Source organism: Lissotriton helveticus, chromosome 9 (genome assembly GCF_964261635.1).
Source record: "Lissotriton helveticus chromosome 9, aLisHel1.1, whole genome shotgun sequence".
Taxonomy (NCBI): domain Eukaryota; kingdom Metazoa; phylum Chordata; class Amphibia; order Caudata; family Salamandridae; genus Lissotriton; species Lissotriton helveticus.
Window position 1 is genome coordinate 669,991,999 of NC_136070.1, and position 288,358 is coordinate 670,280,356.

Here is a 288,358-nt window from a genome sequence, read left to right on the forward strand (position 1 = left end):
GGACGTCGAAACAGGAGTAAGGATATTCTATAGTCGGCTTTGTCGCAGGAAGAAAGAGGAAGCGCTGCAGGACTCGTTGTCAGTTAGGGAGCCAGGAGACGCGTGATTGGCTAGAGACTCTGTGTTCTGGAATATGTTGTTTATTCTAAAGACTATGAGACATGTAGTCTTCAGTGTTGTTCCTGTTTATTTTGAGATGGCTGCTGTTTAAATAAACGAGGAAAGAAAAGCCTAATCCTCGCCTCCGAGTCCTTATAGAATTTAAACTTTCTGTTACGAAAGCTAGGACATTTTTATTTTGTCAGTGTTAAGTCCTATATGTATGCCTATCTAACCTTTTAACATCCCTATTCTGCATGGGAAGTTCAGAAATCTTACCGAGTGTTTGCTCGTGCAGCCTTCCGTCGTCCCAGCGAGTACACTTTGACAGTTCCCCCCAGTGACTTAGCCTTTTTTATGGGAAGGAGCATGGCAATAAAAAGTGGACTAACCATGTAACATCTATGTTTCCATAGTGGCCATTTTGAAACTTTGTTGAAATTAGTTTAGAAAATAACAAGAAAGCAGACCCAGGTAAACTAACAACAAAAACTATCCACTGAATAACTGCAGCATAACCATTGACACTACAAGTAATGCATTATGCTCTGTTTGTCACTCCAGTTGCAGTAAATAGCTGCCTGCAGAAAGCACTGAATTCACCAATTCACCCAATAAATCTGTAAAAGTTTCAAAAGACAGTTTTTCCCCAAGCCCAACCACTTCCACTTTGGCCCTCATGCTGGTGCCATTACATGATCTTGTCTGACAAATTTAGTGTTAAGTATTCTGCAATGATCACAATAAAAAAGATTTTGTAGTTACTTATTTACTCTCTAACTTCTGCAATTGACATGCATCGAAATTATAAACTGCCAACAATCATGAAGGCCAATCTACATCCATCCCGTTTTGACAAGATTGCAAACAAACACTGGGTCTACCCAGTTCTTGGGATAAACCTAGGTATGTAGACTGTAACAAACAAGCATTAGCAAATAATTGGCAAAAAATATATAAAAAATGTGTCATGACACCAGACGCAGAGTGCAATGCATCATGACACTACTCATGCCAGCATCATTCAGTGAGCATGTGCTTGCACATCTGTTATGCATGCTCCTACTGAATGACACCTGCACCTTTTATAGTGATGTCCATTCTGGATCCACTTTGGTTCTCACTTAGTTTAGCATATTAGATGTTTTAGGCTCTTTCTGCTTGCACAGCCGCACATAATACTTTTGGTTTTAGTGACATTATTTTAGAAATATGTGGTGCATGTTCTTTTGTTATTCAGTGACTTCAAATCAGATCATCTTTATTTGGTATACAAAAAGTATAACCATAAAAGCATACATTCATATATATGTTAAAATCAATATAATCCATAAGGAATTAAAACAGCAAAGTAATTGTCATGGCGGAAAAATCTGTTAAAAATCAAAAAAACACAAATTAACTTATCATGTCATAACACAGTAATTTATATTACAGTTTTATCGACTGGTACAAAGAGAGCACCATAGAGATATATTTCAGACTAAACCCCAGCATAGGAGAACAGTGAAAGAGTTTAATGCAGTTGCAAGTATCTAAGGGAGAGTTTTTGCCCAGTACAGAAGATCCAGCTTGTATGTATGCTGTAGCTAGAGCACCATAGAGGTATATTTCAGACTAAACCCCAGCATAGGAGAACAAATGTGCAGTAAAAGAGCTTAATGCAGGGGGGCGTGGCTTGGACGGCGGTAGCAATGGCCGCTTAATCCGGAGCTCCGTAGTTCAGGGGAGCGACTGCAGCCTTCTTCCCGGTGTTCCCCGCACGCAGCCAAGCGGAAATCAGAGACCACGATGTACGGAGCCATGAAATACCCTCCGGTGTCCTGATCTGCGACCCTGGACCTCTGATTGTTGTCTTTTCTTAAATTTTCACCGGCCTGCGCTCCGGCTCCGAGAGGCTCACAAAATGGCGCCGCCCGGTCACGGAATCTCGGCCTGACGTCGCAGGCTGCTTTCAGCTCTCTCAGCCGCCGTACACCATCCACACGGCACGGAGTTGAGGCAGCACACCTTCTAATTCAATCGGACCCCCACTGAGGTGAGAGGACTTTAAATAAATGCCACCACAGACCGAGAATCGGCCCGACCTGCCTGACCTCAAAATGGCGGCGCCCTCGGAGCCTCGACATTGCCTTAACCACTGCTAATGGTGTAGTCCCTTACTCCATAGTGCGATCTTCTACCACCACAAGATCCCTCTGTGCTGCCCTACAAGGGGGAGAGAAGCCCTGTGTGCAACAAGAGCGCATTTAAGCACTGCAAGGGGTTCTCCACACCTCGGGGTTGCCACACACTGCCCGAGGAGCTGATCATCAAAGCCCCTGCTGTCTCCACACTACGAGGAGTGCTGCCCACATCCTGCGCTCCCAGCCACCCGTGGGTTGAGGTTTAGCCCTGCACCTCCTGCTCATCGCCACACAGTCAGTTACCTCTACCCTTCACCGGTCTATAACCAGGGGTGAGAGGTCCCTAACCGACATTTCCAGAGAGCAACGCGTGGCCCTTCCCTCCACTTCAACGTCCAGTGTACTGATCACTCTCTAACTGCGATCACCTGCCCTACCTGATCCTGTACAGGTGCTGATCACGTCTCGTTGCCTCTAAGCAGAGCTCTTTAATCTTCGTCTTCAACAGTATCTCCTCATCAAGTCCAGACACTGCTGACCTTCACAAGATAAACGGAGACCTGTAATTCCGGCTCATTTCAACTCGCTTGATCTACTCAAGCAGGGTGATAACTGCGACTGGAAACCCTACCAAGCTCTCCTGCCAAGCTTTTCTGCAATTCCTGTTGTTTCGGTCGCCTCTCTACTCTGCCATAATGTCTAACAGGGAAGATAGAAACATTATTAAGAAAGTAAAACTGGAACCGACGATCTCAGAATCGCCTATTAAAAACAAAGCAGACATGGCGGCCACGATGGACATGATCCGTAAGAAATTAGCGGACCTCCACAAGCTCTCTAAATTCACCAAAGCTAACACCGAATCCATGCAACTCGAATTGACAGCGATTAGGGCCGACATGAGCGCCCTGAACACGGGTCTAGGGGTAGCCGAACAGCGCATTAGTGACGTGGAGGATCTATCAAGACAATCAACGAAGAAAATCCAACGCCTAGAAGCTACAACTGACGCTCTTAGACGTCACAATACTGAGTTAGAAGATCGGAACAGAAGGGGGAACATTAGAATTTTTGGCGTACCGGAGAATTCTGAGAAAGATGCGGACTCTTGCGTTGCCTTCCTAGAGTCATGGATCCCCATGGTCACCAAAATAAACTTCCCTCATGGCCTCGAATTGGACAGGGCACACAGGATCCCCACTTTCGCTAGCAAACACACCAAAGGCCCTAGGCCACTGATTTGTAAGCCGCTCAGGTTCCAGCATGTTGAGATGATCCTTCAATACGCAAGGAAAAACCATTCCATACTATGGGAGGGCCAGAGAATCATCTTCACACAGGATTATTCGAAAGACATGGTGGAAGTACGCAAGGGGTTTCTAGACCTGCGCGACAAGCTCAGATCCAAAAACATCACCTTCTCCTTCGCAGGCCCCGCCAAATTCAAGATCTTGATTGACGGCCGTCCCAGATTCTTCACGGATCCCAAGGTCCTTGCACACCTACTCGAAGATCACACTGTACAAGGAATGGATCAATCTACCGGACTCTCCAATAAAAGGAAAACGGCTACTCCAACCTTTCATGATGCAGCCTCTCTGATCCACTGACTTCCTGCTCTGACAGAGTTAGGGTCTTGCTATCTACAGGCTCGAGATGTGCTCGGCGCTATGGACTTCTAGACAGAAGCAGCTAAATTCAAGAAGTGCGGCACCCTGCCTAAGTGTTCTCGTGTTCCTTAAGTTTGTAATCTAAGACTTGGGTTATTTGCCACTAAAGTTCTACATAGTCTATTCTGATTTCTTGCGCTGTACTTTTATCCATACGATGCCTCCACCGCAATCAGTCTGACTCTATGTACCCAGCCTTGTAGCTCATTTTAATCCTTGTTATTACCTTGACCTGGGTTACCTTCAACCCCTATATTTGTTTAGTTATCAAATAGAGCCAATGTGCCCACACAATAGGTTCCCAACCTAGCCACTCCTGCCGATTTTAACACTGGCTTAGATGGCTTATCGTTTGCTACTCTGGCTCTTACAGCGGGACTGCACTATCCCAAATTACTCCATCACTGGGAATGCTAATATGTTGTATTAAGGTTACTCCTGTTCTACCTAGCAAGGTACTGTCGTCGTACTCCCTACGTACGTATTGGGGAGGTGGGAGGGGGGAGAAGGGGGGTCATTGGGTGAAATCGGTTGGGAGGGAGATACAGAAAGTTAAGATGATCCAGAATTCAATAATTTCTAGCTAGGGTTTGTACTGTTGTATGCTTATGTTTGTTCTTTGCAGGTACAGCACTAACTTTTTCTCGACACACTCACCGTTGACCACATGCTGTAACCTGGTCCCTTTATTTAAAGTTGCATCTCCACACACTAAACTATGCAAGCTAGCCTTTCTGCACACAACAAGTGAAGGTCTACATTAACCACTCGACCCACGCGGGCAAACACGTTAACCCGCCAACCGAACACTTTTGTCACCAGATCAATCCTTAGCGAGTAAGACTCACAGTGATGTCTAGCGCCAAATCATTAGCTGACGACCTTAACGTCATCTCCCTGAATGTCAAAGGACTTAACCATCCGGTAAAAAGATGGAAAATGTTCGAATACCTCGCTAAAACAAAAGGGGATGTCATCTTACTCCAGGAGACTAAGTTATCAGAGGAGGACATGCGTTTCCTGAACGTACATTGGACATCGCACATACTGAGCTTCCCCGCGACACATAAAAAAGGAGGAGTTATCACTTTATTAGCGAAAAAAGCCAACTTAACTCTAGTCTCACACACACAAGACACTATGGGAAGACTACTGGTGACACACCTCCTAAGGGAAGATGACCCTATCCACGTGGTGAATGTCTACGGCCCCAATTCTGATGACCCCGAGTTCTGGGACTCCGTCTCTCGCTCGTTAGAACACATCCCACAAGACGACCTACTAATAGTGGGGGGCGACTTCAACCTCCCCCTGGACCCAATTTTAGACAGACAATCCAAATGCATGTTTCACTCCTTCCGATCGCACAAAGCCCTCTTACGCCTATGTGAGCGATACTGCCTGAAAGATTCCTGGCGCTTCCAAAACCCAGATGGTAGGGACTATACCTTCTTCTCTGCCCCACATAAGTCATATTCACTAATTGATTTAATCCTACTTTCAAGCTCCTACACACACCTGATAGAGGAAACTGAAATAGCCCCTAAATTAGTATCCGACCATGCCTGTATCCGCACCAAACTTGCTGGCTCCCGCTCAATTCTTCCCCCTAGGAGATGGAAATTTAACGAGGAAACCCTGTCCGATCCCTCTAACAAACTACTCATAGCTAGCGCCATTGAGGAATATCTGTTATTAAATGATGTTCAAGACACCTCACCTAATACCTTATGGGACGCACTGAAAGCTACGATCCGTGGGGTCATTATCAATATCAGAGCTAAAGCTAACAAAGCACTAAATAAGGATCTAGAGCTACTGGAACACCAGATCAGACTCCTAGAATCCCGCCATAAATCCAATCCCCTCGATTCCAAATCTCTAGATCTATTGACCCAAAAGAAATATGAGTACAACACCATCACTAGTAAGAGAGCGGGTGTATGGATCAATCGCTTCAACGCCCTGAAACTATGCGAGGGTAACAAAGCGGGCAAGCTCCTCGCTTCATATCTCAAACACAAACAGAGACTAACCACTATATCCTCGATAAAAGACTCCGCAAACAACACCCATACAAAACAACCCAACATTCTTGAGACATTCAAAACCTTCTACGAAGATCTATAAAAAAACTGTTAGATCTGGGTGTCTCTAATTGGCAGAGGTAAATACCTTAGTCCAAGTAGGGACCCTTGCTTCTAGTCAGGGTGAAGAAGTACACACAGTAGATAACCCCTGCTCACCCTCTAGGTAGCTTGGCTCGAGCAGACAGTCTTATCTCCAAGGCAATGTGTATAATAAATGCACTTAACACACACAATGATCCCCAATCCACCACAAACTGAGACCACACAGGTAAGTATATATAAAAAATATAACTTTATCTAGTTGCAGCAGTAAAAACCAACAGTACACGATAGTTACTTCTTTAGGAAAATGTTGCACTTAATCTTAATGGGTGCATTTGTGTTCAGGAAGCCAATGATAGCGCGGCTCCCGGGACAAGCCCTCAATGCTGCAGATGCCGGCAGCCAATCAGGACACGGCTTCGGTAATGACGCGGCGGCGCTAGGCCAATCCTAGCGCGGTGTTTGCTGAGGGGGCTCGTTCCTTTTGACCAATGGGAGCGCGGCGGCTTCGTTCTTCGGCCCCGCAGCTCCGACCAGGGACGGCAACCTTTGAAGGGTGTTTATGGCCCCAGGCAGCGGCGGTGAACAGGCGGCAGATGATTTGTGAGGGCGCAGGTCACAGCAAGACCGCCCTCACGGCCACACAACCTTTTTAGAGCAGAACTCACGAGGGGAGACACCACGGACCTCCGACCCTCGCTGAGTATGTGCCGATGAGCACACCGATCTCTGCCCACGCTCAGCTGTTGGTCATAAAGCACGCACCAGGCCAAAACAGCACGATCTTCACAGCATCTTGGAGTTTCCTTAGGAACCTTTTAACCCTGGGTTCCAGGAACAGGAGGCCAGCTCTTCTCAGGCCCTTGGAGATTCAGTTGAAGACACAGCACACAGCAAAGTCTTTTTAGTTCAAGTAAGCAGGGGCACAGCACACAGCAAAGTCCCTCTTCTCCTCAGCTTCAGTTGGTCAGCAGAACATCTCAGCCCTTAGAGCACACAGCAAGGCAATCTTCCTTTAGTTCTTCAGCAGTCCTTCTTCCAGCAGAGGTTCCTCTTGATTGTAGAATCTAATTTTCTGTTGTCAGGGGTCCTTCTCTTATACCCCTAAAAGTCTTTGAAGTCCTATGAAGTCTTTGTGCAAGTGGGCCCTGAGCCCGGTCTAAACCAGTTCTGGGTGTTGCTGGAGCACTGGGGCTTTCCTGGCTTCCTTCTTTCTTTCAGTATCAGGGACAGAGGTGACAGTCGCCCAGCGGGAGGTGGAGCCAGCATTGTGGTCAGGCAGGCACAGCCCTATTCACTCCCAGGTGCTATCTCCTCCCACTTCCCTGGCAGCAGATGCAGCCTTTCATCCACGGGCTGACTCAGACAACCTCCTGGGGGCTCTGCAGCCCCTGTCACCCTCAAACCAGACAGTCAATCCACAAGCAGGCCCAGGCACACAGAAAGGTTAGACAAGAGAACAGCCACTTTCTAAAAGTACTATTCTCAAACACAGAATTTAAAAACAACCCTTCTTAAAAAATGTGTTATTAAATTCTGAGTTCAGGGATATCAATCACTTATGTCCCATCTTGTTCCTATGAGAAGATAGGCTGGTATCCATTGGGACCAGCCTCCCCCATGTTATTCTATGGAGCAAGATAACCTTGCAGCAGTGAGCACACAAAATGGCTGCCGCTCACTACCAGAGCATGTGACCTGCACTAGTACATGCTCTACCTTACCCATACACTGCACCCTGCCCAGGGGGGTACCTTGAGCCTCTATAGGGGTGACTGATGTGCACAGACAGGGAAGGGTTAGGCCCAGCCAGTGGGGACACTGGCCAGGCGGACATGGCAGTCCACTGACTGCACACAGGCGCTGCCCTGGCAGGCCTGAGACACCATTTTAGGGCTACTCATGTGGGTGGCGCAATCTGCGCTTCAGGCCCACTAGTAGCATCTGTCATCACCAGCCCTGGCACACACAGTACACTTTACTAGGGACTTCATGGTGATACAAATATGCCAATCAGGTATACCCAATCAATATGACAATTTACATAGGGAGCACTTACACTCTGGCACTGATCAGCAGTGGCAGAGTGTCCAAAGCATCTAAACCAGCAAAAACGAAATCCAGCACAGCATCAAAAATACAGGAGGCAGAGGCAAAAAGATGGGGAAAACCATGCCAAGGATGTCAGGTCTAACACATGTCCCCTCCAGCTGAAAGTGGGGAGAACTACCCAACCTCTTGGGAGTCCTCATCACTAAGGCGGAAGAATCTGGACAGACCATCAGCATTGGTGTGTTCTGTACCAGGGCGGTGCTCCACCGTAAAGTCCATCCCCTGTAGGGAAATGGACCACCTCAACAGTTTTGGATTCTCACCCCTCATCTGCATTAACCATCTGAGGGACCTGTGGTCGGTCTGAACACGGAAGTGAGTCCCAAACAGGTAGGGCCTCAGCTTCTTCATAGCCCAGACCACAGCGAAAGCTTCTCTTTCAATTGCACTCCATCTCTGTTCCCTGGGGAGTAGCCTCCTAATAATGAAAGCCACTGGTTGGTCTCCGCCCTCATCGTTGATTTGTGAGAGTACTGCTCCCATGCCTTGCTCTGAAGTGTCAGTTTGCACAATGAACTCACTGGAAAAGTCAGGTGCTTTAAGCACCGGTGCTGTGCACATGGCAGTTTTGAGGGTGTCAAAAGCAGTTTGACAGGCCTCGGTCCAATTCACTTTCCTGGGCTGATTTCTAGATGTCAGCTCTGTCAAAGGGGCCACAATGGTGCCATAACCTTTGACAAACCGTCTGTAATACCCAGTGAGACCTAGAAAGGCTCTCACCTCAGTCTGAGTTTTGGGGGGTTCCCAAGCCAGAATGGTATCAATCTTTGCCTGTAGGGGCGCCACCTGGTCGCTCCCCACCTGGTGTCCCAAGTACACCACTGATCCCTGCCCTATCTGGCACTTACTGGCCTTGATAGTGAGGCCTGCCTTCTGTAGAGCCTTCAACACTTCACAGAGGTGTTGCAGGTGTTCCTCCCAAGTGGAGCTGAACACAGCAATGTCATCCAGGTATGCTGCGCTGAATTCCTCCAGCCCCGCTCATACCTGGTTGACCAGTCTCTGGAATGTGGCAGGGGCATTTTTCAACCCAAAGGGCATGACACGGAACTGGAAGTGCCCCTCTGGTGTTGAAAATGCTGACCTCTCCTTGGCCCCCTCAGTTAAGGCAATCTGCCAGTACCCTGAAGTCAAATCAAAGGTGCTGAGGTACTGGGCAGCTCCCAACCGATCCACCAGCTCATCAGCTCTGGGGATGGGGTGCGCGTCAGTCTTGATGACCGCATTGAGCCCACGGTAGTCCACGCAGAACCGAAGTTCTGGGGGGCCACCGGGGGTAGCAGCTTTCTTAGGCACTAAGACCACTGGGCTAGCCCAGGGGCTGCTGGAGGGCTCAATTACCCCTAGCGCTAACATCTTGGAAATTTCTTCCTTGATGCTAGCTCTGACCTTGTCAGCCACCCTGTAAAACTTCTGTTTCACAGGCAGACTATCTCCAGTGTCCACATCGTGGATGCACCAGTTGGTGACACCTGGGGTCAGGGAGAACAGGGGGGCGAACTGACCCAAGACCTTGCACCAGTCCTCCTGCTGCTCTGGGGTCAGGGTGGGTGAGAGTATCACACCATCCACTGACCCATCCTGCTCCTTGGTTGCCAGGAGGTCAGGGAGAGGATCACTATCCTCTTCCCCTCCAGCATCTGTAGCCAGGAGCCTAGTCACTTCAGACCTCTGAAAGTGGGGTTTGAGGCGGTTCACGTGCAACACTCTCAGGGGCTGCCTGGGAGTCTTCATGTTAACCAAGTGGGTAACCTCGCTCTTGCGCTCTACCACCTCATATGGCCCGGTCCACTTGTCACAGAGCGCACAAGGCTCCACCGGCGCCATCACCCACACTTTCTGACCAGGGTGGAACTCAACCAGAGAAGTGTTCTGGTCGTACCATCTCTTCATTTCCTCCTGGCTAGCCTCCAGGTTCTCTTGAGCGAGCTTCCTGAAGCGCTTGGTCTGGTTGCGAATGGCCAGCACATAGCTGAACACATCCTGAGGGGTTTTCCCACGAGGTTTTCCCACGAGATTTCTCCCACCCCTCCTTCACCAGAGTGAGAGGTCCTCTGACAGGGTGGTTATACAGTAACTCAAAGGGACTGAACCCTAAGGATTTCTGAGGCACCTCTCTGTAGGCAAACAACAGGCATGGTAACAAGACGTCCCACTTCCGCCGCATGGGCTCTTCTAGGCCCATAATCATGCCTTTGAGGGTGCGGTTGAATCTTTCAACCAACCCATTTCCTTGAGGATGGTAAGGAGTGGTGAACTTGTATGTCATCACACACTCCTCCCACAGAGACTTCATGTACCTAGAGATGAAGTTTGTACCCCGGTCGGAGACCACCTCTCTGGGGAACCCCACACGGGAAAAGATCCCCATTAAGGCACGGCCCACCAAGGGGGCTGTGACTGTCCTGAGAGGGACTGCTTTCGGGTACCAGGTGGCATGGTCCACCAAGACCAGGATAAACCTGTTGCCTAAGGCTGTCTTGGGGTCCAGGGGCCCCACGATGTCAATGCCCACCCGCTCAAAAGGGGTGCTCACCACAGGAAAGGGTTGGAGGGGTGCCACGCACTTCCTTCCGCTCTTGCCACTGGCCTGACAAGTTTGGCTAGACTTACAAAAGGTAGCGATGTGCTTCTTCATCTGGGGCCAGTAAAAATGGGTGACAAGCCTGTGATAGGTCTTGTCTTGCCCCAGATGTCCTGCGAGAGGCACGTCATGAGCCAGACCCAGTAGAAAGTCCCTGAAGCGCTCGGTTACCACCAGCACACGGGCTGCACTGGGCTCAGCAAACTTAGTCTAGGCCTGCTGCCTGGTCTGCAGCCTGCTGCCGCAAACCCATGAGAGAAGGGCACTCCTTCTGAGCCTGGCAGAATTCCTCCCTGGAGGGACCACCATCTTGCTGCCACTGGGACAGCTCAGGCAATTCCCCCAGTTCAGCCACCTGCTCCCCTGTAGGTTCCAGGGCATCCCCCTCAGGTTCTGCTTCCTCCTGGATCGTGGGAACGGTGGGGGCTGGTTTTCCACGCCCTCTACCCCTTCCTCTCTTGGCAGGTCCCTGGGCCATTGTTCCAGGCTCCAGTTCTGCTAATCCACCCCTACTGGCTGACATTGCACGTGTGGTCACACAGATCCACGCAGGCAAGCCCAACATTTCCAAATGAGTTCTGTGCTCCACATCCTTCCATGAAGAGCTCTCCAGGTCATTACCTAATAGACAGTCTACAGGCAAGGCATCACTGACAACAACTTCCAAAATACCAGAGACTCCTCCCCATTCAAAGGGAACACGTGCCAACTTGCAGAGGCGCACTGAACTGTCAGCTGCCACCACAGGACGGAGTACATTGGGAATGATCGGCTCTTCAGACAATCACTGACACCTGACAGATGTCACGCTGGCCCCTGTGTCTCTCAGAGCTTCTATCTCTTTTCCATTGATGGTCACCTTCTGCCCATATTTTTTAGTGTTAAGGGGCAGCAAGGTTTCCTGGGCCATCTCTAGGTCTCCTAAAGAGACAAGGGTCATCACTGCTAACCCCTCCTCCCCACTGGAAATCAAATCCCCTCCCAAATCTACACTGGCTAACCCCGGGGTTGGAGCACCAGTGGGTGCTGGAGGTTTTTTTGGACATTTGGGGGCAATGTGCCCCACCTCCCTACATGCATAGCAAGTAGGTGGGGACCTGTTGTCCTGCCTGCCCTTATGGGGCTGGGACTTCTTAGGCTTGGGGGTTTGAGACTCCTTCTCCTGGGAACTATTTTGGGGCCCTGTAGAAGACTCCTTTTGATTACCCTTGTCCCCCCCACTCTTCTGCTGTGGACCCTGTCCACCTTTGGCTGGGGTACTTACCACCCCCTTGTGGACCTTGGTGCGATTCCAGCGGTCCGCCTCCCTAGCAAGCTCACTGGGATCAGTTAACTTGCTGTCCAGAAGATGCTGGCGCAGCTCTGGAACACATAAACTACTCAAGTGCTCCCAACTAATCAAGTGACACAACCCCACATAATCAGTAACTTTGCTGCCCTTTATCCAACCTTCCAGTGCACGCGTGTACATACTCACACACTCCACCCAAGTACTAGAATCAAGCTTCTTGAAGTTCCTCTGGAGTGAGCCCATACCTGAGGCATAAAGCCTCCTTCATAGCGGGGTAGGATAAAGTACCTGCTTCTAAGGGTGCCAAGACATCCCTCCCAGAGGCCTCAAAATGCTTCCACAAACATGCCCCCCAACTCTTCTCAGGCACTTCATTCATCTTCAAGGCAAGCTCATACGATCTAAACCACGCATAAATATCCTCACCCCTCTGATAATTCTGTACCAGATCTTTTGGTATGTATACTTTACCCGCCTGTACTGGTTGTGCGCTGCCACCATTAGGACTGGACTCCACCTGTTTGGCTTTAATGTCCAGCTCCCTCATACTCAACTCATGAGCCAACTGGAGTTTCCTCTCCTCAAAAGCGAGAGCATTCCTCCCCTCCTCCGCCTTCTTTTCAGTTTCAAGGCGCAGTCTCCTCTCTTCTGCTTGGGCTTTGAGTTTAAAAAGCTCAATCTCATGGGCCCTAGCTCTCTGATTATCATCCAGCTCCTCTGGAGAAATAACCCTACTGGAGTGGTTGCTGCCAACCCGAGAAGCTGGCCTATTCACTGGCAAATCACTGTATACAAAAGCATTCTCCTGTGTGCCTCCCTCTCCAGTAACATCCTCTGAATCAACATGTTTAGCCTCCCACCAGGCCCTTAGAGCTTTCTGTAGCTCTTCCTTGTTTGCGCTGCCCTCGCTCCCAGCCCCGGCAGGTCCCAGCAGCTCTCCGCCCGCTCTCAGATCCTCGGGGAGCGGCAGGGAGCTAGCTCGGCGATCCGAGCAGGGACAGACAGGCCAGGGGCAGGGGGGCACTCACGGCGCTCCCTTGGCGAGGTCGGGTCAATCTTCCCCGGCTTCGGCATTGGAAACACGGCTCTCGCGAAGGTCCCGATGACGTGGACCAATCCGGTCGCGGCTCCCAGACAAGCCTCCACAGATGCCCGGGAGTCAGCCAATGATAGTGCGGCTCCCGGGACAAGCCCTCAATGCTGCAGATGCCGGCAGCCCATCAGGACCTGGTTTAGGTAATGACGCGGCGGCGCTAGGCCAATCCTAGCGTGGCGTTTGCTGAGGGGGCTCGTTCCTTTTGACCAATGGGAGCGTGGCGGCTTCGTTCTTCGGCCCCGCAGCTCCGACCAGGGACGGCAACCTTTGAAGGGTGTTTATGGCCCCGGGCAGCGGCGGTGAACAGGCGGCAGATGATTTTTGAGGGCGCAGGTCACAGCAAGACCGCCCTCACGGCCACACAACCTTTTTAGAGCAGAACTCACGAGGGGAGACACCACGGACCTCCGACCCTCGCTGAGTATGTGCCGATGAGCACACCGATCTCTGCCCACGCTCAGCAGTTGGTCATAAAGCACGCACCAGGCCAAAACAGCACGATCTCCACAGTGTCTTGGAGTTTCCTTAGGAACCTTTTCAAAGTCCCTCTTCTCCTCAGCTTCAGTTGGTCAGCAGAACAGGTCAGCCCTTAGAGCACACAGCAAGGCAATCTTCCTTTAGTTCTTCAGCAGTCCTTCTTCCAGCAGAGGTTCCTCTTGATTGTAGAATCTAATTTTCTGTTGTCAGGGGTCCTTCTCTTATACCCCTAAAAGTCTTTGAAGTCCTTTGAAGTATTTGTGCAAGTGGGCCCTGAGCCCGGTCTAAACCAGTTCTGGGTGTTGCTGGAGCACTGGGGCTTTCCTGGCTTCCTTCCTTCTTTCAGTATCAGGGACAGAGGTGACAGTCGCCCAGCGGGAGGTGGAGCCAGCATTGTGATCAGGCAGGCACAGCCCTATTCACTCCCAGGTGCTATCTCCTCCCACTTCCCTGGCAGCAGATGCAGCCTTTCATCCACGGGCTGACTCAGACAACCTCCTGGGACTCTGCAGCCCCTGTCACCCTCAAACCAGACAGTCAATCCACAAGCAGGCCCAGGCACACAGAAAGGTTAGACAAGAGAACAGCCACTTTCTAAAAGTACTATTCTCAAACACAGAATTTAAAAACAACCCTTCCTAAAAAATGTGTTATTAAATTCTGAGTTCAGGGATATCAATCACTTACGTCCCATCTTGTTCCTATGAGAAGATAGGCTGGTATCCATTGGGACCAGCCTCCCCCATGTTATTCTATGGAGCAAGATAACCTTGCAGCAGTGAGCACACAAAATGGCTGCCGCTCAGTACCAGAGCATGTGACCTGCACTAGTACATGCTCTACCTTACCCACACACTGCACCCTGCCCAGGGGGGTACCTTGAGCCTTCTATAGGGGTGACTGATGTGCACAGACAGGGAAGGGTTAGGCCCAGCCAGTGGGGACACTGGCCAGGCGGACATGGCAGTCCACTGACTGTACTCAGGCACTGCGCTGGCAGGCCTGAGACACCATTTTAGGGCTACTCATGTGGGTGGCGCAATCTGCGCTTCAGGCCCACTAGTAGCATCTGTCATCACCAGCCCTGGCACACACAGTGCACTTTACTAGGGCCTTCATGGTGATACAAATATGCCAATCCGGTATACCCAATCAATATGACAATTTACATAGGGAGCACTTACACTCTGGCACTGATCAGCAGTGGCAGAGTGTCCAAAGCATCTAAACCAGCAAAAACGAAATCCAGCACAGCATCAAAAATACAGGAGGCAGAGGCAGAGGCAAAAAGATGGGGGAAAACCACGCCAAGGGTGTCAGGTCTAACAAAAACGATAAAGTATTGGACACCACAGCCTGCACTGAATATCTTGAGTCCCTACATCTTCCAAAATTATCAGAATACGATAAATCTCATTTAGGGTCCCCCATCACGAGCGCTGAGATTACAGCGGCCATCAAAACACTAAAGAGCAATAAGGCCCCCGGGCCTGACGGCTTTTCCGCGGCCTTTTATAAAGCCTTCAGTAACCAACTCAAAAGAATTCCACAACAAACTGGACAAATTGATTTCCTCTTTCCTCTGGCAAGGCAAAAAAGCCAGGATTAGCCTAAAAAAGCTATGTTTGGATAAAAATCTAGGAGGCGTTAATCTGGCGGACTTTAAGCTATATCAAACCGCCTTTCTAGCCAGACAAGGTTCATATTGGTTAACGCCACAGTCGGACTACACCCCGGAGTGGATGACTGTGGAAAAATTCTCCTCCAAGGCCTTGACCCCGCCACCCTTCTCACCATTAAAATTAGCCCCAACCTAGGCTCTAGCCCCATCTTTAAAAACACCAAAACAGCCTTACTCCATGTGAGCAAACATCTGCCACATCAGTTCCGGAAATCAAGATGGGAATCGCTCTGGCAAAACAACACACTAACATATATGGGGAAACCACTACACCTCACCTCATGGATAGCCAAAGGGATACACTTTCCACACCAACTCTACGAGGGCTCGTCACCGCTCCCTTTTAGTGCATTACAAACCAGATATCAGCTCCAACGCATGGAATTCTATAACTTTCTACACATCAAAGTGGCACTCACAAAGGCAGACCTAAGTGATCGCGTCCCCTCCCTCCCCGACTTTCTCAGTACGCTCAACAGACTTGGCCATTAAGCTTCGAGAATCAATTAATCCGCCCACAAGATTCCTATTTCTATTTCTATTTCTATTTAGGGAGTTTTATAAAGCGCATGGTGACGCAACAACGGCGTGTCCCCGCGCTGAGGAGAACTTTTATTACTGGAACTTACAGAAGCGGCAGACCTACTGAGCGAATAGAGCAGTTTTAAGCTTAGCTCTAAAAATTGATTCAGATGGCTCCACCTTCCACCTTGACTGACTCCCTAAGAGTGTTCTGGGATTCCTATTCGTCCACACCAACTTCCGAAATAGAGTGGGCCAGAACTTGGGAATCCACCACACGTCACAAAATTAGCCCCACTTTGTCCCAAACTAAGTTCTGGCTCCTTCATAAAGCCTTCTGGACGCCTAAGAGGTTATTCCTACACAACATTAGGGAAGATGACATCTGCTGGAATTGCAAAGAAGGAAGTGGGGATCTCGAACACCTAATACTTACATGCCCATGTGTCACCACCTACTGGGACAGAATCTTTGATTTCGTCACCAAAGTCTTACATGTCTCACTACCGAGAGAATTCTCAACCCTCGTGTTGGGGTTCCCCAAAACCACCACACTCAATGACAACGACAAAGCCCTTCTTGACCTTCTACTGACGGCGGCGGTTAAGATCATATTAAACAATTGGAAGGACACTGCTAAAGCCTCCTTTCCCCACTGGCTCCATTGGGTCTCAAATCTCAGAGGAGCCAATAATTTAGCCCTTGCCTCTACCCCTTGGCACCCCCCACATAGGAAACTCTGGACTTCCCTGGATGAATACTTTGACTTACACAAACCACCATGACCACCTATTGCACTTGCGTTATTATGGCAAGGCTGCTTACGCTCATATATATCCTGTAGGCCTGCTTGCTGACTTACCTTCACACCAGTGAACTGTTGCAACGCTATTGTATTTTATTTCTTTGTATGATTTCTCACATGTCATTTATGTAATTTGTAATTTATTATGTAAATTTATGTATACCTTTACCGGTTCCTTTGAGCTCGCCTCCTTCATGTATTCTTATTTCCTTCATGTAATATTTACTTTGTACTTAAGATTGTTTTACATGCTGATCATCTCTTAAACTCCCAATAAAAAATTGTGAACTAAAAAAAAAAAAAGAGCTTCATGCAGTTGCAAGTATCTGAGGGAGAGTTTTTGCGCAGTACAGAAGTTACAGCTTGTCCCTATTGAGTAGCTCTGACTACAACGAATACGAAATGCAATTGTTTATTTCCCCACAAGCTATCTCAGACAGGTAGCAGCTAATAAAAATTTGAAGACTATCTGACAAATAAACTCTGTTTGGAGAAGCTGTTAGTAACACAGGGCTGATCTACAACTTGTAATATTCTCATGCCTCAATAAAGGAATCAAAAATTGTTTTCAAAGTCCAGTATATAGTTTACAGAAAAATAAAATGTGTAAAAGTGACTGAGCCATTAATGAATCACACGTACACAAGTCTAAGGGACTGATTACGAGTATGGTGGTCTTACAACCGCCAGACTCGCGGTGGCGCGGGGTTGGCAGTCCACCATTTTGCTGATTACAACTTACAAAGTCGAAACGGCGCTGGACCACTAGAACAGGCATTCCCTGGTGGTGGTGCAGCTGCGCCACAATACAACTGTCAGTAATCAGAATCAAGGCGCCTTTATGACAGGTGGAAGTAAGACAGTGTTTCGTCATTAGGAACAAATTACACAATTGCAACATTTTCCTATGTTCGTTTCCTGTCCTTATGGGTCTATGAACTACAACTCCCATGAAGCAATGGGGTTCTTGTAGTTCCAACACATTGACTCCTGGGCTTTAAAAAAGGACGTTGCATGTCGGCAAGCATGCGTAATTCCTAATCATTTAATCCTAGGCGCGGAACTGGGCAAGACATTATGGCCAGGGACTGCCGGAGGACCAGCTCCCCCCTTCCGTTAACAAACATTATTAAAAGGACATGAGAGGGATTTCTTTGGAGGCGGGGGTCGTACAACCCCCGGCCGTATTTATTAAAACATAAAAATAAATCAAAAAATGAAATAAACAATATTTACACAATTACGCAGAAAGCGTTCCATGACATTTGATTACAATTGATATATACAGATATCAGATGGCTAACCTAAACATAATTCTAGTACAAGGTATTTCCTATCCGAATCTAACGTATCATTATACAATAATTACTTTTCTGCGTATCCTATTTGGGCCTACGGCAAGTTAACTAACTAATGTCAGATCCTTATCACTTAAACCATGCCCTCCTGAAGGAGTGTGCATGCGCAGAGGGCCCGTTGACCGTGAGGGTACTTCCCCCCCCCGGTTACCCCCGTACGCTCTATTACCTCCATTAAAGGGGGCCCTTGCATCTCTGTGCTGTTTACTGGTGTCATTGTGCACGTGCGGGGTGGCCAAGCAGCCTAGAGAAAGCATGACTCCCCCCTCCCCCGTACCCATGTAGCCAACAGGCTGTAACTGCCCCTGGAGTTCTAGGAGAGACCACTTGTTCCTCCCCTTGGGCGACCCCATTCAAGAATGGCGGCGCCCTCTAAGGACCTTAAATTTACTGCTCACCAATCATGACCTTACCGCCTGACCAAGGAATAACAATAAATACAACGATTGATGACCTGTAAATGGGATAAAGTTCTAAGGAACAAAACATATTAATACAACACACTTGTCATCTATATACATTTGGAACAAACCTGTGAAAACCTTCATAAAACACAATACCAATCATCTGCTTCAGGGGATGGTGGGTGGGGAAAAAGAATTACAGCCTCCAAGAGGCCGGAGGGGCAGGCCGTGGAGCGCGGAGTCAAAGAGGCAGACTACCGCGTTCCCTGACCTTTTAACCCCTCACTTGCCAGGCCGGGTCTAACCGGCCTGGCCTTTGTTCCACAGTGACCCGGAAGTGATTCAATCACTTCCACCCGCGTATCTAGGGGGGGGCGAGGGGGGCGGACCGCCCCAGGCGGCACTATCCTGAGGGCGGCGGCCGCGCTGCACTGGCACGTTGCGGCGGCCTTTATAATTTATTTGGGAACACTCAGTGTCCCCAAATAAATTATAAAGGCCGCCGCAACATGCCAGTGCAGCGTGGCCGACGTTGGTTTAAATACAAGCACTGCGGCTGCGTACGTGACCTGCTGCTTTTCAAAAGCTCCAGCGCGTGACGTCTGAGCTGCCTACGATCTACAGAAATGAATCCCCTCAGCCCCGTGCCCCAGTGCCCCTCCCACCACTGATGTCGAAAGTCTGCAGCCACGGGAGCCTCGTGGCCTGGACACTTGAGAGAAGAACAAACACAGAGGCAAGTGAAGTTAGTTGATCTACTTCATTCAAAGGCTCAACTAGAGCCAACTTTCGGGGGAGTGGGGTTGCTGAGAAGAAATTTCGGGGGGGGGGGGTCTGAACCTTTAATCGGCAGAGTCGAGCAGCTGCAGGGGCTCTTAGAAGGGGTGAAACTACAGTAAGCCTCCATTAACATTCAAATGGGTCTTTTAAAGACCTGTGAAGCGCTGGGGTGCGGCTGTGAGCGGGCCCGGGATCTGTCTCATCCCGGGCTACCACACACGATGGGGTTGAGGGGGGAGGACTTGGGGGGGTGGGGGCTGCAGACCTGGGTGTTGCGCGCCTGGTGTTCTTGCTGGTTCATGTTCTCATGCTGAAAGAAGGAAAGGCCCTCTTACTGCTCTCAGAGTTACGCTTGTGTTTAGGTGCACTGAAAGCACAAGCACCTAATAAAAGTCCAGCTGCAACTCGCACTAGTGACATATTAATCACTTCTGTAGACTCCTCTGTGCAGCACTCTGCTCACATGACATTAGGACCGGACCGGCTGCCGGAGAATCGCGGTGACCGTGGGACATATTTACTTAGGGCACATTCTCAATATATTTAATTTAAAGCCGAGCGTGCATCTGCATGAACCTGTAGCTCACTGCTTGTGTCCTCGGTTACACTGAAATTAATGGTGCCTCTGCAGGCTGGGCAGTGAGGTCAGGTACAGTGGCTCTAGATAACTGATTTATATTATAGCAGCTGAGATCTTTTACTGCGTAACATGGTGACTTTTGGGAGCAAAGCTAAAGTCCTGCTTAAGATGACTGCTAAAATATATTAGCACCCTTCCATTTTGCTGCTTTACAACAATTTATAGAGCTTCTTAGAGTTTCTTGTTGCTCAAATGGGTCTAACTAGTGATATTTATATATTTACCTCGTCCTCATTGCTTGATTTTGCACGTGAGAAAGTGTCACTCATAGTTGTTGAAATGTCACTCATAATTACACCGAAATTATGAAAATGTCACACAAAGCAATCTGAAACCTTGGCAGCTATGAGGGGCTGATTTACAAGCGCATTGCACCTCTTTTGCGCCGCCGTTGCGTCACTTTTGTGATGCAGCAGCGGCGCAAAAGATGCACCATGGTGCGGGGTATTAACAACGTGACGCATCTGGGAGAAGCGTCACGCTGTAAAGCCCTGCGCCAGAAGGAGGCGTTCCATCGCAGGGGGTTCGTTCCTGCGCAGGAACACCTCCTAAAAGTGGCTGAGTGAAATCTACAAGATTTCACTTAGTCAATTTTAGGCCAATGCTGCGTCAAAACCCTGCGCCTGCTTGAAGCAGGCGTAAGGTTTGATGCAGTATTGTCCAGATAGGGCCCCCCAAAGCATTGCTGGAGCTGCGTCGCGCTTGCGACGCAACTCCAGCAATGCGCCGCTTTTACGGCACAGATGCGTGACGCATCTGTGCCGTTTTTGCCTCATGGTGCGCCGCATTGTAAATGCGGCGCATCATGGGTGGCGGAGCTGCGGCGCACAATTACTGGCGCATCCCTGCTGATTTGCAGGGATGCACCAATAATTGTAAATCTGCCCCTGAGATCCGAGGTCGCAAAAAAACTTTGGGGGTGAGGGGGCGGGGGTAGAGAATTCTCCACACCAATATTGTTCTGACCTCTCAAACTATGCTCCTCGGGATAAAGGAAGGCAGGAAGGGCTAGAGGGGGTGATTCGTTAATATATGTGGCCATGGCTGTTTTAGTATGTGCATCGCTTCAGCGATCCACAGCCTAATACGTTTCAGCAATGGCAGGGGGCTGATTTTGTCTATCCTGAATTTAGAAATCGCATTGTATGAGCACAAAGGAAGAAGGTCCAGGCAGAAGGGAAAAAGAATATGGGGGCCCCTGTTGGATTGGGTTTATGCTCTCTGGCTGGCCCCGGATCCTTGAGTAGGATGACCTGTTTTTGAGCCTAAATGCAGGCATGGTTTTGGCACTGTATGGATTTTTGTGCCTACACATGTAAGAGTACAGCACTTTATGATCAGATTAATTTTGATATTGGTTATATTATACGGGCAGGCTGCTTGAATCTTTTGCAGAGGTGTATATTAGACTCTATCGGGGATTGTGCTGATGTTTTGTTTGCATATTTTATTCATGTATGTAGTCTCAAAAGTCCATGCTTTGATAAACGAGTTCTAATGGCCCCTACAGTTTTTTAGTACAGTATCAATTTCGCTCAGATGCTTTTTGTAGTTTTATTTTTGCTTAGTGAGTCTTTTGTGTGCTGTTTGATAATTGATTACTTACTGATAATGATTCGATTCTTGCTGAATGTGCACCCTTTCTCTCAGTTTACTTATTGTATTGATAAAGTAAATGTTTAAAAGCTTTAATAAGCTTGGAAATATTGGGAAAAAAAATGAAAGGGGTATTTAATTGAAAAAGCAAGAGACCTACAAAGTCAAGGGAAAACAACTCAGGTTGGAGATGGTTCAAATAAAAAGTGGTAATGGAATGGATAATTAAAGGAGTGCTGAGGCAAATTGGACAAGGAATAAATTAGAGATTTAAGGGATACTCTACCAGGCACACATTTTACTTCAGCTTGTTCAAAGGTTTTAAACTGTTGATGTTGACGTGTGCATGGTGTGACTTGCTTGCTTTAAGGTTGACCATTGGATCGATATGTAAAGGATCCTGAGTGGGCCAGCTGGACAATTTGGTGCGGATTTGATTGAATTGAACTCTGGCTGTTAGTATGTTGGTGAAAATGTGGTTGAATGCCTATGACTGATTGCATGGTCTTAAATATATCCTTGACCCTAAATTTCGCAGTGGACTGGGCATGGTAAAATTATCTAGATGGCATGATGACACTGTCAGTAGTGATAGTAAATGGCACATCTCAGTTCTCTTGGAAGCATGCCAGCAACTCTAATGTATGATTTGGGATGTTTTATGTAACATGCTTTGTTTCATACAGATTTAGTCACCCCTCATAGCCAACTCCACAGCGTATCTTTATGAGGGATGCTCTCTGTAATGTACTTTGTGTTGTCTTTTGTTGACAAGTATGACGATATGTGATAGCCAGCTGTAAGGTATGTAGTTATGTTTCTGTCTCTGCACGCAATTGGCATGCTGCAGAATGTGATGAAAATGCAATGATTGTTGGCACCCCTACCACCACTCCCCGATGACGGTGGGTGAATCAGCTATGGTGCCTGACACCCCCGGATAGGTCCCGTTCACTTGAAGTGTCCTACTGTGCAGCAGGTGGGGTGGTGGGTAGTGGGAGGGGCATGTGGGATGGTTTCTACTGAGCTCTCATGGGGGGCTTGGGTGGAGTGAGAAGGCTTCCACTGCAGGACTGGTACTGCCCCAACTGCAGAACTCAAGTTAGTCTAGTGATCAGGTGCATTGGACTCACCTGTAGTATCCTGAAGGTGCTGCCAGGGGAATCGTGGTCAAACCCAGTGTGGTTGACTGGTCTGCAGACATTACTGAGGTCTTGGACGGGGCAGATAGGGGACAGGGGACAAGGGTCCTGCACAAGCTGTGATGTTATGAGTGAGATGTCACAAACAGGGTAGGTAGAACTGATGTTAGTTTTGGGTTTCCTTCTGCTTTTCCTTCAGCGGCGTAGCTAGGTGGGGGCGGTCCGCCTCAGGTGGCACTATTTTGGGGACGGGGGCTGTCTAGCCCTAGACCGTGTCATGTATGTGCATGTAACTTGCATGATCAAGGTAATTATTAGCGGCGATACTACGTGTCTCTCTGACCTCTTTCAGGTGCTCGCCGTCCTTTTCCCACAGCACCCCCCCAGGGGGGCGGCAATCTGAAGTATAGCCCCGGGCACCACAAGCCCTAGCTACGCCCCTGATCACTTCCGGGTCCCTAGGAGACCCAGGGTCCGATCGTTGTTGAGGCGTGCCCGACGCATCATGGTGACGTGATGGGGCGCGCCCCACCACAGAGAGCGGGGTGGGGGCTGGTGCTCCTGCCATACTTGCAGTGGGGCCGATGCCAGCCCCGCCTTTCTCTTTCCTGCGGCCCAGAGGATTTTCCTTCGTCCGGCTTTTGTGCCTTGTAGATTCAGGTACCACGTATCGTGGACGCTGAAGTTCGTTTTTTTTTCCCAGACCTCCCAAACACTGAGGAGGGTTCAGAGTTATTACTAGTGAGACGAAGGGTCTTATTAGCGCGTCATGTTCTTTCTCGGATGATCGAAGAGAGCGCCAGATAGCTACACGCTCTGTGCATTGGATCAAGGAAAAAGGCTTTTGAAGACCTTTCAGATGCTGCAACAATTTCACTGAATAGTGATGATTGCTATTGGGATAAGCATCATCCGTTTAATGGGTTCATGCTGAGTCACGGTAGGAGTAAGATTAGCAATACTCACCCCTATGCTGTTATGGTTATGTGGAAATAACCTGGAATTGTTTTCTTTTCTTTTGGTAATTGACATTTACCTTAAAGAATCAATAGTCTATTTGATTCTAAGGAGCATATATCATAAGGATTCCTACATTTTCTAAAAAAAATATTTAAACAATTGTTCAAAAGACAAAACGTTTGTTGGCTGTTGGTTTCTCAGAAGTGCAGTTTATTATTTATTTTGGATGCTTCTCAGTCAATATAGTTTCACCTTTCACTGGGGTATGTATAAAAGGTCATGAGTGGTTGGTTTCATTGTTTTATTGTCATGACATGATGTGGATGCTATAATACCTCTCTATTCTCAGGTTTTGAAGGAATGAGGAAAGTAGATTCGAAAGTTATTCACTGTGTGAAAGAAATGAGCTGTGCTTGATGAGAGAAGTCACAATTCCTGTTGGTAATTATTCTTTTCTTCTTTTCTAGTGTTATTCCTCTTTCCTCGCTGCTCCCTTCCTATTCCCTTTCCCCCGCTTGATCACCCTAACACTCTGATACTTTCAATATACAGAATTGGGGTTATCAAGAGGTGGACTGATTTGTGTGTCAATCGGATCCTGAGGAGTTCTCTTTCACGGACATGCGAGGAAGCCTGACAACAGTATGGCGCAGTCCTGCTCCGCATATTAAGAGTTTGTTCACCACTAGCAATTCATGCTGGGAGTCCCACCATGAAAAGGCTGGTAGTGGAAGAACAAAGGGGGGCCCTACAGTGCCCCCATGTGCCCCCCGCCATGGGGATTCATTAAGGGGGTGTACAACATGTGCCCCCCTGGCTATATCCCCACAACTTTCTAGCATGTCACTGTCCATGATATGCAGGAACTTTTTGCCGTTCACATTCCGGTGCCTGTTTTCCAGGCACCACCATGGGAAAGGCAAAAGACCGCCGACCGTATTAAGAGTGTGTTACACGAGTTCAACTCGTAATACGGCTGGTGGTCCTTGCGCGTGTTTGGAGGAGTGGAGGTGGCGTTTCGCCGGTGCCGCTGCACCAAACTCATAATCAGGCCCTAAATGTATGAGTCCTGGTGTGCAAAGTCAGGATAAAAATTAGCTATGCCAAATCTAAATCTAGTTAAATAAAATCTTTTTGAGTAGGAAAGGGGAGACATCAAATATGGTTCCATGTTTAAATTAGTAATAAGAGGTAGGATTTCCATTACCCGCTTCTTTTTCCCTAGCCTTTGATGGGCACATATGGCAAAAAAAATCATTTTTTAGTTGGTTTTTGGGGATGAAAGCCATTAGAATTGGGTTGTGATAACAGTCGTCTCTCCCCAACAGGGCAAAACGCTCCTTTGCATAAAAAAACGAAGGGAGGTTCTGTGCTTCATCTAAAGACTTACAAACATTGATTAAAGCCTGATTAAGCGCAATTTCTTTTTTAACCTATATTGATCTCCAGAGCATTAAGGGTAACCCTGGGCGCAGTTCTCGTAGTAGCACTACGCGTAGCTACGCAAAGTGCACTTCGCATTCCACGAGCGACGCGAACTGCGTAGTGCACTGTCCAAAATGCTGTTCGCAGTGATTGCACAGTGCCGGATGCTTGTCCGCACTGTTCAATCAGTGCAAACCGCATCTTGCACAGTGCAAGTGGTTGTTTTCTGCTGCGCAAGTAGATTTCTACTCAAGCGGCAGCTTTCTCAACGCGGACTGGTAGTTTCTCATCGCGAGCAGTCGCAAGCATACACGACCACTCGCAATGAGAAACCTGACCTCCCCGCGTTGAGAATCTCGCCGTGAGGTTTATTTTCCACGCTCGCGATCGGCAACTTGATGTTGCTGATCGCGAACGAGGAAAAAGTCTTGCCGTGATGGCATTTTGCTCGCTCGTGGTAGAAAACTTGCCGCTGAGGACCGCGAGCAAGCAAAAAATGACCGCTGCACAACGCTACACGTGTTTGTACTGTGCTACGTGCAATTCGCGTAGTGCGAAGTAGCGCAAACTTCACAAACTACGCAAGCGTAGCATAGTGCTTCGCCCAGGGTTAATTAAGGGTGCTATATTGACATGATCTATAAACGGTCAAAGTCCAAGATCTGCATGAGAGCGATACATGGGGAGGCTATTTGGGACAGACAAAAATCTTCTTAAAATGCTATTTTCGGTCATCTGAAGAGCATCCACATTACAGTAATCTCAAAACCCTGCTCCATGAGTCACCATGGCATGAAATAGAGTGGCAGATATATATCAGTAATGGCAGCTAGGGGTTTGTTGCCCAGCTTTCTCATAAATCTTAAAACCCCCTTGGAACGAGTCTTTGTTTCCTGGTCTAAATCAGATAAAGGCATGTACATTTATTATCAAAGAGGACAGCAAGGTATGAGAAGCAGGGCGCATATTACAGTTTCTCACCATTGATATATTTAGACTTTAGAGCAGTACTGGTCTTCCCTTTGACCATAACATGAGACTTACTGGTGTTTGTCTTTAAGCCCAAACCACTCATGACAAGATGGGACCTATTTAAAAGTTGTTGCAAGCTTATTCCGGTTCTTGCATTAAAACACAAACGTAAACATATAGTTGAAATAGGATACTCTGCACACCCTTATATTTAACAAAAAAGGCCAAGGTATAGGCCCAAAATGTTATGTGGTCAATACTTCATATGAACACTTTTTTTCCAAACAGATTCGAATGATCCAGATTTGCACGTTTCTCTAGAAAGCAGAGTCCACATCAATGTGTATCTTCAAAGGAATATTTATTTTGTTTTCTTATTGACGGTAGATCCAAAATAAACAGATTGCCAACACGTGTTTTGTCTTCCCTTAGACTTTGTCAAGGCTGTAATACAATATATATATATCGCTATTGTAATTACAGTACAAGATAAGTAGATTTCATACAAAGTTGCTTATCTGTGCTTATAAACGCTAAAATGGAGTCTATTTTACTTCCTTACAAGGACTGTAGTATGACACTGGTCTTGTTTGATCATCAGTGAAGATTCCAAAAAAGAATTTCATAAGGAAGGATGAAGAGGAATAAGCAAAGAAATTAGTCTTGCTAGTGAGTGTTTTTAGAAAAAGTCCAAAAGAATCACCAAGAAGGGGATAATCAAAAGTTCATAGAAGCACCTGAAAATAAGTGATGATAGATAGTTTGTGAAAAAAAACAACTCCATCGGTCTAATGTCACTTAATGTAACATCACTTACTCCCAAGGATGTTAGTAGTAACAAATGCACTGCTTGAAAAGAGTCCACCTACCATGCGGCAAAATAAATGTGGACAAAACGTGTGCCCAATTCCGTTGTCGGCATAACTCCTGAAAGAGTATTCTTCAATAGGACCGTATTCTGTATAAAAATAACGCAACATTTTTGCCAGCTTAAATCACCTGTTTGTAATATTACGATTAAAAGCCATCATTTTAGTTATAATGCCTTTAAAGAAGCACGATTGCTTGAGATAGTTCTGAATATTCACGACCAAATTTAACAAATGGTCGTTCGTAAATCATATTGTCTATTTGGTTCAGGTTTAGTACTACCATTGTAACCAATAATTCCGTTCCAATATTATTCCTAAAAAAACACTATTGCAAAAGAGAACATTTGTAAAGTGTTTGTCCATTGCATCTTATTTATGGTTACTCACATTTAAAAAACAAATTAGTAATCTTCGTACCCAGAATTGCAGTTAACACAACCTATAAGAAATAAGTGTATGAAATGATAACAACCATAAGGTCACTAATTCAACTTGAAGGTGGTTACAATGCAAAAATTAAGTTTTAACCACAAGAAAAGAGGCTTTCAATCTGAATGTTGAATTTGTGAACCCCATAAATTTAGCTGAAAACTCAGTGTGTTTTTCAATATATATATGTAATATCTCTATCTGGCTATAGCTAGATTTGATTACAGGGACCTTTTTGAACGGCGCAATTATGTTAGCTTATTTGTAACACCGATACTGAGAATAAGTTTAGATTTACTGGTAGACAATTTTACTTAACAGTTTTATAACGTCCATAAGGGCAATGTAACATACTTCACATTATCGAGGTTCCTAAGGACGATACCTCTGTCATTCAGATTGAAAGCCTCTTTTCTTGTGGTTAAAACTTAATTTTTGCATTGTAACCACCTTCAAGTTGAATCAGTGACCTTATGGTTGTTTCCATTTCATACACTTATTTCTTAGAGGTTGTGTTAACTGCAATTCTGGGTAGGAAGATTACTAACGTTCTTTCAAGTCAACAGATATATTTGACAATCCCCAACATTTTTTTTTAAATGTGAGTAACCATAAATAAGATGCAATGGACAAACACTTTACAAATGTTCCCTTTTGCAATAGTGTCTTTTTAGGAATAATATTGGAACAGAATTATTGGTTACAATGGTAGTACTAAACCTGAACCAAATAGACAATATGATTTACGAACGACCATTTGTTAAATTTGGTCGTGAATATTCAGAACTATCTCAAGCAATCGTGCTTCTTTAAAGGCATTATAACAAAAATGATGGCTTTTAATCATAATATTTCAAACAGGTGATTTAAGCTGGCAAAAATGTTAGGCTATTTTTATACAGAAATACGGTCCTATTGAAGAATACTCTTTCAGGAGTTGTGCCAACAACGTAATTGGGCACACGTTTTGTCCACATTTATTTCCCAGCATGGTAGGTGGACTCTTTCCAAGCAGTACATTTGTTACTACTAAAATCCTTTGGAGTAAGTGGTGTTACATTAAGTGACATTAGACCGATGGAGTTGTATTTGTTCACAAACTATCTATCATCACTTATTTTTGGGTGCTTCTATGAACTTTTGATTATCCCCTTCTTGGTGATTCTTTTGGACTTTTTCTAAAAACACTCACTAGCAAGAGTCATTTCTTTACTTATTCCTTTTCATCCTTCCTTATGAAATTCTTTTTTGGGATCTTCACTGATGATTAAACAAGATCAGTGTCATATGTACTACAGCCCTTGTAAGGAAGTAAAGATAGACTCCAAGTTAGCATGTATAAACACAGATAAACAACTTTGTATGAAATTTACATATCTTGTACTGTAATTACAATAGCGATATATATCTTGTATTACAGCCTTGACAAACACGTGTTGGCAATCTGTTTATTTTGGATCTACCATCAATAAGAAAATAAAAGAAATATTTCCTTTGAAGATACACATTGATGTGGACTCTGCTTTTCTAGAGAAACGTGCAAAATGTGGATCATTCGAATCTGTTTGGAAAAAAAGTGTTCATATGAAGTATTGACTACATAAAATTTTGGGCCTATATCTTGGCCTTTTTTGTTAAATATAATGGTGTGCAGTATATCTTATTTCAACTATAATTTTAGGTACACAATTTTATTGTTGTGTAAGTAGGCACTTTTGGGTAGTAGGTGTCAAAAGGATATAACTTGCACCCCAACGACAGTGAAATCTTAATGCCATTGAAATTGCTTCACACTTTGATTTGTTCTGTTTGAAAGTGGCCGTTAGATGTGCGAATACATCCCTGTCAAAGGGAACACTACTACATGTTTCTGTTACTACAAACGTAAATATACAGGACAACGAGTAGCTTCCTGGGGCCAACCTTTGGAACATCAACCTCTGCTCTTCTACATTGAGAAATTCTGCAACTATTCTTGGAATTTCATCTGCACTTTTCATACACGGACGTTTAGAATACATAACAATATGTTGTACTATTTTCTGCACGGTCAGCAACAGCTCCTCACATTTTAGACAAAACATGGTAGACAAGTTGCAGCTTTTCCAACACAGCAGTTTTATCATTTAAACTGAGTTTTGTCCCTTTTTGGGCATGGAGGAGAATTCCGACAGAGAGACCTATACTCGAACGAACGCACGCCAGGTATAGGATGTGATGCTAATCTCCGAGATCACTAACGTATTCTTTTACTTACACAGTAAGAACAGGCCTGGACAGATAGATAATTTGCCATGGTTGGATTGTTCATTGTAAACAGTCTGCTAGTAATGTTGATTACTTCGCTTAATTGTGTTTGTCCACTTTTGGCAGCACATCTTCATAATAGACTACAATAGGTTCCGTAAATGTATTGTAAACTTTCATTGTGTCTTTCCTTTGTTTACTAAGAGCATGCAAGAGTGAGATACGAAAGGCAATCATCTGTTTCCATGGTTCCCTTGGGGGCTAGAGGTTCGTGCTATAAGTTTACGAAAGTCACCTGTTACTTTGGGAAGGTTACGAGTTCTGGTGAAGCACTGTGAGCTAGTCCAGATTTGGGCTGCCAAGTACTGACATGGTGGACAGACACAGTCCTTACATTCTGACATCTTGTCACCCCAAGGCAAGGATTTTCTTACCAGCAGAATCCCTGCAACACTTTTTTAAAAGGCAGACACCACTTGCTGCAGTAAATAAAAAATAATTGAACGCAGCAAGCGGTACAACCCAGCAGCACATGGGAGCCACAGGCTGTCCAATAAATATAAAAAACTAAAACAGAATTTTAAGGACCTCAAGGGGTGGAGAGAAGCAACAGGGAATAAGGGGGAATAAAATAAAAATAAAGCTGGATTCGATACGGAGCTTGAAAACACGTTCACTCAGATAGACTGTTTAATGAAAAATAAAAAAGTAGGGCTACTTTCCTGGCGCAAGGGAGCAACCTTGATGTAAGTGTGACGAAAGGCGTCCTTTCCCCATGGTTGGACTCACGAAGCCTCATTTCGGTTTTTACCATATCTTACAGGCATATTACCATTTTGTTATTGAATGTATATGGATTTCTTTCTTTTTATTTTTTCTAGAGTACAGTACACTCATTATTGGAGTGGTATCAGAGAGTATTCCTTGGTCCTGAAGAAAAGCCTTGGGGTAGGGTTTGAAACATGTAGACCGCAGAAATTCAGGAACTTAAGTCCATGAGTTTCTCCTTTTTTTCTCCAATTTCTAATTATACCGGATAGAGGCACAAATAAAATGTTATTCCTACTAGCAAGGTATTTTTAGTTTTTGTTTTCCACGTATAATAAACCCCCCCACTGTGGTGGTTAGCCTCGGCAAGGCCTACCAGTGCTAGGGGTTCTCCCTTCTCTGCACAGAGTCCTCAGACCAATAGGAAGAAGTTGGCACAGAAACTGGAATAGAAAAGACAGAGTTTATTAAACCTCATGAGGTGGAACTACATTCACACAACACCCTTTGGTAGTGTAAGAGGTATCACACTGACTGGAAGGAGCTTGGTCCTTTTATACCCACACAGGGGCTGAAATGAAGGTGGTACAAAGTACAGAATGCTGGTTTCAAATACATATAAGGTCATACAGAGAGTGTGCTAGCAACAAGTGGGAGGAGCTCACAGGTAGCTAATTCTGGTAGACACATCCTGACAGTTACAGACTACAGCAGCTGCAAGCTCAACTGAGCATGTGCGAAGGTGGAAGATGCTAAATATATCTCGTCTCTAGGCAGATTTCAAGAGCAATTAACAGGAAGGTGGGACAAAGCACACGGCGAGCACATAGCAAACAAAATGGCTGACAGAAATACAAAACGGATTCCACAAAACGGACAAGATAGTCTCTAAATACAGGATGTCTTCTGCTAATGCTTAACCTAATTGCTGCCAAATTACAACAGACGACCCTTTCAGCATTAGCTGAAGACATTCATTTATCTGGGCTAATCTAGATACGCATCCTGTACATTGATGCTCATCATCTTAGTGATTTCTTTATTTAACTTTTGTTGTGCTTTTATTTCTGCAATATTTCTTTTGGCAGGTATACAAGCAGTGATACACATGGAGCAAAGCATAGGACCACATTGTATACAAGTACAGCTGTAAATAGTATCACCAGTAGTATACATAGAATAGTCAGTAGCTTCCAGCCCCAAGTAATAAAGAGTGTCCAGTTCGAAAATGTCTAAGTATGGGCGAAATTTGCGAATTCGCGTTCCGCAAATTCGCACGAAATCGAATTCGCAATCCGCAAAATCCGCGAATTCGTGCGAATTTGCAGATTTTTGGTTTTTTGCATGTTCGCGGGGTTTTTGCGTGTTCGCGGGGGGTTTTGCGTGTTCGCGGGGCTTTTTGTGTGTTCGCGGGCCGCTTGCATGGCGAAGTTACCCATGCAGTCATTTATGGGCACAGCACCCTCTGGTTCACCACTGCCACCCTCTGGTTCATCACTGCCACCCTCTGGGTCACCACTGCCACCCTCTGGTTCACCCCTGCCACCCTCTGGTTCACCACTGCCACCCTCTGGTTCAGCACTGCCACTCTCTGGTTCACCCCTGCCACCCTCTGGGTCAGCACTGTCACCCTCTGGTTCACCACTGCCACCCTCTGGTTCACGACTGCCACCCTCTGGTTCATCACAGCACCTCTGGTTCAACACTGCCACCCTCTGGTTAACCACTGTCACCCTCTGGTTCAGCACTGCCGCCCTCTGGTTCACCACTGCCACCCTCTGGTTCACCCCTGCCACCCTCTGGTTCACCACTGCCACCCTCTGGTTCAGCACTGTCACCCTCTGGTTCACCACTGCCACCCTCTGGTTCACGACTGCCACCATCTGGTTCATCACAGCACCTCTGGCTCACCACTGCCACCCTCTGGTTAACCACTGTCACCCTCTGGTTCAGCACTGCCACCCTCTGGTTCACCACTGCCATTCTTTGGTTCACCACTGCCACCCTCTGGTTCACCCATGCCACCCTCTGGTTCCCCACTGCCACCCTCTGGTTCACCCCTGCCACCCTCTGTTTCACCCCTGCCACCCTCTGGTTCACCACTGCCACCCTCTGGTTCAGCACTGCCACCCTCTGGTTCACCACTGCCATCCTCTGGTTCACCCCTGCCACCCTCTGGTTCACCCCTGCCACCCTCTGGTTCACCACTGCCACCCTCTGGTTCAGCACTGTCACCCTCTGGTTCACCACTGCCACCCTCTGGTTCACCCCTGCCACCCTCTGGTTCATCACTGTCACCCTCTGGTTCACCACTGCCACCCTCTGGTTCACGACTGTCACCCTCTGGTTCATCACAGCACCTCTGGTTCACCACTGCCACCCTCTGGTTAACCACTGTCACCCTCTGGTTCAGCACTGCCACCCTCTGGTTCACCACTACCACCCTCTGGTTCACCCCTGCCACCCTCTGGTTCACCACTACCACCCTCTGGTTCATCACAGCACCCTCTGGTTCACCACTGCCACCCTCTGGGTCACCCCTACCACCCTCTGGTTCAGCACTGTCACTCTCTGGTTCCCCACTGCCACCCTCTGGTTCACCCCTGCAACCCTCTGGTTCAGCACTGCCACCCTCTGGTTCAGCACTGTCACCCTCTGGTTCACCCCTGCCACCCTCTGGTTCACCCCTGCCACCCTCTGGTTCAGCACTGTCACCCTCTGGTTTACCCCTGCCACCATCTGGTTCATCACTGTCACCCTCTGGTTCATCACTGCCACCCTCTGGTTCACCACTGCCACCCTCTACCGAGACCTTTTGTAACGCAGCGGTAGCACAAAGGATGCGCCATTTGTGGAGAAGTGTGGCTCACTGGTTAGAGGAGGCAGACCTGGAAGCAGAGCTCAGCCTGGGACCAGGGTTCAATTCCCGGCTCGGTGGGTTCTTGAGTCCTAAAATGTCCATGGACTCGACAATTCTCGCTCTGGTGCCTACTCGATTCACGGGTTCACACTCTGCGACTCTGGGCAACAGCTTGCTTAATCTCCACAACGGCCCCTCGCGGCGGGATGCCTGGCTTTCACCTTGCGGATACCCTGCCGGGGTTATCTCACAGGGGAATACCAGGACGGGTTCCCTAAGCAAGCGCTTAGAAACCGCTCGGTGATTTGCGCTATATAAATTCCTGTACATTTACATTTGCATTTACATGGTGCTGGGTATTAACAACGTGACGCATCTCTCAGTGAGATGCGTCACGTTGTAAAGCCCTGCGCCATCAGGAGGCGTTCCGACTCAGCCTCCTAAAAGTGGCTGAGTGAAATCTACAAGATTTCACTCAGTCACTTTTAGGCCAATGCTGCGTCAAAACCCTGCGCCTGCTTGAAGCAGGCACAAGGCTTGATGCAGCATTGGGGAGATAGGGCCCCCCCAGAGCATTGCTGGAGCTGCGTCGCAAGCGCGACGCAGCTCCAGCAATGCGCTGCTTTTACGGCACAGATGCGTGACGCATCTGTGGCGGTTTTGCCACATGGTGCGCCGCAGGAGTAGTGTGGCTCACTGGTTAGAGGCGGCAGGCCTGAGAGCAGAAGTCAGCCTGGGACCAGGGTTCAATTCCCGACGCGGCAGGGTCGTGGACCTTGGTCAGCGGACTCGATAATTCTCGCTTCGGTGCTTACTCTAATCAGGGGTTCCACTCGGCAACTCTGGCCATTAGCTTGCCTAATCTCCACAACGGCCCCACCAATTCCGGGGATGCCTGGCTCCACCTTGGGGACTCCCAGCAAGGGACCATCCCACAGGGAAAGCCAGGACGGGTTCCCCAGAGTTATACAGCGCCGGGACGCCCCGTTGCTGGGGCAGCTGTGCGCTTTACAAGTATACTACATTTACATTTACATTTACATTTACATTTACATTTACATTTACATTGTAAATGCAGCGCACCATGGGTGGCGGAGCTGCGGCGCACAATAACTGGCGCATCCCTGGGGATGCGCCAGTTATTGTAAATCTGCCCCTATACATTTAGCCAACGAGGGAGCGCTTACTGATTAGACAGTAGAAAGTACTCCAGTTGAGTAGAGGTATTGCACAAAAAGGTGGCATTTTCGTGGACAAACATGCAGGGCGGGATTCATTCTGCCCCCTGTTAGACTGGTTTTTTTGTGCCCTTCTGCCCTCTGTTAGACTCGTTTTTCCCTTGTTTTTCTGCCCTTCTGCCCTTTGTTAGACTCGTTTTTCCCTTGTTTTTCTGCCCTTCTGCCCCCTGTTAGACTCGTTTTGTGTGCCCTTGTGCCCTCTGTTAGACTCATTTTTCCCTTGTTTTTCTGCCCTTCTGCCCTCTGTTATACTCGTTTTTTGTGCCATTCTGCCCTCTGTTATTCCCTTGTTTTTGTGCCCTTCTGCCCTCTCTTAGACTCGTTTTTTGTGCCATTCTGCCCTCTGTTAGACTCGTTTTTGTGCCTTTCTGCCCCGTTAGACTCGTTTTTTGTGCCCTTCTGCCCTCTGTTAGACTCTTTTTCCCTTGTTTTTCTGCCCTTCTGTCCTCTGTTAGACTGTTTTTTTCTGCCCTTCTGCCCTCTGTTAGACTAATTTTTCCCTAGTTTTTCTGCCCTTCTGCCCTTTGTTTGACTGCTTTTTGTGCCTTTCTGCCCTCTGCATCACCACATCATCACTCAGCGCTACCCCAGCATCACTCAGCTCCACCACAGCACCCCTCAGCACCACCACAGCATCACTCAGCACCACCACAGCATCACTCAACACCACCACAGCACCACTCAGCACCACCCCCGCATCACTCAGCACCATCCCAGTATCACTCAGCACCACCACAGCACCACTCAGCACCACGCAGCACCACCACAGCACCACTCAGCGCCACCCCAGCATCAATCTGCGCAACCATTCAACAACAACTGGTTCAAATATGTTCTCTCAATGTTTCAAACTTTATTACAAATGTCACAAAAAGATGTTAATATTTCACTTCTGTTCTTGGATTTTTGTCACAATAAAATACACTGAACATAATCTTCACAAAAGTTATTTACAAAAGTTTAAGCTATTGCCATTATAAATTAAAATCACTTTTATTTAAGTATTAATTATTTAAAAAAATTAAAAGCCATTGTAATTTGTAATATCAATACAGCTAAGTCACATAAATACAAAACATGCGAGACCTATTGCATTGCAAATGCTTGTTTGTACTTTATCATCTACGAGATCTTTGCAATGTTTCAAAAGAGAGAAAGAGAGAGAGATAGAGAGAGAGAGGGGGAGGGATAAAGAGAGTGAAAGAAAGAAAGAAAGAAAGAACGAAAGAAAGAAAGAAAGAAAAAAGAAAGAAAGAAAGAAAGAGAAAGAGAAAGAAAGAAAGAGAGAGACAGACAGAGAAAGAGCAAGTAAGTGAAAGTGAAAGGGAGAGAAAGGGAAAGAGAGGGAGAGAAAGAGAAAGAGAGAGTAAGAGAGAGAGGGGAGAGAAAGAAAGAAAGAAAGAAAGAAAGAAAGAAAGAAAGAAAGAAAGAAAGAAAGAAAGAAAGAAAGAAAGAAAGAAAGAAACAGGGAGAGAGAGAATGAGAGAGAAAGAAAGAGAGAGACAGCGAAAGAGCAAGAAAGTGAAAGAAAGTGAAAGAGAGGGAGAAAGGGAGAGAGAGAGAGAGGGAGAGAGAAGAGGAGAGAGGGACCGAGAGAGAGAAAGAGAGGGAGAGAGAAAGAGAGAACGAGAGAGAAAGAAAGAAAGAGACAGAGAAAGAGCAAGAAAGTAAAAGAGAGAGAGAAAGAGAGGGAGAGACATGGAAAGAGAGAGAGAAAGAGAGAAAGACACACAGAGAGGGAGAGAGAGAGAGGATGAGAGAGAGAAAGAGAAAGAGAGAGAGAAAGAGGGAGAGTGAGAGAAAGAAAGAGAGAGAAAGAGAGAGCGAGAAAGAGAGGATGTGAGAGAGAGAAAGAAAGAGAGGGAGATAGAGAGAAAGAGAGAGAGAACAACGGAGAAAGAAAGAGATAAGCAGAGAAAGAGGAAGAACTTGAAAGAGAGAGAGAAAGAGATAAATAGAGCAAGAAATGAGAGGGAGAGAGAGATAGATAGAGAGAAAGAGAGAGAGAGAAAGAGAGGGAGAGAGAGAACGAGAGAAAGAAAGAGAGGCCGGATCTCTGAAGGGCCAGATTCCTGAGTTGCCCCTACAGAACATACAGCTTTTTATTTTTAGTAAATGCATGTGAAAATTGTGCTGTAAAGGTCTCTTTTAGTTTAACCCCTCCTGACAACTCAAAATGGGTGTATTTGCCATCCTCTCCCTTCTTCCTGTTTTTTATATCTGTAAGTGCTTCCTGATGAGGTTTAATTCCTGGGACAGGTGCCTCGTTGCCTACTTGTAACTATTCTCTGACCCTGCTTCAAGGGTCAGAGCAGGGTCAGAGAATAGTTGCAAGTAGGCAACGAGGCACCAGGGTGCCCAAGTTGAAGTTAATTTCTTTGTAACCCTTTTGTAAAAGGTTACAAAGAAATTAGGTTCAACTTTTGCACCTGCTGCTGTAACCCTTGCTTGGCTGAAAATTCGTCCCCGCTGATTCGCGATTTCGCGAGATTCGCGGATCGCAGAAAATCCGCAAATTCGCCCGCGAAACGGATTTTACGCCCACCCTTAAAAATGTCCATGTACCAGTCTCTGTGTGAATTTCTGCAGCAATCTTATGCAGGTTTGAGATTTCATCATATACTGATGGTGAGTGATCAGGTATAAAAACACAACAACTGCTACCAATGATGCGACATGCACCACCTCGATCAGCCAAAATCACATTAAGCACCATTCGGTTCTGAAGAGCTACAATTCTTGCAAGTTGCAGCTCCTCTGTAATGTTCCTAAGTGCCATAGCTGTCTGATTGGTAACAGCTTCCACAACTCTAATCTATTTTCCTACTATTTAATGCAGCACCCACAAAGAAGAACAAACCTAAATTAAAATTGACACGTTGTTGCAAAGTGGTATCTGTCTGGTCAACTTCATTTGCACGTATTGTTCATTTATATCTATTCTTGGAAATGTCATTATACAACTTTAAATTCAGGTGATATGATGGAGGGGCCAAGAACACAGATGGTAACAAAAATGATATGTAACATACCCCGGACCACCCAACAGGCAATTGATAGTATCCTTTATTACCACTTACAAAATACAAATTATGCGAAGACGTAAAACTACTGTTATTAGCTCCTTCAATAATCAATGTCAAAACACATTCACTCTGTCCTACGGGAATTCTCCCAACACTACTTATACACAGTTCTGCTTTAGCTCTGGTCACAGAAATTACAAATGGTCCATTGTTTTTGATTGTCCTCATATTCGTGAAGACATATGGTGTCAAAATATTGTCCGATTGGTACTCTTCCCATTCCCATTTAGTCCCTTTAGCTTGAGGATAACCATCTTCATCTTGGTAGCATACTTTATTCAACCGAAAGATGATTCCACCTACTGAGGAATTTCCGAAAGCAACAAAAGGGCATACCAAGCTTGACATGAACCATTGTGGGAAAACGGTAGAGGAATAAAAGGTGTTCCTCCTTTCTTTTGGTGTGCAGGTATCATCCCACACACCCAACAGTTGGTAGTATTTGTGGCATTATTAATATGATGCAACATCTGGATAAAGGTATTATTTAAGTAGGATTGTTGATGCTTCTGCTCATGGTATGGAAGCGTAAAGTAGTGATGTTCCATTGGTACTGGAGTAGTTGCAACAAAAAGCTGTCGAGCAGGAGCCACTTTCTCAACAAACCAGCTGGCAGATGCATCAAGCAAAATACCTCCCGGTAAAACTTCGAATCGGTAAAACAGGCCGATACCGAAGGCAAAACCTGGAAATGCAATGCATCAACCCAAAACCCTTAAAAAATAAAGAATCGCTAAATACCTCCCGCGGTAAAATACCGAATCGCATAATAGTGAATCGGTAATACCGAGAAATAAACCAGCCTCCGGAAATACCGAATCGCTAATAAAGAATCGCAACGAAATGCATCAAAACTCGCAAATACCGAAAATGCTCAAAATCGCTATTTTGCATGAGCAAAATAAGGAGAATCACAAACTGGAGGTAAAGGTATTGGAAGGTAGTAAAAAAAAAAAATTCCAACACAGGTGCAGCCAATCAGAAACCCTTCAAATATGCCTCTGGAGACCCTGTAGGTCTTCCAAAATGGCTGCCCCCTACGTGCTTGTTAGGAGGAGGAGAATCAACGCCCTTGCACAGCACAGGAGGATGATCCAGGACAGAGTCTTCAGGGTGCGCATCACATTGCTGGCCCAGACAGAGGAACAGATCTATGACAAGTACAGGCTCAAAAGGGCCATGATCATGCACCTCATTGCCGACCTTGAACCACTACTGCAGTACCAGACCCGTAGGACCACGCCATCCCAGTCCATGTCCAGGTCCTATGCAGCCTGCACATGCTGACATCAGGAAGCTTCCAGGGGGTCATAGCAGAAGCTGGAGGCACTATCACGCTTCTTCCACAATTTCCTAGATGCCATGCTGACATTGATACATCACCATATCACCGTCCCCACAACCCCACAGCAGTTGAACCGCACCAAACAGGAGTTCTACCAGGTGGCACAATTCCCCCATGTGATAGGGCGCGTGGACTGCACCCATGTCCCCATCTGACCCCCCTCAGCCAACTAATACATCTATCGCAACCGGAAGTCATACCATTCCATCAACGTCCAGGTTGTGTGCAATGCCAAGCACATCATTACTAACCCTGGGCGTAGTGTGCGGAGTGGGGCTCCGCGGAGCTACGCGAAGTGGGCACAAAACTACGCCCACCCGCGCACTCTGTGTAGCCCCACTCCGTGCCGCCAGCCTCCCTCCCGCCCTCCCTAAATACTTAAATAAAAGGATAGAAAGCCTTTAAAAACACTTACCTTGTTCGCCGCGTCCCCCGGGGCTCCCTCTCGCCGTCCCTGGATTCGCGCCGCCATGTAGGATACTAATGCGCATGCGCGGGCGCCCGTGCATGCGCATTCCTCATGAGAAATGCGCATGCGCGGCCGCCCGCACATGCGCATTAGTATCCTACATGGCGGCGCAAATCCAGGGACGGCGAGAGGGAGCCCCGGGGGACGCGGCGAACAAGGTAAGTGTTTTTAAAGGCTTTCTCTCCTTTTATTTAAGTATTTAGGGAGGGCGGGAGGGAGGCGGGTGGCGGCCGGCTACGCACCGTCTGCGGAGCGCGCGTAGTGCCGCCTGGCTACGCCCGCTACGCAAAATGCGTAGAAGACGGCACTACGTGCACTACGTGCACTCCGTGCACGGAGCGTAGCTGGCCGCCCACCCTTAATCATTACGGACATCGTATTGCAATTCCCAGGAAGCACCCACGACGCATACATATTCAGACACAGTGGCATCCACAGGCGCCTGATCAACGGGGAATTTGGAGAGGGACACCTACTCGGTACATACAAATGCCTCCAAATGAACACCATCCTCACATATGTAAATGTATCCATGCAACTAACCCTTTGCTCCCCTCCCTGCAGGTGACAGCGCCTACGCCTTGTGTGATTATCTCCTCACTCCCTACCTCAACCCTGCAACACCTCAGGAGCAGCGCTACAACGCAGCACATATCAGTACCAGGAATGTGCTAGAGCGAACCTTTGGCATCCTCAAGAGTCGCTTCCGGATACTACACAAGACAGGAGGTGCCTTGCAGTATGACCCAGTTACCTGCTGCCGGATAATAGCAGTCTGCGCCATGCTGCACAACATTGCCACACAAAGGGGGATACCAATAGAGGTGGACGGAGAGGACGACTTACGGGCACAGCAACCCCCCCCCCAACACCAACAGGCACACATGCCAAATACAGCTGAGGGACAAAGGAGGCGGACATACATCACAAGACATCACTTCTGAGACAGGTATGAAAGAGCCAACACAACATGTTTATGTTTGCAATTGTTTAATGCGCATGAGTACCTGTCAGATGCATATGTATGAGACGCCAACATGACGCAGAATCAAATAAACGAATGAAAACATGTTCGTTGTCATCATGGGTGTAACATGTTGCTGTATAGTTGGCCCATGGTCACGTCACCATGGCCAGGGAGCCAATGGATCATGGCTATTTGCGCCTGCCCCGTACCCCCAGCCTCCTGTCCCGTGACTCGGCCACATCTCCGCAATGTGTTTCTGTGGCTGTGGTGCTGCGTGCACTGCGCCTCCTCTCGCTGGCCTCCGGCACATAGACGCTGCTCACGTTTGAGGCAGCCTCACTCCCCTCCTCCCCTCCCAAACTGCTGGCACTGAAAGTCCCAGACTGCAGATGCTCCACTGCAGTGGTCATTCTCTCCAGGGACTTTGCGACATCTCCGCAATAATGGTCCAAATCGACCTGCAGGGACACAGATCTGCGCGACAGCACAGCTGTGCTGTTGCACAGCTTAGTGATGGCTCTATTGGTGGCGTTAGTACGGACCATGTTCTGCCGATGCCTACGGCGCTCGCTCTGTTGGCCTGCAATTACAGCACGTGTGAGTTCCTGCAGGCACAGTTTGATGTCTCTGTTGCCCTCAGCAACGGCTGTGGTCATCTTGCGCATTGCGTCTGTCATGGTGCCAATTTTGTTTGTCAGTTTCGTAATGTTGATGTTAATAGCACCCATGTGTCTCCCCTGCAGGCGCTGGACACGCAGCATCCCTGTCTCCACCACTCCGTATCTGTGTGCTGGATCATCGGCTCTCACAACAGCTCTACCTAGGGGCCTGGCCCGCTGCCTGACTCGGACACGTCATGCTGCTTGGGTGGTTGGAGCAACGACTGTCTGTCGTGGGACAATTGTGTCAGCTGGCCTCTGCTCTGACTCCATCACCTGCAGGGAGGGGACATTTGCCCTGCGGCTCTGTGTAGTTGGCCGCGGTGGTGGTGGTGGCGGTGTTGTCCGCCGTGGTGGTGGTGGTGGTGATGTCCGCCGTGGTGGTGGTGGTGGTGATGTCCACCGTGGTGGTGGTGGTGGCGGTGATGGTGGTGATGGTGGTGTTGTGGGTTCAGGTCCCTGCGGGGTCTCAACATCTGTCACCACTGGTGTCTCTGAGATGACGAGGCGTCCGCTGTCATCTGAGTCGAGGGGTGATGCATCTGTATGTGAAACAGTGCATAGTTATTATTTTGCCATGATGTATCTGTGTTGCATAATTTCAACTACATAAAGGAGATTTTGCACTGACATATGGCCATGTGCAGCTCGTTTAATTTCTATTACATCAGGGGTCAGACATGCACTCATTCATGATATGACTACAACTCCCATGATGCACTACTCTGGTGAGGGGATATGCATTAGGCACAGCTACATATGCACTGTGATTGGCCTGGGGGGATGGGCATAGGTGGACAACACGCTGCATATCAGCGCTGGCATGCATCTTACCTTCTCCTCCTGCTGCTGCGCCGGATGTGTCTAATTGAGTGACCCCCACAACAGCTTCTGGCTCAATTGTAGCCTCAACGAGGTCCTCAAGGGCTGTGTTTGGAGTCACATTGGATGTTCCCCCTCCTGTGCCAGCTGCATCCCTCACCCTTTCGGCAATCCTCTCCTTTGCCCTCTTCCTGAGGTCATACCACCTCTTCTTTAAATCGCCTATGCTGCGGTGGGTGACTCCTACAGCATTGACTCTGTCTTTAATGCACAGCCACAATTTGCGCTTCTCTGCCTCTGGAACTTTTTGGGACTGCCTCCCAAAAAGCCTGTCGTGTTTGCTGCTCAGCCCCTCGATGAGCAGTTTGAGTTCCTTATCCGAAAACTTTTGTTTTCTCTTCCTGGGTGCCTCCTTGTTCTGGGGTGCATCCTTCTCCATCCTGTTAGTCTGCTCTGAGTTTGTTTTATGTTCTCACAGTCACAATCCTCAGCTCCTGTGCACTGCCTCCTCCTCTGAGCTCCTCAGGGCACTGAATGAAGCACGGGCTGTATTGCTTCCTGGTTGTGATGTCATCAGCCTGCTTCCGATGGGACTTTTCTTTTTTAGCGGATTCGCTATTACCGAAATCGCAAATAACGATTTGGTATTTGCTACTTCGGTATTTGCTAATCTTTGAATTGGTGTCTCGAAAACGTGTTTACCGGATATTTAACGATTTTTAGCGATTCGGTATTAAATACCGAATCTGTTGATGCATCGCGGTATGCGACTCCTTATTAGCGATTCCTTATTTTTCGCTAATAAGTACTTGTTTTACCGATTTTTGATGCATATACACACAGGTGATTATTACCATAACCACCAGGGCAGCAACAAACCCTACAGCACAAATGAGTATTTTGTTATTCATTTCAGAAACATTGATGATTGATCTTTCCAAAAACTTGTTGAAAACAATCGTTGGAGCTCTTCTCCCTGGGCAGCCGCTGATTCCTTCGCCGTGGGTCAAGACGGGTGTCACTACACTACGCAGGACTGGTCCCCCTCCTTGCCATATCGGCGTTCCGTTTCACTAACCCAAGGCGGTAGCTCAACCAGTCTTTTTCGGCAAAGCAGATTCTTTACTTGGTCTCAGTTGATATCGGGATTCTCCAGCGATCGTGTGGTCCGGGAAGACTCCTTCAGATTCGTCAGGTGAAATAGCTTGGTCTTTCTCCGTTTCCAGAATCTCTTGATGGTCGGTCAACACAGCAGGTTCCATCAAGGTAGGCGACACGCGATTGCAGTGTGTTAGATCTGTCGAAGACTTTTATCATAACCTGGTCACCAGGTCGGAGTTTGTGGGCCTCACCTGTAGATCTGTCAGGAAGAGCTTCTCAAACCTGTTGATGAATAGAGATCAAACTGTCGGTTAACTGTGCCAAATAATCATTCATCAGAACACAAGGTACATCATGTATGGGGCGTGGCTTAGGAACTCCCCAAATGTTCATCGGTCTCCCAAATACCACCTCATACGGTGTAAGGCCTGATCATGAGTGTGGCACCGATCTTATGGATAATAATGCCAAAGGTAGTGCATCTGGCCACTTTAGGGACGTGGAAGCCAGTATTTTTGCCAGCTTCAATTTTAAAGTAGCGTTATACCTTTCCACCAATCCTGCTGATTGCGGGTGGAAGACTGTATGGAATTTCTGTTTGATCCCTAACACTTTCAGGACATGCTCAACAACTTGCCCAATAAAATGAGGTCCGTTGTCACTCCGCAAAAGCTTACAAACACCATATCTAGGGAAAAACACCTTTAGAAGCACCTTTGCTGTGATGAGAGCAGTATTATCCTTTGTAGGGTATGCTTCTATCCGTTTGCTGAAGGCACATACCACCACTAGGACATATTTCAAATTATTGCAGCGTTCAAGTTGGATGTAATCCATCTGCAAAAGTTCAAAAGGTGCGGTTGGTGTAGCAAACCCTCCTGTAGGAGTCCGTGTCCCTTTTCCAGGATTATACTGCCAACAGATCAAACAGGACTGTACTACCCTTTTACTTGTGCTGGCAATTTCAGGATGCTCCCAAACTTGCGTAAGCAATTTAGTTATTGCTAGAGCTCCAACATGTGCCAGCCCATGTGGCATTTGAACCATAGGTTGTAAATAGGCTGCAGGCAGTTTCCATCTATCCATGTCTTTGTTGCGCCAACAACCCTCATCATCCAATATTCCTTCCTTAGCCCATTGCACAAGTTCTGCTACAGAAGCAGATCTCTGTATATCCAATACTTCTTCTCTAGCGTCATGCCAACGCTCAGCTTGTGATTTTACTACGAAGATGGATGTAGTGTTTCGCAGCATCGCAGTCTCACGAGCTACGCTATCTGCAAAGCCATTGCCTTGTCCTATTTTGTCAATGATTTTCGTGTGTGCGCTACACTTCTTAATAGCAACTTTCTTTGGGTATGTAAGTGCAGTCAAAAGATTATGTACTAATTCTCCGTGCATTATCTGCATCCCTTGGGATGTAAGAAAGCCTCTTTCCTTCCAGAGTAGGCCAAAATCATGAACCACTCCAAAAGCATAGCGGCTATCCGTGTAAATGTTCACACACAAGTCAGTGCTAAGTTCACACGCTCGTGTCAAAACTATTAGTTCAGCTGCTTGAGCCGACTTCTGAGGTATGCGAGCTGTTTCCACTACTGTCTCAAGCATGGCAATTGCATAAGCAGCTGAAGTCGTGACATCTGGTAACTTCAAACAGGACCCATCAACCCACAGTTCCCGATCTACATCTGGAAGGGGTGTATCTTGCAAATCGATGCAACCCTTTGTCTGTTCCTCAGTAAGTAATATACAATCGTGAGGCTCCTTTGACTGAGGCTGAGTCGCAGGATATGGCAACAAAGTGGCTGGGTTCAGTGTCGCACACCTCTTCAAGGTAATATGAGGTGCTAACAATGTCAATTCGTATCCTGTCAGACGAGCACTAGTTAAGTGTTGTGTCTTAGTCTAATTCAAAAGGGCATTTAATGCATGGGGTACTAGCACCAACAGTTTGTGTGACAAAACTATCCCTTTGCTCTGACGTATGGATACTGCTGTCGCTGCAACTGAACGGAAACATCCAGGCAACGCACAAGCAACAGGATCAAGAACTGCAGAAAAATATGCACAAGGGCGCTGCTTGTCAACGTGTGTCTTTACTAAAACTGACAATGCACACTCATCTTTCTCGTGTACATAGAGTGTAAAAGCTTTTGTGTAATCTGGTGTGCCTAACACAGGTGCAGAACAAAGAGCTTCTCTTAACTGACGAAAAGCGTTTTGGCATTCATCTGTCCATGGAAGGGGGATCGAAGTGTTTTTAGTCAAAAGCGCTAGCAGGGGTTTAGCAATGTGTGAAAAGCCCAATATCCATTGCCTAGAAAACGAAGTCAAACCAATGAATGCATGGACATCTTTCTGTGTGGAAGGTACTGGGGTGTCTAAAATTGCTTGAATGCGATCTGGTGTCAATGCACGGCCCTCCTTAGACAGAAGGTGACCTTTGTAGATTAACTTCGGCCTACAATATTGCAATTTCTTTTGTGATACTTTATGATGGTGTGTAGCAAGAAAAGAAAGCAAAGACAAAGTACATTTTTCACACTGCTCAGGCGTATCAGCTGCCAACAAGATGTCATCGACATATTGTATGAGAGCCACTCCTTCAGACAAAGTAAAGGAATCAAGTTGTCGTTTTAAGGCTTGACTATAAATACTTGGACTCTCAGTGTACCTTTGAGGAACTCTACAAAATCTGTATGATCGATTATTCAGAGTGAAACCAAACAAATATCGGCTATCAGGATGGATAGGAATCGAGAAGAAAGCATTCTTCAAATCGATTACAGAAAATGTAGTTCCTGTCAGAGGGACAAGGGTAACTAATGTCGTTATGTCAGAAACCACAGGGTACTGCGGTACTACAATCTTGTTGACTTCTCTTAAATCAATGATGAATCTATAAATCCTGGTATCAGTATCTTTTTTCAAAATGGGAAGAATCGGACTATTCCAAACATTGTAAGGAACTTCTTCCACAACCCACACTTTAATCAAATCATGAACAATGTGTGTAAGTGCTTCTTCTTCTTTAGAAATTTTATACTGAGGCAGTCGTGGCAAAGAAGCACCCTCCTTGACACTATAAGCACTGGCAGAATAACCATTTGCCCTACATCTGTGTCTGAAGTAGCCCACAAAGTACTAGGGCGTGAAGCTAAGGCAATGTCCTCTTTAACAATACAGGATCTCTCAATCACAGGGTAGTTGTTATTCAAAATAACCCGTACTCCTTCCGGAGAACATCGTATCGTAGCCCTGAAATATTTGAGTATATCAAGACCCACAATATTATCTGGTGTGTTTGGAGAGAGCAAAAACAGACATGGAGCAATAAACTTATCAACATGGAATGCAAGTGGTTGCGACAGTGGGCTAAGGGAAGGTGTTCCTTCGAAACCTATCGATGTAATCGTTAAGCTAGACAGGGAAGCCCTAGGAAACAGTTGTTTAGACAAGGCGCTACGAGTAGCTCCTGTATCAACCAGAAACTGATCAGTAGAACCCAAAACATGTGCTGTAACATAGGGACCACTCTGATCTACTGGAACTTCAACAGATTCCTTACCCCATCCTAGGCAATCCTATGCATAAGCAGAATCTTGAAAATCAGACGGCACATAGTCGGACATTTGATATTGGTTCCTTCTATCAAAAGTGCTAAACCCATCCTGCCCACGTGTATTAGCATCAAACCTAGCACGATCATTCATGCTTCCTCTAGGCCCTGAATATCCTGAGCGATTTCTCATTTGTCCCCGACCACGTGGACACCGCTGAGCATGCAGTACTGGACAATCAGAAAGCCAATGTCCAAATTTCTTGCAGTACGCACACTGATCAACAGACAAATTCGAACGAGTATAGGAAGGAAAGGACGAACCATAAGATCCACGTTCACCTCTATCATTACCTCTAGAAGGTGGGCCATAAGCTTGGGCCAACATAACCTTCGTTTTCAACTCTTTAGTCTTTTTATCCTCATTACTTTTATCTTCTAATTCTTGTCGTTCATAATACTGAGCCATAGTTAGGAGAGAAACCGGAAAAGAGGTAGCCCATGCACTCTCACTGGTCTTCAGGCGACTAGCTATTCCTGGCAAAAGGTTTGCGACATATTTATCAACAAACAGATGCCTACCCGTGTCATCTGTCAATGACTGGCCACTGAAATCGTGGAATGCCTCCTCAAAGCGTGTAAAGAAATTTGAAACCGATTCATCTGCCTTTTGCTTACACAATGCTAATACAGTCCAATCTATCTTTTTAGGGGGAATAATCATTTTTAACTTAACTAATATAGCTGTAGTTCTCCACATATCAGGCGGTAATATTAATCCAAAAAACAAATCAATATCAGGCAAAGTCATAGTACAAGAACTAATTGCATCCTCAACTTCCTCATAAAAGGCTGCTGGATTCTTTCGCGGATCAGGCAATGCATTTTTAAGGGCCATAACATCTGATCTATTCCAAGGAGTGTAAACCCAATTATAAATAAAATACCCTTTAGCATCTACAGAAGTCTTATCATCATTTGTATCCGTTCCCTTAGGAGGAACATATAAAGGCGCGGCTTCCCGCATAGGTTTCACATTAATTTTAATATTCTTATCTGTTTCAAGAGTAGAAGTTCGTGCCATGCTGACGTGGGATTTGTGTGCAGCTGCATCTGCTGCCTTTTTCTCCTCTCGCAAACGGGCTGCGTCAATACGCACTTTAACCACGCGTCTGATCGTGTCAGGCACCTGGGTAAAGACAAAAAGACTGTCACGTAATTGTTTACAATCAGCTGCTACATCATCGGGCTCCATTTCTACTGAATGTTTCCTAAATCGTTCAATAACCTCTGCAGCAAATACATCAGTAAAATATATCTGCTCCCTTTCCTGCCAACTTTTTATACTATCTAGAAGTTCAGAAGCAGTAGTAGTACTACGAACAGCTTTACGCGCAGAAGATCTAATGTTAGATGCACGCCCAGCAGATAACATTGAACGAGTTTCTCGAGCTTTGTCATGGTCTGTAAGAGAGTCCTCATCTGACTCATAAGGAGCAGTAGGAAGAGTATACGGAGGTGGACAACGATCTAATAAGAGAGAATGATCTTGGGGTTTATTAAGAATAGGATAAAGAGGTCTACAAACAGCGTATTGGCCATTTACCTGTAAATGACGCTCCCTATCTTCCCTCTCTTTAATTTCCCTATTTTTCATTTCCAATGCTTTCGCTTGAATACTCTTTCGCTGTTCTTTTTCAATCAAGGCTTGCTCACGCTTCATTCGCTCACGCACTTCTTTATCCCACATTCGCACACAGTCAAACATGTCTTGTCTAGCCTTTCGCTTAAACATTCATTGCTCCACATACTGAATCTTTCGTAAGTCAAATGAGCCATTCATAGGCCAACGCAACTCAGGATCTTTACGAGTGTATTTGTTCCATAACGTGCTGTACATTATGGAAGAAATACCATACTTAATATACATGTCCCTATTAGGCGTCCCCTCCGGGGGGGCTGGTTGTGCTTCGTCGAGTCTCAAATTGGTACCACTACAAAAGCAACATATCCTACAAAGTGTGCTGAAAACAGGCATGCCAAAAATAGTGCAAAATATGCAGTATTATACTTAATAGGTAAGGTACTCTTCGTACGTTGCACCGTTCAAACAAATAAAAATAGAGAAAAATCTCCTCGTTACCTGCCTATATGTATTGCAACACATATATATTTGTCAAACGAAATTCAATATTGGCCAATCATACAAACAAAGCCGCAGTAAGTGTTACTAAACTACTTTACCAGTCAAAGGCATCAAACCAACAGCAAGTGCCGCAGCGGCTCTTACCAGTCAAATGATTTCCAGGTTCCAACTGCCAAGTTCTCAAATCGACCAAATGGTCACTGCGCGGCGAATCAACAGAAGAGATCTCAGTCGAAGGCCGGCGCCACCTGGATGGTCAGATCAGAAAACAGGGAAAGATGAAAGGTCGTCACTATGAACAGGGGGAAAGGCTGGCCGGTTATTGGCTGCGCAACTGCATCAGAGAGAGGCCGCTATGGCAATTCCAGCTATCAAATCAAGTTGTGGTGATATACTTACTCGGCCGCAAGAAATTGTTGAAGAATTTGCCTCATTTTACAGATCTCTCTACTCCCCAAGCACTCATGTAGATACACTAGAGATGTCCAAATTTTTGGATGCGGTACATCTTCCGCGACTCTCAGATGATGGTAGAGCCCTACTTGAGGGTGTTATTACGAAGGAAGACATTTCTTCAGCTATAACTGCCTTGCCGTATCATAAAGCTCCGGGTGATGATGGTTTTCCTCCTGAATTTTTTAAGTGGAGTGGTCAGAGTATAATTGATACTTTACATGCCGAATTTGGGGAAGTTGCAGAGGAATCTTCTCTTGGATCTATTTCCAACAAGGCCATCATAGCTGTTTTGCCAAAACATGGTTAAGATCCTTTGTTATGCGGTAGTTACCGACCCATATCTCTCTTAAATTCTGATGTTAAGATCCTTGCTAGCATTCTCGCATCACGTCTTCGTAAGGTTATACCTTCTTTAATCCACAATTCACAAGTAGGTTTTGTTACCGGTCGTTCATCTCGGAATCATTTACGTACTCTCTCTCATGCTTTATGGTCAGCTAAACACTTTGCTGATGATGCCCTACTTCTTTCTCTGGATGCTGAAAAAGCATTTGATCACATTGAATGGGAGTACCTTTTTACTATAATGCAAAGGTTTGGATTAGGCAATCAATTTATAGCTAAAGTACGATTGCTTTATGACAGTCCATCAGCTCAAGTTAACTGCGGTGGTTTCCTTTCTACTCCATTTCCAATTAGACGAGGTACTCGTCAAGGTTGTCCACTTTCCCCTCTTCTTTTCCGTCTGGCAATGGAACCTCTGGCTGCTGCAATAAGTCAATCGGCTGCCGTGGTAGGCGTTCCTCTTCCAATTGGTCATTCTAAAATATATTTATATGCGGATGATATTCTTCTCACACTTACTGATCTTCCCCGTTCTCTTCCTGCTCTCCTTCGCATCATCAATGATTTCTCTTCCTTCTCCGGTTATAAGCTAAACTGGGATAAGAGTGAAGCATTACCCATGTCCATTGGTACTACAAAAGCTGCAATCTCTGGTTTTCCTTTTCATTGGCAACCATCCCGGCTTAAATATTTAGGGATATTGGTTAACAGAGGATTGGATAATATAGTTATGGACAATTTAACTCCTTTAATCACGCAAATACAAAGAGACTTTGATAAATGGAAGGCCCTAGGTTTATCCCTCTGGGGACGGGTTCAGGCGGTTAAGATGGTTACCCTACCGCGATTTCTTTATGTTCTAGGTATGCTCCCTCTAAACATTCCCTTAACTACTCTTCGGTTCATTGACTCGAAAATTAAACTTTTTATCTGGGGTACGGCTAAACCGCGTCTTACCTTGGCCAAATTAAAATCTCACCAAATTCAGGGGGGTTTGGGTCTTCCCTCTATCGAACATTACTCACTTGCTCTTCATCTTTCACAACTTTCCTTCTTTCTGCCTAAGTCTAAAGACATCCCTCAATGGGTCCCACTTGAACGCCACTTATTGGCTCCTGGTCTTGGTTTGTCCCTTTTATATGGTACGGGTTCCAGTCCTTCCGATCCTAAAAATCCTATCTTATCTGCAATGTATAAATCTTGGCAAAGAAGTCATCGTATACTTAAATCTAACTCGCGGCTTCATGTCAAAGCTCCTTTATGGTCAACTCGGCTATTCCTGTTCGTGGTCGCACTTAATCCTGGCCTCTGTGGCAGGAAGCTGGTGTTCACTCTCTAGAGCAACTGTTTCATGGTGACACTTTTAAATCTTTTTCCCAACTTAGTGAGGAATTCCACTTACCACCCACACAATCCTGTAAATATATTCAACTTCAACAAGCTATCACAAAACATTTAGGTTCCCCACCTGATTTGTTATCCGTATCTCCTATTTTGTCTTATCTGCATTTGTGGGGAAATCTTAAAGGTGTAACCTCTGGTCTTTATAAGACTTTCTTGCATCCTCTATTTTCGCAACCCCTCTCAAAAGCTCTTCAACTGAAATGGCAATCGCGCTTATCAATTACATATTCCAATACTCAATGGGATCAAATTATGGAAGGATTGCATAAGGGTGTCCGAGAAGCTCGCCTCAAATTTTGCATTTTTAAAATTACCCATGAATTGCACTGGTCCCCAGTTAAATTGCATCATGCTAAGTTGCTATCACATACTTTGTGTTGGAGATGTTCTGCTCCGGTTGTGATATTACGCACATTATTTGTGAATGTCCCCGTACTAGATCATTTTGGCTTTTTATAAGAAAGACTTTGATTAATACCATGTCATTACCTCTACCCTTTACTCCTGCAAATATTATTTTACATGATTTTCGTGGCCTTCCAAAGCTTTCTAAACCACAGACTCGTCTTCTTCATACTGCTTTGGCTACGGCCAAAATTTGTATATTACGTCATTTGAAATCTTCCTTGTCTCCTTCTCAGGAAGAATGGCTGGTGGCAATGGTACAAACAGCTTCTCATGAACGTATAATCTATAATTTACAGGATCAGGCTTCCATTTTTCTCCAAACATAGTCCCCATTCCTGGCAACCACGGTGGATAGTGATTCTGTCTCCACTCCTTCCTCTCCTCCGACTGCTATCCCTTCTTAATTCTATTCTTTTTATGGTCCCCTTTTCCTGTTACTCTGCTCTTCAACTCTTCTCATCTTTCTTGGTCCCATCTCCCTCACTATTTGTTTTTGTTACTCTGGGGTTCTTCTTTCGTTTCTTTTTCTTTTTCTTTCTTTCTTTTTCTTTTTCGTTCTCTCTCTTTTTTCCTTTCTTTCTTTTATATATTTTTTCTTTTCTTTTCTCTATTTTCTTCTCTTCTATTACAACTCTCCTCATATCTTCCTATTGTCATTGCTTTATGGATTACGGAATATTTGCTATCTTTGCTCCCTCTCATTTGTACTATGTTTCATTTATCAATATCTTATTATGCTCTCTCCTTGCATTGGTATGTGTATTTGTATTTTCATCTAAAACTTTTTAATAAAAAATTTCAATACAGAAAACAGGGAAAACGCCGTGGGTGCCAAGACTCGGGTCTCCTCAGGCAGTGATCGCGTCCAAAAGCGAGATTCCAATCCTTCGTCTCGACCAGTCCTTTGGGCATCCGAGTCACCAATGAGCCCCACATTGGAAGTGCCAATTTGTGGTGGTTAGCCTCAGCAAGGCCTACCAGTGCTTTCTCTGTACAGAGTCCTCAGACCAATAGGAAGAAGGTGGCACAGAAACTGGAATCGAAAAGACAGAGTTTATTAAACCTCATGAGGTGGAACTACATTCACACAACACCCTTCGGTAGTGTATGAGGTAGCACGCTGACTGGAAGGAGCTTGGTCCTTTTATACCCACACAGGGCTGAAATGAATGTGGTACAAAGTATACAGAATGCTGGTTTCAGATACATATAAGGTCATACAGAGAGTGTGCTAGCAACAAGTGGGAGGAGCTAACAGTTTGCTAATTCTGGTGGACACATCCTGACAGTTACAGACTACTGCAGCTGCAAGCTCAACTGAGCATGTGCGAAGGTGGAAGATGCTAAATATATCTCGTCTCTAGGCAGATTTCAAGAGCAGTTAACAGGAAGGTAGGACAGAGCACATGGCGAGCACATGGCAAACAAAATGGCTGACAGAAATACAAAATGGATTCCACAAAACGGACAAGATAGTCTCTAAATACAGGATGTCTTCTGCTAATGCTTAACCTAATTGCTGCCAAATTACAACACCGCTCCTTTTTTCCTTGCATAGACTACATCAATAAGTGCTTCCATGTAACCCATAGGTCATAGCATACCCCGCTCCTCAGCGGAATGGGAAGAACCCAATGATGAAGCATGCAACCAAGAGGAATCCCAGCTGGGTGAGGGCTATTTAAAGAAAACTGTCTGTTTTCTACTCAACATCTGAAGTGGAAAGATAGTCAAAGAAAATGCAAACCATATTTTTGACAGTGATCAATAAATGGATAACAAAAATTGAATAAAGCACTTGGCTTAGCCAATTCTGCCCTGGATCAAACATCACAAAAATAGAACTGGTTTTGTAGCATTTGAAAATAGTCTATTGAGGGGGGCAGAGATTTCCCACTAAAGATTCTGTGAGCTAATTAATACTGTGCCTATGAAAGGGTTGGGACAAGAAAAACATGCAAACTTTTTCTAATATGTTTTTGAACTGCCCACTGATGGTGTCAGGCAATGTTTCCATTGTGTTTAATTGAAAACTGTACATGGAGTACTAACTCTATGCAAATAGTGGTGAGCATGTTGATGATAACAAAATATTTCACCATAATTAGCAGAATTTAAATGCAAATCTTCCGTTTCGAATACTGTATAACATTCCACTTCAGAAAGCATGCTCTTAACAGTCTCTAAGTCCGATTTATAAGACATAGAACCAGTAGAAATTATTTCGTCCATGGCGACCTTAAATACAAGGAATTTGTAAAGTTTCTGTAAGACCAACAATATCAAATGGGACCTTATCCAAACAATCTAACTGAGACTGAAAATGCAGAAATGTTCACAAAAGACAGGTCTCTTTGCACTTTATGTGAAGAAGAATGAGGCTTCAGTACTTCAGCTACCAGTCCTGCAGCTGAGCATTCTGGAAGGTATTGTCCATTCAGAAGCAAAAAGAAAACTGTAACAAATCCAATCCAGATTAATAGGAAAAGAAGTAAAATGGAAATCCAAATATAGGACCATGAAAGAATCAGATTAGTCAATTCAGCTATAGAAAAAATGCACATACACCCTGAAGTGTAGTATGCAAAGAATCTGAAGAAAAATCATCAATATTGGCTGAGTAACCACAGGCAGTCTGTACATAAACCGGGACCTCACCTAGTAAGTGACAACTGGTAGACACCTCCAAAGCTGGTTGGTAATCAACATCTTCCTTGTTAGAAGTAACAGTATAAAACTCTAAATTCACATCTGATGTGCATCTTATATGCGCAGTAGTAACAGGAAGTAGTAAAAGCTCAGCAACTGAAGACCCCATCTGGGTAGAAACAATTTGTGTATTATTCAATGCTTGTAGAGGGATTTCCTGTATGGTAGTGAGAGGAAACAGATAACTACAAAAGAGCCCCCGTGGCCTATTGTGTAGGACTCGCCACATTGTGTAGCTTGATCACATCTACTGAAACAAAAAGTTTGTTTCTACAACCATCAAGCTGTGGCAAAAACACAGTTCTGGTACCTTGAATACCAAGGACTGGCACCAGTGTTCGGTATGTTGGGCTAAATTCTTTATTGTCGGTAATCTTCTCCCAAGCTAGATTCTTAACTTTCAGGAATCCAGCCATCAGTTACTGGTTGTGCCTTCACTTCATCAGTAGCAGAATATTTGGAAATTTCATTTGAGTGCTCATCTTAGAAGTCTTGCAGTCCCTGTAAGATAGCACAACATTCATTGATGTCAAAGGGCGTATCTGCCTCCACTGTGGCAGGGTTACCAAGATCTGAAATGTACATATGGATGCCAAAAGGGACTTCATACAGGGATTATTTAAAGCTCTCTGGACTCCATACAAGTGATGAGTTGAACTATGACTTAAACCAAATACTTTAGCTGTTAAGGACTGCTTTAACTCACGGTTCTTCCTTTCCACTATCGAATTTTCCCCAGAATGATAGGGGAAAGAATAATGCACAGCAACACCAAGGGTTTCCATGGTATCTCAGTATGCCTTAGAGGCAAATGCTGACCCCTGGTCCAGGTGGAATGATGCTACTGCATATGTCCCGATTAGGACCAGCAAATATTTAATAACAGTTCAAGTGTCTGCCGATTGCAGCCATGCCCATAGAAATGTAGAACATGAATCAACGGCCAATAGAATACATTTAAGTGCACCACCTAAAAGCAGAGGTCTGCAGTATTCCAATTAGACACATTGTAGAGGTTTGTTTGAAACTGAGAGAGGTGTCCGCGTTGGGCGAGCAGTGGTGTAACTTTTAATTTGCTGACACATGTCACAACTGAGGACATATTGTTTGGGCTGCTTGTACAGAGCATGCCACCAATAGCATTTCTGTAGTAAGGAGACTTTGGCCTACATGGGCAGACACTAATCCTGCATGCTCAAGAAGATCTATGATGTCCCTAGGGCATGTATCTGATGGATTACTACGTTGGTCCAAAAAATACTATGCATCCACCATAGGGCTTGCCTGTTTTTTTGGGTCAAACTCACAACCACAAAAGTATGAACTTACTCATATCAAAGGGGACTAACAATAAGGTATATAGATCAATGGTATTAGCAATTTGTAGACACACTACCTAAACACAATTCTAACAAAACAATAAGTGTACGAGTAAAAAATGTCTGTGGCAAGGGTGTGATTACAAGATTAAAACATATATGTTTATTCTTTTTCATACAATTCAGTTATTGTGCGATAACAATTATAGACATTTAAAAAAAACCAATACATATAAAAAATCAATACATATAAAAACATATATGTTAAAAACAAAGATTACCATCCATATGATTAAAATTGTTCAAGAGAACAAATGTCGACGCAGTGTTTCGGTGTTGATAATAGGCACCTTCTTCAGGACTGTTTCTCTATAAAGAGACACACAATTACCAATCAGACAACATTACAATTTAAAGTTTTATACAAATACCTAGACTTAACATATTCTGTCTATCTAGAAACATCTATAATTCCATTCATTTCTGTATATTCATTTTTATGTAAAAAACCATTGAACTAGTTGGCGTAATACATTTAGACATCTACAATTTACGCCCCTATATTTTAAGTTCATAGTGTGGTTGTATGTAGTTCCCTCCTCTATCACCTAGTCACAGAATCCTATGTTCAATTACTTGGAGAGACACAGTAACATAAAGTTGCTACGTCCCTTACCTTAGTTATCAATATTCTGTGTTTATTAGGAGATGCTTTGCAATATCGCGTCCTCATCTGAATATGCTCAGCTCAGAGTATAACCGCACCGATACGTCTACGTGGTATAGTGAGTTCAATTTCTAAATAGGATAATCAAGAAAGAAATTATTAACACTATGAAGGACCTTGCATCTTGATTCTAGATACTCTCTAATATAAAAAACGAATAACAACAGTACCTGTATACTTTTAAATTTAAAAAGTACACCGCCTTGGAGGAGCCACCGATCTAAGTTCAGGTGCTGGATATCTATGAAAGACACGATGTGAAAATAACTCCATATTCTGTAACACTGTATTTTGTCTTCATTATTTACGCACGGGCTGGTATCCACTCACCACCTATTTCCTGTCGCTTCAAAAAATCGCTGTAGCCGGGCCCGAAATGCTATTTACCACGGCGTTGTTAAAATCAAGGGTTGTCCTCAGGATTTAAAACGCGATCTGTAGTATGAGAAATTTATTTTAAAGGTATTATTTATACTTAGGGTTTTCATTGTATAAAGTGCACAAAAGCTTCATTCTCATATTTATAGCCTACTTGTAGTATGAGAAATTTATTTTAAACGTATTATTTATACCTAGTGTTTTCATTGTATAAAGTGCACAAAGGCTTCACTCTCATATTTATGGCCTACTTATTAAAATATAAATTTAGATAGCATTTACCCTGATAAATATTAATAGAGCTTAAAATAGCTCCCATTATTCCTCCTACACATTGCCATGAAGCTCAGTGTAGTGTCATATCAAGCCATTACAATAAAGAACACAACCATTCATTGGGTTTAGTGGCTGCAACCACACCCGCTAGAATAGCGCAAAGTTATACCTAAACATTAGTCACCATTTATCTGCCAAAGTACATGTGTTTCTGCCTGCTCTGTAGTGATACGTTAGGCATTTTCCACAAGCGCCATCACTGTTTGTTTATGGATTGCGAGAACAATTATTTAAAACAACCATTCCTAGGGCTTTAATTCTTTAATTTGTATCCATTGCCTAGCGCACTGGCTTCATATTTGCCGGCAACAGTCAGCATTGTTAATGCGTTACAGCCCTATTTTAATTTCACGGCATGTCCCATAATATAACAAAATAACATTAGAGTCCCTCTTACCAATTCGTATGTTGTCGGTCTCCCTGCTCCTCACAGGACAGCGTCTCTGGGTTTCTGTTACAATAAAAGCGAGTGTTCGCTCCATTCCTTATTTAAATAGTAAGACGAACGGGATTGGTCACTCCTTAACCCTCTTTTGATTGGTTCATGTCAATCACACGGCAAACCTTGATGTTGCCGTTTTTTGGGAAAGTTTTAAACAGGTCCTGATCTTCAATAAACTTTATCTCACATACACTGGTGAGCACGTTTAAAACGAACAGTCGCAATACTTAAAGCATTGCAATTTGTCCAAATGTTCGTAATAGTATGTGTGACGGCCGGTTCTCCAGACAATGCACACAAATGGCAATTTTATTACCATATTGTCATATTTAGTTTATAAATGCATATATAGAAAAAGTGATACCTCCACATGGACAGGGTGCAACTCGCTGTACCCGATAAGATAAACTTGCTGATAGTGTAAAAGGAACATGCAAAGCAAACAATCGCCATACTATAAGCATTACAATTAATCCAAATATGTATGATAGTCAATGTGGTGGCCGGATGTCCTGGCACTGCACACAAATGGTAGTTTTATTGCCATATTGTCGTCTTTAATTATACATGCATATATAAAACAAGCGATGTTCCATATCATATGTTTGCCTATAAATGGACAGGGTACCGCTCACTATCACTTCTTAGTTAAACCTGCTGATGGTAATAAGTTCAGTTATACAAAGACCATCTTTATTATGTAATAAGAAAGTGACTTGTCTTGCAGTTCTGTTCTTATATTGTGCTTTACTATATGTGCACAAAGTACAACGTTGCTTCTGTTCTCATGCACTTATCTAACTAGTGATACTAAAAGGGGGACAGATATCAGTCTACTATTCGTTCCAAATCTTCCCTGCTGTTAAGACCATTTCTAACACTGTTAAATCTTGACATATAATACTGTTCGCGTTTTTTCCTCTTTTGGGTAAGATCTCCACCACGGGCATTAATCATCACAGTCTCTAAGCAGCACCATTTAAAGTCACTAATTGTATGGTTAGCTGCCTTCCAATGGTCTGTCAGTGGTGCTCCTTTTTTGCAATTTCTGATTGCTGATTTGTGCTCGTTCATACGAATACCCACTTCACGAGATGTCTCACCTATATAGATAAGATCACATGGGCACCTAATTAAATTTTCTTTCTTTCTTTACTAATCCTGCATGAACAGCTCCGAATAATGTTATCCTGCGGTCCTGGTAGGGTATCACTCGATCACCCTCCCTGGCAACACAAGCAAAATGTATGTTTCAAGCACTCAATAGATAGGAATATTTTGCTGGATATTTCTTAGGTAATGAAGTGCCACTGTGTGAAGCAGTGACAGCAACCATAATGTCTTCATCCACCCTCGTGTGTGAATGAGTAATTGCAGCTCCAACAGCAGTCTGAACTGCCGCTTCATCAGCCAGTGAATTTCCTGCAACATGTATTCCTACACTCTGATGACTCAGTGTATGAATTACATGAGCCCTTGGCAAGCAATCTTAAAGATGGGCCACTTTTCCGCAAAAATATTTTATGCTTGATAGTATTTCCTTTAGAATTTCTGAAATCCATTTGGGTGCCGATAATGTAAGTTTCCATTAAAAGACTGGACACAGTAATACGAATCTCACATTATGAGTATAAGGAATTCAGGATCAGTATTTTCTAGTGCCAGAATTAAAGCTTTCAATTTAGCCAGCTGAGTGGTATAATCGCTGAAGGAGGCTGGAACTCACGATTTATCATGACACCGTATATCACTGCACTTCCAGCTGAGTATTGTTGTTTAGTGCCAAGTGAGGGCTGAGCTGAACCATCAGTATATATTATCTAATCTTACTGATCAAGAGGCAAAACTTCGCTGGGCACAGGGAATTCTCGTTCATATTGGAGAAATTCTTGTGTTTGCAAGGTGAGATCAAAGACAGTCAACATCAATAGCTAATATTAACGTGGTCCATTGTATACATCTTGGATATAAGTATTTTGCGTTAGGAACGCTTGCCTTCTTAATCTTCATAAGCTCTATATTGCCCTGGTGCTGAAGCTGAAGTGTAGGTGTGAACTTCCTGTGAAGTTGCATTGACTGCAGCAAAGTTAACCCAAGGACAAAATACCTTGCATTTATATGCTTTGTAGGCCTCAACCACAAAAGTTAAATCTCCACCCCTAACAGTGAGCCGTTCTGCCAGTAATAGTGCTGTTTAAGAAAGAGAGAGGAACCCCTTAGTACAGTCAAGGGAAATGAGGTTATCCAACCAGTGAAAGAATTTGTTCCCTTGAGAATAATTACAACAAAGACCCTCGCCCAAGTTTCTTATAGAAGAAGAGAGAGTAGAATATCATCTCTGCTGTCTTATGCCTAAAAATATACAATACAGGATTGTTTCCGAGAACCCTCCTAATATAGACATCTGAACAACAAGTGTGCCAATTCGTCGCCTCACAGAGAACAGCAACATCTCTTAGGATACAAATTAATAGGTAAGAAAGCCCCCTAGAAATCCTAGTAATTCAGATACAAGTCACCACAGGGAACTTAACCCAACACTGTACCCTAGGATGACAATGGGCACAGAATCAATGTTTAACCACGCTGCATAGAACAGGGATGAAGACCGTTGTATAGAATATATGTTGATAAATTGATGTAGCGATGGTAAGAATACGGGGTATAGCAGTTGATAGGACGACTGTAGAGATACAAATATACCTATATACTCTGTATAAGAAAATGTTGATGTGTCCCCTTAGAAAGAACACCGTCTATGATGCTTATTAATGATGTTTTATTTAGGAAATGAACAATGCTATATAGATTATATCGTTTATAAATGTATAATTGTATGTACATTTATTGTAGGGAAATTGTACAGACCCTTCATTTCGACAGACAACAAAAGAATGTCTTGATAAAGGTGGACTCCATTTACTCCAAACCACCGAAACGCGTCGACGCTATCGTTCAGTACAATTAAACATTGGTGTGCCGAATACCAAGGCCATTGGTCTATAATCCACTACTTTTAGATTTGGGGGTCTGTAGTTGGCACAGGTAGGTACTTGTGACAAATAGGGACCCTTGCCTCCAGACAGGGTAAGGGGGTACACTCCTAAAATAACCCCTGCTCACCCCCTTGGTAGCTTGGCACAGGCAGACAGGCTTATCTCAGAGGCATGTGTAAAGCCTTTGTGAACATATACAGTAATCAAGTGACAACACTACAGATGGACACCGCACAGGTTTTATATAAAAAAGAAGTCTTTTTTATATAGACTTATCACAAGACCACAAACAACAAAAATCCACAATACTGTACTCAAAATGGTAGAATTGGATTAGGTCTCTTTAGATCTTAAAATGCGACACTTTGAGTCAATGTACCTTAAGATGTGACATGCAGGGCAACAAAAGTGTTGCAGGAAAGGTGATGCGGTAGTCCCTGTCCCGCAAGGACGTTGATGCGTTGAAGATCGGGTGCAAAGAAACAAAGATGGGGTCTTCTTCTTGATACAGCGCGCTTCTCTGATGTTGCGAGATGTCTCGACTCGATGCGTCAGCTGCAGCGGAGACACCCTTGTTCAGAGATGCAACAACAGCGTCTTTGGCGGCAACACTCTTCTCCCTCGATGCGAGACGCTGCTGCTCGATGTGACAGCTGCAGCGGCGACACCCTTGTTCAGAGATGCGACAACAGCAGCTTCACGCTTCTCCGTGGTTGCGAGGCACTTCTGCGGGGCAATGCGTCAGCTACAGCGGCAACATCCTTTTTCAGAAATGCGACAGCAGAGGCTGCGATGGCGACACGCTTCTTTGGTGTTGCAAGATGTTTCTTGTGATGCGGTGCAATGTGTCAGCTACGACGGCAACACGCTTCTTCTTCATGAGTCGTGCTTCCAGCTCCGAACAACACCCAGCCCCTCAGAAGGCCCAAAACAGCAGCAGACACTTCAAAAGAACTCTTGGGGAGCTGGTGGTTGAAGTCTGTTGTCCCTGAGACTTCAGCAGGAGGCAAGCTCTTTTCTCAAGCCCTTGGAGATCCTTACAAGTTGATGAAAGTACACAAAGTTCCTTTCTCCTTTCTTTGGCAGTCAGGTAACCACTACAGGCCAATCCCCCAAGCAGCACTACAGCTTAGGGATAATCTCTCCTCAGTTTCTTCTGGTTCCACTCCTAAGCAGAGGTTTCTTCTTGTAGTCCAAAAGTGATCTAATTCTCTGGGGATTGGGACCCCTCTTTTATACCCAGTTTCTCTTTGTTCTCTGAAGACCGAGAGGCCTTTGCCTAGTCCCAACCAGTTCTGGTCAGTCCTGGAGCACTCTGTTGACATGGCTCCTTCTTTCCTTTCACAGTGCATGGCAGAGTCATCAGACACCCCACAGGAGGTGGAGCCAGCATTGTGGAGGAGAAGGCACAGCCCTGGAGCACTCTGTTGACATGACTCCTTCTTTCCTTTCACAGTGCAGGGCAAAGACATTAGACACACCATAGGAGGTAGAGCCAGCATTGTGGAGGGAAAACACAGCCCTATTCAGGTCCCAGGTGCAACTCCTCCCTCCCATCTAGATGCAGATCTCCCTATTCACCACTGGGCTGACTCACCTTGTCTCCTGGAATCCCCCAGCCCCTGCCCCGTCTCCTGGAATTCCCCAGCCCCTGTCACTCAAAGTCCAGACAAGGAATACACAACCCAGCAGAGGCAGGCTTGGAGAGTTAGACAAGAAAATGCCTACTTTCTAAAAGTGGTATTTTCAAACACAGAATGTTAAAATCAACTTCACTAAAAGATGTATTTTTCATTTTGAGTTCGGGCAAACTAAACTCGAATTTCTACCATGTTCCCTGAGTCAGTTAGGATTATAAAATTGAATAATCTAACTGCTCATTCTGGCCTATGGGAAATAGGTAGCCTTGCAATAGTGAAAAACGAAAATGGATGCAATTCACTATTAGGACATGTCACACACATCAGGGATTGTCCTACCTTATACTTACACTGCACCCTGCCTTTGGGCCTACCATAGGGTAGTTTGATATGAAGAAAAGGGAAGGTTTAGAGACTGGCAAGTGGGTGCACTTGCCCAGTCAACATGGCAGTACCAGACTGCACACAGTCTCTGCAATGGCAGACCTGAGACACACTTTTACAGGCTGCTTCTGAGGGTGGCACAACCAGTGCTGCAAGCCCACCAGCAACACTTGATTCACAAGCCCTGGGCACACGCAGTGCACTGTACTATGGTCAGACAAGTAACCCAAATAAGCCAATCATAGAGTCACTAATCCATATATCAATTTACAATAGGGAGAGCATATGCACTTTAGCACTGATCAGCAGTGGTAAAGTGCCCAGAGTCCTACAAACAACAAAAACAGGTCAGACAAAATACAGGAGGAAGGCAAAAAGTTCAGGGATGACCCTTCAAAAAGGGGCAAGTCCAACAACTACCAAACACTATCTGCCCCATTTTCTCGAACTTTCAGGTTCCTGCTTTCTGTTTGTGACTGCCACCTTTTTCTTTCTTCGTCTTTCTGGTCTGTGTGTTTTTCCCTATCTTTCACTTTGTAAATATCTGATACAGGAAAAATAAGTGTTGGTCCCCCCCTACCGGCAACCACCGGCTCAAATTAAGCACTGCAGTGTTGTCGCAAAGCCCCCGCTTTAGCGGTTATAGCGGGTGGGATTTTTAATGGCCTCTTCTGTCTGCAACTCAGCAGACAAAGGCTCATAATTATTGCTGGACTACAGCATCCATAGAAGAGCAGCAGAAGCGAGGAAAAACTATAGCTGGGTAAATAGAACAGGAAAGGAAAGAGAGGAGTATAGGAAGGGCGAAGAGAAAGAAGTATGGATGAATGATTATGTGGATGAATGAGTGGATGAAAGGATGAGTGAGTGATAGGTGGATGGACAGGTGAAAGGATGGTACAGTAAAGGGATGGGTAGATAGATGAGTGAGTGAATGGATAGATAGATGGATGGACAGGTGAAAGGATGGCAAAGGGAGAGATGGATGAGTGAATGGATAGGAGGATGGACAGGTGAAAGGATGGCAGAGTAAAGGGATTGATATGTGGATGGACAGGTGAATTGATGGATGAGTGAGTGAAAGGTCGGTGAATGGATGGCAGAGTGGATGGATGGATATCAAAGTGAAGGATCCTTGTCAGAGTTAATGGTTGGATGATAAAGTGAATGAATGGATGGTTGGGTAGCAGAGTGGATGGATTGATGGCTGAATGGCTGAGTGGATGGATGAGTTGATGAATGGATGGATGGCAGAGTGAATGGATGAAGGATGGATGAGTGGATGACAGAGTGGATGGATGGAACGGGTGGCAGAGTTGGTTGATGGATGGCAGAATGGATGAATGGATGGTTGGCAGAGTGGATGGATTGATAGATGCATGGCAGAGTGGATGGCAGAATTGATGGATGGATGGATGGATAGTTGGATCGATGGATGGACGGAAGGGACATGGAAGCAGTTCTATAGTGGGATTGGCTCACTTGCTTGTTGGCATGAGTGCTTTAGTTCAAAGCGGGCTATTTTAATTGTCTTGCTACTCCCTTGGAAAGGATAGCCATCTAGTAGCGGAACTGGACAATGCCAATCAAGAAACCTACGATCTATCCCGGCATCCCTATTTGACCAAGCTGCGTGATCTCAGACAATTACTTTATTTCATTGGCCTCTTTTTCCTTCCTTACATGTGAGAACACCTCGAATTGCATAATTTCAAGATATGCAATGTACAAAACTTGTATTGGGTTTAGTTTAGCACCCTAAAATATTGCTTCATCTATACCAACCAAGGCACCTTTTAGGGGACATCAGTTAACTTACTTAACTACACCTTCGGGTAAAGTCCGCGCTATATAAAAACGCATAAATAAATAAATTAATTAATTAATGTGGTATCGTGATTAGGGCATTGTGGGAGAGGGTGGTATTTTTAAATGTAATATTCAGAAACTATACCTGCTAATAAATTCCGGCCAGTGCATTGATACAATCTAAGGTGAAAAGCTTAAATATATAAATATTTTTTTGCGGAAGGACGTTTGTTGAATGATTTACAAGACAAATATTTTGATGGCTCAGCTCGTGCTCTGCCTGGTACAGCCATACTAGATCCTTGGCTCCGCTCTTACTCTCTTCCTACAAATTTGCCCACCTGTAGAAAGAACTTGCTGGAAGTATTAAGAGGGAAGGACCAATGGACAAGAGGGGGGTGTTAGCAAAACGGGAGGACCAAACGGAAGCAAGGTAACGCAAATTATAACAAAAACATATTACAAAGTGATATTTGCATGACATCCCATCACTACCCGAGCTAGGATGAGTGTTCATTAATTAAGGAATCGCATTGTTGCACACATTATGCAGAAGATTAATGACACGCACTTATCCATGATAGAGCGTCCTAGGAGGCAGACGCTTTCAGTATGGGCGGTATTCCCAACCAATTGCGAAGCTTGACTCTATAACTGTCTACACGCATGAACTGAGGCATTCCCGCGCTCTCCCTGAGGTGTGCCCAAATATTGACATGCTGCCACAGCCTGCTAATAACGCCAACATTGGAGGCAACATCTCTCGCCTCTGATTTAATTTTCTGTTGTCAAACGTTGATCTAAACTGTGAAAGGAACGGCGGTGAGCAGGGAATTTGAGGCAGCCGAGAGAGATAGGCACGCGCGTGGAAAAGGGGAGAAAAGCGGAAGAGGTGGAAGGTAGTGTTCGTCCATTAATATGCTACGTTTGAAAATGGGAATATTAAATTAGCACAGACTAGTTTACATGTTTTATAGACTTTTTTGTGTTAAGCAGCCATTTTGTGTTTAGCCATTTTGGATGTCGAGTCGACCTCTTTTAGTTTGACAGTGAGCCAATTCAAAGTTCCTATGTGAAGACGAAACATAGTCACAATAAATAAGCGATACAGTAACTCGGGAAATAGGTCCTGTGGTCCAAACTTTACCGCTTCAAAAAAAAAAATGTATTAATCAGCTCTTCATATTTAAAATAACTGGCTTTAGCTCTGGTGGCGCTTGGTGTGGCAGTCTTTATTATTACCCCCCCTCCCTTCCAGTGACGCCCTTCTCCACATATTCCCACCCTACCAGTTTCCCTCATCTCTCCATTGACCCTCACTCACATGTATTTCATTTGTTTTAGAACGCTACTCTTACCAGTGTAGGGTGTTAGAGCACTATGAAAATGAATGAAGCAATAAATGAATCACAAAATCAGGATTTACACCCTAGCAGCTTTTTGGGGTAGGCTTTACCAATCAGAATTAGTTTCTACCAAAACAAACCCTTTTTAGCAACATTGTGCTAACGAAAGACTACCAAGGCTGCTCGGGGGGCCACATAAGGGACCGTCAAACAGGGCGGCCGCCTTAGTGCCACAGGAAGGCACAGGAGTCAGCAGACTAGGCTCCCTGGGCTAGGGACAAGGGGATCTGCTTGCCGCGTCACTTCCGGCCGTTGGGGGGGGGGCAAGGGTACAAATGCCTTCCCCCGCCCACTGTGCAGCCTCTTGACTGCTGCACGTCTCTGTGTTAAGACGTGTCTGCTGGCTTGGTCCGGGAGCTGCAAGATATTGCGGTGAGTGTGGCCACTCTTGCCGCCCCACTGGGCGGGACACCAGGCTGACCTCGCCTGGCGGGGGTTTCTTTTTCCGGACCTTAGACGGCCTAATTTATCCCGAGGCATGGCGCTCTCCGCAAACGCTGAGTCCCCATGCCGTTGGGTCTGTCTCCTCCGGTTTAATGCGGGAGGAGTGGCGGCTAGTCAGCTCCTGCAGATCAGCGGCAAGATGGGTCTTTCCCCCCCTTTGGGGCAAAACAGTGTATCAGGGGTGCGCTAAACTAATTGGTATCCACAAAACAAAACTAGCGCCAGTTTAGCTGGGCAACTGCTGCTTGAGTGTTCACCCTTGTATGAGTGTTTCTCGTCGTGCTCTGTCCTGTGCCGGACTGCATCCAAATTGTTTAATTTACTTGCAGTCCTATGTAGCGCAGACTCGACCGAAGGCAGCAGAGGGCTTTAGAGCAAGAGCAGGACAACACGTGTACTGCGGTTAGTTATAATGATTTAGCACAGCTGCCAAGGCAGAACGCTATGTGTGACATGCTCCAATTTTCAGTGCAATAATTGTGACTTTTCAGCGACTAGGGGTGGCACTTCACCATTACAACAGGGGCACGCGTGATTGGTGCAGCCTGGTCCTCTTCAGTTTGTTCGCGAAAATGGTCCCACCCATTGTGGAGGGATGGCTTCTGGTGTAGGTGCAGTGACTCCGGAAGTGAATTTTGATTAGCTTGTTGCTAGCAGTGTGGTGCCGGGAAAAAGTCAGGTCATATTTGCTCCCATTTACCCATTGAGCACCTAGTTTTGATGGTCAGCATGCCGGAGTTCACTGTGGAGAGGCACGTGATGTGTGTTCATGAGTAGTATTGCAGTGCTTGGTGTAATGGCAAATGAAAGCAAACTCTTATTATGGTTTCTGGGGCGTTTATTATTTCTAGCGTTATTGTGTTGTCTGCAGGTAAAACGCTACCTGAGATTGGATGCAAAACAAAGTCTCTTCGTTTTCCAAGTAAAGAATGGATTAGCCTATTTGGAGTGATAGTAGGGGGTGTTGTGGCCAGTGTTTTGTGCGTTTGTGTATTCCAGTACAAGGTGTACTTCAGGCCACAGGCTTAGAATCATGCTAGTACTTTGATAGGGAGGGTAGATATAGTTTATTGGTGTCAGACCACTGACAGGAAACCACTAACCTGCCAAGATGGGTACAGGGGGAGCGAGGAATGATGCCAAGTAACCCTGTCCCCAATATGGAGCAGCCCTTGAGGATATGATTGTCACTCAACAGGTAACTCCATAACAGGGGAAAGGGAAAAAAGGGATAAAAGAAACAATAAAGGTGCAGCTGCGAAATCACACTCAGGGAGAAGGCACGTGGGCCTAGATCTCAGTCCAATCCTGGTACTCCAGCTGTCTAACCCTGTATTCCCTACAGTGAAACATAAACACAACATGCATGTATACCAACAACAGCCAGTATTTAGGGTACTGTTAGACCTGGCATCATTGGCATGAGTCTCTCCTCCCTTTTTTCTGTTTGCCTCCTCTGTTTACGATGTTTTTGCTGGTATATGCTTTGGGCACTGTGCCACTGCTGATCAGTGCCATAGTGCAAGTGCTCCCTATGTGAAATTGCTGTATTGATTGACTTCCATGTTTGGCTTATTTGGTTTACTATCAGTCCCTAGTAGAGTGCACCAGGAGTGCCAGGGCTTGTAAATACAAATGCTGCTAGTGGGCCTGCAGCACATGTTGTGCCACCCACAAGAGCGGCCTAGTAAAAGTATGTCTGAAGGTCTGCCATTGCCAGACCACGTGCAGTCTGACTGTCACGAGGACTGCGCAAGTACACCTACTTGCCAGTCCCTAAACCTTCCCTTAACTTCATGTTAGTCACCCCTATGGTAGGCCCACGGGCAGGGTGCATTGTAAGCATAAGGTAGGACAAGCCTGACAAGGTTGGCATGTCCTAATAGTGAATTACATCCATAGTCGTTTTTCACTATTGTAAGGTAGCCTGCTCTCCATCAGTTAGAATGGGCTGCCAGGATTATTAATGTTATAATCCTAGCGGGCTCGGGGAGCATGGTGCAATGTCGAGTTTGGTATCCCTGAACTCAGGGTTTAATAACGCATCCGTTTGTGTGGATGGTTTTTGGACTCTGTGTTTGAAAATAGCACTTTTAGAAAGTAGCTATTTTCTTGTCTAACTGTCTACCGGTCTCTGCTGGTTCTGGTGTGTGTGTGACAGGAGCTGGGTGGCTCCAGAGAGTCTGAATGAGTCAGTGTGGGATGAGTGGGGCATTTGCATTGAGAGTAGGGGAAGAGTAGCTCTTGATAGCCTGCCCTGCCTGATACAATGTTGGCTCCGCCCCCCTGCCAGGCGACTGATGACTCTGTGCTTGCCTGGGACTTTCCTGGCCCGCCTCCTGCCGGGCAGCTGATGGCCCTGCCCCTGCCAGTGACAATGCTGGCTCCGCTCCTGCTGAGCGGCTGAGGACTCTGCCCTGCCCAGTGAATAGGCCAGGTGCTCTGGCCTGGCAACACCCACAACAAACCCAGGATGGGGGGAAATTCCCCTGCATGGACAAAGGGATCAAAGCCAAAAAGGGGTATAAGAGAAGGACCCCTGAACCAAGAATTTAGATCACTTCTGACAAGGAAACCTGAGCCAAGGACAAGAAGCCTGCTGATCTAAGGACTGCCTACCCCTTCTGCCAAGAGTGCTGTTGTTGGGGGAATCCTGCATTGCTTCTTTATTTTTGCCAAGGAACCAGGAGAGAGGAACTTTGTGTGTACTCTCACTCTTTGCTGAGAAAATCTCCAAGGGCTGGAAGAGTGCCAGTCTCCTGTTGAAGTCACAGGGCTAAAGGACTTCATCTGCTTAAAGTGCTATTTGCTGGAGTTGTGAATCCAGCACCTCTGAAAGAATCCAGCAATCTCGACGCCGACGGACGCCGCCGAATCCAGCTCGACATCGTGAGTAACGGCTCCAGTGTCCCGCTTCCTCGACGCCGGCCGCCGGGCCCGATCGACGCCAGCAGCAACGCCAGTGAGTAGTGAGTTCGGCTCCAGCTCCAAGTGACCCCGTGTCTGCACCGCTGCTGATCGCATCGACTTCGAGCCCTCTCGACGCCGTGAGCGCTGCTCACTCTTGCAACATCGACATCGACGACGCCGTATCCTGCTTCATCCCGTGAGCGCTGCTCCCGCCTGACTTCGGTCGACGCCGCTGCAGATCGCCCCGACTCCGAGGCCCGATCGACGCCGAAGACGCGACGCCGGACATCTCGACGCCGCTGATCATCGAGTGCTTCACTTTTCCAAGGTACTGTGTTGTTGGGGTCTGTGCGACTCCGGGCTCGACGTAGCGCTCCTCGCGGTCGACGCCGAACCTTTGGATTAACTTTGCCTCGACGTCGTGTGACTCCCGTGTGGGTTACATTGTTGCCAAGAACTGTGTTTTAGAGAAGAAGAGTTGCTTTTGATACTAAAGACTTTGTGCTAAGAAGAAACCGTGCTTGAACTATTATTTTTCCTTCCAAGAGTATTTATTAAGACTGTGGTATATTTTTGTCGTTATTTGGTCTTGTGCTAAACCTTATATAAAAATACTTATTTTTATAATACTACTGTGTCGTGTCCATTTGTAGTGTATTCACTTTATTACTGTATGTGGTCATAAATGCTTAACGCACTGCCTCTGAGATAAGCCTGTCTGCTTTGCCAAGCTACCAAGGGGGTGAGCAGGGGTTATCTAAGTGTGTGATCTCCTTGCCCTGACTAGAAAAGGTGTGTCCCTATTTGTCAGAAGTGTATACCTCTGCCAACTAGAGACAGCCGCTTCTAACATTGGTGGGTCAGCGGTGGGATTTTGAACTTTGCATTTATGACCCATGTGCAGTGATTAGTGTGCGCTACATAGTGAAAGCAGACCATAGCGCAGCCACAATCTGTTTTGGTTGGATATTCTATTTTTGTTCTCCGCTTTTCCTGAAGCTTGATTTTTGAAACTGCCAGTTTTAACCATGAGTGATACCGGAGTCACTCCCCTTGTTGTTGTTGTGGAGGAATTTGATAGAGCCAAGATAGGGACATACGAAAAGAAGCAACTGCAATACTTTTGCAAGCAGTTTCAAGTTCCTACCAAAGGCATCTCCCGGAAAGGAGACTATTCCAAAGCATTGGAGGCCTGGTTAGAGGCCAGAGACCCCTCTGCCCCGGTGGTGGTACCGACAGAGGAAGGGGAGGAGGAAGTGCCCGTGACTGGGCCTGTATCCCCTCCTGGCAGCAGTGTTTCCTCCAAAGGTCTTTCCCCTGAAGAAAGAGAAGAAAGGGCGAAGGAGCGATCCTACAACGTGGAAATGGCCAAACTTAAGATAAATGGGCAGTTGGAGATAGAGAATGCAAGAGGCAGGAGAGAAGCTGATTTGGAGATCAAAAGATTAGAGTTTGAAAGAGAGAAGTTAGCTTTTGAGCGTGAGAGAATGGTGAGGGACATGGAGCTCAAAGCTAAGGAGTTAGAATTGAATCCCTCTGGTGGCAGCGTCCCATCTGTGCCTGCAGAAAGTAGGTTTTATTTTCCCAAAGATGTGATCAAAGATTTTCAGAAGAATGAGGATATTGGTCAGTGGTTTAAAGCATATGAGTTAGCATTGTTGGCCCACCGGGTCCCTGAGAAGGATTGGGGAGCGGGGTTGTGGGGTCGCTTTGTGAATGAGGGAAGAGATACCCTGTTAGACATGCCTGTTGAGAATAGGACGTCTTATGCTCATATGAAAGATGCTTTAATGTTAAGGTATGGCCTAACCCCAGAAAAGTACAGACAGGCCTTTAGAGAATGTAAGAAGTTGCCTGGTACCACGTGGGTGGAGTATGTGTCATATTTTTGCAGAGCCATGGATGGTTGGGTAAAGGGCAGCAAAGTGGAAAGTTATGATGCTCTTTATGATTTGTTTGCTTGGGAGCACTTGTCTAATAACTGTTTTCCAGAGCTGCGCCAGCACCTTATTGATAGCAAGATATCTAACCCTAGAAAACTTGCTGAAGAGGCGGACCGCTGGGTCAGTACCAGGGTCCACAAGGGTCCAGTGGGAGACTCAGCCAAAGGTGGGCAGGGTCCCCAGCAGAAGAGTGGGGGGGACAAGGGTAAACAGAAGGAGTCCCAGAAAGGGCCCCAAAGTAATCCCCAAGGGAACCAAGGGAAAGGTTCCCAGCCTCCCCCTGTGAAGAAATCAGAGGCCCCGCCAGGTAAACCTGGTCATAGGGGCCCCCTGACCTGCTTCGTTTGTAAGCAGGTAGGACACCGTTTTTATGACCCTCAGTGTCCCTTGAAGAAGTCTGGTGCACTACCCAGTGCACCACCCCGTCAGTTGGCTAGTGTAGCTCTGGGAGGGGAGGAGATGGTTGCCCATGGTGGGGAGGGTCCCGCGGAGATGTCCCTGGTCTCTCTAGGAGACATGGAATTGGTCCCTCCACCCCCTCTGCCTAGTAACACTAAGAAATATAGGCAGTGGGTGACCATTAATGGCCATAGAGTGGAAGCTCTCAGAGACACCGGAGCGAGTGTGACAGCTGTCAAGTGTCACTTGGTGTCCAGAGAGCAGGTTGTTCCCCACGCATTCTACCCTGTGATAGCTGCTGATAACTCCCAGAAAGAGTGTGAGGTAGCTCAAGTTTCCTTTGAATGGGGGGGAGTTTCAGGTACTCTTCAGGTTGCTGTGAGGCCCGCCATGCCTGTTGATTGTCTCCTGGGCAACGATTTAGAAGACTCCCCTTGGGCTAAGGTGGAGAGGGAGACACATTTGAAAATGTTGGGTGTGCCAGAGTGGGTGTGTGCAACCACTCGATCCATGACAGCAAGTAAGGGTGTTGATGGGGTTCTGGAGCCTGAAAATATGGCCCAGGACCCAGCTGTGAAGAGAAGAGGCAGGGGGCGCGGGAAACCGTCCCCCGTAGTTCCCGTGGTCCAGGAGGAGGCAGACCTCGAGGAGGATGCCCTGGAACCCACAGGTGAACAAGTTGCCGAACTGGGAGACCTGCCCGAGCTGACCCATTGGCAGCAGGATGGTGGTCCCTCCAGGGAGGAATTCTGTGCAGAACAGAAAGTGTGCCCTTCTCTTGTGGGTATGAGGCAGCAGGCCTCAGCCCAAACCTCAGGTGATCAGTCAGGGTCACATTTTGTGTACTGGGAGAACGACCTCCTGTATAGCGAGCCTAAGGCTGCTGAGCCTGGGTCAGCCCGTGTGCTGGTGGTACCCCAGCGCTTCAGAGCCTTCCTACTGGGTTTGGCTCATGACGTTCCTTTAGCTGGACATCTGGGGCAGGACAAGACCTATGACAGGCTTGTCACCCATTTCTATTGGCCTCAGATGCGAAGGGATGTAGACATCCAGTGCAAGACCTGTCAGACTTGCCAGGCAAGTGGGAAGAGCGGGCGGAAGCAGAAGGCTCCCCTCCAACCTTTTCCCGTGGTCAGTACCCCCTTTGACCGGGTGGGGATTGACATTGTTGGGCCACTGGACCCCAAGACAGCCCTGGGCAACAGGTTCATCCTGGTCTTGGTGGACCATGCCACACGGTACCCGGAAGCCATCCCTCTCAGAACAGTGACTGCCCCCGTGGTGGGACGGGCGCTGATGGGTGTTTTCTCCCGAATGGGGTTCCCCAGAGAGGTGGTGTCAGACCGGGGCACCAACTTCATTTCCAACTATATGAAGTCTCTGTGGAAGGAGTGTGGGGTAACTTATAAGTTCACCACTCCTTACCACCCTCAAGGTAATGGGTTGGTTGAAAGATTCAACCGTACCCTTAAAGGCATGATCATGGGTCTTGAAGAACCAATGAGGCGTAAATGGGACGTCCTCTTGCCATGCCTGTTGTTTGCTTACCGTGAGGTGCCACAGAAGTCTCTAGGGTTCAGCCCCTTTGAGCTTTTGTATGGTCACCCGGTAAGAGGACCTTTAAGTCTGGTCAAAGAAGGCTGGGAGCAATCTCCCAGGAAACCTCCCCAGGATGTATACAGTTACATGCTGGCCTTTAGGAACCAGACTAGGCGCTTCAGGGATCTTGCTCAGGCAAATCTGGAGGCCAGCCAGGAGGAGATGAAGCGGTGGTACGACCAGAGGGCCACTCTGGTAGAGCTTCAGCCTGGACAGAAAGTTTGGGTCATGTCCCCTGTGGAACCTTGTGCGCTCAAGGACAGGTGGACTGGACCATTCGAGGTTGTGGAGAAGAAGAGCGATGTCACCTACCTGGTGGATTTAAAGTCTCCCAGGAACCCCTTGCGGGTCCTGCATGTCAACCGTTTGAAGCCCCACTTAGAAAGGTCCGAAGTGGGCATGCTCCTAGCTACAGATGCTGGAATGGAGGAGGAGAGTGAGCCTCTTCCTGACCTCCTGTATGCAAAAGAGCAAGATGGGTCAGTGGATGGTGTTGTCCTCTCTGACACACTGACCCCTGAACAGCAGCAGGATTGTCGCCATTTGTTGGGGCAATTCCCTGATCTGTTTTCCTTGATTCCTGGTGTTACTAAGTGGTGTGTCCATGATGTAGACACCGGGGACAGCACTCCTGTCAAGCACAAGGCTTACAGAGTGACTGACAAGGTCAGAGCATACATCAAGGAGGAGGTCTCCAAGATGTTTGCCCTAGGGGTGGTTGAGTCCTCTAGCAGTCCTTGGGCCAGCCCCGTGGTCTTGGTTCCAAAGGCTGCAGCGCCTGGTGCTTCACCGGAACTTCGGTTCTGTGTGGATTACCGAGGACTCAATTCAGTCACCAAGACTGACGCGCACCCCATCCCCAGAGCTGATGAGCTCATCGATCGGTTAGGGGCTGCCCAGTACCTTAGTACGTTTGATCTAACGTCTGGGTACTGGCAGATCGCCTTGACCGATGGGGCAAAAGAGAGGTCAGCATTCTCCACACCAGATGGGCACTACCAGTTCCGGGTTATGCCCTTTGGGATGAAGAATGCCCCTGCCACCTTCCAGAGGTTGGTCAACCAGGTCTTGGCTGGACTGGAGGATTTCAGTGCCGCCTACCTGGACGACATCGCAGTGTTCAGCGCCAGCTGGGAAGAACACTTGTGCCACCTCCAGGAAGTGTTGTTGGCCCTGCGCAGAGCAGGCCTCACAATCAAGGCCAGTAAGTGCCAGATTGGGCAGGGTTCAGTGGTGTACTTGGGGCACCAAGTAGGGAGCGGCAAGGTGGCCCCCCTACAACCCAAGATTGATACCATCCTGGCATGGGCACCGCCCAAAACCCAGACTCAGGTGAGAGCCTTCCTGGGTCTCACGGGTTACTACAGGAGGTTTGTCAAGGATTATGGTAACATTGTGCACCCCTTGACTTCGCTGACTTCCAGGAAGCAGCCACGACTTGTGAACTGGACTGACGCCTGTCAGACGGCCTTTGACACCCTGAAAACTGCAATGTGCACAGCACCCATACTCCAGGCACCCGACTTTTCTAAAGAATTTGTTGTTCAGACGGACGCTTCAGAGCATGGCGTGGGGGCTGTTCTAGCTCAGGTGAATGAAGAGGGCCGAGACTTACCTGTAGCCTTCATCAGCAGGAGGTTACTTCCCAGGGAACAGAGGTGGAGTGCGATAGAAAGAGAAGCATTTGCTGTGGTCTGGGCACTGAAAAAGCTGAGACCCTACCTGTTTGGGACTCACTTCCGGGTGCAGACAGACCACAGGCCCCTCAGATGGTTGATGCAGATGAGGGGTGAGAATCCAAAGCGGTTGAGGTGGTCCATGTCCCTACAGGGGATGGACTTCACGGTGGAACACCGCCCTGGCACAGATCACGCCAATGCTGATGGTCTGTCCAGATTTTTCCGCCTTAGTGATGAGGACTCCCTAGGGTAAGGGTAGTTCTCCCCACATTTCAGCTGGAGGGGACACGTGTTAGACCTGGCATCATTGGCATGAGTCTCTCCTCCCTTTTTTCTGTTTGCCTCCTCTGTTTACGATGTTTTTGCTGGTATATGCTTTGGGCACTGTGCCACTGCTGATCAGTGCCATAGTGCAAGTGCTCCCTATGTGAAATTGCTGTATTGATTGACTTCCATGTTTGGCTTATTTGGTTTACTATCAGTCCCTAGTAGAGTGCACCAGGAGTGCCAGGGCTTGTAAATACAAATGCTGCTAGTGGGCCTGCAGCACATGTTGTGCCACCCACAAGAGCGGCCTAGTAAAAGTATGTCTGAAGGTCTGCCATTGCCAGACCACGTGCAGTCTGACTGTCACGAGGACTGCGCAAGTACACCTACTTGCCAGTCCCTAAACCTTCCCTTAACTTCATGTTAGTCACCCCTATGGTAGGCCCACGGGCAGGGTGCATTGTAAGCATAAGGTAGGACAAGCCTGACAAGGTTGGCATGTCCTAATAGTGAATTACATCCATAGTCGTTTTTCACTATTGTAAGGTAGCCTGCTCTCCATCAGTTAGAATGGGCTGCCAGGATTATTAATGTTATAATCCTAGCGGGCTCGGGGAGCATGGTGCAATGTCGAGTTTGGTATCCCTGAACTCAGGGTTTAATAACGCATCCGTTTGTGTGGATGGTTTTTGGACTCTGTGTTTGAAAATAGCACTTTTAGAAAGTAGCTATTTTCTTGTCTAACTGTCTACCGGTCTCTGCTGGTTCTGGTGTGTGTGTGACAGGAGCTGGGTGGCTCCAGAGAGTCTGAATGAGTCAGTGTGGGATGAGTGGGGCATTTGCATTGAGAGTAGGGGAAGAGTAGCTCTTGATAGCCTGCCCTGCCTGATACAATGTTGGCTCCGCCCCCCTGCCAGGCGACTGATGACTCTGTGCTTGCCTGGGACTTTCCTGGCCCGCCTCCTGCCGGGCAGCTGATGGCCCTGCCCCTGCCAGTGACAATGCTGGCTCCGCTCCTGCTGAGCGGCTGAGGACTCTGCCCTGCCCAGTGAATAGGCCAGGTGCTCTGGCCTGGCAACACCCACAACAAACCCAGGATGGGGGGAAATTCCCCTGCATGGACAAAGGGATCAAAGCCAAAAAGGGGTATAAGAGAAGGACCCCTGAACCAAGAATTTAGATCACTTCTGACAAGGAAACCTGAGCCAAGGACAAGAAGCCTGCTGATCTAAGGACTGCCTACCCCTTCTGCCAAGAGTGCTGTTGTTGGGGGAATCCTGCATTGCTTCTTTATTTTTGCCAAGGAACCAGGAGAGAGGAACTTTGTGTGTACTCTCACTCTTTGCTGAGAAAATCTCCAAGGGCTGGAAGAGTGCCAGTCTCCTGTTGAAGTCACAGGGCTAAAGGACTTCATCTGCTTAAAGTGCTATTTGCTGGAGTTGTGAATCCAGCACCTCTGAAAGAATCCAGCAATCTCGACGCCGACGGACGCCGCCGAATCCAGCTCGACATCGTGAGTAACGGCTCCAGTGTCCCGCTTCCTCGACGCCGGCCGCCGGGCCCGATCGACGCCAGCAGCAACGCCAGTGAGTAGTGAGTTCGGCTCCAGCTCCAAGTGACCCCGTGTCTGCACCGCTGCTGATCGCATCGACTTCGAGCCCTCTCGACGCCGTGAGCGCTGCTCACTCTTGCAACATCGACATCGACGACGCCGTATCCTGCTTCATCCCGTGAGCGCTGCTCCCGCCTGACTTCGGTCGACGCCGCTGCAGATCGCCCCGACTCCGAGGCCCGATCGACGCCGAAGACGCGACGCCGGACATCTCGACGCCGCTGATCATCGAGTGCTTCACTTTTCCAAGGTACTGTGTTGTTGGGGTCTGTGCGACTCCGGGCTCGACGTAGCGCTCCTCGCGGTCGACGCCGAACCTTTGGATTAACTTTGCCTCGACGTCGTGTGACTCCCGTGTGGGTTACATTGTTGCCAAGAACTGTGTTTTAGAGAAGAAGAGTTGCTTTTGATACTAAAGACTTTGTGCTAAGAAGAAACCGTGCTTGAACTATTATTTTTCCTTCCAAGAGTATTTATTAAGACTGTGGTATATTTTTGTCGTTATTTGGTCTTGTGCTAAACCTTATATAAAAATACTTATTTTTATAATACTACTGTGTCGTGTCCATTTGTAGTGTATTCACTTTATTACTGTATGTGGTCATAAATGCTTAACGCACTGCCTCTGAGATAAGCCTGTCTGCTTTGCCAAGCTACCAAGGGGGTGAGCAGGGGTTATCTAAGTGTGTGATCTCCTTGCCCTGACTAGAAAAGGTGTGTCCCTATTTGTCAGAAGTGTATACCTCTGCCAACTAGAGACAGCCGCTTCTAACAGGTACTAATATGTAAATTCTGAGGAAGCACTTACATTACAGTATAGCTGCACTCTACCCTAAGAAGATCACAAAAAAGGCCAGAGAGAAATAAAAACAAAAGTAAACAACTAGTTGTTGCAAGTGAAAAGTGTAGAGTGCGCGCCTTGTCCTGCAATCCCAACAGCTTCCTATAGAACACAAACGACAGGGTACTTAGCCTAGTGCAGGTTCTCTTCTCAGGGAAGGTGAGTTGTTAGTCCAGGCTTCTCCACGGCGTTGAAAGCGCTCCTGCGCGGTGTCTGGTATTCCCCCCCCAGCTGCAGGAAATATTTGCCAAATCAAAGATGCAATACGAGCCTTTCAAAACGTCTCCATAATGCATACAGTACTGCAGGCTCCTCCACGGCGTTGAAGGTGCTCTTGCGCGGTGTTCGGTATTTCCCCCCAGCTGGAGCAAATAAATGCTGGTTCAAAAGAAGCAATACAAGCCTTTCAAAACGGCCCCATAATGCCTACAGTATATCCGTCTGAATGCATCTCCTTTGATGCACTCAGAACGGATGAAAGGAAGTATAAGGCGGGATCCAAGCCTTTCAAGCGGCTTGCCGACGAGCGTCTGCTCGTAAAAAAACAGAATCTAAACAAAAGCCCAGCGAGCAAGGCGAGTTTCATGCACCTGGGTTGTGCTGTGTAATGGTCCTAAGACGCGCTCCAGTTCAGTACGATATCGCTCACAGAGAAATGCTGCAGAGTTCAATGCGTGCGAGCATGGCTCTGGGTGGATTCCCTTCTACCTGAAGGACAGGAGAGGAAACTCCATCGCAACGTGAAAGAATGCAGGTCAGGCTTCCAAGGAAAGGGGTGTGATGTGTCCCACAGGTTTATGGGAGACGTAGTTCTATCGGAAAGAGGCAATCACTCACACACATACACACACCTAATGTGTCCCCAACCGCTATCTACGCTTGGACGTGACAGAACCCCCTCTCATTGACTGGCGTCCCGACGGTCCGCCAGGCTTGAACGGAAACCGCACATGGAACCGTCGAAGTATCTCAGGGCAGTGCAATTTAGCCTTGGGTTCCCAGGAGCGGTCCTCCGGACCATACCCCTTCCAGTCGATGAGATAATGTACCCTCCCTCAAACAAGTTTGGAATCGAGTATACGCTTCACTTCGTATTCCTCGTCCCCATAAACATCTAGTGGCAGAGGCTTCGAATGCAGTCTGGTCTGGGGAAGGCAGGGTCGTCGCAGTGAAACATGGAAAACAGGGTCTATGAGACAAGAAGGGGGGAGTTTCAACTTCATGGCCACAGGGTTGATTATCTTGTCAACTAGATAGGGTCCTATGACTTTAGGTTTCAACCGGGTATTGCCTTTAAGTCTCAGATGCCTAGTATCTAGCCATACCCTATCCCCCACCCTGTAATATGGTTCTGGGGTACGTTTTTTGTCAGCATGGCTCTTGTCACGAGTCTGTGTTTTGCCTAACTGTGATTTAGCATCTTGTAAGACCTTGCGAAGATGTGCGTGGTGGTCGTGAATGGTAAGGTGTCTAGAATATGCAGGCCACTCGAAAAGTAACGTGTTCGGGTGGTAGCCTGTCAGGCAAAAGAACAGTGAACACCCTAAAGAGGAATATTCTGCGTTGTTGTATGCAAATTCAGCTGTCCAGAGGAGTATACTCCATTCTTCCTCGTGTTGTAGGGTAAAGCATCTGAGGTATTGTTCCAGTGTTTGGTTCAGCCTCTCCGTTTTGTCGTCTGTCTGTGGATGGTAGCTTGTCAAGAGACGACCGTCCACCTTCATGGTGTCACGCAGTGCCGTCCAGTATCATGAAGTAAACTGGGATCCTCTATCTGTAATGAACACTGCTGGTATTCCATGTGAACGCACGATATGCTGCAAAAACACCTGGGCCAATTCCACGGACGAGGGTCGTTTGGTCAGGGCAATAAAGTGTCCCATTTTGGTCAAATGATCAACAACAACCAGAATGCTGTTATGACCCAAACTTGGTGGCATATCCACAATGAAGTCCATGGACACCGTATGCCAGGGCATTGGAGGTATGGGAATGGGTCGCATCAATCCGTTTGGTTTCTTATGTTGTGCTTTCCCTTGGGTACAAATGGCACACTCAGAAACGTATTTAGTGGTGTCCGCCTGTAAGGTTGCCCACCAGAAATGCCTTTTCCTAGCCTGTACAGTCTTCTGTGTACCGAGATGGCCACCCAGTGTCGAGTCGTGAATCCAATGTGGAGCTTGTTGTTGCAAGGGACCCTCCGGTACATATAACCTATTGTCATGGTATAACATGTCGTTGAGGGTCGTACGGTCCTCAGGGTCGTCGTCAATCCAGGCCTGGATATTGGTTCCTTCTATTCGTCTTTTTACCTCACCCAAAAAGTCCTGGGTGGTCGTTGAGGCCAGGGTTGTGTCTGGGAAAGAGGCCTTGTGCAGTATCACAGGGGGTTCTTTCTTTTGCACTTGGTAGGTTTCAGGAGTGGAAGCTGGTCTTGATAAGTCATCGGCCTTCCCGTTTTGGGGTCCGGGTCGATACTTAATTATGACGTCGTAGTCCGAAAAGAATAGCGACCAGCGAAGTTGTCTAGGTGTCAGGGCTCTGGCGGTCTTAAGAAACAGCAGGTTTCGGTGATCCGTGTATATTTCCACGGTGTGCTTGGCCCCTAATAAATAACGTCTCCACTCTTCGCATGCTCTTTTTATCGCCAGCAATTCCTTGTCTGTGATACTATAGTTTACCTCACAAGATGTTAGCTTCTTAGAAAAATAGGCCACCGGATGGAGTTTCCCCGTGCTGGGATGTCGTTGGGAGAGTATTCCTCCAATGGCGTAATGGGATGCATCCGTCTCCACCACAAAGGGAAGAGTGGTATCTGGGTGCCTCAATACCGGAGCTTGTGTCAAACATTTTTTAAGACTCTGGAAGGCTTGTTCTGCTGAGTCGGTCCAACGGAACTTAGCTCCCTTCTTTAGTAAATGTGTCAAGGGTTGTATGATGTGGGAGAACTCTTTGATGAACCTTCGGTAAAAGTTTGCAAATCCTAGAAAGCTCTGTAGGGCCTTTGAAGTTGGAGGGTAATTTCCACTGTACGATGGCTTGTATCTTTTTGCTGTCCATACATTGGCCATTGCGTCCAATGATGTATCCTAGGAATTCCACTTTGGTGGCATGGAAAAGACACTTCTCCAACTTGGCATATAATGCAAATCGTTGGAGTCGTTCCAGAATCGCAGACACATGACGGACGTGTTCTTCTGCAGAAGCGGAGTAAATGAGAATGTCATCTATGTAGACAAGTTCAGTATCAAATGGGGTAACCCAGTATCCCTATGTACCTGGGCGATTATATCATTATTGTAAACAGTTGGTTCATTCGGGTGAACTGTATTTCTTTACTTATCTCATACTTATATGCAAAATTAAACATTTATTTGTTCACTGGAAACAATTGAAGTGAAGTTAATGCTGAAAAAGGAGAATCCAAACCATCCTTGCATTCATAAGATATTTTATAAATTGTACTCGTTTATAAATTCTTTCATATATAAACATTCTTGACGTAGAGAGGCTGAAAAAATGCTGTACAATTGTGAGCAAGTGGTGAAATTCGTGACAATTAGTGCTAAGTGTGATCAGCGCAGGGTGTAATATACAATATTTACAAGGGTAATTTGCAAGGTGGTGGACAGGGTAGAAGGGGAAGTGGCCAATGTTCATATAATCACTACTGTTATCTGTATACTGCGAGCGTCAGTATTCAATACAGAATCCTAAAGAAATACAGTTCACCCGAATTAACCAACTGTTTACAATAATAATCTATGTAGACAAAGCACGACACGTCCATCAGGCCTCTTAACAACTCATCCATGAAGTACTGTAAGGCGGCGGGTGCTTTGCACAGTCCAAAGGGCATGATCTGATATTCATATAAGCCAAATTTCGTCCGGAAGGTGTTCTTCCATTCGTTCGTCCCCACGTCGCACCCGCACGAGATGATACGTTCCCCTCAGGTCCAGTTTAGTGAAGTTTTTGGCCCCTTTCAATTGATCCAATAATACGGGAATCAAGGCTAGGGGGTACCTGTTCTTTATGGTCACCCTATTGATGTATTTATTTATTTATTTATTTAATGACACTTGTAGAGCGCGTACAATTACCCGTAGGCGTCTCGGCGCTAATATGCAATGATGTCTCTCCCTGATTGGTTTGTTCAGAAGCCTGGTTTACTGATTGAATAACCACGTTTTCAGTTTTTTTCTGAACTGAAGGAGTGAGGAACTTGTTTTTATGTGGTTTGGTAGGGTATTCCAAATTTTGCAGGCCGCGGTTGAAAAGCGGCGGTCACCCCAAGAAACTGTTCTGCTGCGTTGGACCACTAGTTGGTTAAGTGAGGTGGAGCGAAGCGTTCTGGGCGGATTGTAGGGAATTAGTTGCTCTTTAAGAAAGCGTGGTCCTTGGTCCTGCAGTGTTTTGTAAACTATGCACAATGATTTAAATTTTGCCCTGTTTTGAATGGTTAACCAGTGGTAACTTTTCAAAGTATCGGAGATGGGTGCGAATTTGGGTTTTTTGGACAGCACGCGTGCCGCTGCATTCTGCACGGTCTGTAGTTTTTTGGTAACTCTGTTTTGTGCATTAAGCAGAAGACCATTGCAGTAATCTAACGATGTTAGGACCAGAGAGGTGACTAACGTCTTAGCTGCTGAGTCTGGTAGATAAGGTGTGATTTTTCTTATCATTTTAAGCTTAAAATGGGCGTTAGCTGCCACCTTGTTTGCGTGGGCCATGAAGTTGAGCTGGTCATCGAATGTCCCTCCTAGGTTTCTGACCTTAACGGTGGGGCAAGGAGGGGTTCCTAGAGCCGATGGCCACCAGACTGCAGACCAGGCTGGCAAAAGATTGCCAAAGATAACCACCTCCGTTTTATCGGAGTTGAGCTTCAGGCAATTCCTTGCCATCCACTCACCGATGGCATTCATCCCTCTTTGGAATCTCTCTGCCACCTCCTGTCCATTACCCTTTATGGCCAACACCAGTTGGGTGTCATCGGCGTATGAGGTTAGGCCCATCCCATATGCTTTGATGACACTAGCAAGGTCCGACACATATATATTAAATAGTGTCGGACTTAGGGATGAGCCTTGGGGGACCCCACACGGTAATGACAAGCCAGCTGATTGAAAAAGGCCCAGTGTGACCGCCTGGGTTCTGTTGGCCAAGAAGGAAGCAAGTAGGTCCCTAGCAGTGAGCTGAATACCCATCCTTTCGACACGATCGACCAAGATCTTGTGGTCGACCGTGTCGAAGGCTACTGAGAGATCAAGAAGGACAAGCAGAGCTGTTCCTCCTTGATCGCGGATGACTCCTATGTCATCAGCTGATTTGATGAGAGCGGTTTCCGTACCATGGTGTTTACGGAAACCGAACTGAGTGTCATCCAGCAAGTTGTATCTTTCTATATATTCCGACAACTGCTGATTCATAGCCTTTTCAGTGACTTTAGCTAGAAAAGGGAGGCTCGCAATGGGGCGGTAGTTTTTTAATTCACCTTTATCTAGACCGGGCTTTTTGAGCAGGGGTTTGCTCAGGGTGTTTTTTAATGAGTCAGGGTAGGTTCCAGATGTCAGTATTGTGTTACAGACATGAGTTATGATAGGGATGACTGTGTCTAGCACAGTTGCGATCACAGAAGTTGGGCATGGATCCAAAGCTGATCCAGTCTTAATCGATTTTACTATGCCCTCAACTTGGTCAATGGTCAGGGGTTTAAAACTAGTCATGGTGTTTTTATGGGTGATCATGGGGGTGATAGCACTACTACTACCCAAGTCTGATTTGAAGACTTGGTAAATATCGTTTACCTTCGCAAAGAAGAACTTAGATAAGGCATCGCATAATGCTTGTGATGGGGGTGGATTAAGATCCGGGGTGTTTTCAGAAAGAGTTTTGGCGATGTTATATAGCTGTTTGCTAGAATTTTTAGCAGTCTCTATATGGAGTGTAAAAAAATGTTTTTTTGCTGCTACTATCATTGCTTTATAAGAAGCAAGAGCTTTTTTATATTTTTCCTTATTTTCGCTGTCGTAAGTTCTTCGCCAGTGCCTTTCCCTGTTCCTAGTTAATTGTTTTTGGATTTTTAGTTCTTTTGTATACCACTGAGCTTTAGGCAAATTTCTATTTCTTGAGAGGGATTTAGTAGGTGCCAGCTGAGTCGTGGCATCGCCCAACCATTTCTGGAATTGGTTGGTTGCAATGTTAGGGTCGGTGGATAGATCCGGGCTGGTGTTGTTTAGGAGCACCGTTAAGTCATTAGAGTTAATGTCTTTCCATGCTTTGAAAGTGCCAGTTTTCGAGTGAACAGCCTTTTTCCTCAGCGCGCCTTTGATGGTGAGGCTGCTGAGAATGACTGAGTGGTCTGTCCATGTCATGGGGAGAGCTGAGGTTATACAAAGACCTTCCACATTTGTAAAAATTCCATCCAGCGTGTGGCCTGCCTGATGGGTAGGGGTCATGACCAATTGTCTGAGGCCCATTATTTCTAAGTCTGATATAAGGGAATTAGTATCCCTATCACTGATTTGCTCCAAATAGAAGTTGAAGTCGCCCATAATTGTGGTGAAGTCTTCTGTGACTATGGACTCAGTGATATTACTTAGATTAGCTAGGAACGCAGATCTGGTCCCAGGGGGTCTATAAAGAAGTACTCCCTTGAAATTATACGTAGAAGACAATTTTATATTAAAATGCATAGCTTCACATGAGGTAATGGGAATAGGCGAGAAGCAGACCTCAAATTGGTCTCTTGCTATGATGGCTAGCCCACCTCCTTTCCCTTTGGGCCTATCCTGCCGATAGGCACTGTAGCCTGGAGGAACTGCCGTTACATAGTCGGGGGCGGATGCCTCATCGGACCATGTCTCTGTGATATAGAGAACATCTAAGTTAAGGTCGCTGATGAGGTCAGCTATTTCCTGGCAATGTTTACTGAGGGAGCGCGCGTTTATGAGTGCCATGGTCACGTGCGAATCTTTCTCTGACACTGAAGTTTTCGCAATGATAGTAGGGTTAACAAGCGCGGGCACAATGTTGCAATGTGGGCATTGTATTTGTTTCTCCAGAGGCATAAGGGATAAATCGTATTTGGTGCAGAGAGGGGCATAGGAAGGACAGATCTCCAACAGCGTACTGCGATTATACGTTATAGGAGGGCCAGGGGTTGTGGCCCTGGGCCCGGTCCCGGCGCGGACGGGCGCAGACGGGCTTGCCTTTGGCGCGCCCGCTGCGCCCGCCCGCTGCGCGGTCGGGCGATACTGTTGTTAATATACATCCTTTGGGCGGGACGGGAGGAGGGTGGGAGGGACGCAGAGCTATCAGGTCAGCCTTCCCAATAGAAGATGGCGGCCAAAATGCTGCAGAAAGCTTCCCTGCGCCTGGAAACAGCGGCGCCGTGGGAACAGATGATTTGGGGCCTCGGCGAAGTAATCTCGCCTTAGGGTAAGGGCGGAATATAAAAACGCACCTGTTAAAATATTTTACACGTTTTAAAAAACAAATTCGTAATCAATCGTTTTTCAGTGCTAATAAGTGCAAGGGAGCAGAGAGACCTCCGGCTTCCGCCTCAGAGGGAAAGAAACATCAGCAATTACTGGGGACGAGGAATAACGCCCATTAAATACCCTGGGAGGGCGGGAGGGACGCAGAGCTATCAGGTCAGCCTTCCCAATAGAAGATGGCGGCCAAAATGCTGCAGAAAGCTTCCCTGCGCCTGGAAACAGCGGCGCCGTGGGAACAGATGATTTGGGGCCTCGGCGAAGTAATCTCGCCTTAGGGTAAGGGCGGAATATAAAAACGCACCTGTTAAAATATTTTACACGTTTTAAAAAACAAATTCGTAATCAATCGTTTTTCAGTGCTAGTAAGTGCAAGGGAGCAGAGAGACCTCCGGCTTCCGCCTCAGAGGGAAAGAAACTTCAGCAATTACTGGGGACGAGGAATAACGCCCATTAAATACCCTGGGAGGGCGGGAGGGACGCAGAGCTATCAGGTCAGCCTTCCCAATAGAAGATGGCGGCCAAAATGCTGCAGAAAGCTTCCCTGCGCCTGGAAACAGCGGCGCCGTGGGAACAGATGATTTGGGGCCTCTGCGAAGTAATCTCGCCTTAGGGTAAGGGCGGAATATAAAAACGCACCTGTTAAAATATTTTACACGTTTTAAAAAACAAATTCGTAATCAATCGTTTTTCAGTGCTAATAAGTGCAAGGGAGCAGAGAGCCCTCCGGCTTCCGCCTCAGAGGGAAAGAAACATCAGCAATGTGCTTAAAGAGGTTTTCCAACTACAAGGTTCAGTGTGTGATCCCCAAAATGAGCCTATCAGATGTGAGTTTAGATTCAGGTTTGGTTGGTGAACTGGTCATGGTCTCAAACAATATTGTACTACGATCCCTTATCCATTGAGCTGTCAAAGTTCATGTGCCAAACAGAATCTAAGTAAATGAAAGCGAAACCAGCCGATACCCAAAAAAACTCATTTACAGTCCTCCTGGCCTTGGTGAGAAACCCACTTCTATCGTAAGGGGAAGCAGAGCCTGCGCCACAGCATCATACAATCTCTACTGCAAAGAATAGACCACCTCTACAAAGCCCGCAGCAAGCGTCCTCTCACCTCCCAACCTTATCTGCCGCAGTACTGGGCGCCGTCCCTGCCAACAGCCGCGGGGAAGAGGATGGAACTGGCCTCTTTCAAATGGCGCCGCTTACAGCGCAACAAACGCGGGGAGCAGGGCAGCAAAAACGGTACAGGGGAGAATGGCGCGGTACGGGGGAGCGTTTGAGCAACTTGAAGTGTCACCCAGCGCTGCCCAAACGACCAGCTGCCACCCGCGCACTGACACCGCCAGTAGCCGCTCTATAGTCTATACACATCCTTAAGCCGTCTTCCTTCTTTGGTATGAAGAAGAGCGGTGAAGAGGCTGAGGAGGATGAAAGGCGTATGAACCCGGTGGACATCAATTTGTCCACAAATTGCTGTAAATACATGGTTTCCGCCTCAGTGAGGGCATTCACTCGACTGCATGGAATAAGGGCTCCTGGTTCCAGGTCAATCACACAGTCGTAGTTCTGGTGTGGGGGCAATCTTCCTGCTTCTTGCTTGCTGAAGACGGAACAGAACTGTTTATATTCCTCAGGCAACGTGGAGGCACAACATAGGGTCTTGTTGCTAACTCCCATAGTAAGGAAACCTACAGGGTTTTCGACCAGTTCAGCGACTCCAACCTTGTCTTTGGTGCAATGTTCCTTACAGAAACTGGAGTTCATAGAGACTGTGCATGCTGCCCATTGCACCAAGGGATCATGGTACGTTAGCCAGGGCATCCCTAGTATGAGCTTGAAGTGGGGAGCGTCAATCAGGTCGAATTGGATATGCTCAAAGTGGTGCTTCCCTACTCGCATCAGGACTAGTTGAATATGGAAGTGTATCAATCGTGAGGTCAACGCGGAACCAACCACTGCCTTCACTGGTTCGGGTACATTCTTCTTAATGCAGGGGATGCCTATCTCCTGGGCGTACTGTTGGTCGATGAAATTGCCAGTAGCTCCACAAACCAATAGGGCGTGGACCACAATGTTTCTTCCAGAGGGCAATTCCAGGGAGACGCATAAGTTCATGTGGGCCACAGTGGTCTGTACTTTGTTAGTCACGGCTGAAGAGACCTCTTCCTCCCAGGGCCTCAAACAAGGGGTCTCAGTCTTGTTTGAGAACGTCAGTTTCCCGAGTCCTCTGTAGAGTAATCAACCACTGGTAGGTTCTGGACTACAGGGTTAATCTTGTTTCCGAGTCTAGATCGTGTCTTACATTCCTTGATGAAGTGTTCTGGTTTTCCACAGTACAAGCACAGCCTCTCCTTTCATCTTTTGTCTCGTTCCTCTGGACTCAAGGGTCCTCGTATTCCGCTGATTTGCATGGGTTCTGTTCCGTCGGTGACATGTGAGCGTTCTTCCAGAACCGGTTTGGGACGTGGAAGGTAGATTCTTGCTTCAGTTCGGCATCTGTCTCCTTTTCGCTCTTGGAGTCTATGATCCAACTGAACCGTAAGGTCAATTATCTCCTCGCAGGTGTCTGGCATGTGTACAACCTGTGCTAACACATCCTTCAGTTCTCCCTTTAGCCCTTGATAGAACATGGACGCCTGTTTGTCCACCGGCCAATTGGTTTCAATAAGGAGCCGGTTGAAGTTGGTTATGTAAGTGAGGAGATCTTGTGAGCCCTGTTTAAGGGTAAGGAATTCTCGGTCTAGGGACAGGTGGTGCGCCTTCCTGTCAAACAGCTTGCGCATTTCAATGCAGAAATCCAAGAAATTATACATGACTGGATCGTCTCTCTCTATCAAGGGAAGGGACCAACTAACAGCATTACCCCCTAAGTAGGACATGATAAATGCCGTCTTGGCCTGGTCATTGGGAAACACAGCAGGTTTGCACATGAAATGCAGCCTGTATTGACTTAGGAATATCCCAAACTTCTTCGGATCCCCAAAGAACCTTTCGGGTGGAGCTAAGGGCAGCTGCATCGGCTGTATCAAATGCACTGAGGGGCGTCCTGCGTTCTGGGCACCCCCACCTAAGGCTTGATTTGTGTGTGCAGAGTCAGTATGGTGGGCTGTCACGGGAGGTGGTAGAGTCCAGCCTCTAATGTAGGAGCCGCTTCCCCTACCCCCTTAGGGTTCTCTCAAGACAAACCAGCTATCTCCCATCTCATGGTGCCCATCTCGTTCCGTAATTCAAGGTTCTCCCCTCGGAAGGCATCTACCTCCATTCGTAAGGCGGTCAGCGTTTGTAATACTGACGTGAGTACCGTAGAGGTATCCATCGCTCAGGCTGTAGGTAACCGTGGGCTAGTCAATCTGTCAGACCACTGACAGGAAACCACTAACCTGCCAAGCCGGATACAGTGAGAGCGATGAATGATGCCAAGTAACCCTGTCCCCAATACGGAGCAGCCCTTAAGAATATGATTGTCACTCAACAGGTAACTCCATAACAGGGGAAAGGGAAAAAATGGATAAAATCCATACTAATATTATAAAGAGAGAGCCCAAACCTTTGAGGCGGGTAATCTCAGTAACCACAGCACCAATCACAACACCCAATAAGGCGTTGGAAAGGGCAGTTGCAGCAGAAGGACATAGGCTATTTAGATGGATAAAAAAATGTATTAAAAAAATTGCAAAAAACTGCATCATCCAGAAGTCCGAGGGCCAAAATAACATCAAACTGGAAATGATGTAATAATGTGACTCACTATATTGAAACTGAGAGCCTGGAGCCAAATTGATCGTGAACAAGGGATATGCTATCCCAAAACGCGTAGATTTGTGCCTGCCTGCTTGAGAAACTCCATGCTGTGAGGATTAAATAAAAAAGCACATAAGTGAAGACAAACGCGAGTTCGTCCCGTTTTTCTCCCAGCTGGGGGAATTGGTTGTGGATTTAAATGCGGCGCAGTTCTGCCGCGGGGATTTACGAACCGGCGAGAGAGCGCTGCAAATTCTGGCGAAAAGGAACCGAGGGGTATCAATGGCATTCGTTGCCCGAAACGCGTTGCAAGGTACATGGGAAGAAAAATAAGAAAATAAATAAGACTTGAATGCAGATGACCTGGAGTCCGTTTAGTCTGTTCGCCGAAAGGAGGTTCAGGAGTGGTTTTGTCTTCGCATATATATATATATATATATATATATATATATATATATATACATATATATATATCCATACTAATATTATAAAGAGAGAGCCCAAACCTTTGAGGTGGGTAATCTCAGTAACCACAGCACCAATCACAACACCCAATACAGCGTTGGAAAGGGCAGTTGCAGCAGAAGGACATAGGCTATGCAGATGGCCACCATATACATTTAAAAGGTAAAAGAACCGTGCCAGCAAAGTAGTTCCTTGTGGGCGTGTCTGCGTTCTGCTGTGGGCGTGTGCTGGGGGCGTGACAAATGCTGGGGGCGTGTTGTACATTCCGCCCTTCATGCCATATGAGTCGTAATTGCGCTGCATCAAGGGGCACGCTGGGGGCGTGACATGCTGGGGCCGTGACAAATGCTGTGGGCGTGTGTCCACGCTGTGGGTGTGTGTCTGCCCTTCATGCCATGTGAAGCGCCAATTATGCAAATGCGCCGCATCTAGGGGCACGCTGGGGTTGTGACAAACGCTGGGGGCGTGTGCTACATTCCGCACTTCATGCCATCTGGTTTGTACATTAATCAGATTGTCTGCTGTGGCCGTGTGCTGGGGGCGTCACAAAGGCATTCACCTCAAAGCGTGGTAAGTAACCATTCGCAAGACTCCCTTGGGGGACTGCCCGTTGTCTCACACATACGGGGGGTGCCGACTGCAGTGTGTGGCTTGGACTGGGTGCGTCTAAAAAGCACTCGGGCCGAAGAGCGTTGGTGTGGGTCATAAAAAAATAAGAACAGCGGGAAACAATCATTCAAGACTCACACAATTCTAATTGTTAGACGGTCGCCGCTGGCCCTCAAGCGGGGGCACACACGACTGAGCGTGTCTGTGGGGACAATTACTGCAGCCTCTCATGCGCGCTGTTACTGAACTATCACATTGAACCAAATTACACGTGCCTGCTAACATCAGCAGCGGCTGTAGCCGGGCTCAGGCGGCAGATCACTACACTAATTACATGCGCTTGCTAACATGAACCAGGGCTGCAGCTGGGCCTCAAGCGGGGGGACACGCGCCTGCTAACATGAACCAGGGCTGCAGCTGGGCCTCAAGCGGGGCAACACGCAAATGACAGTATCTGAATAAACACATTACACACATTCTATTTCATACCCGGACAACGTCGGGACGGGCTGCTAGTAAACAATAAAGGTGCAGCTGCGAAATCACACTCAGGGAGAAGGCACGTGGGCGTAGACCTCAGTCCAATCCGGGTACTCCAACTGTCTAACCCTGTATTCCCTGCAGTGAAACATAAACACAACATACATGTATACCAACAACAGCCAGTAGTTAAGGTACTAATATGTAAATTCCGAGGAAGCATTTACATTACAGTATAGCTGCACTCTACCATAAGAAGATCACAAAAAAGGTCAAAGAAATTTAAAAAAAAAAGGAAACAACTAGCTCTTGCAAGTGAAAAGTGTAGCGCTTGCGCCTTGTCCTGCAGTTCCAACAGCTTCCTATAGAACACAAACCACAGGGTACTTAGCTGAGTACAGGTTCTCTTCTCAGGGAAGGTGAGTTGTTAGTGCAGGCTTCTCCACGGCGTTGAAAGCGCTCCTGCGCGGTGTCTGGTATTTTCACCCCAGCTGGAGGAAATAATTGCCAAATCAAAAGATGCAATACGAGCCTTTCAAAACGGCTCCCTAATGCATACAGTACTGCAGGCTCCTCCACGGCGTTGAAACCGCTCCTCCGCGGTGTCCAGTATTTACCCCCAGCTGGAGGAAATAAGTGCTGGTTCAAAAGAAGCAATATGAGCCTTTCAAAACGGCTCCATAATGCCTAGTGTATCCACCTGAATGTGTCTCCTTTGATGCACTCGGAGCGGATGAAAGGAAGTATAAGGCGGGATCCGAGCCTTTCAAGCGGCTCGCCGACGGGCGTCTGCTCCTAAAAAAATAGAATCTAAACAAAATCCCAGCGAGCAAGGCGAGTTTCATGCACCTGGGTTGAGCTGTGTAACGGTACTAAGACGCGCTCCAGCGCGTTCAGTACGATATCGCTCACAGAGAAATGCTGCAGAGTTCAATGCGTGCGAGCTTGGCTCCGGGCGGATTCCCTTCTACGTGAAGGACAAGAAAGGAAACTCCATCGCGACATGAAAGAATGCAGGTCAGGCTTCCAAGGAAAGGCGTGATTGACAAGCACCGGGCATCCTATGGGTGGTGCTTAAGTATGCTTCCTGGTCACAAGCCATGTGATGGGTCCCACAGGTTTATGGGAGACGTAGTTATATCGGAAAGAGGCAATCACTCACAAACATACACATACCTAATGGGTCCCCAACCGCTATCAACGCTTGGACGTGACAATTGGTACCAGCTCAGTTTACATAGGATGGCAAAGGTTACAGCACAGTTACTCTGTTTCATCCAGAATGCAGGGTCGTCGTTTGCAGATAGGTGTAACGTGACTATTGCATAGCGGATTTCACGTTGTTACAAGGTTTCCCATGGATGCAAACAGTCCTGGTTTGCAATTATGAGATAGGCTAAAGGAGGGCTTTTACTAAGGGTGTCAGCAGTGGCCCACATGCAGCAGGTGCAGCACTGGAGCTACTCTGCGACAAAGTTGTGAGGGGGAATGGGAGACAGATTAACCTCTAGCAATTTCCGTTTAGACCTTGCACAGTCTCATGACTCAGTACTGTAGCAATTTTCAATTTCCCTCTAGGAAGCCATATCGGTTGCTTATTTGCCTAGGCAACTATCTTCCTTTGACAAAGGCAATATTAGGACTGGGGTGGGTCCAACGGCTATAGGTTGTTTAATTAGAGGGAAACTGGACAGATGAGCCAGTTTTGTGTGGCACACTAGGCTAGGGAAAGATTGCAGCTTTATGTGAACCCACGCCAATAGAGGCCCATCGCATAGGCCAGAATCACTGGGCCGGCGGGTGGCTTGACAACGTATGTTCTTCGTAGATACAACCAGGTACTCTGGACCAGAGTACCTGCACTGCTTGTTTTCCATCTTAGCATCGGGGATACCGGATAAAATTAGTAGAGCATGGCCGAGTGCCATGGCATACCAGACTGTTCAGGTACTATTATACTACCCACATGTGCCTATGCTCCTCCTTTACCGTACTCAGGACGGTTAGGAAAGTCAATTGTGGACCCGAAAAGACATTAATTGGTGGCATTTTGCCCACACCCAACCTAGCAGCTTCACACATGCACACATGAGGGTCCTTACTTTGTGTCAGTTAATGTAAGGCCCATGGCGAGGTGCACTGGTAATGTTTTGTTCCCTTCTGTAGTATTTATTGAATGGTTAAACAGGTACTAAGGTGGGGGTGCCTCTGGCAGTATTTTCATGCCTGAACGTACGTAGTGATGAAGTAATAGTGTCCCAAGTGGCACAAACTTGATATACTTTTGTAAAGGGAGCTTGTTAAAAGCTTCAGTTGGTCTAACAGTGCCAGGCTAAGGGGACGACTTGGACAAGAAACAATCTTGAGTGGTTACTCAACACTGGTGGTTAGAAGGGATGCTGTCAAGAGGGGAACTCAAACTAATTAGTCTTAAACACATGGTGGTGAGTAAATAGGTCTTGCAGGTCCCACTGGATGCCTGCCACCTGGCCACTGCAGGTAGCTGATGATGATCTCTAAGAGCTTAGTAGGGGTCATGGCAAAATAAACCTGGGCTGATTCACATCGGGGTGTGGTGGTCCCTACCTCATTTCACAGGATCACTCCCCGTTGGGTCTATCTAACGATCCTTACAAAGGGCTTTTAATTTTCAGCCTTTCTTGTCTCTGCCACACTGGGAGTAGGTTTGCCATGGACTTTAATTAGTGCTGCAATGGCTCTCTAATGATATAGTACAGCAGCTAGTTTTCCGGTGTGATTTGGACTATCATTAGCACCAGCAGCGGCTCACAGGGGTAGCAGTAAAGCTTCCTTGTATTTGTGGCTGGCAATGTCATCAAACTTTGCAGCCTGAAACTGAATAGGCAGAGACATACCTGTGATGGTGCAACGCGCACTCAGCAGCAGAGCTAGCTAAGTTTCAACATAATCCTGGTATACTGTCAGTGATAAACGTAAAGTTATGGGCTACACACAAATAGGCACTTTCTGTCAGCTGGGGCATGAGAGTGCCATTCCCAAAGGGGTGGGGGTTATTAATATTCGGGATTTATACCGCACATGGCTGCCTCACGATAGAATACGATATAGGTTTTAGCCTTAACCTACCCCTTATCACATATTGCACATTTGGATGGATTTAGTTCTATATGCACCCAAACCTTATAACTTTCTACCTCATACCAGTATGTCGTTATTATTGTGGATACACCGTTAACGTGTAACGTGCCTTTATGTGAAGCGCTCTGATACCCTTGGGTCTTGTTCGCGCTATACAAAACTTTATAATAAATAAATAAATAGATGAGGCGTCCCAGTGCAACCAGAAACCAGAAAATTAAATGAAAGTCTTGATAGTACTGAAATGGAGGGGATGGAGCACTAATACGGACAACTACGAGAGCAAATTTTGCAGTCATAGTTACGGTTAAATTGATTAAATTGATGGCATGTTACCAGTTGCTTCAGTGAAGCAAATTTTCCTTGGGAGTTGTCAGCAAACATTCGGACTGCAATTTTGGTGGTTAGCCGGTTGGCAGGCCTTTTAGATGTGTGTTTCTAGTGCAAGCATGTCCAAGTATGGGTTAAGGTGCCTGAAGTCTGTCGTGGGATACAAGTTCACAGGCATGTGGAGCGGCAGAACTGAAAGGGGCTTGGGTTCGACCTCTGGTCACAGGTTCAGATCCTGGTAGGTCCACTTAGCATTGCATCCCTCTGAGGTCGATGAAACTAGTACCATTGAGTTGAGTAACAATAACATGTGCAAATTCTCCCGCCCTATAACCTTGACTGGCAGCCATGCAGTTTGTGGGAGTTGTCATGCAATGAGTGTGCTATGGACCGAAATATTGGGGAAACCTCTGGGTTAGCCACAAATGGGGCTACAAAGTATTAAATATCACTTGGCATTCCCAGTATTCAAAAAAGGGCAGGTATTTATACTCATGGTTCCCCCCTGGTTCACACTGTCCTGTCTGCTCCCTGGTATACTAGCAGAAGTTAGGGAGGGCAAGGCGTTACCTAGGGTGGTGACTGACTGAATGCGATGGACATACTCCGACAAGTTCTATACACAGCTAACTGGGTGAAAGACAAAATGCGGGCTTATTAACTCTTACGTCCACCCGCATTGGCACTTCTTGTTGAGAGTGGCTTGTCAAAGGTTTTTGCTCTTCAGCCAGGCAATGTTAACATTGAACCAACACCAAACTATTGGTTTTAGGTCATCCTTGGCGCATAGGCATAATGGGGTGGGCAAGGCGGGTACCAAGGATACTGGGTCCCCCTTCGAGTTGCAGACTCAGCAGGACCGGCTAACGGGTGGGGCGATGGGAATCTAAAGGTATTTAAGGGGACAGCCGGCCGTAAGCCACCCTGGGAGGGGTGGTGTAATTGTGCAAGAGCTGGAACAGCTTCTGTAGAAGCAGCGGCCTAGGCAGGGGGGGGGGGGGGTTTGTCTCCCCTCTCACCACTGGGGTCTGACAGCTGGGAGGCAATGTTTTGACTTTCCAGGGTAGGAGGGTCCTGCTGCCACAATTGAATTCCCCCTGGTGTAAGATATGCATCCATCCCTGAACAGAGGGGTTTTGGTTTTATCAGTCTAAAGTCCACAGGGAGTTTAGAAAGGATGGGGGCACCTGTTTAGAAGGGGCATGCTGGCCTCCGGTCCTGTATGGGCTAGGACTTGTTTTGGCTGGACCTGGGAGAGGCCCGGTAATCAGCAGGATGTAGGTAAAGATGCCTACCTTGGTGGGGGCCCTGGTTGTGACGGTGGCCACCCCCAGAGCTGTGGAGGAGTTACAGGGCGGTCCAGACTCTTCAAGGGTACTATATGCAGCAGCGCAACACGGGTGCTAAGCCAAGGATACCCAGGGATGTCTTAGCATTTTCCCCTGGAAGAACGACAGCGCCCTGTTAGTCCTATGGGTGGTTGTGGGTCTGAGCAACCGGGGGCTGCCTGGAACGCTCCGCCCACCTTTTGGGGGGAATTAGTAAGAGCATGGACTGGCGGTCCACTGATGGGAGGGGTGGCCCCTCCCAAAATTGGTAACCACCGATTGGCGACGGCCACTGTGTAATTTGGCTCATCAGGCCGGCAGGCGGCATAGGGGCTGGCCAGCCTTTGGATTGCCCGTAAGGTAGCCCACCATGTTGGCATATTTGGTATGCAAATAAACCTGCAGCATTTTTCTCCTCTAACAAAGTGTCTTGTGGTTTATTTATGTATGTTGCTGTATGAGAACTGAGGAGTGTTGCCGATATTGGCACTATGGGGTAAAACATAACTTTATAAATCATTCCTTGCAATTTGGTTGCAGCTCTTTGATGACAGTCTATAATTCACTGTTCTATGTTAAAATTGTAACTTATGAACCACAGTTGATAAAACAAATCGGTTTGCCAAAAGCTGAAACCCACTGAGCTATCGACATAAAATAAAATTCAACTATCTGCATGGTACATTTTCTTTACAGCAGGCATATTAACCCTCTGCAGAACTTCATGATGAGTCAAAACTGCCACTAGACAAAACTTTGATCTCTCTCCAGCTGATACATTAATCACCAGGGTTATCGTGACATTTGTATTGCTGTCTGAAAGTTGCTGGACTTACAATTTGCAAGTTTAGGTTTATTACATAGTTATTAAAAACCAGTGCATAACAACCAAGCAGCAGCATTTTAAAACCATAAATATATGCATAGTAAGATAAAATATTTAAAATATTTGGCAACTTGTCAATAAACTTTCCCTAAATGTATTGTAAAGTGCTATAGTTGTTTAACCCAGCCAGTAATGCTCTTGGCTGAGTAGTTTTGTTTGATAGTATACTGTTATCAAAGTTCACACTGTCATTTTGTACCCCTTCCTAGTGCTGGGTCGATAGGAACCCATGCACAAAAAGCAAACAGCATTAAAACCATAGATATATAGAAATACAATTTGTATATAAAATGTTCCATAAAATGTTATGCAACTTATTCTAAGGCTTTTACTTAGTGCGAAGTGTTGTGCAGTAAAGTTGTATAAATCGACTATTAATGCTCCTGGCATGAAGGTTGGCTAGATAGTACATTGTTAACAATTCTCACTCTGCCATTGTGTTTCTCATACCTAGTGCAGGGTCGGTGATTGAAGCATGCTGATACTTTGTGACTCAGAATCTGCAGGGGGCAGTGCGTCCATGTATCTGTTCCATGGCTGGTGGCATTTTCTTTTCCACTAGCATGAGACATTTTACCAGCCTACAGATTAGCTGCAGCTCCTCAGGAACAAAACAGGAAATTGCTGCTTGACGCCGGGAACGGATCCCACTTTAGTTAAAAGGAGCCTTGAGCAGCCCATTCTTTCCTCCAGCAGCTCCTTACACCACTGGGGTCTGACAGCTGGGAGGCAATGTTTTGACTTTCCAGGGTAGGAGGGTCCTGCTGCCACAATTGAATTCCCCCTGGTGTAAGATATGCATCCATCCCTGAACAGAGGGGTTTTGGTTTTATCAGTCTAAAGTCCACAGGGAGTTTAGAAAGGATGGGGGCACCTGTTTAGAAGGGGCATGCTGGCCTCCGGTCCTGTATGGGCTAGGACTTGTTTTGGCTGGACCTGGGAGAGGCCCGGTAATCAGCAGGATGTAGGTGAAGATGCCTACCTTGGTGAGGGCCCTGGTTGTGACGGTGGCCACCCCCAGAGCTGTGGAGGAGTTACAGGGCGGTCCAGACTCTTCAAGGGTACTATATGCAGCAGCGCAACACGGGTGCTAAGCCAAGGATACCCAGGGATGTCTTAGCATTTTCCCCTGGAAGAACGACAGCGCCCTGTTAGTCCTATGGGTGGTTGTGGGTCTGAGCAACCGGGGGCTGCCTGGAACGCTCCGCCCACCTTTTGGGGGGAATGAGTAAGAGCATGGACTGGCGGTCCACTGATGGGAGGGGTGGCCCCTCCCAAAATTGGTAACCACCGATTGGCGACGGCCACTGTGTAATTTGGCTCATCAGGCCGGCAGGCGGCATAGGGGCTGGCCAGCCTTTGGATTGCCCGTAAGGTAGCCCACCATGTTGGCATATTTAGTATGCAAATAAACCTGCAGCATTTTTCTCCTCTAACAAAGTGTCTTGTGGTTTATTTATGTATGTTGCTGTATGAGAACTGAGGAGTGTTGCCGATATTGGCACTATGGGGTAAAACATAACTTTATAAATCATTCCTTGCAATTTGGTTGCAGCTCTTTGATGACAGTCTATAATTCACTGTTTTATGTTAAAATTGTAACTTATGAACCACAGTTGATAAAACAAATCGGTTTGCCAAAAGCTGAAACCCACTGAGCTATCAACATAAAATAAAATTCAACTATCTGCATGGTACATTTTCTTTACAGCAGGCATATTAACCCTCTGCAGAACTTCATGATGAGTCAAAACTGCCACTAGACAAAACTTTGATCTCTCTCCAGCTGATACATTAATCACCAGGGTTATCGTGACATTTGTATTGCTGTCTGAAAGTTGCTGGACTTACAATTTGAAAGTTTAGGTTTATTACATAGTTATTAAAAACCAGTGCATAACAACCAAGCAGCAGCATTTTAAAACCATAAATATATGCATAGTAAGATAAAATATTTAAAATATTTGGCAACTTGTCAATAAACGTTCCCTAAATGTATTGTAAAGTGCTATAGTTGTTTAACCCAGCCAGTATGCTCTTGGCTGAGTAGTTTTGTTTGATAGTATACTGTTATCAAAGTTCACACTGTCATTTTGTACCCCTTCCTAGTGCTGGGTCGATAGGAACCCATGCACAAAAAGCAAACAGCATTAAAACCATAGATATATAGAAATACAATTTGTATATAAATTGTTCCATAAAATGTTATGCAACTTATTCTAAGGCTTTTACTTAGTGCGAAGTGTTGTGCAGTAAAGTTGTATAAATCGACTATTAATGCTCCTGGCATGAAGGTTGGCTAGATAGTACATTGTTAACAATTCTCACTCTGCCATTGTGTTTCTCATACCTAGTGCGGGGTCGGTGATTGAAGCATGCTGATACTTTGTGACTCAGAATCTGCAGGGGGCAGTGCGTCCATGTATCTGTTCCATGGCTGGTGGCATTTTCTTTTCCACTAGCATGAGACATTTTACCAGCCTACAGATTAGCTGCAGCTCCTCAGGAACAAAACAGGAAATTGCTGCTTGACGCCGGGAACGGATCCCACTTTAGTTAAAAGGAGCCTTGAGCAGCCCATTCTTTCCTCCAGCAGCTCCTTACACCACTGGGGTCTGACAGCTGGGAGGCAATGTTTTGACTTTCCAGGGTAGGAGGGTCCTGCTGCCACAATTGAATTCCCCCTGGTGTAAGATATGCATCCATCCCTGAACAGAGGGGTTTTGGTTTTATCAGTCTAAAGTCCACAGGGAGTTTAGAAAGGATGGGGGCACCTGTTTAGAAGGGGCATGCTGGCCCCGGTCCTGTATGGGCTAGGACTTGTTTTGGCTGGACCTGGGAGAGGCCCGGTAATCAGCAGGATGTAGGTAAAGATGCCTACCTTGGTGGGGGCCCTGGTTGTGACGGTGGCCACCCCCAGAGCTGTGGAGGAGTTACAGGGCGGTCCAGACTCTTCAAGGGTACTATATGCAGCAGCGCAACACGGGTGCTAAGCCAAGGATACCCAGGGATGTCGTAGCATTTTCCCCTGGAAGAACGACAGCGCCCTGTTAGTCCTATGGGTGGTTGTGGGTCTGAGCAACCGGGGGCTGCCTGGAACGCTCCGCCCACCTTTTGGGGGGAATGAGTAAGAGCATGGACTGGCGGTCCACTGATGGGAGGGGTGGCCCCTCCCAAAATTGGTAACCACCGATTGGCGACGGCCACTGTGTAATTTGGCTCATCAGGCCGGCAGGCGGCATAGGGGCTGGCCAGCCTTTGGATTGCCCGTAAGGTAGCCCACCATGTTGGCATATTTGGTATGCAAATAAACCTCCAGCATTTTTCTCCTCTAACAAAGTGTCTTGTGGTTTATTTATGTATGTTGCTGTATGAGAACTGAGGAGTGTTGCCGATATTGGCACTATGGGGTAAAACATAACTTTATAAATCATTCCTTGCAATTTGGTTGCAGCTCTTTGATGACAGTCTATAATTCACTGTTCTATGTTAAAATTGTAACTTATGAACCACAGTTGATAAAACAAATCGGTTTGCCAAAAGCTGAAACCCACTGAGCTATCGACATAAAATAAAATTCAACTATCTGCATGGTACATTTTCTTTACAGCAGGCATATTAACCCTCTGCAGAACTTCATGATGAGTCAAAACTGCCACTAGACAAAACTTTGATCTCTCTCCAGCTGATACATTAATCACCAGGGTTATCGTGACATTTGTATTGCTGTCTGAAAGTTGCTGGACTTACAATTTGCAAGTTTAGGTTTATTACATAGTTATTAAAAACCAGTGCATAACAACCAAGCAGCAGCATTTTAAAACCATAAATATATGCATAGTAAGATAAAATATTTAAAATATTTGGCAACTTGTCAATAAACTTTCCCTAAATGTATTGTAAAGTGCTATAGTTGTTTAACCCAGCCAGTAATGCTCTTGGCTGAGTAGTTTTGTTTGATAGTATACTGTTATCAAAGTTCACACTGTCATTTTGTACCCCTTCCTAGTGCTGGGTCGATAGGAACCCATGCACAAAAAGCAAACAGCATTAAAACCATAGATATATAGAAATACAATTTGTATATAAAATGTTCCATAAAATGTTATGCAACTTATTCTAAGGCTTTTACTTAGTGCGAAGTGTTGTGCAGTAAAGTTGTATAAATCGACTATTAATGCTCCTGGCATGAAGGTTGGCTAGATAGTACATTGTTAACAATTCTCACTCTGCCATTGTGTTTCTCATACCTAGTGCGGGGTCGGTGATTGAAGCATGCTGATACTTTGTGACTCAGAATCTGCAGGGGGCAGTGCGTCCATGTATCTGTTCCATGGCTGGTGGCATTTTCTTTTCCACTAGCATGAGACATTTTACCAGCCTACAGATTAGCTGCAGCTCCTCAGGAACAAAACAGGAAATTGCTGCTTGACGCCGGGAACGGATCCCACTTTAGTTAAAAGGAGCCTTGAGCAGCCCATTCTTTCCTCCAGCAGCTCCTTACATGTACATAGAAGGTGCATGAAGTCTTCTTTTCCATTGCAGCATAAGCTTCAGGAAGTGTGTGCTGAGTCCCTCAACCAAGGTGGAAGATTCAAGGCCCATCGGAGTGACCCCAGGCGGTGCCAAGGAATTTTGTTTTAGTAGATCTATGGTAACCCTGGTTAAAATATTTCTGTAGTTATTTAAGGTCATCCATGTGTGAGCTTTAGCTGAGAAAAAGACCTTGTCCGTCACAAGTGAAAGTTGTTTTATTGTTTTCCATTTCATTTTTTTGCAGCCTGTATGGTGCATGTGTACGTTCCAGAGAGGAAACAGCCCATTTATTGACAGGGACTCCTGGAGGTAGCTTGTAGCAGGCGATGTATCTCTCTTTAGTAATTCATTCCATAATAGTTGGTTTAAGGTGTTTGGTGTGGCATTACGGATCTTATTCCAGCAGATAATGTAAGCTCCATGCCTGGCCAAGGATAGTTCTAATAGGCCGAACTCCAGCCGAATCTGAGCTGGTGAGCTGTCAATTTAGGAGGCTGAACATGATTCTGTATGCTTTAACTAGGGTGCTGTCCAGTATTTTGGCCTCTCTGCCTCACATGGATTTGCTGCTATAGGTGATTGTTGGAAGAATTTTGACTTGTGCAAGCCTGAGAAAGGGACTTCAAGTGGGCCCCATCAGTTTTGATTTAAGACTTTTTATTGTTACTGCAATCACCAGTCCTTTTCTTTTGATTACTTCTTTCTCTCTGGCAAAGAGATCTTTTTTGTCGATAACGATGCCCAGGAACTTATATTCTTCTGCTGATTGTATTTGTACCAGGACCAAATCATCAGCATACAGGAAATGGGTTAAGGTCTTTCCTTCCAGCATTGGCACATGGGAGTTGCTGATGTTGAGTTCCTGCGTCAAGTTGGCCTAAGATAGATTAAATAAGGTGGGAGCGAGCACACACCTCTGCTTCAGACCTTTGGTTGTTGGTACTTGTCTGGAAAGGTGTGTGCCTGCTCCTACTTTCACCTGTACCCATGTGTCCGAGTGGAGAAGTATCAACATGTTTAGTAGAGGTTGGGAAATTTCCCAGTGGGGCAGCTTACCCCAAAGCCTTGCCCGATCAACAGCGTCAAAGGCTGTACTGAAGTCGATGAAGCAAAGGTGTAACAGGCGATTAGAGGCCTTTGCTGCATCTATAAGTAATGAGCAGACCAAGATGTTTGTTGACGTGCCCGACGGTTTGCAGAATCCTGTCTGGTTAAATGAAATTACTGCGTTCTCCATTGCCCCGTTGTGAATTCTGCTAGCACAGTACCTGCAAAATATTTTGCCTCATTGTCGATTAAGGCACCCAAATGGTAGTTTTGTGATAAAGACTTATCTCAGTTTTTGTGGATTGGAGAGATCGTTGAGCCTTTCCATGATGCTAGAGTTATGCCGAGTGATCTAACTTCCTGGATGAGAGGGCGAAGGATTTCTAACCAGCCATCTGCCCTGTGTTTGAAAACGCTGGTGGAAGGCCATTCGGACCCGGGCCTCTTCCTTCCTTCCTTTTGCTTTTTGTTGCCTTATCAGGTGTATACTGAAACCATGGCTTCATACTCCTGTGTGTCCACTACGTCCGGCATGGGTATGTTGTTGTCCTTCTTTAGGATATCTCCTGTGGTGAAGTACTCCACCGTTTTCCTCGATGTCTGGTTTGGTGGTTGAAGTGGTCACTTAGTACACAGATCTCCTCCGTAATGTGAGATGCAATTCCTCCATGGTGCGGGCGCATTATCCTATTAAACATTCCCAAGAAGCGTGCACTGTCATTGCGGTTGATATCATGCAGTAACTTTGCCCAAAATTTGACCCCCCACGCTCTGTTAATGCCCACTTCAGATTTTTGCATGAGGATCTTTGTTGTCGAAGGAGTGTGCAGAGGATTGTTCTCCCTGGGCTGTATCGCAAAGATCCTAGGCCTAGATGTAGGTAATTTAATTTTACCACTTCTTAAATACCGAATTTTACCGATTCGGTATTTAAGAAGTGGTAAAATAGAGGGGGGTGGGGGATGTAGGTATTACAGAATCGGTAAATACCGAATCGTTAAGATTCGGTATTTACCAATTCTGTAAATTCTGATTCGGTAATGCCCATTGATTCCTATGGGCATTGAAGCCCATAGGTATCAATGGGCATTACCGAATCGGTATTTACCGATTCGGTAAATACCGATTCCAGCAAGGGTGCAGGGGGTGTCACTTTGACACCCTGTAGCACCCCAAATACAGGCATGTGTGCCATGTGGCACACAGACATGCCCTAAAGGCATGTCTGTCTGTCACATGGCATAGGTGTGCATGCACACATGTGCATGCACACCTGGATTCGGTATTTTACCACCCAATTGGATTGGGTGGTAAAATACCGAATCTGAAAGGCCTTTGGGACTCAGAAGAGTCCCACCTACATCTAGAAGTTACCGAATCGGTAAAAATACAGATTCGTTATTTTACCGATTCAGTAAAATTGGCCCCCTACATCCCAATAACCCATTTACCGGTCGGTAACGGCCAAAATCGGCCGTTACCGGCCGGTAAATGGCCACCTACATCTGGCCCTTAGAGTGCTATTTATGGCTCTTTTAATTTGCTTTCATTGTATTTGTTGGCCAGTCATGATCCTGCTTCCTTTGGTGAAGTCCTGATGGGGGGTTGTTTTCGGTGATTAGCAGAAAAGCATTCCCATCTGATTATGTGACTGTTTGATGCTACTGTATGTGCTTGTACCAAGTCCATTGCTGATGCTGGCAGGCTCTCTATATTTGCTCCCAGAAATGTGAATCTCTTAAAGTTGATCATGTAAATGGAGTCCAGGGCCTCTTCCAGATGGTAAAATGAGGTGTGGTTGCTAATAGGTATATTTCTTGTAGTCAGTGGTCGCTGTCACCCTTGTCTCCTAAGCGAAATGCCGTGATGGAGTTGAACAGCGGGAGGCTGACGAAGGAGTAATCCAACGTTGAGTAAGATAAGGAAGAGTAGAAGGTGGCCACCGGAGGGCAATCCTCTGGGAATCTTCCGGTAAGTGCCCTGAGGTTGAGGTGCTCTAGACCGTTCAGTAGGTTTTGCTGTTCATTTTCCCATGGGAGTTCCCACTTTGTGCTGGTATGTTACAGTATAGGGATTGACTCTGCACTTCATCCTCCAGTGACATACCTAGGAGGTGGTGGTTCAGATCCCCCGAGAGGATGACGTTTGGTGTGCCTGACTTACTTATGTACTTTAGTAATTGGTTGATTAAGTGTTCAGGGTCTTTTACTTTGCGTTTTGGGTAGATGTAGGTGTTGACTATTACTGCTTTGTCCTGGGATCCCATGAGGGAGAGGGCAGTCTTGACCGCAATGGTGGCCTTTGAGGCAGGATTCACTAACTTTGCTGAAGTTATGAAAGTTTTGGATACTTAGATTGCCAGTCCTCCTGGTAGGTGGCTAAATCTTTCTCACTTTACTGCTGGTGTTGCGAAGTACAATATCTCCTGCAGGTGGACCGGGTCTACGTGCCATGTTTCTTGCTAAATTATTATGTCGAAGACTGGGTAAAGCAGGACCTCTAGATCAGACTTTTTGCTTGCCAGTCCATTGACGTTCCATGAGCAAAGGCGGAGGGTGGTTTTATTGCCCGTGATGGCTAAGCCCTCCTGTTGAGTTTGTCATTGTGTGCCCAGTAGGCCATTTATAGTTCTCGAGATCTGCCTAGGATTAGGGTACGTGTTTCGTGGTCCAGGTGCTGTTCTGGTCCTGCTTTGTTGTTGGTCGCTTGGTGAAGGCCACCTTTGTGGTGACTGCTCCAGAGCCCCGACAAGCCCTGACTGGGTATGCCTGATCGGGCTAACTGCTGTGATGCCATGGCTGGGACTGAGCATAGGGGAAGGATATCCTGGGTTTTGGTGAGGGGCAATGCTTATTTCCCAGACTTTAAAGATGCAACGTTCAGCTTGTACTTTTTGAGCGATTGTTGTTGTACTCTAGGTAGCCTTGGTGACTTTAATCTCGGGAGGAGCTAAAGGTCTATAAACTCTATTGAGAACAGATCAGTAGAAGTTAACTCCGGTAGGTTTGGGATGGCTGATTATTACTTCTGGATATTTCTTCTGTTCAGCACCTCATGGTTCCCTTTGGAGATGTACTCAGGTTTGAAGAGTATGATATTTGTATCAGGCTGCATGTTTTGAGAAGGCTGTGTTAAGATCGGTCCTCTGACATGCTGGATAACTGGTCCTTGTCCATCAAGCTATGTTTGCTTCTGCTATTTAAGGTTTGCAGGGCTAGCTATCATGGGTTCTGAGACATTTCCTAGCCGGCCTGAGGGTGCCTGCTCAGAGGGGAGCATCTCCTCTGGTGTGTAGACTTGGGCTGGGACCAACCAGCTGCTCCTTGTGGGTTTGCCCATAACTGGGTCTTGAGCATAGGTGGTAATGCTTGTAGGGGACGAGCCCTTGGTGCTTGTCAGTACCCATCTGATCCTTTGCCTGATTCTCCTGCTGCCCAATGCCTCTGGCATTCGCTCTCTCTGTCGTGATCGAAGGCTTTGCCCGGACTAGGCTTGGATAGATTGGGGCTGAGGGGGTGACCGGAGTCAGGGGCCCAATGGTGTCTCCTGGTACTCAATGTAGATGACTCCTGTTTCTGTTTGAAGTTCCTAAGTGTTGTGACTGCCCTGGTGCCTGAGGTGCTTGCGCTTCTGGCATTGTGGTGAGGAGACATGCCTCCAGGCCGGGTGGAACTGTTCAGTACTTGTAGTTCCTGATTGTTATTGCTTGGGTAGCAGGGCGGAGTCTTTGCTTGATCTCGTTGTTGCCCAAAGATGGGATAAAAGACTGTTTGGTTTGTAAGTGCTTTCTGGTCCTTGCTTTTCCTTGTTTGCTGATGTTGTTGCTTTGTGTTGGGTATTACGATTTTAATGTTGCCGCTGGTGCCGGAGGGGCTTCCTTGGGTGTTCCTTTGTGGTCTGTAATGGTAGGGGGGGCCCTGTTTCCTCCGGCTGGTGGTTTTAGCACTGCTACTAATTGTTTGCTCTGTTGGTCAGTCCCAGTTCTAATTCTGGTTCTGTGTGGGTGCTCCTTACTGGTAATGGTGTATTGCAAGTGGCTGTGGGGTTTTTCATTAGATCGTTGAATACAGCTGCAGCTTTAACCCATTTGCACATCACACACTATGTTACAGAAGAAAATGCCCAAATTCACTGACAATGAGTTGAAAGTGATGGTAGATGAGGTACTCAGAGTGTAACCACATTTGTTTGGAAGCCTGGTCCAATAGATACCATAAACCTAAAACTCAAATGTGGGCAAGGATAGTCAACAAGGTCAATGCAGTAGGGACCATCCCGCACTCCCAGAAGGAGATCAGGAAGCGGTAGAATGACCTCAAGAGCAAAGTGAAAGTAAGGAACAACAAGAACCTTAAGCTGGGTCAGATGACTGGTGGTGGGCCTCACATTCCACTATGAACATTCACCAAATAGGAGGAGAAGGTGCTTGCCACACTGCATCCAGAGAGTATCGCAGGATTACCCAGGGGAATGGAGGCTGGTAAGTACCAACATATGTCTCCCATTGCACTGCTATGTACTGTGTTGCACAACTACACAAAAAACACAGTTGATGGACAGAATGTAGAACAATGTCATACATTCACCCCAGTACAAGGATCTGGGTCTAAATCCATCGTTTTTTTGCAGTGACACCTCCTAGGCCCAAATGCATGCATGTGCACCACACTCTCCCCAACACATGTCTCACAGATCCAACATTCACTCCTTCTGATTCACCCCAAAGGTAGCTAGCAATATTACCATGGGGGCATGTGGACAGGCAGCCAGCACTACAACTCCCACCAGGTACCCCAGTCCCAAATCTGACCAGGATGTAACACACCACGCCACTCCCACAACCATGTGTCAGCCATTGCATTGTCCCATCAAACGTACAGGTAGGTATCCATCTTAACAGGGAGGATTGTTTGTGGGTGGAAAGCCTGCACTACAACTTCCACCATACCCCCTTGTCCTAAAGCCCAACAGGATGGAGCACCCCCCACACCCACAACCATGTGGCAGCCATTGCATTTCACTCATCAAACTAACAGGTAGGTAGCCATCTTAACAGGGAGGGGTGTTTGTGAGTGGGAACCCTGCACTACAACTCCCACCAGGCCACCTGTCCCAAAGCTCAGCAGGATGGAGCACTCTCCACACCCACAACCATGTGGCAGCCATTGCATTGCTCACCTTCACCTAAAAGGTAGGTAACCATCTCAACAGGGAGGGGTGTTCGTGGGTGGGAAGACTGCACTATAACTTCCACCAGAACCCCTGTCCCAAAGCTCAGAAGGATGGAGCACTCCCCACACCCACAGCCATGTAGCAGCCATTGCATTTCACTCATCAAACTAACAGGTAGGTAGCCATCTTAACAGGGAGGGTTGTTTATGGGTGGGAAGCCTGCACTATAACTCCCACCAGGCCCCCTGTCCCAAAGCTCAGCATGATGGAGCACTCCCAACACCCACAACCATGTGGCAGCCATTGCATTGCTCACCTTCACCTAACAGGTAGGTAGCCATCTTAACAGGGAGGGGTGTTTGTGGGTGGGACGCCTGCACTGCAACTCCCACCAGGCCCCTGTCCCAAAGCTCAGCAGGATGGAGCACTCTCCACACCCACAACCATGTGGCAGCCATTGCATTGCTCACCTTCACCTAAAAGGTAGGTAACCATCTCAACAGGGAGGGGTGTTCATGGGTGGGAAGACTGCACTATAACTCCCACCAGAACCCCTGTCCCAAAGCTCAGAAGGATGGAGCACTCCCCACACCCACAGCCATGTAGAAGCCATTGCATTTCACTCATCAAACTAACAGGTAGGTAGCCATCTTAACAGGGAGGGTTGTTTATGGGTGGGAAGCCTGCACTATAACTCCCACCAGGCCCCCTGTCCCAAAGCTCAGCAGGATGGAGCACTCCCAACACCCACAACCATGTGGCAGCCATTGCATTGCTCACCTTCACCTAACAGGTAGGTAGCCATCTTAACAGGGAGGGGTGTTTGTGGGTGGGACACCTGCACTGCAACTCCCACCAGGCCCCCTGTCCCAAAGCTCAGCAGGATGGAGCACTCCCGACACCCACAACCATGTGTCAGCCATTGCATTGCTCACCTTCACCTAACAGGTAGGTAGCCATCCTAACAGGGAGGGGTGTTTGTGGGTGGGAAGCCTGCATTACAACTCCCACCAGGCCCCTTGTTCCAAAGCTCAGCAGGATGGAGCACTCCCCATATTTACAACCATGTGTCAGTCATTGCAATTGCTCACCTTCACCTAATAGGTAGGTAGCCATCTTAACAGGGAGTGGTATTTGTGGGTGGGAAGCCTGCACTTTAACTCCCACCAGTCCCCCTGCCCCGAAGCTCAACAGAATGGAGCACTCCCCACACCCACAACCATGTGTCAGCCATTGCATTGCTCACCTTCACCTAACAGGTAGGTAGCCATCTTAACAGGGAGGCATGTTTGTGGGTGGGTAGACTGCACTACAACTTCCACCAGGCCCCTGTCCCAAAGCTCAGCAGGATGGTACACCCCCCACTCAAAACCACGTGGCAGCAATTCCCCTCAGCTGTTTCACAGAACAGGTAGGGAGAAAGTGCATGCACCATGCCATTCCTCTAAAAAACATGGAGCCATATGACCACACCAGCCCTCCCATGTCATCCAACTTGGCACAGATCCAATAGCCACTTCCAGTGTGCAGACAGAAACGCATATGTAACTGTCACAGAAATTTAAGTTTGACTCACCAGATCACATGTTGAGGAAATTCAGGGCTCAGTCATGCACAGCACTGAATGCTTTGTGTAAGTGACATGGGGGCAGAGCATCAAGGCCCATATGAACACAAAACATTCATGGTCAGTTGTAAAAAGAAAGTAAAGTACATGGTATGACAAAGGTATGCATAAGATTACAATGGCTAGTTCATGCTCAGATGTAACATCTTCCATGCAGATAAACAAAAAAGAATGTTTACATAAAGTTGTTGTGCTGCTTGTCGTTAGATGACGACATGTCTTTGTAATCACACAATCTGTACGTGGAACATGGTATCTATTGACATGTCACACCATGGACAAGTAATGTATGTACCTCAGCATCATTTCATGATGCTCAGTATCTTGCAGCCATACCAAGTGATTGCAATGTAAACTGTGTGGTGTATCACATGTGACATCCAAACATCTAATACCAAGCTTGTGGGGTGCTCTTCAATGATCATTTCACCTCTGTCCAACAGGAGATCAACAATTGACTGTGCAGATGACAACACCGACCTGCAGAGCCAGTCTCCCCCCCCCAGAACATGGACTCTCAGATGCAGACTCCCTAAGTTTATCAGATGCGGAGCCCCAACCTGGCCCATCAGGACTGCCAGGGCGCAGCACGTCCCAGGCCCGCACTGTCGCCACCACCTCAGCAACAACAGCCACGCTGACTCCTGCTGCAACGACCTGTGCGGCCTCAACCACCACCACCAGTGCTTTCTGCAACACTCTCCCTGCCTCAGAGGATACCAACACCACCCCACAATCTAAAGATGGCAGGGAGAGTCTGCGGGTGCGTTGAGTGGCAACGCCACAGGTCCAGGACAGCAGGGCAGGTGGGAGGGCAACTGGGGGAAAAAATCGATAGGACACTGGGGCCAAAGCCCTGGCCAACATCACCAGAGTCCTTGGGGCAAATTAACAAACCCAGGGACACATGGGCAAGGTTCTGGAAGAAGTGTGTGAGCTCCGCCTGCTGCTGAGGTCCATGGACACATGTATGGGCCAAATCGTAGACCTCATGGGCCAGCTTGTGGGTGTTGTGAGGCTCAGTCATGCGGGCCAAAGGACAGCTCAACTTCCCTCCAGTGGCCTGTAGGATGATAATACCACCACCTCAGCTGCTGCCACAGAGAGGGGTGAGCTGGAACAGGATGACTCCTCAGACACCTCTGAGCCCGCAGTAGAGGCACCCCCTGGAAGCGCAAAAGGGGCTGTCCGTGAAACACTAGGGGAGGATCACTTGGCAAAGCACCATCCAAATGCAAGTCATGGAGCCAGCCATGATCGCACCTCACTTCACCTTGACATTAACTTTGTTGATCATCCTTACCCACACCGCCATGTTGATGGCAGGTGTCTGTTGGACTGTGTTACCACATTAATGTAGTGACTACTCGGTTGTCTCGTTTATCATCACTAACAACTCATTGATTCACTTTGCACTATTTTCTGAAACATCACTTGTCTGTCTCAAACACTCTTTGTAAAAAAACACTCATTACACACCTATGTTTTTGTGTCAGCTCCATGTTTATCACAGGATGTACAGTGTTGACTCTGATTCCAATGTACCAGAAGCTCTGATTGTTTTGAGGCATTGAGAGGCTGAAGGGACCTAGAAAGACACAAGAAAACAACATTTACTTGTCAGGTGATGGCATCACAGCCAGTACACAAAACTAGTCATCAAGGTACTCAAACCAGCACACATCACAATGAGAAACAATATCAACATAGACATCCTGTGGCTCGTCATGACTACACTGTGCCACAAACATCAGCCATCAGCACAGATCCAACAACAGGCAGCAGTCAAAGAGCTCCTCTAGGCCTTTTCACTACCTTCAAAGACAGTATACCTGGCACAGTTATACAATGACACTCATACTCAAGGGAAGTAGCGGTTGATGAGCTGTTGACGCAGGTCGACACCTTCCTCCTCTCCACTATCCTTGTCACTGGACATGTATGGGTTTGTGGGGGGGGGCATCTGCTGCTCATCATCGTCCAGGAGCAGGGGGATCTCTTTGCACAAGGCCAGGTTGTGGAACATGCAGCATGCAACTACGATCTGACACACCTTTTGGGGAGAGTAGAGTAGTGCACCTCCGCTCTTCTCCAGACACCGGAATCTAGACTTCAGGAGACCAAAAGCACGCTCCACCACACGACGTGTCCTGCATGGGCATCATTGTAGCAGACTTCACCCGGGGTCCTGGGATTACTCAGTGGGCTCAGCAACCAAGGCAGGTTAGGATATGCAGAGTCACCTAGGTGTGAGATACTCAGACCAATTTTGCAATATAACTGTGGCTGAGGACAACATATCACACATACAGCATGCTACTTGACTCTGCGTATACACCCACAATCCACGCACTCACCGGATGTAGATTTGCCATCAGCTGTGGTACGATGCTGTTACACAGTATCTAGGAGTCATGTGCTGATCTTGGAAATTTGGCACAGACATGGGAGATTTTTAACCCTGGGTGGAACACTACGCTACGCTCACGGAGTGTGCATAGTTTGCGCAACTACGCATTACATGAATTGCACGTAGCACAGGGCAAAAACTCATAGCATAGCGGACTTTTTTTTGCTCGCTCGCGGTCCTCAACATCAAGTTGGTGACTGTGAGCGTGCAAAATCACCATCCCCGCAAGACTTTTTCCTCATTCGCGATCAGCAACATCAAGTTGCCGATCGCGAGCGTGGAAAATAAACCTCCCGGAGAGATTCTCAAAGCGGGGAGGTCACGTTTCTCATTGGGAGTTGTCGCGTATGCTTGCGATCGCTCGCGATGAGAAACTACCAGTTTGCGTGGAGAAAGCTGCTGCCCGAGAGCAAATCTACTCAAGCGGCAGAAAACGACCGCTTGCACTGTGCAAGATGCCGTTTGCAATGATTGCACAGTGCGGACAAGCATCGTGCACTGTGCAATCAGTGCGAACAGCATTTTTCCTCCCGCTCTACGCAGTTCGCGTAGCTACGCTTAGCTTGCGTAGTACGAAGTTCACTTCGGGTAGCTACGCGTACTGCTACTACGCGAACTATGCCCAGGGTTAGAGATTATCATATCCGCTTGACATACCACTTGCACATTAATGGAATGGAAATGCTTCCTGTTACTGTAGATGTGCTCACATGCCTGTGGTGGAACATGCATGTGTGCAGTCAATGGCACCAACAACATTAGGTATGTGGGCAAGGTCATAAAAATCACCCTTCACAGCTGCCAATTCATGTCTCCTGGGGAAATGGATGTAGCTGTCCTTGTAGGTCATAATAGCGGACAGGACATCATGTAGCACCATGCTGAACATTGGTTGAGACATCCCACCTGCGCTGGACACGTGTACTGGAACGAACCAGTTGCAAAAAAATGCAGGGCCGCCATCACTTTACATGTTGGTGTCAAAGCAGTCAGATAGGTTCTGTTAGGCCTCAGATGGGGCTCCAACTGACCATATAGGTCTTGAAGGGTAGGTCGATCCAAACTGAATTTACGTATGATGTCCTCATCCTCCATATCCGCAAGCAATGTGAATGGATGATGCACATTGGCCGCCTCCTACATAAGATAAAGGGGACACATGTAAATTCAATTCCCCTATGAGATGTGTCCAACATCTTACGTTTTGACTGACACAGCACCAGCAATGACTGGTCTGAAACTACAGCTTACAGCCCACGTCACATGTAGAGACACCTTGATCTAAAATAGTTGTAGACGTGTCCAGTAAATCAAATCAAATCAAATGAGACTTTATTTCGGTTAGTATTTCAAACCATAAAAAGTACATACATTGATTACATTTTCAAATTACGCATCAATACATTATTAAAAAAAAACATTATACACAGATATCATTAAAAATCATCATGATCATTAGGATCATAGGTCTAAGCAAGTTCTTATTCTCAGTGCAAGTTTTAAAAACGACAAAATATGGAGTACACAATCCTTGTGCAAGAGCTGCAAATAAATAAGGGCAGGTCTAATTTGTTTAAAATCCAGTGTTCTCAGCAAATCAACAAGAAAGTAGCGTCTAGGATAATCATAAAACCTGCATAAAAATATAAAATGTAGCATATCCTGAGGAGACCTCCCGTCGCAGCCACAGGGAGCTACACGTGTCCAGTATGTACATAGTGAGTACCCCCCAAAACTATGTGAATGCCAAATAGTACATTCCAATATCTTGTGTCACCAGCCCTGAGAGTAGTTGACACAGCACATGTCTGAAACAGCAACACTGCTGGCTTCTACGTAGCCGCTGTACCTGCCACACCTTGTTGCGTGATTCTGACAGGGCACCCATTACCAACACAAGGAGCACAGTGTGTGCATAAAGATCAAGTATGAACATGAGTTCAGCAATCTACACAGTGAAATAGGCACACTATGTTGCCAGTCCATCATTATTGTGGGTTGCTTAGCCATCTCACACATTAACATGTGTACATATTTGAGAGTCCATCACACAACAGATCTGTGTACATGCACAACTACATCATAAGTGGCATGTGAGGGAGTACATGCCAATGCATGTAATCCTGTGCACTGACATGCCATGTATAGTCATCAGTGAGTTAAATGTCACACTAGCATTGAATTACACTATCTGGTGGTATGATTCATAGTATGTGTCTACTGTTCAATGCTGAGAACTGGCCATTGCCATTGCCACAGCATGATGTGTCCATAGGTGCCATAAGCGTGCACCGCCAGTGCAATCATGGCTATTGGCACCAATATTTAAAGATGCCAATTCACGGTAGCGACCACCTGGCCCCTGCGGTGTGAGACTGCCAATGCCTATGTCCTTTCAGCCGATGGGAACCGCAATGGCAGTAGTGAAATACACATTTGAACATCGCGGTAGGCGTGCACCGCCAACGAAATCACTGCCATTGGCACCAATTTAAAGATGCCAATTTGCAGTAGCGACCGCCTTGCCCCTGCGGTGTGACACCCCCAATGAACATGCCCTTTCAGCCAATGGGAACCGCAATCGCAGTATTGAAAAACACATTTGAACATCAGAGTAGGCGTGCACCGCCACCGCAATCACGGCCATTGGCACCAATTTAAAGATGCCAATTCACGGTAGCGACCGCCTGGCCAATGTGGTGTGACACTGCCAATGCCCATGCCCTTTCAGTCAATGGGAACCGCGATCGTGGTAGTGAAATACGCATTTGAACATCGTGGTAGGCGTGCTTCGCTACCATGGGGCCGGTCATTGGATACAAATGAAAGATGCACAATTGTGGTAGAGACCGCCTGGGCCCTGTGGTGTGACACCGCCAATGCCAAGGCCCTTTCAGCCAATGGGAACCGCGATCGCTGTAGTGAAATACACTTTTGAAAATCGCGGTAGGCGTGCACCGCCACCGCGGGGCCAGTCATTGGTCACATTTGAAAAAAGCTGACCTGGAACACCAATTGCAGCAGCTGAGTACCACTCAAACAACCCCAGGGGGCCATATAGTTGTCGATGTATGCCTGACTTGGAAATTGTGAGAACTACACATTTGACACTAATGTGCAACGGTCGTTGTGCTTCAAAGAACAACATGGTGGACATCAGTAGCTCATGGTCATTGTAAAAGGACATTTTGGTGTCAGTATCTGTGTTATCCCCTTAAAGTGACTCCATATGTGACTGAGACAATATTTTGAGATGTGCATCTATCTCACCTACAGGCACGTAGGTATGCTTACGGAGATCAGTATGTTAGGTTACAAGGAGGCATGAGCCAGCTATTTGGCTGTGTGAATGTCACATAGGTCATTAATGTCAACAATGCATGTTTCCATGCATCTTCTGAGTTTTGCATTAAGGTTGCACATGCAGACTGCACAGGGTGGTGTGCAACATGGGGTATCAGATTCTAGTTTTGTGCTTTGCTTGCATATGATGTTTGTGAGTATGGTACTATACTGAACCTACGTTTCTGTCTGTTGCAGCATCTACCAAGGGCACAGAAGGACAGCGGATGGATACCAGTGGTGAAGCTTCTGGCACGACTGCTACACATGAGCTCACTGACACTGATGTGACCAGCACCTCGGAGGGGGACAAGAGTGCCCTTAAAGAATCATGCCCAGAAACACCAACCTCAACATCATCTGACTCCAGCGGGGACACTTCGATGTTGGCGGGCACAGGCAGTGAGAATGCTGCCTCTTCTTCCACCACACACCATCCAATGCCCACCCTCCCAGCTACTACCACTAGTGCTGTCTGTGCCAGTGACACTAGGAAGGGTAGAGTGTCCTTCCCCCAAGCACCGCTGCCCTTGTTTCCCCTTTTACCTTCAGTGTTGAGGCGGTGGAGCTTTTGTGCCAGCTGTATGTGGGTCAGAGTACTCTCCTGAATGCCTTCCAGGATCATGACAAGAAGTTGGCACAGGTAGTTGCCTTCATGGAGGGCATTCATTCTGACGTGGGTGGGCTACACAGAACTGTCCAGTCTTTGTCCTCCACAGTGACAGCAGCCATTCAGCTGTCACAGGCTCAATGTCCAGCTACAGTCCCCTCACCAACCACCCTGCCAGTGGCAGCACCTGACGAGAGTAACCACACACCACAGCCCTCAGTCGCCAAGTACTCCACACGCAGCACACAAGAGCAGCACTCCAAGCGGCCCAGAGCACAGACGCCATCCCCAAAACAAAAAACAGGCACACAGGAGCGCAAAGGCAAAAGCCCTTCACATGAGACTCAGGGGCATCAGGCCAAGAAGCAGGCCTCAAGCTCACATTCATCCAAATCACCCCATCCAAGGACACTCTCATCCCCACAACTGCTCCCAAAGACAAACAAACAGTTGCCCTGCCTGCTGTGAAGCTGGTGCCTACAAAGAGTCAGCACAAAAAGCTCTCTAAGGCAGATTCACCCAAAAGCTCAACTCCTACCCACACTCCAGTGAAGCTGGGACAGGAGAGCAATGTGGGGGGTTCACCTGGCCAACTGGGGATGGAGGCAAAAAGGCAAGGCCACCCCAAACGTACCACCAGATCCAGAAAATTCCCATAGGGAGAGCCACCTGCACCTGAGACACCTTTGGTGGAGAGTGAGGCTGTTGTGCCCGCCCCTCTTCCCTCTCCTACCAAGACAATTCTTGCCTATCGAATCCCCAACAAGTGGAGAGGCAGCCCTCCACATTCACCCTCACACACTGTGTCTCACGGCAGTATGTCTCCCCCTCCTTGTGCCACCACGTCACCTGGTTCAAGCAGCCCTCTGGCTCACACAGCCACTGATGCCTCTACCTCAGCTGGTCCTTTCTCTCCCAGGTCCAGTCCGACAACTGGCCCTGACAATCAGCCACCTCCCAGTTCAACTGACAGCCAAGTCTGATGCAAAGTCCCCCTCCCAAACCCATCTCTCCCACAGCAGTGCCTGTACTGCCCATTGGTATCCCCGAAGCTGTGGTCATTCCCATGGCAGTGTACTGTGTTACTCCTTCCTTGTGCAGTTTCTCAGGCACACATGCACACACTTTGAACTATGGACTGGCCAATGGCCTTGCTGTTTACAACCGTTGATGCCTATCTGTGTATTATGTAATAAAGACAGTTACTCCTGTTGTCTGCTTTGTCAATGTCCTTGCTAAATAAAAGGTTTTATGTATGGGTATGGTTTAATGGGACACATGCTCTGTATGCCACGTTAACATTGCCAATTGCTTGTTTTACTTTTTCAGAGTTTGCCAGAGGTGACAAGCACTTTAGTTCTTCTTGACTGAAGCTTGAGGGTGCAATGATGGGTGTTTGTGATGATTTACTCTTCTCCTAATCATTCTATGGTCAGGTTTGCTAAATTGTACACATGTCATGTTAGGATGCAATACAAGAACAGAGGTGAATTATATCCATAGGACTACTTAAGGGCTGGCCAGGGTCCATCATATCTGTCTGATTGTTCATGATGTGTGAGCAGCAATGTTGATGTGTAGTCATCTTGTGTAGGCCTGTCTTCCTAGTCCCATGGGTATATTTGAATATGTGAACTTGAGTGCTCATACAATGCGAATAGACTGTCATTGTCAATAATGTTGATGTGTGTGTGCCCCTGTAATGCCAAATGCACACATGTATGATCCAGGTAATGAGTGCCTGTTTGTTTTAAATGTCTGCCATGTGCTTCAGGTTGTGGGCACATGTAAGAGTTGTAGGTTGGGCACTGTGCAATGTGTTGGTATATCCTTGCCCTCCTGGGGGACACCTACTTGTTGTTCCTGCCAGTTGTGAGTATGCAGAGTGTTTGACTGCCAAGTCTGTGTTGTGTTTTGTTGATCAGTCATGTGTCTTGCATTGCTGTCACTCGACCCATATTTGGCTCCAGTATGGTATGTGGTATGTGGAGTCATGCCATCTCCTATGTGCTTATGATGCCTACACATTGTGAGTGACTCCTCTATGTGTTTATGTACTGTACACTTATCACCTGTCCACTACAGAAGTATACACCACTTCAACCTCATGTCTTCCACCACATGGCTTGCCAGTGTGTGAGCCTCCCCACCACTTCATGGTGTGACACTATCCTGTGTGAGGCTGATCTGTGTACAGGACCAATGTGCACTCAGGACAGTTTCACAATTAGTTATGTGTTATTTTCTTCTCCTATTTTGCAGTCATGGTTGCTCATGTGCAGGGCGTATGTTTGAGCAGCACAGTCCTCTAGTCATGTTTTCATCTGGGTTTCCCTGAGTTCATCTTTGGGTGATGGGTAAGCTGTATGTGTGTTTCCTGAGGTACTGTTACCCTTCCTGAGTGTAATGTTCTCTGTGTGCTGTGGGGATTTGTGTTGTGGGAGTTCATGGTGTGGCACTCAGATATGTGTGCTACTGGTTTGGTTACTGTGGACACACTGCTTGGTGTGCATGCAGTGCTGTCGGTGTATGTTGCCATGTACTTGCCTGGTGTGCATCCTCCTGATGTCTAGCAGAGTTTGCAATGTGATGGATTGGTATGTGCGTTTGTTGTGTTTTAGTTGTGGATGTATGCAGTGTTTGGTTGGCCTGAGTTGGCTCTTTCTACTGACAGAAGCTATGTGTGTAATGTCCTATTTGCATGGCATTGTGTGTGCATAGTTTGTGCATTGTGATCCATTCAGATGTGTGTTGCAAGTGTAGTGTGCATTACTTGTGTGTCTGTCACATGCAGCAAGGTGGATTCTTATTCATGTGCTTCTTTTGAGTGCACAATGATGGTTGGTCCTCCTATTTTTTGGCCTGTCACTTGTCAGGGTTGTACATGTGCATGCTTGCGGTACACTATGACACCATGTTCACTGGTTGACTGGTGTTGTGTCTCTGTCAGCTAATTTGTCCCATTGATCCCAGTTAGTGTTCATGATTGTCTTTTGATGATGCAATTCTTGTTTGTTATGGGGTATGGTGTGTGTGCATTGGTCCAGAGTGACAGAGTTGTGTATTCCTGTTCTGTCTAGGGTCACATTGCCTTTCCACTGTTTGGCTGCACATGTCTGGCCTTGTTGGACGTCTGTGAATGTTGTTTGTGTGCTTTGTGTTTGGCTATTGTTTTTGTGTCAGCATTGGTTCAGGCATCCCTGAGTGTGAGTGTGATATTTGTGGATGCACCACAGGGAGTGTGATTGGTTGTCACTGAACTCACAGGACATCATTTGCAACATTATGTGTGTTTCTCACAGGCGTTAAGTGTTGGAGGTGTGAGGTGGGTGAGGAGGAGTATGTGTGAAGGTGCTACTTGTGTTTGACAGTCAGGGAGTGTGATAATGAGCCATTCCTGTTGAGCTGATGACTTGCACATGTCAAGTAAGTGGCTGGTCACTGTATGACTTCAGATACTTCCTATCATTCCTGTGCCTATGCATGGCTTGCCTTGATGTATCCCTGAGTTGTTGCACAAAGGTCACTTTGGATTAATTTCACTCACTGTGCCGCTCATGTCTGATTTGATGGCCTAAGGGTGGTGTGATATGTTCCTTCTCTTGCATGTGATGTACACATGCTATGTTGCTATCTCCATGGTTTCCCAGCACTGTCTACTTCACTTTTGGCTGGCCCACTTATTGTCCTCCATTGCTGCTGAACCATGGTATGAGTATGTGGCTGGGTGTTAGTGTGGGATGTTTCTGAGTGACTTGCAGGCAGTGTGAACAGTACAGTGGATGTTCATATAGAGTGTGAGTCTTCATTTTGTAATTATACTCAGTTTGCTTCACATGAGTGGACTGTTTGTGTGAGGCGGAGGGTTGCCCAGCCCCTGAGCTTCTGTGCAGAGTGTTCCTCTTCACCCCCACCTTCTCAGTCTATCTTCCTTGTCCTTTGATGTGTGAGGTGCGAGGTCTGGCTACACCAGGCAAGTTAATTGTGCAGGGGGGGCACAGGAAGAGCACACAGCATGTTTCCAAATGGGTGTGGGAAGCGTAGTATGGGAAGGGTGAAGGTGGAGCCCAGTGAATCTTGGAAGACTGCCTATGCCTGGCGCAAGCCCTGCCTACTTCATTGTGCGCAGGTTTTCCCGGGTCTTCACCGCTGCGGTGACATAACCGGGAGATTGCAGTGATTTCACGGTTGATGGGTGACCCGGATGTGGAGGGGTGAGTTTCTGACAGGTGGGACATGTTTGGCTACACTGGGGGGTATGTTCCTGTCCCCACCAGGGTGTCTGATGTGGACAGGATCCATATGTAAGCACAGGAGTTGTGTACTGTGGTTGTGTGCGGAGTTGTGTATTTGCGTACCTGGGGCGTTGTCCGCGACAGTGCATTATTTGCCGGTATTGGATGAGGTACAGCAGCGGAATAGCTTGAAGAGCTGGTTCCATTGAGGTCAGGACTGGGTGGAGGGGACCGGGAGTCTGGTTTCGCTCTCCGCATATGTGCTTCTGCCATCTCCGTGTGGGTGGATTCTCCGCACCATGTGATGAGCTGTTTGTGGCATCGTGATTTGTACGTCGGACGGGACGTCATTCCGTAGGGCGGTGGGTATCTATTGGCTCCCTCCGCCGCAGTGGCAGGCGCAAATTTCTGGCAGTTCACGTAATTCCGCAGCAGATGGAAAATGGCCTATGTTTGCCCATTGTAATATGGCGGACGCGAGGACCGCTGCTGGAGTGCAAAAAAGGACATTTTCCGCCAGCACCGCGGTTGTGCCTCCGCCCACCATCCTAATGAGCCCCTAAGTTCTTCCTGAATGAGAACACCCACCTTCCCTTCTATTAATGACTACTGTATGTTGCACAGAACATTAGATCCCATAAGGCAGCAATGAGATATTTGATGACACTAGGCAAACCTTTTTAATGTTATAATGTTGCCCTATTTATTTTGAAATCGATCAGTGTGAGGAAAAGTATCTTGCAATAGTGCAACAAATGAATTTCTATAATCATTATTGTATGCATTGTATCCAAACGTTTTTAACTGTTTTAAATGTGTTATATTGTTTGTACTTTTATGGCTGTTTTTGATAGCTGAAATAAGTTTTACAAAACAAAACAACTATTAATCATTTTTGAATGTCTTAGAAAAACTTTACTGTGATGTGCAATTTGCAAATGTATGTTAGTGATAATAGAGCCTAGTAACACCTTCATTTGACTCTATGAAAAATACTTTTCCTCATAATGGTGAATTATCTTTAAGCCACACATTACCTCCTCGTCCTGTCTCCCCGTCCCATTCCTGATGAAGTGAGCAGCTAGTCTGCTCTACAGAACCCCTACCTACCTGAGCTGTTGGCACTTCCCCCTAGGATGATGTCACCATCACGTGACTACAAAAGGGGGAAGTGCCGGAAGAAACATCCTGTTTTTTAATTTCTGCAGTCTACGACCGCGTTCCTGGCTGTGCTGTTGGAGTCTTCCTGTGGTCTGGTAAGTCTCCATGCTGTTTTCTTTTGTTTTTACGGCGGCCTGCTCTAGCGGCCGCCTGTGCTTTGTGCGCTGCCGTTTCGCCCGCGCTGGCTCCGTTTTGGGGCTTCTTTGTTTCACGCGGCTCGCATTAGCGGCCGTCTCTGTTTTGGGGGCACTATTTTACACGCGGCTCGCGTTGGCGGCCGTTTCTGTTGTTTGTGCTTGCTGGTGCTCACCTGGCTTGGGTTGGCCTGCTCTAGCGGCCGTTCCTGGGCATTCTCCGGTCCGTTTTTCACCCTGCTCTAGCGGGCAAGGGCTTTTCTAAGGAGTTTGGTGTCCTGCATCCTTTAGGGAGCGATTTTGGCGGCTGGCTGGGCTTCTTATACCGGCCCAGTTTTTTTCTCCTCCCACAGGTGTTCGGGTCCTCGGCTATATCTGGGGTCCTTGTTGGGATGTTTTTTGTCCTTGTTTTTGCCTGTTGGAAGTGTTGTTTGGACTTTTTGCTTCCGCCATGGATTCGGATGCTTCTTCTTCTGCGACCCCTCTGGATGCCCTGCGCCTCATTATTAACGAGGCTGTGGCTGCTGCTTTCCTGGCTAGGGACGCGGCAGGGCCTCCTCCCAAGGTGCCTCGTGTTTCTTTGGATGCGCAGGCTGATCCTGTGGAGGACTTTGGTCCTGATGAGCATGAGGGTGTCCGTGGTCGTTTTGTTCAGGGTGCTGAGCTCGCTGAACTGTTTGCCCATGTGAGGTCCAACTTGGGGTTTTCTCCTCCTGCGGATGCTGTTGTTGAGGATGACTTTTTTACGCAGTATGTCCAGCCTGCTCCGGATTCTTTGCCTTTGCATAGTGCTGTGCGCAATGTGCTGTCTCACGAATGGAAGGAGGTGGACAAGTCTTCTTTTCCTCGTTTCCTGTCCAGACGTTACCCTCTTGAGGGTTTTACTGATGAGTTCCCTCAGGCTGTGAAAGTGGACAATTTAATGGCTGGCCTTTCTTCTCAGGGTTTGGTTGTTTCTGAGGACGCCCTTCCCGCGGACGCTGTGGATAAGCGTGTTGAAGGGGCGGTGAAGCGTTCCTATGAAGCTTCTAATTTCTCTGTCCGGGTGACTGCGCATTCCAACTATATGGTTCAGTCGCTCCTTAAGGACTTCCAGTCTCTGTCTGTTCTGCTGAATGACAGCGAGGATGCCACGCCTCTTCTGTCTTTGATGGAGTTGCAGGTGCGTTACCTGTCGGACATTTCCTTCGACAATTTGGGGGCGGCGGCCACTGCTTCTGGTGCGTCCATTGCTGCCCGTTGTCATATTTGGATGCGTTCCTGGAAGGCGGACTCTTCCCAGAAGTCGGTTCTCCTTAAGTTGCCTTTTGAGGGTTCGAAGGTGTTCAGTCCTCAGCTGGAGGGCATGGTCAAGCAGTCGGCGGAGAACCGCAAGCTGGTGGCCCCGGTCCGTCCTCCTTCTCGGGGGCGTGGATTTGGTTATCGTCGCGCTTTTGGGCCTCCTGCTCGTGGCGCTTCTCAGCCCTTTCGTGGCAGGGGTCGTGGCCGGGGGGCCCCTGGTAGTGCCAAGCCCCGGGCCGCTGCCGCCGCCCCTGCTTCCTCCTCTTCTCAATGACTGTCTGCCCTTGCTGGTTGGTGGTCGCCTCCAGTCCTTCCGCGCCCAGTGGTTGTCGGTTCCGGATGCCTGGGCGGTTTGGACTGTTTCGGACGGTTGCCGGATCGAGTTTTCCTCTCCTCCTCCTCCGGGTTTTGTTCAGACTCCCCTGCCGCGTCTTCCTTTGCGAAGAGATGCTTTGTTGGCAGGTGTGCAGCTCCTGTTGGCGAAGCGGGCTATTGTGGAGGTTCCTCCGCTGGAGAGGGGCCAGGGTTGCTATTCAATTCCCTTTCTGGTCTCCAAGAAGGACACTTCGGATCTTCATCCTGTTTTGGATCTGAAGCGGGTCAATCGCTTCGTTGTCCATCGTCCGTTCAAGATGGTGACGCTCCAGTCCATCCTGCCTCTGGTCCTGCCGGGGGGTTTCCTGGCGTCCCTGGATCTCATGGATGCCTATCTTCACGTTCCTGTACATCCGGAAGACCAGCGTTTTCTCCGATTTGCTGTGGGGACCCTTCACTATCAGTTCCGGGCGCTCCCTTTCGGCCTTTCCTCGGCGCCCAGGGTGTTCACCAAGCTCTTGGCCCCTCTGGTGGGTATCCTTCATTCCAGGGGTCTTCTGGTTTTTCCATACCTGGATGACTGGTTGATTGTCTCTCCTTCTTTTTCACAGGCTCTGTCGGATGTGGACCAGGTGTGTCTTCTGCTGGGGTCCTTTGGGCTCCTTATCAACCACAGGAAGTCCTCCCTGGTGCCCTCCCAGTCCCTGAAGTTCCTGGGGGCTCTCTTCCGCATGGACTTGGACATGGTTTTTCTCTTGCAGGAGCGCCAGTTGACTTTGTTTCGTCACCTATCCTGGCTTCTGTCCCAGTCCCGGGTGTCTGCCCGTCTCTGGCTGCGGAGTCAGGGGGAGATGGCTTCCACTCTGCATCTCCTTCCTTGGTCCAGGCTCCATCTGTACCCCCTGTTGCATCATGTCCTGTCGCACTGGGATCCTGCCTTCTTGGACTACGAGACTCTGATCCTTGTCACTCCGGGGATTCGGGCGGATCTCCAGTGGTGGTTGTCCCCTCTCTCTCTTTCCCGGGGGTTCGATCTCCTTCCTCCTCAGTCCGTGGTCGTTTTGTCCACGGATGCCAGTGCTCTGGGGTGGGGTGCCGTTCTGGGTGCCTCCAAGGCTCAGGGTCGGTGGTCCAGCTTCGAGTCCCTCCAGTCGTCGAACTGGAAGGAGTTGAGGGCGGTTTGGTTGGCTCTTCTTTGGTTGGCTCCTCTCCTTCGGGGTCAGGCGGTCTCTGTGCAGACCGACAATCAGGTGGTTCGTGCTTATGTGAATAACCAGGGGGGCATGTGACGTGCCCTGTTTCTCCTTTCCCGGAAGATCGGCCTGTGGGCCGAGTCGAATCTTTTGTCTTTGACGGCGGTCTATCTTCCGGGGACGGAGAATGGGCCTGCGGACTCTTTGAGCCGGGTGTTCCCGTCCTCGGTGTCCATCTGTCTGTCCCCGGATCTGTTCGATCTGATTGTCCTCCGGTTCGGCCTTCCTTGGCTGGATCTTTTTGCCTCGGAGGAGTCTGCCCTTCTTCCTCGGTTTTGCAGCATCGTTCCCTCTCCATTGGCGTGGGCCACCGATGCTTTCTCGGTTCCTTGGTCGAGGGGTCTGCTGTTTGCCTTCCCTCCATTTGCCTTAATTCCGAGGGTCCTCCGGAAGATTCGTTGGGATCGGGCGGAGGTTCTCCTGGTTGTTCCGGAATGGTCTCGGCGGTCTTGGTACCCCCTTCTGCTGGCCTTTTCTGTTCGACCTCATTGGAGGTTTCCCCTGTGTCCCTCCCCTCTGAGGGTTCCTCTTCTCGGCCTTGCCTCCCTGCGTCGCCTCCGGCTGGGAGTTTGGCACTTGAGAGGTTGAGTTTGCTGGATCAGGGTTGCTCGGTGGAGGTTGCCCATTGTCTTCAGCTTTCTCGGCGTCCTTCCACTTTGAAATCGTATGCCCGGCACTGGAAGAGTTTCTCTTCTTGGTGCCTTGGGAAGGGTCTCTCTTCTGCCTCCTGTGAGGCTGTGAGGGTATTGGACTTCCTGCGGGATAGTTTCCTCCTGGGTCTTGCTGTTTCTTCCCTGAGGGCTCAGTGGGCTGCCATTCTTGCTTTTCGGGGTTCCTCCGTTGCCTCTGTCTCCCCATTGGTGGCTCGCCTTCTGCGGAGTTTCTTGCTTCAGCGTCCTGTCTCCCGTTCTCCTGTGCCTCCTTGGGATCTTCCCCTGGTTCTGCGGGCTTTGACGGGTCCTCCTTTCGAGCCTTTAGACTCTGTGGCCCTGAAGTTCCTTTCTGCGAAGGTTATTTTCCTGGTGGCCATTACTTCTGGCCGGCGAGTTGGTGAGATTGGGGCACTGATGGCTTCCCCGCCCTTCTTGCGCTTTTGCGAGGATAAGGTGATTCTCCGCCCGAGTCAGTTCTTTCTCCCTAAGGTGGTGTCTTCCTTTCACTGTCTGGAGGATATTGTTCTCCCTGTGTTTTTTCCGGCTCCTGCCTCTCCTGAAGAGGTGCTCCTCCATTCTTTGGATGTGCTGAGGGCTCTCCGCATCTACTTGGAGCGTACGGCTGGTTTTCGTGCAGTGGATTCCCTGTTCGTCACCTATGGCCTGTCGGGTATGGGGCTTCGCCCTTCTCTGTCCACCTTGTCTCGTTGGGTCAAGGGCGCTGTGGTTTCTGCTTACGATTCTGCCCACTGTCCCCTGCCTTCTTCTGTTCAGGGTCGGTTGACTCGGAGTGTTTCTTCCTCCTGGGCCATGTTCAAGGGGGCCTCGTTGAGGGACATTTGCAATGCTGCCACATGGGCTTCTCCCCACACTTTTGTTGCCCATTATCGTCTGGAGTTGGGGATGGCGGCCTCTGCTGCTTTTGGGGCTTCTGTCCTGTCTGCTGTACATGATTTGTGATCTGTACTTCTTTTTGTGGATTAAAATGGACCTGTTTCTTGCATTATTCTGGTCTGTTTTTTTCTTACAATCACCGTGTGCTTGGGTATGGGCTCACTTCATCAGGAATGGGACGGGGAGACAGGACGAGGTGGTAATGCCCGGTTACTCACCGGTAATACTCATTACTCCGAGTCCTGGTCTCCCCGTCCCATTCCTGAGCCCTTCCCTCCCTCCCTGGTTTGGGGTGTCTGTGGGTGATTGTATGTGTTTCATTCTGTTGTCTTTGGTATTTCAGGATGTTTCTTCCGGCACTTCCCCCTTTTGTAGTCACGTGATGGTGACATCATCCTAGGGGGAAGTGCCAACAGCTCAGCTAGGTAGGGGTTCTGTAGAGCAGACTAGCTGCTCACTTCATCAGGAATGGGACGGGGAGACCAGGACTCGGAGTAATGAGTATTACTGGTGAGTAACCGGGCATTCCTAGCAACACTACACCATCACCTAATAGCTAATTGGCCAACAGGTACAAAGGTCAATTCATTACAAAGAGCCCACAAAAAGGAATATTGAGGAAGACCAAGATTTCCTCATAACTGTAGTATCCTCGATTTGTCATACTGACCAAATATCATTGCTATAAAAGAGTTGTGACACTAGTTTCTTGGCGTAGGCTTTGAGCTTCTTAGGACGTAAGCTTAGCCAACCATATTCTTTTTTTTGTATTTTGCTTTTATTTAAACATATATATATGAACAAACATACAGAAGAACACCAATAAACGAATTACAGCAAAGGTAACATAAAGTAGCTTTTTTCTTGTCAGAGCACCAATAAATTTGCAAAAATGAAAATTTAAACAGGGCAAAAACAGACAGCGGCAAACACACACCATATACAAATAGGGGGTTTCAAAACATCGATAATTATTATTAAATTCATCCTAAAATCGAGGCTTACTCTTCTACCTTAATCCCTCCACCCAATCTTTGAGTAGGCTCCATATCTTTAGCCCTTTAGCTCTTCTTTTCCGTCCCTTTTGTTCGTAAAGTGCTTTTTCCAAGTTAAAAATATGTAAAAGCCGAGCTTTCCATTTCCCAAAGATTGGAAATAGAGGATCTAGCCATGCTGAGGCTATACATAATCTAAGCACAGACATAGCTATAAATACAAACTCCCTACTAGAGTCATCTTGAGCAGTTACCCCTAATAACATAAGCTGAGGAGTCAGCTGAACTTCTCTTTTTAAAACATATTGCAAAAAGCCTGAGACCTCGTCTCTTAATATATCTAGATTAGAGCATGTAGAAAAAATGTGGGTCATATCCGCTCCATGTCTATTACACCTAAAGCATTGGGCCCCTTCCGTTCCACCCCATTTAACAATTTTTGCCGGGGTGATATATAGATCATAAAGAGTGTTAAAATGTGCATAGAACAGCGTTTGCCATTTCTATTGATTTACGAAAACACGAGTCTATGACATCCACCCTGGCCTGCCATTTCAAAGAGTGCTTTTCAATATCATCTGTTACCCCCTCCAGCAGTATACTATACACCGATGAAATTGACGAGCCAGATATACCAGTGAGGATTTCCAGCAGTGGAGTCGCTGAAAACCCCAATATCCCACCCGCTTTCTTGAGAAGGAAATCCCTTATCTGTAAGAACTTAAAAAAATCTTGACGATTAATATTAAACCTAGCCATAATTATATCAAAAGAGGCGATATGTTCCCCAGCCAATAGATCGCCTATCCTAAAAACCCCTGCTTTCCCCCACCTCTGTAGATACTCGTCTGCCAATGTCGCCGGTATCTGATTATTGTCCATTAATGGGGTATATCTGCTAACTCTGCCAAGCCCTATTTTCTTTCTGATCCACGCCCAGTTTCTACATGCTGCTATAAGAGTCTTTAAATCAGTCTTTTTGAAATAATTGGGCTCATATATTTTCAACAAACAGCCATTAGCTTGTGGACCAATCAAGTTTTTAAATATAGAGGGCTCATAGTTGGAGTCGGTATCCCTATTTTCCGTAATACCGAATAAAGGCCGATAGTATTTTAGAGATGCTGCTAAATAATATAATTTAAAATTTGGTAAGCCAAGACCACCCCTTTCCCTAGGAAGATATAAAAATATATTCGATCTGCGTGTCCGCTTATAAGACCATATAAATCTGGCAACCTCCCTTTCAATCTGCCTAAACCATGCATTATGTATTTCTAAAGGAATTGTGCGAAAGATATATAACAGTTTAGACAGAATCATCATCTTAATCAGATTACATCTGCCGATTATGGATAGCTTTAAATTGTCCCAGCGGCACATATCGTTCTTAATTTTACCAATTATGGGGGTAAGATTTATCTCTATAATATCTTCGACCTTAGCTCTTACTCGTATACCCAGATATGTAGACTCTTCCACAATCCTGGTATCTACAGCAGAGATATGCCTATTGACTAAAATATGGGTTTTTGCCGAATTAAGTTGAGAGCCAGAAAATGGCCCAAAGTGCTCAGCCAGTGTCTCGACTTCAATCATTGCACACCCCAGCTCGGAGGTGATAATGGCCACGTCATCGGCATAGGCCAATAATTTTGTGTCTCTACCATGTAGGCTAAGCGGGGAGATATTCACAGAAGCCCCGAGACGCCTAAGAAAGGGGTCCATATATATCGCAAACAACAAGGGGAAGATGGACATCCCTGTCTTGTGCCCCTAGAAATCACAAAAGGCTCTGACTCTCCTCCCATAATCTGTATCCGAGCTGTGGGTTTATTATACAAAGCCTGTATAGCCGTAATGAATCCTGAGCCAAGGCCGCTAGCTTCCAGACACCTCCACAGATAGCTCCATGACACGCGGTCGAACACCTTTTCGCCATCTAAAAAGGCCGCCACCATGGGTTTCTTAAGGACGTCTGCCTCATCGAATAGTGAAATAAGCTGCCTAATATGATCGTCCATCCCCCTACCCTGAATAAAGCCATGCTGACATACTGAAACTAACTGCTGCATAACCGTATTCAATTGTGATGCAAACATCTTTTAATATAATTTTACGTCACTATTTAACAATGTTATTGGTCTCTAAGACCCCATGTTCAAAGAATCCGTCCCTTTCTTTAAAAAGATAACAATATTAGCGATCTCCCATGAGGCCAGAGGACTAGCCCCCACCCTAACTTCTTTAAACACATCCAACATCTCCTGGACGACCTCCTTGCCAAAAACTTTTTAAAACTCAAGCTGTATAGCGTCTGTGCCAAGTGGCCTTACCAGATGGAAGGTCATGCAGTGCCCCCTGAAGCTCTTCCTGAGAAATTTCAGTGCCCAGAAAAAGAGCCTCCACCTGTGATAGCCTCGCCTTAGGTGGAAAGTCAGACTCATAAGTGATGTCATCTTCAGCAGGTGGAACTGCTGCAGTGTAAAGTACCCCATAATATTCTTTGAAGGCTTCTCTAATCTCAGTGGCATCAGACAAGATATCCCCATGCATATTCCTAATTTGTTTTATTTGCCCCGCCGATGTCTGTTGCCTGGACCTGACTGCCAATAGTCGACCTACTGTCTCACTATATTCGTAGCACTGTTGTTTTTTAGCGAGGTACTTGCCAGCCATTTTGTCTACATAAAAATCATTTAAGGCAGCTTTAGTCACCATAATTGAGTCTGAAATTATAGAAATTCAGTCTCCAATGAGCTAGTTTCTGATAGTAACATTTAATTTGTTCAGTACTTTTCTTTTGTTTATTAAGGCTTTATCTCAAGGTCTCCCCTTTAACTGACGCTTTGAAGGCATCCCATACCATTCCTGGGGATGCGCTATCTTTGTTGAACCTTAAGAATTCGCAGATCCACCCTCTCATATAGTTTATGTACTCCTGGTCAGAAAGAGGTGCTCTTTCAAAAGTCAATTTTGTCTGTGTCCTCGTTAGACCCGCTAGAGAAAAGTCATACACTACCGAGTTGTGGTCCGACATTACCCTAGGAAATAATTATATTCAAGCATCCTTCAAAAGAGACGGTGAGAACAAGAAATAATCCAACATAGCGAATTTCTGGTGGGGAGGGCCGAGTAATATGTATATCCCGGCTCAGTGCCCCTTAGGTTAGGCCATGCGTCAATCAGACCTACATCTCTTAATAAATCTTTCAGTGCCATGCAGATTTGAGGCTTGCGAGTTGTGCTTACTGCCCCGACTACCCCCCTGGATCCATTCACATTTAGATCCCCATACACTAAATAGGGGGAGGGTCAAGAAGGGAGCTCAATGGATACGTGGGTCAGTACTGAAGGATCATCTAAGATGGGAGCATATACTGAGCATAGAGTAAATACCCCAGCCCCACACTTGATTTTCATAATTATCCACCTTCCATGATTTTCTACAATCTTTCTCTCACAAATATTTTTTTTATCTCTAGACAAAACTGCAACTCCCTTAGTCCTGACATCCTGAGTCGTAGGCGCAATCATCTTAAGCCCTAGAGTATCGAGTATTTTAAAATCTTTACAAGCTATGTGCGTCTCTTGTAAACACACCAGATCCGCCTGTAGAACTTTAAGGTCTTCTTGTATACTTTTTCTTTTACTCCCATCGTTGAGGCCGCAGATATTTATAGTGGCAATGTGAATATTAGCCATTATTCATTCAAAACATTTCTTTGAAGAATCCCAGCCAAATTAAACAAAGACTTCGGGCACAACAGCACACGATGTCTATCATATTTCTAAAAGAGCCCTGAATACTTATTCTGGCAGATTCAACATTTTTACCCATCAAACACACACAAAAATTCAAATTAGAAAATATAGCCTCATTCAACTGTAGTTTGTTCTCAACTCTGACACAAAAAAAAACACTGACACCCCCACAACCCCCTGCCCCTCCCACCTCCTCCCTTCCCCAAGCCCGAGCCCACACCGTGAAAGCTAACAGACCTCCCAGGTCTGAGTGATAGAAAAAGCAAACAGCCCCATGACACCGCCTCCCCCCACACAGAAAAAAAGAAAACCATAACCAAACTAAGGAGGGAAAGCCTGGAGGGACACTACATGAAACCGGGGCTATTCATAACCATTCTTATTCTTTTCGTTTCTCCCCATGAACCTGCTCAAGATACTCCCTAGCTTGAATTTTGGAAGTAAAAAATCTAACAGCCCCTTTAACAATCGTTTTAAGCCTCGCTGGGGCCAGTAGGTGCGCCACAAACCCTGCATCATGAAACAGTTTTATTAGTTGTCGCAAACGCCACCTCCGCTCCACGGTTATATGACAGAAGTCACGGGGTACAAAGAAAGAGACATCCTTAAACTGCCTTCTGGCCTAGGGCGAGCTTTTTCAAAAATGGACTGCCTAAGTGCAAAGTTGCCAAAAAATACCAGAATTGCCCTAGGCTGACTGGTATCTCTATTCGACACCTTCTGATGAACAAAGGGGAATCTATGAACCCTCTGGATTTCTCGCTCACAATCCCACCCACTGAGCTCTGGAAAGGATTCCTTAAAGAGACTCCTTGATTTCCAAAACTCTGAGATTATTTCTGCGTTGACGGTTCTCTATGTCCTCCAGTTTCCACATTACATCCGATAGTTGGGCTTCATCAGTCTTTGTCTGCTCCTTCACCACCTCCAAGTCCTTCTTAGCTGCCACAGTTCTAACTTCCATAGCGTCCAGCCTTTCACAAATTTCTCCACGTGCGACCTACTTTCCGGATAGCTCCCTCCAATTTTTTTGTGCCTTGTCTAGTCTTTTTCCCATCGGCTCTGGTTTCTGCACGATGCTCCTTAATGGTCTCCAAAATAGGACTCGCCCATGATTTTTCCTTTGGGGCAGAACAGCTGAGATGTTCCGACAGGGAGGGATCCGCAAAAACTGAAGCTGATCCTAAAGGGGTGGCAATTCCAGTATCTGAGTAGTCCCATTTCAGACCAGAGGCCCCACTATTCTTTTTCTTCCTTATTTCTTTAGGCCCCTTCAAGCCTTTTGAGGTCCTCATGATTTTTTATGTTCCCTTCGAGCTGTATTGGGGGGCTTCCAATGTGCTTGACCCCGAGGTTGTCTCAATGTGGTTAGAATCACTGTATTCCATGTTGGAATCCGAAGTCCCTGAATGGGAATCTTCTGTCAGCGAAAATAATGTATCCGCCCCATCCAAGATAGCTTCTGAAATGATCTCTGTAGAAGGTGGCTTATTTATGTCCCTGTCAATGCCCTGACCTGGAAGTAAACATGATGCCTCAGGTGGAGGGATAGATAGCTCATTAGTTGGGGGCAGGGCAGCCGATTTCTTCACCTGTGATAGTGATTGCTCCGCAGCCCTAGCCACACAGGATAAATCCGGATTAGCTTCATAAGCCACAAACATTCCTTGTGTCTCTTGTGAGACCTAGGTCTCCTTATTACCTTGGGGAGTACTCTCTAGCCCAACAATGGTGACTGTGTCCCCGTTCCTGTCCATTTCTTTAGATATTAGATTAACCACCTCAGCCTCAGCCTCCACATTTGTAAGTCCTTCTCTAGTTTTAAAGAGTGCAGTTATAGCCAGCTGGGTTGGTGTGGACGTGGAAACAGAATTATTTACTTCATGAGCGATCCCTGTTTCATCCGGAGCTTTTGAAACACTACCATTTTTGCTGGCTGCCTGGTTTTTTTCCTGCAGCAGTCTCCGTTTGACCGTCCCTGTGTCCTGTGTTTTTTTCCCGGGTACGGCTCTCTGGAGGTTTACCCAAGCTAGTATCTATATTTGGGGGCGAATGCTCTTGCCTATATTGAGCAGCATTAGACGCTGCTGCCGCTTTCTGCTCTTTCTGCTCCTTCTGTAGTCTGGTAAATTTAGGAGGCATTTTACTAGCAGTGAACAGCCAGCTGCTGCCAAATACCCTTCGTGCTCTTTTAACTACTCCACCACCAGCAGCAGAGACCAATCCAACCCACAGGTGCGGAGCGCAGCGCAAAAGTTCACCCCATTCCTTGGGCGGTAGAGCCCTAGCAGCCACCTTGCCTTGTGCCGCTCCTGCCCCTATCTCCTGAGATCCGCTGTGTCTTCCCACTGCTGCTGCACAGAACCGCAAATTCCAAGCCGGTAGGATAGTGTGCACCTGGTGCAAGCGTCCTTGGACCCCTGATCGCCAGGAGGGGCGCCCCGGGCGGCACCGTGTCCAAATCAGCACCCTACCGACGTCGTCAGGCTCCACTCGAGACTGCAACAGGTAGGCAGGAGCCTCGAGACTCTCCAGGCCTCCCCTGCACCACTTCATGTGGGACTCGGGGGAAGGCTCCACCGTGGAGCTCTCAGCTGTTGCTTTCTCTTTAGCCGTCAACCATATTCTTAATTGAACTTACTTAAGCTTGCCATAGTTAGTATCATTTCTGCTCACTAGATACTAAATGGGAACTCAGGGGTAACAAAAGAATAGTTAAGCAACCTAAATATTTCTGCATGCTTACGCTCTCCAAATAAGTCCAGAGGTGACCTAACCATATTTGGGCCTTAAACACATTTTGACTTGTTTTTCTCGTGTTTGTCTACTGTATATTTTAAATCCCCTTTGCTGGGTAAACTTTTCAAAGTTATATAGCTGGGCCTATAAAGTATACAAGGAAAATTACAGAAAGACAGTATTGTCAGAACATTCACAGCAGAATAATTTGTGTCAATTGTCTTGGGCTGTTACATAGATTTTGTAACTAAGAAAGCATCAACACACCAGTAAGCACATCATATTTAGAGGGATCAAAGACAGCCTTTTTTGTCCTATTCCTAACTAAGGTTTTTCTACCTAGACTTTCCTTCTTCAAAGTCCTTTACACATGTGTTTCAGTATTTAATAAGGCAATGGAATTCGACAATTTGGAAGGATACCTAATTTGTGCAAGGTTTCCGCCAATGCTGTCAAAAGCATTGTATTGAAGGCATTGCTTATACCAGGGTTCTCCAATATCTGCCTTGGAGGGCCAGCTCCCTGCCAGATGTTTAAGATAACTACATTTATCTAAATGTGGATATTCTAAAAGTCTGGCATGGATCCCGCCCTCCAGGGCTGGCATTGAAGAACCCTGGCTTAGATCCATGAGACAAATATGGTACTTAACCTTTATAAGTATTAGCAATGGTAATGAATTAAATATATTTTAAAAAATAATTATGTATTAGAAACCTTAGCTTAAAATCCCATTTCATAAGAACAATGTGATTTGAAACAGTTATCCAGTTCGTCATCTCATTTAGCTTCTCCCTTGCAAATAGTATACTGGTGTTGGTACTTCTAAAGGACATTATTGATAGAAATATTGCTAGCTTCCTCAACTTTCTTGCATAGAGGAATACGTAAACTGTTGAGCAAACTTTATTCATTTTTATACCTATTGCAAATACTGTTGCTACAACAGTCCACCACCAAGCTGTATTGGCCTGTAACATCAAATTTGGCAGGCCATTTGGTCTTGGAGGACCCATTGATTTTAAAGATTTTAGCACATTTCAAATTCCTTTTTGAAACCAGAATCCCAAAATTAGATAAATACACAACCCCAGATTTCTTTTTTTTTAGCAAAATACTTCAGTTTTTTTCTGATGTAATTTTTCACTATGTTCCCAGTATGTCCCTAGTCAACTAAGCGATTGTTAAAAAATTAAATATTTCACCATGGTCACATTCATTATAAAATCAGTTCCATTTGATGTACCCTTTATAATGGAATTGGAACAATCTCCCCTAATTTCTACAGCACACAGCACTAACTAAAAAACTGTATATTTCTCAAAGACATAAAGGAACTCCAAGAAAAGCTAACAATACATTTATTTTTTCCTGGTACATGGTCTCTAAATTAGTTTCAAGGAGCCTACCTCTTTTAAGATAGGTATCACTAAAGAAAGGTTATAACTTCTCTTGCCTCAACAACTCAATATACAATAATTATTAAAGAACTTGATAGAGTGCAGAAAGGTCTAGATACTGGTAAAACTTCAACTGCCTACAGTACAAGATCACAAATAAGACCAGATAAACTGCGAATTTGTGCCCTGCATGGATTTCATACATTGGGAAAACAATATTGTGACGATGCAGAAAATAAAGTAGCCTCTGTAATTGAAATGAATCTTATTGCTCAGCAATCCAAATATCCTTTTTCACATCACATGAAATGCACAGTGAAAATAACCTCAAAGGAGCTCTTTTCAAATAGATCAAACATCACCTGAAAACAAATCTTATTTATATTAATTAATATGTCTCCCCACTTATCCGTAAGACTAACTTAATTATGTTACTATTTTGGAATGTGGAAGGATTAAGATCTAAGGGGGTCATTAGGATGGCGGAAGGACCGCCACCGCTGGCCCGGCGGTGGCGGTCCTTCCGCCATCACTAAGCATTTTACCTACCGCCCAATTAGGATGGCGGTGGTTACCGCGGCGGACGCAAAGTTCATCCGCCGCTTCACCGCCAAAGGCAATCGCCCTGATTGCCTGGCGGAGGGTGCAGGGCGCCTAAAATGGTTGAGGTGCCTAGCAGGCACCGTCCACCAGATTTTGACGTGGGTAAATAAAGGCCTATCCATGGCGGCGATGTCACCATGAAAAGGCTGGCGGAGATTGGGTTTGGGGGGCCGCTGCGGGCACCCCTTGTTGGGGGGGTGTTGCTGCACTGGGCATTTCCCTGCACTGCGTGGCAGGTACCATGTGGTGCTGCCAGGCAGAACAGGGAAATGCATTGCATGCCGTTTTCACATTGCGAATGGTGCTGCAGCCTGCAGCACCAACTGCAATGTTGAAGGCCCTGGATGCGCCCACCAGTATGGTGGGCGCATCCTAATATGTGTGGTGGAACTGCCGCACATCTGGGGGGCGGTCCCAACACCGCAACGATGGCGGGTGGACTGATGTCTGCCCGCCATCATAATGAGCCCCTAAGTCTTGGAATCCTTGCTGGCGTCTGTTTATTGAGCAATTCTACATATGCCTTTTTTAGGAAGCATGGGAAACATCACCCATATATAAACCAGGTTACTTAACTACAGTATGGAAGAAATACCATCCTTAGTGGGCTCCCATCTGAAGGGTTAGCTATTTAGTTCGAGGTATTGTTAGCTATAACATTTTAATTATATGATATAAGCTCACCAGACATATTAGGGCTCCTTAGCTCCTCTGCCAGGATGCCCAATTATGAAGATCTTTAAGATGTATAATCATAGCACTAAGGGGGATGAATATTTAAAAATTCTTAATATTTTGGACGAATACTTGGACCAGGACATTGCCAGCTTTCATTTATAATTTGCAGACAATTGTCATATGACCTTCTAACCCCAGAAGACAATGCATGTGTTATAATAAATGAAGAAGGCCTACTCATGTCAATAAAAGCACCAGCAGAAAGACGTGTGCAGATGTACGTGTTAAAGGTGAAATACAGGCCTTAGCTGTCTTTGGTAGCAGAGTTAAAAAGAAGAGCACAGCTGGAGTCCGGACCCGGGTGGGGGGAAGTAAGTAGATAAAAACTTTAGTAGAATAGAGGAATATAACTAGGCACAGTAGAAATGAAAGGTTACAAACCTGCATTGCAAGAATGCATATCTGAGAAAATATGTCGATAAGGCTGCACAGGGGCGCTGGATAGCTGGGAGGTTACGCTTTGACAAGCAGCATATGTGTAGGGAGTAGAGCATTGTTGAGCTTCAAAAGTACGAAATAATTCAAGGACACCAGTAGTGTAGTTGTGGTGTGGAATAATAACTAATGATAACAGGCGCACCTGAGTCACATTTAGTAAACATGTTACTAGTTTTTCCAGAAGCATAACCTTTTGATATTAATGTTCTGCCTTACCAGATGGTAAATTATTATTCAAATGTATGATGTATTCATGGTTAAAAGTGTATAAAAGAAACTGGCTGCTAATTGTAAGTTGAAGCTCAGATTCCGCTGACTGACATTACGCATGCATGCTTGCTTTTTAAATAAACTCTGTACCATATTGCCAACAGAAGTCGTGTAATCTTTTTCTTTGTCAGGCAACATTTGGCAGCGCCAACCAACCAGTAGTTCATCTCAACTTGTCCAGACTGTGCCCAGGGGGGCTGCTGTCTGCTGTTGACTTAATAAATACTGTGCAAATATCAGGTAAGCAGACGCCGAGTCTTACACTAAAGATCTGCCTCTTCGAAAGACGAGCAGGTAAGATCCCAGGTTGCCATCAAAATGGCGATGGAGAAATCGAACTTCGAACATTTACCTTTTAGAATTGCATGATTTTGTAGCAATCATAGTATAGAAATTCATGCATGGGGTATTTCTTTTTCTTTGTTCGAATTAAACAATATGTTTTTAGAAACACAATGTGGTGATTCCCGGTACACACAGAAAGTCTAGCTAGGGTGAATTCCCCTTTGAAATAGAAGGGAAAAGATGCTACTTTAGGGAGTGATCTAGCAGGCAGTAGTCCATTACCCAGGAGACAAGGTGCTGGAAAAGACACTTCGGAGTGATCTAGCAGACTGTAGTGTATTGCCCAGGAGACAAAATCCTGGAAGAGACACTCCTTCTGGAGTGATATGGCAGGTACTAGTGCATTACCCAGGAGACAAGCTTCTGGAAGAGACATTTCCTTTGGAAAATTATCTAGCAAGTACGAGTGTTTTACCCAAAAGGACACATCTGGAAGGAACATTCCTTTGGGAGTGCTAGTAGGTATCCCAGTTAGACCCAGAGAGTCAGTGTATAAATAGGGAGACATGATTGGGTAACAGGGGTGTGAAGTGTTACATGGTAAAGAGACAGTGCTTGATTGGCGTGGCAAACTTTTCTCTAAATAAGTCAGACGCCCAGCTCCCAAGTTCCCAGATTTAAGATATATTGATGGTGTCTTTAAAGTAGAATGACCAAGGCTGAGTTGGTGAGTCTGACAGATAGGTAAAGGGATAGCGAATCACTGGTGTCAATTGACTTTGCACTGAACACTGCCAGACTCTTGGTTGCAAATCCAAAAAGTGCATTGACGTGTATGTAGATATCCCTGAATGAATAAGGAAGATAATATAAAGAGTGCAGTACTGTATAATCCAAGTGGCAAATCAGAGATAAGTGGCAGGGTTCTCCGCAGGTTGTGATACACTCTGATATAAGCGAGGAAGATAGGCAGGAAGATCTTTCCAATATTTTTGGTATTTCAGTACAGACCCCTAAGGTGTCCTGGAAGTTGAGAAACATTATCTCAGATAAAAAAACACAGAGAACCAGAATACAATGGCCTAAGACCAGCCTAAAGATTGATAATATTCCCTGTGAGCGAAACTGATAATTTACTGTGGCAGGTAACAGATGAGATTGAATTAGAATTTATATTTTATGGGCCCATGGAGAACCCCCGTGTCCATGTAATACTTCTCGAATTCATATATTAGCAGTCATCCATCATATTAGAATTGAATTTGAATTTAAAACATTTGTAGAGCGCGACATACACCCTGCGGCTTCTTGGCGCTGTATATACAAGGTTCGGCAAGCGGAGCTGTGACAGACTGGTCCTAACAGTAGCATAAAGAACAATTTTACAGGGAAAATGCTAGTTTAAACAAAAAAGTTTTCAGGTCTTTACGAAAGGAAGGATAATGGGAGGCAAAACGTAAATGGTCGGGGAGGGAATTCCAAAAAGTGGGAGCCAGAGTTGAGAAATTGGCACCTCCCCACTTCTTACGTTTGAAGCGCGGAATTTGAAGGAGAGATTTGGACGATGATCGGAGCTCTCTGGCAGGAACGTATTCACTGATCAGAGAGGAAATAAAAGCGGGAGCAGACCCCTGGCGAGCCTGGAAGATCATGCAACCAGTTTTAAAAAGGGAACGCTCCTTGACAGGAAGCCAATGAAGCTCTCTAAGGAGGGGTGTGGAGTGATGAGAGCGCGAAAGACCATACACCAATCGTGCCGCTTGGTTCTGAACCAACTGGAGCTTCCGCAGGCTGTACGCAGGAATGCCGTTGTAAAGGGCATTGGCGTAATCCAGCCGTGAAATCACCAGAGCGGACATGATCAGTTTAAGTGCCAGAGGGGAAAAGAAACGGGAGACAGTGCGAATAGTACGGAGAGTGAGAAAACAGGAGGAGACAACAGAACTAATTTGTGAGTGTAAGGTGAGTTGGTTATTCACCCTAACACCCAGGGTCTTAACTGTGGAGGAGGGAGTGGGGGAAGGACCAAACGAGGGGGGCCAAAAAAGAGAGTTCCAGGGACTGGAAGAACCACCTGTGAGAACCAACTCGGTTTTGTCCGGGTTCAATTTGAGATGGTTGTGGTTCATCCAGTCCCTGATGAAAATCATAATAGACTGGAAATTAGAAATAGAGTGGGGAGAAGAGGTGAGGTTGAAAATGAGCTGGAGGTCATCCGCATAGTTATATACGGTGACCTCCAGTTGCTGAAGAGCAAAGATTAAAGGAGAGATATATAGATTAAAGAGTAAAGGAGAAAGTGAAGAGCCCTGGGGAACACCACAAGTGACATGAAGTGGGGTAGCCGTGAAATCCCCCAACCGAACCGCCTGGGTGCGGTCCCTCAGGAAGGATGATAACCAGACCAGGGCTAAGCCCTCGATTCCCGCCGCTCTGACACGTGAAAGCAAGATGGTATGGTCCACCGTGTCAAAAGCGGCGGAGAGATCGAGGAGCACCAGCGCCTGATGTTTATTCTGGTCCAAGCCTTCCCTGAGGTTGTCCAGGACCGACACCACAACGGATTCGGTAGAGTGCCTAGGGCGGAAGCCGGCCTGACGAGCCGCCAAGCCTCCATTTACCTCTACATGGGTGCTGAGTGCCGAGGTGACATGGCGCTCAAGCACCTTCCCCAAATAAGGCAGTAGGGAAATGGGGCGGTAGTTGGCTGGAGTGGACGGGTCAGCGCCGGACTTCTTTAAAATGGGCACTATTATGGCTGATTTAAGTGCAGGGATCACGACTCCCTGGGTAAGAGAGCTATTGAGGAAGGTGATCGGGGGCTGGGGGCATGCAGAGTAAATCTGTTGCAGGACTCGAGCCGGACAGATGTCTGTCGGAGAGCCAGATTTAACTTTGGGCAGTATCTCTAAAAAAACTTCTTTGGTAAAGGGAGGAATTGAGGTGAGACGGGACTGAGCAATAGGGGAACAAGGGTCAACAAAATGAGGAGAGGGAGGGGGGATGTTTGCCTTAATAGTTGCGATCTTATCCAGAAAATAGGAATTTAGTTGATCACACAGGGCCTGGGTAGGAGAGGATTGGGGTGAGGTCCTAACCGAGTAGGCTAAATCGTTGACTATGGTAAAAATCTCCCTAGGTTTATTTTCCGCTGAGTGAATTTTTGTAGAAAAATATGTAGTTTTGGTGGCTAAAATGGATTTTTTATACTTTGTTAACAGTGAAGAGTATTGGATTTTCAGTAGGGGACAGTAGTTTTTTCTCCACTGCCTCTCGGCTTGTCGTACGGCCAATTTTTGTTCCTTTAAGTCTTCACTGAACCAATTATTGGAGTCCTTAAGTCGTCGAGTTGAAATACGGCGTAGTGGGGCGACCGAGTCACAATTTTCAGCAAGCCAGATATTAATAGCAGTGGCTTGTGAATTGGAAGAAAGGCCTAAAAGATTGGGAGAGGAATTCATGAGCAGGGAGGTCAGTGAGGGAAAATCAACCCGATTCCAATTCCGCGCCCAGGTGTTTTTGGCAAGCGGAACCTTAGTGGCGGGGTTGAGAAGGAGAGAGAAGGAAATAAGGTCATGGTCAGACCAAAGGCAGGGGGATACACACACAGGGGATACAGAGAGGTTGAGGGACCAAACCTGGTCTAAGGTGTGACCATGGGAATGGGTAGGGACGAATATATGTGGGACGAAGTTCAAGGACTGAAGAGATTCAGTGAATTGTTTAGAGGCCCTTCTTGATGCATTACTCACAGATTTTTATGATTCAGGAGTTTGTAATTTGAATGGGAGCCCACATCCTTGAGTGCTGCAAATAGTTGTTTATATTCATGATAATATTGTAACATGTATTGCGTCTTCTTAGACCCCCCCATAAATGCACCCGATCCAGATATAGCTATGGATGAAATGTTACACAGACTTGCGATAAATGTGCTTGATGTTCATTACTTTGGTCTCACAGTAGCTTATGTGAAGTCAGGTACCACTGCATATAACCAATACGTATTTACAATTTCTATAGGTTAGTGATATTCATAGAACTCATACATATCAGTGAACAAGATAGGTCCAAATACAGCATAAGACAGTGAGCTCATGAACAAGGGACTACAAGTGACACTTTTATTACACATAGGAAACACGCACACATCCTTAGGGGACCATGGAGGCCCCTCTGAAACACATGATAAAGTATTTTCCTTTAGACAAGAAGAAGATACAAAAGTATTGTAAATAATGGCACAAACGCACCAAGGGCCATGCCCAGCCATGACCCAAGGAAGGAACATTTAACCAAGACATATTTGAATACATATTTACTTACATTCTCTCTAAGTATATTAGAAAGAAAATAGAGAATAGGGCAGCCACCTTGTCATTATCGTGGGTATTCTGCAATATAAAAGGAAATGTGAAACCATCAGCACAGAAGAGGCAAAGTTCCCAGAGAAGCATCTCATAGAAGCCCCCACCCTATGGTGGGGGCTTCTCTGGGGACTGTGCCTCTTCTTAGGCTGGTATAAGGAACACAGGAGTAAAACCCATAAACCACGTTGGGATGGGTATGGAGTATAAAGAACAACAATTCCCAACAGGTCCCAGTTTAAGGCAGTTCAATAATATATGCAATGAGCATTATATAAACGAGAAACAAGGAGGCTCATATGGTTTAAAGGTTTGTTATTCACCAATTCAAAGGAGGGTGTTTCACATGGAAAAACAGTTAGACAGCACTGTACAGGGAGAATCATGTGACAACCCGAAGGCACTTGGTGAGTAGTGATATTTACAGTTGGTGAGAGGTGAAGATGCAAGTGCTGAACGTGAACAGCGTGAGCGGCGCAAAGTGACAATGAAATAATACAATAATGGCTCCGCAGGATTAAGTTATAGTCACTGAAATCATGGAACAAACAATTTTACAGGAGCCAAAAACGTTAGTTGCGCCTTAGGATTGCGCTGTGGTGTCGACGGCGTTTCGATCCCCTTGAGTCGGGATCCTCATCAGGACAGGGTTGTCGAGTTATGAGCAGTGCTGTGGGGAGAAAGAGCGAATCAAACAGGGAAAGGGGGAAGGTGGCATGAACGGCAATGCAAGGGGGGGCGGTGGGGGTGAGAGGAGCTAGGCGGGGTGGTAGGTATGGGACAGGTCGTGAAGGAGGAAGGGAGGAGCGGCGGAGACGGGGGCCAAGCATGCAAGCAGGCGATGTGAATGATGTAGGGGTGGACCTGGATAGTGCCCGTGAAAGAGGATAAGGATGTGGGACCAAGTGGATAGGTGATGCAGTGAGTAAATAGTTACGCATCAAGGTAGGTAAGAAATCGAGTGTTTCGGATGAGTAAGGCGTGACTAGTGAAGTGAAAGCCGGACGAACGCTGGCACAAAGGTAAAGGTGTGGCCAAAGGGGGTAAATATGAGGATATAACAATGGATATTTACTGTGGTAAGGGTAAGAGGGTCCGGGAGTGGGGACAGTTGAGGTATAGTACTAAGACCTACTTGTGCAGGAGACGGTAATTGCGTCATCTCTGGAACCCATGGCGGGAGCAGCGGATGCGGCGTCTAGAAAAGCGTGACATGGACCGTTAATAACCGCATGGGAATGATCCAGCAAAAGGCTGCTATCTAAACAGAATTTACCTGCTGTGGTTTGGCGTAGCCTAGGGCAGTTTCAGCGTGGCAGCGCCTGAGTGAAGAAAAGCCGCTGGTTAGGAGTAATAGAATTAATCAAATTGCTGCTGGCGGGGCGAGAAAGTAAACACATGCAAAAAAGCTGCCGCCCGGAGGAAGCAGTGGCTGGCGCACTATCCAGCTCCATGGTGCACAATACCTGAATAAATCAAGGCGGCCGGCGGCGATGAGGGCTCTGGCAGTGCGGGCGGCTGGCGTAGACTTAAAGCAGATCCGAGAACCCGGAAGGGTTCTGAGATAGTATATACACTGTGATAGGGTAGTGGCCGGCGTGGAGGGCGTGTAAGGAGCGAAGGGGGCGGAACAAGTGCCGTGTCTAAGAGTTGCCGGGGCAACGGGGTAAACAGGAAGAACTTACACTGAAAAAGGCACGTAGTTGGCAAAGGGAATTGGAAGCTTCGCCGAGGTCAGTGCACATATCACAATCGGACAATGATAATGCAAACAGTTAGTACATAGGCATGGAAAACATGGTTAAAACACAGGAATGTTCGACATTTGTCAAAACAGTCGAACCAGTCAATAAGTTACCATGTTTAAATTTAAGGGGGGAATGAGCATGTAATGTTAACATCACAACACAGTGGAATACAAGGTTCATGTGTGAAAGCGACAACAGACAACGGTGACTCAGCATGTGACATATAAGACCGTGGTATCAAGTAATTGGGATTTAGAGGGGATGAAGTTCCCAAACCATGGTCAATTAAATAGGGGCAAGGTCATACAAAGGGGATGCTCAGGAGCAGGGTATGGTTGCAGGTAAGGGACGATGACTAAAAGCAAAGGGAATGGTAAGGGGGACGATAGCCAAAGTGTCCAACAACCAAGAGGGTGCATGATGATCATGGTGTTAGACGGTGACGGTACTGTTCCACTCATCAAGAGTATTGAGGCCATGGTTAACAGAGTCAACGCGTGAAATCCATTTGCATTCTGCTTTGTTAAGTAGATTGGCCATGCTACCCCCTCTGATTGGCAGTGTGGGTTTCTCAATGACCAACCATCTCAGGTCTGTGTCAAAATGTTGTTTTTCCAAGAAGTGTGCGACCAAGGGGGCCGTCAGTACTTTGCAGTTAATTCGGATTTTATGCTGGATGATCCGCTGCTTAACCATTTGAGTTGTCTGGCCGATGTAAAAGAGATCACACGGGTAGTGGATCGCATAGATCACAATGTGAGTCTTGCAGTTGGAGTGGTGATTCAGTTTATATGTGCGGCCGTTGTTAGTGAATACTTTTGTGTTGATGGTGAGGTCGCACATACTGCAGGATTGACATTTGTAGTGGTCCATCACGGGGTCCAGGCCCCAGGCGGCTGTGATGGTGTGTTTGTCCGTGGGTTGGTCGGGCCAAGTGATGGCATGTACAAGGTGATTGGCGATGTTATTGCCCCGTTGATAGGAGAACAAGGGGGGTTCCTGAAACTGTTCTTGGGTTTGTAAAAGTGGCCAATTTTTCTTGATTATTTTACTAATCTTGTTGCTGTCAGGGCTGAATGTGGAAACAAACGGGATTCTGGACAGCGTTTGTTTGTTGTTCGGGGTCAGTAAGTCTTCACGGTGGTTGTACCAGGCACGTTTCTTGGCCCTTGTCACTAGGCGTCGTGGGTAACCTCTGTTGATAAGCTTGGTAACCAACACGTCAGCTTCCCTGAAGTAGTCTTTGCGCCATTTGCAATTGCGGCGGATTCGCAAGAATTGGCCGTATGGAAGTCCGTCACGCAAGCCTCTGGGATGGTAGCTGGAATAGTGTAACAAGGTATTCCGCTTCGTGGGTTTGCGGTAGAGGGATGTACCAAGAGCGCCATCTTCTGCATGGATTATGACATCCAGGAAGGGTAAGTCATTGGTCTTGTAATTGCTAGTGAATTTAAGGTGTTCTTGTGCGTTGTTGAGCCAATCGACAAAGGGTAGAAGGGTGTCTGGAGAGCCATTCAAGATAAGGAGAATGTCATCTATGTACCGTCGCCACAGATCAATCTGTGGGCTGTACGGGTTGATGGGGTTGAGGATAAGTGATTTTTCCATGTTGTGGATAAACAGAATGGCAAAATTGGGGGCGAAGCAAGCGCCCATTGAGACTCCCTTTATTTGTAGGTAGGACGTATCTTTATACAGAAAGTAGTTGTTTTGCAGTGCAATGCGAAGTAGGTCCATGATGAATTCAGTTGGGATCTTGGTGGGTAGGGGTCTTGAAAGCAGGAGGTTCTTGATTACTTCGAGACCTTCTTGATGAGTAATGTTGGTGTAGAGTGACTCGATATCTAGGCTGGCTAACAGCTGAGTGGTCATGTCAAAAGCCTTATCCTCTATGGTGTTAATGAGGTCCATGGTGTCTCGTATAAAGGTGTCGGTGGTTGGCACAAATTCCTTGATGATAGCATCTATGTACTTCCCCAGTGGTTCCAGTAAAGACCCGCAACCAGAGACTATGGGTCGTCCCGGTGGATTTGTAGAGTCCTTATGTATTTTAGGGAGGACGTAAAGGACCGGTGTCCTGGGGTGAGGGTTGTTCAGGTATTCAAATTCCTTTTTGGTGAGGATGTCACGGTCCCTAGCCATGGTCGTAGTAGATAGAATCTTTTCTCTAATGTCGTTCAGAGGGTCTCTGGAGAGAGGGCGGTAATGTTCCGCATTGGATAGTTGGCGTTTAATCTCCTGGTCGTACTTGGTATTGTTTAGGACGACGATCCCGCCGCCCTTATCCGCGGGCTTAATGATGATCTCACTGTTGTTTTGAAGGGAGTTGAGAGCATGTTTTTTGATAAGGGGAAGGTTATAAGGGATGAACCGTGGTGTAGTTTTGAGGTCCATCACTTCTTTCATCACCAGCCGTTCAAAAGATATTATTTCAGGTGTCATGAGATTAGAAGGGGGATTAAAGGTGGACGGACGTCGAAAGGGAGAGATCTGGAATGGCATAGACTCTGGTCTATCAGCAAAAAAGTGCTTGAGACGAATTCTCCTGAAGAATTTTAAGAGATTCGATTGTAACTCCAGGAAGTTAGTTCGTACGGTGGGTACGAAAGTGAGCCCCCGAGATAGAAGTCTGGTTTCTTCGGTGGTCAAAGTATGATTGGAAAGGTTGAAGATGGGGATGGTCATTTCGCTTCCCAAAGTGGCTGGCGCGTTGGGTACTGGGGTGGGCCCCATTGGTAGTAGCGGTTCCGGGTTTGGCGCTCGCCTGGTACCTGCGGTTGGTATTGTCTGGGCCTGGCTGGACGATTCTGTGGCGGAGGTTGGCCGCGGCCCGAGCTAAAAAACCAGGAAGAAGAAGAGGTTGAGGTCTGGATGTGGAGGCGGACGAACCGGTGTCTGAGTCGTCACCAGAGGTGTTGGAGGAATCAGAGAAGGTCACCCGCTGATTGTTGCGGTATCGTCCCCAATTGCGTGTTCTGGGGGGATTTTGTGGGGTATTGAAGAATTCCTCGTTTAGGTAGGGGTATGTAATTTCAACTTTGTAATTTTTAATGTCCCTTTGTATCTTATTGACTTTTTTGTTGACTTCAAAAGTATTGAATTGGAGATAGTTGAGTTGATTTTGTCTAACAGACTCTCACCCCCCGCGCCCCACTTGCATTGCCGTTCATGCCACCTTCCCCCTTTCCCTGTTTGATTCGCTCTTTCTCCCCACAGCACTGCTCATAACTCGACAACCCTGTCCTGATGAGGATCCCGACTCACTTTGACCACCGAAGAAACCACACTTCTATCTCGGGGGCTCACTTTCGTACCCACCGTACGAACTAACTTCCTGGAGTTACAATCGAATCTCTTAAAATTCTTCAGGAGAATTCGTCTCAAGCACTTTTTTGCTGATAGACCAGAGTCTATGCCATTCCAGATCTCTCCCTTTCGACGTCCGTCCACCTTCAATCCCCCTTCTAATCTCATGACACCTGAAATATTATCTTTTGAACGGCTGGTGATGAAAGAAGTGATGGACCTCAAAACTACACCACGGTTCATCCCTTATAACCTTCCCCTTATCGAAAAACATGCTCTCAACTCCCTTCAAAGCAACAGTGAGATCATCATTAAGCCCGCGGATAAGGGCGGCGGGATCGTCGTCCTAAACAATACCAAGTACGACCAGGAGATTAAACGCCAACTATCCAATGCGGAACATTACCGCCCTCTCTCCAGAGACCCTCTGAACGACATTAGAGAAAAGATTCTATCTACTACGACCATGGCTAGGGACCGTGACATCCTCACCAAAAAGGAATTTGAATACCTGAACAACCCTCACCCCAGGACACCGGTCCTTTACGTCCTCCCTAAAATACATAAGGACTCTACCAATCCACCGGGATGACCCATAGTCTCTGGGTGCGGGTCTATACTGGAACCACTGGGGAAGTACATAGATGCTATCATCAAGGAATTTGTGCCAACCACCGACACCTTTATACGAGACACCATGGACCTCATTAACACCATAGAGGATAAGGCTTTTGACATGACCCCTCAGCTGTTATCCAGCCTAGATATCGAGTCACTCTACACCAACATTCCTCATCAAGAAGGTCTCAAAGTAATCAAGAACCTCCTGCTATTAAGACCCCTACCCACCAAGATCCCAACTGAATTCATCATGGACCTACTTCGCATTGCACTGCAAAACAACTACTTTCTGTATAAAGATACGTTCTACCTACAAATAAAGGGAGTCTCAATGGGCGCTTGCTTCGCCCCCAATTTTGCCATTCTGTTTGTCCACAACATGGAAAAATCACTTATCCTCAACCCCATCAACCCGTACCGCCCACAGATTGATCTGTGGCGACGGTACATAGATGACATTCTCCTTATCTGGAATGGCTCTCCAGACACCCTTCTACCCTTTGTCTATTGGCTCAACAATGCACAAGAACACCTTAAATTCACTAGCAATTACAAGACCAATGACTTACCCTTCCTGGATGTCATAATCCATGCAGAAGATGGCGCACTTGGTACATCCCTCTACAGCAAACCCACGGAGCGGAATACCTTGTTACACTATTCCAGCTACCATCCCAGAGGCCTGCGTGACGGACTTCCATACGACCAATTCTTGCGGATCCGCCGCAATTGCAAATGGCGCAAAGACTACTTCAGGGACGCTGACGTATTGGTTACCAAGCTTATCAACAGAGGTTACCCACGACGCCTACTGACAAGAGCCAAGAAACGTGCCTGGTACAACCACCGTGAAGACTTACTGACCCCGAACAACAAAAAAACGCTGTCCAGAATCCTGTTTGTTTCCACATTCAGCCCTGACAGCAACAAGATTAGTCAAATAATCAAGAAAAATTGGCCACTTTTACGAACCCAAGAACAGTTTCGGGAACCCCCCTTGTTCTCCTATCAACGGGGCAATAACATCGCCAATCACCTTGTACATGCCATCACTTGCCCCGACCATCCCACGGACAAACACACCATCACAGCCGCCTGGGGCCTGGACCCCGTGATGGGCCACTACAAATGTCAATCCTGCAGTGTGTGCGACCTCACCATCAACACAAAAGTATTCACTTACAACGGCCGCACACATAAACTGAATCACCACTCCAACTGCAAGACTCACAATGTGATCTATGCGATCCACTGCCCATGTGATCTCTTTTACATCGGCCAGACAACTCAAATGGTTAAGCAGCGGATCATCCAGCATAAAAGCCGAATTAACTGCAAAGTACTGACGGCCCCCTTGGTCGCACACTTCTTGGAAAAACAACATCTTGACACAGACCTGAGATGGTTGGTCATTGGGAAACCCACACTGCCAATCGGAGTGGGTAGCATGGCCAATCTACTTAACAGAGCAGAATGCAAATGGATTTCACGCGTTGACTCTGTTACCCATGGCCTCAATACTCTTGATGAGTGGAACAGTACCGTCACCGTCTAACACCATGATCCTCATGCACCCTCTTGGTTGTTGGACACTTTGGCTATCGTCCCCCTTACCATTCCCTTTGCTTTTAGCCATCGTCCCTTACCTGCAACCATACCCTGCTCCTGAGCATCCCCTTTGTATGACCTTGCCCATATTTAATTGACCATGGTTTGGGAACTTCATCCCCTCTAAATCCCAATTACTTGATACCATGGTCTTATATGTCACATGCTGAGTCACCGTTGTCTGTTGTCGCTATCACACATGAACCTTGTATTCCACTGTGTTGTGATGTTAACATTACATGCTCATTCTCCCCTTAAATTTAAACATGTTAACTTATTGACTGGTTCGACTGTTTTGACGAATGTCGAACATTCCTGTGTTTTAACCATGTTTTCCATGCCTATGTACTAACTGTTTACATTATCATTGTCCGATTGTGATATGTGCACTGACCTCGGCAAAGCTTCCAATTCCCTTTGCCAACTACGTGCCATTTTCAGTGTAAGTTCTTCCTGTTTACCCCGGCAACTCTTAGACACGGCACTTGTTCCGCCCCCTTCGCTCCTTACACGCCCTCCACGCCGGCCACTACCCTATCACAGTGTATATACTATCTCAGAACCCTTCCGGGTTCTCGGAGCTGCTTTAAGTCTACGCCAGCCGCCCGCACTGCCAGAGCCCTCATCGCCGCCGGCCGCCTTGATTTATTCAGGTATTGTGCACCATGGAGCTGGATAGTGCGCCAGCCACTGCTTCCTGCGGGCGGCAGCTTTTTTGCATGTGTTTACTTTCTTGCCCCGCCAGCAGCAATTTCATTAATTCTATTACTCCTAACCAGCGGCTTTTCTTCACTCAGGCGCTGCCACGCTGAAACGGCCCTAGGCTACGCCAAACCACAGCAGGTAAAATCTGTTTAGATAGCAGCCTTTTGCTTGATCATTCCCATGCGGTTATTGATGGTCAATGTCACGCTTTTCTAGACGGCGCATCCGCTGCTCCCGCCACGGGTTCCAGAGACGACGCAATTACCGTCTCCTGCACAAGTAGGTCTTAGTACTATACCTCAACTGTCCCCACTCACGGACCCTCTTACCCTTACCACAGTAAATATCCGTTGTTATATCCTCATATTTACGCCCTTTTGCCACACCTTTAACTTTGTGCCAGCGTTCGTCCGGCTTTCACTTCACTAGTCACGCCTTACTCATCCGAAACACTCGATTTCTTACCTACCTTGATGCGTAACTATTTACTCACTGCATCACCTATCCACTTGGTCCCACATCCTTATCCTTTTTCACGGGCACTATCCAGGTCCACCCCTACATCATTCACATCGCCTGCATGCATGCTTGGCCCCCGTCTCCGCCGCTCCTCCCTTCCTCCTTCACGACCTGTCCCATACCTACCACCCCGCCTAGCTCCTCTCACCCCCCCCCCCCGCCCCCCCTTGCATTGCCGTTCATGCCACCTTCCCCCTTTCCCTGTTTGATTCGCTCTTTCTCCCCACAGCACTGCTCATAACTCGACAACCCTGTCCTGATGAGGATCCTGACTCAAGGGGATCGAAACGCCGTCGACCAGCCGTGACCAGCTGGACTCGCTCCTCGACGGTCGCTCCCTGCCTCACTTCCCTACCTACCTACCTACCTCACTACCCTACCTCCTGCTCACCCCTCCTGCTGATTTCAGACAGTGTTTCATCACGCTGCGCCAGACATCGCCTGCAGTTCCAGCGCCTCGATGCTGTATTGGCGCCCATTGCCTGTCCTGTGAAAGCGCCTGGTATCGTTTAGCCAAATTTATTACTTTGTAAATTGCGCTGCATTGAATTTTATGGTGTATGGTATTTGCGCTGCATTTATTTAAGTTTATTTGTCCCCTTGATTGTGTTCGTGCCCAGTTTCAGTTTCCCTTCCTCCATTTGTTGTGCTCGTGGCCCGTGGCTCCTCCCCGCCTCCCAGCGGCCCCTCCCACGCCCCTCCCCCTCCACTCTCCATTTAATGACAGATGTCCCAACGCGCAGCGTCCACGCGCTGCGGCCGCGCCGAAGGTGCGCCAAAGGTAAGCCCGTCTACGCCCGTCCGCGCCTGGACCGCGCCCAGCGCCCATCCCCCTGCTCTATGCCGCTCCCAACCCCCCAGAGTCACTTATGATGCCGCTACTCTCCTCGCCCTCAACTCCGGACGCACCCCACTTTGCTGCGAAGCTACCCCAGGACGTACCCACGGCCCATTCTCCTGCCTCTCCTGTAAGTTCAACTGCGTCAGGACCCTCACCAAACACACTTCCTCCACACACAGCTCCGAACCCAACGAATTGAAATGCATCCTACTGAACACCCGCTCGGTCCACAGACATGCAACCGAACTCTGGGACCTAATCGACACTGCGTCACCTGACATCGCCTTCCTTACTGAAACATGGATGAATGCATCTTCTGCCCCCGACATTGCCATAGCCATACCGGACACTTACAAGATCATTCGAAAAGACCGCACCAATAAAAAAACTGGAGGAGGCATCGCCATCGTCCATAGAAACACCATCCAAATTACAACCAGCTCTGACGCAAATCTTGCAACCGCCGAACACCTCCACTTTCAGATCCACACCGACCCCAGGACCACACTTAGAGGAACACTCATTTACAGGCCCCCAGGCACCCGATCTCAATTCAGTGACGACATCACTGACTTCGTCAGCCCGCACGCCCTCGCCTCCGAGAACTACATTCTTCTAGGAGACCTCAACTACCACCTTGACAACATTCACGACAACAACACCACCACCCTTCTGGACAACCTGTCCAATCTCGGACTCAAACAACTTGTTGACACCCCCACTCACATAGCCGGACACACGCTTGACCCTATCTTCACCTCCAGCAAGCACATCTCCTTCGATCATACTACAGCCCTCCACTGGACGGATCACAGCTGTGTTCACTTCAGCTACAAAACAACCCTGACCCACAACCGTCTACAACCCATTCCCCGAAGAAAATGGAACAAAATCTCCACCGAACAACTCCACACATCACTCAGCCAAAACATTCCCACCCTGGCAACGGACCCAGACCTAGCGGCCACCAACCTCAGGCAATGGATTACCCACAGTGCGGACGAACTAGCACCCCTGAAAAAACACCAGTCGAAATCTTCCAGCAATAAAGCTCCCTGGTTCAATGATGACCTTAAAAAATCCAAGAAGACATGCCGCACCCTGGAGAAGAATTGGAGAAAAGAACCAACTTCAGACAACATGGACTCCCTCAAGACAGCCACCCGCAAACACCACCAACTGATCCGATCCGCCAAGAAATCAGCACTTAAGAACCGGCTCGACAACAATTCTCATAACAGCAAGGAACTCTTCAATATCGTCAAAGAATTCACCAACCCCTCCGCAGCATCCAACGACATCACTAACTCCCAAGACCTCTGCGATGCGCTATCCTCCTTCTTCTACAACAAAATTGCCGACATCCACAACAGCTTCAAGAATACTCCCAATGACCAACTCACCCCACCCACTTCAGATCCCACCCCTCCAACTAACTACCTCAACTCCTGGAACCCAATCACCATTGAAGACACCATTCGCCTCATGAACTCAATCCACTCTGGCTCACCTTCTGACCCCTGCCCCCACTTCATCTTCAACAAAGCTGACTCCATCATCGCTCCACAACTCCGCGATGTCATCAACTGCTCCTTCGACTCCGCCACCTTTCCAGAAATATGGAAACACGCCGAACTCAGCGCCCTTCTGAAAAAACCAACAGCAGACCCCGCAGATCTGAAAAACTACCGACCCATTTCCCTACTCCCTTTCCCGGCCAAAGTCATCGAGAAAGCCGTCAATAGCCAACTAGCAGCATTCCTTGAATCCAACAACTCCCTGGATCCCTCACAGAACAGCTTTCGAGCCAAACACAGCACCGAAACCGCCCTCATTGCGGCGACCGACGACATCCGAGCACTCCTGGACAACGGTGAAACAGTGGCCCTCATTCTACTCGACCTCTCCGCCGCCTTCGACACTGTCTGTCACAACACCCTCATACAACGCCTCAACAACATCGGCATACAAGGAAAAGCCTTGGACTGGATCATCTCATTCCTAGCCGGGAGAACACAGAGAGTCCGACTCCCCCCCCAATCTACTCAGAGCCCACCGAAGTCATCTGTGGCGTACCTCAAGGCTCCTCACTCAGTCCCACCCTCTTCAACGTCTACATGAGTCCCCTCGCCTCCATCGCACGTCAACACAACCTCAACATCATCTCCTACGCCGACGACACCCAGCTAATCCTTTCCCTCACCAAAGACCCCAACACCGCCAAAAACAACCTTCACGAAGGTATGAAAGAAGTAGCCGAATGGATGAAACAGAGCCGCTTAAAACTCAACTCAGACAAGACGGAGGTGCTCATCCTAGGATCCTCCCCCTCAGCTTGGGACGACTCCTGGTGGCCTTCCGCTTTGGGATCTGCGCCCACACCCACAGACCATGCACGTAACCTTGGCTTCATTCTAGACTCCTCCCTCTCAATGTCCAGACAAGTCAACGCCGTATCATCCTCCTGCTTCAACGTCCTTCGCATTCTCAAAAAGATCTTCCGCTGGATCCCCCTCGAAACAAGAAAGACTGTCACCCATGCACTGGTCACGAGTCGACTGGACTATGGCAACACACTCTATGCCGGAATTACAACAAAATTGCAGAAAAAACTCCAGCGCATCCAAAACGCATCAGCGAGACTCATATTAGACATCCCGCGCCAAGAGCACATCACCGGTCACTTAAAAAACCTCCACTGGCTTCCCGTCAACAAAAGAATTACTTTCCGCCTTCTTACCCACGCACACAAATCCCTTTATAATCTAGGACCCGAATGCCTCAACACCCGACTGTCCTTCTACTATCCCACCCGCCAACTAAGATCATCCAATCAAGCCCTCGCCGCAGTCCCGCGCATCCGAAAAACCACCATGGGTGGCAGATCCTTCTCCTTCCTGGCTGCCAAGACATGGAACTCACTCCCCACCCACCTCCGCCTTACTCAGAATCACATCTCCTTCAGAAAAGAACTGAAAACATGGCTATTCGATAAAAAGTAAACCCCTCCCTCCAGCGCCTTGAGACCCTCTGGGTGAGTAGTGCGCTTTATAAATACCTGAACTTGACCTTGAACTTGACACCACAGCGCAATCCTAAGGCGCAACTAATGTTTTTGGCTCCTGTAAAATTGTTTGTTCCATGATTTCAGTGACTATAACTTAATCCTGCGGAGCCATTATTGTATTATTTCATTGTCACTTTGCGCCGCTCACGCTGTTCACGTTCAGCACTTGCACTGTAAATATCACTACTCACCAACTGTAAATATCACTACTCACCAAGTGCCTTCGGGTTGTCACATGATTCTCCCTGTACAGTGCTGTCTAACTGTTTTTCCATGTGAAACACCCTCCTTTGAATTGGTGAATAACAAACCTTTAAACCATATGAGCCTCCTTGTTTCTCGTTTATATAATGCTCATTGCATATATTATTGAACTGCCTTAAACTGGGACCTGTTGGGAATTGTTGTTCTTTATATCTTCTTAGGCTGGGAGACACCTCCACGGAGACTTTGAGAGAGGCAATTGAGGAAAGGATAATAGAGGAAGAAGGATGGGAAAGCAACATAGAGATGCCACAATATCATAAACCCTCAAATGAAGTATAAGACGTAGGGGGCACAGAGGAAGATGAGGCTTGGGAAGACAGGCCTAACAGGAATGCAAATGATCAGGAAACTAACCAAAGACCATATAATTTCCATCTGCGTCATTCGCTGGGTCATTTATGGTAGTAAGAGACACCCCAGTAATGTAGAAGAAGCCAATTATAAAAAATAGAATACAAGGAGGGCAGGTATTATTGTGAAATCTTTTCAGATGAATTGGCAAAAGGAACTAAAAAGTAGGGGAAAAAGCATTGGCCCTGAGAAGGGTCTTTTCAACCTATAGACTTAGCAACTGCTGAAGATTGTTTACAGCAGGGACAGGGCAACCCAGATTGGAATTATTCCTATATGCAAGACTGCCTCGTGGTTTGGGAGCAGTATGGTATGCTGTAGACAAACCAACTGAAGTGTTCCGAAGTAATGGACCAGATCCTAGGTTAGGCCCAAGACCCGTAAATACTTTACTAATAAATCTGTTACCCCTCTTTTTCAAGGGTAGGTGACTGCCCACATACGTTCTATGGCCGCAAATGGATAAAGAGAATTTAAAGAGAGCAGTATCTCCGCTGCCTGAGGGAGTGGGAAAAGGATAGGATACTTTGAGAAACACCCTGCTGGAGTGAACCTCGCCTTGGGTGATGTTAAAAGCTTGTTAAGTTCTCTGGTGGAAGACAAAGTAAATACAGTTTTTTCATGGACGGATTCCCTCAAAAAAACATTGAGAAATAAACAGTTTGATGGGTCCGTGTTTAACAATGTTTGTCAACATGTTTGGGACGTGTTTCAGCAAATATGCCTAGACTGACCAGACATTGAAGCTCTTACGGCAGATAGCACAAAACTGAGTAAAGACATTGTAGAATTCATCACCTGAATGGAAGAACGATGGGCACAGGAAGTAACTGGGGAAAAACAGGAGAAAATGTAATAGTATTTTATAATGTCCTACATGGTGCCTGCCCATGGATATACAAACACGCTCATATGGAGTATTCGGAATAGAGGCTGAACCATGGCCAGAAAGGACAAGGAAATGGCAGAGCAAGCAGAGAGGGCCACAGCTAGGATGGAGCAACAGAAACTTTGAAAAATCAACTACAGAAGGGGCACTCGTAGCATCACCACCAATGGCTGTCACAATTCGGGCACCAGGATGGCAGACAGTAAGTAACTTGGGAAAGAGTTGAGGAGGTGTTTCATGAATCCAAGAGCCAGTGCAGGGAAAAAAGAAGGAGGATAGAGGGTAGGACAACAGTGTTATCATTGTGGCAATATGGGTCATTTTGCAAGGGAATGTAGAGCAGAAAAGAACAAATAAGTGCAGGGATGGTTCGCTCCACAGGGGCAGATGGGGCTACTACAGATGCAATGGGCTCCCCAATAATTCCTGCAGGTCCCTCAAGCTCAGTGGACAGCACAACAGTGGCAAATGTCACAGAGTTAGCCCTCGGTTGTTAGAAGTACTACAGGAGGTCCCACAAAGGCCAGTTGGGAGGATTAACAGTGAAATGAGGTAATCCTTTTTTCTGCACAACCCCAAATCCCAAATGTCTGGAGGGACATTAACCAACAATTATACACAATGAAGGAGCAAAAAGGCAACCATTATCTGAATAATCCGATTGGTAATCCACAGATCAGATAAGGAACTCACTGTGATGTTAGACAAAGAAGGTCATCCCAATAGTTTTTTAATCAACATTGGGGCCACTAAAGCTTGTACGGAGGAAGGAACACTACCACTTTCTCACAAGTCAATGGACACATAAGGGTTTTCTGGGATTGTCAGGAGGGTGACACCTGACAGAGCAGAGTATTAGAAATTAGCCCAAGTCCACCACCACAAAACAAATGCAGTAGTTCCTAGGACTCTGCAATTGTGTGAGACAGTGGGCATTTGACTATGCCACCCTGACTGCTCCACTTTTAGCTGCTTCTAAAAGAGTCCCATACCAATGGGAACAACATAAACTGGACTGATGAAAGAGATACAGCATTTCGGTAGCTGAAGAATGCAATTACAAATGCTTCAGTGCAAGGTACACCTGACTACTGTAAACCATTCTACCTCTTTTGTCATTTCAATGGAATGACAATTACATCCGTACTGACTCAAAACACATCCATGGGACACAAACCAATTGCCTACTACAGTGGGCTGCTAGAGCCCATCATGGAAGGTCACTACCCATGTGAGCAAGAATTGGCTACACCAGCATTTGCAGTCTAGAAAAGCACCACAATAGTGATGGGATCGCTTTGAACGCTGTTTGTAGAGCATGAAGTATTTGCTATTTTATAAAGAAGCAATAGTACTGTTACAACTCGGAGGGCATCTGGGTACGAAGTAATAGTTTCAGTGTCATATTTAGAAGTGGTTCGCTGTCATACAGTAAATCCAGCAAAATTATTTGCACACCCAGTTGCTGACGATGAACATGTACATGACTGTGCTGATTTTACAAAAATGCTTAAACTTAGGGTCGCTGGATTATAGGAACTGTGGTGTCTAGTAGTTGGCTATATAGGGTCTGTAGTGGGGCGGGGTCATCTACGTTTGAGTGATAATATCCTGACAAAATATAGATTTTGCCAAACATTTTAACCTTGGCTATAATCCATCTTCCCTTCAGATCTGTAATTGCCTCCACTAATATTGCCTTGGCTGTTTAAGAAAACATTCAAATAGTCACTGTCTTAACACAACACGTCTGGTTAGTAAAGACATAAGTGTCGAACCATTTTTGCATCTTCATAATCTTGTGCCACTATGCCCTGAATATGTTAGTTTCTTGAACATTTATTTCACTATTCACCACTTCAAAATCTTCCAGGATCTTTTGCCCTCTGTTTGTAACTCTAAGGCCATTCACATTCCATATTAAGATATTAACTGCAAGGTCCCTCCCCCTAGCAAGGGCTCTATTTGTCGTAGCCCTTATTATCTTCCAAATCACCCTAGAACCCAGGGGCCTATTAGCAACAAATAGCGATAAATATCGCTAAATGCGCTTAGCGCTTTTTTTTATCGCCGCCTATCGCCGGATATTATCGCAGAGATAACGTGCTATTAGCAATGTTTATCTCTAAAGCGATGAAATATCCAGCAATAGCGGCTCAATACATGAATATCGCTGGAAATCCAGCAATATTCAGGCATTATCGCTAATGGGGACTTAACCTGAATATCCACCTCCCATTGGATATACAGGTTAAGTCATGGTCTAAGCAGGCGTTAGGTCTGGCGATATTCGCGCTTAGCGGAAATGTTTTAATCGCTTCGCCTGCCTTGCTTTTAGGCGATAGCTGTGTTAGCGACTGCTTTCAGTTGCTAACAGGATGGGTACTCCCACTTTGCATGTCATTAGCGATAAATATCGCTGACATGCAAAGCGGGCCCCAAACCTGTAGCTATCGCCTATAAGCTGTCGCTAACTGCTGTTAGCTACAGCTTGCTAATAGGGCGATAAAAATATCGCCGCTTTAGCGGGAAAAAGTCCCGCTAAAGCGGTGATATCACCCTTGCTAATATGCCACCCAGCTCCTCCTAAAATTTCACACAATGGACAATTCTTTTTATTCTTTTTTTCCCATATGCTCCCTCACCTAGTGCAAAACTAACAAACACAGATTCCAGTGAACCCCCTCACCTCCCTCCCACCCTCCCCTGGAGAACCCTCCCTGTCTTCTTTGAGCAGATCATAGATTGCCCTTTTCGAGAACCCGTCTCTCTAGGCATCCATTTTTAAACTTTTTTTTGTTGTTGCGCTTTGATTTGATTTATAAGATTTCCCATCTCCTTAGCGTCTCTTATATTATACATTTGATTTCTCTCCAAGACCTTTAGAGAAGCTGTGACACATACCTGGTCTGTCGCCTCCAGGGCCCTAAGTCCCTGTATGTATTGCCCCAGTTCCCATTGCCTATCTTGTGTAGCTCTTAATGTTTCCAAACGAATTCGTAATGACCGCTCCCTTTTGGTGTAGGCACCAGCTTTGAGTGCCTCATTTAAAATATTTTCTTTTAGGGCATAAGTCTTGAATTGACTAAAATTTTTGTGCGTTTTTCCTCATTTTTCCTTTTTTAAAAGGGTCTCGATGTACCCTTTCTATGTCTTCTTCTAGCACTGTTTCCTCTAAATAGGGGATAGATTCGTTCAATAACTTAATCACAAAGCTCTTAACATTTTTACCTTCCATTCCACCTGAACATTTAAGATCCCAATATTATTCCTTCTTGCGTTATTTTCTAAGGTCTCAATTTTGTCTCTTAGGTCCTTCTCATTGATTTTTGCAGTCTGTATTTCGTCCTGGCTAGCTTCTACTTCTCTATCAAGTTCATCTAGGGAGGTTACTACCACTGATACCTGATCCTTTAAAGTGTTAATTTTTCCTTCAAGTGTCTCGCACTTCCCATGTAGTTTTTCTTGATGCTTCTCAGATTTAGCAAAGTTTACCCTCATCTCTGCGATTAAGGTTTCAATCAATTTCCCCACTACTGGGTGCTCTGTTTGTCTTTGTGACTGAGGTTGTTGTGCCTCATCTTGCAGTTCTCATTGTGGTGCTTCTGGCTGTAGTGGTAGTGCAGCCTCTGGTTTCACCAAAGCTAGAATTTGAAATTTGTTACTAGCGACAACCCGTCCTCCTGTCGAAATTTCATAATTTTTATGCATGTCTGCGCCAGTCGTTGTGTTAGTTCTGTGCTCTTTCTGCAAGCCCCTGACAGGTGTGTTTGAAAAATCCTGTTCAATCAATCAATCAATCATAACATTTGTAAAGCGCACTACTCACCCGGAAGGGTCTCAAGGCGCTTGGGGGGAGGGGTCTGCTATTGCTCGAACAGCCAGGTCTTGAGTTGTCTCCTGAAGGCGAGATGGTCCTGGGTCAGCCGAAGGTGGATGGGGAGGGAGTTCCATGTCTTGGCCGCCAGGTAGGAGAAGGATCTGCCTCCAGCGTTGGCTCTTCGGATGCGTGGTACGGCGGCGAGGGCGAGGCTAGTAGAACGTAGCTGGCGGGTGGGCGTGTAGAAGGTCAGGCGGTCGTTGAGGTACTTGGGGCCCAGGTCGTGGAGAGACTTGTGTGCGTGGGTGAGGAGCCTGAACGTGATCCTCTTGCTGACGGGGAGCCAGTGCAGGTCCCTCAGGTGGCCGGAGATGTGGCTGCGTCGGGGGATGTCCAGGATGAGTCGGGCGGAGGCGTTCTGGATGCGTTGGAGTCTTTTCTGTAGCTTGGCTGTGGTTCCGGCGTAGAGGGTGTTTCCGTAGTCCAGTCGGCTGGTGACGAGTGCCTGGGTGACCGTCTTCCTGGTTTCGGTCGGGATCCAGCGGAAGATCTTGCGGAGCATGCGTAGGGTGTTGAAGCACGATGAGGAGACGGCGTTGACTTGTCTGGTCATCGAGAGGGAGGGGTCCAGGATGAAGCCCAGGTTGCGTGCGTGGTCTGTTGGCTTGGGAGTGGTGCCCAGGGCGGGGGGCCACCAGGAGTCGTCCCAGGCGGAGGGCGATGATCCCAGGATGAGGACTTCCGTCTTGTCTGAGTTCAGTTTCAGGCGGCTGTTCTTCATCCATTCGGCGACGTCTTTCATCCCTTCGTGTAGGCTAGTTCTGGCGGTGTCGGGGTCTCTGGTGAGGGAGAGGATCAGCTGTGTGTCGTCGGCGTAGGAGATGATGTTGAGGTTGTGCTGGCGTGCGATGGCTGCAAGAGGTCTCATGTAGACGTTGAAGAAGGTGGGGCTGAGTGATGATCCTTGCGGGACGCCACAGATGACTTCGGTGGCCTCGGATCGGAACGGGGGGAGGCGGACTCTCTGTGTTCTTCCGGCGAGGAACGAGGTGATCCACTCCAGTGCCTTGTAAATGTAAATGTAAATGTAAATGTACAGGAATTTATATAGCGCAAAATCACCAAGCGGTTTCTAAGCGCTTGCTTAGGGAACCCGTCCTGGTATTCCCCTGTGAGATAACCCCGGCAGGGTATCTGCAAGGTGAAAGCCAGGCATCCCGCCGCGAGGGGCCGTTGTGGAGATTAAGCAAGCTATTGCCCAGAGTCGCAGAGTGTGAACCCGTGAATCGAGTAGGCACCGGAGCGAGAATTGTCGAGTCCATGGACATTTTTTTAGGACTCAAGACCCCGCCGAGCCGGGAATTGAACCCTGGTCCCGGGCTGACCTCTGCTTCCAGGTCCGCCTCCTCTAACCAGTGAGCCACACTTCTCCACCGCCTTCTCTTGGATACTGATGTTGCTTAGGCGTTGAACTAGGGTGCGGTGGCAGACAGTGTCGAACGCTGCAGAGAGGTCCAGGAGGATGAGTGCCTCTGTTTCCCCGTTGTCGAGCAGGGCTCGGGTGTCGTCGGTGGCTGCGATGAGGGCGGTCTCGGTGCTGTGGTTGGCTCTGAAACCGGACTGCGATGGGTAGAGGGATCCGTTCGTCTCGAGGAAGGCGGCAAGCTGTCTGTTGATGGTCTTCTCGATGACTTTGGCAGGAAAAGGGAGGAGCGAGATGGGGCGGAAGTTCTTGAGGTCGGTGGGGTCCGCTGTTGGTTTCTTCAGTAGGGCGCTGAGCTCGGCATGCTTCCAGCTCTCCGGGAAGGTGGCGGTGTTGAAGGAGGTGTTGATGATGTTCCGGAGTTGGGGTGCGATGGTGGATTCGGCCTTGTTGAAGACGTGGTGGGGGCAGGGGTCAGTTGGAGATCCGGAGTGGATGGTGCTCATCGTGCGGGCTATGTCTTCTGTGGTCACCGTGGTCCAGGTGCGGAGGGTGGCGGTGGGGGGCGTTGGTTCAACGGTAGGGTGCGTGGATGGTGCGTCGAAGCTGTTGTGGATGTCGGCGATCTTGCGGTGGAAGAACGAGGCGAGAGAGTCGCAGAGATCTTGTGAAGGAGTGATGTCGTTGTTGCCTGTGCTGGGGTTGGAGAACTCCTTGACGATGTTGAAGAGTTCCTTGCTGTCGTGGGCGTTGTTGTCCAGTCGTTCCTTCAGAGATTTCTTCTTGGTGGTGCGGATAAGCTGGTGGTGCTTGCGGGTGGCGTGTTTGAGGGCGGTTATGTTGTCTGTGGTCTGGTCGCGGAGCCAGGCTTTCTCGAGGGTGCGGCAGTTCTTCTTGGAGTCCTTGAGTTCGTCGGTGAACCAGGAGGCCTTCTTGCTTCTGGGTCTGCTGGGAGGGTTCTTTAGTGGTGCGAGGTCGTCGGCGCAGGCGGTCAGCCACTGCGTGAAGTTGCGGGCTGCTTCGTTGGGGTCCGTTGTGCTGGCGGGTGGGTTCTGGCTGAGGGAGGTGGTGAGCTGCCCGGCGGTGATCTTGCTCCAGCTCCTGTGAGGAACCTGTTGCGGGTGGTGGTGGGTCGTGGTTCTTCTGAAGCTGAAGTGGACGCAGCTGTGGTCGGTCCAGTGGAGTCCGGTGGCGTGGCTGAAGGTGATGTGCTTGCTGGAAGAGAAGACGGGATCAAGCGTGTGGCCGGTGTAGTGGGTGGGGGTGTTGACCAGTTGCTTGAGTCCGAGGTTGGCGAGGTTGTCCAGCAAGGCAGCCGTGCTGCGGTCCTTGTTGTTCTCCAGGTGGAAGTTGAGGTCCCCTAGGAGGATGTAGTCAGCGGAGGGGAGGCCGTGCGGGCTGATGAAGTCCGTGATGTCGTCGCTGAATTGTGTGCGTGGTCCCGGGGGTCTGTAGACGAGGGTGCCTCTGAGCGTCGTCTTTGGGTCGGCACATATCTGGAAATGGAGGTGCTCTGCGGCGGAGAAGGTGTCGTTGGAGTCGGTCGTGATGCGGATTGTGTTCTTGTGTACGATGGCGATGCCTCCACCGGTCTGGTTGATGCGGTCCCTCCGGGTGAACTTGTATCCGTCTGGGATGGCGATGGCGATGTCGGGTGCAGAGGAGGCGTTCATCCAGGTTTCCGTGAGGAAGGCGACGTCTGGTGAAGTTGTGTCGAGCAGGTTCCAGAGTTCGATGGCGTGTCTGTGGATGGAGCGGGTGTTGAGCAGGATGCACTTGAGGTGGGTCTTGCTGTTGCTTGGCTTGGCGGGTGCGGTGCAGGTTCGGAGGCAGGTGAACTTGCATGCCTTGCAGGTGAAGGGTCCGTGGAAGCGTGTCGGGGTGGCCCAGCAGCAGGCGGGGTTCTGGCCGGCATTGAGTGCGATGAGGGTGGTGGCGTTGTAGGTCTGTCGGGTGGTCTCGCATCGGCGGTGGCCAGGGGTCCTGGCACTGGGCACGGTCCAGGCACAGATGTGTGCAGGCGGGCTTGCCTTTGGCGCGCCTTCGGCGCACAATCGGCGCGCCCTCTGCACGTTCGCGTGGGCGTCATAAGTGAGGAGCCGGGAGGGAGGAGCAGCTGGGTGGCGGCGAATGGGCAGGAGGGGGGCGGGGCCGCAGGGAGTCAGCGGCGGGAAAAAGAGGTCAGAGGGCGGCTCAGCGGCGGCTGGGTCGTCCGAGGAGCGAGGAAAAACGGAGGCAAAAAGAGGAAAATCAAACGAAGGGCAAAAAAACACAAGGCAAGGCAAGGCGAGCAAAACGAGGCAGAAGCAGTGGTGTGTGGGGGCGACCTCGCCTGGTTACAGGCTCGGCGGTCGCTGTTTGGGTTGGACTTTGAAAAAAGAACCCAGGGAGGGTGTAATCTTAACTTTTTTTCCTGCTTGATTGCCTTGTACTGGTATAGAGGGTATTTCGAAGATCTGACTTGGCCACTTCTGTTTTCCCAAATGGTTATTAATTACAGGCACAATAACAGGGCTTCTGCATGTATTTTCTTGTGCAATATTACCCGCAGTAAATTCCTATTTCACAAACAGTGACTAATCCCCATTTACAGGTATAGTCCTGGTCTAATTCTTGTGAGGACGTGTGTTTTCTACCCTTTTTTCTTCAGCAATGGTTGACAGGGCTGTAGGGGCCTGTATGTTTTTCCTACCTCCTCCCTGGCCGCTTACCGGATTCATACACGTATTGCTGGCTTTTGCAACCCCCCCTCCACAGAGCTCCTGGTGTCAGGCTTGTAAATTTCACAGCTGCCTGCAGGACCCCAGAAGGAGACCTGGGCGGCAACTCACCGGCCCAACTCCAGATCTGTTGCTGCCTTCACCCACACACAACTGCCGTGACTACGCAGCCAGAGGAACTCTCTCGAAGTCCTAGCCACTCGATTCCAATCCTGCATGGGGTGTGCCTGTTTTGGTAAGTTCTCAACCCAATTATAGGTTACAGGTATGTATTTGTCTACTCATCCTATTGAAACCCTGGAGAAAGCGTGCATACGGATTTTTTGCGAGTCTGCCTAGAGAGTTCGGGAGCTCCCGACCAGACCTATTTGCCGGCCACCATATAATCCTGTGCAGAGACATTAACTTGCTAACAGATCCTAAAGAGAATACGTTTCCCTCCTGGAAAACATCCAACGTACCTAAAATGAGGATGTGGTTGAAAAGATATATGGAACACCTGGGGTTGGTGGATGTTTTGAAAAGTAAAGGGAATAAGGAGTGGATAAAGGATTAAGCTAAAATGTTTAAAGGTGGAGCATATACCTGCTCACTTGTCTGATCACTTGGAAGTCTGCATGACAATAATAACGGAAAAAACTCACGCAACTCCTAGGTGGACGTTAGATTGCACTATTCTTTTAGAGCAGCAGGCTGTGGATAAGCTGAAGTTGGAGACAGAGGAATATTTTTTAATAAATAAAATTGGAGCCCTTACTCAGACAGATTGGGATGCATATAAGGGACATTGACTAGTCTGGCTGCCTTTAAAAACAGGAATGCTAAAATCAAATTCAAGCAATTAGAAGCTAAAATCCAAGAGCTGCATAGGGAACTGGAGCATGTTGAAATAATGCAAGAGAAAGTAGAGGAAGTAAAAGAGAAGAAGAAAGACCTGGTGAATATCTTAGAGGCTTAAGTTAGAAGCAAATGGGAAGCAAGTAAGCTTCCTCATTACAAATATGGGGAAGAAAGCGGGAAACTCTTGGCCTGGAAGCTAAAGACTGAGCAAAATAGAAATAAGATTTGGGCTATTCGAAGGGAGTACCAACTTAATATTAAGACAGATGATCTAGAGATTGAGGAAACCTTCACTAACTTCTTCCAAAAAGCTTACTCAGAGGACGTAGAGGTCTCAAAAGAGCAAATTAATTGTTATTTGAAGAATTTAGATATCCCAATCCTACAACATGAATATAGAGACAAACTTAATTGTGGAATAACAGTGCAGGGAGTGATAGATGTGATAAAGAAACTAAAAAAAGGGAAAGCAGCCGGTCTAGACGCACTTCCAAACGAGTTCTATATGTCCCTAAAGGAAGTACGGGCCCCTATTCTAACTAACATGCTGAATGCAGTCTTTCTAGAGTGACAAAATTTACTAAAATCATGGAATGAAGCAACCATAAGTGTAAGGATGAAACCAGGGAAGGATTAGAAGTGCTGTGAGTCATACACATCAATATTGCTATTAAACAGCGATTATAAAATATATACTCAGATACTGGCTAGATGGCTGGGAAAGGTGATAGGTCACTTGCTACATGGGTACCAGAAAGGTTTTATTAGAGGAAGACAATTGCACAAACTGACCCTCAAACTGATTAGGGCAAAAGATGTAGCCACTCATGAAAAAATGCCCCTGTCAGGGTTCACTTTTGACGCAACTAAAGCTTTTGATAGGGTTAATTGGCTTTTTCTGCATAAAGTCATTAATCATTATAAACTAGGCGAGGAATTCTCAAAGGCAGTGAAGTCCATGTATTAAAAAACAATCACTAAGATACTGGTAAATGGTAACCTCACAGAGGAGATACACATTTTAAAGAGGCCCCCCGTCAAGGATGCACACTATTACTGTTGCTTTTCATTATATATATTGAACCCCTAGCCAATGTAATTAGAGCTACTAGAGAGATCATTCACTTCCATTTCCAGGGATGACAGAAAAAAGTGGCTCTGTACTCAGATGATTTAATGATTTTCACAAGTAACTTAATTGTTCATTCCCAAGTATAACAGACATCTTGGAAATATTTGGTGAAGTATCAGGATATCAAGTTAATCAACAAAAAACTGAAATTATGGAGTGAACTCCCCTAACTAGAATCCCCTAGTAAAGGACAAGATAAGGTACTTAGGAGTTTTGATGTAGAAAGACATTAATCCGTTAGCTCAAGCAAATTTTAACATGAGGATGACGGAGACGAGTAAACTATTAAAAATGTCGAGTGGTTTACCACTATCATTCGTGGGGAGATCTAATGCTCTAAAAATTACAAAACTACCAAACTTTACTTACATCTTTAGTACCATACCTCTAGAATTCCGGATTGGCTGAAAAAACTGTAAAGAGTGCTGAACAGTTTTATCTGGGCCTTAAGAGGAGCGAGAATATCATGGTAGAAGCTAGGAAGGAAAAAAGAACGAGGGGAAATTGCTGGTCGGAATTTTTATCAATACTATCAGGCATTCCAGTTTAAAAATGGTAGGCCATTACTTATGAAACACCCTGCTTATGCACCATATCAACAAGCAATGATAGAAGGAAGTTTCTTTCTTTATAAGTTTGGTCACCCTAAATACCTGATGATCTAAATGAAGATAATCTGCTTGTAATTGAGGTATCAATTTAGGAGAACTTTCAAAAAAACCAAAGTACAGTACTTACGCCCCAATATGGGACTGAACAGGAACTCTACAATGCCTGAGAGATAAACAATCAATTTGATATAAGAACCCTATGGGTGGTACCTTCTTGTCTCAGAGTGGTGCCATACTTAGGAGTGCTCAAGGTTCCTCTGCAGAGGACGAGATTAGGTGTGATACGCAGCTCACACTCAGTAACCTTGATCACGCTTGAGCGCGGCACCTCTGCACTATCTCAGAGGGCACCATGATTTACAGTCTTAGGTTGGACAGCCAACACAAGACAAGTAGGTACAACTCATAGGGCACTTGTATCAACACAATTGTGGGGTTGGAAGATTCACCCATCATTTTTGTCCCGAAGAAGCGCCACGGATCCTTTTGACCTACAGTGACATGAAACATGTTGACCAGTGTTTGACCCTAATTGCGGGCATGAGTGACAAGTCACTACGGTACTTTAGTACCCCATTATTAGCACTAACCTATAAAGGTTTTTAAATCTGACGGGAATCAAGATATTAAAAGTTTCAGTGATGTCCCTAACCAGTTTTAATTCACATCACAGCACACCCAACACCACCCCGCATAGACTTATGGAAATTATGGAGTGAACTCCCCTAACTAGAATCCCCTAGTAAAGGACAAGATAAGGTACTTAGGAGTTTTGATGTTGAAAGTCATTAATGAGATAGCTCAAGCAAATTTTAACATGAGGATGACGGAGACGAGTAAACTATTAAAAGTGTGGAGTGGTTTACCACTATCATTCGTGGGGAGATCTAATGCTCTAAAAATTACAAAACTACAAAACTTTACTTACATCTTTAGTACCATACCTCTAGAATTCAAATCGGATTGGCTGAAAAAACTGTAAAGAGTGCTCAACAGTTTTATCTGGGCCTTAAGAGGAGCGAGAATATCATGGGATAAGCTAGGAAGGAAAAAAGAACAAGGGGAAATTGCTGGTCGGAATTTTTATCAATACTATCAGGCATTCCAGTTTAAAAATGGTAGGCCATTACTTATGAAACACCCTGCTTATGCACCATATCAACAAGCAATGATAGAAGGAAGTTTATTTCTTTATAAGTTTGGTCACCCTAAATACCTGATGATCTGAATGAAGATAATCTGCTTGTAATTGTGGTATCAAATTAGGAGAGCTTTAAAAAAAAACAAAGTACAGTACCTACGCCCCAATATGGGACTGAACAGGAATTCTACAATGCCTGAGAGATAAACGATCAATTTGATATAAGAACCCTATGGGTGGTACCTTCTTGTCTCAGAGTGGTGCCATACTTGGGAGTGCTCAAGGTTCCTCTGCAGAGGACGAGATTAGGTGTGATGCGCAGCTCACACTCAGTAACCTTGATCACGCTTGAGCGCGGCACCTCTGCACTATCTCAGAGGGCACCATGATTTACAGTCTTAGGTTGGACAGCCAACACAAGACAAGTAGGTACAACTCATAGGGCACTTGTATCAACATAATTGTGGGGTAGGAAGATTCACCCATCATTTTTGTCCTGAAGAAGCGCCTCGGATCCTTTTGACCTACAGTGACATGAAACATGTTGACCAGTGTTTGACCCTAATTGCGGGCATGAGTGACAAGTCACTACGGTACTTTAGTACCCCATTATTAGCACTAACCTAGAAAGGTTTTTAAATCTGATGGGGAATCAAGATATTAAAAGTTTCAGTGATGTCCCTAACCAGTTTTAATTCACATCACAGCACACCCAACACCACCCCGCATAGACTTTTATTGTACTCATCACACGGCAATAAAAATAAAAGATCTCCACCAAAGTGACCCTTCCGGGGACCAGTAGGGCATTGTAGTGCCGGGTGAAGGGGAGCAACCGCCCTATGATAAAGCATGACATCCCTCTGGATGTTTGAGGACAACATGAAATAGTCTTCTTGACTGCCACTCTTAAATGTGTCTCACCTTGATTAAACCTCCTCTTGTTCTCCTTTCCTAACTAGGAACAGTGACCTCAAGTTTTTGCCTTTATCTTAAGCCACGAGCACTGGACCTCCTTCCATCTCCTAGTCCCCTCTCTTATCTTTTGACAGAGTGTGCTGATTTTACACCAGACAAAGTAAGGTGGGAGAGGACCTCATCCTAGGAAGTGTGTTGCTTTTTGTTGATGGGTCTTCTTTCATAGATAAGGAGTCTGTGGTAAGACATTCATGAGTAGCAGTTGTAAGGGGTGAACGGGGATTATCTGATACATTACAAATTATCAGCCAGATTTCACTACGTTCTCACTTTTCAGCACAGACGGCCGAATTAATGGCCATTATTGAAGCATTGCAGCTAGCTGAGGGACTAAAGGTCACTATTTATTTATTTTCAGCCTACGTCACTACCACTGTACATTCCAGCATTCACAGATGGGAAAGGAGGATATTTCTTAAATCTGATAGATTTCCTGTGATGCGTAAAGATTTATTGGCACAATTAAGACAAGCTTTGACACTTCCATCTAAAGTTGCAGTGTTAAAGTGCTCAATGCACACCTATCAGCAAGGCCTTATCTCCAGAGCTAAAGCTCTTGCCGATTGGGCAGCAATTAAGTAGCTAAAGCATCCACAAATTATAGTCAATGTGATGAACATATATTAGATATGATGACAAGCAGGCAACAGGACGCTACAGAATTTTCACCCCCATATAACAAGACAACTAAATTACATTTGCTTGAATTGCAGGAACAAGTATTACCTCATGAAACATGTTCTATTTATAGGCAAGAAAGTACAAGCAAGCCAATAATGCAACAAGCTCTGTTGTATAGAGCAACTACACCTTCCAGCACACACTGCAAAAGAGTATCTTCTTGCTACATTACAGGCAGATTGATTTATTTTACAACTATCTGAATGATCACTATGTACATTGCAGAATGTCCTACATGTCAACAGTATAGCCCCAAGTTGACCTTAAAGGTGGTCACCTAAACAATACTACGCCCAACAGGTCCATTAAAAAATGTATACTTAGGTTTTGTCGACATGATAGAAAGCTGTAGCAATTTCAGGCATCTTATAGTAGCTGTTTGTCTATTCTCACAATGGATTGAGGCTGGACCTTGTGCACATAATGTTGATAAAGTAGCAGTTTTCTGATAAGAGAGCTGATACCAAGACGGTGCATGGCAGAAGTGATTCGCTCTGAAAATGGACCTCATTTTGTCAATGAAGTCTTTCTACACATTTGCACCACCTTAGGAATAAAACATATACTAACATCTGTTTATCACCTCCAAATTAATGGAATAGTGGAGCGCCTGAATGGTCTCCTTAGGAATAAAATAAGCAAACTATGTGATACTCTGCAAAAGAAATAATTGTACTGCCTGTCACTGGTTTTGCATGCACTCAGAAATCAACTAGGAAGCGATCACCATTTAACACCACATCAAATAGTGACAGGACGTCCCATTCCCACACCTTTAATGATAACGAGGCAAAAGATGCCCATACGACAACTGAAGATTTAGAGGATGAAATGAGTTGTTATTTGCTCGACTTCATGAAATCTGTCAAGCTCTTCTCTAAACAGATATTGCGAATGGAGAAGACTACCTCAGCCTAGCAGACCAGTCTGATACCCGTTGGCAAGAACGTTTATGTGTGGAATTTCATCTGGCAATGAAAGGATCCCAAATACCAGAGTCCCTTCTCAGTAACAATGAGTACTACCACTGCAGTAAAGGTGGATGGCAGGACACCAGGGATCCACATGAAAGATGTAGGACTTGTTCCCGTCTTGCCTAAAGCACTTCTACAGACAGATCAAGAGAGGGAAGCGAGGCACAAGAGTAGCAATGTCTCCCTTCAAAGCAGAAGTGGAGTATTTTTTCAACTCTACTAGCGGACAGTTATGTATTGATGCTTTAGTTTTATTCTTATGTCTTTTAATGCTGGCAGCTACTTTGAAATGGTATTTTACTTCATGTATGGGATTATGTAATAATTTTACACGCTTTCAGCGAGCAGTATCTGAACCCAAATATATATCTCATGGTAATCATGCTCACTTATTTGATACTATGTGGTACGAACACACGACAGAGATAGGTATGCAGACTGCTAATACTTCTAGTTTTGTTTGCCCTTCGATTCTACACACCACTGACTCCGATAGGTTACACACGTCCAAGAAGATACTGCCAAATATTACCATGTGTCTGTTACATCTTTGCCTATGTAGAATATGAGCGCAGATGCAACCACTACAGGCCAGACAGGAAACATTCCTAGTATACATCACATAATATCAGAATGAGTTAATAGATGTAATGAATGTCCTAACAGACCGCAAGGTGTTAGTAATGAAGCTAGATGCATAGGCCCATACAGGGATTATAAGGTACAATGGTGAAACTTGGAAAGCTAAGATATTGCAGCAGAGATTTCTAGGGGTATCCTACACTTTTCTGCAAGAATTATTATGAAACACCCAGGCCTCACGATTGTCACGAAAGGCCATATTTCCGAGTAAATGGGTCAGTAGACATTCATTGTCCTTGGCACCATGGAGCAACATGTGGGTGCAGGGCCCTATTTCTATGGAAGGGAAACCAGTCTGATAATAAAATACAACAGAAGTGTCAGGCAGTGTGGGATGAGAATATATCTAGACTAACTTGAGTAGAAATCCTACAACTCTTTGAGCAGCTAGAAAACTCATTCTTTTTTCTTTGTGTTTCAAGGAAAATGGAACAGTCCCTGTAGGGAAGAACATCAATTGCATTGTCACAGCATACAACCCTGACATGCAATGGGGCAACTCCAGCCTGATGGATTTCTACTGGAGATGTTTGAGTGACTATATGCAGCTTCCTTCAGGATGGCAAGGACTGTTCTCACCGTGCACACTTCCTCACTGGTGATTCCAGGTACTGATAATTCCGAAGTGCATGACCATCCCATAAGGTGTCCAAACAACCTTGCTACACCATCGTTCGAGGAAGAGAGCTGCAGAGCATTATTGTACTACAGCCCTAGAGGAGCACAGGCTGCTTAACGATGTAAAAATCTTCCTCCTATTGTTAGTTCAAGCAAAAGCAACTGCACGTTGGCTCTAGATAACCCGTTGGGAAGTAATGAAGGCCATCAACACCACTGAAAGCGGCTTCAATGCAATCAAAGAAGAACTTCGAGCCAAGAGAGTAATGATTATGCAGCACAGATATGTTTTAGACTTAATGACAGCTCTGGAAGGAGGCGTATGTTCCAATATTCAACCAGCTGTTGCACATATATACCAGTCAATGATGTTCACCAAAGCTATGAAAGCTCTACATACCTTACATAAGAAGATGGTGGACAAGGGAGGTTCTCCCATTGAATGGCTTGCAAGGTGGGTCACGGGTACCATCCTGGATGTCAGGACTATTTAAGGCCCTGTTGCCTGTTGTTGTGATATTGCTCGTGATAATCTGTCTCGTGCAGATAGTGATAGGATATTGTAAAAGGGTTAGTCAGAAGTTAGGGGGAATGTTCATTGCTTGATTAGTCAATAAAGTGCAGGATGTCGAGAAGAATGTATACACAGTAATGACTCTAGGTGAAAGGGAAAGTGAGAAAGTCTGTTGAAAAATCAACTAAAGGGGGACATTTTAAAAATTAATGTAGAAACTGAAGAAGGCCTACTCATGTCAATGAAAGCACCCACAAAAAAAACATGTACAGATGTATGTGTTAAAGGAGAAATACAGGCCTAAGCTGTCTTTGGTGGCAGAATAAAAAAAGGAGCACAGATGGAGTCTGGACCCGGGGGGAGGGAAGTAGATAAGAGCTTTAGTAGAAAAGAGGAATAATATGCGGCACAGTAGAAATGGAAGGTCACAGGCCCGCGTTGCAAGAATATGTTTCTGAGAAAATATTCAGAAAAGGCAGAACAGAGGCGCATAATAGGTGGGAGGCTAGGCTTTGCCAAGCAGTATTGTTAGGCTTCAGGCAAGAGGCAAATCAAGGACACCGATAGTGTAGTGGTGATGTAAAGCGTAACTAATAATAACATGGGCACCTGAGTCACATTTAGTAAACACATGATTAGCTGTTTTTGCAGAAGTATAACCTAGTGATAATACTGTTGTGCTTGAACAGAAATTTATTTAATATTGAAATGTGTGACGTATTCATGGTTAAAGTGTATAAACGAAACTGTCTACCCATTGTAAGGTGAAGCTCAGGTTCCAGTTTCACGGAGCTGAGTGACCTTCCGCACAGGCGCTTGCTATTTAAATACATACTGTACTATATTGCCAACAGAAGTTGTGTCATCTTTTTCTTTCGTCAGGTAACCCATTTTGATGAAATAAGAGGATAAGGAATGGGATATAGCTGAATTAAGAGCTTTCTTCCTAAATAAGATCTCTCTGGTCGCATCACAATTGGCCTATCTCACTCTTTCACGTGTGTTTTTGCTTGTAATGGCTACTTATGGGCTACAGCCCTGTAATGGCTGCTCATTTTCAGAGTCATAGGTCAGTCGGGTGATTTCACTTTTGCTTCCTGCAAAGTTCTAAGGTATGTGTTCTAGGGCCTAGCTAGACTTTGGAAGTCATCTGAAAGCTAGCAGGTTTATTAATCTCCGGGTGATATTTGCAGACATATTGAGCTGCCATGCTACCTGACACTTGTAATCTTAGCAAAATGACAATAAGTGAAGACCAAGCAGTTTAATAATATTTACACAAAACAAGATGTACGATAATCATAAAGGTTATTGAATGTAATCTAAGTATTCACTCACTTTTATTATTTATTGTGGGAAACCCTGCAATCGATCGTATCTGCCACAGTTATCTCAAGACTAGACTATGGCAATGCCTTATATCTTGGCCTGTCGCAGAAGCTGTTGAGGAAGCTGCAGGTGGTACAGAACGACGCAGCAAGGCTGATCTACTCCGTGCCCAGAAATTCGCACGCAACCCCTCTGCTCCAGAAGCTGCACTGGCTACCTGTGAAATTCAGAGTTCAGTTTAAGTGTCTCTGTGTGGCCCATAAAGCACTCTTTGGGAAAGCCCCAGAGTACATTAGGCAACGTCTGAAGAGATATGTTCCTGGTAGATCCCTGCGCTCAGGTAAAACTTCCAATCTGATCCAACCCAGATTTAAACTAAAAACCAGAGGGGGCAGGGCCCTGTCCGTGATTCTCCCACAACTGTGGAATGAGCTTCCGGCCACTCTGAAGGAAGAATCACAGCTACTACCCTTCAGGAAAAAACTGAAAACTCACCTATTCAGAAAGGCAATGACTCCGGCTTAATTGGGGGACAGCTGAAGGCTCGGGGTAACAGGTATGCTATGTTCTTCTGTTAAGCGCTTAGAGACCGGCGGTGATAGGCGCTATACAAATAATCTATAACATAACATAACAAAAACCTCTTTAAACACACATTTAAAATGATACAATGATGGCATTTAAACATTATCAAATATACATACAAAACTATTACAACGGGTATAAAGGATTCACATAACCATAAATACATTACACCGAACGACCACATACAAATTCATTCCATATAGCTTGCTTTCTAAAAATCCTTGTTAAAAACCACCCAAAAATTGATGAAACATATAAGATTATGAGCCCCTCACTCAAATATATCATACAGCCAAGGCAAACAAATTTTAAAAGTAGAAATTTGGTCAACAAATGTATCGTTCGCACTCATGCACAATACCTGCACATTTAATGAAGAGCACAGAGTCCCACAGTCTTTACATTGTATCCTAGGAGTTGCATACTACATGGTCCAAAACTGAGATCTTCCTCACAATAAAAACTTCACTAGGGCATCTGATAATGTTGCCTAATACCATGGATACCCAAATACTTTCTACATAACTTGTGCCTCACCCTTGAAGCATTGTACAAATATTTAGTCACTGCACACACAAGTCATTCAGTATTGCCAGTTTTTAAAATCTTCAGTGCTACCTCAATATTCTGCATGCCTAGATTCTCGCAGATGAGTAGTAGCCAAGATCTCCTAATACCGACAAAACTGGACAAAAATACATGAAGTGGGTAACCGACTCACATGAAGAAGTACAGGTTTGGCAAAATGATGATGCTTGCATCACTGGGCACCACTTACCTTGGAATGTTCAGGTAAAATACTGTACATCAATTTTTAAAATATTGTTCTTGCTTCAGGGAGCTTGATCTTGCCAAAAATAATTTCAAAGCTCAGCGTGCACTTTATGTCAAAATATATTTCTGTCAAACTTCCTGCCCGTGAAGCCATATAAATGTACAGCCAATACTTTGGTTTTAGTCGTTCGCTAACTTCTTTCTCTAAGTCTCATGAGGGACCATATATATAGATATATATATATATATATATATCTATATATATAGTCCCTCACTTTATATATTATAGTTAGGCTCATGTTTCACTCGCACAAAGTTGATTAAATTCAGCAGTTATAGTTAGCTGAGCTAACTATACCTTATTCCCCCGCAATGAACAGCTTATGACCTCACACATTACATCACTCATGATACGCTCAGTAACATCACTCATGACATCTCAAATGATGTCACTGATGACATCATCCACAGAATCAGTCACACATACCCATTTACACCCCAGTGCAACATCCCATACACCCACTCTCACACAACCACTCACATACTCCTTCACAGGCCCACACAATCGCTCACACACCCACTCACTAATCTATTGACCCACTTACACATCAACTCACCCATACATCCAATAAAGCAATCAGTAACTCACATGTATAGCCACTCATGCATCTACTCACTGACCAATACAGCCACCCACACATCTAGTCATACAGACATACAAACACTTACACAATCAATCATACACCCATACAGCCACTCACACACTGAATCCAGGTTCTGCCCGTGCTGGTAAGAGCGGTCGGGCCGGGTTGGGGGGATTCAACAGACGACCATGAGAGAAAATTCAATACATAGTTTTCCCTGATTGTCGTCTGTTGAAATCCCCCCTACCCAGCCCCACTGCTCTTACCTGCATGGGCTACTGCTGACTAAATTGCTTATCCATATAGCTACTCATACACCTACTCGCTCACCCATACAGTCACTCACACACCACTCACACCCATACAGTTAAACACCCATTCACTTACTTATACATGTACTAATACATGCACTCACCTATACAGTGACTGACACAAGCACCTACTTTCTCATACAACCGCTCTCACACTCACTTACTCACCCATTCAGCCACTCACATACCCACTTACCCATAAACCCACTTGCACACCCTTTTATGCAGACATACACATACTCATTTACCGTCTGTCACACATACATATACTTATATACCTGTTCAGTCACAATTTCAGCCGCTCATGTACCATCTCATTCACCATTTACAGCTACTGACATTCCGCCCACTCAGCCATACAGCCACTCATTCACCCTTACAGCCATTTACACACCCACTCACTTACTCATCCATAGAGATAAAGCGACAAAGCCACTCATTACTAATATATTTAAAGACTCTCACTCACCCATACAAAAACGACACACCAACGCACTCATGTATACAGTCTGCCACATATCCACTCAGTCAGTCAGTCAAGATTTGCTTTATTTGGTTAAAATTTAAAACCATCAAAGCGCAGTACAAAATTTCATTGGATAAAAGATACATTACATACAACTATAGAATGTAAATAACACGTTACGAATAACATATTTTGTAATTAATGCAAAGACCATATGAATCGCATAACACCATCATGAGAAAATACTTGGAGTCCAAATAAATAATTAAAAACATTTATCACCCGTTGAGCATTCCTTGTAAAATCCCCTAATTCATTGGTTAAATATCACAACATTAATTTCCCTCTTCCAAAAAGTCACTATAAAGACAAAGGTGGGGAATAGATGCCACAGTCTCTACACATATTTCTTCGTCTAATAGCCCCCGTGATGTAACTAGCTACCCCAAAGCACACCAACGGGGACCCCAGGCATTGCAAATATGTCAGGGCTAGCCTAACTTGCTCAAAATTACAGCCCTTTAACAGTGGCAATATAAATTTCTTACGTAATAAAATGTAGAAATCGAAGAAAAAGACCACGTGTAAAGCATTCTGCTCTGAAAAATTATCACAAGGGCAGGGCCCCAAAGACCCCTCCTTAGAAAAACCTTTTGGGAAAGATAATAGCCATGGGAGCATGTTATACGTGAATCTTGTCAATATAAACAAATGGTATGGCTTGTTTATATAGGTCAAGTATGGCTGGATTTCTCTTCCTGAACTCAGCATTACAAAACTCCTGACTGAGGGTTTGACCAATTCCTCTTCTTCCTTCATTAACATTGCCCTTTTAAGAAACTGGGATTTTATGGCTTTAATAGCCGCCTTACTTAGAGCCCTAGGATTTGAGAACAAATCAGGGCTGCCCAGAATATCCATTTGGGTTTTAATGTATCGTAACCATGGAATGTCAAGGGCTCTGTCTAGGGACATACAGTCTTGGATTATCAGTTGGTTTAGGTTAGGCGATTGCTGCTCCCAGATTCTTAGCCAGCCTAATATTGGGGCCACAGCAATTTAGTCTAAAATATAGCCAACACCCACATCCTCATGTATATTAAAAGTAGCTGCAGATGTTGGGAGCGACAACAGCTTCCGTAAAAAGATGTTTTCTGCTACTTGAATTTCACTAGCATCTGTGTAGCCCCAGACCTCACTCCCATATAATGCCATTGGGACACACTTAGCATTATATATTTTCATATCCACTCATTGTTTTATACACCACTTACAAACCCACTAAGTCACCCATACAGACACTCCCATAGCCATGTATCTTAGTATATATGCTTGACACCCAGTTTATTTTAGGAAATAGTTACAATTACTAGGTGATGCTATCAGTGATGTCATTTCAGATGTTATAAGGGATGCCATGAGGGATGTCACTAACTATGTCATGAGTCATGTCATATGTGATGTCATAAGCAGTGAATTGCTGGGGCGTAAGTTATAGTTACCCCAGCTCACTATAATTGCTACATTTCTCAGATTTTGTACAAGTGTAATGTCAGCCTAACTATAACGTCCTTGTAACCTTTGGCTTTTTTCAGTGAATTTTGAATGTTTTTTTTCAGTTTTCATTTATTCTATTACCTAACTATAACGTCCTTGTAACCTTTGTTCTTTTTTAGGATTATGCTGCTGCCCTGCACAAGCTATTTTTAAAACAAACTGACTATTTTAAGGAATTGTGCTATTGTATTGAATATGATGTATTTTAAAAAATGTACTTCTTCAACTTGGTTACTTCCTGCTTAGACGCCCCCAGGGGCATCCAATCACAGAGGGCGGGAGGAGGAGTTAAGGCTGCAACCAACTATTTAATGCCAGTGGCAGCGCGGGAGCGCAGCAGACGCGTGCAGCGGGCGCGCAAAGACAATCCTGTCTGTGATGGTCCCGACCAGGGGCCAGCTACTATGCTCAACTTTTAACTTACACCGCGTCAGAACTAAAGGTGTTACATTCTGAAAACTACCCTTTCAATCCCCCCATTGGCCTTAGGCTGATCATGAAAACTAGGGTTTCCTTTCCAAAACTTGATCATTCCCCCTACGAAGCAGGAAACCCCCGGAGACAGGATAAATATAGACCATTGGTACTAACAATCAGATATCTAAACACACGCTCTCTGGCAAAAATAACCTAGATATATTTCACCTAATGGACTCAACTAAGCCAGATGTCCTTTTATTAACCGAAACTTGTCTCTCACAGGAGCCCACCCCCAATATTTTGGCTGCCCTCCCCAACAACTACTACATCTTCCAGGCAAATCACCCAGCTGGAAAAATTGGTAGAAGGGTAACTTCCATAATACGGCAGGAATTGAAATTCACCACACTAACCATGTTAGACAAAACCTCTGTAGATAACCTAGTTATTAAATTGGACTTGGTCATGGCGTGCTTAATTTGTGTACTGCAATATAGGGCCCTTCAGAACATGCCCCTTTCCCCCCAAACATTGGGTGAGCAGGAAGCCCATTTAATAATCAACCATGCAAAAATGTTGTTGATTGGCGATTTCAACTATTGAGCCAATGATGCATTGGGCGGTCCCCACTCCGCAGAGTTGACCGATCTACTTAATGGGTTGAACTGTACTCAAAATGTATCATCTCCCACACACATCAAAGGACACACACTTGATCAGTCTGGACATCCAATGTTGCAGTGTCCGCACTGACAGTGTTCCCTTGCACATGGTCTGATCACTTCTTAATAAAGTTTGCAATCATCAACATAATAACAGACAAACCCCAGTCAAAGGAGGGTTCATGGCAAGGAATTGGAATAGCATCAAAATAAATGCCTTTTGTAGTTCACTGGCGAACTCAGTCCCCATTAATCAGCCTTCCATTAACCAAAGAAAGGAAAGCATCTCAGCTTGGTTAACAGTAGCTAGCAACATACATGCCTCCCTCAGGACAAGAAAATCAGCCAGGCGTCATTTGGCTCAGAGATGGTTCTCTATAGATCTAAAAACTCAAAAACTAGCCCTGTGCCAAAGTGAAAGGAAATGGAGATGTAACTCTACTTCCCTGACAAAAAAGGGACCTATCTAGTTCAACTTAAGGAATACAAAAAATCCATTCTAACAACCAGGCCACTTATTTCTCTTCAAAGATCCTGAGCTTCACTTATCGATCAAGGAAATATTCACAATTGTCAATGAACTGTCCAACCCTGACAGATTCACAATAAAACCCATACTTTCCCAAGCGCTTTGCAATTCCCTGAATACCTTCTTTATTGACAAAATTATCACGATTAAAGCCAGTATTCCTGCCAGCCGTGCCTTTGAGTCACTACCATCGATGCAGAGAAACCCCTGTTCCCTTCATCAATTTCCGGCAATAGGTAGAGAAGCGTTTCTGGACCTTCTGGCCAAAGTTAAATCTGGATCCCCTACTGATAGCTGTCCACCTCATATCTAAAAAGAAGCTTTTTCTGTATGCCCTGAGCCTGCCCTCTCTCTTCTGAACGAGTCATTGACACAGGGTTGTGTACCTAGACCTTTAAAAAAAGCGATCATAGTCCCCCTTCTAGAAATCCCTAGGGCCGACCCCATGACCCCGATTACCTACCACCCTATCTCCTTGCTTTCCTACCTAGCCAAGGTACTGGAATCACACGTGGCAAAATGCCTATGCTACTTCATTGAACAGTCTGAATACCTTGATCCCCACCAAGCAGGGTTTCACCCTTCCCATTCAACGGAGGCAGTAATACTGACCGTGCCAGACAAGTTTTGGAAGGAAGCTAATAAGGGCCCTTCCCAGGCCCTGGTGCTGTTGGATCTTTCTGCAGCATTTGACACGGTTGACCATGGCATCTTAGTGGACCGTGTCAGGGATGCAGGACTTCAGGGCTCGGCTCTCAGCTGGATTTCGTTTTTCCTGGAAGACTGTTCCCAGTCTGTTTGCCTATCCCACTTTACCACGCCTAATATGAAATCAAATCAATGTGCAGAGTACCACAGGGATCCTCATTATCCCTGCACTTGTCCAACCTGTACCTACTCCCATTGATCCTGTCCTTGAGAGAAAGAAAGGTGAGCACATTTAACTATGCAGACGACCTGCAATTAATATTCACCATTGATAACACGCCCGACTCCATGTCGTAATTCCAAGCCACCATGCGACACATCCATAATTGGATGAACTGCAACCACTTGAAATTAAACCCGGACAAGAACAAACTGATCCTGACAGGGGGCACTCAGAATCTGTGAAGCTCACACTTCTGGCCAGCCCAGGTAGGTTCTCCCCCTACCCCATCCCCCTCAGCTAAGAATCTCGGGATCACAATCAATTGTGACCTTACCATGAAATCTCAGATAGGATCAATAGTCTCTACCTGTTTCTTTCAGCTGTGGAAGATAAGGAAGATCAGCAGACTTTTTACTAGGAAAGCGCTGGTGCAGGCTGTTCTAGCCATGGTCATGTCCCACATAGACTATGCCAACTCCTTATACTTTGGCCTACTGTCATATCTATCTAAAAGACTGCAACATGGCTCCCTTCTTATGAGGAAGCTACACTGGCTCCTCATACCACATCACTATGCCTTCAAAGTCGGTTGCCTGATTTTTAAACCCTTGCATGGCACCAGCCCAAAATTTGGCTCCAGTCTCATTCAGAGACATATACTCACCGGCAACCTGTGCTCAGCCCACGTGAACCTGTTGGTCACACTATCGTACGAACTGAAGCGACTAGGCGGCTGCAAATTTGTGGTGCTGGTTCCTCGATTCTGGAACACCATTCCCCTTGATAATAGATCCTGTACTAACCTCCTGAAATTCAGGAGTCTTCTTAAGGCATGGCTGTTCACTCAGGCATACAAACAACTCACCAGGACTCAGGCCATACCTAGACACACCGCCAAGAAAACAATCGGTGTATGTACGCTCCTCAAATTATTTTAATATATATTACCTACTGGCGGTCGCCAGTAGGTAGTTATAGTTAGGACCTATTTTCGATAGGAAATCTGCAACATTCTGTTCCCAATAACTTTGGCGCCGATTGACGAATCTTTGCGAATTTTTCAAAACTTACGGTCAGCTCCGGTCCGCTCCTATCCTGAAAGTCTCGGCATGATTCGTGTAGCGAGGGCCGAGAAAAAACTGCTGAACGGAATTACTCCAAATTTGGCAAAGAGATAGTCTTCAGTTCAGATTCGTGCCTTCTGTTTAAATGGTGTCAATCTGTTCAGTAGTTACTGAGAAAACTACAGTTAAACGTACATATATATATCTATGGCCGCGGTGGATCCGCGCACCCAGAGCGCACCCTCCCGATCATAAGCTAAATGCTAATTGACTGTCAAGTGGTTGTCAACATTCAAAACCAGGAACTGCTGGCAGCCATTTTGTGCCTTGGTAGAAGCGAGGCTGAAGAAGTCTGTGGAATAAGTGTGCAAAACGTATAGTGCAGGGTAGAAATACCCTGACCTTCTAGACCTGCTTAGGGGGTCCCAGAAGGACTCTCAGGCCCCCCCAATTTTTTTTTTTTTTTTAATCGCAAATTTTTAAACGCAAAGTGCGCGCAGGGTGCGCGGATCCTGCCTTAAAAAAAATAGACCGGAGCTTGTTTTATAATTAGCCCCCGGGGGGGCTAAATCCCGGGGACAAAATTATGCAATTTAAAGGGGGCCCAGAGGGGCGCCCCAGCCCCGGGGACAGCCACCCCCTGGGCTATAAAATAAATTGTTGGGAGGGGCTCAAAAGCCCCTCCCAGTATAATTTGTGGGGGGCTCAACGGCCCCCCCAAGCGCCGGGGACCACCACCCCCCGGGGCTTTATGTATTGTGGGAGGGGGGCTGCATGGCCCCCCTCCTGGAGCCCTCGAGGGGCTCTGGGGACCGCCACCCCCCAGGGCCGGCTCCTGCAGTGTCCTGGGGTGCCCACCCCCAGGACACTGCTGTTTGCTATGAGAGGGCGGGAGTCTCCCGCCCTTCCATAGCATATAGGTTTGGATTTTGAAAGAGAGAACAGGGAAACCTGCTCTCTCTTTCAAAATCTAAACCATATTGCTTTTCCACACGGAGAGCTGCATGTTAGCAGCTCCCCATGTGTGAAAGCAATGCTGGCTCCCTTAGGAAACGGGGGGACGGCTGGGACCGTGGGGGCTTTGGGGCTCCCCCCACGGTCCCCAACGTTACATAAAAGCCCCGGGGGATGGGGTCCCCGGGGATAATAGTAATTAGTGATAGGGGCCTTTTTTTACGGTAAAATTAGGAGTCGCGCACCCAGCGCGGTGCTCAGTGCGGCCCCCTGGTGTGCACGCGTTGGATGCATGGCTTCTAACCCATAGGGTGCGCGACCCCAGGGCGCGTGGTGCACGACTTGTACGCGTTGGGTGCACAACTCTAACGTGTTGGGTGCACTACTCCAAGCAAAAAAATATATATATTTTTCAGATATACATCAAGCTTATGTGTTTAGTTCTTAGGTGGCTCTAAAAAGAGCCCTTGTGTTTATTGAGAGATTTTAGTACCTACAAGTAAGTAGCTATGCAGAGTCCAAAGTTCAAGAGGAAGACTCTGTTTCCCTCATCTGTAAAATGTACACCATCTCTCCTATAGATGCCATGCATATTGAAACGCAGATTGTTGTGGTAAATGGACCCCATTCTATAGTCTCGGAGAAACAGATTTATTCACGTTTCCTAGCTTTCTCAATCTATGGACAAAATTGATTTGACCAGTTCCATTTCTGCCTTTGGCATATGTTAGAATAGACAAAGGCAGTTTGGGGGAAAAGTGACATCAATTCTCCAAAGGTGTCTTTCATAAGCATTACCAGACCTACCCCAGTCAAAGTGCCTAGGTCATTGCCACCACAGTGCACAATTATGAGGTCAGGGTGTTGGAGATGCAAAAATGATTTAACAAATGGCATCAATTGGTGCCACTTTAACCCTCTTTGTCCAATCCATTTGGCAAAGCTAGTTCTCTGTCAATGGCTTTGTTTTCTGCATACCTTTGGCTCCAGAAAATATAGCTGTGTCCTACAATCCACACTCTAAGCATCTTGAAGGGAGACCTGGATGCACTCAGATGGTCTCTGTATGTGAAATGGCAGTTTCAGAAGTAAGATTTTTCTAAAATGGTGGATAAGATGCACTTTTGAAAAAAGTTAAGAAATGATTGGTTGTTTGATATCATTCTAGCCTGAAACGTAGGTTGCATGTTTTTGTTTTTTAAAAGCATGTTTCTTATTGGTTAAGAAAAAGTATTTGAAAGGAACAGTACATAGGATACGCTGATATTTTGAAAAGTCAAGCACACTTGCTGTTTGGATTAGCAACATTGTGTCCTGAACTTGTGACCTATGTGTTGAGTTAAGTGTTCCATGAACTGTTTCTATGGTAACAGGCAGTGAGCAGATTGGGGGTAGGGTTCAAATGTATGTCACTTGGAAAGGGCTGAAATGTGTAACCAATAGAAATGTGGGTTAGCTATTGAAATAATGTGGGAAGCAATGTGATTTGATATTTACATGTATATGTGTGCAGTGGATGTATGTTCTGGTTCTACACAATTTACGCAGAATATCCAACAAGATGCTCAGGAATTTCAAATGTATATGCTTACTATATTGGAAAATGAAGGCATTGAAATAGAAAATCTTTTTGGCCTTTATTATAAATGCGAACAAATGGGAACAAATGGGAACATTATTGTGAAAATTGTATGTTTACATGTAGCACTAACATAGACACTGAATGAATTATATATTTGACATTACCAGACTGTAAATCAGTGTCTTTCAATAAACTAGCAAATCAAAACATGGAGTGTAGCCAATGCAAATCAGAAATGTTATCATCATTATTTATACAAAGATACGGACAATATATAATTTTAATGATGCAACGTTGTACAGCTGATGGAAGAAAATTGGACACTTTAATAAAACATTTTGTAGCAGGTAAACTATCAATATCAGGAAGGACTTTTGTAGCAGTAGCAATAATTTTCCATGACATCCGGACATTACACTGCCTATTTAAAATGTGATAAAGGCTGGAAATATTGTAATGATGCTCAGTTGGTTTTTAATCAACGTTTGCCAAGCAAATTACCAAATTCCTACCTAATATTTTGAAACCCAAAGTTTTAGGAACCTAATTCAGCCTCTGAGGAATTTATTATTATGATTTAATACGATTACTATTGGACAATTTAAATAAAAAGGATTGCAATAATACCATTTGACTTCAAGGAAAGGTGTATCTTTGAATTGTGGACTTTTTCTTGCACATTGTCTCAGCGTATATTTTTAAACAACAACATATACAGTGTTTATAAATTTAACTTAGAACATTTTCTTAGAATTCAGCATTTTATATATGTGTGATTTGTATTATATGGTATGTTATTGAGAGTGTAGTCTTGTTTTTTTCTTCAACAATCTTATTGATTGTTTTTTTTTTGCCCGCTGTTATGTGATGAGTACGATTGAAATCACTGTTTCTAGTGAAATTCAATATATTCTGAGAACAGCAAAAAAGGCAAAAAAATTAATTTGTCAAATGTTAAAATTATGCTGTGTTGTAAAAAATATATTATTATATATTATAACTGTATTTTTTATTCTCTTTAACAGATCCTAATTCTAAAATATGAAATTTTCAACAATTTAGATTATAAAAACAACTGCAAAAAATGTGTAGTGTTTTTTATTTCTATTGCTGTCAAGGTAAGTATAACTAAGTATTAAAATGCACAATAGCCTGTCTTTGCACACAGGTGAAGAAAGGGGTTATCAACAGAGTAGATATGTGTGGAAAGATGCTTTGTGGGCATTTTAAGTTACAGGATAAACTTAACATAAATACTGAGTGTCACTGTGGGCCAACTAACCCACCAGATATGTGCAGAAAGTGCCAGAGAGTTGCATTGCAGAAAGGTATAAAATAGGACACGGCTTCAGAGCACCTCTCTGCAACGCATCTGTGTGGAATTTGTTAGAGAGACATGGTTGGCTAGTAGGGCCGAGGGACTTTCAGGATTAAAAGAGACAAAATTCCTTAACTTAAAACACGTCAGAGAGTACGTTTGCACATGTCACCTCAGGCCCCATCCCTTCTCTTCACTAATCTATAAAAGTGTCCTATCAGTGCCAAAACGGAAGTACTTATAAATGTATCTTGTTTTCTGTTTGCAGTACTGAAATTATTGTACTTATTACTCGTATAGTTAAGGATTGGCCTAACCATTAATCCTAGTACAAATTAATGTTTTTATATACTATGCAAACAGATCTGGAAGAAGCTACAAAGTATTAATACAGTCTTGAAAACACCCAGCTTATACCTATGTAGTTTTGGAATCTCACAGTCACCCCGACTCAATATCGCCTCTGTTTATACTGATTATGTTTAAAATTACTCTTGCCCCCTTCCTCCCCCAAGCCTCCTCTGGTGTAGGGTTCTTCAGCGCTGGGATACCCCAGGGTGACTACGCGCTCTATAACATTTTTTAATAATAATAATAATAATAATAGGATATTGTGTGACCTGAAAAAAAAAGATTTGATTGGTTCATACCATTTCCCATTGTACCCATTGAAGGAACGCAACCATTTCAATCATTCTTCTTTGAGTATCTTTGCAGACATAAGTCTGTGCTTACCTCCTATCAATCTCATGCAATTTTTCAATGAAACAACTAGCAATATGTTCTTATTGTAACAGTCTGCCAATACCTAAGCACTTATGGGGCAAATTTAGAAGCATCCGGTGCTAACAATATGTCACTTCTTGTAACATAGTGATAGCGCAAGACACTCTTTCATATTTACAAAGAGAGGAAAAGGTACTCTGTGTACCTATTTTTCTCCATGTAAATTCGACCTCATCATACAAACCACTTTGCGTTGAAAGGGCGTTCTATAGGTATTGCTGTGCGTGTTTGTACAGAACACTCATAGAACAAGACACACCTCCAGATTCATCATAAATCATAAATCCGGACATGTGTGTGAATGCTGCACCATCTTCCTGTGTCCGAAACGCCGTCGACCTATCTAGCACCTAATACAAAACCTGATTACTATGTAATGTAATGGTGCTTCTTTTACAAATTCGGTACAACTGAATTGAAAACAGAAAACGTTTTTTCGCCTTAAAAGCCCTTCTTCGCTTTCTATATCTACCTTCTATATCAGATCTGTCAGTGCTGGGCACAGGCTTGTGTACCACACTAGGTGATTTGTGGAAGGTATTCTCTGTGTTTGAACTAAGTGTTTATTGAGTAAACTTGGAAGACCTCTGTCCGGCTGGACATGTCGCTCATAATATAGATTGACTCTGTCTATATTTATTTTTGTACGCATTTTTGTTTGCATGGGACCACTGTTGCAAAAACGAAGTATGTTCCCCGAGGTCCCCTGCTGACTGAATTGGGGCCCCTTGTTGTTGTTAACATGTTCCAATGTTAAAGCTTAAGTTTTACACGCTTTCCCATGGTAAATGCATGTTTTAAAATGGCGCCTGCATTACATTACCCTAAGGACTATATGTAGTATCACAGTCCTCTGTTTATGTTTATGTTTATTTGAGACCAAGGAATGGCTCGTTTTTGTGTGTGTAGGCCCTGTATCACAGCGGTAGCTCATTCACTCCCCATCAGTGAGCAAGGACGTCAAGTCCGAAACGCGTCTGATGGCTTGTACCACGATTAAATAAAAACTTTGGAAATTTGAAGACTGACTCTGGCGTATTTTTGCAGTCTGCATACCTGTCAGTGCACTGAAGCACATCGAAGACAAGTTGGATGGTTTATATATATGTTTTTAGACATAAAATTTTTTTGCGGTAGTCGCACACCCACCACGTCCAACACGAATATAGCATCACGCGGAAACCGCGCGAGCGTCGCATAACGTAATACGTACACGTCGCGTATGCACCAGAAGACGCGTACCAGTCGCATAGCATTCAGGTAGGAAAAGTCATACCAGTCGCACACCCTACGCAGATCCTAAACAACAATCCTAAAATGGCGGCTAGGTTCTGCGCAGTGATCGTGAAGGGTGCGCTTTGGGTGCGCGACTCCAAAAAAAAAAAAAAAAAATAACATAAATATATTTGAAATAATAAAAATAAATATATTCTTAAAAAATATATTTTTAAAAAGTATGTGTAATTTAATTTAAAAAATAAGATATCTAAAAATAAATAGATTCAAAAAATGTAGTAAATGAATATAAAAATATATATATATTTAAAAATTATCATTTGAAAAACCTTTGAAATTCACTGAAAAAACCATGGGTTTGAGGCCTGTTATAGTTAGGAATTATCATTTAAAAAACCTTTAAAATTCACTGAAAAAACCATAGGTTTCAGACATGTTATAGTTAGGGATTAGCATTTAAAAAACCTTAGAAATTCACTAAAAAAAAACATAGGTTTTAGGGGTGTTATAGTTAGCTGGACATTTCACTCGTACAAAACCATTGAAATTCCTCTATTATAGTTAGTTGTACTAACTATAACTCGCGCGCCTCAATCCACTGCTGATGATGTCACATATTACATCATTCATGACATGGTCAGTGACATCATTGATGACATCTCAAATGACATCACTGATGACATCACGGATGACATCATCCACGTGAAAATGAGATACACCTCATCACACACTAGTATAACCTTTCATCACTCACTATAAAATATAAACTACCATTTTTTAAACCACTCACACACCAACACAAGTTTCTAAAAACCCACTCACTAATTTGTACATCTACACACATATCTAAACACTTACCTATACATTCACTCATATATGCTGACAAAGATCGATAGAACAATATTAAATATACTTGTACACCTATATCTATTTCCAATTATAAACTTTATTTCAGCCGTAAAAGACCATAAAAGTCACATAATAGCACATCACAAAAATAAAATTGCATTAAAAATAGCTCTCATAAAAATGTAAAAAGGAATTATTTACAAATTGCATCGACTAACAGAGGCTCATTACATTAGAAAAAGAGGTATAAAAAGATTGATTGCACAAATACAATTGGTTTTTCAGCAACTTTTTGCGCCTTTTCCACTTGGAGAGAAGAACGCGAAAGACGGCAAATACCACGAAAGTTTTGTTTCAGTTTTTAAAATTCGATAAGAAGCAATACATTGAGTGAACCCCATGTTTTTGCAGAGTGGTATGAGCCAATATTTTCTTAATGATCTGTACCCAGGGCAAAATTATAGTACTTGTATCACTGACTCAGGGGGACCATTACATGCTGGGCATATATTTATAGCGGGGTTTGCCCAGTTCTTTGTAAAATCAAATAGAGGAAGGGTACCCCGCCTAAATTGTATAAATAGCTTCCTCGCCAGTGCAGGTTGGATTTCATCCATATAGGGTTTAAAAATGTATTGGTCTTTACAATTTTAAAAATCTATTGTAAGTTGACCAAGAGTGTTGTTTTCTTGCATGACCCTAAGGCTGTACTGTCTATAGGATTTCACCAGCTCAAGACGGGAGATCTGCGTACAATAAACCTCTAGACTACAATTTTGGCACAAAGATCTTTAATATAGGCAAGCCAAGGAAATGTCATTACCCCAGTTAGCTCCAGGATCGAGGAAAGCTCAGACCTAAATGAAGCTAACTCAGGGGTCAGCTAAATTCTACGCCAGAAAGTCAATGGGTGTGTCCCGCTTCTTCAGAGATGGGTCTAATGCCCACATCAAGACGGAGAGGAAAGAGGGGAGTGCTTGGCGGAAGATTTAGCAGATGTCTCATAAACTTATACTCAGCTAGAGTCAGGCCCTTCATAGGAAAATGACCCCAAAGCTCTGCCCCATATAGTGCAGAATTTCTTACCTGCACTTTATATATCTCTGTGGCAGGGCCAGGGGCCATAAAACTTAAGGACTTGGCAACTTTCATAATACCACCAGACAACTGGACCAGCCTTAGAACCGCCTTGACCATTTGGGGTCCCCAGGAAAAAGACTCGGAGAGAGTGACCTCAAGATAGTCAAAGAGCGACACCTTTTCTAGCGGGATGCCGTTTAGAGTAGGATTGGAGCGAGATGATTTCACTGGATTAAACACCATAAACTTTGTCTTGGTTGTGTTTCTTTCCAGGCCCCTGTTTACGCAGAATAGGGTAAAACTATCTAGGATTAACTGTATCCCTATTGGGGACTTAGATAGCAACAAGGTGTCGTACGCAAACAACAATGCTGGCACCTTCCTTTGATCTAATTTCAGGGCATCACTATACTCAACCTGGCTTAGTTGGGAGACCAGGGCGTTGACATAGAGGAAAAACAGGGTAGGAGCTAGAACACAGCCCTGCCTTACCCCCCTGGCAACCGGGAAATGTGATGTCAATTCCCCTGATTTCCCAAATCTAACCTGGGCAAAATTCCCAGAATGTAGGCGAATGATCATAGCTAATAGTTCTGGGGATATTCCCAGTTCACCAAGAACTGCCCACAACTTGGCTCTGGGTACCATATCAAAGGCTGATTTTAAATCGACAAATATCAAATAGAGGCTGCCACCCTCCATTGATACTGTCTTCCAATAAAGAAGTTGGAGCCTAAGAAGTTGGTCGATGGTCGATACGCTTTTCCTAAAACCATCCCAGTAGTCACTCAGTATGTCATGATCTTCCATCCACATGTGTAGACGATCGAGTAAAATTCTCGAGAACAACTTCTGAGTAACATCAATCAGGCTGATTGGCCTATAGTTTATGGGCAGTAAAGGTGAGACCTTTTTCCTATTCACAGGGGGTTTAGAGACGGGGTTAAAAAATGTGTTACAGTCTACCGTTAGTTCGGCGTGGGTTGTTTCAACCACGTTCATATCCCAGGTGGTAGGAAGTCGGTTTACCTCTTCCACGACCTTCTCAAAAAAAGGAATAATTAAAATGTATAAAGCTGCCATTTTTCCCGGGACTAGCCTGACCGATTCCCACCTTATCCTTCTTTTGTTATTAGCCAAGACTAGATTGGTACAAGCATTGGGAAGACTCATCGTTGGCATTTGATGGTCCGGAATCTGAAATTCCAAGACTAAAGCATTGTGGTCACTGTTGTGTCTCGAGAGGACCATAAAGTCAACTACCCACTGCCAGGCACTGATTTCCACCAAAATATAATCCAAAAGGGAAAACTGTACAGATCCATTAAAAGTGGACTTCCCTGGTTGGTCGGACTTGGTGCGGCCATTACATGCCCTTAAGGAGTGCAATAGCATGGCCTTGTTTATCTGCATCACCAATGGGGACCACGCCTTTACCTGCTTAATCTGTGGGTTGGGAATTAACCAAAATCTGTCCTCGTCGCTGGGGACTGTGTCTAAGGGGTTAACAAGGGGTTCGAATTGGCAATTAAAATCGCCTCTGATCACCTTCCTTGCATCCTTGCGTAGGGATTGTAGGATTGCAGACAGATCATCAATTACAGAGGATTCTTTCGAGGCACTTACAGGGCGTGAATACATGTTAATAACCACAATTTTAAAATTAGAAATTAAAGTTGGCTTAACTCCCTGGATATCATCTGACGGTGTGGTCACTACCTCCATCTGAAAATCCAGATGGGTTGCAACCCAGAGAGACAAGCTCCCTGAGGGTCTGCCCCTATTACTTCTGTGTGCAGGTACATTATACGTGGCATAACCCTGGCTCACAATATCATCTATTGCCCAGGTTTCCTGGAACAGGCAAAGGTCAAATTGGGATATAAACTTTACCGAATCTGGGTTCTGTAACTTACTTTTAATACCTGCCACGTTCCAGGATAATACCTCTATATTAGGGCCCCTGGAAGAGCAATCACTGGGGTTACTAGGGAGCCCATTTCTAGAGGACTGGGTTAACTACCGATTATTTGCCAAATGTGTGCCTGCTTCTACCATTGATGGAGGAGTAGTGACTAATGGTGGCAGAAAATTTGTATTGCATTCTGTTATTCTGTGCGAGTTAGAGGCAGTGATCTCCATAGGGAATGAATCCTCTATCTTCATGGTTGGGTAAGGAAACGTGCTCGCCAGTCAGTCACAGAGCCACTACCCAGCAATTGCATCCTATTCTCTTCACTAGATAGGGCGTGGAGGGGCTTGGCCCTGTTCAGTCTCTTCGTCCTAGGAAGGTGACTATTATAAAAGTAGTCTAGAGTTAGGGGGACTATCTTGAAGCTCCTACATTGGGGAGAGTAGAAGTTTGCTAACAATATAGGTAGGATTTTGGTGTTTGAAAAGTTAACAATGACACAGTCCCCTTTAAAATGTTTTCCTGGCTGCCCATCCATTCCACCCTCCATGCCATAATTAGTTCATTTGCCATGAACGGACAATTCCTTTCAGTAGCACTTGTATTAGAAGAGATACAGTTCAGGCATTTGTCCAGGAGATCGGTCGTAGATTCCATTTGATCAGGTCGGAGCCAAGGGACATTGGCCAGGACCAGAGCCAAAGGAGCAGCAGCAGGCGGGAGATGAAAACTTGATCGGGCAAAGGTATTAAAGGTTATAGACATTATATATCTTATTATTTCCGGCTGGGTACACCCTCCATGGCCCGATATACGTGGCACTGCTGCATTGTTTAGGGCCTCCCTTACGTAAGTACTGGGGCTATGTAACACAGGAGCTGGAATAACTGGGAGGGAAGGTGGTGCTGGTTTAGTCGTGATAGTTGATGGAACAGACACAGGCTGCAAAGGTTGAATAGTTCAGCACCTGCAGCTAGTTGGACAGACTGTAGCGGAGCTGAGTTTACATGCAATGCTGGACTGGAACCCTGAACAGGAGCAAGACGAAGCTGTGACTCAAGCTCGTTCAATCTACTTTCAATAGTTGATAGTTTTTCTATAATTGGCAGCATAATGGAATCCATTTGTAACAACAGAACGTCCCAGACTGAGGCCTGGTCAATAACTGGAGGAACTGGGAGAGCGGAAGAAGCAAATGTTAACGTTGGCTGACATAGCTTAGGGGCCTTGGAGCCCGATTTTTTTGTGGGACCCTTTGGTTTAGTGACACATACAGGTTTCTTGCCTCTAGTGCTCCTTAGCTTGGATGAAGGAAGATGTTTCTCTGGAAATACATCCGCACCAGATGGTCATAAACTGTAGCCCTGTTGTCTCTCTCTGTAGAAGAGCATTGGGTGGGAGGGGTAGGTTCATTTTGGACGAAAACTCGAGGAATACCCGGAGACTCATTAATAAGGTTTGGAGAAGAGACCGTTGCAAAAGGAAGTGAAAGTCTACCCGGAAGACCCCCAGGTTCCAATGAAAGCTGTCGATTGGTCATTTCTATTTCATGGGCAAGAATGTTAGTAGCCCTGGTCAGAAAATAATCAAGAGTTGCGCCCACGGCAGCACCTCCTAGCTCCTTAAGACCTCTCCTTTTAGCCATTGCCAGGGGATAATAATAATCAAAAATAGATACCTTATTCTGCGGAAAACTAAAGAGGGTGGGCCCAGCCCGGCCTCCTCCAGGCGATGACGTGCAAGGACGGGCCCGCCCTTGGCCCAGGCTTTGCCCGGGCATGCCTGCGTGCGTCCCGCGCTACGGGAGCCCAACGGTGGCTTTAAAGCACCTTCTGGTGCTGGTGGATGACGAGCCTGTAAAGCGCCCCAGGGACTCTGGGAACTGGAATCCCGGGCTCAAAGTACAGCTTTGCAGTCTCCAACGGGCTGGTTGCGGGCAAAGGAGCAGTCTGGCGTCAAGGCAGAGTGCGAAAATGGGACCCGCGCTGCGGGAGCCAAACGATGGCTTTAAAGCGCCTCCTGGGGCTGGTGGATGATGAGCCTGTAAAGCGCCCCGGGGACTCTGGGAACTGGAGTCCCGGGCGCAAGGTACAGTGTTGCAGTCCCCCACGGACTGGTTGCGGGCAAAGGAGCAGTCTGGCATTAAGGCAGAGGGCGAAAACGGGATCTATATCAACATTACACAGCAGGGCATATCCTACTCACTTATGCAGTCATGCTACTCACTTATGCAAACCATTTATCATACATACATTTACTCAGCTACACACTTAAATAAACATAACTTTATTTATTGGTATAGAAAGTAACTCATACTTAGTGAGCTATAAAATCACTATTATAAGTATACTGTTTTCCATACAGTTATGCAGATAACCACTGATTCTAATATATGCTTATTTATATACACCAACTATCACATAAAGTGCCTTTTATATTTCAACATTCTTGGACGTGTATCATTAAGAAATATATTTACTCTTCACCACACCCATAGAGAGATTCACTCACCCAAACAACTGTTTCCACGTGCAGTCTTAACATCATATACCTACTAAAACAACTATTTGCACATCTTTGGACAGTCACACACCTTCCACCCAATCACAAACACATTCACTCTCTCATAGATATACTCACTTAACTAATTAAAAACCAATATTCACATAGGTAGTAACCAACTTACGCGGTAGTTTACAGAACCATAGAGAAAGTGATACGTATATTCAGACAGTTTAATCACTATGCCATATGTTCAGTTACACACTTTACATTAGACACCTACAAAGTCAATCATAGTGGTACTTAATTCTCCATTCACACACTTATACATCCACTGAGTCTTCAATGCAGATTGCTATATATATAATACTTATTTAAATATGGAAGCAAACCACATTCACTGGATGATGTCATCCATGGTGTCATCAGTGATGTCATTTAAGATGTCATCAGTGATGTTATCATGTCATGAATGATGTAATATGTGACATCATCAGCAGTGGATTGCGGGCGCGCGAGTTATAGTTAGTACAACTAACTGTAACAGAGGAATTTCAATGGTTTTGTACGAGTGAAATGTCCAGCTAACTATAACACCCCTAAAACCTATGTTTTTTCAGTGAATTTCTAAGGTATTTTAAATGCTAATCCCTAACTATACCATGTCTAAATCCTATGGTTTTTTCAGTCAAAATATATACATATATATATATTTCGAGAGGCACTCGAAAAACAACACGGAGCTCCAAGCTTCAACTCCTTTATTACAGGTACGGAGGATAACACCCAGCCGATTTCTTCCACAGAGGCGGGGACTGGACTGTGTTTTACCCTCGTCACTGGCAGCCTCTGAGGAAGAAATGAATTTTCGAAACGCGTCAGGCATCAGTGACAAAGGCTGTGAAAGAAATCGGCTGGGTGTTATCCTCCATACCTGGAATAAAGGAGTTGAAGCTTGGAGCTCCGTGTTGTTTTTCGAGTGCCTCTCAATTGGTGGGACCAAGCAGGAGCTTCGATTTTTGGTGGCAGCCCAGCCACCAAGAGAGCACTACCTCAAAACCAAAGGGGGCCACGGGGAACTAGAGCAACGATCCCCTTCATGTGGAGAGACAACATTATAGGATTTAGGAGGAGCCCGCCCGCCGAGACCCATCTGTGGGTTTTAAATGTATCGGCAGTGGAATTCAAACACTACAAAGGGATCGCACTTCCCACCGTGACTCCAACTCCCAGAAGTACTTGCGCAGCATCATAATGAACAGCCCATCCAGGGCGCGCAATCACATGTACTTAAGAGGCGGGGACTGGACTGTGTTTTACCCTCGTCACTGGCAGCCTCTGAGGAAGAAATGAATTTTCGAAACGCGTCAGGCATCAGTGACAAAGGCTGTGAAAGAAATCGGCTGGGTGTTACCCTCCATACCTGGAATAAAGGAGTTGAAGCTTGGAGCTCCGTGTTGTTTTTCGAGTGCCTCTCAATTGGTGGGACCAAGCAGGAGCTTCGATTTTTGGTGGCAGCCCAGCCAGCGAGAGAGCACTACCTCAGAACCAAAGGGGGCCACGGGGAACTAGAGCAACGATCCCCTTCATGTGGAGAGACAACATTATAGGATTTAGGAGGAGCCCGCCGGCCGAGACCCATCTGTGGGTTTTAAATGTGTCAGCCATGGAATTCAAACACTACAAAGGGATCGCACTTCCCACCGGGACTCCAACTCCCAGAAGTACTTGCGCAGCATCATAATGAACAGCCCATCCAGGGCGCGCAGTCACATGTACTTAAGAGGCGGGGACTGGACTGTGTTTTACCCTCGTCACTGGCAGCCTCTGAGGAAGAAATGAATTTTCGAAACGCGTCAGGCATCAGTGACAAAGGCTGTGAAAGAAATCGGCTGGGTGTTATCCTCCATACCTGGAATAAAGGAGTTGAAGCTTGGAGCTCCGTGTTGTTTTTCGAGTGCCTCTCAATTGGTGGGACCAAGCAGGAGATTACATTTTTGGTGGCAGCCCAGCCACCGAGAGAGCACTACCTCAGAACCAAAGGGGGCCACGGGGAACTAGAGCAACGATCCCCTTCATGTGGAAAGACAACATTATAGGATTTAGGAGGAGCCCGCCCGCCAAGACCCATCTGTGGGTTTTAAATGTGTCAGCAGTGGAATTCAAACACTACAAAGGGATCGCACTTCCCACCGGGACTCTAACTCCCAGAAGTACTTGCGCAGCATCATAATGAACAGCCCATCCAGGGCGCGCAATCACATGTACTTAAGAGGCTGGGACTGGACTGTGTTTTACCCTCGTCACTGGCAGCCTCTGAGGAAGAAATGAATTTTCGAAACGCATCAGGCATCAGTGACAAAGCCTGTGAAAGAAATCGGCTGGGTGTTATCCTCCATACCTGGAATAAAGGAGTTGAAGCTTGGAGCTCTGTGTTGTTTTTCGAGTGCCCCTCAATTGGTGGGACCAAGCAGGAGCTTCGATTTTTGGTGGCAGCCCAGCCACCGAGAGAGCACTACCTCAGAACCAAAGGGGGCCACGAGGAACTAGAGCAACGATCCCCTTCATGTGGAGAGACAACATTATAGGATTTAGGAGGAGCCCGCCCGCCGAGACCCATCTGTGGGTTTTAAATGTGTCAGCAGTGGAATTCAAACACTACAAAGGGATCGCACTTCCCACCGGGACTCCAACTCCCAGAAGTACTTGCGCAGCATCATAATGAACAGCCCATCCAGGGCGCGCAATCACATGTACTTAAGAGGCTCGGACTGGACTGTGTTTTACCCTCGTCACTGGCAGCCTCTGAGGAAGCAATTAATTTTTGAAACGCGTAAGGCATCAGTGACAAAGGCTGTGAAAGAAATCGGCTGGGTGTTATCCTCCAAACCTGGAATAAAGGAGTTGAAGCTTGGAGCTCCGTGTTGTTTTTCGAGTGCCTCTCAATTGGTGGGACCAAGCAGGAGCTTCGATATATATATGAGCAGATCTAGAGTGTCGCTGGTGCTGAGAGTGCTCTAACAGGAGCTGCTTTCCACCTAAACTTGAGAACTACCCAGAGTTCTCTCCTTCTTTTTATATATATATGTATATCGCAGCAAGGTACCTCTGTTGCTAGAAGTGTTTCGAAGAATGCACTCACTCTGGGTCCATTAATCCAATTGTTTATTTTTTTGTGTAAAACGGCAATATTTATATATATGTATAATGCACCACCCTCCTGAGCGTCCAACTAATCCTGTAGGCTTTTATTAGCATTAATTACATTTCTTTGTCCTAAATAGAATTAGACAGGAGTTTTCAATATCTTCAGAAAATGCTACAAGCTGATCGCCCTCCCAAGCATCTGTCATTGTAGCACAAGCACATTCAATTTTTTATAACACTGACACTTTATGCCACTCATATCTGAACACCATAATATATTGTATAGTGAATCAGGGGCCTTTATTGGGTTGTAATTAAGCCAGGGGTCCTTCATTGAATATTCCTATGCTGCTAATATCCTGTGATTTCAGTGTCTTTTAATGACAGATGCTCCACAGAAGTATATACCTTCCACATCAATCTACAAGTGGTAAATAATGCCACACTGATCCTCATTATAATTAAAATCAGTCAGAGATGTACATCTGTTCAGATGTATAGGGCCTTCCTGTGTCTTCTCTGTCTGTTACTGTGAAATGCCAGTCTCCCAAACACTAATGAATCTCTCAGTAGGTGGACACCCTAATTTGGGCAGCCGTTGCGCTTTACAAACCCTCATTCGTTAGTTTGTTTTAACAGTCCTTTTTGTGTGTGAGGTTGCTTAGTCCAGCTCATTTTGTAGTGTAGTTCCTATATTCCCAATAGGCTCTGCGCATTGGAATAATATATCCTATAGATTTGATGTAGGACTTATGTCAGTAGGTCTCTATCGAATATACTAAAATTGTGAGTGCGAGCTAGCTCAGAGGTCACTAGGAACTTTCTCAAATTCACAAGAAGGGATTAGTTTCCGACGCCCGCATAAACATGACAACTTTGTTTCCCTAGGACTGGAAAATATCTACAAAGATTTAGAAACAATAGATAAGTATTTCACTCAGTCAATCGTGCATGCTTCGTTTATACAGAGTTGCAAAAAAATAGTGAGACAGGCATTTTCAATAAAAGGTTTATTGAACAGTCTTATTTCTCATGAAAGAGAGATGAACTGGTACAATCGTTAGATAGAATGCAAAGTAGAATGCGTACAGCAAGAATAGTATTATGAAATAATACTGTAATAGCATTGTATGGTTTTTAAACCCTATAAAAATACATACATAAATAACACAGGCTAAAATACTCAACTGGTGCTTCTAAAATATGCCTACCCCAATGTACCTAACCGAAGCCTAGTACGAGGGAAGAAGTAAGTATGGTCTTTTAGATAAGTTTAGTTTTTGCCAAGAATCTACCAAAGGTTTCTCTAGGTTCTAATCAGCTCCATACCTTAGAATGAAGGAGGTTTAGTATCTCTGTCTCGGGACTCGATTTCCCAACACCCCACAAGGGGAGTCAGAAACACTGGAGCTGGATTTCTCAGCAGAGGAGGGCAGCTTCCTGATCAGTGCGTCAGCTGGAGAGTCGGCTTCCTTCGGCACTTGCTGTACCGAGCTGCGTCGGGCAGGTAGGTCGTCGAACTGCTCCGAACCACCGTGCTTTGCCATAGAAAGTGAAGGTATATTTATATCTTGAAGGTGTTTAGGAATGCCATGTTTGACGTAAAGTCGAGTATATCAACTTCATGAATGAACCCCTAAGGAATAGATGTTCATTGTAAAACTAACTGAGTTCTTGGAGAAATCAATATTCAAGCAAGGGGAACTCCCTAACGACTTAAGTTGGTTTTTAAAGAAATCGTTGTAACGTTTGGTGAACGGATGGAAGTAGCCATGCCTGTATTTGGGTTGCATGGGCTATGCCTAAATAAGGGCTTGATTTCTATGCCTATATAAGGGCAACGTGAATTGTACCTATATAAGGGCATGAATCTGGAAAATTAATTCGGAATCTAAAACGCCACACAACACCCACTCCACTTTCTTATGTACGACTTCTACTAAGTTCTACACACGTTAAATATATCTAAACATGATGTGTTAAAACCCACCCAAAATACATAAAAATGCACTGGTACTGGTTGTACACAAAAGAGCATTGGTACTGTACGCATTTAAGCAATGTTTAATTCTAAGCCTATATGTTGTCATCTGAATGCTAAATGAATGAACCATGAAAATATACATTTATGAAATGGCTCGTAAATACAGAAGAAAAAAGGCCGATACCATTTCATGTCAGAATACATAAAACTGTTTGTATATGTGGACAAGGTCAAATATTGTCTCAAGAAGTTTTCAAAGAATTCTTGTTCTCTATGAATAGTTCTACTTTAAGCAGATTACTTTGTGCCAAAAAAGAAAAATACAAATTTGTTTTGAAAAATGAAGGTCGAATTCAGAGTCTCTCAGAACACTGTGTGCCAAATCAAAAGTCAGTGTTAGGGAGAAAACATCAAATCATCTAAGTCTGTAAAGAATTTGTCTACCATTGTAGGTGAAAGTTGGATTACCTTGTTAAAAGATTAACAGCACATAGATGATAAGCATCGCCTTCAGCATTGGTCGCATTCGCAATGTTCGAATTGGATGATACCTGTGTGCCTGAAGTTTGCTCTCATACCTCACCGTCAGCATTTTGCGTCTGTGAGATCTCAATGAATGCCGTCATCAGAATTGGTAGCTGCTGGGGACAACACTGCGCATGGGCCTTTACCCGGTCCAGCAAAGTATCAACATCCGTTGGCATGACTGATGAGAGTGTGAGACATAAGTTTAACATGCATTCTTCTCCGCATAGCAGGCAGCGTAGAACAGGTAAAATGTAATCTTGTCAGATTGGTCTGAATGACAGAAACCATGTGGTATTTAATTCTCTTAAACAAGGTAATCCCAAAATTTGGACGATGCGCTCACAACACTTCATCGCCAGTATAGTTGTATCCATGGAGAACTGGGTGTCGCTGGAAAATTGGCTTGCCATATCGTATCAGGAGTAGCAAAAATAGTATCCCTGCAGCGAGTCCCAAAATGTGAGGCAGTCCGCCAAATACTGAGTGCACGAAGTTTGGGAAATTCCTAGGACTGCTTCAAAAGGTGCTAACAGTCCAGAAAATACTGTGTTAAATATTTGTACAATACCACTCCTATCAGACATGTTTAAGATACGACTTAACATTTCTGAGAAATGTACAGGGCAGTTTGTAGTTAATAGGGCATGTATCTCTGCAGAAGGCCTTGCAATTTGCAGATCATAGGTTTCTTTGGCCGAGGTCAGAGGCACAGTTTTTTGCAAAAGAATGGCTTTCATTCTGCTTAAAGTACCAATTCATATAAAAGAGATGTTCAGTGAAGGCCATAACGGCGACTCCCGGCCTGTCTTGATTATTGGAAACAATACTTGCATACAGCAAGTGACCCTGGCTGACACAGTTACTAGATAGGTTAAACCTGGCAACATGCCACAGCAGCTGTGATCGTTCAACATGAGGTAACTTCCATTGGAAAGTTGTCCAAAAATTGGATCAATCACCACAGCTGGTGAACCTTGCAGGTGGCAGGATAAGTTGGTAGAGGAACCATCGCAGGCCCCGTGAAAATTAATACCCTGACAAAGGAGAGAACCGCTTAGTGCGTTTTCACAGTTTTTACCACTAAGAAACAGTTCTCTTCCCCCACTCCAACTTCTGTGTGTGTACGGTAATTCCCAGGATGTCTTGATGAATTCAATACCCAACCTTTCATATGTGCCTGCTGGTATATATTTTAGGCAATACTGAAAATGGAAAATTGTAACAGGCAGAGTGATTGTTCCATGTATAATCCATTCAGTGGCTGGTTTTTCAGCGACTGTAAATGGGAATCGTTCCAGTTTTTCAATGCTGAGCACCGTATAGTCTGCTCCCTTCTGTGCCAGTTTGATCTGTTTATCAGTGAGATTGAATTCTGAAAACAGTGACGTAGTATTGATTAAACGAAGGTTTTGCAACGTCCAGACAAATAGCATGATAGAACGTATTTGCAACTGACCATGTTGCAGCATGACCAAGTCCTGTTCCATGATGTCTATGGCAGAAGATACTATGTTGTCCAAAGATTATATCCTGGACGACAGAGTCGTTAATCCATTGTCAACTACAGAGAGAGTTTTCTCTAAATGAATACGATCAATTTCTCGTATTCATTCTGCAATCTCTCCTTTGCTTAATATTCCATGCTTCATTATAAGCAGCATAGATACCGGCATATATAAAACATTTATGACGCGGTTTTCTTGGTCCTAGCAAGATTTCCCTAAGATCAGCGCCATCTTTAAGTAAAGATAAGTGTTGTTTTAAATATTTGAGTGTAGATCTATTTAACCACTCAAGGCACAGTTTCCCTACACTATTTGTTGTTACTATTCCTGGATGCTGTCTTTGAACACATCTTGGGTCTGGCCTAGTGAATGTGAAACCCTGTTTTTGTTCAGGAATCTATCTTGACAGTTGTTTGTGTCTGTGGGCCAGACCAACCATTTTTTCCAATCTGGATCTTTTCTGTTGTGAAGCAAAATAGTATGTATGTCAACCCCCCCCCTCTGAAGTGTTACTGCTATGAGGGGATGTATGATGGCACATCGCAAACTGTAACACCGCATGACTTCACATCGCATTTTTTAGATCACATGTCCCTTCACCTCGCAAGTAATTGCAAGGCATCCAATCGCGTCGCATCCCAATTGCAAAGCATGTAAAACACATTCACACCGCATACAAACACCCCGTATGGTTCTAAATCACATTTTTTACCCCAGTGCGCATTCCCCCTGATCCTAAGGCCTAAACTACACACTACGACCCCCTAAAGCCTCAAAGTGCATCATTAATGACCCTTAACCCTAAGCCCTAACTCTAAACCTTAAAACACTACCGCATACGCCCCTTAACCCTAAGCCCTAATCCTAATGCCTAAAACAGTACCAGATCCTACCCTTAACCCTAAGCCCTAAAAGCCCTAGCCTGAATGTATAAAACACACCCATATCAAACCCTAAGCCCTAAAAGCCCTAACCCAAATGTCTAAAACAGTACCATATCCGACCCTTAACCCTAAACCCTAAAAGCCCTAACCCTAAAAGCTAAAACACGACCATATCCAACCCTAAGCCCTAAAGGCCCAACCCCCTAAAACACAACCATATACTACTATTAACCCTAATCCCTAAAGCCTAACCCCCCCACTCCAATACAGTCCCCACCAAATACCTAAAAGCCTAAAACACCTCGGGTACATCCGTCGTCCTTACCTGTCTCTCGTGGTTCCAGCGTTGTCTCCCGTGTCCGTTGTAAGCGCTAAGTATGGGCGAAATCGCGGTCCGCGAAATCGTGCAAAAGTGAATTCGCGATCCGCATAATTCGCGAATTCGTGCGAAATTCGAATTTTTGTTTTTTTGCGTGTTCGCGGGGATTTTTGCGTGTTCGCGGGTGTTTTTGCGTGTTCGCGGGCCGCTTGCATGGCGAATTACCCATGCGGTTGTGTATGGGCACAGCACCCTCTGGTTCATCACTGCCACCCTCTGGTTCATCACTGCCACCCTCTGGTTCATCACAGCACCCTCTGGTTCACCAACGCCACCCTCTGGTTCACCACTGACACCCTCTGGTTCACCACTGCCACCCTCTGGTTCATCACTGCCACCCTCTGGTTCACCCTTGCCACCCTCAGGTTCAGCACTCACTACTGCCACCCTCTGGTTCATCACAGCACCCTCTGGTTCACCCCTGCTGCCACCCTCTGGTTCAGCACTCACCACTGCCACCCTCTGGTTCATCACAGCATCCTCTGGTTCACCACTGCCACCCTTGGTTCACGACTGCCACCCTCTAGTTCACCACTGTCACCCTCTGGTTCACCACTGCCACCCTCTGGTTCATCACAGCACCCTCTGGTTCACCACTGACACCCTCTGGTTCACCCCTGCCACTCTCAGGTTCAGCATCAGCACTCACCACTGCCACCGTCTGGTTCATCACAGCACCCTCTGGTTCACCCCTGCTGCCACCCTCTGGTACAGCACTCACCACTGCCACCCTCTGGTTCATCACAGCACCCTCTGGTTCATCACTGCCACCCTCTGGTTCATTACTGCCACCCTCTGGTTCACCACTGCCACCCTCTGGTTTATCACCGCCACCCTCAGGTTCAGCACTCACTACTGCCACCCTCTGGTTCATCACAGCACCCTCTGGTTCACCACTGACACCCTCTGGTTCACCCCTGCCACCCTCAGGTTCAGCACTCACTACTGCCACCCTCTGGTTCATCACAGCACCCTCTGGTTCACCCCTGCTGCCACCCTCTGGTTCAGCACTCACCACTGCCACCCTCTGGTTCATCACAGTACCCTCTGGTACAGCACTGTCACCCTCTGGTTCACCACTGCCACCCTCTGGTTTACGACTGCCACCCTCTGGTTCATCACAGCACCTCTGGTTCACCCCTGCCACCCTCTGGTTCACCACTGCCACCCTCTGGTTCACCCCTGCCACCCCCTGGTTCACCACTGCCACCCTCTGGTTCATCACAGCACCCTCTGGTTCACCCTGCCATCCTCTGGTACAGCACTGTCACCTATAAAAAAGGAAGACATTCCTATCCCCACCTGCATGTACTGCTTAAAGTACTGCGAGTCTGTATCATCTCATGGCCTGTGTCTGTATTTCTTGGGTGAAAGCTGAGTGAGCTGCCATTATGGCGGCTACCACAAGTTCACGTACCAGTAATTTCTTTTGCAAAACAAGAGAAAAAAAGTAAAAAAGGCCTTTTTTTAGTACTCTCTGACTATGTATGTAGTAGTGAGTTCACCTATAGTGCTGCTAGTGGAATTCCTGAAACTCACAGTGTCACAGGCTTACAAAGACGGCGGAAAGATACATGCCAAAATGTTATACTGTGTTTGCTACTTGCTGGTGTTACTGAGTGTCAACCTTCCGTTGAATTATTTTGACTTTATGTTAAAGACTATTGGCTACAGTATTTTTCTTTCTTTCTTCATAGATGCTACTCCCAAAAAGCTCACCCGTAAGGAGATGGCTGTCCGGGCCAGGGCCCGTAAGCTGGAGGCTATTTGTGCCGAGTATCGGCGGTTGTGGGCTCAGGAGCATGAGGAGACATCAACATCTACATCCTCCTCCACTGCCCCCGGGTCCACCAGCCAGAAGCCTCCAGCCAAACGGAGCCGTGGGCCGACAGCCTCCCGCCGCCGCCGCACAGCAGCAACAACATCAGCGCCCCCCCCCCCCCCAGATCCTGGATCGTTTGTGTGCGCCGACTACGCAAAAGAGTGGACTACCTGGAGCGGTTGGCCGAAAAACATCAGCGCCAGCTCCGGGACCTCTGCAAAGAGCAGCACGACATGAAGCAACAGCTTGCCAAACTACGCCACCGGAGGAAGTGACTGTCCCTTGCCCCTTTTTTAAAGACTGTTGGGGGGGTGGGAATTTGGTGTTTGGGAAAGGGGACTTTTGGACTTTTGGACATTGGTTGGGGTTAGGTAGGGGGGTGAGTTGGGTTAATTTATTTCATTTTTTGACTACCAAAATATATTTCTTAATAATTATTTTTCATACCAAAACACAGTATACCCGTTCATATTATTTTGTGTGTTGTGTGGGGGTGGGCGGTGGTTACTGGACGGTTGGTTTCTTCCAACTTACCAGCATGAATGAAACATCTAGGCCTGAAATGTACCAAAGTGCCAGTAACCGAGTTAGTGAATTCAGTAGCCCTACTAGTACTTTACTAGTAGTACTGGCAATCTCTGCTCTCCTCCCAGTTCTAGCCCATTATTCTACCTCTCCAAAATGCTTATCTTACCCGTGATTCGTGTTTGAGAATCGGGGTAGACCCAGGGCTGGCTGCATTGCAAATGGTGATTAAGGTTGGTTGTTGACTTGAATCCTCGACGGATGCAATATCATTGTTGTGCTGGTAGCAGTAGTGGTACACACTTGCAGTATCACCATATGAAAAAAACAGGAAATTAAACATTGAGTGGCCTGAGCGTTGCATTAGAAACAGTACAATAGATAGTACGGTACAGAACAGTGCCCTAAATTGTAGCCTAAGCAGTGCCAACGTAAGGTAAGCATTAAGCATTAGATTGTTCATGTCATGTAGGAGGAGGATGGTCTTATCAATCCACGATGGCGCACATGAACTTCTGGTTGCTTTGACCTTATCCTCCTCAGCAAGTGTATGGAATTTATTGTTGTTGTCAGTCAGACCTCAATGAAATACCACACAGCCCGGGGGAAGAGGGTTAGGGTTTGAAAATTGGATGGGAATGGGGGTTTTTGGGAAAGTTTGGTAGAGAGGAAAAAAAACACAGCATGGACAGTCAAAAACAAATAAAGAGAAACTAATCTTTGGATTTGAAGATATTGATAAATCTTTAAAGGGACATAAAGGAAGTGCACTACTGCATGCCAGAAGTTGTTTACTAACTGGATGGTTAGGTTACTGAAAAGTAGTACTACTACTTACTGCAACTTACTAGTAACTACGAAGGAGCAAGTTGACAGTACAGGGCTGCAGTCATTACGCAATTTCACTTGACTCTCTGCCCTCAGAGAATAAACACTTAGAACATTAAATTAGTGTTAAACATAGCAAAGACGTATCAAATAGCTGGAGGGATGAATTTGAAGCAGAGATCAAACAAACGCACAGAGTCACACTCGTAGAAGTAAGTTCAAGTTCACAAGAATATCATTTAAAAGATAAGGAGAATTTTGGATACTGTTACTGTTTTTTGTAGTTGTCCCGTTGAATTTGTGAAGTTGATGCATCCAGCCATTCCTCTTATTCGCGGGACTCCTTCATTCCATTGGATGCTCCGTCGATCAATCTTGGTGACCAGACACACTGACTGTCCACTGCCTGCCTGATGCGGATTTGCGGATCGCTAATTGCAAGCCTGAGTAGTACATCGATGGCACAGGGTAAAAGGCTGCCTGTAACTGATGATGGAAAAACACAACAGTAAGTGTTAAAGATAACCTCGGAGAAAAAAATATATAAGGCACGCTGTGTAGTGCAAAAATTATACTGTCACTTTCAGAGATGACAATCCCCAAAATCTAGAACACCCCACATAACCCTCCCAAAAACGTGCAAAATACTGCTGCTACCTCGCAGAGGCCTAATTTCAAATCGTGCCAAAACGCACTCAGAAAGTATGCCCAAAACCCCCCTTTCCCACCATGGATTTTCTTCAAACCGTTTGCAATCAAAATTAGACATTCCAACAAGTGTTCCAAGACCCCACCCAGTCGTAAAAATGTAGAACCCCCGCCCAAACACATGCAATACTGTACTGCTAACCCTAACGAGCCCTAAGTTAAGAATAGTGGCAAACGCTTTCTTTAACTAGGCCAAATCCCCCCTTTCCCACCATGGATTTTCTTCAAACCACTTGCAACCAAAATTACACATTCCCACGAAAGCTCTAAGACCCCAGAACCCAGTTGCAAAAATCTAGAACACCCTCAAACACATGCAATACTGCTGCTAACCCTAACGAGCCCTAAGTTAAAAAAAGTGCCAAAACGCTTTTCAGCATGGATTTTCTCCAAACCACTTTTATCCGGTATTAGACCTTCCCAGCAATGCCCCAAGACCAGCCAACCCACCCGCAAAAAGCAGAACACCCCCAAACAGGCAAAAAGCAAAAATGGAAAATCTCATACTTCGAATATTTTCGGCCTTCTTTCAATTCTGTCCAAACGCGCTGTGCAGCTAGGCCATAACTCCCGTTTTCCATCATGGATTTCCTGAAAAACAAATGCAATCAACATTAGACTGTGCCAGCAGTGCTCCCTAACCCCAAAACCCGCCCCAAACACCAGGAACCCCCCCAAACAGCACCCCAAAGACAAGCAAGTGAGCAAAAACGCAAACACCTTTTCAGCTCCGATTTTCTCCAAAACACTTTTATCCGGTATTAGACCTTCCCAGCAATGCCCCCAGACCCGTCAACCCCGGCGGAAACAAGTAGAAGGCCCCCAAAGAGCCAAAAAGCAAATATACACAAATGGGGACTTAGAAATTTTCAGGCAAATTTCCAAAATCACTCTGCGCGCGCTCTGCAGCTAGGCCCTAACTCCCCTTTGCCACCATGGATTTGCTTCAAACCTCTTGCAATCAAAAGTATCCATACCCAGTGTTGCTTCAAGACCCCCAAACCCACCCCCAAACACCAGGAACCCCCCAAGCAGGCCCCCGAAAACACAAAAGTGAGTGAAAACGCTAAAAAGTGAAAAACTTATTCACCATGTATTTTATCCAAAACACTTTTATCCGGTATTAGAAATTCCCAGCAATGCCCCCAGACCCGTCAACCCAGGTGGAAACCAGTAGAAGACCCCCAAACAGCCAAAAAGCAAAAATACAAAAATGGGGACTTAGCAAATTTCGGGCCAACCTCGAATTCAGTCCAAATGCGCTGTGCAGCTAGTCCCTAACTCCCCTTTTCCACCATGGATTTCCCGAAAACCAAATGCAATCAACATTAGACTGTGCCAGCAGTGCTCCCAGACCCCCCGACCCAGCACTGCAAATCTAGAACACCCCCAAAGAAACCCCCAAAAACCTGCAATACTGGTATACTCAAAACATGGCAAATTGCGCTGTTCACAAAAAACAAACAGCAATTGGTTTCAACAGAGACAGACAGCCATTGCTGTCCACTGCATGCCATCTTCTCATTATTCATTACCTGTTCTACTTTTTGTCCGCATCTTCTTCGGAAAGTGAGGGCCCACAGGGCAGCCTCTCCTGTAAATTTCAGAAGTAGGTCTGTCAACAATCAGCAAGAATGTAGTTAGTCAATTATTTCAGTCCCACTTGAGGGGACTCGTCTACGAAGACAAAGTTTGTTTTTTCCCCATAATCCATCCATCTGCCTTGAGGGAAATGGATAGGGGGAGTCTGGAGGAGGAGGATAGAGGAGCATGATTGAGTTGTGAACTTGTGAACATCTGAATGCAGACTGCGGCACCTTCAAATCAATAAGGAAAATAAGATGAAGACAGTGCTGATGATGGACTTGTTGTGATTAGGTGATTAGAGTTTTTTGTTGTGGTAAAAGTAGCAAAACAAAGAAAGACACACAGGAATAAAAGTGATGAGTACGGAAAAAAAGCAAGTAATTTTCAGGCATCGGTGTCAGGGAAGCAGAGCTCGTCCTCCAAGTCTACGAATTGAGACGGGAGTAGGTCTGGTGACCGAGAAGAACTTCCGTTGGCGTCACCTAAGTCGGTGTCCTCTTCTTCCTGCGAGCATTCACGTATTTTGTAATTGGGTGGTATGAAGTGCTGATTCATCTTGATTATTGTTAACTTCTCCACATTTTTGGGCAAAAGGTGGGTCCTTTTTGAAGTAACAATGGCACCAGCAGCACTGAAAACACGTTCAGAAGACACGCTTGCGAGTGGGCAAGACAAATAATTTAGAGCCAGGTTGGTGATCAGTCGCCATACAGAGCTTTTCGTATACCAATATTCCAATGGGTTCTCATTATGACAGACCTCTGTTGGGTCATCCAGATAGGCCTGCACCACCGACTCAAGGTTCTCCAGGGTTGATCCACTTTGCGTACCATCTGCGACCTTTTCATCAGTGGACCGAGCAAACCCTTGCTGAGATAGCCAATCCCCTTCCGACAATATTTTTGGGCGGCCTGGTGCAGGTGAGGAGGATGATGATACGGTTGCTGGTGTCGGTAACGGCTGTGAGGGAAAGTGACTCCCTTCGGCCACGGATTGAGAAGTGGAACTTGACGCCGGATGGCCTGCTGATTCAGTTGTACTTGTGCTGCCTCCTTGAAGGTTCTGCCGCTCTCTTTCGAACCGAGTGGCTGACACAGCTAGCCAATGTTTGTACTTTGAAACATCTGCTTCATCAAAAGGAATGAATGCTTTGCTAGCCACTGCCTTTTTGTACCATGGATCAAGAATAGTGGCACAAATGTAATGTTGTTCTGTATGTATCTTTTTAAGCCTTTCATTGTCAAGTAGGTGCCTCAATACCTTCTCTGCCAAATCCTATGCTACTCGCTTTTCACCATCATCTCGGAATGTTGAAATCACCTCCTTCAGTTGGTGCTCTAGCATGCGCAACAATAGGATAGCTTTGCTCAAAGAACAGTCCTCCCTGCTGACTGCACGCGTGATAGAGCTCAAAAGGACGAAGCATGTCTGTCAGGCTTGCAATTAGCTTCCATTCCTCCAACTCTAGCCCCATGTCTTTATTAGTAGAACCCAGTTTAAAGACATACTCATGTATTACCTCCCACTGCTCAGACAGACGCTCAAGCATGTAAAAGGTTGAGTTCCAACGTGTTGCCACCTCCTGGATTAGTCCTTTGACTGGCAGTTTACATTCATATTGAAGGCTCCTCAGCTGCTTCCGGGCCTTAAAAGAATGGTTGAAATGTGAGCAGATTCTTCGGCAGATGGTCAGTAATTCGGCGACTGGCGCTTCTGTTTTCAAAAAGGCTTGCACCACGATGTTAATACTGTGCGCCAAACACGGCACTCTGAAATAGCCACCTAGCTCCATGGCCTTAACTATATTACTGCCATTATCCGTGGAAACATAACCAACTGCGCGATTTCTTGGATGCAGCCATTCATTGACCTTCCTGTCGAACTCCTCCAAAAGGTTAGGTGAAGTGTGAGATTTCCCCATGGCAAACATGCCTACTGTTGCATGTTTGCGAGTAGCTTTAAAAACTTCCTCCGTGTCAACATCTTTGTGTTTTAACTGTTTTTCGACCCCTGCAAAAGAGACCCAGTGTGCAGTGATGCACATGTAATCAAGGGCTTGGCAACTGGTCCACATGTCTGTTGTCATGTGGATAGTGTGAACAGCACTCTTCAGAATAGCTGCGCCAATCACCTCCAGCACATCTTGATGTAGTGCTGGAACAGCAACCCTTGCAAAATAGGACCGGCTAGGAACCTTCCATTTAGGGCAGACTGTTGCCACCAATTCACGAAAACCCACCCCTTCCACGAAAGAGAAAGGGAGAAGGTCCAGCTCTAGCATTTTAGCCAGCTTTGCGTTGGGTGGTTGCGTTCAAATAGCGCATCCGACCAGAACATTTTGCTAATGGTGGGCTGGACCATTTTACGTGATGATGATGATGCAGACTTCACACCAGTTAGGCTCATTGATTTAGTTTTTTGCATTGATGTCTGTCCCAGACTCTTAGTGTGCCTCATACATGTTGCAGGGGTAGAGGGTGTGGGCGCTCCACTGCAGTGCTGCTGCCAGGCGTACTGGGTGTACCAGAAAAAATGTCTGTCGCTTCTTCACTTCCCCCCTGCACGATCAGCCTCTCATCATCATCAGATGAAATATCAAGGGATACATTTGGATTTGTTTTTGTTTTGCCTTCCTCGATCTTCCTCATGTGTGCTTCCCAAATGATAGTGTGGTGTTGCTTGAGATGACCTCTCTGGCCTCCGGTACCATAGTTGGTACCAAGCTTACCCCGACTAACGCATGCTTTACAAATCGAACAAACGACCATGTTTTCCGCCTTTTTGCTAACAGTAAAGAAGTCCCAAACTGGGGACTGGAGATGTCTGCTGGTGGTGGAGTTGCTACTTTGACTTTCAATGCCAGATGAAGTGGAGCATGGGCGTGGCTGAATTTGTTTCCGTTGTTCACTTACAGCACCACTACTTGAGGTAATGGAGGTCGAGATGGATGGAGGTCCCTGCCGGCCCTTCTGACGAGAAAATATGGAAGCTGTAGGTCATGTTGGTGTTGTAGTTAACTGCGTTGGTGGTGATACCAGTGCCACGCCGCCATCATCCCGCTCAGCAGCCATTCGGGCTAGGGTTAAAATGTTTGTTGGCTGCATGCCCGCTGTGGCTGGAGTGACGTCTGTGATGACTGGGTCGTCATCAGACTGTTCATCAGCAGCATAAGACACCACTTCTTGTTCGTCGTCCTCACCCATAAGTCGAAGCCTTGCTGGAACCTTCCTTTTAGGCTTAGCTACCTTTGTCGGCTCATGGCGTGCCTCACTGTCAGACTGCATTGCTGGGTTCCAATCAATATCAAGGTCATCAGAATGAAGGGGGCTTGAAGAAGAACTTGCAGTAGTAGTAGTAGTAGTAGCAGCCCTCCTTGACCTTTTTCTTGCTGGGGATCTGGGAGACAATGTATCATCCTCAGGAGGAGTGGCTTCCTCGGATGATACCTCCACTTGAATATTAATTTCCTGATGTGCCCCTACTTCTGGAGGAACAAGCGTTGTAGGCAGTTGTGCCGCTCCATGAACCTCTAGTAGTTGCACCTCTCCATGCACCTCTACTTGCGCCTCTCCTTGTGCATGTACTTGCGCCTCTCCTTGCCCATGTACTTGCGCCTCTCCTTGCCCATGTACATGCGCCTCTCCTTGCCCATGTACTTGCGCCTCTCCTTGCCCATGTACTTGCGCCTCTCCTTGCCCATGTACTTGCGCTTGTACTACTTGCACTTGTGGTTGTCGTTGCGGCTGTGATTGTTGAACACTCGCCAGCTGAGTTGCACCCGGCGTTGATTGGATGGTACTTTCTTGTGATGAGCCAACATCACTGGTCAATGGTGAGTGAACAACCAAAGTGGCTGCCGCAGCAGCACTCATGGTCTTGGACCTAACTTGGCGTGGTGGCACTGACCCCAATGAGGCGGAGATGCTGCTTCCAGCTTGGTCCCCGGCGGACTCCGCTGCTACTGCAGGCGTACTTTTTTTTTCCCAAAAAAGGTGTCGGTGGGCACACCAGTCTCCTTAGTAGGTGGTGCCACTTGCTTCTTCTGCTCCTTCTTACTGCCAGTGGCACTGGCAACTTTCTTCGCTGAGGCGCTACGGCCACCTTTCTTTGGGCCCATCTTCTTCAGATGTCAGAACAGCAGGCCGCAGTTGCACGAGTTGCAGAGTTGTCTTGTCTGTGGCCACATGTGACGTCGCGTGACGTTGTGCTGCACACACCGCTGCAGGACTTCTTCCTGGCACTGGTGGTTCTCTTGTGCACCTAAAAGCAATGGAAGACAGAGGAACATCAGTTATACACCCCAAATATCGAAAAACAGATAAAAATCACCACAATCCCATGCCATCCATGTTCTCAATGATGTTTAAATTCAAGACACCCCACAGAAAGACTAGGCCCATGCACCATTGAGTACCCCTGGGCATAACGGTTGAAAGCAAGGCAAACTGGGTGCAGGCCTGAGCACACTGCCTGCATTCAAAATGGGCCCTTGACCCCAGCACATGGCCAGGGCCTGCCTGTACCAGCCCTCAAAATGGCCCCCACCCACATGGCCAGTCCCCAACAACACCCCCAAAAATCGAAAAACACATAAAAATCACCACAAGCCCATGCCACCCATGCCCTCAATGATGTTTAAATTCAAAACACCCCACAGAAAGACTAGGCCCATGCACCACTGAGTACCCCTGGGCATAACGGTTGCAAGCAAGGCAAACTGGGTGCAGGCCTGAGCTCACTACCTGCATCCAAAATGGCCCCTTGACCCCCAGCACATGGCCAGGGCCTGCCTGTATCAGCCCTCAAAATGGCCCCCACCCACATGGCCAGTCCCCAAACACACCCCCAAAAATCGAAAAACACATACAAATCACCACAATCCCATGCCATCCATGCCCTCAATGATGTTTAAATTCAAGACACCCCACAGAAAGACTAGGCCCATGCACCACTGAGTACCCCTGGGCATAACGGTTGAAAGCAAGGCAAACTGGGTGCAGGCCTGAGCTCACTGCCTGCATTCAAAATGGCCCCTTGACCCCCGGCACATGGCCAGGGCCTGCCTGTACCAGCCCTCAAAATGGCACCCACCCACATGGCCAGTCCCCAACAACACCCCCGAAAATCGAAAAACGCATAAAAATCACCACAATCCCATGCCATCCATGCCCTCAATGATGTTTAAATTCAAGACACCCCACAGAAAGACTAGGCCCATGCACCACTCACTACCCCTGGACCTGCTGGCTAGTGAGGCTTTACAGGCACCCCAAAATAAAAAAAAACATATAACAGTGAGCTAAAATTCTATGACATAAATGAGAATTAAGTTAAAAAAAAATCAGAGAAACAATTGTATCATGCACCCATGACTAACCCTGGGCCTACTGGATACTGTGGCTAGCTACCCACCACAATATCTATTTTGTTAAAGTTGTGAAAAAAGTTTTAGAACTGGAGTTGCCTCAACTGCAATGCCCCAAACAAACAACACCAACTTACTTGTAAAATCTCAAGTCCAAAAGTGATCCAAACTCCAAAGTCCAAAAAGTCCTCAAACACAAAAATCCACCAGCAGCAAGAAAAAGTAATCCTTCCAGCTCCACAGCCAAATGAAAAGTGACCAGTACATGGACAAAGCACTGGGAGGAGCCTGCTGGACAGGAACAGGGAGTTGGAGACTTTGGGGCACTTCCTTCCTTTCACCCCCCCAAAAAAATGGACTCCTGCACCAAAAGGTGCAGCCAAATGTCAATCTGAGGAGTTATTCTGATCAAAATCATCATTTTCACAAGGTTTATGCTTCCTGCGGTGGATTTCTTGTGCAGAATTGCAATTTTTGCAATTTCGCGAACGCGAGCAGTTCAAACCTCCCACCGGAAGTCAGCTGCGCACTGTCCCGGGCATTTATGACGTACTCGCGTTGTCAAACTCTCGCCGTGCAAGATGGCAAGCCGCGATGACGTAATTGCGTTAGAAAAACTCTTGCGCGATCACGCAGCAACATCGAAAATGGCGCAGCACACGCAAAACCGGGAGAAAAACAACTTGGCAGGCTCAGAGTCAAGGCCGCGCGCGCGATATTGTATTTTTCAAGCGCAACCAAGCAAAATAATTCGTAGCTTGCGAATTTGCGAATTATTGGGTAATTTCGTGCGATTCGCGGATCGCGAAATCGTCAATAATTCGCAAATTCGCCCGCGAAACGTATTTTACGCCCACGCTTAGTAAGCGCACGCGATCTAATGGCGCCTCCGATGTAATGGGGGAGTAGTGAATGCATGCGTTGTAACGTCGCGTGCATTGTGGCGGCACGCGACGTAAGCGCATGCGTTGTGACGCATGCGCTGTGATGGTTGTTCCCCCATAAGGTGTAGGTGTAGGTATGGACGTATTGTTTAGGTCTTTTATCTTGGCTAACCCAAGACAAAGATGTCTGTTGGACAGTGTCATTCAAAAACATAATTTGCTCCAGGATGATGCAGGCTCTAAATAAAACTTCCATCCCCTGTACTTGCAAATCTTTTGTGCCCCAGACAGTTTGTGTCTCAATGTTGTCTTTCCAAAAGTCGAACCTAGTGAAGACAGCTGAGCAAAAAAGGCTGCAGAATACATGTGCTTGGTATTTGTCAATATACTTTTCATTCCTGTCTTAATAACATTTTTAAAGTAAAATGTTTCTGGATTGGAAATATTAAAACCTGAAAAATATGGAAATTTTCCCAAAAATGTTTTTGAGCTACCCTTTGGTGGTGTAGGACAAAGTTCCCATTGGTTATACATCAATACATTTCTAGGGTTTGCAGATTTGTGCAAGAAATGATGACCATAGTGATTACAACAATACATTTGTTCATAATCAGATGAACCTTCTAAGCATTCATGATTTGTATATACAGTAGACATTTCTAAGTCTGACATCATATTATTAACAGTCTCGAAGTCCCAATCATCAGAAAAGGTACTAGATGAAACAAAGTCATTAAAGGAAATCTTGAACTGGTGTAGAATCTTCAACAGCTCTGACGGGCCAAAAATGTCATAATAAGTTCTGTCCAAAGCTATACCCCCTGATATAGGAACGGCTGTGATGTTCACTGATGACAAGTCTCTTTGTTCAAAATGAGATGATTTGTGTGGCTTGAGTAGTAAGTTGATGTTCTTACTTGCTGTGTCCTTTTTAACATATCTTCCATTTATCAGCATTCCCAAAGTTAATACCAGAGTCAACCAAAGTAGAAGAAAAAGCACACCCAACACAATCCAAAGTTCAATCCATGGGGAAACGAGATAAGTCTTTTCCAAGTGATGAAAAAGGTCTGTTGCTTGTTCTTTCAAAGTTCTTTTTGCTGGCGTTGTTTCAGGTTCGCTTGGATCCTCAAAAAATATATCAAAACTAATGAAATAGCCAGAGGCAGTTCTGTCAATTGTTGGCAATGCATCAGGATTCGTTGAAATCGCGGGAACCACTCGATCACTTGTTACTTCATTGTAGACAGGTGTTTCTTGACTAACTGTTATTTGGGTTTCAAGAGGTACAAGTTCCATAGCTTTATTGCATAGTCCTTCATTTCGCACTGCAGATTCTCTCAGTTTGAACCTCTTGGATAGTAGCTAGATTAGGGCGTCTGCTACATTGGGGGAGTCCACTTGCCCTACTGCTTATGATTGGCCACATAATGTGGTTTGACCAGGTCGATGGACACAAACCTGTTCTCCTTTTTACCAGCAAGGGGCGGCAGTAATACAGTTCTTGATCCGTGGATTGCTAGGACAGGTACTGGTTGTCTGTAAGAAGGCCCAAATTCTTTCTTGTCCGCGATATTTTCTCTGACTAGATCCCCAAGCTTAGGAATCCAGACCGGCCTTGCTGGGACGGTCGGTTTCTCTTCAGTGGTGGTTGGCTTCAGGAACACGTTACTTTGTTTTGTTCTTATTTCATTTAAGTCCTGTAAAACAGCCAAAAAGTCTTTGATATCAAAGGGTTGTTGGTCTACCACTGAAGTCTGACAATCGAGATTGGATATTAACATTCTGGTCCCAAAAAGGAATTCATATGGAGTGATACCCCCTAGAGAAGTTCTTGGCAGATTATTAAGACTACGTTGGACACTTATTAGATGTTTGACCCACCCGTCACCTGAGCCTAATACCCTAGCTGTTATAGATTGCTTTATGTCCCAGTTTTTTCTCTCCACTGCCGAATTTCCCTCAGGATGGAATGGACTAGAATACCGCAATGCAACGCCCAATTTGGCCATGGCCTCCTTGTAAGCTCGAGAGCTAAACGCAGGACCCTGGTCAGAATGTAGCAAGCCAACTGCGTATGTGCCAATAAAGACTTGCAAATCTTTTATAACAGTTCGAGCGTCAGCCGAGCGCTGAGGCCACATCCAAATGAACCTTGAACACGAATCCACTGCGACCATGATATATTTATAGTTACCATCCCTCTGTAAGGCACCGCAGTTGTCCAGATAAACGCAAGCTAATGGTTTATCTGAAATTAACAGGAGCGTCTGCAAAGGACGTTTCACTGTAGAGACTTTCATCTTTTGGCAGATTTCATATTCAAAAACATAGTTTCTGGTCTGTTTCCTCATGCGCGGCGGTATCTCTGTTTTAATAATGATACTGTGGCAGAAACTCCTGCATGTGCAGAGGCAAGCCCTTCATGTGCTGCTAAATTTAGTCCTAATCCATGCTCCATGTTTGGAATTACTCTATCCCCCACTCTAGGGATTCGAGCAAACTGAACATTGTTTGCATCAGTTATATGTGAGTATTTGAGTGGAAACCCTTTTGGTAATGTTTTACCACTGTCTTTGCTTGAAGCATTGAAAGCTATCATTATTTTCGCTGTCTATTTTAGTTTTTGAACGAGTGATTGCAGCTACGGAAGCCGTTTGAACAGCTGCCTACACGGCTCCGTCAGCCAATGAATTCCCTTCAACCTGAACGCCATCACGTTGCTAACTCAGCGTATGTATCACGTGAGTGTTTTGTAGTCCTTGTCGTAACTGAACTACTTGTTCCCAAAGCAGTTTATGCTTGATTGTGCCACCTTTTGCATCTTTGTAACCGTTTTGAAGCCAGTTTCGCAAGTATTCATTGTAAGATTGAACACAATAATACGAATCGCACACTATGAGTGTGGGGAATTTGCGATCTGTATTTTCAAGTGCCATCTTGAATGCTTGTAGTTCAGCTCGCTGAGCTGTACAATCTCCTAGAGATGCGTTTTAGTGACCATTGGTCTGAATTTGCCATCAAGCCTGCGACGTTTAACGATTGCGCACACCGCACTATAGGCTTTTTCACCCCCCGTAGTGGGTTGAGCTGATCCGTCAGTATAAATTATACATTCATACTGTTCTAGAGGCCGTATTTCTGTAGGCAGAGAACATTCTTGTTCGTATTGTAGAAATGCTTGTGTTTTCAAATATGGGTCAAAAACGTATTCAACATCTGTTGCAGCAAGAGAATTAACCCATTGTGTCCATCTTGGATGTAAAGCATTTGGTATGCCCGCTTTTGTCACTGCCTCAAAGGCAGGTACAGGTGTAACGACCATAATGCGTTTACCCTGTGCGAGGGCTCTCTCTTTTGCTACTGCAGTTTGAACCGCTGTCAGAATTTTTTCAGTTGAAGTGAACTTCATTTTTGCTTGTGTGTACAAATGTGATTTGTAAGCTGTTGGTACTTTTTCACCTTCATTAAAAATTAAGTACGTGAATCCGCATTGTCCTGGAATGATTTGGATCACTAAGTTGCGTACGTTTAAGCGTGTTTGCAAATGTTTTGTTGCTAACATGTCTTTTTGTAACAAACGCAAAATTTTGGTGTGTTTTTGTGTCCAATTGATTGTTTTAAAATCAGGTTTTATTAATTCGTAGGGAGGTTTAACTCTTTCTGCGTAATTTAGAATGTATGTTCTTCAGAAATTCAGGAAACCTAGAATCAACTGTAAGGTTTTCAGCGTCTTTGGAGGTTGAAACAGTGCACATTTCTCTAGAAAGTTTGCTGCCAGGCTTTTGTCTTCCCTTGAAAGTTCATATCCTTGAAAGAGGACGTTTAAATGGGCAATTCTAGATATTTTTTAATTGAATGTGTACCCTTCTGAGGCAAATCCCAATATAATTGTGTTCACCCTGTTCAAGTCCCTATCCAAGTCATCATCTGTCAGATAGATGTCATCTACGTATGATAATGCTTCATCATCATAAGTTTGTAGTAACTCTGTTACTCTTGCTGAGAATAACCCAGGACTGTTCTTGAATCCCTGAGGAAGACGACAGAAGTGAAGCCGTGTCCCCATATTTGAGAAAGCGGTCAAATACCTACTTTCCGGTGAAATGTTTTGACAGAAGACACCGTTAAAAATATCTAATGTGGTTTTATATTTTTTACGCACAATGGTATTCATTAGTGCTGCACTATGTGCATTTTGTACTGCAAATGTTTGCAACAAGAATTTAGATGTCTGTAATCCAAAACTAGACGATATGTATTGTCTGGTTTGGAGACAGGAAACAAAGGATTGTTCATGGATGAGGTGCATGTTTCAATCACCCCTTGGTATTCAAGTTGATCTAATATCTCCTTGACCTATTTTTTAGCTTCTTGCTTAACTGGGTACTGCCTTTGTGCAGCTGGTTGACTTTTAAGTTGTATTTTATAGTGAGGCGAGTCCTCATCCCAACCTACATGATTCTTGTATGCTGGAGCATCGACAACTGCCCATTTCCTGGCATAAGTATATTTTAAACGAATTGGAATGTGAGTAGAGAAGGCTGGCATAATGATGTCTTCACCATGTGGGCACTCCCTTACAAATTGTGGTGGCCAGTCTTGTTCAGCTAGAAGAATGTCATAACCCTTAGAGAGTTCGTCCCAAAAGAGTGCTCTTATCTTTCTAGGTATGTCTTCCTCCATCTGGAGTGTTATTTCATATAACTTGTGTCCAGAACTAACCCTGGTATCTGCAGTTTCAACTTGAATGAATTCATTCAAGTCCACTGTCTCCAGATGATCCTTCAAGTTCCTGCGAGCTATGGTGACTTCTGCTGCACTGTCCAACATTGTCTGAGCCCATTCCCTGTTCTTGAGTTATGTCCTCAGATCCTCGGCATGTCTGATTTTTAGACCTGCTACCTTCTTTTTGGTGAATTGAGGTTTCTTGTTTTTCTGAACGTGTTGATCGTCTTTGGACTTCACGCGTTCTTCTTTGTATTCTGACCATCCCCTTCTTTCGGATTTCTGTGATGAAGTCTGAAAGGTATGAGAGGAACGTGTATCAGTATCTTGATATCTATCAAGTAATTCATCGTCTGACATTGCTTCAATGTCAGGGTCGGGTCTGTAGTTGGCTAAAGCTAGCCATGTTGCTCCTGGTCTACCTAGTGGACCGAGCCTGGTAATGTGATTTATATGTTTTAGGGTGCCTTTAAACCAGAGCGCATGCTCCTGGTAAGTTAGTGGAATTTCAATATCCTCGAAGGGAATGTATTCCTCTGGTGGTTCATCTTTTGTAGAGGAAGAGGTGTGGCGCCGCGGCCAGGGCGACTGACGCTGGAATCTGGGGACCACGGTTCGATCCCCAGCTCCGGCGGCAGGTTAGCCCAGCATCATGTGACTCTGGGCAATAGCTCGCTTAATCTTCCCGACGGCCCCCAGCGCCTAGAGACCCTTACGGGTGATTGTGCGCTTTACAAATGTGGACTTTTTAGAAGTGAAACACGTGTGTTATTGGATTTGATTCTGGGAAGACTATCCATGAATAGAATACCTTTGTTTTATAGAGATGATTTTCCTTAAATTTATAGGAATGCTTATAGCATTGTCGTTGGTTTCATTAAAACCTGTTATGTTAAAAGATGCTGGATCAGCCGCAGCTCCACTGTTCTCGGTGCTGTTGCCGTTTTCGGTCATTTTTTAATGAAAGTTGCTGGGCAAGTTTCAAGGAAACAAAGATACGGTGCACAATATTTTTGAACACTGTATCCTTCAATGTTGAACAAACCAAAAAGCTAATACATAGGATTTTCGTCCTACTCAGCTATGGCGGATATTATCCCTTTACCCACTCCAGACGTTTATTGGAGTATTACGGAAAAAGGGGTCTCTGAGAAAAGCATGAATGCGTTACTTTAGTATCTAGCGTTAAATTAGTGCCTTTCTAAACGTTGGGCGCCATGTAGTGTTGTTCCTATATTCCCAATAAGCTCTGCGCATTGGAATAATATATCCTATAGATTTGGCATAGGACTTAGGTCAGTAGGTCTCTATTGAATATACTAAACTTAATTATGAGTGCCAGCTAGCTCAGAGGTCACTAGAAACTTTCTCGAATTCACAAGAAGGGATTAGTTTCTGACAACCGCATAAACATGACAACTTTGTTTCCCTAGGACTGGAAAATATCTTCAGAGTCGTAGAAACAATAGATAAGTATTTCACTCAGTCAATCTTGCATGCTTCGTTTCTACAGAGTTGCAGAGAAATAGTGAGATGGGCGTTTTCAATAAAAGGTTCATCGTACGTGCTTCTTTCTCATGCAAGAGAGGTAAACTGCTACAATCGTTAGACAGAATGCAAAGTATAATGCGTACGGCGAGAATAGTATTATAAAATAATACTGTAATAGCATTGTATGGTTTCTAAGCCATATAAAAATACATACATAAATACCACAGGCTAAAATACTCAACTGGTGCTTCTAAAATACGCCTACCCCAATGTACCTAGCCTAAGTCTAGTACGAGGGAAGAAGTAAGTATGGTCTTTTACATAAGCTTAGTTTTTGCCAAGAATCTATCAAAGGTTTCTCTAGGTTCTAATCATCTCCATACCTTAGAATGAAGGAGGTCTGGTATCTCTGTCTCGGGACTCGATTTCCCAACACCCCGCAAGGGGAGTCAGAAACACTGGAGCTGGATTTCTCAGCAGAGGAGGGCAGCTTCCTGATCAGTGCATCAGCTGGAGAGTCGGCTTCCTTCGGCACTTGCTCTAGCGAGCTGTGTCGTGCAAGTAGGTCGTCGAACTGCTCCGAACCACCGAGCTTTGCCATAGCAAGTGAAGGTATATTTATACCTTGAAGGTGTTTAGGAATGCCATGTTTGACGTAAAGTTGGGCATATGCACGTCATGACTAAACCCCTAAGGAATAGATGTTCATTGTAAAACTAACTGAGTTCTTGGAGAAATCAATTTTCAAGCAAGGGGAAGTCCCTAACGACTTAAGCTTGTTTTCCAAGAAATTGTTGTGACGTTTGGTGAACGGATGGAAGTAGCCATTCCTGTATTTGGGTTGCATGGGCTATGCCTAAATAAGGGTTTGATTTTTATGCCTATATAAGGGCAACGTGAATTGTACCTATACAAGGGCATGAATCGGGAAAATTCATTCGGAATCTAAAACGCCACACAGCAATTTAATGAAATACTCAATCTTAGCTCTCAACTAATGCTCTTCTTTTCACACATAGACCCACCCTTATTATCCTTCTCTTGCCTTTGGTTAATATTTTGGGGATTCATTTTTCAACAGTATTTGGTGTCACTGTATCATTCCCACTACTATTCAAATTTCATTTCTGCCTTTGCTTCGGATGGTGCCTAGCATATTTCTAATTCTTCTTGCATCTTCACTAAATATCTCTGTTCATGAGTAATTTTGAACACAGCCTTCTACTAAACGCCATAGTTTATGCTGCTGTCAGATCCTCACTTTGCTTAAAGATTTACGAAAATTGTCTCTTGCTTACTTAAAAGAGGTACGTTCCTTGAAAACAAAATTTGTTGCCAACTTTTCAACATTTTTCAACCTTGCCATGCATTCTGACTCTAGAAAATGTATTAAAAATATGCAACCAGTACAACAGTAACAAGTCCAGTAAGACCTCCAAACAAAATCTTAGTGATCAATTGAAGATAATCACTATCCACATTTCCAACTTCCTGCTGGTGATATGGCTTGATGGAGACTCTTAGCACATATTGCATTTAGGAAATGAGTGTCACACCACTCCAGCATTGTTGTTTTTTTAGCCCTCAAGCTGGCCAATCTTTGTGTCACATAGGTCATGCACCTCTTTCCGAGCTATTTAAGTCCAATAAAACAATGAGCAAGAAGGAGAGTGCACAAACGAAGGAGGACACAGGCCGGGAAAGATAATCTGCTGATGTGGTTTAATAGCAATAAGCTCAAAAAGTGCAGCATTAAGTCTCTGTTGAAACAAGCATTGGTAATGCATCGGTTTCGCCTATGTGATGAATAATAAGATGTTTATATCAACCACCATTGAGGATGAAAGAAAGAGCTCCCTGAGAATTATCCCGGGAGTGGAGCAGATGTGGCGCAGCAACCAGAGCTGCTGACTCGAAAGCAGGGCATCCTAGTTCGAGCCTCAGCACTGGAACATCCTTTGATTCTGGGCAAACCACATAGTCTCTCCGGGTAATAAGTTGTGCTACATAAATCTGCTGCAAGAGGAAAAAGCATTGTTCCACCAGAGCGGATAATAACAGTACAAGAAACTGATAAGAGACGCAAAGGTGGAACAAGCATTGGTAAATTTAGAAAAATATACTTCAGCAAATAGAAATTGAGGAAAAGTAAGTGGCAAGCACAGGAACCAATCAAAAGCCAGGAAAGCAAGGATGCGGGATGTACGCCCCTTTTAAGATTTATATTAAAAACAATAGATTTCACAAGCAAAAGCACAAGCGCTGTGCAGGCGAAACCTATAAAAGCAGTTCAGTGGCCTTTCACAATATGCATCACAGTTCCTTAGAAAAGTAAAAAAAAATCCTAAAAAAGAAAAATTCACATATTTTGCACCAAATATTTGAAATGTTATTCACCAACCATTAATGATATTATATTGCATTAAAGCACCGGCGGCAGCATATTAGGTGTGTTGCCCTATCTGACTATGAGATCCAAATAGTATGTGTAAACTATATAAGTGTTGCTGTACGCAGGACATAGGCCTAAATGTTGATTCTTGAAATACAGATTGCACCTCTTTTCTTCTGTTCAAGCTAGGTATGTTTCTGTTACTATGTCTGGAACTCATTGTTGAGTTTATTCTTTGCACATGCATATTTTTTTCTCTGTATTTGCATATTTTTGTAAGTATCGCAGAAGGAGAGTGTTTAAAATTCAAGGCATCAAATATTAAAATGAAATGCAAAATGTTTGGGCGTCTTCTAAATTATGAGTGTCTTCATGAAATCACTGCTTCTAGAGAACACTGTGATGAGCATATGATTTTGGCATAAATTATGAAAATAGCATTTTCATGACAAAGAATGAATCATTTTTTCCATCATGGTTAAAATAGATTTAAATATGTAGGATATTTATTTGTTGATGCAGATAAAATGCTTATCCTTTTCCACCAGTTAGGGACATTAATACCGCCTGGGTGAGATGTTGACCACTATATTCCACAAATAAGCACTTTGGAGCTGAAACATGAATGTCAGGGACTGCACTGAATTTTAGCCACATCATTATTAATACTTTATCGGTTTAAATTACAAAAAATGTTGTTGTTGACATCTGAAAATGATTAAGGCGATGGGGAATTATGTGGCAAGTGAAGAAATCAACAAACAAGTTGGATAAATAATTGTATTATATAATTTAATTAAAATCATTACAATGAAGAAACTTTCCTAATTTAAAATCAAAAGACTACATATGTTTCATTCATAAATTACTACTCCACTTCTGTAGTTCATATTATCTTTTTCTTAAAACAATCTTGGCAAGTCTTTGCATATGAAGTCCAGAGTGTTTCTACTGTCTGTTGGCCCTTCATTAACATCTTTAAAGAAGTTGAATTCTCTGAACTTCATTGGTTGATTTCAATCTTTAAATGTTTTCGACATTAGAACAGCTATGTCTGGGGAATTATAACACAATGACAATGCTTCCTTGCAGGTGTATGTTCTGTGCAGTAAAACATTGGTATTAAAAGAGTTCAAGATCAAAATTCTGGGCAGCGTAATAGTAGATATGTGAATGATTCTTTATTGTTTGCGCGAAATCTGCAGTTCGGAATGACACTGGATTTATTACTCCAGTTTGTTCGCAGTACATCAGTTGGCAACACTAGTGTTAGAGTGCCATTTTGCTCTTTCGTTTGTAGAAGTGCATTATAATCTTGGGTAGTTTGCGCCCACAAATACTCCTTTACTATGTTAACATTGGGTCATTACAACATGTACTGTAATAACGTGAAAAGTTAAGTGTTAGGTATATTTCAATGTAAACGTGAAGAATTTAACGTTGCAATTATATGTGGCTAGGCAAAAACCCTTACCGTGTAGAATTCGTACATGAAGCTAATGAGTATTCACACAATTGATGTGCTTATGTAACATGTTGATTTGGGTGTGCTCAGTAATAATGTTCAGTTATATGTGTGCTTTTATGAAGTTATGCGCCATTTCTTATATTGACCGATTTCTGAAAGCCTGAATTGTATTTTTCCCCTGAAAGCTCTTTCATTAGACTTGTTAATGAATTTCATGTGCATGTGGAATTTGTTCTTTCTCACGTTACTGTCACAGGTGGGAAAATTCATCCTTGTTAGTTAGAATAATGTCTTTGTTTTAGGAGTTAGGTTCAGGGAGGAGAAGATACATTGAACTACAATGATGATAATAAAGGACAGTTTTACTTTCTCATCGGAGAGAGCCTGGGAATCAAGGTAATCGAGCCAAGGCCTTAGAGCAACGCTGCCACGTGGAAAGTTACCTACAAGGAGGTGGCTGTCTTGGATGGTGTGATGTTTCCTTACATACTGGGATGCTACCTGCAAGTTCATGTATTGCACTAGAGACGGTGACTGGGATAACTTCTGCCTTGCCTTGAGAGAGAGCATCTTATAACTAGCTCTGTAGCTTTATGCTACTTGACCCATTCAACGTGAGTGGACGTCTTAGGAAGAATCATGTGCTGACACCAGAACATGCCTTGGGGAAGTGCAAAGTAGGGATGTCACGTTAGTGGTAGTGTAGGGACAGCCTAATGCTTTTTACCTATGAGCCTCCAATAAAGTGGAATTTTGATGTTGCAGCCATCATTTTCTGTATCTTGATTCTGCAGCTGGTTATTCTGTGTATGCTGCACCACCTTAATTTCACCCATAGGTTTTGCTTTGTATTAGTTCCAATGTATTTTTACACCCCCATATTGAGGTGTCTATATGTCAAACTGTTCTTGGCTTTGTAATAATTGAACTGAACTTAAATGGGAGTCTGTGATTCTTCAGAGTCATAGTTCATTGGAACGGTAATGGTTGATTGGCTAACAATTTTCCTCCCCTCCACACTTTCATGCAGAGAAAAATAAACATCTGCCTAGTGTTCCAGAGTAAATCTAGAACGTGGAACCCAGCTTCTCCACTAGGAACCTAGCGAGCATTATATTTTTCTTGCATGCCTGGCTCAATGCTTCCTTCAGATAGCAACGCGAGCTAGGGGGTAAAATTATAAATAGCTCGATTGAGATAATGTATATGTAACAATTCCTTATGGGTAGCTCTAGAACTTGAAACTGAAGGGTGTATTAATTTATCACTGGGTATTGAGTGGCGATCACAAAATAGCGTGGAGTTTGCACAGTTTCAGACAACAAATGCGGTGCTGCAAGTGAGGGAAAAAACCCTAAACCCTCAATTATGGACCAAGGTCCGTCAATGAACAACAATACCCGTGCACATGCATATGAGTGGAAAACAATACAGAAAGTTATTGTTTTAACCAGGATAAAGGACAAAGGTATTCTTTCTGGAAGTGTTGATTTTTAATAGTGGATTGATTCACGAGCCAGCCAATACGTGTTTGAAACCCTTGACTTCTTCAGGGCTGGAAACAAACATGGAAAATAGTGTATGTCACAATGTGTTAACACAAGAGTAACAAGTCAGTGCCTTAAAATTATTTTTTAACACGGTACGCTGTGAATAACGAGCTAACAGCAAATAGGGGAAGCACCCGTACGTCATGAAGCTCATTGAGATGAAGTCCATGCATGATTACACCATTTTGTGTGAAAATTGAACAAAATCAGCCTTTAGTGTGGCGTGGCGCTAATTTGGAGTGGTGGTGAACCACTGTTTGGGAGACAGTCTATTACCTGTTAGGTTTAGACGGCGAGTGTGCGATCTTGAGTTAAATGACAGTGAATTGTGTTTACATCCAGTGAATAGTTGAAGTGTAAGTGCAAGAGACACATATTTGAAGTGAGCAAACCACCAAAATGCGAGCTCAGGCCCTATACAATACGTGTTAGGTGACAGGGTATTGATTGTGTCCACACCACAGCCCAAAATAATTGCAGGTGCCTTGCTAACCAGAATTATATCTTGTAATCAAAACTGATTACAACAGGCCTACCTGTAATTGAGTAGATTGAGAACTGGACCTGTAACGACAATTGTGCACTTGGTTAAGGCAGTACCTCATGTAGATATGATACAAGACACTAAAAGTGTCACTTCATAAACTAGCACACATACTGCTATTACTTGGCTCACCTTACAACTGGTGATAATTCCAACCCAGTGGGTCCTAAAGTCTGTCTGCGATGGGGAAATTTCTTCTATTCAAGATTCTGTGTACCTGCATAATAATCACTTCCATGAGTCAAACGCACTTCATAATCCAACAGTTTTTCTAGGTGGCAGCCAGTTTCCATTCAATGGTCATACGGATAGCCATAGTATCATCTTAACTTACGAGTAAAGTGATGTAATTATATTCTGGACGGTGAGTCTCTGTCCTGGTATTGCAAAAGTCATGTTATTTCTCTTTTCAATTTTTAATACGCCTCATCTAGGCAAGACCGATTTAATACAGCACCATCCGCGTGAATTCACTTTCATTCTACTCAAGATCGCACACCTGCGGTCTAAACCTAGCAGGTAATAGACTGTCTCCCAAGCAGTGGTTCACCACCACTCCAAATTAATGCCACTCCACACATTAGGGTGATTTTGTTCAATTTCCACACACAATGGTGTAACCATGCATGGACTTCATCTCAATGGGTTTCATGATGTACGGGTGCTTCCCCCTAATTGCTGAGAGTGCGTTATTCACAGCGTACCGTGTTAAAAAATTATTTTAAGGCACTTACTTGTGACTCTTGTGTTAGCTCTAGAACTTGTAAAATTATTTCTTTTAGGGGTGCGTACTGGAGATTATTTGTTCTACATAAGTCTAAACTCAGCTCTAGATATGTTCGGGCTTTGCACAAGTATCTCATTCAACAGTTGCCTGAGCCATTAAAAATCTATTGAAATACTATCTTTAATGACCACTCCTTAGAGTGTATGCCAATATCTGAGAAATTGGGGCTTGCAAGCTAGGTCGTTTTTGTAATCTAAATGTTAGGCGTATCTGTACTCGTTAGATGTATTGTTCCCGTGTGAAATTGTTTTTTTTTTATTTGGCCTTTCTCACCCTTATGATAGGTTCAGATGTTGGACTATATAGCTTTGTGTTTAGTTGGCATAGTGCAAATATTAAGTTGCAACTGTTTTTCCTAATGTTCTCAGGAGGAGTTGCAGTTTATTTACTTAATTAGCCATATTCCCAGGTAATTATAAAATTTGGTATGATCTATCTTCTCAGGGCCTAATTTCTAAACATTTGTTGGCTTCCCCTTTGGTTTTCCAAATATCATGACTTTTGTTTTGCTAGAATGCAGCCCCTTGTTGCTTGCGCTATATTTATCGAGTGAACGTTGTAATTCGATTTTGGGTGATCTAAAATTGCTGGACTGGCTGAGAATTGTAGGATCGGGTTCCTGTGTTGCCCTATTTTTTGTTTATTTATTAAGTTATGAATAGCGCAAACATGACCCTTGTAGGTATCAGAGCACTTTACAATGTTAAATGAGATAGGGAGTATAGAGAAGAATAAAAACATCATGGACAGAACACGTTATTACAGAAGCCTCCAGAGAGACCACCACAGGGCGCAAGACATAAGAAAAAAAAGTATATAAGAACATTACATGCAAGAGATATACATGTGTGCAATACTAAAGGGACATCTTTTGTACGGTAGTGGAGATTGTGGATTCAACTGAACACATTTGTTCATTATTCTTTCTTGAATAAAGCAGGCGAGAGGTTCAGTCTGATTTCAATGGGTAGGGCATTCCAGATTCTTTGGGCAGTACCTGAGAATGTTTGGTTATTTGTTTTGGCGGTTTCAGCCTGGGGGAGCTAGTATATCTAGTTGCTTTACAGCCACCAGATAGCTCCAATCTTTATGAGAAGTATATCAGTGTATGGCTTTGTGGGCCATGCAAGCAATTTTTAAGCAAATCCTTGCCAGTTTACGGATTCCATATCAGGAGTGATGTGAATGTTTTTTTTAGATCCTATGATGAGTCTAGCAGCAGAGTTAAGAGAGGCCCTTAGTCATGCCAACTTACATCTGGGAAGACTACAGAGTGTTTTACTTTCATAGTTCAGCCTGGGAATCACTAGGGCTTGAACCACTGACTTGAAGTCATCAAGTTGAAGAGAGGGTTTAATTTTTTATTAAGATATTCATTTGGTAGAGCTGATGTGCTTCTGCAGGTTCAGATTCTTGTTGAGCGTCATTCCAAGAGATCCCACTGAATCTATGATGTGTAGTAAGCAGTTAAAAGCTGTTAGATGTTTCATCCATTGTGCGATGTCCGATGGGCATTCGAGTAGGGGGAAATAAGGAGGAATTCTATTTTCAGGGCATTTAGTTTGAGGTGGGTAAAGATCAGACAGTTTTTGTTTTTTTGTAAGATTGTGTTGAGAAACCTAATATCTTAGAGGGAAGAGATTTTCAGGTATGGTTGGGTGTTGTCAGTGTACATGTGATAGTGGATGTTAGAAGAATTTAGCAACTCACTTAAAGGTTACATGAACAGGTTAAAGAGAGTAGGAGAGAGAGAGTGAGGACCTCTGTGGGACCCCTAGTGTGACCTGTGTAGGGCTGGATAGAGACTTTTGACCTTCATTCTTTGGGCTCTGTTGTGGAGAAAAGAAGTGAACTATTTAAGAAGGGACTAATCAATGGCAGGAGGGTTACCTGCCTTCACGCTATTAGCCCATCACCTGCAGAGGCTGCACCGGGGTCTTTGCAGCATGGCTCCCGCTCCCGCCATCACTGCCGTCAGGGGTAGTACTCCAAGTCCCAGCACTCCCCCAGCGTCGCACACCAGCAGCGTCACGATGAAGCGCCCGGAGGCGCTTGAAAAAAGAAGCACCACCTCCGCCCCGCGGAGCGCGCACGGGAGTGCGCCGGGAGAAGCCCGGGACAAGGGCGGGGCCATCTGCGGCCATCAAAGGCTAGAGGAGGCCGGGACGGGACACACCCCTTGGCACTTAACCAAAAAGAAAAAAAGGTAAAGAGACCCATCGATAATTTCCAGTTTCTTACAGGGCCTTCCTCAGTGTCACCATATTGTGAGACTGGAACAATTTCCTGGTGGTTGATGCTGATCCCGTGTTATTCCAAATAAGCTAGTTACGCCATGACCTGCAAGGGGGTCCCCAAAAACATTTCCTCCCAGAGTGACTTGCGTAAAGGAACGATGGACTACTACACAAAGACGGCAACTTTCCTGTAGGAAGGTTGATCCCTGACTATGGTTGCCCCCAACTTTTTGCCTGGTGTTTTGCTGGTTTTCTGACTTAGTTGACCTGAGGCCCTGCTATTCAGGACCTCAGGCCCACTGCTCTCTCTGTAAAATGGATTCCATGTACCTTAGGTACATATCTAAATTGGATACTGAGTCACCTTATCAGTCCCTGTACAGTGTACCTTAGGTACCCAGGGCATAGGTGTACCCAGGGCCTACCAGGGGCTGCAGCATGTATTATGCCACCCCTGGCTGGCCATCCAAATCTGACACAACTGGCTGCTTGACAGCTGGGGCAAGGTGGTGTAATCACCCTTTGCTTTAGATATAATATACCTATATCTAACCCTAAAAATGGACACACAGATCTCCTATCAGTCACTCCTATGGCAGGCCTTAACAATCCTGAAGGCAGAGTGCTTGGAATCGTGTGAGATGGTGCTCTGGCATGAGCTGAGCCTGTCTGCGGCTTTCGGGATCCATCCCTTAGCCGTTTCCATGATTTCGCATACCATATACTCTTAAGTGCATTATAATCCTCGCGGTTATGTGCCAACTCTGGTATCGCTTTATCAAAACATGTCGAGTAAGGTGTCATACGAATTGGAATACTAACCCCTCGCCAATTCTGGCGACGGGGTTAGCATTCCACCCTTCTAGAGGGACACGACATGCATGTAACCTATAACCCGGTTAAAAGTCAGACAGAGCCTTAGCATCCACAAAATGGATGCTGCCACCGAGACACAAGTCTGCCCTCCTGCTGCTGGGAGTCCTCCCAGAGCAGGAGATAAGGACAAAGGGTTTCCTGCCAGGGGCGGTGCCAGCACCGTCCCAGACAGGGTTTTGTGTATTGTAGGTAGGCAGGGCTTTAGAGGAAGGTGACTGCACGTGGCACCCCGGTGCTCACTGTGCATAGGCTGGCTGGAACCAGTTCCAGGGTCACTCCAGACCCTGTGCTGGGGAAAAGCCCGCCAAGGAAGTGGGTGTAACCACCCCCCTCCTAGTCCCACCCATAGGGCAGGACTTAGTCGCGTGCCAGCCCCTTTTTACAGGATAAAGGTAGAGACTGGCCCCCTTCCAAATCAGATCATCTTTGAATCCTGAAACTACTTTCTGCGAAAGGAACTCAAGACTTCTTCCTAAGATTTCTCCCTTGTGACTAAGGAGTAGTCACCCTGCATCCGCAGGCACCATCTAAGAACACTGCGGTCTGCTGCAAGTCCTTCCTCCGGAATCCGACTGCCCAGCTCGACGAGAACCGGCTTCCCTGGCACCTCTGACCTCTACCCACCTCTACAGCCCAGCTGAGAACCGTGGGTGCGACGAGACCTCAAGGGACCGGCCATCTGCAAGACTGCACGACTTCTTTCCAGCAAGCCCGCCGAGTGAATTCCTGGTGAGTGCTTTGGGGTCCGAGAAGCCCCCACCCTGAGCAGCTCCAGCACCGAAGAGCAGCCCCCCAGCATCTCCACGATCTGCGTGGGGCCCTTCTGCTTTTTACTGCTCACCGCGTTGTTTGGCTACTAGCCCGCTGGCTTGTGGCCTTCCTGACGACGCCCGACGACATTTCTGCTGCTGGTCTGGTTGCTCCAGACTGGCCCTTGCTTCCCTCCATCGGAGAAGTACCCTGGACCCTCCTGGTCCGCCCAAGACGCCATTTTAGGTCCACCGCGTGGGCCTTGCATTTGCCAAGACTTGTTGCCCAATCCTGGGTCCAGCGACGTCGACAGCAAGAACCTTCGTGGGACAGCTCGCACCTCCATCCTGGTCGCCGACAACGCCTCCTGGTCCGAGAGACTGCAGAGCCCAGCAGCGCCCACTCACCTGACTGCGGTGACTTCGCCCGGTGCCATCCTGGTGCCCACTTAATCACTGGCTAGTGATTCAAGAACTTGGTCCCCTCTGCTTTCAGGTTTTCTTCTTCCTTGATCCAGGCTTGGATCCATCGAACTTTTCTTCACTGGTCGCCTGCCAGCAACTTCTTCCTTCCAGGCTCCTGGTCCGGCAACGAGATCCCCGACGTCTTTTCAGACCTATGCAGCTGCAGCCCCTGGGCTAGGTAACTTCGGCACTCCGGTGTCCCAGCATAGCCTCACTATCCAAGGGTCAGGATCCACTGTCGTTTTCTCCCTACCAGGTCGGGTTCGCCCGTAAACACTAACTTTGTGAATTCTAGCTTCCATAGACTTTGTCCCGCATCCCGCGTGAGAGTGCACACTCTGCACCCGAGTCCCCTGGGCCTCCTAGTAGTAATCTAACGATTCCCTAGTCCAGTCCTAGCGATTCCAAAGCCTATTAGAACTGTTACTTACCTGCTAGTAATTCGCATTCCACTTTTAAAGTATATGGTTTTTCGTGCCCCTCGGGCATTTGTGTATAACGTGCTAACTTAAGTATTTTCGTAAGAGTTTTGTTGTGTGCTTAGCTCCCTGTCTCATAAAGAGCCAGGGTAGTCTTGTTATAAATAAATACACTGTTTATTTTCATAACAACTTGTGTGGTGTCCTTTCACTGGGTGTTCAAGGGGTAATGTGATGGTAAAACAGCTGGCTTAACACGCCCTCTAGAGTCTTAGCCTTAGACTGCTCGTATCCATGCTACTAGGATAGCTGGTCTATAAGGTTGACTTACAACCAATCATCAATAAGGGTTGTTTGGACTGATATATAGTGATCACTAGAATAGTGAGCACTGCACATCAGGCCAACTTCTCACATTGGTGAGCAGCGGTTGGGATTTGAGCTTGCTGTTGTTTTACCACACATATCCTAAGAATATCTTGTGAAAGATCACATAAGTACTAAAGGTACATATAACTTAGCTTAGAATACTCTGAGTTCTACTGAACCAGCTGTTGTAGCTCCTAGGGCTTAGCACACCCTAAACTACAACTCTAGCAAGGGATCAGTAGGCAAACATATAGTGTAGGTAAGTGCACCACTTACACCTCACTAGAAAAGCATGTCTACCCAGGGAGATTCTACTGAGACTCCCCTGGTCAGTGTTGACCCTCCACAGGTCACTTCAAGATATGCAGCTCTCAGTTTCCAGGAGATGAGACAGATCTGTGTCTCCAGAAAACTGAAGCAGGGGTCTAACCCCACCATTCCCTTTCTGATAGGTCTCTTAGAGACATATGATGCCAGAAAGCTTTCTCAGTTACATGAGAACATGCCAGCCTTAGAGGGAACCTCTGGGGATCCAGATCTCCCCAACATTGCTACTGCAGTTGAGGAGGAGGATCAAGAGGAACTCTCTGGGGATGAGGTAGACAAAGGTCTTGAGGTAGTCAGAAGGCTAACCAGGGCCAACTTAGACTTACTTGGGCTAGGATCTGGGGGACCCCCAGTACTAACCCGAAGTGGGCCTAACCTTGGAGTTAGGAGAGATAGATCTCTTTCTAGGGACTCCATTAGATCTCTGCACTCTAATGCCTCTTCCCAGGGGAGAAGGAACTCTCCCCAGAGGAGATTGACTTCCCCTCAGAGAAGAGAGCATGAAGCAAGGATGAGACAAGCTAGACTGAGGATTGAAAGGGAAGAACTTGCCCTGGCCAAAGAAAAGCTTGCATTTGCTAGAGAGCAGAAAATGAGTGGGTTAGCTCCCACTGGTGGCAGCAATCTCCCAAGAGATAGAGAGAAGGGTTTAGATACTAAACACCTGACTAAAATAGTGCCCCCCTTTAAGCAAGGGGATGACATCCAGAAATGGATGGCTGCTCTGGAGAGGGCCTGCACTGTGCAGTGCATTCCCCAGAGTCAGTGGGCAGCTATACTGTGGCTCTCCTTTGATGGCAAAGGTAGAGATAAGCTCCTCACTACTAGAGTTGAGGATGCTAACAATTACCAGGTCCTGAAAAATGCACTGGTTGATGGGTTTGGCTTAACCACTGAGCAGTACAGGTTGCTGTTCAGGGATACCCAGAAAACTCAGTCTCAGGACTGGTCTGACTTTGTTGATTGTGCCACTAAGGCTTTGGAAGGCTGGCTACTGGGTAGCAAGGTTACTGACTTCACAGGATTGTATAATCTTATTATGAGAGAGCAAGTCTTAAATAATTGTCAGAACCAGTTATTACACCAGCACCTGGTAGACTCTGATCTGACCTCTCCACAAGAATTGGGTAAGAGGGCAGACAAATGGGTCAGAACCAGGATTAGGCCCAAGAACCAAGGTGGTGACCAGAAAAAGGAATCAACCAAGCCTCAAGAGAAGGGTGGGAATAAATCTCCAGATCAAACCACATCAGGGCCCCAAAAATCCTCTGAGGGGGGTGGGTCCCAGAATCCTTCCAACAACCAGAAGAAACCTTATTGTTATCCCTGTAAACAGGTGGGTCATTTAAAAACTGACAGCAGTTGCCCAAAGAATAACAATAAGGAAAACATACCCCCAAGTAACATTCCCAAACCTCCTGTTACTACTAGTAGTAATCCCCCAGGTGGTGGGAGTGCCCCCAAGAATTTGGGTGCATTTACTTTGGGAGTCCCTGGGGACTCTGGCCTAACCAGGTCCCCAAACTTAGATACTCTTGTCTGTGAGACTGGCATGGGGTTTGCCAACTTCACAACTTGTCCCAACACTTTGGGCAAGTACAGACAGGAGCCCCTCATCAATGGTATAAAAGTTGAGGCCTATAGAGATACAGGGGCTAGCATCACTATGGTGACTGAGAGTCTAGTCCCCTCAAGGCAACTTTTACCTGGTGCCACATACCAGGTGACCAATATTGATGGAGTACAGAGAGATCATCCCATGGCAGTGGTCAATCTCAGCTGGGGAGGTGTCACTGGCCACAAGAGAGTGGCAGTGTCACCAAACTTGCCTGTAGATTGCCTACTGGGGAATGACTTAGAGCTCTCAGCCTGGGCTGAAGTAGAGCAAGAAACCCATTCTAGAATGGTGAACATCCATGGTAAGGGTAGTGGGGCAGTGGTAGCCACAGCCCCAGTCCAAGATATCCTCCCTGAACGGGTCAGGAGGGTTGTGCCAGTCACAACCCAATCTCAGACAACTTCCTTCCCAGAACAGGTTGTCAAGGCTGTGATGGTCACAGCCCACACCCAAACTGAGCCCCCTCCTGAAAAGGTTGGGAGAGTTGTGATGGCCACAGCTCAAACTCAGACAGATGACAGTGTTGTGAAGCCTGAAACTATGGATCACTCCACTCAGACAGAGAGTATTGAGGAGGAAGAGAACTCTCCCTCCCACCAGACTTTAGGAAAGGATCAGCCTCCTCAGGGAACTGATCTGACCCCTTGTGAAGAAATTGCCACAGAGGTAGTCAGGCCTAGCCTGGCAGAACCCCTGATGTCAGTGGACCCTTCCAAGGTGGGACCCAGTCTGGAGCAGGTAACCTGCCCCTCTCTACCCTGCCTCAGTCAGCCCAGGGCTGTAGAGGTCAGGGAGGCCAGTGTTGGACCCCAAAGGGCCCCCTGTCCAAAAGAATTCCCCAATCAACAGATTAAGGGCACTGAAGCTAGTAGTCCTAGCCAAGTGAAAATAAGACACACTCCTGAGGGATCCCCCTTAAAATTAGTTAGGGACCTCCCACAGATGGACACTGTTGGGCACAGCCAAACTTGGGACCTGAGGGCCCCAGACCTGACCTGTCCCTCCAGTAAGCCAAACAGAGGGACCCAACCTCCAGCTGTAGGTAGCCAGAGGTTGACCCTGAGAGCCCAAAACAACTCAGTCTTGGAAAGGAAGGCCTCTATGGTGGATGATGATTGGAGGAAGCTGAGCCCAAAGTTAGTGGAGCCTCACTTCAGTACTCCATTTCAGCACCAGCCTTTTTCTTTGACAAAACACACCACAGGTAGAGATTCCCTATGGTGGAGACCCTCAGACACCTTTAGGGTGAGGGGTTGCTTAGTGGACCATGACATAGGGGGTAACCATGCCAGTGCTGGCACTTCCTTGAATGGCCACTTAGGCAATATAGGCTTACCTGGACAAGGATAGCCTTATCTCCTTTCGTTTGGGGGGGGGGGGTTATGTAGGAAGGTTGATCCCTGACTATGGTTGCCCCCAACTTTTTGCCTGGTGTTTTGCTGGTTTTCTGACTTAGTTGACCTGAGGCCCTGCTATTCAGGACCTCAGGCCCACTGCTCTCTCTGTAAAATGGATTCCATGTACCTTAGGTACATATCTAAATTGGATACTGAGTCACCTTATCAGTCCCTGTACAGTGTACCTTAGGTACCCAGGGCATAGGTGTACCCAGGGCCTACCAGGGGCTGCAGCATGTATTATGCCACCCCTGGCTGGCCATCCAAATCTGACACAACTGGCTGCTTGACAGCTGGGGCAAGGTGGTGTAATCACCCTTTGCTTTAGATATAGTATACCTATATCTAACCCTAAAAATGGACACACAGATCTCCTATCAGTCACTCCTATGGCAGGCCTTAACAATCCTGAAGGCAGAGTGCTTGGAATCGTGTGAGATGGTGCTCTGGCATGAGCTGAGCCTGTCTGCGGCTTTCGGGATCCATCCCTTAGCCGTTTCCATGATATCGCATACCATATACTCTTAAGTGCATTATAATCCTCGCGGTTATGTGCCAACTCTGGTATCGCTTTATCAAAACATGTCGAGTAAGGTGTCATACGAATTGGAATACTAACCCCTCGCCAATTCTGGCGACGGGGTTAGCATTCCACCCTTCTAGAGGGACACGACATGCATGTAACCTATAACCCGGTTAAAAGTCAGACAGAGCCTTAGCATCCACAAAATGGATGCTGCCACCGAGACACAAGTCTGCCCTCCTGCTGCTGGGAGTCCTCCCAGAGCAGGAGATAAGGACAAAGGGTTTCCTGCCAGGGGCGGTGCCAGCACCGTCCCAGACAGGGTTTTGTGTATTGTAGGTAGGCAGGGCTTTAGAGGAAGGTGACTGCACGTGGCACCCCGGTGCTCACTGTGCATAGGCTGGCTGGAACCAGTTCCAGGGTCACTCCAGACCCTGTGCTGGGGAAAAGCCCGCCAAGGAAGTGGGTGTAACCACCCCCCTCCTGGTCCCACCCATAGGGCAGGACTTAGTCGCGTGCCAGCCCCTTTTTACAGGATAAAGGTAGAGACTGGCCCCCTTCCAAATCAGATCATCTTTGAATCCTGAAACTACTTTCTGCGAAAGGAACTCAAGACTTCTTCCTAAGATTTCTCCCTTGTGACTAAGGAGTAGTCACCCTGCATCCGCAGGCACCATCTAAGAACACTGCGGTCTGCTGCAAGTCCTTCCTCCGGAATCCGACTGCCCAGCTCGACGAGAACCGGCTTCCCTGGCACCTCTGACCTCTACCCACCTCTACAGCCCAGCTGAGAACCGTGGGTGCGACGAGACCTCAAGGGACCGGCCATCTGCAAGACTGCACGACTTCTTTCCAGCAAGCCCGCCGAGTGAATTCCTAGTGAGTGCTTTGGGGTCCGAGAAGCCCCCACCCTGAGCAGCTCCAGCACCGAAGAGCAGCCCCCCAGCATCTCCACGATCTGCGTGGGGCCCTTCTGCTTTTTACTGCTCACCGCGTTGTTTGGCTACTAGCCCGCTGGCTTGTGGCCTTCCTGACGACGCCCGACGACATTTCTGCTGCTGGTCTGGTTGCTCCAGACTGGCCCTTGCTTCCCTCCATCGGAGAAGTACCCTGGACCCTCCTGGTCCGCCCAAGACGCCATTTTAGGTCCACCGCGTGGGCCTTGCATTTGCCAAGACTTGTTGCCCAATCCTGGGTCCAGCGACGTCGACAGCAAGAACCTTCGTGGGACAGCTCGCACCTCCATCCTGGTCGCCGACAACGCCTCCTGGTCCGAGAGACTGCAGAGCCCAGCAGCGCCCACTCACCTGACTGCGGTGACTTCGCCCGGTGCCATCCTGGTGCCCACTTAATCACTGGCTAGTGATTCAAGAACTTGGTCCCCTCTGCTTTCAGGTTTTCTTCTTCCTTGATCCAGGCTTGGATCCATCGAACTTTTCTTCACTGGTCGCCTGCCAGCAACTTCTTCCTTCCAGGCTCCTGGTCCGGCAACGAGATCCCCGACGTCTTTTCAGACCTATGCAGCTGCAGCCCCTGGGCTAGGTAACTTCGGCACTCCGGTGTCCCAGCATAGCCTCACTATCCAAGGGTCAGGATCCACTGTCGTTTTCTCCCTACCAGGTCGGGTTCGCCCGTAAACACTAACTTTGTAAATTCTAGCTTCCATAGACTTTGTCCCGCATCCCGCGTGAGAGTGCACACTCTGCACCCGAGTCCCCTGGGCCTCCTAGTAGTAATCTAACGATTCCCTAGTCCAGTCCTAGCGATTCCAAAGCCTATTAGAACTGTTACTTACCTGCTAGTAATTCGCATTCCACTTTTAAAGTATATGGTTTTTCGTGCCCCTCGGGCATTTGTGTATAACGTGCTAACTTAAGTATTTTCGTAAGAGTTTTGTTGTGTGCTTAGCTCCCTGTCTCATAAAGAGCCAGGGTAGTCTTGTTATAAATAAATACACTGTTTATTTTCATAACAACTTGTGTGGTGTCCTTTCACTGGGTGTTCAAGGGGTAATGTGATGGTAAAACAGCTGGCTTAACACGCCCTCTAGAGTCTTAGCCTTAGACTGCTCGTATCCATGCTACTAGGATAGCTGGTCTATAAGGTTGACTTACAACCAATCATCAATAAGGGTTGTTTGGACTGATATATAGTGATCACTAGAATAGTGAGCACTGCACATCAGGCCAACTGATTCCATATCAGGAGTGATGTGAATGTTTTTTTTAGATCCTATGATGAGTCTAGCAGCAGAGTTAAGAGAGGCCCTTAGTCATGCCAACTTACATCTGGGAAGACTACAGAGTGTTTTACTTTCATAGTTCAGCCTGGGAATCACTAGGGCTTGAACCACTGACTTGAAGTCATCAAGTTGAAGAGAGGGTTTAATTTTTTATTAAGATATTCATTTGGTAGAGCTGATGTGCTTCTGCAGGTTCAGATTCTTGTTGAGCGTCATTCCAAGAGATCCCACTGAATCTATGATGTGTAGTAAGCAGTTAAAAGCTGTTAGATGTTTCATCCATTGTGCGATGTCCGATGGGCATTCGAGTAGGGGGAAATAAGGAGGAATTCTATTTTCAGGGCATTTAGTTTGAGGTGGGTAAAGATCAGACAGTTTTTGTTTTTTTGTAAGATTGTGTTGAGAAACCTAATATCTTAGAGGGAAGAGATTTTCAGGTATGGTTGGGTGTTGTCAGTGTACATGTGATAGTGGATGTTAGAAGAATTTAGCAACTCACTTAAAGGTTACATGAACAGGTTAAAGAGAGTAGGAGAGAGAGAGTGAGGACCTCTGTGGGACCCCTAGTGTGACCTGTGTAGGGCTGGATAGAGACTTTTGACCTTCATTCTTTGGGCTCTGTTGTGGAGAAAAGAAGTGAACTATTTAAGAAGGGACTAATCAATGGCAGGAGGGTTACCTGCCTTCACGCTATTAGCCCATCACCTGCAGAGGCTGCACCGGGGTCTTTGCAGCATGGCTCCCGCTCCCGCCATCACTGCCGCCAGGGGTAGTACTCCAAGTCCCAGCACTCCCCCAGCGTCGCACACCAGCAGCGTCACGATGAAGCGCCCGGAGGCGCTTGAAAAAAGAAGCACTACCTCCGCCCCGCGGAGCGCGCACGGGAGTGCGCCGGGAGAAGCCCGGGACAAGGGCGGGGCCATCTGCGGCCATCAAAGGCTAGAGGAGGCCGGGACGGGACACACCCCTTGGCACTTAACCAAAAAGAAAAAAAAGGTAAAGAGACCCATCGATAATTTCCAGTTTCTTACAGGGCCTTCCTCAGTGTCACCATATTGTGAGACTGGAACAATTTCCTGGTGGTTGATGCTGATCCCGTGTTATTCCAAATAAGCTAGTTACGCCATGACCTGCAAGGGGGTCCCCAAAAACATTTCCTCCCAGAGTGACTTGCGTAAAGGAACGATGGACTACTACACAAAGACGGCAACTTTCCCCATTGCCAGTGAACCAGAGAGAAAAGAACGATGCCTGGCCATGGATAGTTCTTCCAGTAGGTGTTCTCCCTCACAGACAGCCGATGCAGCTCCAGAATTATCACTGCTGGAGGAGCTAAACAAACTATGTAAATCCACGTACGCTCCTGTGGACCCAGGAAGTGTGCAAACTAGTGCTCCTACCTGCCCTACAGCAACCACTAGTCCCCATCCCAACTTACTGAACGCTTGCAGGGTACTCCCCTTTTAGCACGAGCAAAAGTAAACTCGCAATCTACAGTGTCCCCTCAGGTTTTTTCTGCCAAAAGGAAGCGAGATGGGGCTAAACAAATGGGGAGTCAGGCAAAGCAACGAAAACCGAACCCAAGTCCCCCACTGCCCAACACTCCCAGCATTGCCACCTCTCAAGCACCTATTCAGGCTACTTTATTGGCCTCGATCGAAAACATGATGAAATCAATAATATCCCCGCTGCTGAAAAAAATGAATAGCTTAGGGGACAGGTTCACGGGTGTTGAGGAAGCGCTTACGGCCAACTCGTTACTCATAAAAAGTTTGGCAGGACCCTTTCAACCACAGCGTCCAGCCCCCATAGAAGTGCCTAAAACCACCACACAAAGTAGCCCCACCCATAATCAATTAGTAACCTCAAATATGACAGCTTTAAACATCTCGAAAGCAGCCACAACAGTACGGAGTTCTTACCCTAGAGTAGGGCCGAACAAAGAATCTATATTACATAAGGGGACAGCTGCTAAACACGGCAACATGTCATATAAAACCAATCACCTACATTTGCCACCGGAGGCCGCTCCTTTTGTGTGCGTCCTCTCAGGAGTAACAGAACTTACAAAGGGGAAAAATGAAAGACAACAGGACCTAAGAAACAAGGTTGTGTTCTGGCTAACTCAAAATAGACCTCTGCCACCCAACATCGATGGTACTATACTAAGTGTTAGAAGGGTGGGCTGGCTAGGACCTCTTCCAAAAGATATTGCGGGCGATTTGGTACTCGTAAAATTCAGGAATAAACACGTCTTCCCACATCTCCAATCACGGCAGCCGCAAATAGGAGATGGCCCTATATCCATCTGGAGCCTAAGTGAATTTTACCCTAGAACATCATACGTCCCCTCGCCAAGTCAAAAAGTACAGAGCAATCACCTGATGGGCAGAAGTGGTCTCGTATCGAGTGGTTACACCATCCCCACTTCTAATCAATTTGACTTACTCTCGGGTTTAACTTTGATGGATTAAATTGTATAGATATAGATATTATCCATATGGAAATTTTAACTTGCAATGAATTAATATTTGTTTGTTTTTTTCAGCCCTCTTAGACCCAAAGAGATTTGTCATAATTTTATTTGTAGTAACAATTTTTTATCACTTTTTTTTTTGCTTTTATATTATGTTAACCAATCAGCTTGAATGTTTTGCACAGTTTGTGACTAGGGATTTACGTCTTTTATTGAAATCTCTGGACATTTCATTTTTCATGTGAATGTAATATTATGTGTTATGCTTTTATGGTTATATTTCTAACCGAATAAAGTACTTTGAGATTGAGATTGAGAAGAAGGGACCCTGATAACCCCTTCCTGCATTCAAGTACGTCTAAGAGGCTGTCATGTTTGACTGTATCGAAGCCTGATAAGAGGTTGAGGAGGTTGAGACGGCAGGATTTGTTTTGATCCATCATTTTTAGGGCATCATCAACAATGTGAGTGAGCGTTGATTCTATACCATGGTCCTGGTGAAGTCGCTTTGGATTTGATCTAGGTGGCTGAATTGTTCAATGTAGTTCCACAATTGTACAAGGACACATTCCTCAAGGTGGTTCCCCTGTATCATCATATTAGTGATTGGCCAGAAATTGTTTGGATCTGCGTGAGCTGCTGTGTTTTTTTTTTAATTTTAGTAACCTGCCCAGCTTTAAGACATTCAGGGATCGATCCTAGGAATAGTGAGGCATTGACTATCTTAGTCCAGAGAGGGAGTAGGGACTTTTTACCTCTTGAAGACATTCGCTGGTAGGGGGTCGCTAAATTGGTTGGAGAGTTTTAGTGCTGTTATTATTTTGAGAATGGTTCTTTCATCCAAGGTATTGAATGTGCTCCTTGAGGGATTGTTTTGGGGAAACAGCTAGTCCTCTTTGACATGGTCCCTAAGTCGGCAGCCTTAAAGTTAAACAGTAGTGGAGCAAGGATGCAGCACTGTTTTATGCCTTTATTTGTGGGGATTTTTTGGGTGATCTTAATTCCGTGGCCCAATTTGATTTGTACCCAGTTGTCTGTAAAGAGTGACATAATTGCTTTAAGCAGGGTTTATGGAAAAGCCCACTCATCCAGCTTCTTCCATAATATTTATTGGTCCATTCCATTGAGCGCTGCTGAATAAAGCAGAGCAGAGTTGAGTGGCAGCTGAAAAGATCTTTTTTCACACTATCCGTCAGGTGTGATAGGGAAACAAAATTATCACCAGTCAAGGTTTTTTGCCTGAATCCAGCTGGATAATAAGGAATCATGTTTTCTTTCTCTATCAATAATTAAACAGAGAGCACAGTGGCCATGGAATCTCATGATTCCAGTACCCCAAATTTAATTTGGCAGATTTTTCACTGCCGTCATCCATGGGCGAGGGTAAGAATGTTCCTTATAAGTGTAGAGTAACAACAGTGGTGGGGGCATTCACGCCTGTGCCAAAATGACAAATCACCTCAGATATTAAAAACTGTTTCCAGCCAAATGAAAAATGAAAAAATATGTGGCACATGACAGTGGTAATGTTAGACTGTCTACAGTAAAGGAAAGGGAAGGGAAAGGGTAGAAAATAGCCATGGATCACTACGGAAAACATAGGTGTGATAGATCTTTTGTGCACAAGGGTCAGCAGACCTGTACACAATGTAGTGCTGTCTTAGTAACTATCATGTTTGTATTACAGTGCAAAGTTTGCTGTGTCAATTACAACAGCCCAAGAGCAGCTTTAATCCAAAATAAGATAAGGTATAATTCTTCCACTACCTCGTCCTCTCTCTCAGTTTATACTCTAGCCTTTCTTTCTCTCCTCACTCCTTCACTCCATTCTGTTGCACTTCTGTCCTGGGTAGGAGCGGCTCACTAAATGTATGTCCTTCCAGCTGAACTCCCCTTTCCTACTACTCTCTCACCACTGATTCCTCTACGCATTACATCCTTTCCTGTCTTTCTGCTCCATTCTCTTCTCTTCCGCCTGCCACCTCTAGTGATGTCCTCCTCCACTAAATACATCAGTACACATCTCATCACACACCATATACCACACTCAAACATTGCATGATTCATAGTGCAGTGCTCCACACTCAATACACCACCAAATATAACTATATACCTAATCGTATCCACACACCACACCTATCAAACACCTTACATGTGTCACACACACCACAGTACATCTTATCACAAGTCTTTGTATTGTTTACACATAAAATGATGTGCTTTACAAACCCTCTCAAAGATTGCACCACATGATACCTTGCAACTGTATAAATGTACTCCTCTGTGAATAGCAAGCCTACATCTCAGCACACACTCTGCCTTAAGTTAAGACACACAACACATCACCACATAACCACTAAACCCAAGCCAATATCTTTGGGTAAAATCAGTGCAGCAGTTCTGCGATTGTTCCTCACTTAACGATGGCAGCTCCCACCTGTGGACCACATCACATAATCAGCCACACCCCCAAAGTCCTCCCATACACATTGCTAGACTCTTTTTTTTTTAAGTAAGTAGTTCTTTATTGTTGGTTAATTAAAACCATTACAATATATACAATTCCACAATATTTAAAATTAACTTTTAAACTATATAAAAGAGAGAAAAAGTATGAATTCTAAGTGGCCAAGAGGCTGTCGTGAGTTTCAGTAAACTTATTCAGAACACAAATTGTCTTTGGAAACAGGGTTCTTAAGTCAAGATGAAGGCCGGGCCTATGATGATATGCCTCGTTTTTCCACGAAACTGTCCAAGAATTTAACTGATCTACAAATCAGTTGTAGATCCGCAGTGCATAAGATTTGGATTATCGCAGTCCGGCAGGTGAGTACTCCTTGTTCATTGAGCTTCTCCTTTAGCCAATGCCGCCGACCTTGATACATAGCTGGACAGATGCAAACTATATGAATAATGTCTTGTTTGCCTGCCCTACAAAGGTCGCATTCCGTTGTTTCTTGTGGTTTCCATTTTGGTTGATCAAATCTTGTCGGGAGATTACCCAGCCTTAATTGAAGAAATTTATATTTAATACAAAATGAGAAAGCACTGTCTAAATAAGCTGCTGGTATGGGCTTTATGTATGATTTGATGGTCATCCAGGCTTGGGTCCGGGCACTAAAGGTTATTTTATCGTTGAGGAACGAGTGTTTCTTGGCGATCCTCACGACCGCTTGTTTGAACGAAGAAACTTGCAGTTTTGTTTCCCACAATGGTTCCAGCTCGGTTGTATCTAGTGAGAGTTTTAGGTACTTTGCGTGCTCGGAGCTCGGGTTTGTGTGGATTGCTTCCCACAATGCCCCATTTATTTTGTTCTCCTTGTTCCTCCAAACGTTGTACCAGAATTTGATGGCCTCATATTTTTTCAGTAGTACATGAGATTGTAATCCAAATTCAAGTCTTACTTGCGCTGGTGAGGAGCTGTTCGGTAGGGAAAAGACCCGTTTGTAGACTTTAGTTTGTATTTTGTCTATGAGAGTAGCACTTTTCCCATGATGTAATACACTCCCATATGCTATTGTGGGTAACAGTTTTGCTTTCATTGCGGTTAGCAAGGGGGAGACAAGAGGACCTTTTAGCTCTGTTGCCAAACTAGTGAAAGCATGCAGTAAGGTGGACCCTTTTTTTCCATATCCTTAAAGTGCACTTGGAATGTGAGGCGGTTGTCTAAATGTACCCCCAGGTACTTGTAACTATTTACCACTTCCAGTTGATCATTGTTTATTCGGAAGTTTGGTGAAGTTTTGCGTCGTCGCGTTATGAGCATTACCTTTGTTTTCCTGATGTTTATGGTTAACAAGTTCTTTTTTGTATAATCGGACATGTCATGCAGTAGGCGTTGGAGGCCAATTTTTGTCTGGCTCAGCAGTACCACATCGTTCGCGTACGATAAGTGCGTTACACGGAGGCTACTTAACCGGGGAGGATGTGCGTTGACCTTGTCCAGGCTTTCTGTCAGATCACCCATAAATAGATTAAATAGATGTGGGGCCAAAACACAGCCTTGCTTTAGACCATCGGCAGTGTTGATCTTCCGGGTTAAGCGATGCCCGTTGTCGATTTTTACCTGCATCCAGGTGTCAGTGTACAGGTTAATAATGGGCAAGAGAATTGAATCCGGTAGGCCCAGTTTTTTTTGTTTTGCCCATAGCAATTGCCTGTTGACGCGGTCAAATGCCGCCTTGAAGTCCACAAAACAGGTGTAGAGCTCCTGGCGGTTCTGTAGGCTTTTCTCTGCGATCAGGCATAGGGCCATAGCATTCGTCATTGTTCCCATGCCACGGCGGAACCCAGACTGATTCAGTGGTATTTTGTTGTTCTTATCTGACCATTGAGCCAGGTCTGCTAGTATCATTGACACATAGTATTTTGCTTCGGCGTCGATGAGGGCGATCAGGCGGTAGTTATTTGGATCTTTACGATCTCCGCCTTTGTACATTGGAGTTATGATCGCCCCCTCCAGCTCTCTGGGATACCACCTGTGTTGTTTACTGTTCGAAAAAGCGAATCGAATTTACTAGCCCAGTACCGTGGGTCCTCCTTGTAGATGGCTTGCGGAACGCCGTTTGGGCCAGGGGCGCTATCTTGCCTACTTTTCTTGATTATTTTTAGTATGCTTTGCTCTTCGTCTTGCCTGGAGCGTGGTACCAAGCTTTCGCGGGCTTTTAAGCGGTCCCCTTGATGGACTTGGGCGATGTGTTCCCCCACTGATTTATCTGTTATTTTGCTTAGCAAAGTTGTCGGTGTCGTCAAGTTATTTATTGAAAATGTATCCGTTATGTGTTGGGTCCATTCCGGTTCGGTTATACAGGTCATGCTTATTGGTTGAGCTGTCCGGTTTACGGAGTTAACTTGTAGCCAGAACGCCCTCGAGTCTGCTCTCTTTATATTATGCAGTAGTTTAGACCAGAATTCATTTACAAGATTTTGCTTTTCAGTCCATATTAATTTCTTATATTGTTTCCTGGCCTTACGTACTGCTACCCAGACGCTAGAATTTTGGGTTTGGCCATGTACTCGATGCGTTCATTTTTTCAAGTGCCTCCTTAATGATCGTGCTGAGCTATCGAATCTGATGTTAAATTTGAGAGGAGTTTTGGTTTTATTGTTTATACTGGTCCTCGGGAGTTGTTTCAAATAGTCACTCCAAATTTCTGGGCTCAGAACGTTCTCTATAAGGAGCGCTTGTAATAAGTTCTTAGCATCGTTAGCTATTTGAGGGAGGGATTCGCTCGTCCACTTAAGCCGCTTCAGGTTAATGGTTGTGGTGTTGCCTGGTAACATGGGCGCTGGTGCGTGTTTAGTTATGCCCATCCAAATCTCAAGATGTTGCATTGAATGGTCACTGTCCAAGGAACAAATTATGTGGAAGTCTTGTACTTGACTTAACAGGGGTAATGTGACTAACGTGTAGTCCAGAATGGAACTTGCGTTGTAACCTGTGTAGGTCATGGAGGGGGGGTTATCTTGGTTAGATCTTCCATTTAGTACCCTTAGGCCAAGATTTTCTAGATCCCACATGAATTGTTTGCCCTCCTTGTCACTCTTCCTAACTTGAGGAATCACCTGCGGCATGACATTCCAGATTTCATTAGCTGCGTTGATGTTAATTTCATCTTCTGATTCTTGTAGCAGATTAGAGTTAAAATCACCAGTGAGAATTATCTCCCAGTTGGGATGTTCCAAACACATATTTGAGACCACTGTTATTATACGCTGAAAGAGTGCTTTTTTGAGTGTTTTTTTGGATTAACATATGTGTTTATTAAAATTAAAGTTCTGGTTATGGCCATTATCGTACTTTCCAATTTTAGAATTTGCATGTCCGGCGTTGTTGCAGCCAGTTGTGATGCTTTGATGTTTAAGGCTGTTGAAATATAGATGGTGAGGCCCCCACTAGCTCGCCCAAAGCGTTGTGGGCGGGTCGCACTTACATGATAGCATAGCCGGCCTAGTATGTCAATTGGTTCAATTAGCCACATTTCTTGTAGGGCTATTATTGCGTATGGAGCCCAGGTTGCAGCTTTGCCATTTTTGTTTACAATGTCTTTTGCGCCCGCAATGTTCCAAGAGAGTACCTTTATGACATGTCTTTCAGTGTTGGTTGACTTGCGGGAGATTCAATTGTGAGATGACGATTGCGGCCATAGGTGCTCACACTCAGCTACTTCAGGTCCCCTAGCACCTTGAAGGACAGAGCGCGTTGGTCGATTCGTCCGTACTTGATTTACAATCTCGTAGCTCCTTTTTAGGAGCGGGGACGGATACGCTGCCTCGGGCACTTCCTTCAGAACGATTCCCCATTTCTTAAATTTAGCCGTCTCAGAGAGAATGTGGGTCACTATTCTTGCGTCCCTCCATATTGTAACCGTGCATTCTTTTTTTGCCTCGTCATTCGTTGTTATAAACTCAACCGAGAGAAGATCTGCTGAGTTAAGGTGACCAAGGCTTTGGATTGCTGATGTTAAACGGAGTATGTTCCCTCGGTTTAGGTAATCTTGTGGGCCTTGTAGCTCATATTCGGGGATGAAGAGAAGTTTCCCTTTGTTAGTTGTTTCCTCCTTTATCGTTTGCGAATTGTCACAAGTTTTAATGGTTTGACGTTGTTACGTTTGCTTGCGACTTCCAGTGTCTATTATGTTAACGGTGTGATAGTTTTCGAGTAAATGATGTTCACCATTCTGGAGTCGTATTTGTGGCATGGTTAATGTTTTTGCTTCTTGTTCCACTCTTGTTGTTTGCCTCATTGATGCTAAGCACTCATTTGCGTCAAACGGATTCTCAGGGTGGTCTCTTCCCCTTACTTTGTTTGTTGATTCAGCGTTAACTACCTTTATGTCGGTGGAGAAGGTTACTTTGATGAGTTCAAAATTGTTCCTATTAACATTTGTTGCCAGTTCCCTGTCAGTTTCTATGCCCGCGCTTGAGGTGGTGGTTAAAATTGTGGATGCTATATCGTTATTGGTTGCTTTTTTGGTAACCTGACCGTAAAGCCTGTATTTACCAGGTTTGCCATTGTTTTGCTCTTTCTCTATTATTGGGTGTCGCTTATTTGTGCTCTGCAGAGTAGGACTTTGTGTCGAGGCAAGATCAGGTTTATCTAGTTTGGATTGGTAAGTCGTTAATGGCATAATTGATTGACCTTCAAGGGTGACTCCTTGATCAAAGGAGGAACTTGATCCTATAGAATCACATTGGTCAGTAGTTGGAGGGTTCCCTGTACCCAAAACGTTTGGGGGGGTGGCTACTGCTGCATATAGGGGTCTGCTGGACAAGTTTTTCTGTGCTTGTTTGCTAAGAATTTCTGTCCTGCAATCAGGTACATTCTTCTGATCGTTATATTTTTTGTCTTTCATTATCGTCAACTGCGGTGAATCATTTTTGATGACACTCCTACTTTTTACTTTTGATTTGGAGAAGTGTGGCTCAATGGTTAGAGCAGGCAGACCTTGATGCAAAAGCTCTGGCCAGGGACCAGGGTTCGATTCCCGCCTCGGCGGGTCTCCGGCTCATTAATTCCCCTGACTGGATATTCTCGCCTCAGTGCTTGTTCTGATCATGGGTCCCACGCTGCAACTCTGGGCAATAGCTTGCTTAGTCCCCACAACGGCCCCAAAAGCGCTGGGATGCCTAGCTGCACCTGGGGGTGCCCAGGAGTGGACATTTCCCAGGAAAGCCAGGAAGGGTTCCTAAGCGGTATACGGACAGCGCCGGGACACCTCCGGTGGAGGTAGCTGTGCGCTTTACAAATTCCGACATTTACATTTACATTTACATTTGGCTTGATCGAAAATAGGGAAGTTTGCTATCATCTGCTTGTTTTCAGGTTCGCATCTAGGTTGTTGATTTCTGTTTTTTCTGGTCCTTTTTTTCTGACGTTTGGTAGTCTTGTCCCATTGTCATTTTTGGTAGTTTGATCAATTGTGGGAGATTTAGTGCTGCTAGGTTGACCTATCAAGAGAATGTTGGATTTTACATTTAAATTATCCATTCCTTCATCTATTATTATGCCTGAGTTGTTTTGATTATCATTTCCTTCTGTCAGCTGTTGTAGAGGAGCAACTTTGTGGGTTACCTCTACGTTCCTAGACTTGCTTACATCGCTTGGTTGTGTCACTTGATGGTCAAAGGAGATCAAATCGCCACTTAGTTGGATATTGTTAATAGATTGACTTGCCTGCTTACATTCCTGCAGGATATCCTTTAGTATGCGCGGCAACTCCTGCAGTTTGTCCATATTGGATAACAAGTGCACGGCTGGGTTGGCATACTTGGGCAAACTTGCTCCATGAAGCTGTTAAATGTGCCAGCCATAATGTCAAGTTTTTTGTTTATGCTAGCTATGTGTTCAGCTATTGAGCCCATTAAGTATATTTGTCTGTCAAGTTTATCTGATTGCATATTGAGGGTTTTTATGGACGTTTCCAATATGCACCCCAGCGCACTGTGGAGAGTCAATATGGATTCTAGGTTGCTTTTTACGTCCTGTTCAATTTCTGGTTGGTTGCTGTGGTCTTTATTTTGACTACAGAATTCCGGGTGTACCTGTTCGCTGAACAATGTTTCTTGTTTCATTTCCTGGGTTCGATTTTGTTCAAGTTTTGGGTTGCTTACTATTGATGCAGTGTCTGGTGAAGATGAGCTTGAGATTTCTAATATGAATGCTTTCTTTGGACCATCCTTGTCACAAGGTCTTGCATAAGTAAGTATTTCGTTATCTGATGCCGGTTTCGTTCTACTAAGGGTCTTTATTTTGCTTTTGTTCATTCGACCTATATTTAATGAAACTTCTGACTGTGAGTCATGAATCGTTATTACTTGGTCCTCCAGTGCGGCAAGGAGTGATTTGTCGCTTGTACTGGTTTGGTCCATATCATTTCTAGTTGCAAATAATGGATGAACAGTTCTTGTGCCTTGCGATGTTTTCATTGTTATTTATTATTGTGTGTGGTTTACATTTCAGATTTTGGTCTTTAGTTTTTACTGTACTAGATTTTAAATCTTTGTTTGCGCGTGAGACCGGTCTTGGAGTTGAATGGTTATTAGGGTGAGCCTTGTCTAGGGAGTCGCTCAAATTGATTTTGTGAGGGCTATTCCTCTCACAAGGACTATCCCTTGTGCTTACTGAACACTTACTTTCAATCATAGGTAAGTTTGTTCCACTGTTATTAGGTATTACTTTGCTTGTGTGTCCTTCAAGAAGGGTGTCCAGGGATCTTTTTGAAGCTGGCATTGTTGTTGATGAGTTCTCATCATCAAGTCCTTCTGGCGGGTTGGATGTAGTATTATCCCTATGGACTTGAGCTTGACATTGCATCGTGCGTGTATTTGTGTCATGAGTTAGATCCACGTAATTGTGATTCAATTCAGCTCCATTCGGCGTTGTGCTTGAGACTGATTTGGGAAGCGACATGTCCATTTTCTCTGGCTTTGTTTTACAAGTGTTCGGCGTCATAGGTTTTTGTAGACCATTTGGAATTGCCGGCATAGAGTAAATCACCGACATTGGGTCCTTCATGAATGTAATCTTCCCGGAAGGTTTCAGTGTTCCAAAAATTGAATAGGTAGAGGATGTTAAACTGGGGAGTGGACCAGCTTGTTGAAGGTGAGCGGGCCATTTAGTCTTGGCTTTCTTCCTAGTGGTTCTGGGTGGAATTGTTCTCAGCTTCCCAGATCTCATCTTTTTGTTTCCCAGGTGGTTTGCTTTATTAGGTTTTGAATTAATTGGTATTTTCTGAGATTTCCTGGTACTGGGTTGGATGCTTACAGCCTCGCACCTTGTTTAGCACTGAGGTCCTTGAGAGGGCTCACAGGTCACCCCCCTGGCTTGCACACCCTGTACCAGGCGGGATGCGGTGTGTGCCACGACCTTACTGCTGATTCGCGTTTTTATCCCTCTTTCCCTATTCAGCAGTATCTATCTATGAGGCAGTTTGGGCTTGCCACTGGTGTAGATTTTAGTGACGGTTGTTGTGGTGGTAATAAAAGTACATTCAGGGTATTCAGGGAGTGTTGTTGTCACAGCGCTATGCCTTTTACTTCCAGCGCTCACACCACCTGCTACCACTGTCCAACTGTCCAACTGTACCCCCGTCGCGGCAGCAGGTTAGATGGCAGCAAGGGATTGCTGCAGGTATTGCTGTTACTGCCGCTCAAATAAGTTCGATTAAGCACAATGTGGAGAAATTATTCAATTGTGCAATTGTTCGAATTGTCAATTGATCGGCACTTGCACCACTGCAGTTCCTGACAAGATTCCCGATGTTTCCTTAGTGGGTTAAGGCGCTGCCGACTGGGCCAAAACCACTGTTTGCTGCAGCGGGGCTGAGGGGCAGATTAAAGGATTGTGCCCACTCACACCACTGCGGTTCCTGGCAAGATTCCGGACAATTCACTGTTTCCCAGTGTCTCTTTTACGGTTTTTGGGCACTGCCGGTTAAGCCATTTCGCTTCATGTCACCGCGGGGCTGCGGGACAGTTTGAGGAGTTGAACCCGCTCTCACACCCACACCCCGTGCCCAAGCCTGCGCCCAAAGCCCAGCACCCAGCTCTAGGGCGCTCACGATCCAGTTCGCGTCAGCGTCAGTGGGGGCAGCAGCTACAGCCAATTAGCACGCGGGCGGGTGGACGGACAATCAAGCCGGGAGACGGCAGGGCGGCAGGACGGCAGGTAAGCGCGGCTCGCTTACGCTATTCCCCGCTTACAGTTTACGGCGACCTCCTGCTCTTGCCGCGTTTCCTTAGGCTTCCCGGTCCTCTTTTGGCAGGGGGTGGGGGGGTGGGGGGGCGTGAGCAATAGTTTGCCACTGCTGCTTTCAGCCACTTTCGGTGCCTTCGGCGTCCTCTGACCGTTACGGTCTGCTCTCTCAGCTCGCTCGCTCTGTGGGTTCGGCGATAGCCACTAGGCGTCAGACATTGCTAGAGTCTCCTTACGCAAGCTCTAATCTATCCTTATTTATACTCATGAGCCATAACCTTGTACTTGAACGTTGCAAGATCGAATCAAGAGGAGTTACCAAGATTGATCTACCCGTAGCATACATTCCGGAAAAGCTCACACTGCTGTTAATCGCTTTTACCAATCTTTACGCCAAGATGATCGACTGCATGAGAGTTTCAACCAAAAATTGCATTCCAAGTACACTACACTTTAAGTGGTTGTATGACGTTACAATGCATCCCATTACAATGTATGCTTTTACAACACGGACATTACAATGCAAAAACCACTACAACGCATAATTTTATAACGAATACCGTTACAATGCAATCCCATAGACTAACAATAAAAGTAGCATTACAACACAGTTCATTATACCGTATGCCATTACAACGCGTGCCATTGCAATGCAAATAAAATAAACCACAAAAATAAAGGTTTTCACCCTCACAAAATAATCTGGAAAAAAACCATAACATGACATTTTGAAAATATTATTATAAAACGATTTCTAAAAAGAACAATTACAGTTACTTAAATGCTTTTAAAAAATGATACAAAACGACGAAGATGCACTGTAAAAGCAAATTTACACTTGTCCTTTCTCTATTACTGCTAACTCTGGATGTCTTAATGAAACAAAATTCTAAACAATCACAAAAAAATTCTTTCTAAGCATTCCTGTCACATTTAATTTCTATTTTTAAAATTCAATCGAAAACATATTTTGTCTGCAATTAACATTCAACACACCAAAACGTATAAATTGAGCCATCCACCGTGTGTTGCTCAGTGGATCACACACTTCCCAGGTGTCCACATGCATCGGAGCACAGAACAAAAAAGAGACACATTGCTTTGGAACACTACCACCTAGAGATCAAGTAAGCAAAAAATCACAGCAAACACACATACATATAATACAAGATAAACCCTGCATATATTCTAATAAGATTTTTTTTCTACTCCTCAGACTTCTACCTAACTCTATATAAAGACACTCAGAAAAGTAAGTGTTTCGTTAATAAACCAGCTGCTAATTTAAGAAACATTTTTCATCATTATCCATTGATTGTTTTTTTAAAAACTACATTACTGAGAAAGCATTGTAAAAAAAAGAGTAAACTGTCAATTAGAAAATTAATACTCGAATTTCACCTCAGGGAAGGTGCTGGATGGTGGTGGGAGAAAATGTAATATTCCTCCTCCGACAAGTGCTTGCCTCAGGGAAGGTGCTGGGTGGTAGTGGGGATCAAATTTACTATTCCTACTCTGACAGGTGCTGGCCTCAGGGAAGGTGCAGGATGGTGGCAGGAGCAAATTTACTATTCCTACTCCAACAGGTGCTGGCCTAGGGGAAGGTGCTGGATGATGGTGGGTGCAAATTTACTATTCCTACTCTGACAGGTGGTGGCCTCGGAGAAGGTGCTGAATGGTGGTGGGGGCAAATTTACTATTCCTACTCCGAAAGGTGCTGGCCTCGGTAAAGGTGCTAGAGGGTGGTGGTGGCAAATTTCCTGTTCCTACTCCAACAGGTGCTGACCTAAGGGAAGGTGCTGGATGGTGGTCGTAGCAAATTTACTATTCCTACTCAGACAGGTGCTGGCCTCAAGGAAGGTGCCGGATGGTGGTGGTGGCAAATTTACTATTCCTACTCCGACAGGTACTGGCCTCAGGGAAGGGGTTGGATGGTGGTGGGGCAAATTTACTATTCGAACTCCAACAGGTGCTTGCCTCAAGGAAGGTGCTGGATGGTGGTGCGGGCAACTTTACTATTCCTACCCCTACAGGTGCTTATCTCAGGGAAGGTGCTAGATGGTGGTGGGGAACTAACGGCCAGATGTATCAAAGGGTTTTACCAATTCTGTGTCTATGGGGAAACATGTTGATACATATGGCCCTTAGTGCCTCGACAGCCGTGAATTTCGCCATTGTTCTGCTACCATATCATGATAATAAAAGAATGATAAAATAAAAAATATGGGTTTTATTTCACATTGAACATATCCGGAAATATGGACAGTAATTGTTTTCACTGAAATGCTCAATAGAGACGCGATCCTACATGTCAGGAGCACTAGCTGTTAAGTAAGGTATGCTGTATTGTCTTAGGTGAAGGTGTTTTGTCATGAAAAAACTATTGAAAATTGTGTTTTCTGTGAGATTTTATTTACGCGTGTGCAGTGTTAGTGTGTTCAGAAAAAACTTTACACAAGCGAAAGCAAAGCTATCTAGACTGCTTATCAAACGTGTAAGTTAGTGAATGGTAACATTTAGGAATGTTGCAAAACGTTTGTAACATAAAAAAATCTGTGCACACCTATTTTTACTACGAAGGTTTAATTTTGATAAAAGCGCTTCAATGATTTGTTACCACTTGAAACTTATCCAGGAGAGCTTCCAACAAAAGGAGGTTGCTGGGATAAATCAGGTTTTCACCAGAAACATTATACCCATACATGATTTAAGAAACATTGGGCCAGATGTATCAAAGGGTTTTTACCATTCTGTGTCTATGGGAAAATGTGTTCGCACATATGGTCCATTGGCACAGCATGCTAGTTGCAAAGATTGCGATTAGCAAAATCACAGGCTTTGCTAAAGTAACATCACACATTCCAATGGACTACAGGCAGGCACTTTAGTCCACGTTAACTTTCAGAATCATGAAGATTTACTTGTATCTGATTTACAAAGACGAGGGTTATGAAGGGATCCTTCTCCATACCCATTGTGAGTCACACCACCGCTCTGCCTTTGTTACAGGGGGATGAAATTGCAGCACTGCTGCAAAACCAGCCACCAGTGACAAAACCAAGCCCCAAGGCCACAAAACTGTTATGGCGAAGGCTTGATATCAAGGCTTGGAGACTGCTAAACATAGACAGATTATTGACACTTAAAGTGTGTGGTAACATTCACAGAGTAAAAGCTGTTCCCATGGGACAGCTTCAAGCTTGGGAATTGCGGTGAGTGACAACTACATACTCACCAAGTATCCTTCTCTGCATGCCGACTTTTGTTTCTTACAAGCAGCCCATGTCCACTTGAGGGAGGTCTGCTAAGAAGGGCAGGGTTCCAAAATTAGTTTTCATCCGTGGGTCAACGAAATATATGTCTTCTAAACAGCTGCGGCCCGTGGAGGGAGTTCTGTGGGGCATAAAGGCGGGGCGGGGGAGGGGCAGGGTGGAGGGTGCTAAACACCGGAATATGGATAATGGGAGGTAAGTAAACAATTTAATAAATGAAACAAATTTCATTGCGCGCCCTGCATCACATTTTGAGATGCAGTGTGCGCTACAAAATTCATTTTATTTATTAAATTGTTTACTTACCTCACATTATCCATATTCCAGTGTTTAGCACCCTCCCCTGCCCCACCTTTCTGCACCATGGAACTCCCTCCATGGGCCACGGCTGCTTCTATACAATATTGTCTTTTAAAAAAATGCAATTCAGAGGAAGATAAGTTTTGCTAAAATGTTTAAGAGGACCTTTCCTGTAATCAGAGTTCCTCAAACAAGGAAATGGTTGTGTATGCCAAAGGCATATATGTTCAAACCTGGGGATTTTTGACATTCGTATTCTAAGGATTGATAGTCATTGCAGAGAGAGGGAAATTATAGCACTATAAATGGTAGAGTTTGAAGAGAAAGCAAGCTGTTCCATCCTTGAAGTTTAATCTTTGTGGAATCTTTGTACTTTAGTGCGATCAGTCTTTTAATTCTATTTGTATCACTTAAACATTATATTCATATGCAATTTTTTTCTGTATAAAGGTTTATAAAATTGAAAAAAGGGTATCCACAGTCAACAGATCCATGTTTTGAGGTGAGCCAATCAGAGCTCTACACAGCTTGCAGTTAGTAATGTCCTAAATTAACTGGTATTATTGGCCTCATTAGGATGGCGGTGGGACCATCACCCAGTCGGTGGCGGTCCCACTGCCATCCGTGACTATGTTACCACCTGTCTTATTATGATGGCGGGCAGTTCTTTGGCGGTCGGAGAGACTGACCACCACAGATCCATCAGTTACAGGTACAGTATTACCTTCAATGATGGTGGTGCCACGTAGTGCAGGGATATGGGTAATGTCCATTATTTGTACTGCGGCATGTGCTGCAGCCCGCAGCACCCGCTACAATACAAAATATAGACATTGCAACCACTGTGGTGGCAGTCGCATCTTAATTCGGCTGGCGGGACCTCCGACTTGAAGTCGGGTGCTCCCATATCGATTGGATGGAGGTCAGACATAAGTCCTACCGCCATCCTAATGATGCCCTAGGTTAATATGTTTTCACAAAGTAAAGCCTTCTCCGGGTAGGTAAAGGTGCAGTATTCTTGTTCTCTCATCTTCACGTCAATGGCTCTTTTAGTTGACATCAGGACAGGCATGAGGAAACATAGAGCTGGAGAACAGAAACAATGAAAGAACGAACTGTTATTGTACATTTAAAAAACCCTCTGCTGACCTGAGGGACCTCAAGAATTACAGACCCATCTTTCAGCTCCCCTTAACAGCTAAAGTCATTGAGAAGGCCATCAACACTGAACTCACCAAATTCACCAAAACAACCCACGTCTTGGACACCTCCCAATCCGGCTTCAAAAGCAACCACAGCACCAAGATTGCACTCCTCGCAAAACAAATGACATCCGTAATTCCATGACTGAGGCAAAACTGCAGCCCTCATCCTCCTGGACCTCTCTGCTGCTTTCAATACCATTTCCCACCACACCCTCTATGCAGTACTCCATGACGCCGGCATCACGGCAAAGCCTTCAAGTGGACCTCTCCTTCCTTACTGGCTGAACCCAGAGAGTCGGCTTCTACCATTTCCCTCAGAACCTACAGAGATTAGCTGCGGAGTCCCTCAGTGCTCCTCCCTGAGCCTCACTCTCTTCAGCATCTACATGGCCCCACAGGCAGCCATTATCAGAAACCACAGACTAAACATTGTCTCTTATGGCAGCGACACCCAGCTGATTCTCTCCCTCACTGCTTCACCTATAGCTGCAAAGAACATCTTTGACAACAGGATGAAGGCAGTCACCACCTGGAGGTAGGACAGCTGCCTCAAACTCAGCTCCGACAAAACTAAAGTCCTCATCCTGGCAACCACCACCTCTGCCTGGGACAACTAATGATTGCTCGCATCGCTCAGAGTCCCCCCACACCCACCGACCTATCACGTAACCTAGGCATCATCATTGACTCCTCGCTATCAATGACCACCAAATCAATTCTGTCTCATCCTCCTGCTTCCACAAGCTCCACATCCCCACCGAGTCCAGAAGAAAAATCACCCAGGCGCTCGTCAGCAGCAAACTCGCCCACAGCAACGCACTCTACGCTGGCACCACCTAGGAGCTACAAAAGAAATTGCACATTGTCCAGAACGCCACCACAATACTAATACTAGACATCCCCACCACAGCCCCATCGCAAATCCCCTGAGAAACAATCACTGGCTCCCGATCAACAAAATAATTACTTTCAAGCTCCTCATGCACGTCTACAAGGCCCTCCACAACATTGGACCTGCATACCTCAAACACCGCCTTTCCTTCTGCACTCCCACCAGACACCTCTGCTCTGCCAACCTGGCCCTGGCCATTATCCCATGGATCCACAAGACCACAGCCGGAGGAAGATCTTTCTCCTACCTCACCACAAAGACCTGAAACTCTCTTCCTCTACATTTCAGGCAATCACCCTCAATGCCCCAATTCAGGAAGGACCTCAAGGCCTGGATCTTGGACTGAACTGGCTCTTCGACTAAACCAACCCCCTAGCGTCTTGAGAACCTAACGTGTGATTATTTAGGAGGATAAAGTCATTGTTATGCTAGAATTAGAAAACTTCGCTGTGGCATAACTAATGAAGTTGGGCAAAGACTCTAATAATCACTCTAAATGAGCCAGGATGAACATCTAAACACTGTGGGGCATCTGGCCTCACTTATCCAAGTTACTGAATATCACTGCCACTTGGGAAGGACCTAAAGCAAGTAGCTTTCTATTTTATGGGGGGGTTCTTAAGGAACCCAGCCAGTATGGCAAAACATCTACTACACTGAAGAGGTTCAATCTTCTATGAGACAGGTTTTTGGACATGTTTTTCAGCAGGGCTCGGAGGTTAAGTGGTTGACTTCCAGGCAGATTTCAGCAATAACCTGAATATGTGTAGAAGAGGAATGGCAGTTGCAGACTAGAAGCACTTTCAGACTTTATGAGTTATATTCTTTCAGGGAGTTTGATGTGGACAAAGAGGGAGAGGCACCTTGGTCAACCAAACAATCAAAAGAAGCAATCAAGTGTTTTTCTAATGTTGAGATCTACTCCTACAAAATAGGAGGTAGCTTAATTGTAACTGTCAAAAGGTAAAGACTATTAGGTTAGACCACGGGTACTCATAGTACGGCCCGCGGGCCAGGGGCAGCCCGGCAAGCCTTCCCTGGCGGCCCGCGGACCGTGCAGACATCGTACCCGTGTTTTTGTTTTTTTTAAGAATCTCAGCAAACACACCTGCTGCAGCGCGATGGAGAGAGTCTCTGTGAGGGCCGGGCGATTTCCGTCAGAGTGGGGCTGCAGGGGCCTAAGAGGTGAACAAAGCCTCATTAGCATGTGAATGGTCTTTTAAGGACATGTTAAGTGCTCTGGTGCGGCTGGCTGGCTTGCTGAGTGTGTGTGCCCCCAGAAGCTGTCTCAGCCCGGGCACACACAGGCAGGGTGAGATGAAGAGGAAGAGGTAGGGAAAGGGAAGGAGACAGAGATAGACAGACAGAGGAAGAGCGAGGGAGACAGAGGGAGAGCGAGGGAGGGAGACAGAGGCAGACAGAGGGAGAGGGAGGGAGACAGGCAGACAGAGGGAGTGCGAGGGAGGCAGAGGGAGAGCGAGGGAGGCAGAGCAAGGGAGAAAGAGGCAGATAGAGGGAGAGCGAGGGAGGGAGACAGGCAGACAGAGGGAGAGCGAGCGAGGGAGACAGAGGCAGACAGAGGGAGAGCGAGGGAGGGAGACAGACAGACAGAGAGAGAGCAAGCGAGGGAGACAGAGGCAGACAGAGGGAGAGCGAGGGAGGAAGACAGGCAGACAGAGGGAGAGAGAGAGAGGGAGACAGAGGCAGACAGAGGGAGAGCGAGGGAGGGAGACAGAGGCAGACAGAGGGAGAGGGAGGGAGACAGGCAGACAGAGGGAGAGCGAGGGAGGCAGAGGGAGAGCGAGGGTGGCAGAGCGAGGGAGATAGAGGCAGACAGAGGGAGAGCGAGGGAGGGAGACAGGCAGACGGAGGGAGAGCGAGCGAGGGAGACAGAGGCAGACAGAGGGAGAGCGAGGGAGGGAGACAGGCAGACAGAGGGAGAGAGAGAGCGAGGGAGACAGAGGCAGACAGAGGGAGAGCGAGGGAGGGAGACAGGCAGACAGAGGGAGAGCGAACGAGGGAGACAGAGGCAGACAGAGGGAGAGCGAGGGAGGGAGACAGGCAGACAGAGGGAGAGCAAGGGAGGGAGACAGGCAGACAGAGGGAGAGAGCGAGCGAGGGAGACAGAGGCAGACAGAGGGAGAGCGAGGGAGGGAGAGGGGCAGACAGAGGAAGAGTGAGGGAGTGAGACAGGCAGACAGAGGGAGAGCGAGGGAGAGAGACAGACAGACAGAGGGAGAGCGAGGGAGACAGGCAGACAGAGGGAGAGAGAGAGCGAGGGAGACAGAGGCAGACAGAGGGAGAGCGAAAATGAGCGAGGGAGGAAGATAGGCAGACAAAGGAAGAGTGAGGGAGTGAGACAGGCAGACAAAGGGAGAGCGAGGGAGACAGAGGCAGACAGGAAGAGCAAGGGAGGGAGACAGGCAGACAGAGAGAGAGCGAGGGAGACAGAGGCAGACAGAGGCAGAGCGAGGGAGGGAGACAGGCAGACAGAGGGAGAGCGAGGGAGTGAGACAGGCAGACAGAGGGAGAGCGAGGGAGACAGAGGGGGAGCAAGGGAGGGAGACAGGCAGACAGAGGGAGAGAGAGAGCGAGGGAGACAGAGGCAGACAGAGGAGAGGGAGGGAGACAGGCAGACAGAGGGAGAGAGAGAGCGAGGGAGACAGAGGCAGACAGAGGGAGAGCGAGGGAGGGAGACAGAGGGAGAGCGAGGGAGGGAGGGAGACAGGCAGACAGAGGGAGAGCGAGGGAGGGAGACAGAGGCAGACAGAGGGAGAGCGAGGGAGGCAGCGCGAGGGAGAGCGAGGGAGACTGAGGCAGACAGGGAGAGCGAGGGAGACTGAGGGAGGGAGACAGGCAGACAGAGGGAGAGCGAGGGAGGGAGACAGAGGCAGACAGAGGGAGTGCGAGGGAGGGAGACAGGCAGACAGAGGGAGAGCGGGGGAGGGAGACAGAGGCAGACAGAGGGAGAGCGAGGGAGACAGAGGGAGAGCGAGGGAGGGAGACAGGCAGACAGAGGGAGAGTGAGGGAGGGAGACAGAGGGAGACAGAGGGAGAGCGAGGGAGGCAGCGCGAGGGAGACTGAGGCAGACAGGGAGAGCGAGGGAGAGTGATGGAGGGAGAGAGGCAGACAGAGGGAGAGCGAGGGAGAGCGAGGGAGACAGAGGCAGACAGAGGGAGAGCGAGGGAAAGACAGAGCAAGGGAGGGAGACAGAGGGAGGGAGACCTCAGAGTGTGTGAGGGAGACCTCAGAGTGAGTGAGGGAGACCTCAGAGTGAGTGAGGGAGACCTCAGAGTGAGGGAGACCTCGGAGTGAGGGAGACCTCGGAGTGAGGGAGGGGGAAGGAGAGAGAGGGAGACAGAGGGAAGGAGGGAGAGAGAAGGAGAGAGAGGGAGACAGAGGGAAGGAGGGAGAAGGAAGGAGAGAGGGATAGAGAAATAGAGGAAGGTAGAGGGAAACAGAGAGAGGGAGAGGGAAACAGAGAGAGAGAGAGAGGGCGACAAAGAGAGAGTGATACAGTCAGAGTGAGTGACACCGAGGGAGAGAGGGAGTGAGACAGTCAGAGTGAGTGAGACAGAGGGAGAGAGGGAGTGAGAAGGAGTGAGACAGAGTGAGTGTGACAGAGGGAGACAGAGAGACAGAGAGAGAGGTAGAGAGAGGGAGGGAGAGAGAGAGGGAGGGAGGGAGAGAGGGAGGGAGAGAGGGAGGGAGACAGAGAGAGAGAGAGAGAGAGAGAGAGAGCGACAGAGAAAGAACGAGAGAGAGAGAGAGAGAGGGAGAAATGTGTGTATGCCGGGTCTGGTGGCTCAGTGGATGAAGGCGTCCGCTGCAGGGACCTGTGATCAACCTCATGGTCAGTTTTTTTTTCTTCTAGCCCCGCCCCCTCCCCCACTGACACAAACCACACTGTAAATTTGGCCCCCGAGAGAAAGTTTGTGAGTACCCATGCGTTAGACCATGCAGTCTATGAAAAAGTTAAATGGTAGAATTCACTAGAATCCCAAAGATGAATACCGGCCCTCTATGTAGTTTGATTTTCCTAATAGGAAAGTGATCTGTGGAAAGTCACTGTGCTGGAAAATTGAAGAAAACAGTGAAGTAGTGCAGGCTTTAATAAAAGAAGTTGGTTTATTATTCAAAAATAACAATTGAAAGTATCTTTTGAGTTGAGCAAGGGGTTGTCAGTGTTCATTACAAAATCCAAGAAATAGCTCTGCTTAGCTTCATTCTCTTTATGGTCATGCGGCTGATATGTTTTAATGATGTGTTGTTTGAATGTCGGAGATGCACATTTTTGCTTCCAGTTCTTCAGGAGCATCACAGGCTCCCCCTGTCCATCTGGGAGGAGAAGATTTGGCAATTTGTTTTCACTCCTTTGGGTTGACTCGCAACCTTGGTGTTTTGCCAAGTTATTAAAACAAATAAGTCATCATTCTGAATGGCCTGATAATTTGGTTTGGTAAACATCATATGAGCATGTGATGACCATGGTGAGTGTTGATCACTTCCTCATGACAGGGCCATTGAGGTTCCTGTTTTAGTGTTCCAGGTGCAAACAAGTGTTTGCACCTGAATCAAATTAGACTTTCATCATGGAGCAGGCAGATGTCCTGCACACCTGTAGCCAGGTAACCTGGACTCCTTCTGTGGGATCTCAGGTTGCCCTGATTAGTCCTGTGGCCTGGACTCCTTTCCTGCACTTTTACAGCTGGGCTCTGAAAATATCAGCCTCTGTAACATAGATGTTTTGGGACCCATTATGTCCAGTGAATACATTATGGACTGATGTCATCTCATCAGCTCTGCCAAACACCCTCATTCATGTATATTTTCATGTTCCTGTTTTCTTGTGTTTAAAGTTTATCGATGACATCAAGCCATCGATGATCGTTCTAGGCACTTATCAGTAAGTGAGAGGCATGCATGGCACATCAATAAACTAGTGATGGTCATTAAAAATGCAACAAGAACATTGCTGATCACCTGTGATGCATTTACCCCCTGTGTGCTGGTGACGGAACCACTCCGTCACCAGCCACAGGCGCGCTGTGCTAATGACGGAGTGGTTCCGTCACGGCGCACCGCCCCGCCCATGCTGCCACGATTCCGCACCTGCAGTGCACGTTCTATTGAGCAGGCGGGGCCGTGACGGAACCACTCCGTCACAAGCACAGCGCGCCCGTGGCTGGTGACGGAGTGGTTCCGTCACCAGCACGGCAGCGCCGCGTAGCCCCCTCACCCCTAGCGCCGCGGCAGAATTACCGCAGCGGCCAAGGGGTTAAGAAGCAAGTGACTGGCATGGATGATACAAGAAGTCTTCAGTGATGGTCAGAGAGAATGTATCGAGAAATAGTGTTGATCATGTACAATGCACCAAGAAGCCTTATGATGGTAATATATAATAATTCAAGAATTCAGTACTGGCCAAACACAATACATCACAAAGCTAATGGTGGTTATGTGGGATGCATCCAAAACCCAATACCTGTCATGTCTGATGCATCAAGAAAACAATGATGGACTAAAATGATGCATCAAGAAATCATTGATGGGTAAAGACAATGCAGCAAGAAGGCAGTGATTGCCTTGTGTCCTATTTAAAGAAGCCGGTGATGGTCATGCAAAATACGTTTATGAAGCCAGTGATGATTATCAACGAGGCATCAGGAAGCCAATGATGGAAAGCATAGTGCATCAAGAAGCAAGGAAGGGCCCTGCAATCTGCGTTAAGAAGCAAGTGATGGTAATGCACAAACATCAAGATACCCAGTGATGGTCATGTAAGATACATGAATATCAGTGCTGACCAGTCATGATGCATCTATGAGACAGTACAGGTCATGGAAGATGCACTAAAAATACGTTTTGGTCACCTATGATGTATCAACATGCAAGGGATGGTCAAGAACAGTGTGTCAAGAAGTCAATGCTGGTAATGTTTGAAGATCAAGAATCCAGTGGTGGTAATCCACGATTGATCACATCACAGAGCCAATGATGGTCATGTGTGATGCATCACAAAGCCAGTGACGGTCATGTATGATGCACCAAGAAACCAATGATTGGTATGTCTAATGCATTAAGAATCTAGTGATGGACATGCACAATACGTTCAAGAAGCCAATGATGATTATGATCTGTGCATCAAGAAACCAGTCATAGACTACAAAGAACATTGAAACCAAGCACTGGCCATGGAATGTACATCAAGAAACCAGTGATGATCAAGTAACATGCAGCAAAAACAGTGCTTGTCAGGTGTGTTGTGTCAGGAAGCTGGTTATGGCCATGGAGAATGCATCGCAAAATAGTATGGTGAATCGTGATGCTGGAGAGGCTCATGGATATTGCATAAAGAAGCCAGTGATGATAAAGGACACTGGATCAATAAACATTCGGTGACACATCAATATACTTTAGATAGTCTTATATAATCAATTAAATTGCTACTGATGGACAGCATAAAACCTCAAGTAGCAAGTGGTTGTCATGAAAGTTGGTACATGAAGAGGTACTGGTCAAGAAGCCAAAGTTTGTCTTACAAGATGCATCGAGAATACAACGATGATTGTACAAGGTACAACAAGAAGTGAGTGACGGGCATGCAAAGAACACAAAGAAACCAGTGATGGTAGTGTGAAATGCTTCAGAGACCGTACTTGCCAACTGTGATGCATCAAGAGGCCACTGTTGGTCTTGTGATATGAATTAAGAAGCAATGTTGGTCACCTATGATGCATCAAGACACAAGTCATGGTCATGTATACTGCATCAAGGAATCATTGATCTTCACGGATGATGCACCAGGAAGTCAACAATTGCCTTGCATCATGAACCAAGTAGCCAGTGATGGCTGTATACGATACATTAAAAAAGTCTGTGATCAAAAATCATGCATCCAGAAGTCAGTGATGCACAGCCTAGAACATTAAGAAGCATATGATGGCCAGACAAGTGCATTAAGAAGTGAGGAGCATGCACATACTATCAGGAAAACAGTGATAAGTGGGTGATATGCATCAAGAACAGAGCTGTTCCACTGTGATGCATGAAGACGCCAGTGATGGTCACTGAGCGTGCATCAAGAATCTAGTGATGACCATAGATGGATATCAATCATGGTCTCTTGTGAAACTTTGTCAATCAATCAATCATAATACTTTATTACATTTTTTATGAAAATCATAAAAGAGCAGGCACAATACATACATACAATAAAAACAGCTTAAGACATAAAATCTCTAAAGTGCCTAAACAAATTGCCAGAGGTAAAGTGCATGTGAATAGTGCAAATACTTCAAATAGTCCATCTGAAAAGAAACCATAGCGTATGTCATGCACTATATACATTGTTGAGGTGATTTCAATTCCGAAAATGAGATATCATCAGCTAAACTTATCAGTGAACAAAACCCTCACTGGGTCTGCTATGTTCTGAGAGGTAATGAAACTGAGGTATCCTAACAATTCCAAAAGTGCCCTTCGGCTCCAAAGCCTAGCAATTAAAATGCCTAAAAGGTCATCCCTCCATAGACTTGCACCACTCACTCCATTACAGATGTCAGCACTGGCTAAAAGATGTAAATAATGCAGCACAACTGCACTTTTTAAATGCTAAACGCTTTAAATTGGTTTTAACATTTTAGTAAAAACAATTTAAATTAACTACAAAAACATATAATGCATTAAAGATTGTGCTGAGGCTCCATCACATGGGTAACTAATTGTGGTATGGCAGAAAATGCTCTGACATTCTGAGAAACAGAGGAGAAGCCACACTGTACTTTCTCTAAAGCAAAGCAAAAGTGACCTTTACTACTGAGTCAGAGCTAAACTTAAATAAAGTTTAGATTTACCAAGTTCTGAAAAAAATGTAGTCCCTAACGGAGCTTTTGGTGGATTCTGTTAATAAATTCTGGTTCTGACTAAATTAAAAAAACATGACAAGCTGCCTATCTGCCTTAGATAAAGGAGACAGTAGATCAAACATATTGGCCAGCCCCAACTCTTTAAAAGTGTATTGTACATAGCCTATCCAAGGAAACTTCAAACCCTTCTCAAGTGTAAGGTAATCCTTTATAATGTTCCTGTTCCGGCTTGCCACCTTATTAGTCCGAATCCTCACCCATGTCAACAAAGGAGCCAGCTTCGCATGTGCAGTTTTATACTGTACTCTTAAATCTCAATGGGTGACAATGTGAGCTGCTAGGGGTAGGCAAAGAAACCGCCTGCATATGCGGTTTTCTGCTGCCTGAAGTGGAAGAACATTAGAATTACTCCAGACCCCGACTCCATTACCAGCTTTAGGGACACATTGTGACTTATAAATAGTGAGCAGGGTGAAAGTGTGGTCCGGCCCATAGGCTGCGGGAGATTTAAAATTGCTCCTGCTGACTTAATTAGCTTTAGGCTGGAATTTCTTATCTGTGACTGCCAGGCACCGGAAGTGTCAAATGTTGTACCTAGGTAGGAGAAACTATTAATGCTATTTAGCGAGTGGGTACCAATCGGATTTGACTTTTTCCTTGGCCACGTGCCATAATAGGGGAGTTCCCAAAATTCGTAGTTGAATCAAATTTACTCATAAAGCTCACACAAGACTCTACCGGGGTGCGGTGTGCTCTTGGTGTGCTAGACAAACGTTCTGTGCCGTCTGCATAGAGCATAGGCAAGATGGCGGCCGTGGCACAGGCTGTGTAAACAGCTCAGCCCCTTGCTCCGAGTTCCTTTGGAAGGAAACCTGCTTTGGTGTACTTTTCGGCGGTTACGGCGTTGACAGCCTCCCTGGATTCACAGGGGAACATGCCGTTGTTTCTACTTGCTTTCTGAGCTGTATATCTGCTGGTGACTGTAACACTGGTGGTAATGCCGATTCCTGCGCAGTCTTATGCAGCTCCACTCACACCGGCCGAGGCTGAAATTGATAAGACGTGACTGGATGGGAATTTGCCGGAGGTAGCGACCCCAACAGCCTACTTTTCCGCATTTACACCCGATTAAATGGGCTTCAGAGGACTGAGAGGGTCGATCGATCGAGAGCACGCGGGTAAAAAGGATTCTTTTTCTCGACCACGTGGGGGGCTGGGGCACCGCTCCCCTGTGCTTCTGCTCCGAATGCTGATTGATTTGTTTCGTGTTCGGCGGCGTGCCTCGCTTTGGCGTTCTCCGTTGTTTTTGCTTTGGGTTCAGAGCACTGTGGTTCGAGGTCGCGGAGGATCCCGTACAAATAAAATGCCGCCAAAGAATCAGACCCAGACTAATACCCGTAGCAACAAAGCAAAAGGAGATGCGGGTGAAAACGCCGAAAACGCTGGAGGAAATGCTGAAGGTGAGAACTCCACTGATAATGCTGTTCTTAATATGGCGAACGGTGTTAATGGTGTTCGGAAAGGGAGTACACCTTCTCTAAAACTTACCGTACCGGTGCCTGCATGCAGCTCGAAGCAAGGTCCTATTTCTCTTACGCTTCCTGTGCTGTTTGAGAAACAGTCTGCGAGAAAGAGAAATGAGGCTGCACTATCCGGAGGGATTGTAACTAATACTGGTCTCCCAACACTGGTTTCTGAGTGCATGAGTAGGGGCACTATGGGAGATGGAGTCCCTGAAGGGCCACATGAGGTGGCTCAAGAATCAAATGTGCCGACAGCGTCTGTTATTACTCCTGAACCCGTACTATTAGGATCCCAGGAAGCGTTGGAAAACTTCTATTCTCTATCCGACCCTTCTTCCGATGAAAGTACAAACATCAGTAAAGACTAGGCAGAGTACAGCAATGAAAGCAGCTCCATTGAAGTCGAAGGGGAGCTCAGTTCTAACTTAAACTCAACAAATTTAAGTGTGTCCACGGTCAGGAGCCGTAGAAAAAAGGGCTCTCAGCGCATCGTCTGTAAGGATTCTGAATTTGGTACTGGGGATTTATCGAAAGAGGGGTCAGCTACGGCAAAGCCTCAGGAAGCAGACAGGATGATTGACAGCTCAGAGGCCACAGTTCAGGGGCACGATATTTCAAACAATAATGAGATTACTTTAACTACCATCTATAATACCATGATGAGCCATCGTGCTGAAAGTAAGGCAGAGAATCAGCACACTCAGGCAACCTGTTCTAAAGTTAAGAACGCAGTTTGATGAGCCATTAAACTTTGTGCTGAAACAGCTGACAGAGTGACAAAACTGAGGCAAGAATCTCTGCTCTGGAAGATGAGACCATTGCACAGAAGCAAGAACTTGAGAACGTTAAAGCCCAGAAAGATGATCTTACGCATAAACTGTCGGGTCTGGAGAACCAGGCCCGCAGAAACAATTTACGTTTTCTCTGTATAGCTGAGAAAAAGGAAGGGGCCGATGCAAGAAGGTTCATCATCGAGCTACTAAATAAAGCCTTTCCTGACCTGGTATCTTGGGACTGGTCCAAAGAAGTGCAAAGAGCACATAGATTTCCGTTTGCTACAAGAAAGCAGCGTCAAGGGGTGGAAGAGTACCCTAGGGCAATATTGGTCTCCTTTAACAACTTTCTCGCTAGGGAAGAAATCTACGCTCTAGCTAGACCTGACAAAAAAGCTGAAGCCAAGAACTGTGAGTTTTTCGTGAGACCAGACTTTTGCCAAGCTACGGTGTCCCAGCGCTGGCATCTGCGCCAGCTCATCCCAGATTTTCAGAAGAAAGGGGCCTCTGTATTCCTGCAAAATCCGGCCAAACTGAAAATAGTGATGAAAGGGCAGACAAAATTTTTCCAATCAGTAGTGAAAGCCAAGGAATATTTAGATTCTCTATGAATCCGCTATTAGAACAAGAGTGTTAAGAGTATAGAGCTGATTTTTTTTCGCTTTTTTGCTGTTGGTTTAGATGTTTTTCTTTTCTTTTTATGATGTGACTTTCCTTCCAGGGTCCTCGAGGGTGGGGGGACACGGCACTCCACACTTATCAGAAACTGGTTGTTCCTGAGCCTCATATGTTGGGGAGGGTGGTGGGGGGGTTCCTGTTGGGGTGGGGGTGGGAGGGACAGGGGTGGTGGTGGGGGTGTAAGGCAGTGGTAGTTGTTAGGGTATACACAGTATGTATAGTTTTTCTTTTGTTTTTTTCTGTACGAATGTAGGAAAAAGGGGACAACTCTGACAAGTTTAGACTCAAATTTAGACCTGAATTTATGTTATAATGGATAGGAAGATTAAATTATGCACAATGAATGTCAATGGCCTCAACGATGCAAAAAAAGTAGGGGTTCTATGTAGACTAATTCAGCTGTTGCGTGTTGACATCTTGTGTATACAAGAAACTCACATCTCATGGGACAAACGAAACTTATTGAGGAACTTGGGTCTTGAACTTTTGGTAAGTTCAAAGCAAACTGGGGTTAAAAGAGGAATTGCAATCTGTATGAAATAAGGGGTCGGATAATGTCTCAGAACACTAGCTGATAAATGGGGGAGATGGGGGATGGCAGAAATTATTGTTGAAGGCAATACATTTACTGTTTGTTGTTTTATACGGCCCTAACTTAGATGATAACGAGGTGTTTAATACGGTCAATTCAGAATTGGCGGCTTGGTGTCAACCTATAATTTTGTGCGGGGATTTAAATGTTCATGTGGACTCTAATTGCAATATTAGGATTACCAGGAATTATAAAGGTCGCAAGATCAGGACTTATAGAGCCTTAATAAATTGGTATTAGCGAATGGGTTTTCTGACGTATGGCATAATCTACAACCTACTGATCCTGGTTATACTTTTTTTTCGATTCCTCATAAAAAGTTTGTCCGTTTAGATTATTTTTTTACTTCTTCACTCTTTTTGGAAAATGCTAATATCGAGGTACTACCACAATTAGTTTCGGATCACAATCCTGTCATATTGGAATTATTATTGCCTTCTAAATGCGTCAATTTTAATAGTCAATGGTCGTTCCAAAGGAGTCTTCTGCTTGATGAAGGTTATCTTTGACATATGGCTGAAATTATTAAAGATTTCTTTGAGCGTAACAACAAGACAGCCTCAATCCAAGTTGTTTGGGACGCCTTTAAATCTATAGTTAGGGGGGAAACTATTAGTTACTCTAACTTTCAGCGCAGGAAGACACAAGTGAAGTTCAAGAACAAACTCGATAAAGTAAGGAATGCAGAATTAAAACTAGCTGTTAATATTAAAAATGGCCAAGGCGTCAAGGAGGCGCAACGACTCCTAACTATTGAACGAGCTGCTGTATATTCTCATCTAGCCGACCAGGTCGCGCTTAAATATAAACAGCACAAGGCGGAGTGTTACGAACTAAGCGAACAAACAGGGAGAATATTAGCACAAAGGTTAAGACAGAAGGCCACTTCGAATGATATATCGAGAATTATAGATCTGGAAGGAGTATCTCAAGAATCTAAAGCAGGGATATTGAAGGCATTTAGTGGCTTTTATAAGTTATTATACAATAAAGCTAGTAACGAAATCAATGAAGCTAAGGATCCAATGGATTATTTGAGGAACATTGATAATGTACTGTTGACTGAAGCTGACAATGTTCTTATAGCAGCTGCTATAACTTGGGAGGAGATTGAACTAGCCATCCTCGACCTAGCCCCCGGGAAAGCCATGGGGCCAGATCAAATCCCTTTAGAATTTTATCGCACTTTTAGAAATATGCTTAAACCTGAATTGCTCAAGATATTCCATCAAGCTTTTCAAGGACACCCACCCGCTTCATGGTCTTTGTACACTATTGTGGTATTTAAGAAGAAAGGATAAGATGCCAATGAATTAGGGTCTTATCGGCCAATATCTCTCATCACAGCAGATAGTAAAATCTTTTCTAAAATATTGGCCAACAGATTAAACGATATAATGCCTGTCTTGGTCTCAAAGATTCAACATGGTTTTATCAAGAAAAGGGATACCACTGATCATATTAGACGTATAATTGCCCTGTTGGATTGGGCGCAGGCACCGGGATCCCCGGTCGGAGTTGTCCTGTTGGATGCCGAAAAAGCTTTCGACAGGGTCGACTGGGGATTCCTGTGGTCTGTCCTGGCATGGAGGGGGTTCCCTGTAGAATATATCACGGCCATTCAGGCGCTATATACCAATCCTAAGGCCGTAATTCGTATAGGAACTAAAACGTCCGCTCCTTTTCTGATTATAAGGGGAACAAGGCAGGGGTGCCCCTGCTCCCCCCTTTTGTTTGCGTTATATATCGAACCATACTTGAATATTCTAACAAAGGAAACTGGAATTCCCCCTGTAGTATTGCATAAGGTAGAGCATAAAATCCTCGCATACGCTGACGATGTTGCGATCGTCACCTCTGATGTTGCTTTATCCTTACCTAAAATTATAGAACTCGCCCACGAATTCGGCGAGCTATCAGGATACAAGCTGAATGTCACAAAGACTCAGGTAATCCATTCGTCTAGACCGGAAGGCGGTGTATTTGCATCTACTGCTACATATCTTGGTGTTACAATCTCTGCCAAAGTGGAGGATATTGTTGGGCTTAACTCAGATCCTTTACTACTCTCCACTAATAGGACACTTGAGAGATTAAATAATTTGCATTTATCTTTGTGGGGTCGTACTAATGTAGTCAAAATGATTATATTTCCTAAATGTATTTATTTATTTCGTACCATTCCTCTTTTTTTCTATTCGTTTTTTTTTAGTAAGCTAGACCGAATTATTTCCAGGTTTTTATGGGGCTACCGGAGAACAAGAAGGTCTCTTAAGTGGTGTACTTTACCGAAACTAAGGGGAGGTCTGGGGATTCCGAGTTTTCGATTATATTATTGGGCAATCACATTAAGATCAATGGGTACCTTACTATTTCAAGACTTTAGCTTAGACGTAGCTATGACGCCATCAATTTATGAAAGGCTGCTGGGAGCAGAAGCCCGACAATGCCTCGTTAGGTTTTTAGAACCAAGCTACTACAAAAAAACAAAATTCAAAATTATGATTTCAGCGCTACAGCTATGGAAACAAATCAATAAGAAATTTCATTTCTTGTCCAATTTTAATTATTATACACCCCTTTTGAAGAATCCGCTATTGCCTGAGATCTTTAGCGATTCTGTTATGCTTAGATGGAAAAATCTTAAGATCTGTTCACTTGGGCTGATGTATCAGGATGAGCGATTTGTTTCATTTGCTGAGTTGCAGAACAAATATGGTCTTAACAGAGGGGATTTTTTTAATTCCTGCAGATTCGTAGTTTTCTAGAGTCAAACAATCTATTACATACCGAATATATGAATAAAATAGACGTGTTGGAAAGCTGCAGGAAAAAAGATCGAATTGGTGTATTATATCGAATGATGGTAAACAGAATGCCAGATAATCTTGATGTGTTTGCAGACAAATGGCAAAGAAGTCTGGAGATGGAGAGAGTCGATATATCTAGATCCTTAGAGGTGGGCTGTAAGGTGTTATTTAACGGATCACTTAAAAGCCAGCATTTTATGTCTATTTTCGACTTGTATTATACACCGTTAAAATTATTGAAATGGAAAGCTCAGAAGGGTATCAACTGTAGTCGTTGTAGATTTTTGGCTGCTAATTCAATTCATATGTTTTTTTGCTGTCCGAAATTAAATCAATTTGTAACCAAAGTGCAAGATTTTTTAAATATCATTTTGTAATCGACTGTTGTTCTATCACCTGAATTAGTAATATTCGGAATTCAAACCGATCAAATTGACAAGACGGCTGATGAAGAAGGTTTTATATTTATAGCTATGTCTGCATATCGATTCTGTATAACTTCGCGGTGGCTAGACGTCGATCCACCAACGTTTTATGATTGGCAATCCAAACTGTTAAGTATCTATCGGTTGGAAAATGCAGTGTATAAACTTAAGGGCCGGAAAAGAAAGATCTTTGGCCAAAAATTATGGTCACCAATAACAAACTGGATATAATCACGCTGTCCTTGTACTAATTATTGTTTATTATCCCTTTTTTTTTGTCCTTTGATGAATTATTGTACTGTAATATCTGTAGTTATTGTCTGTATCCCCTATTGTGCAACTTTCCTCTGCCATATAATCAATAAAAAAATCAAATTAAAAAAAAGAGTAATTCAGGGGTAGATACTCCCAATCTTTGGTACACCTTTTGTAGCAGTAACTAACACAAAATTCAAACCATTGATATAAATTGCAAACAGTAGTGGCCAAGTATGCAGCCTTTTCGCTCACCCCTGGTCAAGGGAAAAACTCTGACAATTCTCCAGATGGGCCATAGCAAACCTTGAAAGCTAAATTTTCATGCAGATTGTAAAGGAAATTCACCACAGCCGCGTCAACACCCAGTTCCAATAACAGCAACCATAACTTTGTGCGATTAACACAATAGAAAGCACATGAGAGATCCATAAAGGCCAGGTACAGTGGGCAGTGCTTTACAATGGTGTACTTGCCAATGATAAGATGTAAATTCAAGCACTGTCCAACTGAGGCCATCCCTGGGCAAAAACCAGATTGACAGGGGCTCAACATCTTACGTTGAATCTTCCATTGTTTTAGACAGGAAAAACCCACTCTGCTCAATATCCTACCCCAGCTGTCAATTGAAGAAATTGGCCTTTAACATTTGGAAGCAGTGCGGGTCCCTTTTTAAAAAATTCAATTGATGATTGAGAGGGTGCAAGAACTGGGAATGTTAATGCACAGCACATTATTAAAAACATTTGAAAGTAAAGCCCCCCACAATAATATCATTTACATAATAGGATCAAGGGGTACACCATCTCGCTCAGGGGCTTTCACCTCTTGGGCTTTTCCTAATAGCCTTTTCAGATGCCATTAAGGTAACACACATTTTCAGAGATCCTTCTAATTTATTCAGTAACATTGTTATTAGATTCCCCTCATCAGTGGGACGATAATTAGATTTTAAGTGGATAAATCAGTCAGCACCAGATATAGTACTACACATGCTACTGTTTAAAACAGCCCTTTGTGTAAACCTTTTCACTGTGTCCCTAAATATTTTGCTCTTCTTTTTGGATGCAGCATCCTCTAATATTTCCTAGTTTTTCTGTGACAGCTCTTCCCTCCTTCATTTAGGGGCATGGCTGTAGTTTTTATGTGCTTCGCTGACCATCAATGGATCTCTGGGTTTGGTGATCAGAGCCTCCCTTAGCTGGCGATTTGCTCGGGAAGAATGCCTGTCAGATCATCTTGGTCGCTCTTGGGCATTCTTAACTGGCTTTATCAGGCTATCCTTGAAATATGCACATAGATCTCCAAAATTAGATTGCAAACTTTGCCACTCCCTTCAATCAAACAGTTTAAAATGTTCCCTTGATGCTTTGCCAAAAGGGAACCAAGGAAGGCCCTTGGTTTCCTCAAATGCCAACAAAGCCCGAGGACATCATTAGAGGGATGCATAGCAGGTAATAAACCAGCTGGCTTCAATACTCTATTAAGTGGTAGGTGCCCTGCAACCACTAAAGCATTGTGGTCTCCACAATGAGTTTCTAAGCCGCCTCATAAGTAAAAAAAGAGAGAACGATTTCTCATAGAGAATATATAATCTATGGTTGAGGCGCAGCCATTTCAGCTAAAGGAAGGCAGGACAGGTCCACCTTTGTCAAACAGCTGTATTATGCTAATTAGGTCAGCCGTGGCTACTTGTGATCCCAATTTCTTCTTTCTGTGATCAGATTCTCCTTCATAATTGTCTGACCGCCCTGTCTCTACACCCTTGGTATTAAGCTTAAGGTTGACATTAAAAAAACCACAAACAATATAGTCTTGTTGGGTTAATAATCTTACATTAACAGATTTAAGATGTGATAAAAAAACGAACAACTTTGTAATATTTAAGCAAACAGTGTTTACGAAATCATTATTATAAAAATCAACCAATTAAAAATACAAAAGGTTGATGCATCCCTAATATGCAAAGCCTGAAAAGCAGAGCACTTAGGGCCCTATTAGGATTGAAGTCCGCCCGCCATCCCAAGGGGCTGGGACCGGCTGCCAGGGATGCGGCGGTCCCACATCACCAATTAGGATGGGACCGCCACCCTGGCGGTCGCATCCCGCATCTTCAACATTGCGGCGGGTGCTGCTGTAAGAAGCACCCGCCGTAGTGCCAAAGAGGCATGTTGTGCATTGCCATGCACAACGTGACAGGCACCACGCGGTGCCTGCCACCCTCAGCATGGCAATGTAGGGGGGTACCATAGGCACCCCCCAAGTGTAGTCCCCCAGTGCACTGGGGGCCCACCATGGGCCCCCAAAGCAATTCCCCTCAGCCTTTCCATGGCAGCATCGCCGCCATGGAAAGGCCTTTACCGCCAGGCATCATAATATGGATGGCGGTGCCTTCCAAGCACCGCCACCATATTATGTCCGAGTTCTGCCCAGCCGACAGTCATGATGATTGCCTGAAAACATAGAGTCCTACTGAGCACACCCTTTAGTATTCATAATCACCCAGAGTACTGGATAAATAAAGACATTCCAAATATCTACTGACAGTTATACGTCACTTAACAAATAGTATCAATCGATGAAATCGGAAAGCATCTTTGTCTGAAATATACAGAGTCAAACAAGTCCAATACTTCAACTTGGCGATTTTATTCTGCTCTTATTACATTCAGCACGGAATCTGCCAATGTGCCAACATGTGTTTCGTCTACTCATAGACTTTTTCAAGGCAGTTAGCGCGAAACTGTATTGAACGTGTCTGTAATTCAGACGTAGTTACTTAACAATCAGAGCTGCACAAACAACCACAACTATTGTAAGAGAGCATCAAAATCTGCTTGCATGCTGGTTACAAACTTTAGTCCGCTGGTAAAGAACAAGCTGAAGATGAATGACTTTCTTGAGGCGCACATGCCGGATGCCGTCTTTCTGGCTGAGACATGGCTAAACGAGGACTCCTCCCCCGACATATTACAGGCCATCCCGCAAGGCTTTTGCTAGTGTTTGGCAGGATAGGCAGTCACAGAATGGGGGTGGAATTACCATAATGTTTAAACAAGATTTTCAGTGCACCTTCTCTGAACTCTCTATTGAGGGCTGCGAAGTATCCTTCTTCTCCTTGGCTCTCTCATACAACTTTGCTGTGTTAAGACCTCTAATTTATCGGCCCCCAGGTCCTCTGTGGAATACTTCCACCTTACCAGCTGGCACGCTGTTCAATTTACCTCTGCACTACTCCAAATTGTTGGTGGTAGGCTATTTTAACATCCACTTTGACAATATCAGCTATCCAGCAGTTAAAGCGGTAGTAGAAGACATGGAGAGCTTTCAACTTCCCCAACTAGTTCTTACCCCACCCATAGATTAGAGCATATTCTTGACCCAGTTTTTACTAATTTTGTGTATATTGAAACCCGTCCACCCCTCCCAATGGCCTGTCAGATCATCTTGCAATCCCCATCTATATATTCTATGATAAGGCGTCAGCGAACCACTCTACCGCTTCAACGTGAGCACTGCAATGGACCAAAGAGACCACTGAGAGGTTTAGCTCTTGAGAATTGTTGTCCTACACTGGTCTATTGTGCATACAGTGTACAATTAGAGAACTGGATTAGAGAAGCATTAGATCAAATTGCTTCTATTGTAAAGCAAGTTCCAGGCAGACAAAAGCCTTCGGCAGGATGGTTCAATGATGAACCTTTTATTCTTAAAAATAAATGTAAGCGTCTTGAGTGGCTCTGGCGCAGACCCTATGGCCCAGATTGTAGAGCTGACTATAAGGCAGCATTAAAAACATATCACCGGTTTATTAGTCTTCCCTGCTGAGATTATTACACTAAGAAAATGCAATACCAATAACACCTCACGCAAAATGTTGTCTATCGTCAAATCACTTACCTAGTTATCCTCAGTCTCAACTTCATCTCTTCCATCAGATGAGAGTTGTGATGCTCTAGCTTCTATTTTCTGCAAAAAAGTGGAGAATATCTATGCATCTTGCCTGGCTGAAGCTAGAAACTATCCTCAGCTGAAGACATGAATTGATTCATCAGCTGACAGTTCTAAGCTTCTACAATTCAGTTGTATCCAACTGGAGGACCTGATGTCTCAGTGCTCTGTCATCAAATCTGGCTCCCCATTAGGCTCAGTATCTCCTTCCATTTTAGAGAAAGGCTGTGAGATAATTCAACCTGTCCGGTGTGAGCTATTAAACCACTCTCTGTCCTCTGACTGAGTTCCCCAACATTGGAAACACGCTATTGTGGTTCCACTTATAAACCCTCTAATCATGGCAACTATCGACCCATTTTGCTGCTACCACTCTTCTCTTAGATTGTAGAGAAGCATTTGAATGGGCAGCTTTGTAGCTTCGTGAAGGATAATGACCTCCTTCATAGGATGCAATAAGGCTTTCATCCTCCCTACATCAGCAACATCGCCCTGCTATTAGCCTTCAAGTCAGCTCGTCAGATTATGGATGATGGTGACACTGCAGCAATCTTAATATTGGACTTCAGTACCGCTTTCGACACACACCATGTCTCACAACATCTTGATCAAAAAACTCTGGCGGTGCGGTATTGGCAGTAATACCGCACCCATTGCCGGCCCCCAGAGACTCTGGGGTGGGGGGTGCACATGGGGGGACACCCCCCTGCATTTCAGTGTACAACGTGGCAGGCACCGCGCGGTGCCTGTCACGTTGTGCATTGAAAAGCAGAATATGCATTTTTGGCATTGCGGCAGGTGGTGCCTTCAGCACCGCCCGCCGCAATGTCAGAAATGCGGGATGCGTCCGCCAGTGTGGCGGGCGCATCCTAATGGGATGTGCGAGACCGCCCCACCCTTAGCAGACTTTGTCCGCCCGCCATACTACTGAGCCCCTTAGTGTGTAAAAGTTAGTCCTATTTGGGGCAGAGTGAGGTCTTATGGAAGCCCAACTATATAAATTGATACAGGTCACCGCTTTCACCATTTGGGACTTGCAAAGGGAGAACTAAATTGGTTACATGATCGTGGTCTCTAGCCTCTTTGGCAACCAATGTAGTAACAAATGGGTGCAACAGCTGGGGGAGGGCTGCAAGCTCCAGCTTGATTCTTTTTAGGCGATCAAACAGGGAGGAAAGTTCCAATTGAAGCAGAGATTTGAATCTGGAACAACAATCTTCCACCAAGCGATCATTGCTGATTGTCAATGGTTTTATAGGGAGTTGAGGAAGGGGGGGGGGGTAATAATAGTGGGAACAGATTCCTTTGTTTGTTTGAATTAGCGACTAGGGGCCCCATTTTATCCTCTTAGAAGTCTGGGAACAGGGGCTAACAGGGGTCTCCTCAAGCAGCGACTGGGATAGCAACTGAGAAGTAGCGTTTGCAGTTGAGGCAGTGGAAAATATATAACTGGAATTGGGGCGTCATTATTACCAATAAGAAGAGATACAGTCCGAGTCCCACGTATAATCTTCTCTCCGTTAGGTCAATTTTTGTACTAATTATCCCCCACAGCCCTTTCTAACATTCTGTCTATAGAGGCACTTTTCTCTGTAGGAGCGGTTAAGGTCGACACCCCCCCATGGTTTTTCCTTTGCCCATAATTCAGAGCACGTGAAGTAATTATAGACAGCATGTATAATTGTGTGACAGGGCCTAAAGGATAGAATAGTTTAAAAAATAACAGTACTTCCAGTTACAGGTGGCAAGAGGGATGGCCCAGCCCAGCCTCCAACATGCGTGGACAGGCCCGCCCTTGGCCTGGGCTTTGCCCAGATGTGTCTGTGTGTTGCTGCGCTATATAGCGCTGGTTCTGGGGGAGGGTTTCTTCTTCCTGCTCCACCTCCTCCCAATGGTAATGGCTGCATAGGATTATGAGGCTTGAAGTCCCCCTGGTTAGCTGAGGGCGTCCTCCATATCATCAGCAGTTCTATTCATTAAGGCTTCTCAATAAGTAGTTTAGTATAGTTCCAAATTCCCACAAAGAGTACCCCACACAGATTCGACCATTCAAAAAATGCACATGATTTCTGGTATACAGCTTAACGGTTCACCCAGAGTCAAGAGAAGCAAAACTGAAACCTCTTGATTCCCCGTGTAGGATGTGGTCAGGTTGAAGAGGCGTGAGTTCAGCTATTGCAAAGGTCTCACTGGACTATAAGTCAGTGTCGTATGATAATGTGCAGCACAGTAGACATAGCTCTCTCGAATGAAGACAAACACTCTCAGAAGTTCAAATTATCCAGATCAGATATAATGGGAGCATTACTGCTGTATAGCAACCATTAAAGCTTCTCCCACTGATATGCGCAAACAAAAGCTTTATATACATGGGAAGGACTACTCTTTAGGACTCCATAGCCTCCTTATAAGTCTTCCTCTATTTCCAGGCTATGTGAAGGAGAAACTGCAAACTCAATACGAAATAAAGCGAATCTGCAAACGTTTCTTTAGTTCATTCTAAGCTAAGAGCCCCATAATTGTGTATGGTTTGTTCTTCTGTATTCACAAGACTTTGCTGTCCATTTAGCCATGAGTATGTGTTCAAGACGACTCTGTGTTGTCAGATTTATGGCTTCAGTTTGAGCAGAATGAGTGTATTTACAAACCGATTGCTTTTTGATAAGCCACAGCTGACAATTGGCCTGAGAACTATTGCATTATCTGGAATACAAGAATATATATGTTGAGTGTGCACACAGCCAGAGGCGTACTTTGTGAAAATGTGCTGTTACAGGAGTTGGCACTCAGAATAGACATATAAACAACAGTGAAAATAGAAAATGAGAAACAGGGATGGATGGGGGTGCCAGCTGGCTTGTTTGTTGGGCACTTTCATGTTTTGCCTTTGCACATGCTAGAGTGTATTTTCTAATTCCATCGCCTTTTGGTCAACTCTTTTGTACATATGTATATGTCACTCCTTTAGGACTACTGAAGAATCCTGACATAAGGGGACATTATTTTGTTCTTTCCATTACACATCTAGCTGTCCCCTTTAGAGTAGATGAGGATTACATGTCCTGAAAAATTGCTGAGATCCTTTTGGACTTTAATAAAGGCAAGAAACATGTTGACCCTTTGCAAAACTCAATAGAACTGATACGGGTCCAATTTTCCCCACTCAGTTCACAACTTTTTGAGTCTGTTTTTATTCATGGCCTAGGTACTCCTCTAATAAACTTATTTTGGAGAATCCAGGAGCCATTTTTAAGCTAGCTTCAAGATGGCAAAACCGAGAAGACCTCCGACAAAGAACCCCCATATGGGGCCTGTTGGGCATTGCAGCCCCGGCCCAATGAGGAGCTGCCCTATGATGAAGCATGACACTCCTCGGGGTGTGTGATGTCCCTTGCTCCTTATTGGAGCTATCCCTGGATGAGCTGAGCACTAACTACGCTGCCCTTCCTAGCACCCACCCATAACTGACGTGGTCTGACAAGTTACCTCAACGACCCCCCTGGCTACTCCCTAGGAATAGCATACTTTTAGTCTAAAGTTACTCCTTTCAGAGGACCATGGGGCAAGCAGGACTTACTGAATCCAACTGTTGGATTTTGAGGCCTTTTACTCCTGATGTCCCGGGGGCCAATCCACTATGGGTCCCGAGAAACAGGGCCAAGTACCACCCCTTCAGCACTGGACTGTCAGTGGTAGCAGGAGTAGAGGAGTCCAAGGCTTTTCAGGGGTATGTATGTGTAAGGTAGGCAGAGGTACAAGACTCAAAATGCAAACAGTGACCCAATAATCTGACTATCCTGTTCGATCTTACTTTCGATAATAAAAGAAGTATTTATAACACACGCAAAGTATACTATAGCACACTAAATAATACACACTACAGTGTCTCAGGGCGAGTGCTCTAGCGATGTCTTAGGCAGTGTCCCCCAGGTCCTCCATCCTACTCCTCCAAGCTACCAAGCATTGCCCTGGTGGTTTGCTGGTGGCAACCCTACAAGTGCTGCTAGCACTAGCAAATGCAAAAAGAAGAATTGATGGACGGAATGCTGAACAATGTCAAACCTTCACCAACAGTACAGAGATCTGGGCCTAAATCCATTCTTTTTTGTGTATTTAGAAAAAATATTGAGGTAGAAATCTCGACTTACACAAATATCGAGCTGCAAATATCGTAACAGAAATATCGACAGCAAGAATATTGTGGTCAAGAATATCGATTTAAAGGTAAGAAATATCGTTTTAAACAAAATAGAAGTCACTAATATCATTTGCAAAAATATGGTTGTTTAAAATATCGTTTTATTAATTAGTGTTATGTATTTAAGCATATATTTTAAATGTATGTGATGTATTTTTTTATATAAGTATTGTTTATATTTTTTAATATATGTGTTAAATGTTTAGTAGTTATCAATTTTATTTTAATTAAATGTTGTGCCTTTTAGGGAAATTATATTATTTTATTTATTAATATTTATTTAATTGAGATTTTATAGTGTTAATTGTAATTGTGGGAAGTAATTTATTTTTAATGAAATAATTGGTTGTTAATTAATATTAATGAATGAATTGGTAATTAATTATGGTGATTGTATCATTTTTTTAGGTGCAGGGTGTGGGGTTTATAGGACTAAAGTTTGGGAAGTATTTTATTTAAATTAATTATTAATTAATTGTTAATGTTAATTAATTAATTAATTGGAAATTAAATTGGGAAATTGTGTAATTCCTTTTAGGTGCAGGTTGTGGGGTTTATAGGGCTAAAGAATAGGAAGTAATTTATTTTTAATTAATTAATGATGAATTGTTAATCAATAATAATGAATACATTGTAAATTAAATATGGAAATTGCGTAATTCATTTTTGGTGCGGGTTGTAGGGTTTATGGGGTAAAGGGTGGGAAATAATTTATTTTTAATTAATTAATAATTGGTTGTTAATTAGTATGAATTAATTAATTGAAAATTAAATATGGAAATTGTGTAATTAATTTTAGGTACGGGTTGTGGGGTTTATAGGGGTAATGGGTGGGAAGTAATTTATGCTTAATTAATAATTAGTTGTAATTAATATTAATTAACTGAAAATGTAATATGGAAATTGAGTAATTAATTTTAGATGTGGGTTATGGGTTTTATAGGGGTAAAGGGTGGGAAGTAATTTATGTTTACTTTAATAATTAGTTGATCATTAATATTTATTAAGTATTTTTTTTTTAATTGTGTGGGTTTTGGTTTTATAGGGGTAAAGGGTGGGGAGGAAATACATTTTACTTACTTTATAATTAGCTCTAACACTTTCCCAACTGTTGCACTCACTGGAGTGGGAATAGTAATTTTTAACCCTCTGTTCTCCAACACTTTCGCTACTGTTGCACTCTTTGGAGTGGGAATAGTACATTTAACCCTCTGCTATGCAACACTTTTCCTACTGTTGCAGTCACTAGAGTGGGAATATTAATTTTTACCCCTCTGTTATCCAACACTTTACCGACTGTTGCACTCATTGGAGTGGCAATAGTAATTGTTACCCCTGTGCTATCCAACACTTTCCCTACTAATGCATTGACTGGAGTGGGAATAATAAATGTAATCCCTCTGCTATACAACACTTTCCCTACTGTTGCACTCACTGGAGTGGGCATAGTAATACTCACATCTGGGCATACTCGTCCCACTTAGGGCGACACATAGAAGTATATAAAAAAGTGATGGAACATCATGGCGGCCTGACACTGATCACCAACTTCTGCAAGAGCGTGGGCGCTCTCTTTCTCTCTCTCGCGAAACAGTTCCTGACTGGACTGGAGGCCTCCATGCTCTATACCATGTACTGGAACACATACATCCCAGTGTGAACATGCAAGTATCACCCGCTGCCCGGTGCTACACACATCACCATGCAGGCCATGGGTGAGTTAAGGACACAGCAGAAGAACTTTACAGAAGTGGGCCGGTAGACAGTACTACAGTGACATAAGTTTAAAAGCCTGTTCATACTGCTGGTTCATACCAAACACTAAATGGGTAAACTGCAGCCACATTCCTTATGTCGCATAACTCTTGGCAAGAGCTTTAGCCCCTTACCACTATTAGGTTATGTTATGTTATGTTATAGTATTTGTAAAGCGCACATATACCTGGAGGTATCTTGGTGCTGCTTCCATTACAGTGGGCAAAACAGTTGTGGGGTGAATAAGCGCGTACATCTTAGTTGTTATAAAGCCAGGTTTTCAGTGCTTTCCTGAAGAGCAGATCATTAAATATGGGTTTAATATTTAGATGAAGAGTATTTTGCATGTTTTTGAAGCATTGACTAAAACACTTCTTCCGTCAAATGAAGATCGTCTGAATTTAGGAACAACCACATTTTTTGCAATAATAGAACGCAGCGGCCTAATAGGACAATGCCATTTGAAGCTTTTTTGCAGATATTCTGGGCCTCTGTTATAGAGTGCCTTGAGGGTAATACACATGACTTTAAAGATGATTCTCTGTTTGACAGGTAGCCAATGTAGTTTACCTAGTGCCTGTCTAGCAAGCTGATTTTTGGGAATGTGTAGCAACATGACTGCTACTGCATTTTGAGGAACCTGGAGTTTGTTTGGACGTTGCTGCTGCATGTTCAGTTAAAGACAGTTACAATAGTCAAGTTTAGACAGGACTATTGCTGTCACAACAGTTTTCGGTGGCGTCTCAGGTAGATAAGGGAGAATTTTCTTTAGCAATCTGATTGTGTAGAAAGATGAGGAAATGGTAGCATTAACTTGGAAACAAATTAACCCGTTCTCTGTAGGCAACAATTTTAAAATGGAGTCTGATAGTCGCTTTGGTTATATACTCTGTGAAGCGTACATATTACGTTACTATCAAGTCGCAAAAACCTATCTTCTGTTTTCATGGTTTATTTGCAACGCTCTCTTGCCTATTACTTAAAACAATTACCCTTAGTCCACTGACAGCCCACCTGTGAATAGTGGTATGCATGAATAGCAACCATTACACATTTTTAATTTGACAGTTCACTCCTAGTAAATAATAAAGTAATTGTGAGAAAGGTGTGCCTGTCAATTTTAACTACACTTTGTCACTATTATGGAGTAAACTTTTTTGTCACTCCATCACTTGCACTTATTTTGTTTGGACACTTTTTACGTCTTCTTTTTTTTGACAAAGTGACTGCCAATGATGAGAAAAGTGGGCTTATCTGGTTAGTACCTGCGAGTTACCCCTTGGGTTGTTTGCCCGTGAGGTGTTACTTTGTCTTTCCACACTTTTTGCACAATTAGGTGGGGTTTGTGCTTACTAAGAAGCTATTTGAAGCACTTGATACATTTTAATCCATGTTTTGCCGTTCCTCCCGGTGGGCTGTCAGTGGACTAAGGGTAATTGTTTTAAGTAATAGGCAAGAGAGCGTTGCAAATAAACCACAAAAACAGAAGATAGGTTTTTGCGACTTGATAGTTACTTAATGTGTACGCTTCGCAGAGTATATAACCAAAGCGACTATCAGACTCCCTTTTAAAATTGTTGCCTACAGAGAACGGTTTAATTTGTGTTGTTGTTTCGAGAGTGGAGGGCAACCCACATTGTCTTTTTCCCTCTAGACTCCTTTTTGATGATAGCATTAACTTGGACACCAAATATCAATTTACTATCTAAAGAATTCCTAGATTTTTAACTTTCTTAGTCAGTATTGGCAGATTATCTAGCTCTTGAGGCCACCAGGTCGGGGAACAAAGGCGGGTTCTCTGCAAAAAAGTATGACCTGTCTTTCCAGAGTTAACTTTGAGGCAATTAATGCTGATTCAGCCACTGGCTGCCTTCATACAGTTGCTAAATCTGATGTTGGTATTGTTGTTGTCGTTAGCTACAGAGACCATGATTTGGATGTCATCAGCCTAAGAAGTAGGAGAAAAACCATAGGATATAATAAGACTGGCCAGTGGTGTTACACACATGTTATACAATGTTAGACTTAAAGAAGGTCCTTGAGGGACACCAAAGGGCAATGAAGAAGGATCTGATTCGAAATCTCGAGATGAGACTGTTCTTCCTCTCTGAGAAAGGAAGTGCGCATAGTAAACTCAGTTCCTTTGATTCTGATTTCTGAGCGAACTACTGATGATTGACCATATCAAATGCTGCCGAGAGATCAAGCAATATGAGTGCTAGTTTTAACCCATGATTGACCATATCAAATGCTGCAGAGAGATCAAGCAATATGAGTGCTGCTTTTAACCCCTTGTCAAGGGTTGCCCTAAATTCTTCAGTGGCTACAATTAAAGCAGTTTCCGCGATATGGCCACTTAGAAAACCAAACTGAGTAGGGTCTAGAAGTTGATGGTTCTGTATAGGGTAGCTCTTTATGCCCCCCTCCAGGACTAACTAGATTATATTACCGTAAGACAGGCCTAGTACATGGCACAGAAGCATGATCCATGTTTACGCATGACCAAAAGTCAGTAGCAGGGGTCCAGATTTCCATGCACCAGGGGCATTGAGGACACTGGTGCATGTCTGTCACAACGGAATGTATATATTTTCCATTATTATTTTACAATGCAATTCTTTCCCAAACAATACATTTTTTATTTTCCTTCTGCTCTTCCTAACTGTTCTTTCCTGTTGTCATCTTATCATTATTACACAGGTAAAAAGACATGGTGCTACTGTACAGATATGCACTACAAATAAACATAAATTGGCGATTTTCAATGTACTCATGTGATATGTGGAAGTAATGTTTTTTTTTCTGTGAACAGGAATAAGAAGGATCTCTCCCTTAAGGACATGTTTTTAAAACAGGAGGGTGGGGGGGGCGAAGTAAAAATCACCTGGAAGCACTGGGGAGCACCGGGTGGACCCTGACGATGAAGAAGGTCCTGTTACCAAGTGCTTCTTGGAATCCCTCTTTACATCTCTCATAGGAGACCTGCGGACCATGAAGGCAGCTCTCTGTGGACCTCCGGGAGGTTCGCTGCGACCTGGAAGAGGTGGGGGATAGAGTGGCCACTATGGAGGATCGGGAAACTGGCAGAGAAGACGAAATAGAGTGGTTACAACAAGAGGTCCTGTGTCTCAACGAACAGCACGTGGACCTGAAGGCCCACAATGAAGGTTTGAAAAATCATTCCCGCACGAACAACGTTTGCATCCGAAGGCTAGAATCTCAGGGAATACGTTGTGGCCCTATTCCAGCACATTCTGGCCAGCTTGGAAGATATGAAACTACAAATTGACCGAGTACACAGGATGGGGCCACTCAGACCAGAAAATAACCTGCCTGCGGACATCTTGGTCTGCATCCGTGACTTTCAAATAAAAGAGGAGATTCTATGTAAATTCCAAGATTCGCAACCAGTCCAATTCAGGGGCCACTCCCCAATTTTGTACTAAGACCTCTCATGGATCACCCTGCAAAAGCGAAGAGAATTCTGCTCTGTCCCTGAACATTTGAATAAAGCAGGTATAGCGTACTATTGGGGACATCCCTTTAGGATGATATTTCTCTGCAACGGAACACTATACCAATTGAGATCCTCAATATTGATGAGCCCTTGGAACTTTTGCAAAACCCTCCCTTGCCCGACAGCAGGAAGCAGAAGAGGTCAGGTTGGCAGCGTATCAAGGGAGCCCCCAATAGAGCGAAGCTGGATTCTGACACCATGGCCAAAGAATGACGATCCATACTCCAAACTCTTTCTGGGGAATCCACCCTCCCAGAAGCCACCGAAAGCAGTAGGGACCATCTGGGACAGCTGCTAGGTTGGAGGGAGATATGTTGCCGGCTTTGGAGGGGCTGAGGTGCTGCAGGACTGCCTTTCTAGATGCTCAGTTTCACCCAGGACAGTCCTCCCTCAGGGGGATTGCCCTGGCGACTTTGGGACTGATGTCTGGAAGATGATCCACATCAGTTATACCAAACTGATTAACTATTGTCATTTCATGTTCTACTCAATGTTATTAGTTTGCATTTCCCTGGGGGCTTTCCTGTCTTCTTATTTTTCACTCCCGCACTGACCGCATTGGCTATTCTCCTGCTGCAATGTCCTAGTAGTGCCCCACACCTCACACTCACTGTCGTGCCTATAGTGGGGGATGCTCCTCCTCACTACAGGTCCCCATCCTATGACCCAAGAGCTGTGCACAGTCAGCCTTTATGTCTAGGGTTTAAAAGCCCAGTGAAGTGTGTGGCAGTGCTGTCTCCCCTGGAGCAGTCGGGAGGAGATATATGCCTGCTGCAGGAGACTCAGCTGCTCTCCAAAAAACACCCCTGCATGCAAATGCACTGGTTTCCCTGCCAGTATTGGTCCTCCGGCCCTGCAAAGAAAAATGGGGCAGCTATTCTTCATGCCCAGAAATTCAATGGCAGACTAATATCTAAGATTACGGAAACAGAAGGACAGGTGGTTGTGGTTAGATTACAGTGGGGCGCCCTTACTTTCCCTCTGGCTAATATATACGATCCAAATGAGCGGCAGGAATCCTTTGTTCTCAATGTGCTATGGGTAGTCTCGCTTCCTTGATATGGCCATCCATATTGGGGAAGACCTCAACTTGGTGATGGACCACAATTGGGATCGCTCTAACCAATGCTCCTCTCAAACGGCCTCAGGCGGCTAGCGGAAGGTGCGCTCTGCGACATATGGCGGCATATTCACCCCTCCTGAGGAACAATACATTTTATTCTGTGTCCCACAAGTCATACGCCTGCATTGATCACTTTCTCATGTACCTGCCCGATACACCCTGTGCCAGAGAGGTGAGCAGAGCACCCCGACCTGTGTCAGACCAAGCTCCAATCGCTTTAACTTTACGCTTGACATTTTCCAACCCCAGTACTTCATACTGGCAACTGCATTATGTTATGCTTCAATCCCCTGCCACGGTTCCAGTGCAACGTAAAGTGCTAGGAGACTATCTTCGTAATAATGACCTTGAAGAGACCCCGCTTTCATCTATCTGTGAGGCATTAAAGCTTGTCCTGAGGGGAGAATTTATCAGCATCACCGCTGCCGAGAATTGACTGCACCAGGAGAAGCCCCAACAACTGGAGCAGGCGGTCTCCGAGTTGGAATTGATCCATAAACACACAGTTGCCCCAAGAGACTGGTGGGAGCTGGAAAGAAAGAGGCTCCTGTTAAAGTGCCTTGATCTTGTCTAGGGCGGAGTAAGCCCTTTTGTGACTCAAAAGTAAATTCTACTTAAGCAGCGACCACTGTGGACGCATGCTGGCTCACAGGCTCCGAGGGAAACACTGACCGGAGCTGTGAGCTCTGTATGAACGACTTGGGGTGAGGAGGTCCACATTGATGCCGAAATAGCCGAGGCATATAAAGATTTTCATAGCACCCTATACTCTGACGGCCCTAAGGGAGACATGGAAGCTTATCTTCAAGTAGTTCCCTTGACATGCCTACCTCCAGAACTTGCATCCCAAATTGGACCAATCCATTTGCATAGAGGAAGTGATCACAGCTATCGCCCACCTCAAACCTTCCAAGGCACCAGGGCCAGACGACTTCTCCGCCCAATTCTTTAAAGCCTTTTATCATGAGCTAGCCCCTCTTTTGACCCGGCTTTTAAACTCCTGTTTTGATTCAGGTTCCCTGACTACCTTACACCGGCACACATACATAGCTGGAATAAGGGGTGGTCTGAAAAATTGCACTGGAGCTGTGACCAAACAGGATCCTTCCTTCACCTCTTGTGGCACTGTCCCAAATTGGCCAGGTTCTGGGACCAGGTCTTGAACGACATTGACCTAGTGTTTGACACGACTATTCCTGCTTCCCCGCATATATAATCTTAGGATTACCCAACCCCCTGACCTTACCCCTGCGGTCGGTCCGTGGCAGGCAAATGGCAATAGCATTAAGGGCTGTATGTCAAGTACTCACGCGCTGGGGCAGAGGAAGTCCCGGATCACACATATCATGGTTGCACAAATTATGAGTTCTCTTGGCGATGGAGCACATGTCAATGAAGGTTGAGAATATTGCTACTCTCTACCCAGAATTGTGGGCCCCCCTTTTTCAGATCTTATCAGTTGAGTTCTGTGAGGTCACCTGCCCGAATTACATGCAGATATTGCACTCGTTCCCCTGATATGAGAGTGAGGAAACCTAGACCTTATCATAGCACGGGGCACTGACCCTGACCATCAGTGAGTATCTGTCTGCTGGGCATGAGACGTTGGGTATAATGGTGCAGAGGAGTAGGGGTGGTGGTGGTTGGCTGGGATAGTTCCTCCTTTTGGTTTCTTTAGCCCCTTTCCTTCTTTTGATTCTCCTCTTTAAAAGTTCCTAGAGTCCGTTGATCGCTGCCGGCATCCGGGTTGTCGTCTCAGAGCTGTGTATCATCCCTTGCAATTTTATGTCACCTCCGGCCACTGGTCTTAGGCAGAAAAGCTATGTAAATGAGATGTGTATCTTAATGAACACAATTGTTCCATAAAATATATCCTTTATCAGTACTGTGCATGTTGTGAGTGCTGAGAAGTAGTGATAGCCTCTGATCACCTGGAGAATCTATTATAACTAAGATGTGCCTTTTACCTGTCTTATTTCTGGATAAAGGGCCTAAGTAGTCAATATATATCACTTATTCTGATTACTCCTGTACAGGAACCACATGTTCTGATTCTTCTGCTAGGGGTCGCTGTTGCAGGGCACATTTCTTCATGTGTTTGATCATACCTTAATCAACACAAACCAGTGTCAATATGACTCTGTAGATCATTTTCCCATGCCATCACCCTATGATCAGTAGCATATCTTTAGGGTTTTGTTACTGGGGGTGAGACGTGTATTTAAATAGGTATTAAAAGCATTACTTCCTGAATTGTTCTGCTTGTGTGACCAAATCGTGACCTTCTTCCTGAGTAATCTCGGGAGCGTTTGGATGCCACCACACCTCAGCATTGGAGAAACAGTTTCTCCATTGTCCTGTGCATGCTGTATGTCCTTTCCCTACAATGTTTTGTGATGAAAGCATCTTTGCTTGGCAGCTATTCTAACATTTGGCGGTTTTCTTCTCTTGTTTGCTCTTTATATGGTTGTATGTCAATACAACGCGGTGTTTACACTGCACTACCATTACAACGCTGATTTTACAACGCAAGTTGTGGTTACCACGACTTGCGCTGTAGGGTGCTGGACTTAGGAATAGTAAGATTTACTATTCCAACACCAGCCTACGTCCAGTAGGAAAGGTGTTGGAATAGTAAATCTACTATTCCTTAGCCTAGAGCGCCCTCCAGCGCGAGGCGTGGTAACGACTTGCGTTGTAAAACCATTCTTGTAATGGTAGTGCGGTGTAAACACCGCGACGTAATGGATGTTCCCCCTTTATATTTGCTCATGTGGCAGCCATGGTAATCTGTGGTATATTTACATGACAGTTTGCATATGGAAATTCTGTGTCCCACCTAGCTCTTTCTGCAGCAAGGGCATCTTCCCTTTCATTCTCTGCAACCTGTGGTCCTCGTTAACGATGTGCTTTTATTTCTGACACCCTAACCTTCCAAAGTGTGATGCGGTGTTGGATCATTCTCCAGAGAATGCTTTTATTAAAATGGTTTCTCATCTGAACTACGGAATCCTTGTATAGCATTGAGGTAGATTTTGTAGCTTCATGATGCAAAGTTTGAGGCAGTGACAAGGTTTATGTATATTGTGCAGATCTATTGGTTGCTTTTGCTTTCAAAGCTCAAGTGACTGGAGGTCCATTATCATCTGCGTAGGGGTATATGATCTATATCTATGCCTCAATGTATTTGTTGTCCTCTAAGTGTGAGTGTCCATCTGTTACATATGTTGTGTATATGCGTGGGGCATTTTCCTAAGGAAGTGTTTTTAAAACTGGATGAGACTCGTTTTTAGGTCTCGCCTATTAATCCCGCAAGGGATAATAGACGAGAGTATAGAGGCCAAACCAAGGTCTGAAACCATTGCAGATTTCGGACAGTCCGTGTGGTCCACTCGTGCGGAAAGCGCGTCCACATCAAACCCATCAGCCTCCCTCCCACAGGCATCTGAAGCTTCCCCAGAGGCCTCTGGCATTCACCCCAGCACGCGCTCTGCCTCACTTCTCCTCCCCCCTAATTACATCCCTGCTGTTTCACTCACTTTCACGGCGCAAGGCCGTGCTTCAAAGGGATCTGCTCCCCGCTCCTGCGCCTCCCTAGTTTTATTTACATTTATGGAGTTAAATATGTAGTGGTGCAAGTGGAACCAGGGTAATACTTGTGTGTTCTCTGGCCTCCCTCGGTTTACATCTGCCCAGGTTTACTTTTCAGTTCGGCTCGCAAGTTATTTTAGAAGGATTGTTCTGATGCACTTTACCTCTGCGTAGCCGATGCGAATTTCTTAGCACTTCACCATTGGTCATTTACACCTTTGCCAATTGCCCGCTGATCCCCCACCCACCCACCCCCCCCCCACAGCAATGCAGAGAGCTTGTTTTATAAAGTGACGGACGCAAGCCTCTTCCAGCTACAGTCCGCGCCTTACAGCAGCCCTTACACGCACAGCGGCTTTCACTTTTGCCGTGTGCGCACCACTCGTGCTTCTCCCCCACCACATATTGCGGCCAATGCTTGTTTTATAAAGTGACGGACACAAGCCTCTTCCAGCTACAGTCCCCGCCTTACAGCAGCCCTTACACGCACAGTGGCTTTCACTTTTGCCGCCGTGCGTGCGTGCTCACCACTCGCGCTTCTCCCCCACCACATATTGCTTGTTCTTCTTGACAGTCTTTTCTACACATACCAGCCGTGTTTCTGTTCCAGGGCCGGCAGACAGATAGCCACTTCCCAGGGAGCTCACAAAGGGATGACTCGCCCGGCCCTATCTCTGCCTCCATCAGCCATGAAGCTCTGTTGTCCGCCAGACAGACCATTTGGGTAACATGGAGTTAATGGTGTCCAGCCAACATCCTTACTATGTGGCTGTTCGAATTTGTCCTGCAAGCAACTGACTTTTTTTGTTAGATAGTGCTTCATATCACACTTTGGTCATTTCGATGCGCTGTTTAAGACAGGTGCTACTTTTACTCACTACAATGGTATTCAATTTACCGACCCTGGAAGGATGGAGGCCTGTGTCCCCCTTGTCGGGATCTGAACTTGGGAACTGCAGAACACTGCAAGTATCAGGCCTTTTCTTTTCACAAATAACTTTTTTATGCTGTCTCAGCTGCAATTATTTCTTGGCTGGAAAATGCTAATGCACTTTTTGTACG

General features: G+C 45.7%; 1 long non-coding RNA gene across 1 annotated transcript; it reads left to right on the forward strand.

Moving 5' to 3' along the window:
• The first annotated feature begins 65,489 nt into the window (after nt 1-65,489).
• On the forward strand, nt 65,490-170,481 carry LOC144781772 (uncharacterized). The gene is made up of 3 exons (XR_013601066.1): nt 65,490-65,571; nt 135,100-135,208; nt 168,927-170,481. It is a non-coding gene; the product is annotated as an uncharacterized LOC144781772 (long non-coding RNA).
• The last annotated feature ends 117,877 nt before the right edge of the window (nt 170,482-288,358 follow it).